The 288358-nt window shown below is 36.7% G+C and overlaps 11 protein-coding genes and 1 pseudogene across 21 annotated transcripts; 5 read left to right on the forward strand and 7 right to left on the reverse strand.

Annotated features, from left to right (window-relative positions):
- The first annotated feature begins 3032 nt into the window (after positions 1-3032).
- helt (helt bHLH transcription factor) lies at positions 3033-4608 on the forward strand. The gene is made up of 4 exons (XM_043243168.1): positions 3033-3133; positions 3703-3807; positions 3917-4013; positions 4114-4608. Exons 1-4 carry the CDS (start codon positions 3104-3106, stop codon positions 4560-4562), a joined length of 681 nt encoding a protein of 226 aa, XP_043099103.1. The 5' UTR covers positions 3033-3103; the 3' UTR covers positions 4563-4608.
- Positions 4609-10243: 5635 nt separating this feature from the next.
- Positions 10244-36151, reverse strand: si:ch211-197n1.2 (EF-hand calcium-binding domain-containing protein 6). Of its 3 annotated transcripts, XM_043243044.1 has the most exons (18): positions 34870-36151; positions 33734-33828; positions 31687-31787; positions 31534-31611; positions 31287-31430; positions 29140-29277; positions 28880-29007; positions 28237-28379; positions 27964-28160; positions 26438-26545; positions 25962-26027; positions 24529-24639; positions 17237-17327; positions 16321-16445; positions 12136-12379; positions 11858-12030; positions 10869-11016; positions 10244-10783 (listed from the first exon to the last, which is right to left on the reverse strand). In XM_043243044.1, the coding sequence occupies exons 1-18, from the start codon at positions 35186-35188 to the stop codon at positions 10520-10522; spliced, it is 2673 nt and encodes an 890-aa protein (XP_043098979.1). In that variant the 5' UTR covers positions 35189-36151; the 3' UTR covers positions 10244-10519. The 3 variants fall into 3 exon arrangements, with proteins under 3 accessions (XP_043098979.1, XP_043098980.1, XP_043098981.1); XM_043243045.1 differs by lacking the exon at positions 26438-26545; XM_043243046.1 differs by lacking the exons at positions 25962-26027; positions 26438-26545.
- A 504-nt stretch (positions 36152-36655) lies between these two features.
- Positions 36656-38987, forward strand: slc25a4 (solute carrier family 25 member 4). The gene is made up of 4 exons (XM_043243137.1): positions 36656-36851; positions 37642-38128; positions 38219-38359; positions 38452-38987. Exons 1-4 carry the CDS (start codon positions 36741-36743, stop codon positions 38607-38609), a joined length of 897 nt encoding a protein of 298 aa, XP_043099072.1. The 5' UTR covers positions 36656-36740; the 3' UTR covers positions 38610-38987.
- Positions 38988-39860: 873 nt separating this feature from the next.
- On the reverse strand, positions 39861-45692 carry cfap97 (cilia and flagella associated protein 97). 3 transcript variants are annotated; one of them, XM_043243082.1, is made up of 5 exons: positions 45540-45692; positions 43624-44590; positions 43255-43550; positions 40972-41119; positions 39861-40430 (listed from the first exon to the last, which is right to left on the reverse strand). In XM_043243082.1, exons 2-5 carry the CDS (start codon positions 44546-44548, stop codon positions 40342-40344), a joined length of 1458 nt encoding a protein of 485 aa, XP_043099017.1. In that variant the 5' UTR covers positions 44549-44590; positions 45540-45692; the 3' UTR covers positions 39861-40341. The 3 variants fall into 3 exon arrangements, with proteins under 3 accessions (XP_043099017.1, XP_043099006.1, XP_043098997.1); XM_043243071.1 differs by having other exon boundaries at positions 45464-45683; XM_043243062.1 differs by having other exon boundaries at positions 45393-45683.
- A 1471-nt stretch (positions 45693-47163) lies between these two features.
- On the forward strand, positions 47164-49463 carry ankrd37 (ankyrin repeat domain 37). Its single transcript, XM_043243175.1, has 4 exons — positions 47164-47322; positions 47498-47650; positions 47761-47852; positions 48463-49463. Exons 1-4 carry the CDS (start codon positions 47299-47301, stop codon positions 48683-48685), a joined length of 492 nt encoding a protein of 163 aa, XP_043099110.1. The 5' UTR covers positions 47164-47298; the 3' UTR covers positions 48686-49463.
- On the reverse strand, positions 49210-53517 carry ufsp2 (ufm1-specific peptidase 2). The gene is made up of 12 exons (XM_043243092.1): positions 53394-53517; positions 53116-53194; positions 52802-52985; positions 52626-52686; positions 52384-52538; positions 52008-52200; positions 51298-51444; positions 50676-50840; positions 50477-50601; positions 50325-50401; positions 49788-49912; positions 49210-49560 (listed from the first exon to the last, which is right to left on the reverse strand). Exons 1-12 carry the CDS (start codon positions 53394-53396, stop codon positions 49474-49476), a joined length of 1401 nt encoding a protein of 466 aa, XP_043099027.1. The 5' UTR covers positions 53397-53517; the 3' UTR covers positions 49210-49473.
- A 562-nt stretch (positions 53518-54079) lies between these two features.
- si:dkey-256e7.8 (myosin heavy chain, cardiac muscle isoform) lies at positions 54080-54886 on the reverse strand. Its single transcript, XM_043236718.1, has one exon. It carries the CDS (start codon positions 54884-54886, stop codon positions 54080-54082), a length of 807 nt encoding a protein of 268 aa, XP_043092653.1.
- A 1065-nt stretch (positions 54887-55951) lies between these two features.
- On the reverse strand, positions 55952-60861 carry pdlim3a (PDZ and LIM domain 3a). Its single transcript, XM_043243124.1, has 7 exons — positions 60662-60861; positions 58058-58209; positions 57838-57922; positions 57571-57758; positions 57254-57387; positions 56491-56602; positions 55952-56387 (listed from the first exon to the last, which is right to left on the reverse strand). Exons 1-7 carry the CDS (start codon positions 60752-60754, stop codon positions 56219-56221), a joined length of 933 nt encoding a protein of 310 aa, XP_043099059.1. The 5' UTR covers positions 60755-60861; the 3' UTR covers positions 55952-56218.
- Positions 60862-63084: 2223 nt separating this feature from the next.
- On the reverse strand, positions 63085-109267 carry sorbs2a (sorbin and SH3 domain containing 2a). Of its 4 annotated transcripts, XM_043242992.1 has the most exons (28): positions 108424-109267; positions 92487-92539; positions 90149-90175; positions 89671-89795; positions 88750-89334; positions 87326-87712; positions 85530-85650; positions 84021-84196; positions 82443-82509; positions 82285-82335; positions 81730-81934; positions 81378-81492; positions 78850-78933; positions 77119-77175; positions 75625-75671; positions 74916-75091; positions 72896-74584; positions 71969-72030; positions 71658-71704; positions 71048-71162; positions 70820-70948; positions 70568-70738; positions 69634-70476; positions 67923-68720; positions 66974-67081; positions 66685-66722; positions 66144-66250; positions 63085-65802 (listed from the first exon to the last, which is right to left on the reverse strand). In XM_043242992.1, exons 2-28 carry the CDS (start codon positions 92494-92496, stop codon positions 65741-65743), a joined length of 6402 nt encoding a protein of 2133 aa, XP_043098927.1. In that variant the 5' UTR covers positions 92497-92539; positions 108424-109267; the 3' UTR covers positions 63085-65740. The 4 variants fall into 4 exon arrangements, with proteins under 4 accessions (XP_043098927.1, XP_043098937.1, XP_043098947.1 ...); XM_043243002.1 differs by lacking the exon at positions 72896-74584 and having other exon boundaries at positions 71658-71755; positions 108424-109257; XM_043243012.1 differs by lacking the exon at positions 72896-74584 and having other exon boundaries at positions 108424-109255.
- Positions 109268-120959: 11692 nt separating this feature from the next.
- Positions 120960-127404, forward strand: tlr3 (toll-like receptor 3). Of its 3 annotated transcripts, XR_006251248.1 has the most exons (6): positions 120960-121278; positions 121477-121953; positions 122335-122529; positions 123939-125788; positions 125965-126151; positions 126298-126431. XR_006251248.1 is itself a non-coding variant. In XM_043243042.1 (5 exons), exons 2-5 carry the CDS (start codon positions 121513-121515, stop codon positions 125987-125989), a joined length of 2511 nt encoding a protein of 836 aa, XP_043098977.1. In that variant the 5' UTR covers positions 120960-121278; positions 121477-121512; the 3' UTR covers positions 125990-126440. The 3 variants fall into 3 exon arrangements, 2 of the variants coding, with proteins under 2 accessions (XP_043098977.1, XP_043098976.1); XM_043243042.1 differs by having other exon boundaries at positions 125965-126440; XM_043243041.1 differs by lacking the exon at positions 125965-126151 and having other exon boundaries at positions 120961-121278; positions 126298-127404.
- A 177-nt stretch (positions 127405-127581) lies between these two features.
- LOC122347771 (cytochrome P450 4V2) lies at positions 127582-136794 on the forward strand. Of its 2 annotated transcripts, none has more exons than XM_043243052.1 (11): positions 127582-127828; positions 130188-130300; positions 130893-130978; positions 131348-131538; positions 131856-131925; positions 132979-133105; positions 133191-133364; positions 134200-134302; positions 134446-134580; positions 134833-135012; positions 135144-136794. In XM_043243052.1, the coding sequence occupies exons 1-11, from the start codon at positions 127642-127644 to the stop codon at positions 135305-135307; spliced, it is 1530 nt and encodes a 509-aa protein (XP_043098987.1). In that variant the 5' UTR covers positions 127582-127641; the 3' UTR covers positions 135308-136794. The 2 variants fall into 2 exon arrangements, with proteins under 2 accessions (XP_043098987.1, XP_043098986.1); XM_043243051.1 differs by lacking the exon at positions 127582-127828 and adding an exon at positions 128838-129081.
- Positions 136795-265006: 128212 nt separating this feature from the next.
- On the reverse strand, positions 265007-287166 carry LOC122342704 (annotated as a pseudogene).
- Positions 287167-288358: the final 1192 nt, after the last annotated feature.

The following is a 288358-nucleotide window of genomic DNA, read 5'->3' on the forward strand; positions in this document are numbered from 1 at the left end:
GCGTACGCGTTTGTAATACGCTGAACTCAAATCATTTTTAAGGTGACGTGTGAATTCAGGGTCGATGTTGAAACCTCCACACGATGGCGCTTCGGATTTAGTAGTAATTAATTTATAACGTTACAGCTAAATCATTCAAAAGGCGTATTTTTTAAAAACATCACATTTTCCAATCAGGTGAAGATTATGTTTATTACAGGTATACATCGCGTAAACGATCCGTATTGATTTAGGCTGTTTATTGATTTATTTTTAATCCACGTGTGATTATTACGCTTGAAAAAAAAGTGATGCTTTATCTAGCAAAAGTTAAACTTATAAAAAAAAATGTAAAGGCAGTAGCACAGGGCGATGGGCTTCTTAAAGCGTTCTTTAAAAGATTTGCCGTAGCAACCCTTCACACAAGCGAAAGCATCCCCTCCTGTCCGAGAAAGCCCAGACTGGTTAGTGTGTCTGTGAAAAAGTCTTAGGTTGGTTGGGAAATAAGGCGAACTGTACTGCTGTAATCAGGGTGACATGCATGACTGCGCTCCTCTAATTCTCTTTCACATGGATAGATCCTTACAGCCAGAGTTCAGCTTTCAGGTAGCCCCTCTTTAGGACCGTGGTCCCGATACAGAAGCCTGTTTAGACAGCTTTAAACGGCTATATGGCACAGCAATGAAACATTGATACGACATTTAGTAGATTTTATGACTTTTATCGGATGCAAATACCTTCACCCAGACTAAAAAAAAATAGTATACTTTTAAATAAACACTTTTGTCGATTATTGGTGTTTTTAGTTAGTATTATAATTGTAGTATTGTTGTATAAAGTCTTGTAATGAAAAAAAAACTTGTCATGGCGTGTTTTATTTTGCAGCCTAACATGAAAAAGCATATCAAAGCATTTTTAATTTTTTTTAAAGAGTTAACATTTAAAAACAATAATATAATAATAAACAAACATTTTTTTATTTTTACTGTTTATATTTTATTTTAAAGTACAAAATATATATTGTACATGTTATAATATACTGCACGTGAATATTTTACGCAGTGTAATATATGTCAGGAATATGTATGAAAATAAATCTAATCGGAGGTTATAGTATTTTTATATAACATCTATGGTTATTAGCTTTAAATATTAGATGAACTTGTTGCGTTCAATGATGCTTTGGTGCAGTTTTGTGCAGTCTTTTTTATCTTTAAATGTTTCTTTGAAAAGCAAAAAAGCAACAACAAAAAAAATCATCTAATTTTTATGATAAAATACACTAATCGTTTTCGTATCGGGTTGTTTGGTGTAATGTTAGGCAATTAAATTACATTGTGATAGGAGAAAATTCTGTTGACGTATTGCTCTTCTTCAATGCACAACACACGTTTACAAAAAGAAAGAAAAAAAACATTATAAACGGTCACATTACAAAACTTAAGAATCTGTAAGAAGCAAGTTAAAAAAAGGTTTGTTGTGTCGTCTCCAAAGAGCGTTTGCATAAAATTTTGTGGTAAATTCAACAATAAAAGTAATGGGATTTTATGCTTTAGTCTGTTTCACTTGTGCTTTTCTTTTGCGCGCCTTATAAAAAGTCTCCGTTGCTTTGGCTATCCAAAGGGCTTGAATTCTTTAAAAGAAAAATAAATCCTCACATCTTTGATTTCTCCCTCCACGATACAACACGATCTCGCACTTTAAAGCATAGCCAACCTTCAGGATTAAAACGTTCCCAGTGAGAAAAAAAAAAAAAAGCAGAAGATCCAGGCGTTTTGGCGCATGAAGTCCGAGGCTGGGAGCCTGGGAGAACACAATAAACCTGTTGTTAACCTTGCTGTGAAAATATGTTTGATGAAAACAGCCAATTGTTGTATGAAATGTATTCAAGTATAAAATAATGCCCTTTGTTGGGCACAAACTTGAGCAATGTGGGGGTACAAAAGTCCCCTGTGGCATGAATTGCGCTTTGGCGTCGCCACTTGGCGCGTTACCCAGACCCTTCTATACGCGATTGTTTCTTTCTTTCTAATGACATTTACCGGATCAAAACATGCTGTTAATTCGATCAGAAAGCTTCACCCTTCACAACAATACCAGAATAATTTCTCCCAAAGTTTGTTAAGTTGACCGAAATTAGGCAAATGAATAGAGGTCTCCAGGCGCAGGTGACGGAGAATAATGCGCGTCAGGACCAGCTGCATTCTTCTTTATTTCTCCTTTTCTTTTCTTTCACTGCATTATTAAAATTTAGGCCAATGAAACTATTCATTCCGCTCAATAGACATTTTCTTATAGGATAATAGGATACAAATTGAGCCCCTCTGAAGGGAATCCAGCGGTGGGTAACCCTCGTGTGCCAAAGACGGCTGGAGTCTCTAACATGGTCGGAGGGGCCGCTCGTGTGCCAGGCCGGGTCCCCACACCTGCCGAGGCCCCTAACAAAACTAGAGAATGTAAACAAAAACCCGGCCGTAGCCCATGAAAGATGGACGTGTCACCAAGTCGTGTGAGAAACGCCGCGAACAAACGGGGGGACTCCGTCTCCAAAAGGTCTCCCCTGAACTCGGCGGAACAGCCTATTATGTGCTTACTTAATTACTATAATAACAGTAGACAGGCTTTAAACCTGAGACGGGCTTGGGATGGAAGTTAAGATGGCTTGCTGGGACCCATAAACAGGCGATCGTGTGAGAAACGCGACGTGGAACAGAAAGAGACGCCTTGCTCCAGGGGCTTTGTTTTCATTGCGCGCGCTGCGCTGCGCTCGAGAGCTAGCGAGTCATCTCCAGCGATGCCTGTTACTATGCAAATAATATTCTACAACCCATCACGTGTCTTTAGATAGGCCACGTGGATTAACAAAGTAGGTCTGCCCCCCGCTAGCCCACAGCTTCAGGTTTTACTATTTCTTTAACTGATCCTAAGTGCACACATTAACCAAAAGCTCGCCTTTAATCCTATGGAATAATTTAGGGCCATGAATGCGCGAGCGCTTTATAAGCGACTGCCTCCAGTCAGCCCATCTCAGTCTGAAGCGTCTGGAAACAAGAGAACCTACTAGTCTAACTACAATTGTTTCGTAATTCTATATATATATTTTTTAATAGTTTTTTTTTACCAAATGATGGCGTCTAAGATGAAGGATCGCAAGGTACGTGGATACTTTAGTGGCGCGCACATGATGCCAGTAACTTCATACAGTCCAAACGGTCCTTGAATGTTTTATTTAGATTTTTCCACCGATTTTTCTATGTTTCGCGTGATGTTAGTTTCTCCAGAATTCCACGATACTGATATTTTCTACCTAAACTAGCATTGCTCGCGCGCATTTTAGGAAGACTACATAATGACATAGACCTATATTATTACTTGATTTCCATGGTCTTGCATTTAATGCAAGCCGTCGTCGTGTGCAAAATTTTGTTTTATTATATTTATTCACTTTATTGCTTTCCTTCATGTTTGTTGGTTATGTTTTGCGCGCTGGGAAACAGCGCTGCGCGGCTCTCCGTACGACTCGTAACTTATGTATATGGCAAATGTAATTTACTGTATGGCATTTTATCTTCCCCAGTTACGCGTTACTTCATATTCGTGTATCGATTTTAACATTTAGTAAAAACCCATCCAGCACAGAATGCAACCAAGCTTATTTTGTGTTTGGTAGCGGCCCTTTTCGACCCTTCACTCACCATTATCTTTTACGTTCTGTTTCCACAGAAAACTCCCGTTTCTCACAAAGTCATCGAGAAAAGAAGAAGAGACCGAATCAACAGATGTCTAAACGAGCTGGGGAAGACGGTTCCTATGGCTTTGGCTAAACAGGTGCGCAGCTGAAACATTCAATGCGTTTAAGTGCTCTAAGCGTCCGTGTCTGCATTGTTTTTTTTTTACTGTATACGTGATGACTGACAGACCTCGTCTATTAAAACAGAATTCTGGGAAACTCGAGAAAGCAGAAATACTAGAAATGACCGTGCAGTATCTGCGCGCGCTCCACTCCGCGGACTTCCCGCGCGGGAGGGAAAAAGGTGCGTAAGAGCCACTTGGCACAGCTGATATTTTTACGAACGATTCCTCGCTCGCATCGCGAGAGTGACGGATCTCTAACAACGCTGCTTGTTTTCGCAGGAGAGCTGCTGACGGAGTTTGCCAATTACTTTCACTACGGCTACCACGAGTGCATGAAGAACCTCGTTCACTATCTGACCACCGTGGAGCGAATGGAGACCAAAGACACCAAGTACGCGCGGATTCTCGCTTTCCTGCAGTCCAAAGTCGTTACCGAGCCCGTGTTTGGCTCGTTAGGCACCATCTCTCCAGACCCTACGGACCTTCTGTGCCAGCTGGAGTACCAGAGTCCGAGTCCGACAGAGTCAGTGTTTCAGCAGAGCCCCCCCGGACACTTTTCCTGGCACAGCTCGGCGCGCAGCCCCACGCTCGCGTACCCGGCGATGTCTCAGCACGGCGGATACTTGTCACCGGTTCAGGGACTCGATCACCATTACGTGAACTTCATCGGGCACTCGCACCCGCACAATGCCTTCAGCTTACACAACGCACAACACGCTGCTCTGTAAATACGTCTTGCAGATGTCTTAATTTATATATGTGTACATGTTTTATTTTAATAAGTAGAGCTATCATTAAATAAATGATGTTTGAATAAGATCCTGTGTTTGGAGCGACGATGGAAGTTCTTTATGGTAAAGAAAAAGTGTTTCATTCATTTTTTTTGTAGAAATCGGCTTCATTGCATTATTGCAAACCTAGGTGCTATAAAATAAAATTAAAAAATCGTGTTTTGAGGCAAAACAAGAACAATGATGGTTTTTATGAATCAGGTTCTCTAACAGGCCAAACTGCATTAGGTAAACCTGTCTGGATCTTTTCATGAAGATGTTGTTTTAATAAACAAGCACATTATTATTATGATATTAAACGTAAGAAAGCAAATGGGTTTAGGAAACATTTATGCTTCCCAAGTATTGCAGCAACGTATTGCATGGCATTATGATCAGTTAGAAGAGGAAACTAGGCGATTTTCTGTATGAAATATGTAAAAAGAAAAATAATTGTAACTTTTTTATAAGAATGTAAATGCATTTAAATATGCATTCCTCCGTCATTCAAATACCATTCATATATTTGAATGCGCAACAATATTGCAAGAGAATCAAAGAGTTACTGAATTCATTTCAGATGTGACATGCACAAATTCTTATGAAGATACCATGGCTAAATGTGTCTTTCTAGACTGTATTGTCTCTAGACTGTAGTGTCTCTTAAGATTAACCCTTGGCGTAATGGTCTGCTGGCCTGAGACCTTTTGATTGACAATAAGCCTCTTTTAAGGGGAATCCATTTGGACACTAATTCAGCCCCCGTCCTATCCCAGTGTCTCTTCCACCTATATTTAAATAGGATGCAAATAACAAATCAAACGGCTAAATACTAAGCAATCTAAGGAGGGAGTCTGATGGAGGTAGAAAGTTTTGACATAGGCTACAGTCGCAGTGAGGAGATTTTGAACAGTTATATTAAAATACCTGCATTTCTTACTCGTAAAATTATATCTTATTCCGAGTCATATTACATATAAAGACAAATACAAAGAGTCGAAATTAATAGCACAAACTATGATGCTTAACTTCATGATGCCTCTCTCTCTCATCTCTCACACTCTCTCTCTCTCTCTTCTCTCTCTCTCTCTGCTTTCTCTCTCTCTCTCTCTCTCTCTCACACTCTTTCTCTCTTTCTCTCTGTTTCTTTCTCTCTCTCTCTCTCTCTCTCTCTCTCTCTCTCTCTCTCTCTCTCTCTCTCTCTCTCTCTCTCTCTCTCTCTCTCTCTCTCTCTCTCTCTCTCTCTCTCTCTCTCTCTCACTCTCTCTCTCTCTCTCTCTCTCTCTCTCTCTCACTCTCTCTCTCTCTCTCTCTCTCTCTCTCTCTCTCTCTCTCTCTCTCTCTCTCTCTCTCTCTCTCTCTCTCTCTCTCTCTCTCTCTCTCTCTCTCTCTCTCTCTCTCTCTCTCTCTCTCTCTCTCTCTTCTCTCTCTCTCTCTCTCTCTCTCTCTGTCTCTCAGTTTTGGGCCCTTTCTCTCTCTCAAAAAAGCATATTTCATATTTCGAAGCTTTGTAGGATGCCTGCTGTTAGGAAGACTAGCAGAGATTTCCTACATCTGTAGAGTATCCCACCACGGATTTGTGAACATCCAGTTCTTTAGCAATGCTTAAGAACTTTGTTCATCTCTGTAATGTTTTTTTTAAGGTCTATGGAAGCTTTTAGGATTGAGCCATAGTTCACACTATCCATCTTTCTTGAGATTTGTCAGTTGGCTTTGTGTGCTTTCCTTCATCTCACCTTATTGACTGACCGTATAAACAGAGTTTCAGTTACAATCCACTCAATGTCTTCAGCAACACTGAGAAAGTTTTTATATTTCTTTAAATATTTTAAAGTTTTAGTATTTTACTACTAATGAAAGTGACACTTTATTTAATCTATTTAAAAACATTGTGTGTTTATTTATTTATTTTTCAATTTTATAATTTCAAATAATTGTATTATTATGTATTTTATGATGTCATTCAAGTCTGTAATGGCAAATCCATTGAAAAAATTGAATGAGTTGTCTTCAGTGTCACATGAATTTTCTGAAACCATTCTAAATATGCTGATTTGGTGCTCATTTCTTTTGTATCAATATTATTATCAGTGTTGAAAACATAATCAATTTCCCCAAGCTAATATTTGGTTAGATACGGAATGGTGATGTATGCAGTATTTAATTTTCTGAGACGATATTAATCATAGCATGTTCACAGAATAGCACGTTCCCTTTTTAAAACAAAGTTGTTGTTTTTTTGGTTTTTTGACATCATATTCAAAGCAGTGACATCATCTAGCTCAGAAGTCCAACTCTGTTACGGGGGGAAGATCATAGCGAAGCATTGTGAAATATTGACTGTAAATAATGCACAGCGATATATGCTAAAGCCGCATACTTGTGATATGTGAATCAGTCCGGACAATATGTGCCATTTCCATACTTGACTTAAGCAAATCAGACAGACAGTTGTTCACTGTGGCCGGGATTAACTTAAGACGGCCACCATGGTGGAAAATAAAAGAACTCTACCCACATTGCATATAATTTTACCAGGTTCCAGTCAGCCATGACGCTGATTGTTTCTGAGATGTTGGCACTTGCGTCCCTCCCTCTTTAACTGTAGAGGGTTTACTCTCTTTGGCCTCTACAATGGCGCAGAAGAAGTGAGCCACGCCCCTCTCCACCCCCGTCCCGCACGCTTTTTGACATCCCAAATACTACCAGAAATCAATATCAATCAGATCTCCTCAAACAGGACACCTGAGAGAGAAACAAAGATGAAGAGCTAAAGGGATAGAACAGCACGATGGGTACAAAACAGGTGCCGTTCTGTCCTGATAGATGACTTATGCCTGGGACCCCTCCTTCTGAAAGCCCGAATTCTTAAGTCCTTCTTTAAGTGAGTTGTATGGCACCAGCTTCCAAAAAAGCACCAAGGCAAAGAGAAAGGGAGCGAGAGGGAGAGGGATTCTGAAGAAGGAGGGAGAGGTTGTGGTACTTTGGCGGGGGTTGCTCCATTGTGATGGAGCTGAAAGGAAGACAATCTTGGGTTCCTTGGGCTTCATCCTTGAGTGGATCTGAAGAAAAATAATCAGCCCCATGAAATCAAAGCTCCTAAACAGAGGACCAGAATTCAGGCTTGAGAGTGGGATGCAGGACACAGCCACACGCTCGGAGGCATTTTATAATATAATATAATATAAATTACATTACAAGTCAAAAGTTTATGGACAACAAGATTTTTAATGCTTTTTAAATTCTCTTTTGCTCACCAAGCCTGCGTTTATTTGATGCATAAGCAGTAATATTGTGAAATATTTGAAATAACTGCTTTCTATATGAATATATTTTAAAATGACATTTATTCACATGGTCTTTCAGAAATCATTCTAATATTCTGATTTGCTGTAGATTTTTATTTTAGGTTGATATGATGAATAGAAAGCTCAGAAGAACAGCATTTATCTGAAATAGAAACATTTTGTTGCATTATAAATGTCTCTGTCTTCATTGTATTTATCTTTTGATCAATTCAACACATCCTTGCTTAATAAAAGTATTCATTTCTATCATTTTGTAATTTATGAATAAATATATAATGCTTTAAAAATACCTACTCCAAGCTTTTGAATGGCATAGTGTGCAATGTTTCAAAAGCTTTTTAATTCAGAAAAATGTGGATCTTTGGCTCTTTCTATTAACCAAAGAATCCTGATAAAAGTACCGCTTTAACTGTTTTAAATATTGCTAATAATAATTGTAAATGTTTATTTAACAGCAAATCATCATATTAGATTGACTTCTGAAGGATAAAGTAAGACTATGCTGAAATATGCAGAAAATGTAGCATTGTCATCAGGAATAAATTACATATATTTAAATAAAAAGCACTTTAAATAGTAATAATATTTCACAATATTACTGCTTTACTGTAATTTGGAGCAAAGAATCTTAATGTCTAAAAATTTTGAACTGGTACGTGATATGATATGATATGATATGATATGATATGATATATGATATGATATATATTTTTTATATTATCTTAAAATATTAGTTTTTCATTATTTATTTCTTTTTGAAAGAAGTCTCTAATGCTCACAAAGGCTGAAATTAATTAAAATATGGTAATTATATATGGTAAAATATGGTAACAGTAAAATTGTAAAATATTATTATTATTATTTAAAATATGTGATTCCAATGTAATATATTTTCAAATATTTTCATTTATTCCTTGTGATGGCAAAATGAAATTTTCAGCTGTCATTTTTCACTTTTCACATGATCCTTCTGAAATCACTCTAACATTCTGGTTCTTGCTTAAAACACCTGGGAGGTCTATTTTTTATTTATCCATTTTTTTAAACATAATTTACTTTAAATAAATATTGTATAATTAGAGATTTTTTAAATTTTAAATGCCTCAATTTAATGCATCCACGCTGAATGAAAGAATTAATACAAAAAAATAGTGAGTTTTAATGAGCGATAGACCCTCTGTCTTGGTGTGTATAGTGCGAACACCAACATTAGCAATTTTGGGAAGAAAAACGCATCGAACTGTCAGAGCAAGTAACTGATGGATGAACAGACAGATACATGGATGGATGAATGGATGATTGGGTGGATAACACAAGCTGTTTGCCAAACTGTGTTCAAAACGTTGGTGCGGAAAAGAGGAGAGAAGAGGAACAGAAGACAAAGAGAGCATGCAGATGGGAAAAACGATAATGCCATGAAAGACGAAAGCGATGAAAGAGCACTGAGTGACCAACAAGCCAATATTAGTTTAAATCCGCAGAGGGAACACTGTGTTAAGCGGAGGGAGAAAAGCTGGTAAAATTAGAGTTCTTTAGCTTCATCACACAGTATGAATCAAAACAAATGAAGCAGAGCTAAAATGGCTTAGGGTTTTATTCTATTGTCATGTAAAATATCTTAAAATGCTAAAGAAAGCAGCCAAGAAAGTTTCTTCTTATCTCAAGTTTTATTAATACACAAGCGATTTTGTGTAGAAAACTGTGGCTCTTTTCTAAACACATCTGACACTGCAGGGTGGTGCTGTGCTGGTTCATATTCCTGTGTTCACTCAGAGCAGAGCAGAGGACAAGATCTTAAAATTAAACTGTGCATCTCAAAAATCCTCTTCAATGAAATCTTCTACTGTGGTGATCTATCACTGTTTATTTAGAAACACTATTTTACTTTTATGGTTACTCCCATAAGTTGATCATCAGTATGCATATTACTACAATATTACTGTTTATTAGTGCTAATTAAGCACATATTAATGCCTTATTAATCCTGCCCAATACCTGAACTCATTGAGTGAATTTATTGAGGGAAAAACTGTAGTTAATAGTTAACAAGTGTTATATATTATATAGGATCACCAGTTTAAACTGTTTTAGGGCAAATGTTGCCAAATGCGTTAATTTTCTTTTTATCCATTTTTGTATTTATTAGTTCATTTTAAATAGTTCTGCATTGAGAAAAAAATAATTCATATAGTATAAATAATATGCAAAATGTTGTTTAAAATGTTTTAGAAGAAGCATAGCATAGCATGTCACAAAATGATTTCATACCTAAAAGACTGAAATTTAGTATAGTTATATTACAATGCAAATCAATTTGCAATAAAATTAGTGGACACATTTTTTTAATCATTGAATTTTATTATATAGTCCTTTGAAACATGAACACACACTACGCTGTAAAGCAATTAAGTACAATTAATTTGCCTCTAACAAAATCTAATATAAAGCAATACAATACGCGATTATAATTTGATCATTGATTGTGTGTCTTTATTTATGGATGAACCCACTAGGGTAAATATGTTTAGCTGAAATATTATCTCGGCAACAGCTCTGAATTACAAATGTACTAGTCACTGTAGCCATCATGTGTTTTAAACCTCTGACCTATTGACTCCTGTGGCTGAGCTGGTTCTTGGTCTGCTGGCTGTGACTGGATGTCCTGTGCTTGTCCATCAGGAGAGGGCGGTAGTCCAGGAGTCCAGACGGGTGTGTGTGAAGCGTAGAGAACACACTCCTCAGCTCTTCCTGGCTCTGACACACTCCTAACAGATGCAGCACAGCGCCCAGCTCAGCTGCAGACAGAAGCCCAGTGCTGGAGACATCCAGCCGGGCGCAGGCCTTGCTGATAGCCCTGGCCTTACGCTGGAGCTACAACACCAAAACACAAGAGCAAAATGTGAGCATTTTCACATTCATTCACACATATAATCCTCTGCTATGAACAATGCATAACCTTTTTTCTGATCTTGCCACTTAATGTTTCCGGAGCGGCTTCTTGTTTAGTTTCTCTAGGAGTCTGCAGAGCAGCCGCCATATTGGATCCGTGCTTCCATATTTGACTCTGGGATAGAAAAGGCTTGAGGAATTCTGTGTAGGATACACTGATATAACAAGAAAAAAAAATCCATGAGGGCGTGAAACGCTCAGTTATGTTTCATCTTATAGATGTGCATTCTCTATGAACTCTATTGCCAACACAGTCTCATACAAATTAGCCACTTCGCGAAATATGTACAAATTGCCTGGCTGGTATTACATATATTAGGTTTGAAGAAGTCAATCACAAACTGAACCTGATACTTGTGTTTCCAGTGCTTCAAGACATTAATAGCTATCAATATTACTAATAATATTATGGTCACACTTTATTTTAAGGTCCAGTTCTCACTATTACCAAACAATTAACTACAAAGTTTGCCTCAATAAATCCTAATTCGCTTCTTATTAATAGTTAGTAAGGTACTTTATGTATTGAGTAGGATTAGGGATGTGGAATATGGTCGTGCAGAATAGGTTATGTTAAGTTAGGTTATCTTTTTTGTATAATACATTTTAAAGATATTGCTATTGTACATTGTAATGCATTATAAATGCATTTTCATAACTGTAACCAAAGTCAAAATGCATTTGAATATTAGCAAATTTCTTGTTATATCTGAAATGAATCGCATGCGTTTTGATGCTTTATACTTTCTAAAGGTGTAATAATTATTAGAAATGTAGTATAATTTACAATGTGGTTGCATTTTTAATTTGGTCAAAATGCATTATGTGGTGCATTTCAAGACATGATTAATGCATTAAAATACTTCAGTATTGTATTATGTATAAAAGCTTCAAGTAAAGTGTTAGAACACAATTTAGTCTTTTATATATGTATTTATGCGTGAATGAATTTCTTTATTTATCTGTTTTGGTCCTCCATTATGTAAGCGTATCTACCTGCCATCGTGGTTGATGTCAAATTTCTTGGCCAGCAGATCACACTCATACTGGCTGAGATGAACACAGAGACTCATAAGGATCTCTTTAAATTCATCGCTGCTAACAAAACCTGTCCCAGAAAAATCCATTTCAGAGAACTCAGTCCAGAGCTCAGAAACAGACAACTCCACCTGTTTGTGAAAGAGAAACAGGTTCATTAAACTGTCTAAATAAGAATCCCATCTCATGCAGCTCAAAGAGCTGTCAACCATCAAGAGGTATCTCCACACCCCCACCTTGGCCCGTAGAGCATCCACCAGTATATCTGAGACACAGTTGAGTCTTTTGGAGAGGCGCATGAAGTCATTGTCTCCACGTTTGGGGGGATTGTGTTTGGCATTGGGGTAACAGCAGGATTTGGGAGACGGGCCAAAATGACGTATAAACTGTTGAAAGTCCACAGATCCATCCTGCTGAGTGAACAAAGAGGACCACAACCTTCGGACCTCTCCACGAGTTACCTCGGGATGGAGCTCTAACCTGATCGGGGCGAGAGGAAGAGCGACAAACAAGGACAGAGGGATAATTGATAGGCAGAGGGAAAAGGGGGAGAACAGTGGGATTCGTGAACGTAAAGAATACACCTCAGATTCTTAGAAGAATGCAAACACTGTACCCTTTAAAGCCCTTCACGCCCCGCAGACCCCCCACCTTATTTATTCGAGCTGTATTTAAGCTAAAACTTGGCAACCAACAGCACAAAAGCAACAGTTTCTCTCACACAAATACACAAACACAGTGTCTCGCCTAAAGAAAGGACAGTAATGTGAGAAAACACACTATAAGGGGACCAGCCTGTATCATACAACCCCCATCTCATGTTTTGGATATTGGATATTTAAATAAAAAAAGTTATATGTTTTAGGTACAACATTATATTTCTAAAATATGATATTACGTCAATTTATATTTTATTTAATTATTTACTATATATAGTTCTATATTAACTAAATATACTCTATATTTTTGAAAGAAGTTTGAAAGCAGGTTTCTTATGCTTCATAAAAATACAGTTAAAGCGGTAATATTGTGGGGCATTACAATTTTTTTCAAAAAGTAACTTTTCTATTTTAATATGTTTGAACTAGTAAAATGGCAAAGCTGAATTCCTCCAGTCTTAAGTGTCACTTGATCCTTCAGAAATCATTATGCCCATTTTGTTTAAACAGTATCTCTTCGGGGCTTAAAGTCGATCAAAACAAAGTTTTTTTTTTTTTATTCTTATGTTATCATGTTTTTAACCTAATCAAAATAACCTAGCTGCAGTTTGGATTAATTAGATTAACTGTAATGCACAATGAAAAAAACATGACTTGTTTTTGCGAATGAACTTTGTTTGACAGGTGTTGTTATTAAAGCCTGCCCTCCATAATCATACACAATAATGTGTCTTATTCCTAAGAATGCTTGATTAATATTAGTATATATTTAATATATTAAGCTTCAGATACTGACAGTTACACTTACACAGCATATGTGTTTTGAATGTAACACTGACCTTTGCGTAATTGCACTTAATAAATTATATTACCTTTTCAGAGTAAAGCTGTGGTCACATTTAGCATAGTTTGGTAAATATCTGTATTTTGCATTTCTACAGGAATCCATGCAATCTGATCAAGTTAATCATTCAAGTCAATCATGTAAATTCTCTCCATTGACCAACTGAAAGCTGTTTGGTTTGAAATTGACTTCTGCGCGAGCTGTGCTTCAACTATCCTTTTGACAATATAAAGCTAGACAATAGACTATTCCTAATGTGAAATTGAGCAAATCTGACCGCAACTTAAATCAGCAAAAAGAGAAACAATGCAATTGACTGTTTATGCAATTCAAGTCTGATTTACAGGCAGTAGAAACCACCTTGGCATTAAACAATTGCTATTGCTACATTGAATCCAGAATTTTCCGGTGCTTCGGCAGTTTCCATCAGCTCAGTTCGGGCCTTGTTGTATGTATGTGCACTGACACAGTGCGTGTGAACGTACACGTATGCGTTTGTAAGAATCGATCAAAGAAGCAACAGTTTCTCAGCAGACACGCACGCACGCATACACAGTGTTCACTGTGGGAGCCAGAGAAGTTGGCACTGATATGTCAGCCAAACCCTCTGTGAACTCGGCTGCTGTAAAGCCTGTTAGTGTCACTAATCTCTGAGCTGGCGAGGAGAGTTCAGTTCACCTTGGACTGGTTGGCACCGTCTCTCTCTGTGTCTGTGCACCAGTGCCACGCCACAGATTATGCAAATCCACTCGCGATGCCCCCCATTCAGACCACGACTCCTTTTAGGCCTGCCGCCATATTCCAGCCAAAAAATGAATAGAGAGATAAAAGAGGGTGATGTGGAAAAAGAATGAAAAAAGGGTGGGAGAGAAATCACAAAAGGGTCAAAGGAAGAGCTGCAAAACAGCACAGGGAGGGGAGGGATGAGAGTAAATAAACAGATAAATAATTTATAAAAATGGAGGAGTTTCTCACATGGGGTGAACGGTTCTGAAGAGTTTAGTACTCTTAACTCAGGTCAACACAACAATGTGTTTAATTCACAGACGAGACAGAAAAGAGAAAGATATGGGATAGGAGTAGAATGAAGAAGACAAGTTGTTCAAGGAAAGTAGAATCTAAGAAGCTGAATCACTTGAAGACCAATTACATGATGCAAAATGCACTTAACACGCATAATTATGAGAATAAATTGCGTAAATAATCAGCAACATACAATTTTATGCAATATATTTCAAAATCGTTCATTTTGAAATCTCAGTAGGACATAAACTCAAAGCTGGTGTATTAAAGAAAAATCTTTACTAAACTTCTATGGAGCAGTTTGAAAGTTTATATTATTAAGCAGTGAATTAAAAAAATTCATTGAACATTGAACTGAGCAAAGTTGGTGTGATGTAACCAATAAGAAACAAGTAATTTTCTTGTCATGCAAAAAGAAGATTATTTAATTTATATTCTAACAAAAAAGTTTCTTAAAATACCAGGAATATTTAATATTAATATTGAAATAATCATTAGTAAATAAATAAATAATATTTATTTATTCATTTATAATTTATTTATTTATTCATTCATTCATTCATTAGTTATAATGCCTGAAGACTTCAAAATTCACAATTCAAACATTGATGATATTGGGAAAATGTATGATAATATTTAAAAATAATAACCTACATGTAAAATATATTTATATATATGTATATGTAGTATATTTATTTATATATATATATATATATATATATAGTAATATGTAGTAATATATATATCACCACGACTCACCATATGAGTTACGTTAAGAATATTGAAATGGTTTTCAAAACTGTCCTGGAGCATCCCAGCACTGTCCAGGGCTATGTGGTTGCTCTATGGTTGTCTAGATTTTCTGGGTTGTTGAAAAGTGGTAGCTGGGGTGTTATTCACTGGCTCTCTAAAGATTCAGTGGAATCTAAAACAGCCGCACCACTTTGATATTCTGATCTCTAAATATGACTGGGTTCCCTCCTTCAATGCACGCCTCTGGAATTATGCTATTTATGTAGCAATAGACTCAAGTTATTATTCAAGTAGCAAAACTATTTTGCAGTGTGAGACACAAGTTTAATAGTAATGGCTAAAGGGCTAAAAAATATATGTGCAATATTAATAGTAAGGTAGCAAATCCGACTAATTGAGCAACAGAGATACATAGGACAGTGCAACAGCGAGTAAAGCAGGCATGGGAACATCTAAACAAGCGCGCAGTCGACCATAGAAAACCAACAGCCTCAGATCTTCACCGTGCCAACAGCCCTCTCAGGCTCTGTACACCAAACACATTGTTATTCATAGGGGGAAAAAAAGAGTAGGTTGTTAACTTGCACAATTAAGGCATCATTTGCCAAGAGAAAAGGCCTGCTTTCCGTTGCCATTGTCTTAGGAGACAAAAGAGTGCAAGAGCTCTGTAAGACCCAGGCTGGGAGACTCGGGTGGACCGCATAGGTCTTGTGAGACACACAAGGGATGCTTGTGTCACGACCACTGACTCTGGGAGACACCCAGGACTGAACACAGCGAAGAAAGGCTCAGTGATTTGGCATGGTGTTAAAGACAATGAGGAGGAATGCATTCCACATTCCAGCATATTCTTCAATTGTGTGTGTGCGTATGGGTGTGTGTGAGACAACTATTTAAATATCCTGCACATAATCTTCTGAAGCACTGACTATAATTTGAAGTATTAATAGGACTAATAAAGACATTATGCCTGCCTGAAAACACATGAATTATTCATTTGATATTCATGCATCACACAGTCTGTTAGTATTACTATTAAGCTCTACAGGTCTGCATTGTAATCAGATAATACAATTTTGGCATATAGAAAGAAAACCAGTGTTTTTTTTGTTTTTTGTTTGTGTGTGTAAGTGGCACATCACCTTTTAAGCAACTGATACATGTCCTCCTGAGTGAGACGTCTGGTGTTTTTCTCGTCCAGTTCTTCAAACTCTCTTAGAACATCTCTGTAACGGTTCGCCACCAAATCCTTCACCAGACTACACAGCTGAAACACAACAAACCTGTTCATTAATGATGCTGATCTGGCTCCATGCTGACAACGGTTATACAATAAACTTACACTTTTGATAATACAGCCTCGGAAAAAATTTTACATGATGTAAAGGATTTTAGTTTTAAATATACTGTAGAGTCTAATGTATTCTATACTCTTAAACAATAAATGACAGAAATGCTCGAGAAAATGTAATCATTCATTATGATTCATTATTGTTTTTTACAGACTTAACAGAATTCTGATTGTGTAAAACTGTTGTTTTTACCTGTGTTAGAAATATTTGTGACATATTTCTAAACAGTTATTTCTGGGAGAATCTACAGTACCATTCAGATTTATTTTTAAGAAATTGCTACTTTTATTTAGCAAGGAGACATTACACTGATCTAAAGTGACAGCAAAGAATTTTACATCGTTACAGTAAATTATCTTTCAAATAAATGCTGTTTGATCGTTCTAATCAGAGAATCCTGAAAAACATTGCACATTTTCCACAAAAATATCATGTGCAGGAGATTTGAGCACCAAATCAGCATATTAGGACGATTTCTGTATTATGTGACACTGAAGACTAACTTTCATTTGGCACCATAAATTACACTGAACAATACTAAAATAGAAAATGTGTTATTCTACATTGCAATAATATTACAAACAATAATATTGCATTTTGATCAAAAAAATGGGGAGTTCGAACACAAACTTTTACCAATCCCAAACTTCTGAATGGTTTAGGTTGAAATCATCATTGCACATCTGAATTTGTCATTTTGTCATACCTCGTAGTCACTCCGATCGTCCTCTGAGCCCTTCTCCTCACGGATCGAGGCAGGCTGGCCGGCTGCCTGGAAGAGGCTGGGAACTCCTTTCCTGAGGGAGCAAGAAGCAGCAAAAAGAAAAAGTCATTGAGGCCATAACTTTGAGGTTTTTAGATCTTTTATTATTACCTTACAAGAGAAGCCACGAGAAACCCTAAGATCGAGCCCTCCGCTTTGTGCCGTTCTCGCTTGAGTGGCGAACAGGGAGAGCTACAAGACCTGACATCGAAACGGCCTTGCCGCGCTGACCGCTTTGAGAGCAACTGGAGTGGTCAAAGCAGGCAGACACCTGACGGTCTTGAAGTGTTAGCCAAACTATGAAGAAGCACATGAGAAAAGCCGGACGCACAAAGCCCAGCCTAGGCTAATGTGTTCCCTGTGCGCTTGGATGGGTTGATGGGGGCCGGACTCGGCTGAGCGGATAGCTGTGGCTCTTTTGTGCTCAAGAGAGGACAACCACTCCCTAGGCTTTAGGGCAACGGTCTGGGCCATCTTAGGGCCACCGTCCGAACGAGGTGGGCGGACTGCTGGCTTGAGAGGTCACGGGCTAGAGCAGAGTTAGTAGCACTGTGCAAAGGAAGAAATAGAAAGGAGGGACAGAGAAAGACGGTGAGATTTAAAAGACAAGGATTCTTCAAATAATGTTGATAGCAGTTCAAAGAGACAAACGGCAGTGACACTGACTGCAAGAGGCATTATGTTTGTGTTTGTGCATTGTGTCGATGACAACGTGAACGTGCCTTCAGGATTTTCTCAAGACTGACTGCTCTTTTCAAAAGTTAAGCTGACCTGAATGAGCCAGGAATAGCAATAGGCCATGACTGTATGGTAAAATAAGTGTTTACTAAAAGCTCTGTGAGAAACGTTGCTGAAAAAATGCTACTAAACAAAGAGTGAGTCTCCTTTTGTCAAACTGCTTGTCACAGCAGAACAAATATAGAGCTAAATACTGAGAATTCATCATATTCAGCGGTTGAGTCTATTAGTGGACCTCATGGAGGCTGAGGGAAGAGACCTTGTGACCCAGCCACGGACATCTCAGCAGGACCTCCATGTCCAACAGCTCTGCCACAAAACTAACACAGCAGGACGTGACATCGGCGTGAAGCCAAATAAACACACTAGTGTTTCAGAGCGTGGTCACAAGATCCGAGGTGTTACTAGTCTAAAATTTTCTATTTATTTATTTCTTATTCTCTTCTGATTCGATGTTAGCAGCCCATATAAGTGAGATGAACACTTGGACATGACACCCAATTTGAACTGAAGAACTATATAAATAATAATAATAATAATAATAATAAAATAAAGTAAAGTAAATAGAGGGTATTAGGACTCATAGAGTCATTGGAGTGGAGTTGGAAACAAAATAAAGATAATAGAAATAATGTAAAAAAAAACAGCAATGAATAGTAAAATAATAAAATATAAAATGTACTAGAAACTGAAAAAATCTATTATATCTTTCTATATCAGCTATTAGTGTTTTATGTGTTTTCAAACTAAGCCCTTCAAGGTAATTCACATGTGCGTCTCTTTTATGCCCATTAGGGGGCACATGGCTCTTAAATTGACTTGCTAGTAAAGCTGTGGGATCAGACTAAAAAATGGCTGATGTTTTAAAATATAATCTGCATAAAAGTTATGAAAAAAAAAAAGATATCACAAGACTTCAAAAAACTTCACGTTGCCCCAGGAAGAATATATAATTTAGTGCAGTATAAAACTTTTAAATAGGTATAGAAGAAACATTCTTAGCGAGCATCTATAAATTCAGTTTAACCTGATTTAATTCTCTAATATTTAAAATTAGGAAATACAATTGTTTCTCACCCAAAATCCTCCAGTAACTGTATATGGGTTAATTTCTATCTACAAAAATAAATAAATGAACAGACAAATAAATAAATAAACATTTCTAACATTTTAGAATAGGGAAGACAATAATTCTTTTGAGTTTTCCCTCAATAAAATCCTAATTTGCTGCTTATTAATAGTTAATAAAAAATAAAATTTTAGGTATTGGATCAGATTAAGAGATCTAGAACATGGTCAAACAGAATAAAGTATTAATATGTGCTTTATAAGTACTAATAAACAGCCATACTGCCTATGTTATGGCTCTTTTTTTACATGCTATAAATATTATTTAGATGAATATATGTGTATTTCAGATTGCCACCCAAGTTCAGATCTGATTCAGAGTCCTTGGCAGACCCCCTCTATCTGCCTCAGACGACTGATCTTCAGAGAGGAGAGACAGCATGTTGTTTTTAACAGACAAGGGCTCGGTTGAACTCCTTGCTGACCCACTGCTCTCCACAAGAAGAGATGGAGGGATTTGAAATTAAAAGAAGAGGGAACTTGAGGGAGGAAGAAGTCCCATCACTCGCATAGACGGGACGCCCACAGAGATAACTGCTGAATGAATGGGCTGCTTATTTTGCTTTCATTTCATCTCGTCTGAGGATGGATGGACTGAGTGAGGGAGTGAAAGAGAGGAATAAGTAGATGCACATTTATCACGTTTGGACTGTATTGTTCTGTTTAATCTGGGCCACCATCTGAGAGCAGGAGACGTGTGTGTGGAGAGAGGAATGTGTGAAAGAGACTACAAGAGCCACATGAGCGAGCTGCAGGGGCTCAGGCTGAGAATGGCTGCGTGTTTGTGAGATTCGCTTTAAAAAGCCAATTTAACATTTTAATTGTCATCATGAAGTCGTTCCAAATACACTTACAGTTTTGGACATTTCATTGCATGAACAAAGCTCGATAGCTCATATTTCTTTTGAGTTGCACAAAATACATAAGCTTTGATATACGATATGAATAACAAAATCAAATCAGGTGGCTTCTATATAATTGTGCATAGTTTTCCAAGAAATCATAAAATTTGGCTTAAACATTCTAGAAACCATCCACAGAGCAACATCCAAAATATAAGTATAATGCAATAAATACACGACTGTTCAACAGTTTGAGGTAGGTTCGATTTTTTACATTTTTGAAAAGATTCTGCTTTATGACTACCAGTGCTGCATTTATTATTAGTAATTTTGTGAAATATTATTACAAGTTAATATCACTTTCCCTATTTAAATATATTTTGAAATGCAATTCATTCTTGTTACGACAATGCTGACTTTTCAGAAACCATTTCTTCACTCTTCAGTGTCACATGATCCTTCAGAAATTAATCTAATATGATTCTAATATATCAATATAAAAAAAAACACTGCTTTTTTGATGTATAGGAAGTTTAAAATAACTATTTATTTATTTAAGTAACTTTTTTTACATTATAATTGCCTTTAGAATATATATATATATATATATATATATATATATATATATATATATATATATATATATATATATATATATATATATATGTCTCAGTCAAGCTGCCTCATAATTTGTGTTAGGCAATTTTGATATTGAACTAGCTTTTTAGGTTGCTTTTAGTTTTTGTGGCAGTTTGTCTGTCAATATCGACGTCTATAATTTTATGTATGTTTTCAATGCCTCTTGCATAAAAGAAGTCACATTGTATAGTCCCAATGTGTGCGTGTTTGTGTGTGTGTCCAGTTTCCCCTACAGCTGCAGCTTCAGCGGATTACCCATCATCCACACGGCAACATTACACAAGTCATTCTTTGAACAAAAGTCATGGCTGCTATTAATGAGATGGTAATCCTGGGCACCGCTACCTCCCAGATCTGCTTCCACTGACAGGGGAAGAATGTCCAAACGGCCTGCTCACAACACCCAGCACAACACTGAGGCCATTGTCAGCAGCGCTGGTCTGAGCCCTGGACCCAGCTCAAGGAGTTATCCCCTTCCATCCCGATCCTGTCCCCACACCCCCTTCTCAACCCCTTCACACCCCATGAATAAAAATTAAAGCCCTAAATGGGTGGAGGGAGGAAAGGAAAGAGAGAGAGGGACCGAAGAGAGAGAAAGAGGAAAAACAAAATGTTTTGCTGGAGATTAGGGTGGGATATCTGGGATTTTGACGTCTGAGGTTCCCACACGAAGATCTGACATCTACCCATCCTATGACTGCTTGGTTCCTCCGTCTCACCATAAGGACCACACAAACTGCGAGGGGCCCTACAACCCTTTAAAACCACAGAGAGAGGCAGACAAATCGAGCTAAATCTGATACATTTTTAGTCTTCTAATTATCAGAAGTTTACAGTAGAAAACAACTGATGATACAGTAAATGTGCAATACAGTAATTCACCTTCATGTATAGGATTATACATCAAGACAATTACTAGCCTTTCAAAAGGTTCTCTTAATGTATGAATTTCCAGATCTTCTTAAAGGATTGTATTATATTATATTATGTTTTATATTATGTGCAAATGTTTTGTAAAGAGGGATATCAAAAGACCTGAAAGAATTCTTAAAGAAAAGATGGCAGTTTCAGGACAAACAAGTATCACAAAAAAAAGAAAAGAAAAAAAAACACAGATGTGGGATCATTCAGGTAAGAGCACAGCATTAATATTCAAGTGTAGGTAAACTTTTGGATGGGGCCATTTTTCTAAATTCATTATTTTTCCTCTTGTGGACTAGTGAACATCTTTTATGTGAAATATCTTATTAAGTTCTGTAGTACTAAAAAAAAACAATACCATGCATTTTGATCCCTCTTATTCTGGTACAATAATTAACATTTCGTAGATTCGCAAGGTATGTGTAAACTTTTGACATCAACGGTATTTTTTGAGTAGTAAATATGCAGAGGAAATACATAAATCTCTATAATACATAAATATATGTTGGTCCAAACCCCCTAAAAGCTGCGTTCATTCTTGGAACACAATTTAAGACTTTGGATGAAAAACGTGAGGCAAAGACCTTATTCAATGGGACAGGCACAAGCCAGTTCACATGCAAAATATCTTAAATTGTGTTCTGAGGATGCACTAAGCTTTTATGGGTTTGGAAAAACATGGGGGTAGATGATTTATGACGAAATTTTCATTTTGGGGCGGAGTATCCTTTCAGTTCGGGCTCTGTTGTTAATTCTAAAAAAAGGGCTCACTTAGGAAAATCTAGCCTACTTTCTTATGCTCTAAGAAAACTACTATTAGAATTATAATAATGTATTTAAAAAAAGAGACATTTGTTTAGTGAACTACTGTTTAATAATAAAAAAAAATAATAATTTAATCTTTAGTCTTCCCCCCTGCTGTACAAAAAACTATACTAAACCATGATGTCAGAACCTAGGTACTGTTATGTTTGTGTGCTGTTATGTCCCTATTATATTCAGAGGTAAGGGATTGAAAAAGGCCAGTGGCACATTTCCATTCACTTTGTTTGTTCTAGCAACAAAAACTCATTTGACAAATTCTGCCTGCTTTAAACATCATTTCATCATCTGGCTCGTGCTCTTCCTAACATCTGGCTGATAAAAACTTCAAGTTATCGGCAAAATGAATTTCAGATATCTTGTGAAGCCGGATCTACGTATAGAAAACATATTATTTCAAACTACACACACGAAAAACAAATGTACTTATTTTGCATTGTTGCGTTTAAATGTCCGATATAAGGTACAATAATGTGATTAAACTCAGAAGAAAGCTGGAGAGGGATGTGAGCGATGGTAATCTGGTGAGGTCTGAATGTTGACAGCTAAAGCTCTGTTTGACTAACATGTCAAAGTTTCACCCAAACAGAGGAAATGCCACACAGGAACTAGTGACACTGGGATCAGGCCGCTTTAGCATGAATGATTTAGCATTTCTCATGGGACAGAGGGAGAGAGCGAGATTTTGTAGCTGTCATTGGAGGGGAATGGTCGGCCTTTCTCACTGTTCTCCGCGAGTATAGAAGTTCTAAAGTTTTCTTTCTCTCTATTCAGGAGGTCCCTTGGTGCATGGGCTTTTTCCCCACTGTTAGTATTACAAAATCCCCATTCACTATAACCCTTGTCACCTGTCAACTAAGCCAGGCTGGTTTTCTAGGTCTTTATCCTCTACACACACTGAGAGAGAAAATAAAATGAGCAGCTAAGCTTATACCCTACCCCCATTTGATGCTGCACACACCCTAGAAACACACACACACACACACACACACACACACACAAACTAAAACCGCATGTCTCAGAGCTGCTACTCTAGCAGATTAAAATTCATTACCCTGTTCTATTTAAGAAACGTTTACATTGCGCTGGTTATTGTTGGTCATTCATTAGGTGGTTAGGGGAGTTCACATGGGTCCCCCAGGGTGGTCAGAACCTAATCCTCATATCCTACCAGTTTTAAGCATCTTCACACAAACACATAAAGTGATAAACTCATTGCAACAAACACATACCCTACGTACCCTGTTTGGTTATTCTCTTATTTCTCCGTTTACTTGTTCCCTGTTCCACATTTATTTCCTCACAATTTAAGTTTAGATATAAGTAAAAATTCTTTATTCCAGGGAAACTTTAAGAAAATTAAAAAAAACTAAGTCTGACTGACTTACAAACTTATAAGCTTGTTAAATTCTAGGATAAGTGTAAACTTAAATTTAATTTGTAGGCTAACGCATTTCTTTCTGTGGCATGCTACCAGTCACAATGACAAAAATACAAAAGCAAAGAAAAGAGCCACCCTGAAGCATGATGTCACTATAGACCTAATCTCTTCCCTCTTTCAGAATACAAATGATGCAAACTGTTGTAGCCATATTTACAAAACACACTCACACACACACACACACACACACACACACACACACACACACAACTGGTTAATAATAGTGCATAAAAACATTTTGCAAAAGAAAAGCTGAGTTACTTCTTGCTGTCATATATATATATATATATATATATATATATATATATATATATATATATATATATATATATATATATATATATATATGTTCAGAGATTATTTTCAGAAATTAATGGTCAAGAATTAAAATATCTAAAACAAATTAGACTATGGTTCATGCAATGACAAATTTCTTATTATTTTCCCATTAGTCACTGAGCTCTTGCACAGATTGCAAGATCCTATAAAATGTGAAGAAGACTCTTTTTAGCTTTAAAATGTATATAACAATGGAGACTATACGTCAAAATCTGGCTTAGTCAATAACATTTGTAATCTTTATGTGGTACTACTATGTTAATTCATTTTTGCAGTATGATATAACGTTCAACTAATCCAAAGCTAGCGCGCAGTGAAGAGCGATACAACAAATGCTGACCTGACCGGTGAAAAAGCGTCTGTACCTGGTGTCAAAGGCTGCCATGAAGATTGGGTACTGCACATTTCCGTGGCGGTCAAGAGGGAGCCTGTCCAACAGCTGCTCAAACTGAGGGTCGGAAATCTCTAGGCCAAACCTGTGGAGAAGGTCGAGGAAAGGTCAGCACGAGATCACTGATGTCACCACAGCTGAGAGTCCACTCATCAGGACCAGCCAGTCCAGCAGGCCTTAAGCATACGCCGCTCATTGACCCTCTCGCACACTGTGGAGTCAAGAGGTCATAAGGTCAACTGCCCTCTTCACCCGGCCATCGCACAGAGCTGGACACACTGTGGCCAGTCAATCAAGGGATTAGACTTCACATACACGTATACACACCCTCAAATATTCACTCACACAAACTACAACCATCACTCGCTCCAGAAAACACAGATAAAGACAAATGAACTTATCAAAGATGATGAATAAAAATGTAAGATTGTCCTTCAGATCTGATCGACGCTGACTACAATACTACATACTCAAATAAAGGGGATTATGGTGAGGTAAATGTGTTTTAAAGGGCAGAGAGAAAAGACAGGGGAGTTGCAAACTTTCATAATACGACTAAATTAGGTTATCACTCCATTTCGGCCGAGATAAGGCAGGGTCTTTCCTCAGGGGGCACCAGTCACAGTCCTGGTTTACTTCGTGCAGTAAGCAGCATAAGACATGACCAAAGAAAGATACTTAGCAATTCATCATATACAGATGTCAGTTTAATAAAGTCAGTGGTTCTCAAACAGGAGGCCAGAGGCCAAAATGGGCTTTTTCAAACTTTCAAGGGGGTTGCAAGATGGGATAAAATTATGTAAAATAAATACAGATAAGTAAAACACCTTAAAATTCAAATGTAAGGTGACATTGTATTCTTAATTTAACTGGATGCCTCAACAACAAATTTTATGGATCAAGATTCTGACAGTCTGGAAAACCTAGATCTATGAGTTTTTTTGTTTGTTTGTTTTTTTGTAGGTTTTAAGTATAAGTCAAAATTACAATGGTATGGAAATGTTTAGAATTAGTTTCTACTTTTTCTTAAAGTAATGTCAAAATGTAATATTTTATAGACATATATAGTTTTATGCAATCACAAACAACTAGGTAATTTAAGGTCATTTAAATTCATATAAAAATATATATATAGTGAGAGTTTTTTTTTAAATAAATGAGCAGCTGTTGTTATTACAACAGAAGTAACAGAAATATTTTGGAGGGCGCTTCAAATATTTCGGAGTCAAAAACTGGTCTAGTAGTAGTTTTTACCAAGCAATCCTAACCTAAGAGTATGCCTTGTGAAAGTCAGACTTCATTTTACCACGTGAATGTGCAAATTTCGTGAATTTCTGTCAAAACAACTAAGATAAACAGCTTCTGCATGTGTACAATAAACATGTATCTTAATTAGAGATAGTGTACCTGCTCTCCATAACAGCCCGGAATTCTTCTTTACTAATGGACCCTTTATTAAGCTTGTCAATGTTCCTATACAAATATACACATACAGAGAAACACACACATATATTTGAAAATTAAATTACATGAACTTTTAAAACAGTATTGAAGCGTTTTCTAAAAGCATAAGCTGTAAGTAAGATGATATGCTTTTCAAACTGAAGAGAGACGCTTCTAGTAAGAGGAATCTGGAGTTGAAAGGGTTCAAAAGGAAACTCATTTGAACAGAAGGGTTTCTGTGATGAGGTTCTTAGTAAGAATGCAAAGTTATAATTAAATAGACTGAAAAAAGTTCCAACCTTTGACCCAAAATTTAGTGTTAAAGGAGAGAGAATAGATACCTGTTCTCAATTCAAAGGGTGTTAACAGGGTCTTGTTCACAAGGAGGAAAGAGTGGAAAGAAGAAAGAGAGGTGGAGAGAGAGAATGGGATTTACTCACTGAAAGGTCTGGAGGAGTGAGAGGTACTCTGACTGAAACAGGCGAGTTAATTTGGCCTCTATAGCACTTAAAGAGGAAATACAACTGATGTTCTCATTAGAATAAAACCTGCAGAAAACGAAAAGATTTTTTAAACCCTTTTTTCTGAAGAATATAAAACGATTAAGGTTCAAACATGCACTACAAACAAGCAGGAGTCAGAGTTGGTTATTAAAATACTAACAAAAATATAAAGTGAAGAGTTTTGGAGTAAAATTGTTTTAATTGCATTTGATCTACTTTGTTATCTTCGGCAATAAAATTCATAGATTGTAAAGAGTGGCTTTAGTATACTAATACTTTTCGGGCCACTGTATTTTGTCACCATGGTGAAAGGTTCAATTGCAACTGTTTGCGTGCCCCATTTTATTCATCTGCCAATCCTTTAAGCTGTGGACCACCCCAATCAAACCAAACACAGTCGGTCTAGGCCTAGTGTTCAGCAGCTGTTTACTGATCCCTGTGTGCTGGGTGACCCAGGGCAGGGAAGAACTATGGGCCGTAAGCTTGTTAGAAATGGAAAGAGTTTGACTACAAGGCTTAAAGATCACTTTCTCTGGATGCTTCTGTGTAATTTGGGCTTTGTGTAAGCACAGAAAACTCTGAGTTTCTGCTTCCACACTGCACTGTTACTGAAGACAGAACTGAATGATCTACTCTCACCACAATCGGTTTTATATGTGGTAATGTTTCGTTTCCACTGAATCCCACAATATACACGATTTCATCAAAAATACATTAAAATATTGTGTAATATTGTGAAATATGTTTACAACTTTTATTTTTATGACATGTCTTCCTGTGATGGCAAAGCTGATTTTTTTTTTAATCACACAAGCCTTTTATCACAAATTTTTCTAAAATGTCGATTTGGTGATCAAGTAACATTTCTAGTTATTATCAATGTTGAAACCTTTGCACTGCTTAATTTCTTTGTGGAAACTGTAATTGATTGATTGATTGATTGATTGATATTTTTAGGATCTTTGAAGAATAAAAAAGTAGAACAAAAAAATGTATAGATTAAAATAGAAAATGACTGTAGCGTTTAATAAATCTTTGATGAATATAACTATTAATTTCTTTAAATATTATAGTATTATACTAGTATTAAATAAAGCATTCTCTTTTCTGTTTTTGTGTTTGTTTATTGACCTAATTTATTTGCTAAATTCAGATAAATACTCGGGTATCTAATTTAACTGAAATATGTGTGTGTCATGTAAACTGAATCAGCAAAAAGTGATTCTCATATCCCAATTAATTCAATTTTTTTTTCTAAAAATCTGAACGAGACAACTGGCATATGCCTGTATTAATCCACCTGAATATGGATTGTTAATTTAACTCTGTGCCCCTATGAGAATTTAGGAAGGCCCGCTTTTGTCACTGATTACACATATTTTCCCGGGTGTTTGGAGCCTGGAGGGATCAAAGCTCCATAATAATTATTAGCAATGCAAATATTGCAATGATGTAAATCTGACCTGTGTTTTGGATTAGATACGATCTTATGAGTAATGCCATCTGAACTTCTGTCCTGGAAGGTGCGCAAAAAGTTCAAGTACTGTACGCAACCCTTTTTTATCTTCAGGCCACACCGAGATAAAAACAGACCCAGGTGCTCTCTCTTCAGATGCAGGTCAAACTTCCTCAACACCTGCAGAAAGTCTGCACCCCTCACCTACGAGCAGAACACGGGATATTGACGTGAATATTTTTGTACCGTACTGTTTGTGAAGACTGATGCCGTTTGCTACCTTTCCACTGTTCACAGGATCCAGTTTATCAAACTCAGTTTTCATCCTCTGAGCTCCTTCCCTGAATCTGTCCTTCAACCATGCCTCAATGGCGATAGACGTGTGACGCTCCTCTTCCGCCTTAGAGAGTGTCCTACCAGCAGCTGAAAGAAAGATGAAGGTGCGACAGGAAATTGTTTTACACAATGACAGGTCTCTGATTAACCTAATCATCAGACGAGCTCATATTACACCAGGCAAAGGCTGAATCTCTAAAGAAGCTCCCTGACTAAACAAGATCACAGCACCCTCTATAGGAGGACTGTTTCTCAGCCACAATAAAGCCAACTAAATCTCCTAGCTTCTCCAAAGCCAGGGTAAAGCTTGTTCTTCAGTTTCTGAGATACTGAGTTTCAATACTATTTATCTATACTTATTTCAATGAATAATTTTAGTTGCAGTCATAATTTAATTTCTGTTTTCTATTAATTATATAAGTGATTGGACACAGTACTAGTGTGGAGTTTGTTGTGCTAAATTTGATTATTGATTATTTTGTAAACTGATAGCTGAGGATACTTTATAAATAAAATGATAATTATTCATCTCATAAAACAGTATTGGTTATTTACAAACTGTATTATCATTATCTATGTAACTTCACCTTTAGTGTCCTCGGCTTTAGCAGTAATAGATGCGTTTCTCTCATTGTTTGGTTCAGTTCTTCTGCTCAATCCCAATTTTTTTAGAAAAATAGTGTGTTTAACTGCTCCAAGTCCATCCACATCCAACCTGTTTAGAGGACATAGAGAATTTTTATTATAGTTTTTTTTTTTTTGACAATTCTATTCTAAAACCTATAAAGCATATTTCATGACAGAACTAATATACGAATACATAAACGAACAAACGATGAATTCAAACCTTTTCCACAATTTTTCAAAATCAGGATCTTTCAGGTGAAGCTTGAGCCTGCTGAGAATATTCCTGAACTCTGGGGCAGATATCCAGCTTTCAGTGAGATTGTCTGACTTGCACAAAACCTCCACACTCTCCAGAAACCTACAGTAGAAGAAATGTTTTCAATCATTGCGAACAGGAGCTGTTTCATGTTTAAAATATACATTCCTTGATGAACAGAAAATTAAAAAAAATATGCTGTAACCTTTCATCAATTTCATGCATCCTTGCCGAATACTTTTTTTTCCAAATAAATGAATATATTAATTAGTTTAGTGTGTGCTGTCATATATTCTCAACATTCAAAATAGTGACATACTAAACTCATTCAGAGAGGAGCATTGAATAAATAGTTTAAAAGTCCTGTTTTTTGTTTCTCTTCACCTTGTCACACATACTGTCAATCATACATATGATTGTCCTTATATGTCCCTTTTGTATTTTCATCCCTTTTGTATTTTCAACCCCTTTGGACCCATAAATCTGCCTTTTGCGCATTTCCATGTCTGCCACATTTCTCTTCTTTCCTCTTGCTCTTTCATCTTTATCCCTCTCTTGCTGTCTTTTTATTTCCCTCATCCTATCTTTCCCATCTCTCACTTGGACACTCGTAGTCAATGTGTCTGTAAGAAAGAGAGGGAAAATCTGTGAGATTAGTCACAGAGATTTCTTTTCTTTTTTTTTTTTTTTTTTTGCTCACGGCTGGAGTGTGTCTTGGTCTGACCAGGTCTTACGCAATCGGTATGATACACACACACACACCAACCAAACTTTCACACTCTCGCACACTCCCTCTACAACCTCATTATATTACACTGATGCTTTAAACAGTTAAGTACAATAGTTGCAGTAGTACAGAGAGAGAGAAATGGAGGGGGCAGCAGAGCGGTAAGCTGCTTTGCTGATCATCCTTTTGCTTTCTGTCCACCCTGGGCACAAAAAAAACCACACTGAGCTGCTGTCTCACTCCCTGCTGTTGAACTTGAAGTGTGAGCAGTTCACAGTCTCTTCTGAACCCTTATCTCTATCTAGAGCGCTGTTTTTCAGGAGTCATCAAGTGTACATTAGATTCACTAATACACTTACATACCCTAATGTTGTATTATATGCAAAATATCAAACAATGTGGCATCTATATACGATGGTAAATCAGTGGTTCTCAAGAGGCCTGGGACCTCTGCAAACTTTAATAAAATGACTTCTATTTGGTCATAGCAACATAACCTTACCGCTAAAAATTGAATCAATCAATCATTTGGTTAACATGCCTCACAATCCTGAATATTGGTGGCCTTGTGCAAAAGTAAACACAGCAAAAGAGAAACCTTGTGAAACTTTGAATGCTAAACTAATAAAAAGAGTACACTAAACACATACAGTATTTTACACCGGTTTTGTTGCTTTAACAAAAATAGCTCTGATCAAAGAGAAAGATTCAATGCATGTCCAAGAGTAGTGCGTTTCCTCAATGTATCTATTGAACGAATCAGTGTTTTTGAATGAACCAGTTAAGCAGGGTTGCCAGGTTTTTTACAACAAAAAACACCCCAAATTGCACAAAACCAGCACAAAATTAGCAATTCGAGCAAGGACAAACTTTTAACACAAAATGTTGTCGGGGTTCCACAGATTAATTAGCATTTTAGGGGCTAAATTTCATGCTATTGGAGTCACTTAAACCACGGACACGAAAAACAACCCACAGCAACTGTGTAAAATTCAAAAAGCTACAGACTTGGCAACACTGCAGTTAAGTCAATGATTCAAAGAGTCACTCGAGTAACGCCATCTGATGGTATTACGATATAATTTAAAAGCAATCTCAACGTCAGCTTGGACAATAGAACTAATACCAGCTATGGAAATAAAAAAAAAAACTGTCAAATTTGAAGATGGAAATTTTTGTATAAATTGAAACATCTTTTTGTGAAATGTTTTGCTTGAAAAGTGTGCTTTTTTTAATTAGGTTATCTGAAATGATTGGTTATGAAGTAGCTTTTATATTTTGATATTTCAATCTCCTCTTTCTCTCACTACAAAGTTTATCATATTTAATTTGACTTGACCATTCTTTCAGCAAAACTATAGCAGTGTGTCTGTGGAGATCTCACCTGCTGCGCGCAGGTCCTCTCAGCAGGGCCATTGTCTGAGGAATTGTAAGAAGACCTGCGGGGTTACTTTTATTGGCGTTCGGGTCTTTTAGGGCACCATAAAACTCCTCAAAACTGATAAGCACTCGGTCCAAGAGGTGCAGACTGCACAGAGAGAGCAAGACATTACATATTTTATTATATAGATCTCGAAGCAATAATAATCAGACAGTCCTTTAAAGCACAACATAATTTTGTCACTTCTTACCGAAACAGAAGGTTTTTCAGCTGTTTAGCTGTGACAGGCCTCTTCAGGAAATTTGTAAGGATCTCAAGTAAAGCAGATCTAGCAAAACAACAAACCGTAAGAAAATGGAGGGGGAAAAAACAGATATTTGCATCTGTGTGTGTCTGTTTTCACCTGTTGACCAGAGGCTTGCCATCAGGGTGGTTATTCTTGAACAGGATTTTGAGTGTCAGAGCTCCTGTATTTTGAATGCGTTCTTTTAGCTCATCTTCCAGCTTTAAAAGAAAGAGCGAAACTGGTATGTTGGCTTAGTGTTGTTTCTGTATGCGCTTTTCTTTCTTTTTTTAGTAACACATCACTGATCTATTTATAATGTTCTCTATTATAGATCAGTGAATGCATCCTACAAAAACAAAAAAAACCCTCAATACTCTACACCATCGTTCTTTCCAGAAGTACGTATATATTACAAATCAATTACAAAGAACTGTTTGATTTTTTTTTTTTTTACATGACCATTATTGAAATATTCCTTAATGAACGAATATTATGAACCAGATCAACTCATGAAGAATGATCGGCCGGTTCTTTTAAAAACTGAGCTAGGCCATTGCTTTCATTGTTTGCTCGAATGACTTTAATGAGCTGTTTGTTTCAGTAGATCGGAATCATAAGTCAAATTAAGAAAACAAGCAAATATTTTTTAGATATATTTAGTTACTTCTATCCTTTCTGGAGATCGTTCACATTTACGCAGACCTAATTTGCCGAAGATAAATGAACTGAGCAATCACGAACTGATCTCCATTCTACGGACAGCGTGCAGATTCATTAAAAACCGCAGCAACTGAAAGATTTGAAAGTGCTGAATCTATTAAATATGATGAGTGACAGCAGTTTGAGCTTCTTTTGTGAGCGGGACGGGATGAAGGGGTTGTGTGTTTATCCGTACACCCACTCTGACTCTGGTGACGGGTGTGTGAGGGTGCGTGTGTGTTTGTACCCCCACTGTGTGACTAAGGCAGCTCTCGTGACCAGGCGGAGTCGAGGGGGCCTGGGTGCTGGGTTCAGTCGGTCAGACAGACAGGACCCCAGGGATAAGACTGGCAGGGTTAATCACACACGACACCCCCTCCAGAAGACAGACACCTGCAGATTTGCAGGACTTTCTCTCTCACAGACCCATTTGCACATGCGCTCCCTCCTTCTCCTTCTCTTTATCTCTCCTGGGTAAACTCGGTGTTAACCACTGAGCTGCAGCTGAGATTTTATCAGTTCTTCTGTTTTATTCTACATGAGCGGTAGCTCTCTTTCTCAATGGGATAATGCCAGGCTTTGATGTAAAACAGAGTAACACAGGACAACAACATTGTCACTGAGACGAAGGCATATGGGGATACTTGAAAATAGGCCAGCATCCAGAATTCTACTCCATGGAGCCACATGCCAACGGAAAGCTAATGCAAACTTGTACACAGTGTCCAAAAAATGTTTTTTTGTTAATTAAAAAAATTTACTTTTTAAATTGAATTGAATAAATTGTTAAACAAGAAAACATCTGCAAGCACAAATATCACTTAACAAAAAACCACAAACAAAGTTTGGAATAAATCAGATGTTTTTCAGAGGTTTTTCAGGTTTTTGAAAGAAGTCTCTTACACTCACCAATACTAAATTTATTTCACCAATACAGTAAAAACAACACTATTTTAAAAATATTATTGCAATTTAAAAAATTTTTTTCAGCATTTACTTAAAATAGAAATCCTTAGATATCCTAACGTTATAAGTGACTATAAATAATAATAAATTTAATGCATCCTTCCTGAATAGATGCATAATAATAATAATAATAATAATAATAATATTATTATTATTATTATTATTTATTATTATTATTGAAGTGCATCACTTATGTGATTAATAATGGCTTAAATATTAGTATGATTTTTGTGGCACTGACTGGAGTAATGGCTGCTAAAAATTCTGATTTACATTCACATGAACAAACCACATTTTAATATATACTTAAACCTAACTATATAATATTTAAAATAAATTATAAAATTTATATTTAAAATAAATTAAGTATATAAAATAAATTAAACTTGATCAGATATTTTATTATCAAAACGAATTATATTTATGTATTAAGTAAAAAAAATGATTAAAATTAGTCTTTTAGTGCAACAATATCATTTCTGGTTTTAATTTTGTGCACCTGATCGGTTTGATCTGTCATCCATGGCCCAGTGCTGGAATATGTTGAATGAGAGACTCTGCTTATGGAGCGATTTTCTGATCCTGCCCTGTATCCTATATCAAGCACAAAAACCAGACAAATTACATCCTTAAATACACTCATTAGAAATGGGTGACCAATGAATATAACAAAACTGTTTTTTGAACACGATCATTTTCATGAAATATTACATTTAAAAAAAAAACATGCTTCGTTTCCACGTGCTATATATGTTGCTAAACTGGATACTGCTTCTTTAAATGCATTATAAGCATTTGTACATAAAGTAACCGAAGCTGAGCAAGAAGAGATCTTTATGTTTCATGGCGATCCGAGAGTTCATTCCCCTGATGAGACAGCGCCCTCGTGTGGACGAAAACATGGAAACCTGAGCAAGCGTACAACTTTAGTAGGTACCATCACCTTTCAACCTTAAAACATCCCCAAATCAAATGATTCATGAATTTTGTTTCCGTAGTCTCTTGAACACTAAAAAAAGCAGCCAAATATAGGCTACGCAATTTTCACCCACAAGTATAGGCTATACACGAAATAACGCAAAATGTTGACTGAAACTATTTTCTTGTCAAACGTACCATAATAATCTTTGTTTTATTGTTTATCATCACTCTTTGCACTCTTGTTTTAAACAGTAAACAAAAACCATTAAAAAAAAACTCCAGTCTTCGTTGACTTTTAAATAACTTATAATTTTAAATGAAACATATTTTAATAACATTATAATTTTAATCATAACAAATGATCTAAAGAAACGTATTTTCGAATTTTGAAACAATCCCGTGATTCGCCAACAATCCACCGAGGGCTACAAACGCTTCAGACGTGTTTCTATCTTTTTTACCCACGTATAAAATTAGCTTAAAAATCATATACTGAACTTATTTTTTTATTGCGTAAAAATGAAACGTTGTTCGGCGGCGCGTCTAAGTCAAACACGTGTCGCCTGTTTTCCAGTCAGCTTTTGATCGGCGCCCAGCGCTGAAATGGTGATTTACAGTCAGACCAACATAAATTCACAAAGCATTACCGCCAGCTCTAGGTGTTGTCTTTGTATTATCACAGAGAGCTCGGTAAACTTCAGACTAGTGACTCACGGAAGACAGGTAACCGGGCTTTATCCTGGTCTTGGATGATCTCTTCTGCCTCCGGTATTTCCTCTGGAATATCTAATCCCCCTCTTTTAATTTTTTCCATCAGCGAGCTGATATCGCTTCTTCTGCTCTCACTGCGAAAAGCAGAGTCCAGGCTTTCTGCGCCTGGAGACTGAGCTCTGGTTGCTTTCTGAGGCATCCAGCATCTCTGATCCCTGCCGCCGTCGGTGGAATAACCCCGGAGAGAGATGAGCTCTGGGTCTCCGAGTCTCGACGAAGGGTGCTGGATGGCCGGGAGTCGCACAGAAGCCACCGTGGACATCCTGACTCGATGGTTTAAAGTTTGAACGGAACTCTTCGAGAAGCCCTTCTCCAAAGTGCGTTATACGCCAAGAAAGAATATTTTAATTTGATGAGTTACGCGTCGAACTCGGGCGCTCAATAAACGTCAAAAGTGTTGATTGATTTTAAGAGACCCTGCCTGCTTACTGTTTTACTGAAGACTAGCCAAGTTGCCCTTAGCAACAGCAAGCGCTCGCGCCTAAGGTTGCAGATTGCACGCGCGAATCTAAATGCGCGTGATGTTCCTACACGAGACCAGGAGCATCAAGACCATGTACTAGCATTTTTTTTTTTTTGGTTTGTATGTGTAGGCAATTAATTCTAACCTAAACCGATTCGTTAAAAAAACGTTAGCACATTTAAATAATAACTTGCTTTAACTATTATTACATTAATAAGCAATTCCCCAAAGAGTTTTGAGGCTTTTTTTGCATGTTTATTTCTTAGCATAATATGCCCGCTTCAAGGAAGAGAGAATTAATATATTATTAAAGAATTATATAGCTTTGCTCTGAAATTTGAGCCGTGTTATTACTGCCTGGCACCCACTCGAGCGTCCATTGTGTTGTAAAGAAGTTTAACACTTTGTTTTAGTAACATTCAAAACAGCTCAAGGAGAATACGTAGCCAGGCAACAGACCCAACTAACAGATTGTGGGGGAGAAAAGATGGGGAAGTGGATTCAAATATCAGAAAACACAGGAGTTTGGGCAGTAAGAACAATCTGTCACGTGACACAGTGGAGGAGGCTTAAACTCAAAATTAAACTTACGGTAAAATGTTTAGAGTTCGATAAAAAGTGGAATATAGTTCTCAAAGTAGTTGTTTTGGTCAGTTTTTTTTCCTACAGTGTCAGAAGGTAATTATGCAGTCACTAAAATGGTTTGAATGAAATGCAGTGCCTGTGTTCCTTTAAGTTATATTACTCCAGGGTTTGTGGCATCACACAAATAATTATAAAAATAAAAATTCCAATGAACTGTATTTACATTGAACTATATTTACAAATGAATATTAGTCGGTTTTAACCTAAAGAAAGGATTTACTAAATCAAAATAGTTATATATATATATATATATATATATATATATATATATATATATATATATATATATATATATATATATATATATATATATTCCGGTACACATGTTGACCGTTCTGTGGAAAATTACTGTTTAAAAATGTTCTACTTATGTATAAAACGTTTTCCCAGCGGTTAGGAATCGGATAGTTTTACAGTAATACATTTGTGGGCTATGTGAGAAATCAAATGTGTCCTTTAAACGTCCCCAGTTCCATGACCCGGGACATTAATGAACTTACGTAAGACTTCTAGCCTATGACCCGGGATATTTATTCAGCTTCGAGATTCTGTTCGGTCTCTCGTGGATCCATCATTTGCTCCTCTCGCGATAATGAGTCCCGATATATTAGGAGCGAACACGAGCACTCGTCCATTTGAAGGGGCGTCGCAGGGGTTCTTGCAGGGTCCTTTGGTGGTGAGATTGTCATTCAGGAGATAGGACATCATGTCTGACGCGGTAATCAGCTTCTTGAAGGATTTCTTGGCCGGTGGTGTGGCCGCTGCCATCTCCAAGACAGCTGTGGCCCCCATTGAAAGAGTCAAACTGTTACTGCAGGTACGTTTTAATATAAGGATAAAAGAAGGAATAACTATTCAGTTATGTCTAATAGCTCAAAAAAATTGCATGTGATTCAAAGCTGCACGGATTAAAAGAGGGTGTAATGAACTTGCATTACAAGTCTTTAGTAAATTAATCAATTAAATAAACATAATAGACCAACCAAAATTAAAGGTTTTACTGATAACGCTTATACAACTTATGGCGCTGTCCATGGTGCTGCTTTCTAAAGCGTTTCTAAGAACTTTCTAAGAAAAAGTCTAATTTCAGTTGAATTAATGTTTTTTTTTTCCCATTTCCCTTTTTCATCTTCCACAATTGCAAATATTACTGCTAATAATAATAATAATAATACACTAAAATATTTGACCTTGACGACCGTCACTCTTTCCATCAGTGCCAGAGTTCATAAAGGCCAATCATGTGCGTTAAGATAGTGACTGTGAAGAGCGGCGATATTTGGTGTAAGTTTAAAGTTAAAAATAGTCTTGAGTCTGCAACCCAATACTCAAACCCCGCGCACAAGTGGGGTGTGACGCCAAGTGCAGCTCGCGCACGTGGTCAGGCTGATCCCTGAGTGTAAAGAATTAAACTCCAAACAGCTTTCATTTAAAATCAGCCACATCTATTGGCGTTTCCCATACAACATGACCTTGCAGCACTGGCACATCACCATAAGCAAATTCTCAATAATCCACAACATATTCCAAAAATGTGTATCTGATGTGATCACAATGACATAAAGTGTGCCACCTTCCATTTACTAATCTAAACTGCTGCTTCACAGGTCCAGCATGCCAGCAAACAGATCACGGTTGACAAACAGTACAAAGGCATCATCGATTGCGTAGTGAGAATTCCCAAAGAGCAGGGATTCGTGTCCTTCTGGAGAGGCAACCTCGCCAACGTCATCAGATACTTCCCCACACAAGCCCTCAACTTTGCCTTCAAGGACAAGTACAAGAAGATCTTCCTTGGAGGAGTTGACCAGAAGACCCAGTTCTGGCGTTATTTTGCCGGTAACCTGGCCTCTGGCGGTGCTGCCGGCGCCACCTCTCTGTGCTTCGTCTACCCTCTCGACTTCGCCAGAACAAGGCTTGCTGCTGATATCGGCAAAGGAGCAGCGGAGAGAGAGTTCACTGGCCTCGGGAACTGCATTGCCAAGATCTTCAAGTCTGATGGTATTAAGGGTCTCTACCTTGGCTTCAACGTGTCTGTCCAGGGCATTATTATCTACAGAGCTGCTTACTTCGGTGTCTATGACACAGCTAAAGGTAAGCAACCGATTGGAAACATCCGACGCGAATAAAATAAACCGCTTGTCGAATACACCTCGATGACATTGCCTAACTCTGGTCACTCAGGTATGCTCCCTGACCCCAAGAACACACACATTGTCGTCAGCTGGATGATTGCCCAGACTGTCACAGCTGTTGCCGGTATCATTTCATATCCCTTCGACACCGTCAGACGTCGTATGATGATGCAGTCCGGACGCAAAGGAGGTAGGACTAAGGATCAGGCAGTTTATGATAAACGTTTTATGTATTAAAAGTGCTTGGCATTCAGTTTAACGTACACTTTTCTTTCCCAATAGCTGACATTATGTACAAGGGCACACTCGACTGTTGGAAGAAGATCACCAAGGATGAGGGACCCAAAGCTTTCTTCAAGGGTGCCTGGTCTAATGTGCTCAGAGGCATGGGTGGTGCTTTTGTGCTGGTCCTGTATGACGAGATCAAGAAGTTCACATAAACATTCTCAATCCATCATGTCCATCCCACCAAAGGAACCTCTGAGCGCTGTGTATGTCTTAAGTGTACTTAGCCAAGACGGCCCAGGGGTGGACTGAGATCATGAGATCATGAGATCTCCACCCCAACACTTGTAAATATATTTAAATCTACCTACTGCCCTTCAGTTTTAGATGACTTTCAGTCTGATCAGGCTAAAAGTGATTTATTTATTTGAAACAATCCATAATGTTCTACAGTGGCTCCTCTCTTCTGTAGCTAGCTGAACACATTTTTCCCCGGACTGAAGCAAGTGGCCGTACACTGGAAATCCGACTGTTCTTGTGGTGTATTCCACCCTATGTGTTCTTTTAATAAGAATAAAGCTGAAAATACAACATCTCAGTGCTTGTGGTTTTCTTCTGTGACATTATAGTACTTTTTGCTGTCAGGTTTTACAAATTTAGTGTAACAAAGTCAAACGTTTTGTCAGCTCCGTATTAGTAATAAACTAATAATAGTGAACAAAGTTTATGAACGCCTGTTGAAATTTTATTAGTTTCATTTTACACAATATACTGTTCATTACCATTCAAAGTTTGGGTCAAGTAAGAAATCAGTACTTTTATTTATCAAGGAGGCATTAAATTAGTAAATGAGTCAAACATTTAAATAAATGCTGGTCTTTTGAGTGTTCTATTGATCAAAGAATCCTGTATCGTGGTTTTCCCAAAAACATTAAATTAATTAGAATAATAGTAACTGACAAAAAAAAAAAAGTTACTTGAGAAACAAATCAATATTTCTAAATAATCACATGACACTGAAGACTGGAGTAATGGCTAATAAAAATTCAGCATTGACATCATAAAATAATTTACATTTTAAACACATTTTTAAAAAGAAAATAGTTCATATTATACTTGCTTATATAAAGTGGCGTAATATTGTAATCATAGTAATAGCCAAATAAAAGCTAGTAACAGTAACTAGTTACAGCAATGCGAGTCTTTCCTCAGAAATTACTACTATGCCAATCTGTGCACTTGCATAATTAGCTTGTTAGTACGCCACATGTCAGCAAGTGTCAGTAAAGCCTTTTCAAAAGCACTTTAGGAGTGACAGGTGAATAACTGGCATTGTTACATTCATTGTAACAGACGGGGCACTGTCTGAGCACGTGTGCCACTTCTTATCAGCATGCCAAGTATTCAAGTGTCACGCGGCTGGGTCAATAAACAAATCACTTCACAAAAAAATGTAGCACTAAAAATAACCATAACAAATAAAGCTTTATTTCACATGAGATTTAGTTTCTGACAGATGTGTCACGTAATTAATTATTCTGAAAATTGCTGCAATGTCTTTACAATACACCGCTTAAAAATACATACAGTTGTCTGTCACATATAGGCACTAGTTTACTTCTTAATATTTCAGAAAGTGGATTGTCACAATTTATGGTCCCGATCGGTGTTGACTGAATTCATTGAGTCTAAATCCGTTTCTAAATATTACATACAGAAAAAAGCTGCACACTGTCGAATAAATGTAGCAAATGTTTAGCTGTGGTTACTCTCTAACAAGTATTTTCATTTATATCACTCCACACCTGGACAAATTACCATGAGCTCAAGCCTTTTTTGCAACATTTATCCAGAAGATTTTGTGTTGTGATCTGCAGTCTGTATTTTACTTACAGCCGTGTAAGAGAAAGTGTTGAGGGCAGAGAAAGAGAAGGTAAAATATGAGAATCAGGACCATGCAGGCCGTGGTGTAGTTCTGAGTTTAGCGGATTCCGATCTAGATTTGTGAGGACTGCTACCAGGTCTCGAAGCCCTTCCTGTTTTCATGGAAACACAAAAGTTGGGTTACTGGTGCTGTTAATCTGAGATTTAACAACATTAAGTAGTTTAACAGAATTAAATACATGAAATGCAATTAAAGCATTTAGAAGTTTCACATTTAGAATTAAGTGACATTACAAAAGTAGTTGGAGTTCAACACACAAATTTCGACTGTACTTTTTTTTATCAGTAAATAAAGGATAAAGCCTATCTAGCAAATATTTTATATATATATATTATATGTTGTATTGGAGTAAAAAGATACATCTTTACAGCTTAAAATGTATTCTCAAAGGAAACGCATGCACTATATTCTATATTTTAAACAATGAATGCAGCATAAAGTATATAATATACACATTTTAGTGTAAAATGTAAAACAATTTAGTGTAGTCCAAAGTAATTTTTTAATAACGATGGCTGCAAAATGCTTCTGAATTTAAATAATGTAATAGAAATGACATGCGTTTAACTGAACATATAAAGTTCTATAGATAAACTGTGGCTTCAGTTTGTATGTTGTGTGTAAGAAAGTACCAGATGTCTTGCTGGACTTGAGTTTGACTGGTGGGATAGCGGTGTTGTGTGTTCCCAGGTATCGGCACTGCTGCTGGTAATCAGCTAGCTGTTCATCACGGGTCATGCCAGGAGTGGGCTTCACAGATTCTAGACGCTTCAGGAATGCCTGAAACCACACAGATTTACATATGCAACAATATACATGTCCAACAGATAGCCCTTTTGAAATAGTGAAGATTTTGCTGAAAACAAAACAACCGATTCATTAAAATTATTGGTTGAGGATATCTTTAATTAAACCCTGTAGTATGCAGTAATCACAGCCAGGTCAGAAATTAACTTTTAATTTTGCAACGTTAATTATTATTCTTACGTTTGATCATTACTAATTAACACTTTTATACTGTATGATTTTTTTCCCATTTATAATTAATAATAACAACAATAATTTGGCAGAAATATGTGCTTAGTTGTCACAAAAAAGGTCCTTAAATAGACTTTATTTTAGCAAAGGTTTTTACATTTATCTTTTATTTAGGATTAAAATATATGACAATAGAGAGGTCCTTGCCATATATTGTGATTTATCCTAAAAACAGACTTTTTTTATATCTATAAACTCCAATTGAGTTATCCAAGACAGTAGTGCGCCTACAACTATGCACTCTGAAAAGCCAGTGAGCCATTGAGAATAAAAATAACCGGTGCACAAGGATCAGAATGTCACAGGCTGTCATGTACAAACAGCCCTTTGGAAACCTCTCAGTAAGCAAAACCCGTGAAAAGAGCTGGGACTGGAAATAGAGTAAAGGTGAAGTTAGAGGACAGCTCGCTCACTGCTCTTAAAGAAAGAGAGTGGCTGTCTTGTACTTGTACTTGTTCTTGTGTTCCAGCATTAGTTGCTAGGCAGTAAAACGCTAACAAGGCATAGTGGAACATGCAGTCTGAGTAAAAGCTCGTAGTACCTGTTTCTAATGATTAAGGGGTATTTTATTTCTGTTTTATTCAATAAAAAATGACAGAGAGGAGGGTCTGAATCTCTCAGGATCTGTGAGGCCTGTAATGATGTCCTGAGAAGAGCGAGAGAGAATATGCATGTGTAACAGCAAGTGGGGTTTAGAGAGAACAACAATTTTATAAAAAGGGGGAAAAAAGTAAAAGGGTTTGCATAATACGTTCTCTATCGCTGAAGCTAGGGGGCGAATCCATGACAAGTCAAGCGTGTGTGCAATACTGCTTCCACCTGTCTCTTCTCGTCTCAGTCAGGCGGTAACTGTCTGGCTGTGGCTGACAGCGCCCCTATCCCATGCACACACACTTTCACAGAATGCTAAAATACACCCCCACAGAACACACTTACATCATTGGATATCATCACAGAAGAACAAGAAAAAGTAGAACAGAATCCAAACATACGCTACAATTAAAAAGGTTGGGGGTGGTAATATTTTTTAAATGTTTTTATAAGTCTCTTATGCACAAAAAGGTTGCGTTTATTTGATCCAAAATACAGTAAAACATTGACATTCTAATATTGTAATATAACTGTTTTCTACTTTAATATATTTTCAGTGCTGGGCAACAACTGACAGCATCGAAAAGCCATTTTTTGTGTAATATACGTGCATGTAGTGTTTAGAAGTTTGAGATCAGTAAGCCTTAAGTAAGTGAAGTATCTTATGCTCATCTACGCTGCATTTATTGGAACATAAATACTTGCAAAATTACAATAAAAAAATAATGGTTTTTAATACACTTTTTAACTTTTTATTAAGCGTATTAAAAAGAACAGCATTTATTTAAAATATAAACCTTTCTAACAATAAAAACCTTTACTATTACTTATCAATTTTACATCCTTGCTGAAAAAAGTTTTAATTTCTTTCAAATAAATGCTATTCTTTTTTTACCTTATTATTTTATTATTTTGTAAGAATCCTGACAAAAAAAAAAAAAAAAGGATCACAGATTCCAAAAAATATTAAGCAGCACAACAGCTTCCAGCACTGATAATGAATCAGCATATTACAATCATTTCTGAAGAATCATGTGACACTGAAGACTGAAGTCTTTTTACTGTCCCTTTTGAATAAATCTCAGTATCATTTAAATATTTTTTTTAACTTCAAACTTTTGAATGTTGATGCACATGCGCATGCCAAACTCAAACACAATCTCTTGCTAGACTGAGACTGTAATCTAACGTTAGTGAGGACTTCGCTGGATAAGTAAAAGATAGGAAACAGCTCTATCTAGTGGAGAAAGAGATGATCTTGTTACATTTAAAAGACCGACACTGACCATGTTTTCCTTTTGAATGCGCTCTTGCTCTCGTTGTCTGTTGAGGGCGCTGTGGTAAAGGCGTATGGGTGGCGCACTACTCCTGCGACTGCTGCTGCTGCTTTTAGAGCAGGCAGAGCTGCCGCTGCGGGAACGCGCCGATGACCGGGACAGTTCATGTAACAGCCGCTGGTTCTCCCGGTCGATCTGCCGTACCTCTTCATTCGTGAAGGAATAGTTCTTACGGCTGCTGCTAACACTGCCAGGGCTGGAGACCATAAGTACCCTGTTTAACTGCTTCTCTACTTTTAAAAACACTGCAAAAGAGAGAAAAAGCTCATAAGAAACAGCCACGATAACAAAAAAAGCTTCTCAATTCACGGAACAAACCTGGTCCACCCTCTCCTTCTGAACTTAAACTGTCCTGACCCACCGAAATATCATTCGCTAGCATCTTCTCAGTAACGCTGGGCTGTTGTCGCTGTTGAACATCTGCTGCCACGGGTTCAGAGGGAAGAGCCACATCACTTGACTGGGAAGGACTAACATTTGGTGTGGAGAGAGGGGTCACATCAGTAACTGTGTCCTCGGATTCCGCTGTTTCTCTTGGTCGTTCTTTCTGGTAAGCTGAACCGACCCGCCGATGTTTTACAGATGATTTCTGAGATTGAAAAGAGCTTCTTTCTTCACTACTTTGGGAGGACTCGGGGTCGGATGATGATGACCGGCTACGGCTCAGCTTGTGGAATTTTCCAGCAGATTTTTTAGGTGTTCCGTGGGACAATCCCTTATGTTTTGTTGACCGTGTGACCGGCGATCTCCTATCCTCCTCACTTTCATCGTCACTACGATGGTATCCATCGTCGTCGTCGTCGCTGGTTACATTAACATTGGTTTTCCTGAGTTTAAAATCCAGCTCTCTTTCCTCATCCGATGAGTATGAATGCACACTAGATCCTTCATCTGATTGGCTGTTGTTCACAGTCTCTGAGCTTTTGGCACTTGGAAGTGATAAAGAACCTTTGAAAAATCCTTCACTACTTTGTCGCTCTTTTTTTAATTCTGTCTCTTCGTTTTGGCCCCTGCTGCCCTGCTTTAAATCATCCTCAAATCTAGCTCCATCTTTACTATTCCTTACACTTTGAGCACCTCTTCCTATCTGATCTATTGAAACACCTCCTGTTTTTTCATCTTGTCTTTCCATGACCTTCTGTTTATTAGGCTGTACATCTTCAGAAGCAAGTGCACTAGCGTCACAGTCACTGTCAAAGAATGAGTGGTCAACTTCTCCTTCTAGCTCTTTGGGGCTGTACATTTCTGAAGTGTGTCTTCCAAATATGCCCTCATTCAGCGGAACCTGAATGGAAAAAGAAGTTACGGTAAAAAAAAATAATAATAAAATTGTATGAACAACTTTTCTAGATCAGTGGTTCTTAACCTGTGTTTCTTATTTTAATTCACGTCCTCAACAACCATAACATACTGCCCGAAAAACATTTTTTATATTTTTAAAATAACTATTTTATAATTTTTTTGTATTTTTTTCTAGCTATGCCATTTTCTTTTCCTTTTTTTAAAATTGCACTCTTGTATCTTTGCCCAGTAATTCACAAACAACTGGAAAAGTCGCGGGGCCGTTAAATATTGCTATGGACAACATCAATTCAAAAAGGTCGACAACTAATGTTTGCAGAGATTAATATATTTTTAGACCACTAAAATAAAGCTTAATGCAAAATGGACTTTTAAACTACTATTTATTGTTGTCTGATCATCTAATCCATTAAGTGAGTCATTACACAACAATTAAACTTATTATTATTAGTTAACAACAAATAACAGGCTACAAATAACATGCTACTTCTTATAATCACTATTAATAATGGCAAAAGCAATTGTGCAATTATTAGTGGCTGTCTGTTGTTTCCCTGCATTAATAAAAACACCAATACACCGCAGAATCTTTCAAAGCTTTAAAGCTAAAGAGGAAAAGCTCAATTATCAGCAGGGGTGAGAACAGCGCATCTATACACACGACAAAAGCTTTAACGAGCTTTTTAGCAATGCTGTTTAGCCACATAAATTCACGTTCATCAGACTGGCAAGCCGTATCACGTTTGATCTGCATATTGTACTTAATTACAAATTAGACCACAAACCTGTGCACAAACGCAAAACTCACGCACGCCAGCTCGAAGTCACACAGCCAGTTAACGTTAGAAGTGCCCACCTCTTGACATTCACATCAAAACACGCGCGACCGCGACACTGTCGGGATAAACCTCCAACACAACGAGCGGACGTACTTCATTTTACTTCGCTGTTTATCTCCAAATGGTCTTCAGAAAGGCGATAATCATGACGAAAAGAGCTAAAACAGGCTTTCTCAGCTGCCCACCTCGCTACACAGAAGAGTATGTGGGCTCGTTAGCTACTGTAACTAGGTGACGTCATTTCCTCAAATAGTTTCGCGCCGCAAGGACAGGGCAGGCTGTGTTTTCACTTCGGTTCTAAGGTTTTCATGGGATTTTTGCACCGCTATTTTGTTACAACTAACGAAGCTGTGATGTTATATAGTTGTTCATTTACCACAAATAATGCATCCACTCTCATACAATGTTAAATACATTTTTGAAACAAGTTTATGTGTTTTTCTTAGAAAAGGAAAATTCAAAAGAATGGCATTTACTGTAAAAAAAAAAAAAAAAAAAAAAAAAAAAGTAAAATAAATAAATACATAAAATAATGTTTGGATTCTGTTTTATTCATCTTTCTTTTATGAGAAATAAAAAAAAAAGTTAAATTGATTATAGTGAATACTTATACTGTTAGAAAAGATTTACGTTTTTTAAATCCTATTTTGAATAAATATTGTTCTTTTAAACGTTTATTTGAATAATCCTGAAAATAATACAAAATATGTCGCACGAATGAATGAATGAATAACAAATGCCTTAACATTATTACATTAACACATTAAAAATGTCAATGCATTAAAATGTTTAAAAAATGCAAGTAGAGCTAATGTCTAATTTGTAATGTTTAAATATTGTATTGTACGTGATGATGTTTTTTTTTTTTTTTTTATGCCAGTGACAAACCAACCATCCCTAACCAGGTGAGCTGCATTTTTGCAATCTTCTTTGCAGTATCAAGCTGTTAAATAAGCATCAACTGTGTCTGTTACCTACATTATAGCAGTACGTGACAACTGTACATGTGCACTGACGCCGCTGCCAACTCATTCTTAAAGGCTGGCGTTCTGCTGGATCGTGGGCGTGCGGCACATAACATTCCCTCAGTTCCTCTTTCATGTTCGCTTGGCACAAGTGGCACGACAGATCCATCATCCTCACACCATGCAAGGCCAGACCCGCAGATCCACCATCCCTATTCAGAGGACACCCTCTTCTACTAAAATAAATGTATAATAGGCTACTGCTAAATATTTCCACTTGTTACAGTATGTACGAGTAAAGTAGGCTACAATGAAAAACCTATTATCATAGATTCACCATAAAACCGTATTTTACTTTTCGGTTGTTTAATGTCATTTATGAGAGACAATTCCGCAGCAAAGAAAAGGCTGTTTCAAACATAGAGTCAGTAGATGCAAAATAACCGTGAACTTATAAGTATGAAGGAAGAAACGACAACAATCCAACAAACACATTAACGTTAGTGTAATTTGTCTTTGGTTGAAATAAGGTAGATAAAATAGATCTGTCGGAAGACCTACTTATTAAAACAGAGTATCTCAGAGTGAGTGTGAAAGCATGAGCAAAGTGCGTACGTGTGGAACTGCACAGCTCGCTCGCGCAATGTAGGAGGATTGATGCAGAGTCACGTGATAACGACCGCCCGTTCTCGATCCCGATTGGTCGGTATCGAACAATCACGTGGTCTAAACAGCGGCCGTACCCTACTTCTGCTTTTTTTTATTGTACTATTTGGGTCTATGTGCTTGTTTGATTGCAGAACTTCTGGTCAACAGCGGAGTGACTGTCACGCACAGTTATACTGTTATACGGCATTACTCTTTGCGAAATTATCTAGGTATCAGCTATGTTTTTGCTTGAGACAGAGTCGGTAAGTCAATTTAATTTATTGATAAGGGCGTTAAAAGAAAGTGTCTCGTTTAACCAAGTAACTTTTGCAAAAAAAAATAAAAAATAAAATAAAAAGCGCAATCAGGGATTTAAATAACTAAAGCCATTCTGTTTGTCCAATTTTTTTAATAACTTTTATTTTTCATTACATTCAGGTGTACTGCAAGAGTAACCTATTTGAAAGCGGATTTGCGGTAAATGGAGGTCTGGATGGTTCCGGACAATCTCCAGCGCATCTAGCGGCGTGCGGAGGGCAGGCTTTTTGCTTGCTTTGGCTCCTGCAGACCGGTGCTGATGCAAACCAGCAGGTACAACGTCTTTACAACCTTTCCCTCTTTAAACCAGCAGCACTTACTTACTTATTGAAAGTTACGTCCGGCCGCATTTTAATGTTTAAGTTTGTATGTGATTTGTTAAGGACGCGAGTGGAGAGACACCCATGCATAAAGCAGCCAGGGCGGGCAGTTTGCAGTGCATCAGTGTGCTGATGGCAAGCGATGCACATTTCGAGTAAGTGTATTATAGTTCATGTTTCAGTCATTTGTTTGACAGAGAGAAATATTTACAATATTTAAATAACTATAGTGTCATTCTTGGTAATGCAGTAGCTACATTTATTGTTTCAATCACGTTATAATTCTATAAAATAAAAGCATTTTCTTTAAAAGAAAAGAAAATTTTACTTTTAATATCTAAATCAGCTGACACTGCACTCTTAAAAATAAAGGTTGCTAAAAATGAAGAACCTTTAACATGGAACCTTTTCATTTCACAAAATGTTCTTTACAGGGTTCTTTAGATAATTAAAATGTTCACACACAAAAAACAAATAAAACGGTTCTTTGTGGAATGAACTGGTTCTTCTATGGCATCACTGTGTTATTTTTAAGAGTGCATGTATTCCAAATACTTTACTGAAGATGTTTCTTTAGCTGTTAACCTGATTACCATTGTTTAAACAATTAGATAGACATACATAGGCATGTTAATTTTCAAAAGAGGTCAAACATAACAGAAATTTCCTTTCCTTTACCCGTTAAAGCAAAGACCATCCCCAACAACTGTAACCATCTTATGAACATGAACACTTCTGTAATTAACTCTTCCATTTTCCACTCAGCATTTGCAACAATGGTGGGCAGACGGCAGAAGATATTGCGTGGTCATATGGCTTTGAGGAGTGTGGGAAGTTTCTGAACATGCATCGTAGAACACAAGACCTAAAGAACGCTTCTTTATCATCTCTCTCTGAACGACACATACTGAACGGCACTCTCACTGGACAGAAGAGAGGCAGCGCAAGCTCTAGTGCTCAAGACGGGAAGAAAGCACGAGACTGGTGATGAACGTTCTCGTGGAGAGAGGGAATTTTGAAGTATCATATGGGTTGTTTGACCATTACTGGAGTGAATGGTGAACAGAAGCATTGGTATGTCATCAAGAGTCTGAATTCCCAGTGGACACTTGGTGCCTATACTGTAACCTCAGCAGTCAAGATGAACTGACACGGTTATAGGGTCAGTGATTTTGAAGTCTCAAGTACAAGAGACTTATTGACTTACACTGGTACCGTAAAACTGTTCAGAGCAGTGCTTCATACGTATACCAGCCAACAATGAAGGAAATCAGAGAGAGTTGTCTTAAAAGGGTGAGACATTTGGGTTTTTCACTGGAAAAAGTGCAACATTTAACTTGAACCACATGTGTGTTGTGAACCAATCATGTAAAAACCCAGAGGGCACTGAAATGCTTTGAAAGTTTAACAACGGTTTAGAAATATGTGGATGCAGACAGCTGACTTGCTGCCAGGTTTGGCTAATCAAGACATTCTTAATAAGGCAAGGTTTAAATCACAGGAAACATTTTGTTTTAGGAAGATATTTTAACTGCTGTTTCTTTTTATTTATTAGCAAGGAGCCTTATCTTATTCGATTTGCAGCCTGACTGAAAATCAAGTAACCTTTAGCGTGACTGAAAACGGATGTTAAAATACACAAGGACATTTAAAACATTGTAAGGACAATAAGCAATAAAGCACTTTGTCCGTTTGCACTCCTTGAAACAATGAGACTTCCTGTGTATCCATGAACTTGGAGTATGAATAAAAGTGAATAAGTGTCATGCACGAGTCTCAGATGGTCTTGGGTCTCTGGGGAAGGCAGAGGTTGTAATAAGCATTTTGATCCCAGAACTCTGGTCCTTTCCATCCACACCAGCCCTGAGAAACACACACACACACACACACACACACAAGTAACAAATGAGTTGATACTTCTGAACAAGTATGTGATCTTTTAAACCATGTTAATATCAATTTAAATAACTTCTAAAAGATTATTGCTGTTGTCATTATTATTAAGGAGTGTGTTATCATTAGCACAACATAGAACCATCTTTTATATGTAAAGTAAAAAGCTCTGACTAGTGTAGTGTTTTTGAATGTACTTTATCAGTGATGGTCTGCAGGTCCTCTCCACCGGTATAGTGAGGGTCCAAGATAAGAAAGCGTATTTGTCCACTGTTCTCGCTCCATGCTACACCTAAAATAGTGTGTGCAAGTACTCCACCACCTGGCCAGAAAAATATTGGCTTTATTTCCCATTCCACTTAAACATTTTGAAATAAGTCTTTCATGCTCAATAAGGTTATATTAACCCAATTAACTCAAATTTACAGTCAAAAGCAGAAACACTGTGAAATCTTTTCCATTAATATATTTAAAAAAAAAAAAAAAGAAAATATTCCTGTTATGGCCAAGCTGATTTTTCAGCAGTCATTACTCCAGTCTTCAGTGTCACATGCTCATGGTAAATTTTGTGCTTAACAACCACTGCTTATTATTATTATTATTATTATTATTATTATTATGTTGAAAACAAATTTCAGTGTTTCTTTAAAATCTTTTTAGAGAACGTGAGGTGGGGGGCCTTGCTCCTATTCAACAACCAATTGAAAGAAGCGCTAAAAAAAATGTCAACGCACCAATCATGACAGGAGTTCCTTCAGTCTGAAAGTGGCTGGCCAGCTCTCTGCCCTTGGTTGCCAGCTCTGATCCTTGACTTTAGCAGAAAGACAATCATCATAAAACTGTTACCACTCTAAACAAAAAACATAAATAAGCACACTTTCTATACCTGACAAACATGATCTTTGAGGTGACCCCCAGCAGCTGGTTAAGGACAGCCTGGACTTCGATAGAGCCAATCCACTGACGTGAACCCACAAATCGTGGCTCTTTATCACCAACATCCACAAGAGCCTGAAAAAAAACAAATGTTCCTTTTAAATACATACGACAAAAAGCACATCCCACTGAGTGACCGTTCTGTTTACCTGCTGGATTTGCGTGTGTGTGGGCACAGCTGTCTCCACATATCCTTGCTGCTGAAACCAGGAGCAGATAGTCTGAAGGGAACGATAAGCACATCCCCAGCCATCATCATCCACACGATCCTGCATGTAGTGATGATAACTGTACACACCCTGCACCAGATACAGCTACAGAGAGAGAAAACAAAACAAAGAGTGATAATGTGTGTAAAGTGAAAAGTAAAATAGCTTTTACTTTTAGATTTTGCTCTTTAATAAGTGCCCATGAACATATTAAAGCACCCATAAAATGGGTAGTTCGCCCGTGAATGAAAATGTTGCCATCATTTGCTCACCGACCATGTAATTCTCTTTGGCGTTTGTCATCAGTAAAAAGTCTTAATGAAGTAAAATGAGTCATTGAGAATATCTGATCTAAACTATCAAAATAACTTTAAAAGGTTTTGATCATCATTTAAAAAAGTTATGGAACATTTAAGATGTATACTGGCTTATTTTTTGCTGCCACCTTAGAAAAGAACAGTGTGAAATATTATCCTTTTGTGTTCCATAAATAAAAAAATAGTTTTGTGACAACCAAATTTCCTTTGGAGGTAAACTATTCCATTAAAGCACATGGTCTCACCATAGCATCCTCAATGTTGGGTGGGTTCAGGTGTATGTGAGGATTGCGGAGGTAACCGTCTTTGTAGGGTGCATCGGGGAAATGAAAGGCATTGGCACGTCTCAGGTATGGCCTGTCACTTGGCAACTTAAACCTCCTGTGGAGATCCTATACACAAAGGAAGTTAACTTGGTTTAGAGAGCCCTCTTGTGAGTCACTAATAAAGAGCAATTCTTAAGATTAAAATATTGCTCTAAAGTTATAGACAGGTCCAGGCCTCTTATGCCCACCAAGGCTGCATTTAGATTTAATTAAAATACAGCATAAACAGTAATAATGTGAAAAAGTATTACAATTTGTTTTTTTAGGAAAGTTTAGAATGTAATTTATTCCTATGATGGCAAAGCTGAATTTTCAGCAACCATGACTTCAGTGTCATATGGTGATTTGGTACTCAAGAAACATATACTATTAGGACTACTAGTAGTAGTAGTATTAGTAGTAGTATCATATACGCTGAAAACAGCTATTGTATTATTGTATGTAATTTATTTATATATTTTTACTACACACTTATTAAATAAAAACAAATATATATATATATATATATATATATATATATATATATATATATATATATATATATATATATATATATATATTTATTATAATTTTTTCTTTATTTATTCTTACTAAACCTATAACCGGTAGCGCATCTGCTCATGTCCTACCTCTCTGGTGGCCTGTAGCTGGCTGTCTGATACTCCAGCAGGGTAAATTACAGTAGTGAATCCAGCTGGTTCAGGCAGTTTAAAGTGAAATGGCCGTGGCACCAGGAAAGAGGAGCCCTTCCTGTATTGTAGAACCACCTCTTCCATGTCTGATAACTGCTTATTTAATGCCTCCACCAGCCCTGTACACGCACTGAACAATCACACAAACACGGCAACAATGAACTCTGAAATTAAAATTATAGTAGTAACAACACTTCTTCACAAACTGTATGATTTAATAGAACCTAAGCGCATATATATATATATATATATATATATATATATATATATATATATATATATATATATATATATATATATATATATCACTCACGTTGCCAGACTCTCATCAGTGGTCACAGAAAGAACACAGTCTAAAGGCAGTGGCATCTTCACACAATGCTGCTGTGTGCTCACTTGGATCAGACTAGGACCTTCATTCCCAGCAGGTTCTGTGACCTCAAACAACAGCTTCATATTCACTACAGTCTAGATAAAGACAGACAGCAGAGAGTTACGATTACAATGATGCTTAACGGTTACCACCTTCCAAATAATCTAGATAAAGACTCTCACAGGTCCTGATGTTTTCTTATCTTTCTTTTTTGATGACTTTTTGCTCCCACTATCACTTGACCTGTGAACAGCAGCAAGCATTATAATTTGTTAAACTCCTTGCTGTGGATACTGCACAATATTCTACATTTGCCACACACAAATATTAAAAACATGAAACGCATAAGAATACATACTCCAAATACTGCAGAATCTCTCCACATGATGATGCTTCTGTCAAACTTTCCACGTTTGACTGGAAACCAGCGCTAGGCCATATCAATAATGGACTATTACAGACAGTTAAAACAATACTTTGTGATGATACTTTGGATCGGAGACCCTGGAAACTTTTTGATATTGTGCCCTGACTTTGTGCACCTGCAAAGAGGGAAGACAGAGACTATTATCCCCTTCATAACTAGCGTGTATGTATATGATATTCATAAGAAAAAGTTGATTGGTTGAAGTTCTACAAATCAAGCTAATTCTTTTAGAATTTTAGTTTTACCATTAGGACTGTCAAGCTGGCAAGCAAACTCCAAGATTCCTCTCAATCGGAATATAATGTCGCACTCTTCTGAATGAACCTGGGGAAATCAAAACACACATGATTACCTCTATACGATTAAAGTAATTAAACTTAAAGTTCGTTACAGCAAGCAACACTCCCTGAAGCACAAGCTGACAAAAAGCTAGTTCATACTATATTAACATTGCATGCAACTACGGTTTGACGAAAAATGCGTTCCGTTTTCAACAACAGTTGGTTTGAAACTAGCTTATTACCATTTTAATTCCCTCGATCAATGATCAAATTCACCAGAAGGCTGACATCTTTGATGACGCATCATAACACGCCCTCTTCTTCCTCGAGGAAGTTGACTCCGTTTCACAGGAAAAGCAGTCTCTTACTGCCCCCTGCTGACCTATATGTGACCGCTCAACGTGGAAATGATCCAAAGATGACAATAGCAGAAATATGCTGAAGCACTACTTTGCCCTTTTAGAAATTAATTGTAAAGAAAGTACAGAATTAATGTTTTTTTTTTTCAGAAGCAATTTATTTGTTTTTAAACTTCAGTAAATGAAACAGTTGTGGGAGACAGAGAAGTGTCAAAAACAGTTATGAAACCATGACGATAACATTTAATTTTTAATGACAGAATATTGTTAATGAGCTTTTTAACATATCATATTATTTTTTAGAAGGAATAATAACACAAACAAAAACACCAACAACAAATGAATACCATTTCACCACTTCATTCTTACTCTCTTACTGGCTATTATTTAAAAGTTAACATTTTCTGTTTCAGTAACATTCCCTGATATTTATTCCTCATTCTTCATGGCTCTAAGTCTTCAAATTGAACCGTTGTCTGCTATGTTGTGTCTTCTCCTATTCAAAATAAAGTCAACTCGTAAGTAGTAATCAAAATGTTCATTAATGTCAATGTTTGTTTGAACTAGTCTTACCTGGATGCTGAGCTGGTGGGCTTTACCGTGGTGAACCGTAAAGGGCTCTCAGGGGTTTCCCTGAGACCGGCAGCTTTGTTGTTTTCTTTCAGCTGCACTGAGATGATGTTAGTAAGGCTGATATATTCCTTATGAAGCCTCTTTACTTCCTGCCGCAGGAGATTCCTCTCAGTCTGCACAGTGAGCAGGCAGCTCTCTAGTACGTCCAGCTCCTCCTGAACTCTCTCTGCTCTACTTTCAGCATCTTTTATGACTTGACCGCTGCGGTCCAGTCTCTCTCTTAGAGCCTGATTTTCCTGTTGTAGCTGAGTTAGGATCTTCCTCTCTTCGGTTATTTCTGAATCCTGTTTCGTTCCATGAGACTTCCGGACTGGTTCTGTTAAGTTGCTTACCCTCTCTGTTTCTCTTACTTGTTTCTTCTCCTGACTCTGCACATCTTCAGACTGAGGTCTGTTCTGCTTCAAGACCTCCGTTATTCTTTGCCTCATTTGCTGGTTTTTAATCAGAAGTTGTTTATTTTTTGTATCCAGGTCCTTGTTTATGTTTTTAAACCCTTTAAACCTCTTCACAAATTTCTGCAGCTCTGTTTTGCATTCTCTTGAGTAGGTCTCCATCTTTTCGAGCTTCTTCTTAACCTCTAGGTTTTCCTTCTCTAATCGTGTGCACTTTTCTAAATATGCCTCAAACGGGCACTTACGGCTGGGTTTAGCACAGCCTGCTTCTTGTTCTTTCTTCTTCAAACTATCATCCTCAAGACACACAGCGCCTTTAAAGTTTGTGGCTGCTTGAGACTTGCTGTCCATGGCATGGTCTCCTCCTGCAGGGTTAGAATTTAACCCACATTGTGAACTACCATCTGAAAATATGGACTTCTGCATGATAACCTTGGCTTCGAGAGTTCTGCTGTGTGTTCTTTAGCATATCAATGTAGAGCTATTTGCTTTCTCCTTCACCCTGTTCACTGATACAAGAAAACTTATTTCCTTTTGTGTCTGATTCCTGAAAAGGATAAACTCATTTACCTCAGTTTCAACTCCTTTTAATTACTAGAAAAAACAATAAATATCACATCAACTTATCTACCCATAACGCTATTAGTTAATAACCAAGTTTATATTTTATAACTATATATAAAAAACGAATAATATTAACCGAGCAGGAGTACACATTTATAATCTATTACCTAGGCTAATTATTATTTACGTAACGTTAGCTAACATTGATGCTAGCTCACATTTTTAGGCTAAAACATTTATCACCAAATAATTTGTAATATTCGTCTCATTAGGTTCTCCTGATTGTATTTGTGGGTGAAAAAATACATTACCGTACACTTTAATAATTCGCTTCGACTCGCTACATTAATTTCAGTGTTTCTATGGTAACCTGCGAGTCTCCCCGTGCGGTTCACCTCAGAAGCCTCAAATCGCCTTGTGACCTTTTGTTTTTAATTATTTATATATTTTAGGCATTAGAAGATATTAGCCTCGTCATATTTTTTTTGTTTTGTTTTTGTAACCTCTATGTCCAAGTTGCCTGTAAGACGCAACAATGAATAAGTGAACAAAAGTGAAGGGCATGATTGAGATAACTGTGATGTAAGGAGAAAACATATTAACATAACATATAAAACAAAAAAATATTATTTGTTGGTACTGATGATACATATATTTGTCTATACCAAGGCAGGACACTACATTGCTCCAGGTGGCAGTAAAATGCCGTTCTTTACAAGTGATGACAGATAAAAAAAAAAAGGAATTCAGAAATTAAATTATTAAATTAGCCTACTTGTAACACTTGACATGTAGCCTGTTGAATCAGTATTTCTTTTTTACTCAGAAGTACCTAATAAGAGATATTATGAGTCCTCAAAAACAAAACCTTTATTCATACAAACATACTTCAGTCAACGCATCCTATTCCTATAAAGTAAGTGCAACATACTGCATCCCAGCACACAACACAACAATGCACTATCCATAAATGTGTCTCTCTGTATCTGGTTGACATGATTGTGCATCTGTGGTAAAGCTTAATGCCTGTGATTAAAACAAGATGTACATGCATTGAATAGATGACTTGTAGTTTGTGCCCTCATATATTAAAAAAAAAAAAAAACAACAACGAGAAGGTCAAAGGTCTGGACTCTCAGGAGGTTTTGCCCTGGCATGAACGTGGGTTTCACAGTAAAGCTCATCGTCTATAAAGTAGTATCCTTTCTGCTTTAGGTTTTCTTCACAGTCAGCACACACAAAACAGTCCGGATGACGAAACTTATCCTGAACCTTCACAACCGTCCCACTGAGAAAACAGACATACAAAATAAAAATCAGAGATGGCCATAGATATACATGTAACATTCTTAATTCCTGAATATAAATGAACTTCAAGTAGCCTGACTTACATTATGCCGTTACCACACTTATCACACATTGGTAGCTTGTGCAAGTTCCCTGCAGGAGCAGATGACTTGGTTGTAGGGGCATGGACTTTCCTTGTCACTAATGGACGTGTACCTGCCAATCAAAAAGATCTGAATCCTAGTAGTAGTCATGTTTACATTTTATAACCTGAATGAATGAATCCAATCCAGTAGATTTTGGAAGTAGGCTACTGCTTAATGTAGGTATATGTGTATTTAGAGGAAACATGTCAACTGGCATTTTTCTCTTAATGAGCCCTAAAATAGGCCAGAATTTTTTTTAAAGAAAATATTTCATTTAATATGTCCATTTAATGTATTATATGAAATACAATATTGAACAATAATGCAATATTGATGCTGCAAATCATCGTTACATCTAACATAGTGTTCTTGAAAGTAAAATGTGTATATGTATGTGAGTAGTATGTTCTCACTCTGCTGTTGTGTGTAGTATTTTGTATAAGGTAAAAAAATGCAGTAGTAAATAAAATAAATATTACTGTAAATATTAATGTTTTACAAAAAAAATACTGTTTCAAGTTTTCTATTTAAAACGGCTCATTTAATTGAATATATTTAAATTCATGTGTTGAAACTTGCCATTTCTAGCAATTATTTTTAAATTTAATAAAGCAATTGATGAGCAAAAATTGTTTCAAAATGAATCCTACCCTGGTTTATCAGTGTAGTTTACATCCAAGCGTGCATATTATTGCTATCTCTTAATGTGTGTTTGTCATACCCTCACTGTCGATAAAGCTCTGTAATGCTTTAAAGGATCCAGACTGTCGCGGTTCATGGGGTTCATCCTCCTCTTGATCTCTCTGCAGCATCCGATATACTTCGGACTCCTCTATATTGTTAAGTTTCTTGGGACTTCACACACATAATTTCAATGTAAAAATCACACTGAATGTTATATTTCAATAAACAATAATAATCGATCAGTGATTCTTTATTAGCTCAGAGCTATACTGACAATACAAAAAACCTGTGTTCTGATCATTAACTGATTTGAGTTCTGCATGAAGGTTCACGTATGAAGTGTTGAACATTCACCTTCCTGGTTTGCTATGAATGAGGCCCTTGAGTTGCCCTTGTAAGGCATCCTGGATATTGCCTGAAGAGTAAAGGCCAATAGGGGAGTTGTAGGTTGGGCTCACCACCTGACGTGTTTCATCGATGTTGGCTGCGGCCACAAAGGGGGAAGCCTTTCGATTATGGCCTGTTCCTATTGGTCTGTACTCCTGTAAAGCAACATTACAATGATTAGATCATATCAAACCAGATACAGAACATCATTGTTTGGAATACAAAGAAAAATACTTGTCTTTCTGCCTCTAGATTAATATGAAAAGGATGGCTTTTGTTTTGGTCAGTGACATTTGGTGACCACAGCTTGGTCTCTGGTCTGCAAAAAAAATCAGTTTTAAGTATTCATTGCTTTTCCAGACCTTTGGTCTGTTTGCAATTATTCAAATACATTCATACTATTTTATGTGTGCAAACTTAGCACATTCATATGGACCTAAAGGTGACCTCTGACCTCTCTACAGTAAGCGTGAGCTGAAAGGTGGCATCCTTGATTAGATTCTGTGCCTCAGAGTGCATCATGTTTTCTGCAGAAACTCCATCTATTGCTAAGATGATGTCTCCAGGAGAGAGGTTGACTCTGGAGGCTTTACTTCCTGGTGATATCTGAAAACACAAAACGGTAGACAGCATAAGCAAGAATGGAATGGTTAATATACAAAAAGATTTTTAAAAGGTTTTTTTAAAACTATTTTTAGCAAGTAAAAGGCTTTTTAAAAATTGTGATATTTCAGGATGGACACTTATTGAAGCAGCTTAGGTTTATTTGATTATCTTATTATCATCAAGAGAAATTTATATTTTGGTTTTAGGAGTTCCCAACAACAGGTTGACATGCACGTAAGGTTAAAAAACACTTGAATTTGCATTTTAATTTAGACCAGCTGCACGTGCAACAAGTGGGCGGGTAGTATGCTAATGTTTCACGTTGATGTCAACATTAAATGGCTTGGGACTAAAAATGCTGAAAGTTTTGGATATAGGGTATGTTAGAATTTTATAGGAAAAAGCCTTACATCCATAAAACGTCCCCACATAGAGACCTGTGTGTGTGTGTGTGTGTGTAAGTCCTTGTCACTGGTATGTGCACCCATGTAAACTACTCTCCACAGTAAACATGCTGGGGAAAATAACAGTCTCCAGAGAAGCTCTGGAGTCCTGCTGTTATCAGCGCTCAGAAAGAAGCACCGGAGAGGAATTATATGAAACTGCATATGCACTGCATTATTTGACTTGCATTACATGAGCAGAATGGCATGTACAATGCTATAAGGACCAAATGTAAAGGTGCATCCATCACATCGCTATATATCATAAGGCATTCTGGGTGCAGTGGGGTCTGTCTGTGGAACTGCACTGGTTTGGAAACGGATCAGATCCTGACTACCACAGTAAATACGCTCTTTATCAGCAAGCAGAAAGAAGGATCAAGAACCTCAATATGTTTCTTCTAGTCTCTTATCCATTCATCCCAGATGTACTTTTAGTACAGCAGAGTGGCTTTCTTTTTAATTTGATTTTTAAAAGCATGAGTGCTTTTATACTTCATATGTTCAGAACTCAAATATAGTGCACTAGAAGTAGCGCTTCACTAACAGACCAGAACACAAACACTTTTTCACATTGCAAAACGAAGCAACAAAACAGTTGTCTCAACATCCTTAAAACAAGATCAGTCTAGTTCAGAAGTACAACTGCATAACATATCAAGCCTGTTTTAAGCATAAATCAAACATCCATGAGAATCCAAATGACCTCCATTTTTTAATTCCACACTGTTCATTGTTATTTCTGAGGCCTACAGATTTTATTCTTAAATTTTGAGTTCAGTCCAACAACCTGCTGTTGGTAAAACAGGAGCGTTTTCCCAACACTTTGATTAATAAAGTCCAGGTTACAGTTCTAGCTGTAAGTAAAAAAAACTCCCAAGGCCCAGAGACAGAAGACAGGAGTGTGTTTGACCAAAAATGGCTGCACAATGTTGAGATTAAGTAACAGTGTCATGCTGAACCGCAGAGTGAGCAGAGAATGTTCAGAGTGTGAAATCTCATTAAAGCAAAGTAGAAATCCAAAACTGGAGTTGCACAAAGAACAAAGGCATAAAACCTCTGTGCTAACAGATCAGAACAATAACTTCATTGTGTATTTCAGTGCTAGACTTTTGATCATGTAATAGGTTGTAACCCCTTTAACACAGTAAAGGTTATCTAAGTAATCCCTTTTTTTGAAGGCACGTTTAGATCATTTTGTGAAGATTCAATTTTCATTACATCATGCAAAGCTTTTTTAAAAGGGTTTTTTCTACGACTGTTTGGCAAAAGCCTCAGCCTCAGTTTGGATAAGAATAATCAGCATATTCCTAAAAACAACAACAGCAATTAACAACAACAAAGTCAGTCTGTGCTCTTTTGGATTATCTCTGACATCTGTTTAGACGTAGAATACACAAATCCACTGCCACAACAGGTGTGAGGATCCAAATGTTAGTTCCAGTGTCAATGATTCATCAACAATTTTAGCTACACACATAAATAGAGCATGAGGATAGCCGTTGTTCTCCCCCATAAAACATTCTCTTTTCTAATGGGTGACACACTGCAATCCTCAATTCATGCCAGATTTTGTTGCATACAATTATGTTGTTTATTTTCCTTTACACACCCGTGTTTTATGGATTTTATTCATTCTTTATCAGTATTATTTATTGTGAGGCACTGTGAAATGTCTTTTATTTTTACATTCATATATCATTATAATTAAATTATCATTAAATTTATCATCATACAATTTGACATTTATTATTTTATTTTATTTTTTCAGATTTGCGTAACGTAAACACACAAATAATGAGAAAAAGGATTCATATAGACCAATGCACTTCCTAAAACAGATCAGTGATTCAACAGTCATGGCTGTCTATTTAAGTGTATTTTTCATATGTGTATTAGTGATGTAAGATGCTATTTCTGTAAATGAGTCAGATGCCCTTGCGGACATGTGAAAGAAAGTTCTTTACGATACACTGTTTTTCAGTAAACTAGCAAATCTCCACACTCACTTTGGCGACGGTCAGGGGTTGGCTGAAGTCCCGTCCTCCAATAAGTCGAAATCCCCACGGTGCGGGTCCATCCAGAACAACAGAGAATGGCATATCCACAGCAGGTGTGTGTGTGTGTGTGTGTGTGTGTTTCTCTAATGTGATGGAGAGTTCAGCTTTGAAATCCTTTAGAGGAGAGGGAAGACCACTCCTCCAGAGTCAGGGCTATCTCTCTCTGTATCTTTCTCTCTCACTCTTTTTTTTCTTTTTCAAAAGGCTCTCCCCTCTCTGCCTGTTCATCATCTGCCTCTCCTCCCATCCACTAAATTCTCATTTTACTCTCAACACTTTCTCTCTATTTACATCTTAATCTGTCTTATCACATCACCAATCTTAACCACTTCAATTTGATATGAGAATGATAGCCTACATTAAAGTGCCCCTATTATGGGTTTTTGAGCCATTGAACAAATAGGGTAAAAAAAAGTGTTTTTTGACCTTGCATGCATGTCAACCTGTTGTTTGGGACTCCCAAAACCAAAATATGAACCTTTCATAACCCATAATAGGGGCACTTTAATGTCAGCATGCCAAGCCTTCTTTACACCTTTTCCTAGTTTAAATGAAGATTGCACAAAACAAATGAATTGTCCAGAATGCATAAAGCAAAACTGCTCTTTTCCATCCAAAAAGTTGGCAAAAGTCTGAAATCTATGAAAATTAAAGAAAAATAACAACAATAATAATATTGTGCTATAAGTAAACAATACTAATGATGCTACCACTACTTTTACTGCTACTATTAACAAAAATATGTTTAGAGTGAGAAAGATTTTGGCATATTTTGGACAAAACAAGAGTGGTAACTATTACTTCTAGGGTGTTCATTTCTTGGACCAACCTTTTGGTCTTCTGATCATTTTGGATCAATTCCACATTTGCTGACCACTTATTGCTTTCTCAATCTAAGCTCTTTACCTTTCCCCTGCAATCTGAACAATGACAACACTAGAAAAAAGTGGGTCTAAAAAAAGTGACATCCTAGCTGTTTAAGATTCAAAAATGACCATGAACAGCCAATGTGTGGCATTTTTGCCTAGGTTACGAGGGTTAAGCATTAGTTCAAGGTTCCCTGATATAAGAATGACTCATCTTCGATCAGAGCTACAAAGACACATAGAGCTGCCAGAGATGTCTGCTCTGGTCCTCATGGCTGCTTGTATGGGCCTGCCGAGAGGACTCGCTGCTTCTGCCCTTATTTGGTGAGTCAACAAAGTGCAGGCTTGTGAAGTCTCACAGCCACATTCTTCTTTTACCAATCTGGATCTTACTGTACACATTTAGCTAAGAAGAACCCTGTTCAGTTTCTCTCATTTTTATATCTTCTCCATTCATGTGGCATGATTTTACTTTTCGATCTGTAAGGTAATTATAAACTCAAGGCAGCAGGCATGGATCCAAATGTAAACTCTTTTCTCAGACACATACAGTTGGGCTTCCTTCCCCTTTCATCTTATCTGGTCCATTCCTACATCTTTTGATTCAAGTTCACTATAAAAATAAATAACCATTCTCTATTAAAATACTCGTATATTCAGCTTTAACAACAGTGTAACAATGTAACCCCAAAGACAATTCCAGAAATCAGATTTCAACAGGCCTGATTGGTTTATTCCATAAAAGGTTTTCAGGGATATGGCCAAACAGAATAAAAGTCACTGAAAGTAAATCAGATCATTTTCCCCCATAGTTAAACTAAAAGTTTACTGTGTGTGTTAGTTCACAGAAACAAATACTTTTGTAATTCAGTGACAGTATTTTTTTTTCTATTTCGAATAAATGCTGATATTTTGAACCTTCGATTCATAAAGGTTCCTGAAAAAATATATCACTATTTCCATAAAAATATTAAGCAGCATAAAAATAATTATAGGTGATTTTCTCATGATCATGTGACACCAAATGCTGAATTAATGGCTTCTGATTTTTTAACTTTAAATCATATCAATTAATTACATTTCAAAATGTATATTCACATACAGAACAGTTCCGTAATAATATTTCATAACTGTATTTTCTATCAAATAAATGCAGCCTTGGTAACTACAAAAACAAAAACTGAAGAATGTACCAATGTAAACTAAAAGCAAAAACAAACAATATTAATACTAACACAATACTAATAAATATTGTACTTTTATCAATTAATGCCATGCAAAACTACTCAACTTCCATCGGAGAAAGGAGTTTCTTAAGTTTACCTGTTGTTTTTACAATAAATAACAATTGCTTTGTCGTTTCATTTTTTTTTTGAGCAAAGATAAATATCAGAACCAGAAGTAACCATAAACAGAGAGGCTCAAATAACTGAGCAGAAATTTATTGGATATAGAATCAAACAAAAGACCAGAGACGGAGGAAGAGAGATAGAGACAGAGAGAAAGTGAGAGAGAGAAAGACAGAAAGCTTTATTTGAAAGTGAGCAGGTTAAACTCAATTCTCTCAAGCTCACCAGCTCATCAAGCACACACATCAAATAACACTATATGTTGTCAAAAGGCTATTTGGAAAAAGGCAAAAATATCTGTCTTTAGTAGAGGACAGTTTGCAAACAGTGACAAAAAAATCTCCCGACTCCATTTCGTCTCGAGTGTGCACCAGTCCCCATCATGTGCTGAAGAAAGTCCTTTATTCGACCCTAAAAATGCTCTTTGCCTATTTTTTGCATACATTTTCTTTCTTTTTTGCACCAAAGAAGTCAAATAATAAATTTGGCATGTGATGAAATATAAACTAGAGGTGTAACTATTCACGGTCATTTCCCAAATCATAGTGACCGTCCCTATACCCTTATTAGTGGAGACTTGAGTGAACAGAGCATGTGCGTGTCATTATTGATTCATTTTGAATGCACTTTTCATTCCAACGAACGCAACATGTCTTTTTATTGTTGTTAGCGTAACTGTTGCAAACAGAAATACATTTTATAATTTAAAATGTTTAGAAAATATGCTAATATTTAAAAAAACGAATAAGTATCTGAATATGTATCTGCTGACGCACATCGTACTGCATTCGTTGTCATGGGAACGTCCCAGCTGAAGATAATGAGGAAATGACATCGCTCACTTTGACAAATGCATTGCAAACGACTAAATAATGACACGCACGTGCTCTGTTTACTCCTAGGTGATAAGGACGACCGCTTTAATGATTTGGAAAATTACCATGAATCGTTACACCCCTACAAAGGACTAAAAACAGATGAAAGAAACCAAAAGTGAGAAAGGAAGGGCTTTATGATGTAAGTGAAACTCATGTACAGTACAATACAAAAAGACGTATAAAGAATCAGCAAACACAGCCGTGAAGCTGGAAAATGCAAACAGTGTGATTAAAACAATTAAAGCCGAAGTGTGCAATTTCTGTATCATCAAACGCAACTGCAACTGTTTTCAAACAGGTTTCCAAAACACTTCCCATCTGCCATTGGTCAGGCAAACAGAAAGCCCCGCCCCAAACTCAAACCGTTGACTGTGCTCGAATGAACAAAGCTATAAATTATTCAACCTATGAATGGTTTACTTAGTTTTCCCTGCATATTAAGCTACGGAAGGACTCAACACTTCAACTTTAAAAAAAAAAAAACAGAACTAATAAATGTTTAAGGTGCTTTTAGATTGCTCTGCTGTCTGTGAAATTCATAGACACACTTTTCCATATGCTGAATATACATACTCGTAAAAGCAGATGCAACACAAGCTTTATGCTTTCAGATGAGAACACAACAAGTGATACACTTAGTGCAGAAAATACTGATATACAAATCCTTCGAAAAACTAAACATAACATTTTGAACATCAGACAAGCATACAAACATTCATCAAAGACCAACAACTCTCTATTGCGTTATATGATGCAATTTTAAAAGAGTGAATCTCGTTTAAGTGTCTTACCAAACTTTAAAAAAAAAAAAAAAAAAAAATCAAACAAACTTTTTTTAATTATAATTTTTTAGATAAATTAGTTCATTTAGGATAACAAAATCAAGGAAGGATAACAAAAAAATTGAAGCACAGGAAGCACACCTTGTTGTAAAATTGTTGCCATTCATTACTAAAACAAGCAATGGTCTAATCTTGATTTACATGTGGTTTTTTTTTTTTTTTGTATTAAAGTCTGACCTGGTTTACAATTCTAAAACTCAGTCCGTTCATAAAATTCTCAAGTAAACATTAGAAAAAGGTTCACTAATCAAATATTTGTTACCAAATTCCATAAAAGCATCTTTACTTTCCAGAATGTCAATGCACTTTCTTTTAAAGACAGTTTATACAAATACCCACAATGCACTGATTATTATACAAACATTATCCTATATGAATGATTGCCACTTTAACAATGACAAAATTGCTTGTTGTTTTGCAATTCTGTATGGCAAAAGTATGGTAACATGTACGATTATTGTTTAAAACACATCTGCTCCTATCACTTATTTATTTTGGCCACACACAAGGGGAATGAACAATTTCATAATTGAACGTGATATCACCTTTAACTCATTTTAATAAAACTTTTCATCCTCATCTATAACCAGTGGTCTCTATTGCTATTAACTTTGTACTGTTTGATACACAATACGCGCACACACATACACACACTCAGTTGAACACTGACGCCTGAGGTTTCATCTCAGACACATTTTTCCATGTGTCTACCATTTATACTGATCTACTGACCTCGCTCAATGCCATGGCTGCCTGGATCCTCACCATACTAACTCTGAGCTAGCGCATCCTGGAAAGTAGCGAAATGTCAAAATAACAGGAAAAACAGTAATGAATGTGCTGTTGTCTGAATAGCAGAGACTGTGTGATGGCACAAAAACAAAGTGCTCAAAGTATAATAAACTAATAATTCTGTGGGTTGTCTGTGTGGACATGGCAGAGCTAAAATGGTTGTGGTTGTGAACACACTCACACGTATGGACACACGCACACACACACTCACACACACACACTTTCTCAAAGGTGAGGTGCCTTGTTGGCCCTACACAGTAGGCACTGGAGTGGCCGTATTTGTGCCATTGTTTCCGTTTTGTTAAAGCGGTTTAACATAGTTTCCTGGGAACGTTCCAAATAACCTGGTTCTCCGAGAGGTACCTGAAAAAAAAGACACAAAAAACAGACTATCACCAAAGCAGTACAAACACAATTGTATAATGCATAAAAGTTGGTAATATAATGTACACTTGTATGCACTTCTACTACTTACTCGCCAAAGCGAGATATATATATATATATATATATATATTATTTTTTTTAATCAATTTTATGCACCTGCTAAATAAACAAATAAACAAAAAAATCTTACAGACACCCCATATTTTTTTGGTAGTGTACACATATTTCATTTTTCAAATAATATTTAGTAATCTCATTAAAAGTATATAGGTTTTGCAGATGTGCTTTAATAACAAAAACAACAACAAAAAAAAACGTACCCACAAACCAGCCATCATCACATTTCTCGATGACATCAATAATGTCCCCCTCCTTCAGTTCCAGCTCATCCTCATTACGAGGCACATAGTTGTACACAACTTGGAAGCTTAAGTAAAATAAAAATGTAAAAATGTAAAAAAATATATATATATATATATATGTATATATATATATATATATATATATATATATATGTATAATGTATAATATATATATATATATATATATATATATATATATATATATATATATATATATATATATATATATATATATATACATATATATATATATGTATGTATATATATATATATATATATATATATATATATATATATATATATATATATATATATATATATATATATATATATATATATATATATATATATATATATATATATATATATATATATATATATATATATATATATATATATATATATATATATATATATATATATATATTAAATATGCTGTTTAGGCAGTGAATAAACAAAATAACAGTGAAAAAGTATAAAAACTGAAACGTGTACTTACGGGTCACCACCTGAATGCTGAGAATCCTGCATAATTTTCTGAGAGAAAGAGAGAAAAAAAGGTGAGTGTGGTGTTCATATGAGACTTTGAGGTGTCAGAGTATCATGCCAAATCCAGGCACTGGATGTCATTCTATGAGTCTTCACCGTCATCAAAGAGCTTAGAGAACACCTGTTGTGTTACAGTACACACAAAGAGAAAATCCACCCAGAGAACTATAAAGGGGATTAGAAAGGACTTCATTTCCCAGTCTGCACTGCTGCTAGTTTCACAGCACACTCCATCCTACCCTTCTTGCTCTATTGGGTGATAAACAGGGAGATAAACAGCGCCTCCTGGTGGAAATGGGGCTGCGTGGTGGCTTACCCTCAACCACCACTTCCTGCCTATAAACTGTCTGCAAGAATCAAATTCAAGGCAACCAATCAGAGAACAGCACGCTCATACAAAATCCAGTGTTATTTACAACCTCATGTTAATTCTATTTCAGTTGTTCATTTTAGAGTCTTGAATTATTAGGGGTATGATACAGTCCAAATTTGGGCAAGTAAGAGAGTTATACACATAAAAACACACCCTTCTCCCTACTATTAATACATGCAATATTAAAAACAACAGAATGATAAATAAACTTTCAGATATCTTGAAATGTATAAAAAGTTACAGTAACCACCAGCTGTTAAGATCTAATAAGCTATGTTATAACTAATTTAAAAATAAACTGTTTTGCAACTTATACTGTTATACTAGTATACAATAAAAAACACTAATAACTAAAGCAATCATTAACTCTGCAATCTATATTCTATTCTATCTATATTCAGTATGCACAATTAAATATCCAATATCATATATAAATAAATAAATAAATAAATAATTGATATTATATTGATATATTTTGCATGGCAACAGAAAAACAGCATAAATGCACCATAAAAGTGGTTCATATGTCCCAGCTTGATTCTTCTCATCAGGAACAGCTTGGCAGGTTAATATTTCTATTAGTGGTTTGGGACAATATGTAAATAAATAATAATAAAATGTTTATATTTTGGTCAACTAAGAACCCTTGTCACTGTTTCAAATTACCAAACAACCAAATTGCAAGACAAGCTTTCTTTGGTTGTTTTCTCCCTGAGGTTTGAAGTTTTATATCACCACATTACAGGTTGAAAATCAGGACACAAGTACATGCACCACACAGCAGCTCTGAATACACGGTTTGTTCTTCTTTTTACCTTAATCTTAGGAGAACGAGGCTGTGAACGTGGGGAGAGAGGAGGAATAGATGGAGAGGATGGAGAGATGGATGGAGGAGAGGAGACTACAGGCACAGAGGCGGGAGGAGGAGAGGTGAGGAGTGGAGGAGACCTGGGAGGAGATGGGATGAGGTCTGAAGAAGATGGAGGAGGAGAGGGAGTGGAGGGTGGAGAGGCCGGAATAGTTGCTAGAAGAGGCTGGCAGGAGGAATAAAGAGGAGGGTGCAAAGAAGGAATAGGAGATGAAGGTGGAGATGGAGGGATTGGCGAGATATGAGTAGAGGAGGGAGGAGAAGGAGAGTGGGAAGAAGGGATATTTGAGGCGATGGGACCGGGTGTTGGAGAGGAAAGCCGAGGGAGGACAGAAGGAGCAAGGGGTTGTGAAAATGAAGGAGGTGGAGAAGGAGATGGTTGATAATTAGAAGGAAAAGGAGTGAGAATATTAAGAGTCAATGAAGGAGGAGGAGGAAGAGGGATTGGGGAGTTTGGGGGAGACGGAGGAGGAGTGGAGAGAGATAATGGAGGGAGAGGAGAGTCTGAAGGAGAAGAAACAACTGAGGTTTGGAAGATGGAGGAGGAAAAGGGCACCAAAGAAAGAGACGAACCAAAAGGAATAGAAGAACATGGAGAGGCTTTGGAAGAAGACGGTGGACAATAGTGAAAAGCAGAGGCAGATGATTCAGTGTGTGGTGGAATAAAAACAGAGGAAGAGAGAGTAAGGGAGGAATTAGGCATGGTGGAAAATGGAAGAGATGGAGTGATGGAGGAGGAGTCAGCCTGGGAAAGAGAAAGATAGCTGTTCAACTACATCTTTCACAACTTTGAACTAGACTGTTAAAGATACACACACAACCAGTGCGTCAAAGACTATTAAAGGGGCCACATCGTAGAGCATCATAAAGTAGGCGTTTCATTCAGAAAGAACACTGGCGGATGGAGAGACGTGGTTAAGGATGTTGAGCTCATGACCAAGCCATCAAACTGACTATACATTACTATCACTCTATTCTCCTATTTGATACTGTTCAGTGTTTTGACACAATCTGTATTGTTAAAAGCGCTATATAAATAAAAAAGTGGAGAGATAAGCTATACTGCCCTCAAAATGAATCTGTAAATTGTCTGTTAACCTAATAGCAGACCTTTTTCCCTGTTCTTTTGTAAGCCAAATTGTGATCTAGACACCTCTTCGCAATTTTTTTTTCGCTATACTTGACCAGGCTTAAAACCTGTATTCCACAAGTAACCACTGTTTCGTATGTCATTTACAAGTCTGTTCACATCAATGGCAATAGCTAACAATAAGGTTTTAATATTCATTGTAATTCTTTAAGAATACAGAATGCCACACCACAGCGATAAGAACTAACTGGCTGAATAAGATCATTTTCTTAATCAGCCAGTAAGAATTCGTCTTTAAAGCTTAGGCATTTAAATCAGCACACAACAATAACTGCAGAATATGCTTATAATATAACCAAATGTTAAAACCACGGAGTGGGCTTACATGGAATTCAAAGAAATTTTTTTTTAATATGGCCCCTTTAATTTAGTCAATAAACATGCAAATAATATTCGCATATTTATTTATTTATTTATTTATTTTTCAGTTTTCACAGTTTAAAACTTTCGGTTCTAAGAGTTTTCACACAACCAGACTATCATGCTTTTGTCACACTGCATGTTCTACCTCTTTTTTCGTAATAGTCTCCACGTCTGATCTGTTGTTTGCTTCATCATCCTCTTCCCTTATATACAACTCATGAAGTTCCTCCCATTTTATAGCACCTACTGGACTGCAAATCTCTGTTTTCTCATTCAAAATGACTGACAGCAGCTCCTCAGCATTTTTCTCATAGATATCATGAGGTTTATCCAGTATATTTTCTGATTTGTGGCTTGCACTGCTGGACAGTGGCTTATCAAGTAATGCTTCTCGATGAGCAGTGTTTTTTGATCGATTGGCCAATCGTACTTCAAGTTCATTATACAGTTGATTTTTCAGGAACATTGACATAAGTTCGCCATATGGATCAGGTTCATTTATTAGCCTGGAGGGGTCATAGCTCAAGCTTTGCTCCATATCTCCTAAAAACGTTTTACCATCACCTGCCTTTCTTTCCATTCTTAACAGAGCTTGATTACGGTCTGTGATCTGTTTGACTGGTAAACCAAATGTTTCTGGTTCAACATCTATAGCTGTCAGTTTATCTCTGTAGAGACGTTCATTGGAATAAAGCGAAATATTTGAGGACTCTGAAGTGATTGTTCCTTGGTTAGGTAAAGTGGAGCATTTTGAAAAACGGTTTTGTGTGGGGGTGAACTTTCGCACAAGTGGAGCAGGGGACTGGGGGTCAGTGTAGTGTAGATTTCTGGGTAATGGAGGAGGAGTGGGTGGGATTGGACTGCCACAGGAAGATGGGTAATTGGTGCAGACACCCAATGTGAGAGACAACCATTCGCTAGTGACTGTTTGAAGGTGTGTCTTAGTGGCAGAATCAAAACTCTGCGAATGGGAGGACTCTGCATAGTGCTTGAGCAAAAGAAAAAGAAAGCAGGGAAACTGGTTTATGAACTTATAAGACAGAGTTTGTGACGGTCCAAAACCGGTGTTAAAAACTTACCTTATGTGCCCTGTATGTGTGAGTGTCCCCTTGATGACTGGGGCTCTTGGAAGGAGAGCCCTTGATCACATCGACATAGGACACTGGGAAAATGCCCTGCTTGTTTGAGCCAGGAATCTTTCCTTCATACCAATTCTGATCCACCTTCCTTAGAAGTATCACTCGCTCCCCCTACAACAGCAAAAACATGCATGCTTTAAAAATCCAGTCCACTGTGGGGCTGAAAGATGCGATGCAGGGCTTTTCACTAGCCTTTCTAAGAGAAAGCTCCACATTAGTGTCAGCATTGAAGTTGTATCTTGCCATGGCCTCTCCCATCTCTCGAACCTGAGCCGGAGGAGGAGGCCTGACAGGCTGCCTCCGCTCTGGAGACGCCACCTTCTGAAGGAGAAAATGAGAGATGGTGAGAACGCAAGAGGGAATGTGATTAAGCATGTGTCAGCATTTTAGTTTAATAAAATAGGTTATCTAAAAACTTACCTCGACATAAGAGATGGGGAAAATCCCAATCCGTCCTCTGTGTTCCCCCTCATACCAGTTACTGTCAATCTGTCTGATGATGTTGACAGCATCACCTTTCTTAAAGGAAAGTTCCCTGCAATGTGCAATAAGCATGCATACGTAGCTTTGAAAAAAATATTTCATTAGAACATTTCTTCTTCAGTCATTGGAATCAGTGTTATTTATTAAATATCTGCAAGGTACAACAATGTGTGGGACCTTTTTCTTTATAATATATTACCCAATGAATTTAGTGATCTGCAAATTTCAAGCAAATATGAAAAATAACCATGGACTTTCATGCAAGCTGCCCATTTCATGCAAGAACACTGAGTTCAGAGCTGAATAGCTTATGCAGAGACCATTTTGACATAAAGCAGTTAGTATGCAAGAAGCGCAAGATAAAAAAAACTGCACAAAGGAAAATGCAAAACAAAAAATCGTTTAAAAGAATGGACAAGAGTAGAATTAAACACACTTTCACGAACAAAAAGCTGACACAGCCCTTTGCTAATTCAAATGCAATAAGATGCATGTTATTTGCGTGCTCCAGACAGACGTTTGTTCAGATTTCTTTATATATACTCACTTGGCAGACTGAGCTTTAAAGTCATAAATAGCCCTGGCAGACTGTTTCTGATGGAGGAGAGAAGACAATATAAGATATGTCATCTGCTTAGAGGATACCTATGAGGCAAGCAAAAAGACCATCAGCATATTCCCAGCTAAGCCATATACAAACCGTGACCAAAATCAAGGTTACAAGGTCATGGGATTTATAGCGATTTAAGATCGTTTTGTACTTATTCGCTGATAAATTTGATTTTTCCGGCTGGTTTTAAAACATTGTTCTAAAACTAGCTCATGTAAAAATAGATATGAGCAAAGCAGCATTTTTACCTCTCTTTCTGGCGTGGGTCTTCTGCATTGTGGTGTGAGACGTCCTGTATCAGAGCCCTGATCTGTGAAACAGAGAAATGGCAACAGAAAGAAAACAATTAATTTCATAGTGCATTTCACATGCATTCCACTGGTGTCAAAAGGAAAATGAGACAATTTTAAAATTATACAAATATTTATTTCAAATTTAGGGTCAAACAAAAAATAGGGGATGATCTGGATATACACAATATGACATAAAAAAGGCATGCACTTGACATGAAAATGGTGTTAGTCATCATAGAGTCATGTGTTTAAAAAAAGGTACAAACAAAATACAGTACATACAATGAAAGCAAATAAGTGTCTTTACAACAATCTTTCATACATCAGCAAAAAAACTACAAAAAAAAAAACAATGGCAAGGGCACAAAATCAAAAGGGAAAATTAAGCTCAGTAAAATCATGCATGTACCAGGCAGACATTTATTGTACCATGAATTACTGATACTTCTTTTCCACTTTTTTCGTTACAAATAAACTGAATGAAATAAAGTCTCCCATGTACTCATAAACTCAGCTTTTGTGTTAGCATTAAAGCTAACTATAAGCTAATGTACTCTAAAATAAATAAAAATATTGAAAAATATTTTAGATTTGACTAAACTGAGTCTAAACTGAGTTGACTCCTTCTTTGTGGTTCAAGTCAGTCGAAATACGCTATATGATTGCATTAATAGTAAGAATATACTTACTATTTTGCAATTATATAATATAATTATGTCCAAATACCTAATGGGACACTTGGTGCCTTGATAATAAAGCATACTGTTTAGGTGAAAAAGAAGTAAAAGCATGTTTTCGGTAGGGAACGTTTGAGGAAAAAACATGAGGATTTTGCAGTAATGATATGAAACAAAAAGGAAATCTCTTGATAACTAGCTGCACCTGAATAGCAGTGCACATTAGCATTAGCATTATGCTGGTTGTTGTTGGAGGCGTCTGTATGGTGGTGTTGCTGCTGGTAGGAGGCACATTGGTGAGCTCCATGGTAAGGCTGGTGGACATGGGGCGAGGAGGGGGAGCCGGACCCTCTCTGAGCCCGCAAGGAGGAGCTACGTTTGGGCACGTCTGGTAGCAACTCCTCCAATAACCGCCGCAATATGCTATCATCTGGCATTCTTGCTGGTCCCTGCCCCCTTTCCGCCCTTATGTGGTCATAAATGTCCTGCAAAGCGGCATCTAAAGCCTCATAAATTGCGGTTTTGGATTTCGGCCGACCGCTTCTGCAGTGTCGCCGTTGGGTCGGTGGGGAGCCTCGTTTTCGGCGGAAAGGCACAGGGCTGACCAGGAAAGCCAGTTTGGAAAGGCCTGACTCACTGGGTGACTGCTGGGCTAATGGAGATGTAGCGGCAGGGTGGGACTCCTGCCGAGCCCTTTCCTGTTGTCGCTCGTGTTTTAGCATTGTGGTGAACCTCGTATAGGATGCTGGACAGCGACCCTTACAGGAGCTGATGAGGTGACGGTGTTGGTAACCTTGACTCTGACCCACACTCTGGTGGAGATGTTGGTGGCGGTGGTATCTGTGTCCATGATGATGGTGATGTCCATGATGGTGATGCTGCCCAGATCCAAAGAAGCTTTCCGATGAGGTAAGTGAGCAATGATCCAGGTCGCTTTCGCTGCACAGTGAAGACCCTTCTATGTGGATGTCACTCATTTCGGAGGCACAGGCGTCCTGCTCACTGTCGGAGTAGTCTTGATGCTGTCTCTGGTTCTTCCCATGCACTGGGACCAGGCTACTGCTGTCTGGTCCCGGTCTTGGCTGTCCCTCAGGGGGACTTCGAGTCCTTTCTGGAGGATCCTCCTCCTCCAAAAGTGATTCTACAGAAAAGCGTCGCTTGGGACAACTGCTGGCCCTCGAGGACCCTGGTGTGGTGGTGCCTGATGGGGCATTTTCATCACCAAGGTCTGGCATTGACTTGGATTTCTGGATGAGCTGTTCATATTCCGATATACGGTTTGGGACCATGTGTCGCGGTACCTCGTTACCGAAAGGTGCCCAACCATGGAGGTTATGCCTCTGCTGTTGCTGTAGGCGTTCCAGCTCAAGGATTCGTGCACGTACAGAACGAATCACCTCTGAGGGCAATAGCTGCTCACGGTCTATGTGATGCATTTTCTTGTAGAGCTGAAGGAAACCTGGAGCATCGTGTGGCATTTTACGCCGGTGATGTCGGCGCCCCCTGGGAGATGAGGTAAGACTTTTTACTTGAGGCTTCTGTGGAGCATCTTCATCAATCAATGAACCTGCACTTTCAGAGCGAGTGGTAGTCACGGAAGTGGACGCTCTCCCGTCATTACTAGCACCATGTCCGTCAGACAACAAATCATCACAGCTGCGTGATTTGAGCCGTGGTGATGAAGGAGTCATGACAGATTCATCGTCAATGCTACTCCATGTCTCCGTGGCTTCATGTCTGCTTGTCTGCCAACCGTTCTTGAAGCAGATGGAGCGCTTGGAGCCACGCCAGGTTGGTGTGGAGATAGTGAGGGAGTCTGAGGAGAGACGAGAGGAAGGGCGCTCCATACCTGGAGAGCTCATACAGGAGGAGAGTGACTCACTAACGTCTCCAGCTGTGAATTAAAATAACATCCAATGCAGCATGACAAAGAAGAGACGGGAAAGCTGGTTAGTGAGCTCAGTTGACAGAAAATGACAAAGCGAGAGAAAATAGTTGTCAGTAAAATTGACAGTTAGCGAAAATGTGTCAGAATCATTAGAATAGAAAGAGGAGAATATGCAGTCTTACTTAATAACAATCTTGTACAAAAGGTATAACACAGGTATAACCACAAACGTGATGATCTAATGATAGAACAGTTTTTTTACTTTGTGGCACAAATCCAACAAAATATACAGATATACAGTCTAATACCTTCTGTTCACAAATGTGTTTGAAATTACCTTTGGGTCTGGATGGTGAGGAGGGAGAGGAACGTATGGTGGGCTTCTTCAGTGTCTGTGCTTTATTGGAGTCGAGTGGCCGGGAAAACACTTGACTGGCATTCTGCTCATTTCCTGTGTTGGCTTGAGTGACAGATGGTTCAGACTTTCGCCTTTTCCTGTAGTCACTTGCAGAACTAAGAATGAACAAAAACCCCAGATCAATAATGAAAAACATTATTACTGACTTTAATTGTATAGAGTTATGCTTTGTTAGAAACAAATTAAGCTCTAAAATACATAATTAAGTATAACTGTATAATTTTAATGTTTATGTAAAAAATAAAGTATAATACAAATGAGCAAGCTATTTATGCCATTTTGGGAAATAAAAACAGCCAGTGGACAATATACTTTTTTACTTATATTGACAATGACAGTCTAAACTCATTCTGTACTCTATATATCCCATATGAACAGCAGTTGTTTTTGTGCTAGAGATGATCTGTAGGGAGTACAAACAATTCATATTCAAATACACACCACAGCATGGGTTGGAAAATTCATATTGAAACATATACACAGTGAAAAAAAAAACTTGGCATAGCTTTTAAGACCTGAGGAAATAAAATTAGAGTGAGGATGCTCAGGTTCTGTCCTCCAATGGATATCCAATAGGCATCTCTATGAGAAATTAAAGAGCTAATAAAAGAATGAAAGGGAAGCTTACCTTGAAGTCCCGTCAGGTCGTTCAGAAGGTGAGAGATAGAGAGATGACTGAAAGAGAGCAGACAACAAAAGAGAAGAGTGAGATCCATGGGAACAAAGAAGTGTAACACTCCCGTGCTGCGCTACAATCAAAACCTTCCCCCCGCATGCGCAAAGACAGCCGTGACCGACGAGGGTTCCACATCTCTCAATCCCACCTTGAAGGACTATGAAAATGAACTTTGACCTCCTGTGAGAATAAAAAAGGACCAGGGCCCCGCGGTAAGCGGAGCCCAACAAAAGCCAGAGAACAAAACAGTACAGATCCAGAAAGGCTGCACGTGGCAGCAGGTCACAGAAAGCCCTGTCTATTATGTTGTCCAAGATCGCCACGCCTCCTTTCCTTTGACACAGCCTGGGGTAAATTTGAACAAATCTGAGCACAATACAGCAGTCTCTGGTGTTCATTCTGGCTTATCCGTGCGACTTGGATCAAAGCAAAGAAAGGAAAGCAATCACTGACGGCAGGGCATTTTTAAACACAGATGATGATCCTGGGTCAAATAAGAAGATCAATAAAAAGCCAATCCATAGGAACAGAAGAGAATGGATTTCAGTAGTATTTGTGAACACGTGGCTCTTCTTAAACAACATATTTTAAAATAACAAACTTACAGTAGTTAAAAAAACAACAACACAAACATAATCACATTCATTCGTCTGAAAATTTGTGTTTTTTGCTAGAAAGATCAAGTCATACAGGTTTGGAACGACATGAGGGTGAGAAAATGATGAACGCATTTTAATATTTGGATGAACTGTCCCTTTAAGATAAAAAAAGATAAATAGCAGATGAAGTGAATATGACAGCAAGATAAAATATACAAAAGAACAATCTGATTTAAAAAAAAGATGTTATGAAAGGGTATTGCTGGGTGTTCCATATTTATTTTTCAGTGTCACTTCAGGAAAGCTCAAATAAAAATGTCAGCTAATTGTTTAGCATTTTGTTTTGCATTTGTTTAAATAAAAATAGAGTTTACATAGTTTACACTGAGTGTATATTTATTCTGAGCGTCTCAACTTTCTAAAACAGGTAACAGCTACAAAAAAACAGAAACCTTATACAGTATCTTCTTGTAAAGCACACAGAAAAGAAGGTGTAGAAACAATTTTCCCTCATAAATTGCTAGTAAATTTAACAAGAAATACCAACATGCTCAATTAAACATGAATAAACATAAACATGAATTGCATTTTCTTGTTAAAAATACTCCACTAATCTTGTTTCAGTGTTTTAGCAATGATTTATTTACAACTACATAAAAAAAGTGCAAGTACAGTGTACTCCAACAAGCAAAACAACAACAAACACTGTTTTCAGTATGTGGCTCATTTCTTTTTCATTTGCTCTCTGGTAAATAAATAATGGGGCAGGAGAAAAAGGAAAAGAGAAAGGTGAAGATATATGGCAAACAAAGACGGATGGACGGACAGGACAGGAAGGTAGATTTACCTGTGCCACAGCATGTGTGGAGTAGTCAGGATTATAATCCAACCTCTTTTTTGGAGGCTGAACGCACCAGCACCCAAACGAACGAACAGCACAGAGGTGAAGAGGTGAAGATGAGGTGGAGAAGCAGGTGCATCATGGTATAAAGACACATGTGGAGAGAGTGACAACGTTAGGGCATGGAGAAACAGATCACACACAGTGCACAGACAAACGAAGGGTGAATGCTAGTGAACCACAGTGTGCTGAAAGAAATCCACTACACAAGTGCCCAGACATGCTTCACCTACCTTACACACACACATATAACACACACAGCGATGAAACTACATAAAGCTTTCACACACCATTTGCTTGTTTACACACGGTAGCAGCAAACTCGATAAACAAGCCAGGAAGTGTGTGTTTATAAGAGCTGGAGGAACTGTGCAGAGATATCTCATTCATGAACATACAGTGGCCTACAAAATACTTATTCATTTTATTGCATTAGATCAAATAAAATGAGAATTTCGAACTTCGAACAAATTAGATTCCTCTTAGTCATCTGATGTCATTTAGGGGAAACTGGCAACAAAAGTCAATATGATTTTGATAGATATACGTTAATATGGCACACAATGCTAATTGCTGATAATGCAATGTTGAATGCAAAAGGAAGCAGGAAATGTCTTCACTGCGTTTTCTTGAATCACTTATACTTGGTTTTTTTGAGGTTTTAAAAAAGAAATAATAACATTTTCATTAGTGACAATATTTATGTTTCAAAAGTTTACTATTTAAGTTATTTTGACCTGAAGGCTGAAGTAATGGCTGCTGAAGATTCAGCTTTGCCATCACAAAAATAAAATAAAAATGTAAGTTTAATGACATTAAAAATAATATTACTGTTTTGACTGTATCATTTATCAAATAAATGTAGCTTTGGTGCATCTCCATCAAAAGTAATACTTCAAATCTATACACAAAAAGTAAATGATTATAATAATGCTCATTAATTTGAGCGATTTGTAAGTGAACTATTATTTTTTAAATCACCCAAGCATTAATATTTGGCAGTAGTAGTCTAGTCGAATACATGCTCAAATAATTTGACATCCAGAAAGTTCTATATACTATATACTTTTAGTAGTTAGAACGTCTTGTTGTGAAAATGCTCACCTTGAAAGTTGTTTACATGTTTATATCTCGGATGCATGGATTAAGTATCCAAATACTTTTTAGGACCACTGTTAATTTATTATAAAAATAGTTAAACTTGACTTAATAGTGTTTTCTGCACAGGTTCTGCAGCTGTAAGAGCTTTAAGCGTGTAAGAACAGCTGTGTGATGCTGTAAACGGAGCCAAAGCAAAAAACGCAGTGTTACACACTCAAAGTTTAAAAACCAATGACATTCTTTGAAGAGAGCACAAGTACAGATCATGTTGGATTTTTGAAAAGTTTTGAAAACAGAGCATGGTTATTTCGTTTAATAGCCTTGGGATTTAACATCAGACATATGTGTGTTTGATGCCGTTCCCGGTGCCTCTACTTTGTTATCGTGGAAATTGTTATCGTGGTGATGTTAAATGTTTGGGCTTTTTTCATTGTGCAAATAACACCAAGTTCTGAACAAGTCACAACTTGAATTTTAAAAACTACACACACACACAAACACAACTTGTCATTACACAACAGCATGTGTGTACCGGACAAGGAGCATGCCAGCCTGCAGCACCCTCACTCAACTTACCGGCCGTCCAAACTCCAACTCGGAAAAGAATTTAAACCAAGGCTCATTCTCTAAATCTATGTCATCTGGGTTTAAATCAAACATCTGGAGCAAGAAGCGACATAGAAAAAGAGAGGTATAGGAAAGAGGAAAAACAATGAAGGGAAAAGAGAGACGGAGATCAGGGTTAGGAGAACCAAAATATGCTGCAAGGACTGGTGAGCAAAGAACAGAGGAGGATGATGTTGTGGGTCATCAACACTCTCTCACACACACAAAATATAAAAAAACAAAGCCCACACAATACCTGGAACATAAAAGAAGATATTTGAAAAAGTCAAAGGTCAGGTTCCAGTGACCTCCAAGGTAAAAAAAAACCCCACTGAAAATCAACTGGAACTTAAATTGTTAGGTTACCACATTTCTTTCAGATACTTTGCTTTCCATGCAAAAAAGAAGATATTTTAATGAATCTTGTTGAAGGGTTAGATCACCCAACAATTCTGTCATTAATTACTCACCCTTATGCCATTCCAAACTCTTCAGACCTTTGTTCATCTTCAGAACACAAATTAAGATTTTTTCATGAATTATGAGAGCTCTCTCACCCTCCATATACAGCAAGGACGATCAAGGCACAGAAATGTAGCATGGCACCTATAAACCATCAAAAAGCTCTAAGATTTCATCAGATTTTGATTCAAATTCAGATTGTGTTCTAAAGATGAATGATGTCTTACGGGGGAGCAATTAATGACAGATTTTTTTTGGTGAACTAACCCTTTAACCGAACTGTCTTGTTTCCCACTGACTTCAAAAGAAACTGAAACAGTTAGATTAGCATCACCCTTCAGAATATCTTCGGTGTTCAGCAGCTGAAAGATAGTCATACAAGTCTAAAATCACATGAGGGTGAGTAGAAGTTTCATTTTTGGATGGAGGATCCCTTTAATATGTGTTGCGTCTCTCTGTCCAGAAGGGGGAGATATTGTGCTTCTTCCCCTCTTCTCTCTAAAGTCTCTTTCTCTCTTCCTCAAGCTATGACTGTACACGCTGAGAAAGCTGCCCACTCACTATGCCACCTGGGACATCTCCTACTGCCACATCCACTGTGTTTATGCTGAGGGCAGTGCAATGATTCAGCCTCCTGACATTTCTATCTCATTGTTCCCTGAACAGAGCCACTGCACCGCTTTGTCTGACATCCTTTCAGTATTTTACATCTGCATTGCAAAACAAAAGTTCAACTGCTTTCAAAGGAGACATAAAACACTGAGGGAAATTTTCTATTGAGGCATTTCATTTGTCTTGCTTTATTAGACAAACACGGTAGGATGTGACATTATTAGGTGGAGATTGGGACATACTGTATTGCTTTATCCCCATCGTGAATACAACAGGCTAACCACAGCACAATGGCTCTAATTGACTGCTTTTAGTGCAAACCTTTACCGATATTTTACCTACTACATGAACTAATATATAAAGGAAAAGGAAGCTTGCTGCAGCACCGCATTGCTCATGATAAGCAAACTCGCAGCTGATGGTTCATTATTTGGTTAAACGACCCATGAAACAGAAAGAAAACACAGCTTTAACATGTCCAATCAGCAGGCTGGAAATTGGCAGTTTGACACTGTAGTAAACTGTAGTAAGTTAGGCCAGCAAAATGAAAGCTACAATGAAATTGAGAGTTTTCATAAGACTGGATGGCCAGGTAATAACCATAAATTGCCATTCAAAAGTTTGGGGTCAGTACGATTTGTTAAAACAATTGCATTGTAAAATATTACCACGATATAAAGTTGTTGTTTTTTTAAACTGCAATTTATTCCTGTGATGTCAAAGCAGACATTACTGCAGTATTCACTGTCATATGATCAAACAGAAATCAAATTTTCTATTTAGAATTATTAGTGTTGAAAAGTTGCTGAATATAAAAAAATAAATACCCATACTTTTGCATGGTTTAAAATAGTTTACAAAAAATAAAAAATAAATAAATAAGAATTAGCTTTTGCCTGTATAAGACACTGTTTTGAGTACAAATTATAGCTTTGTCTGAGAAACAGACCACACTTTATTCTGAACATCCTGGATATGAATGACATCAATAAGAAATATGTGAGAACCGGTAACATCATAACCTCATATTTAATTGTACATGTTTGTAAAAAAGAAAATCAGGTCTGGAACAACATGAGCTTGAGTAAATAGTTTTTGGTGTGCTACTTCTTCAAAACTTTATACAGTTTCTGGGACACAGATTTGGCTTTACATAGAGCTAAACATTTTCAAAAGGCAAGTCTCTGCTGACAGAGCAATTAATCCAGGACAAGGTCTAATCTGTGTAGCAGCCCAGCCCTGTATGTTTGATTTTGTGATTAAATAGATTGGAACAGCGCTCAATTATTCTACAGTAAAATGAACACAACAAGACTTTAGCAACATTAGGTCCATCTTATCGGAGGATCTTTACACCAGTTTAAATGAAATTGATAAATAATAACCACTTTGATATAGTGATTTAATTAAATAAGATTACTCACAGGCCTTTCTTGCTCAAGGATGGAGGATTTGCCAGGCTCATACTCAAAGATGCTCCGTGGCTCCGCTCGGTATTTACGCGTGTCAACTTTTCTGTCTGGGGGACCCCACTCATTTCTGTAGATGACAGTAAGACCCAGTCAGAGTTGTTTTTAACCAGTCAGGTGTTTTTGAAGCAGAAACCTGATAAATCTGTGGCACAGGATTTACTTTTAAACAATTTTCACCCAGAATTAATGCTTTTAATGCTTTGAATTAAATGATACAGAAATACCGAAATTGTGTATTCTTGCAAAAATGCATGTTAAAAATGACAGTTTTTTGCTGTGTAGCTGATCATGTCAGGTGCCTTACGGGTCGTGCGAGAAGTCTCTCTCTCTGTCCATGTCTCGCGAGCGGAGCTGGAGGAGAGAGGGCATCGGAGGGGGAGGAGGGGGCACGGGAGATGGCGAGAGCTCCCGGTGGGCGGCACCGTCTGGCGCGTCTGAGGTATTTCTAGAGAGAGGCCGGTAGGTGTGTGTTTGAGGGGGCGGGTGGGCATGCACAGGAGGGTAATTTTCTAAAAAAAAAACAAAAAAAAAAACACAAATATCAGAGTAATATACCAACAAATGTACAGTTGCAATACAATATGAATAAATAAACATGATTATACACTAACATCTAAAAGTTTGCGGTTGGTAGTTTTTCATAGTTTTAAACTGTTTATCAAGGCTGCATTTATATCATAGTAAAAACGGTATTTGTGAAATGCTGCATTTATAGCAAAAAAACAGTAAAAACAGTAATTGTGAAATATTAGATGAGCAGGTTTTTAAAATAACACTATAAGGAATCTTTTGTAACATTAACATTTGTTAGATTAAGCAGATATGAAAATAAACATCAGATATTTTTCACAGAACTTACCACTGTTTATGACAGCGTATGTTGCATTATATGTGTCTGCATAGTCATCATCTGGTGAAAACAAAATGAAACCGAAATAGAATCAAACACACTGTGTGTTTAGGACTCATCTGAAATGAATACTACAGAATAAGTTCTGTCTCCTCCTACTCACTCACCTGCTTTATGAACCATGTGGATCTGTTTGAACATGGTCTTGTACCAGTCCTTGGGTCTGTCCACAGTCTAAATAGAAGCACGCACACACACACACACACACACACACACACACACACACACACACACACACACAAGTTGCCTTGTCAGTTTGCTGGTTAAGCGCACAAACAGCTAACATCATTTGTCATTACCTGACAACCAACAAAACCACTAGAGCACAGAGTGAGAGAGACAGACAGGGAGTATCATAGTAACCTTCCTGGAAAGAGCCAGGAATGTTCTCTTCTTCTCACTAACACTAACACATTCACAGCCTGCGCTGCTGAGAGCTCAGAAGCATTCCTCTAACCACAATAAGAGGATCAAATGTCAAACCATCTTAAACACAAATTAAGAACAAATGTCCTCAAAACAGATCATTAACAGCTGATCTGCTGTTTTAAACTGACCAGTGACGATGAAGAGATTGTTTAAAAACATTTAGAAAGAAAGAAAGAACGCCCGGCTGTGTGTTGACAGAGCAACAGGTAATAAAACAAAGTGTAAATCTCAGTTTTTGTATTAACCATTCACAAGCAAGATAAGAAGCAGAACAACTGTCATTATTTTTTGGTTTCTATTTCTGTGTCTTCATGTATTACTCCCAATCGCATTGGTTCAAAAACATGCTAGTGCATTTATATAAACAGTTCAATACATGGAATTAATCTTGAGTAACTTTTAATCACACAATCACTGCAACAGACAGCTCTCAGATGAATCAGAGTTTTGAAAAATTATTCACTTTTAAAAAACAGTCCTTTACTGCAACATACATGAAGTAAGTAACTTGCAGATTAGCAGTCAGGGGATACAGTGAAATGAAAATTCTTGAACAAGGCCGAACTAAATTAAGCACAGAAGACCAAATACTGAACACAGGTTTTAAATAAAATAGGCAAACATTATTGTTAAAAATATTTACTTAACACTAAACATTCTTAAAAATATACATATAACTGTACAAGCAAAGCACAATTTAACTTAAAATAAAAAAAGTTAGAAAAACAATTTTTGGCCATTTTTGAAACCCCTCCTTGAATCAGGCATGTATTTTTTTTACTGTACAAATAAATGCAGTCTTACTGAGCAATAGATAATTCTTTAAAAACATTTAAAAATATCCAAATCTGACCACTATGTGTGAGTGTTATAATAAATGTATTAATAGAGCTTTTGCAATTATTATTATTATCATCATATTGTCTTACTTGCCTTATTTTAATTTAAAAAATGCATGGAAATGTTACCTAGCAGCAGATTTGGACTTGAACCCTCACTAACAAGCAGATACAAATAACAAATAAACCAAGAAACTACACAGGATTTACTTTGTAATAATTTTAACTCCAAATTTCACTCCAAAATAAAAATCTAAAATAATAACAACAACAACAACAAGTACACATTAAACTGTTAAAATTAAATTTTCACTTGTAAAATGTAATTCAATAAGCTTTATTTTATTAAAGAATAAGGACAATTAGTGTAGTTCTTTATAATTTGCCAGTTCCCTTAATGTCTTTAATATCACTCACCGTTCGTATGGCGATGGGAATGCCTGACTCATCCACTGGTCCAATCCCTTCGTAATGGGGTGCTTTAATGATGGACACCTTCTTCTCTTCTTCTGAGAAACGAGCGATGGGCACAGAGCTACCGACCACTGTCTGACCAGAGACAACAGTCTCTCGCTTCACCGTCTCTGAACCCTCTGAGTGAGAGAGAGACAGAGAGAGAGAGAGAGAGAGAGAGAGAGAAAGAAAGGTTAGAGAGATATAAAAAAGGCAAAAAAATATTTTTCCCTTTAAAATTGTCAAATTGTTATCAAAGTGAAGGAAGACAACCTAGCATCAATCTCTCCCTCTCTGTCACTCTACATCACACCCACACACACACATCATTGATTGCTGTGCTGCTATTGGCTCTTCATTAGACTGCTGCCATAGATACAGTCACACTGCAGGACTCAAAATGTGTTACTGTCAGTACTTCATTGGATGCTAATATTAATGAGGAAGGCAATTAATTGGCCTTCCATGTGAATGTGACACTAAGAAATCAAATACTGCCTATGACGAAAGCAATTTATAATGTTTCCCAAAATTTGTATCAGATGGCATAATCATGGCACAGTGCCAGGCCTGAAAAAGATATATGGTGACAGAAGTCTGAGCTGGACAGTCATAGTCAAGTCTAATCTAATAGAGCAAGAACACTGACATGGCACAAACTCTCACCCTGACTAAGCCCCCTGAACTATGAAATATGTATGACACAGCATAAATGAGACAGCTACTTTTATTCCTTCACATCTATGCAGGTTTACACTAGCAAAAAGGCAATGACATGAGGAAACACTACAGCAAACTATACGTCAGCATCTTTTCTTTAAACTACTACAACAATTGTACGAATTTGCCTTCCTAAGCAAATTCCCCCTAAAGTGTCAGAGCTTTGCCTCTCCTCAGTTTCCCTCTGTTCAGTTATTGATTGCTCCGGTCTGGCCTAATGGATGCAAATGCATCATATCCTGAGGACCGGACTGCACCGTTAACTGCCAATGCACAGGCATCCACTAACAAGAATTGTGCATTACAAAGCCATTATTTTAGAGAGCCCAAACTAGGACTCAATCAATAGAAGGACAACTGAGGAAGGTGTTTATTCAGAAAACATTTGATGTGTCCAAATATGCTGATTCCATACTATTTAGCGTGCAGAAAAACAGTACAAAGAGTATGTTTAAACTAATTGTATTCTACAAAAAACATGAAAGTAGCTGGATGACCTACTACTGTACCTCTGTGAAGATTTTGAAGTGCCTTGGACACTTACTATCCCATAATTTTCAAACAAAAAGTAGTGTCTACTAGGCTATTTTGATATAGATTTTGCCTGATGCAGTTAATTTCTCTTTTTATGTCCACATCACATAAAAACTAGTTGTATATGTGGTTCAGGGACTTGAATAAGCACATTTTGGCTTCTAGTCAGAGCTCAGCTTTGCAATGCTAGCCAGAGGTCTGTGTGGGATTTCCTCTCACCTGAACTACGACCCTGCTGGATCTTTACCAGGCCTGGGCTGAGGGTCGGAGGTGGAGGTGGGTATACAGGCGGAGAGAAAGGCCTCTGAGATTGAGAGCTTCCATTCACTGCCATCTGACCCTGGAAAACATAAAAAAAAAACTGTTTACAAGAGATGTAATTGAGTAATATGTAAAGTCACATTAGGTTAAACAAGTATGAGTGGATGACAGCTATGGGACAATAAGAAGTTAGAAGAATAAGAAATGTAAGACACGAGAGCACACATCGAAAGATACTGTACAACAAATGTATGTGAGAAATGTCATTACTGAGGAAAAAGACAAAGGTTGTGATCAGATGTTGGTGCTTCGGTACTAACATAAGTGGAATGATGAAGGACGAATGAAGATGTAGCTGATAAACTGTTAGACTACATGACAACATACACACTTTGAAAGAACCTTTAGTGGATAATGAGTGCAGGAAAATCTATTTAAGAAAAAGTGTTAACACTGGAATATGGTACCATCATACATTCATATTCCAAAGAGGTCTTCAGTCAACAGCAGGAATATAAAATGCAAATGTTAATCTCAAACAAACTTTGCGAAAGGTCACATAGAAAATCACAGGCCATCATAAGAACCCTAAAGTCAACATGAAATTAAAATCATCTTTCTTCACACCTAGACTTCATACACATACCTAACTTTTTATTAATATATAGTATGAACTATTATATACACATTATAATTTAAATGTTTGTGGTTAGTACGATTCGATTAATTAATTAATTAATTTATTTTTTTAGCATTTATTTTTTTAAATAAGACATGTTTTTTTTTTATTTAGACTGTAATTTATACATTAGACTGATCAAAAAGTGACAGCAATGATTGTTCATATTGTTAAAAATGTTTCTATTGATGTTTCTATTAATCAAAGCATTTTTTGATGTCCACAAAAAAAAATTAAGCAGCATGACTGTTTTCAACATCGCTATTTATCACCATATCAACATATTAGAATATAATAATGGACATCAAAGACTGGAGTAAAGGCTGCTAAAAATGAGCATTGACATCACAGGAATTAATTTCATTATTTAAAATATATTAAATTGTATTTTGCACAAAAACTGTATTTGAAAAAAAAACCCCACCAACAGTCTTACTTGCTCAAAACTTCAGAAGAGCAGCGCACTTTGTATTATTAAACATTACAGCAGCAATCGCAAATGATTCTATTTTTAGCATTATAAGGTTGGCAGTTGTATAGGTTGATATCGGTTGATATACATATAATTAGTGCTCTGCAACGTTTAATCGCATCATTAATTTTATGAACATAATATATGTGTGTGTACTGTGTATATTTACTATGTATATATAAAGTCACACACATACAGTATTTGTTTAGAACATATTTACATATATTTACATATATACACACAATAAATATACAAAACGTTTTAATGATGTGATTAATCATTGCCCAGCACTAATGTACTACATTTCTTTTCTGCACCATTATCTCTCTTTTCCGATACAGCTTTCAATATTGTTTTACTTTAAGGCATGTCACAGCATGTTGACTTGGGAAACAACATACACAACACACAATGAAATACTGCATACGTAAAACAGAGTGGAAATCCAGCATAAAACAAAGACAAAGCAGCGAGCTGCTGCAAGCTGACACATTCGAGCATGTGACTCAAAGTTAGACATTCAACAGCGCTGAAAGACGAGTGAGGACAAACAAACACGAGTTGATTCAAAACAAACGTGTGCCAGTTGAGCGTGATAGTTACGTTAGTGCCCGTGGCAGCTGACGGGGCGATAGGAAGCTCGTCAGGGGCGTTGGAGGCGTGGCTGAGTGTGGGGGATGGGGTGGGTGTGGCCGCGGGGAAGGAGTCCATGCCGCAGATCTGCAGCTCCTCCAGCCCAGCTGTGGATGATGAATAATGACTCAGCGCTGACACGGTTACTGGTGACGGGGCAGGTGAGGCCGACATTAGCCCGGAACGTTCCAGAGGGGTGTAGGGTGTCGGCGAGAGGGCTTTGGGCATTAGCCCTGACAGGAAGTCAGGGGAATCCTGACTGGCTCGGCTATATGGTGACCGGCGAGCTGAAGGGTCTGGGGAGGGCGGTCCAGAAGAGAACGGCCCGGTGCTCCCTCTTACAGGGGAAAACTCACGCTGATGGAGGAGGGTGGGAGGGAATAAAAGGAGGGAAGACAAGAATCGAAAGTGAACATAAAGCAAAGCCGGTGAGCAAGAAGTGACATACGGGCACAGGCGGACTGAACCATGTTGAGTGAAGAGGAACAAGTGAATCTGTGGGAAGGAATAAAAGGCTGCTGGAAAAATAAATAAAATTAAAATATATAGTAATTAGCAGTAAACACACATTCTTTCATCAAGCTTTCTGTGTTCGTTCACTCCATTCCATCAGATGAAGATGAATGAGTGCTAAATGGGTTACACTTGGTAAGTATGAGAGAGAGTGATACCAATAAAAAGTTTGGAATAGTTAATATTTCACAAAGGCTGCATTTGTTTGATGAGAAATACAGTAAAATTAAGAAATACTATATAATTACTTCATCATTCATCATTTTTTTAAAAATCATTCATATAATATGGTAATTTAGTGATTAAGAAACACTTCTTTATTACCAGCTGTGAAAACCATGTTGCTTATTTTTTTGGAAACTGTGATGCACTACTATTCTAAAGTTTGAGGTAAGTAAGATTAAAAATTATCATTTAAAAATGTAAAATGTAATAAATTATAAACTTCACAATATGCAAAGATTTCTATTCCAAATTAATTATGTTCATTTGAATTTTCTATTTAAAAAATATCCCCAATTTTAAGCAGTGAGTACAGTGTTTTAAACTGATAACATTAAGAACAATTATTAATGCCTGAAACCAATCATAACTGATAAAGAACTAAGCAAGAAATCAGGGTATTAGAATAATTCCTGAAAGATCGTGGAACATTGCAGACTGGGGATATGGCTGCTGAAAATGTAGATTTGTCATATATTTTGTCAGTAATATATTAAAAAAGAAAGCAGTTTTAAATGGTAGTTATTACAATATTGCTGCTTCTACTGTATTTTTAATCAAATAAATGCAGACTTGGTTAAAAACATTTAAATTACTCCAAACTTTTGACCAGTACTGTAAAGTCGTATATTATTACTGTAAATAAATGACAGTAATACCACCAAACTGCTTGCTGGTCTTGGTGGTACAACAGGGGCTCGTGTGGGGTCAGCGGGGTCCACTGCATTTCTCCTGGATTTAGTCTCAAGCCCTGACTGGGTCTCTGCTTGAGGTTCTGGACTGCGAGGAGCTAACTGGATGGAGAGAGAAGCTACGTGTGTTTCAGAAGTAGCAGTGGGGTCTTGGGGTGGGGAAGCGGATGTACGTTTAGGCTTAGTTTTAGACTTAGGGTCAGTTTTAATCATGTCCATCTTGTTAGGTGGTGCATTTAGTTGGTCCCTTATGAATTTTGAAGATGACAATTTGTTCCCCAGAACCCGAGTGATAAAACTGTTAGCATTAGCTTGTTGGGACAAGGGGGGCTCCTCGAGGGGGGCTCCAGAGGTGCTAGTGGAGGTCTGGGTGGTCTTAGAATATGAGTAAGAGGAGGTGGCACTAGATTGGATGGTGTAAGAGCCTGAGGAAATGACATCATTACTCTGTGGGGGAGACAGGGATGCGTCTGAAAGCATTGCAAGGGAACTGTAAGATGGGGGGTTAGGGGTCATGTGATAGCTCTCTCTCCGAGGGGGCGGCAAGGGGACCTGATAGAGAAAAGGTCAATTCAAATATGTAAAGACAGTTTAAATAAAGCATTTTTTTTTTCTCAGAGAAATTTTAATTCGACTGCTTTAGGGGTCAAGAAATTTACACTTGATATGAAACCTCTAGAAAGACATTATCATATTGGAAAAAGACCAGTACCAACATTAATCCAAACAGTTGTGAAGCAAAATAGTTTCAAAGTAGCGCAAAATATGAAAGAAGAGGATTGTTGGTGTGAAAAGAATATTAAGAGAGTGCAAAATCTAACAGCAGTATGATCAAGAAGCAGGAATGCATTAATAGCTTATTTAAAGAAGATATGAATGAATGTGTACCGGTGTGGGAGATTTCTTGTCCTGTAGGTTGGGTTTAACGCTGCGGAAGCCTTTAGCAGTCAAGGACGAGCTGCTGGCATCTCCATTCCTCAACCCCTCAGACACACTGCGTGAACGCCAGGCATCTACACACAAAAATAAATAAATAATCACCCCCACACACACACACACACACACACACACACACACACACACACACACACACACACACACACATACATACACAATGGGACAGTCAGAAAGCCATTAGGATTTCATCTACAATATCTTAAATTGTGTTCTGAAAACAAACAAAGCTTTTACAGGTTTGGACAACTTGGGGGTAAGTGATTAATTACAAAATTTTAATTTTGGGGTAGATACCTTTAAGTGCCCAAATAAACTTCATGTATCCACTGTATAGTGCATATAAACATTTATATAAACGCAAAAATGAAGACAGACACACATAAACACCCAACACAGCATAAACACTTGCCTGAATCTGATGACTGGGAATCACTACCTGTGGAAAATAAAGATGCATTAAAATAAACAAAAAAATGCATGATAATTCCATGATAACAAAAAAGACACAAAACATGCAGAAAAGTCATAGCCAGCTAAAGTAAAGAAGAACATGGGTCAGGTTCAGTACTCCTATACCCTGCCAATATAAGCTGTTTTTGTGTTTTCTTTAGTTATGTCTTATCTAGCTCATTACACTATGTGAGATGGTCCTTCAGTTGGTGCATGATGGCCACAATATGAGAATGAAAAGAGAGATGCACAGTTACAGAGAACAAGAAGATTAGAGAGCAGAAGCTGCTATAGAAGGCAGAGAAAAAGAGAGACCGCTAGTAAGAGCACACAAAGTTTAAAACACCTACTATTGTCTTAATAATGATTAAAACTACAAGATTGTAAGAACACAAATTTAAAAAACTAATATTATCCAACAATTCCGGTCTTTCATATTGCAAAATATGCGTGATCAGACACTGTCTTAACGATTGCAGGATTGTGCGATCTGTTACAAGCAAAAGTGAAGAGCAAGGTCTCCATTTAAACTGACAACTGCTGTATTTCTTCAAACCAGCCTGGTGCCTCAAACAATTCAGCATTAAAAGAGTACAACTGTGCATCTGTGAACGGATGCTTGACTGCCTGTCTGTGGCCAGCAGCTTTTTTCGAAAATTAAAGACGTGTTGTCATATCTCTGGCAGGTCTTGACAGCATGTCACTTTTTCAGCAGACTCACTCAAGCGGCAGAATATGCCTGGATCCTTGTAACTATTAGCACAGAAAAATAGCATCTAGTATTTTCTTTTTACATTAAATCTAATTGAGTGTGTTTTTTAGGGTAACGGTTTTATTTATTTAATTAAAACCTGAACAGTCTCTACAGAATTTAACGCAATATTCAATATTGCTGAGCATTATTTACTAATATTTTTACTAGTATATTATTGCGCCAAAAGATCTTAATTAATTGATTAGAAAGTTCAATCAAATTAACTTTAATCTTGAATAATAATTCTACATTACTGCAGTTATATATGAGTTAAAACATGTTAATACTGTAATTTGATAGACTTAATTTAAAGATGTTAAACATTTGCAGATGTGAAACATTCACGTAAATATGCGTGATAACATATTAAAGAGCCTTTTAAAATTATTCCTTGCAAATTTTTACATAGATTATAGACAACATAGTATATGTTGCCTCTGCTCTCATCTCCTAAGATCTGAGGAGATTAAAAAAACGAAAATCTAGACTAACGTTACAAGAGAAATATGGAACACAACAGATGTAGTGAACACATGTAAAACAAGCACACATAACACAAATAGAACACTATTTAAATAACTAAGGCAGATGAAACAAAGGTAAGCAAAAGGTGATAAAACATTCGAAAAAGTCTATCTTCGACAGCCCTGCTCCAGCACTGATACCTGCAGCAGTGTACAGGTTGGGTGAGCTCTGGACCCTCTTCACAGGCCAGAAAGTGAGCGACAGGGATGCTCTTTTATGAGCACGTCCTCCGCTATCTGGAGTATGTTTGTTTGCACACGCACACGCAGAAGCACACATGCAAAACAAACAGAAAGCAAAGCACATGCATTGTCAATGCAACATTATTGCACCAAAGATAATGCGAACATAATAATAAATTAAAAATGTTATTAAATGACGATTGCTTATCGTTCAAAAGTTTGTGGTTGGTTAGATTTATGTATTTAATTTATTTAAGCAAGGATCCGTTAAAAATTTCTGACGTGACTGTAAAGAATTTTAAGATATTTTAATTGATAGGAATAAGTTGCATTTTAAAATATATCAAAACAAACAACAGTTCATTTTAATTGTAATTAAATGAACTTTTTACCGGATGTTTGATCAAATAGATATAATTGTTGAATATAAGAGACTTCTTTAAAAACGATTATAATCTTACTAACCCTAAACTTTTGAAACAATATTGTGTTATAGCATTAAAGGTCAGTCTTCCTTTACAGAAAAACACACAACTTGTACAGCATTCTGTTAAAGATGAGAAAAAACTAAGACATTGGTCCAAACCAGGCATGCCTGATTTTGGATCAATAATATTATTTTTCAAAATGAGAAAGAGCACGAGCAGAACAGAGATTACTGCATGGATCATTATGCCATATCCCACAATGCAATGCATTCAGTCAGACCTTTCATTGAGAACTAAATGACACTAAACGTTACGATGCTTACACAAAATATTTAATTTAACACACAATAACTGTTTTGTTGCACGAGTGGCTAAAAATAACAAATAGTATTTTAATAATGGACTTACCTGTATTCATGATGAAGATCTCCACTGATCTGTGTTCTGAAGGACACTTTTACCTGCAAAACACATCAAGCGATTCTTAATAATCCCAAAATCAATTCATTTTCAGCTACATACAGTAAACAGATGCTTAAAGTATATTTTATGTATTATAAAATGTATTAAAGTATATAAGCTAATCTATTAGCATGCACTGTCTTGTTGTTTAATGCCCAATACCACATGCTAAAGTGCCTAAACTGTTTAGTGACCGTGTATTTTTATCTAGCAGTTCTATGACTAGCACAGGTTATATTTATTCAGAGTGACAGATATAGAGGATATTCTGTTTAAAACATGTTTGTTGTGTATCAAATGGAGACACAGACCTTAATATGGATAAACTGTGGCGTCAGTGTATGTGTGTGTCTAGTATGTAGTAATACTCTGAGCGACACCAGACAGTCTGGACACCAGGAATACACTCGATGTGCCTGCGATGTGTTAATTTTACAGTGCTCTACACACATATCTCACTCTCTCTCTCTCTCTCTATCTCTCGTCACTATCAGTATTTGCAAACATAAAGCACGAGGTGTGGAATGTGTGTGCTGAATCCCATCATAGCATTTGTATCTGTCTCATATGAATACTAAATAATGTTTCCCAATAGACATGTTAACAAGATAAGGGATAGAATTTATGTCGAGGTAAATGTTATGATGACGTTGCTCCACTTCTGAATAGCAACAGTTGAGGATTTCCGAACACACTTCTTACAATATCTGATAACGTGCTGCTCATGTTCACTAAGACTAATGGGGAGCAGACATAATGGATTAGAGAGAGAGAGAGAGAGAGAGAGAGAGAGAGAGAGAGAGAGAGAGAGAGAGAGAGAGAGAGAGAGAGAGAGAGAGAGAGAGAGAGAGAGAGAGAGAGAGAGAGCATTTAGACATAAAAATAAGATCCAGTTGTCAGATATCCCTTTGCCACTGACAGATTTATTACTTGCCAGGAGAAATGTTCTACACTTAGGGAGTGAAAATGTTGTTAACACCATTTGAATCTCTGTAACCTAAGCTATGGCTCCATTGTGTGACCCGGAATTCCATAGTAAAGTCAGTTAACTTTTTAACCTGCCACATTAAAATGAAATTTATCATAAAGTCTTGGTTAGATGTAGCTGACACCAATAAGATCATAGATTGCCTAAAGCACTACTCAATACAATTTATTAAGTTGCTGTGTACGTTTCAAACGCTTCATATTCCTTTAAACTAATGCAGAAAGTAGAAGAGCACTCTAGAAGTATTTCCATAACATGCTGTGTGACCCAGCTAATGCCATGAAGGTTCTTCCCTAACTCGGTGGGCCCAGAATAAAGACACTACAAGCACTAATAATAGTCTGTAGCATCTTTAAAAAGAATTAGTCTCTGGGTCATCAAGAAATGGAAGCAAAACACAGACTATTTAAGGATCACTATATTGCTCACAATTGCATTAATATTTATCATGCAAACTACAATATAAATGACAAAAAAAAAATAGAAAAAAAATGTTTTGACCAAAGATGGCGCTAAGTTATTTAAGTGTGCTGTATTTATCTCAATGTTATTTGTAATTTTTATTTTTATGTTTTTTTGATAACGATAATTAAGCCATATTTTGCATTGTGTGACACAAAAAACAGACAACAATCTATCTAAAATATTAAATGAATTCATTTGAGATCACACTGGTGTTCAGGAAAACACTGTGTGATATTACAAAGTCTTGACATCTTAGGGCCTGATTGGACACCTTTGTGGACTGTAGGTTTTACACTCCTGTTCTAGATAAAAACTTAGAAAAGTAATTCAAATTTACTTATGAACAAACAATAAATCAACTGACAGCCACGTTACACTTACCAATACCATTCACTTTCCTTATTGTCCTACTCCTCCCCATCATCCACTCGGTTTCATTGTGGTATGTGTGACTCTAACCTTTTTACAATCCAATTCCCGACGGGTAAAATGAAGTCCTGTCCATCCGACCTCAAAATGTTATATTCTAATCTGCAGCTGCAGCTTTGAGCACCTGATTAGTTACTGGCAATATTAGTGCAAAGCCCTCTGGGTGCACTTGAGTGTGACAAACATTCAATGCCATCTGCAGCTCGTGTTAACAGGCAATTAAGCTGGCATTTCCGTTATGTAATGGACTAGCTGCCACGGCTATACACTTTGGTATGAATACTGTAATTCTCCATTGTTTGACAAGGCTCAGCTGGAAGATATTTGTGTTTTGAGATATTCAGTTTTTGGCACAAATGGCCAAATGCGGCTCAGCACAGATTTTGTCAGTAGCTTTGAGTATTTGCTTGCAGTTTTCATGAAGGACTTACACACTAACAAAGTTGTTCTTGCATACATTTTGGCTTTCGCACTTCATTGTGATTGTTAATTGAGACATTTTTAACCAGGGGTTGGTGGTAACACACTCATTTGTGGTCTCTTAAATTCTCTTTTCCACACACACACTCACACTGCCTATGGAATGTGGGAACTATAGATCAGCACACAATGACAGGACAGTACATGGATAGAGTTTCAATGGGCAGACCAGAGTCACAGCAGCTGTATGATGTTCTTTTTAAAAGAAGTCTCCTATATGCTCACCAAGGCTGCATATATTGGGGAAAAAATCTATACATTGTGAAATATTGTATCAGTATACACTCTTCGTGTGACACAATATTTTAGACAACATTATGATATGCTAATTTGGTGCTTAGAAAAAAATATATTTTTTGTGGAAATCATGATATATTAGTTTTCAGCTATCTTGGATTAATACCTTTAGTAACATTAGAAATGTCAGAATGAGTCTCCGAAAAAGGTATTTTTACTTATAGACCATAAACTTGAGAACAATAGTGTACGTTCATACGCTGTGCGTTTCTGAAGTGTTACATAAAAACGTTGTGAAGACCGTGTGATCACATTAGACAAGTTCTCTAGGGATCTTTCTTATTTTGTGAAGGAGTAAAATACGGGAAGCAATACTAGAGAAATATGAGATGGAGGAGGAAATGCAATCTCGAATTGTGAAATCCATCATAAAGTTCTTGCATGCTTCTCAAGTTTGTGATCATGAATATAGTGTGTCTGCAGGAAACTGATCTGACAGCTGATTCAGAGGAGCTGATCCATGAGAACATCAATATATTTTACATCTGACAGCCCTACATATATTTTTGATATTTATACAGCTATAGGCATCCATCAACTTCTCCAGTAAAGTGATAGTTTCCTAGAATTTAATCAATGTTGTTTTGTATTTTTTCATGTAAAACAGCTGAAATAATCTTTCATTTCGAATAAATTTTTCCATTAACCCTGTAGCTATTATTTAAGAGTATTTGGCAGCATTTGTAAATATTTCTAAGCACCTATTAAAGCCTTGTAATTGTTAGCATAAACAGCTTCAGGACTGTTATGTACTTCATCAAACATGGCCTCTATTGATGATCTTTTCCTGAGAGGTACAGTAAAGAATGATTGTTAATAAGCAGTGACACTTAATCATCTTCCTATGACAGAACCGGTGGCAGAAAGCATGTCTCTGTAATAAGGTCATTTTTTTTGCTATATATATATATATATAACAGACGTCGGGTAAATGTAGAACGGTGATACTTTACGAATCTGCTGTGTGTATGTGTGAGTGAATGTGCGTTTGTCTTGAAAGCATAAATAAAATCCCTTCGAATAGGCCCCTATTGCCGCCAAAGAATATGATTCAGAATATTTTTAAACCACCGTGACAGATTTAAAGGGGGCCAGAGAATTCAAGTCAGCTAAATAAATCAACTCTACATAGCTTGATGATAGAATCTGCAAAACAGGGGAGGACAACATCAAGCTTGAGCTGGAACAACAAAATGAATGGTGATGTTTAGCCTGATTAGCTATTCCATCTAAAGCTAGTGGGAGTGAGAGGAGGAAGCTTTAAGAGGTTGTTTTGCTGTTTGTGCCATTAGAGAGATGTGGAGGCTGTGTGGGTTTCTAAAGTTATACGAAAGTTGTCATTAGTGTTCTATTGGATGCCCAAACGAATTTGTGTGTGTGTCTAAAAGTTTGGTGTAGATCTTTTATGCTCCTCCCTGCCCAAACCACAGACTCTCTGCTTCCCTCTGTCAGAGACGGTGATTCATTAGCGGCTTCATCCGTAACGCCACAAACCACATTCCACTTCCTATTAGTGCAGTGAAGCGTCTGGCACAGTACACAGCGAGTAAACTAGACTCATGTTTTGAAATAAACCAGTTCTTTTAACTGATTTTATACAATGCTAAATGCTAATAATATAATGCTAAATGCTACAGGAAACAAGAACGGCATGCGAATGTGGTGAGAAGTTGACTAGAAAGTCTATCCTCTAAAGATTTTATACAATTTTGATGTTTTTAAGTGCCTCATGAATCACTTATTGTTAATATTTTGGGTCAGTACTGCCCTACTGCTGACTTCACCATATTTGTTTCACTCCACACTTGACTGAAATCAAGTCAAATAATAATGTTAGACCAACATAATTTTGGAAAGTAGTCCTGCTGACAGTGCTCCGGTACTGCAGAGTGATTTATTATTTGTTTTCATTTTTTTAAAAGGACAATGTGGTTTACGGTAGAATGCAGTAGATTATATTTACTGTATCATGTGGTTAAGTGTATGACACAGGCCAGAATAGTTACATGAGGAACTCAGAGAGCAATAATGCTATGAAATAAAGCAGAGCTCCATCAGTCAAAGTTAATTCAGTTCTGTGCTGCCTTGTATTATTTTAACCGATAGGATTGGAACATGATTTAGATTCCTGCTACTGTGACAGACATAGAAAATCCTACTCTGGTGAAAGCCACAGCCACAAACAGATTTTGCATACAGAAATAAACCATTATAAAACATATGACAGTGTGCCCATGTGTTATACTCATATTCTCAAAGAATCACGGGAAACCACACAGACACACACACACACACACACACACACACACACACACACACACACACACACGCTGACATAACAAAACCAATAATAACACAAAAATATCCATGCATTTATTGCAAAAGAGAATTATAATGTGTATATCTATCTATCTATCTATATATACACACAAGACAAAAATACTGATGAATAAATGACCTTTTTCAATGCAGTGCATGTAAAGAGAAGACACTTTTTCTTTAAGGGGAAAGGTCACAGCATATCAGGGCCACCATGGCGGGCACACTTACAGACTGTCACCACTTAAGATTGTGTGTGTGTGTGTGTGTGTGTGTGTGTGCATGCATGCCCTGATGCCCCTATTTAAAGCAGTCCAAGAAAAGAGCAATAGATAAACTGCCAGACTTACCTATCTCTACAGTTCCTCTGTTCGATAAGTCAGGAACACTCAGCTATTCCTGAAAGAACTCCTGAATTACATTACATTTGTTTTTACATTCACAAGTACATTTTTGGTGGTGACCAACCAAACACAAACCACTCAAATGCAAATTCAGTTCAACACTGAGCATAGTAACCGTATATCCTTCATTCAGAATTTCAAGTCAGAACATAAATCTGAACACAGACACAGCAAGACAGGAGTCCAAATAAGGAAGAATCCGTTTTGTTTTTTCTCAAAACAAGCTTCAGAAACAGTGCCAAGATATTTGCTTAGTACATTTTTGTAGAATATTTGTCGAAGCCTCATACCTTAAAAAAAAAAAAACATTTTATCCGGAGTTGCAAAAAGGACTTTAATAGGCTCTGGGTGGTTAAATACCAGCTGCTACTGGGTCCAGATTGCTCTCTTGGTTTCCTTACTGACCACAGATATTCTAGTTAACTGCAACCAGGCACTCCTGTTTCCCTGGAGCTTTAACCTTATGATCTCCAAAACAACACACGACCATAAAGGCTAATGAAACAATGCTGGTCCAAAAAATAGTTTTTTGATAAACTCAGTACAAAATAATAATCTACATCATCAAAAACATTCTTTATTCGTGTTGCTAAATGAAATAAGAATAGAAAAGCCACACAAAGTTTGATTTACTTTTTATTATATTACTGCAAATAAGTTACTATTAGTTTATTTCTTTGTCGGAACAGATTTGGTGATACAGTATGTAGCATTACATCATTTGTAACTGAATGCGGTAAATGGGTGCCATCAAAATGAGTGTGTCAAGGAGATGCTTCTGGTCAAACAGTGCTTGATATGTGCAGACAGTCATGGGCAAAAAATATTGTAATTCTTGGTAAAAAAAAAAAACTTAGATTGAGGACTTGCATGTTGGCCACAAACAACAGTTTGAGGTTTTTTTGTAAAATTTTAAAATTGATTTCATTCTGATGGCACCCAATCAATGCAGAGAATCCATCGGTGAGCAAGTAATATAATGCTACATTTTCCAAATCTGTTCTGAGGAAGAAACAAACTGCTCTACGCCTTGGATGTACATCTTGAATCTTTGAAGCCACTGAATTAAAGAGCAAGACTTTAGAAGCAACTGCACTGTAGGGTATTTTTATTATGTAACGTAGCATCCCCACAGAGCCTGTAGAAACTGATGACATATTCATCATGATAACCTGTTACTCCTCGTAAAGCCAACAAAATATTCATGCCCAGGGAAAGAAGTGATGATCTGAGGAAAGGGAAATTACAGAGCTGGGGGGGACAACAAAAGCATGTCAGACAGGCAAATAGGAGACAAGTGATAGCCTTGAGCTATGAAATATAAAATTTGGTGAAATGAAAAATTTGAATAATTGTATTATGCAATAATAGAAAAAAAATAATATGCTTCAGCGGAGTACGAAGAGGCTGAAAACAGGGATTGAGACGGGACAGTGATTAAACAACAGAAACCACAAGGACAGAGAAATGAGAAATTCTGTGAGGGCCTGTGGCATGCGGTATTACGTAAGATGAATGAGTTCCTTCAGGGCAGGATATTAACAAAGAGCGGTTCCTCACACACATACACACCACAGCGAAAACTTCATTAGGACTCGGTGCTAATTGGACTAATTGCTGTGGTTTGTGTGCACCATAAAAGACAGTAAACGTTTGGCTCATTACAGGAACATGAACAATGTTTCTTTTATTCGCACACACTAAATAGACGTAAACACTACACAGACTCACGCAAATGTGCAGACCGTTGCAAAAATTCATTTTAAGATATCCAGCAGTAAATCAAAATCGTCACATATATGAAGCACATCATGATTGTCAGTTTATAATAAATAGCGTTTAATCAGAAAAATCTCACGCAACGCAGTGTTTCCGGTTTGGCAAAACAACACAAGGGTGCAAAATTTTCATAGCTACGTTAGTCTCCTCATCTTATGTAAAAACTCTCTTTAGAAGCTTACTTCAGATGGGAAAGTCCTAAAAGTCGCAGCACAGACCACTTCACACTTAACTTCAATCATAGGAATAGGGTAGACAGAGGAAGCTAGAACAGAATCACCTGCAATCCATCCATCATACTTCAGTCTGTGAATAACGTCACCCATCCACTCCAGTACAAATTCCACTGATACGATGAATCTAAATATAAAGCCTTACGCTGCCACGAAAAGCATGCTCGGTCATCTACAAAAATACATTTCTACAAGTGTCTGAAGGGCATACTTTCGATTCATGTGATAACACTTAAGTATCGTTCAAATGTTTAATGCCTTTAAACGTTTCTGAAAGTACCTTATGCCAAACATACAGCAAAAAGTGACTTTGTGAAATATTATTCGAAATAACCGTTTTCTACTTTAACATGCTGATTTAGTGATCAAGAAACATTGCTTTTTTTTGTGAAAATTATTATTTTATTTATTCTTTGATAAATTGACAGCTCAAAAGAATTTAATAATATTGTAAAAGCACATTTTCGGTTCATTATGTTTTGTCACTGTGTATAAAAAAGTATTAATCTGACTGATAACAAATAGTTTGTCTGCTAGGGTCAGCGTTTGAGTATTTGAGTCAGCAGTATTTATAATTAGTCAAACATAAAGCAATAGAATTCTATTGTTTGTTCCTATTTAGGCTATTTGTATTTGTGTATGTGTGTGCCTGCGTGCCCTGTTTGGCCGGGTTTACAAGTATTCCCAGACCAGTGAAACTCAAACTCACTGTTCCCTTTTTTGAGGCCTTTGTTGTGGTGAGAGCCAGTGAGCTTAAACAAATCACACACAAACAGAGGAATGAGGAAGAGAGGAAAAATACACATAAAGAGCTGTTACACACATCCTCTAACTCTCTCTTTCCAACTACTTTATCTCTAACACACAAACACAGAGAAAGTCAAATAACAATAGGTTACAATGAGTTACTCTCATCTGATTAAATTCAATGTCAGCGCTTCATGTTAAAAATGGCAGAGAATAATTCCACCTGTTACTGGGAGAGAACGAAATGTGGTATTAGATGTTGGGTGAAGATATTGGTATTGGTGTGTGTGTGTTATGAAATCAGAAATCTCACTTTCTATGTACTTTAGGGGTGATGAAGTCAAGGTTCCAGTTAGACACTGAGAGACTAACTAAAGATTCACACATACATGCACACAGAAATAAGGACAGCCAACAGCCTTCATTCTGTGTTATTAATAAACTATCAGAATAGTTTGGAAAATATTCTTACGTTATGTCCCACTTTATATTGGGTGGCTTAGGTTTAAAGGTGGGTTAAGGTGTAAGGGAGGGGTCAACTGTGTAATTATTAATGTATTTACAGAAATGTACGTATGTATCGAATGTATGCACACAATAAATTCATTGTATCAAATGATTTATTTAAATGTAAGTACACGGTTAATTTATTGAAGCAAGATCTAAATATCTATGAATCTGAGCAACTTCAGAGTGCAAACAAGTATAGTTTATCTCATAAAATAAAATAATTTTCACATACGGCAGTCCTTTAAAAAGATTTATTTAAAAAAGACTTTGTTGGGTTTTTTTGACATCTCTGGTCTAAACTGCAGGCTGACTTTTTGTGTTCTATTTCTAGGAATGCGTTGGGCTACAACCACAGCCTTGTTTTGACGCTGGCTTTATTCTGTCCTCTATGGAAAGTAAGAAAGAAAGAAAGAAAGAAAGAAAGAAAGTCCAGATGCACTTCAAATGTTACCTTAAAATTGTAATTTTTGTTACTTTGGGTGTTTTGGGTGAAAGGTAGTCATGTTCATTAATAACTTAATTGTGTGTAAATATAACAGTATTTAAAGTACTCTGAAACAATAATGACAATAGTGTGTTTTAATGTGTTTTTATCTTCTGTACTTTACAGTAGCACAGGCTGAACTGCTGCAATCCTCCCTTGGAGACTCACTGCAGCTTTTGCAGCAATATGACTTGCACTGTGCTGACCTACTCAGCAGTCACATCTATACGAGTGTACCTGCTCTTTAACTCTGACTTCAATGACTCAGTGAAATTAAAAAGATCATTTGTTTTTCAATATCCAAGCAAGTCAAACTCTAGAGAGCTCCTTGAGCTTAGCTAGGCATACCTTCTAACAGCACAGCATTACGGAAAATTCATCTGTTATTGATTTGGAACATGCTCTATACTACAGACGTTATAATAAAATTCTGTAAAGTATATTGTTAAGCTAACAACTTTTTTTTTGTTTGCCTCTAAACCATTAGGCGGTATTGTTAAGTCAACCTTTATTTATACAGCACTTTATACAAGACAGATTGTTTCAAAGCATCTTAAAACTGAATTAATTGTGCAAGCAACATTAAATAGTAGACAGTTTCAAAATCTGCTGCAAAGTAGATAAAGTAACTAACTAACAAAGTAACTGACTATTTAGCTCAAGTTCAAATCAATAACTCTGTTAAAATCGATTATGAAAAGAGTTCAGTTTAGCTATAAGCAACTCTACAGAAGACGAGTTAGTGTTCATTCAGTCCAGTTCAATGCACTGTCAAACGTCAATGCTGCAAAATTCATCAAATTTGTAATGAAGTAATAAAGCAGCTCTACTGAAGATACAATTATTGAAGTACTGCAGTATTACTGAATGTTATTTTAAAGTGTAGTAAACTGTAAACTGATATTTTTGAAACAAACAAGTGTATTTTAGATAATGGATAAAGGCACAATGGCAAAAAAAAGATGTTTTCTGCTGATAGCAGAAGTCATATATAAAAATGGCCCTGCCTACTCTTGTTTAAAAAGGTGAATATAAGCATAAAAATACATAGCACAAACAAATATTTGGCAAAATCATACATTTTAATTATGCTGATCTATTTTTTTATCTATATATATATTTATAATACATTTTATAATCAGCATTCTTCTCATTCCTACTCCATCTCATTGAAATGCATTCTGGGATGGTTTTAAAATCTCCCTTAGAATCGGGCTAAAACAAGGTTTCAAATTTGGAGCAATCGATCTGAAGCGTGGGAAGTGCCACTAATCTGTCTCTGTATGCGCTTCAGTTGGTTTTGGAACAGAGAACATGTCTTTCTATGATTCAGAAATAATATCAACTTGATCTATAGAGCCAAAAAATACTGTACATCAGTCACTCTGCTGACGTTCCCGTTTTTTTTTTTTAATAGAGATGCAGTCAGACACACGAAGAGACAATGCCATTTCACTCACGTAAAAGATGCGTGATCAGCATAACAATAAGAGAGAAAGCAAGAGATGGGAGAATAGAAAGAGAGGATGAGAAACAGAGGAACAGAACAAGCGTGATCCTACCTTCATATAATAAATTCCTCTCTCGCTCTTGTAGAAACGTCAGTCAAAGAAATGTCAGCATAGCATTATTTCGCTTTTTTTAACCTATTTGTTAGAATTTTTTTAATTAGATATTTCCTCTGTCCACAGGCTATTCTTGTGAAGTCTTGCCATCCAGAGTAGATCACCGCTCCGGGCTGACAGGAGGGTTAGACAGTGAAAGATAGGTGGGGTGAAAGAAAAAGAGGGAGAGAGATCAGATAGGTCTATTTTGGTAGTCGGACATGCTTCTGTAGTGGATAGAAAGTTCCCTTATGGGGTCCGTATGGCTCCACCTGTCACGTCTGAATCAGTGACCCAGCCTCTTCACATCCGCCGCAAGCGGCTCAATGACCTCAGGGAAATTTAACAAGCCATAAAGCATCTTAAAGTGTCAAGCGATTTTGCTTCACATTTAAATGATGGTCCCAAAGAGAGACTCGTAATGTTCAAGAGAGCAGTTTGAGAAGCGTGCACCTTATCTACTGACCTAGCATTAAGAGACAGATACATCCCCACATCAAAATGCTGTCTGCTGATGAAGAACTTATATGTGTGGATTTGTGTGTGCAGCTGTTTTTAGTGTCAGTGTAAGCACATGTGCCGCTGGACCACAAAACATAGCATGGATATATTTGTAGCAATGGTCATTGTATCGGTCGAAATGATCAATCTCAAAAAGTTCAGGGTCAAAGGGTCACATATAGTCAAGGTTTTAATAAATACTGGCTACTTCAAAAAGATACAGCAACAATATTTCAGGCATTACAGGGATTTCGGTGGCTGTAAATTTAAAGTGCCCTTATTATGAAAATTAAATTGAGCTTTCATGCAGTGAGTAACATCGGAATGAAAACATCCTGCAAAGCTGAAAGAGCACCTTTAACATTCTCAAAAGAAAGAGTCGACTCCGACTCATTGAAACGGGTCGTTTTTAAAGTCCCAAACCGTTTCATGTTGACATTGACATTAATGCCCGCCCACTTGTTGTGCGTGCCGACCTGGCACAACCTCGTTTTCGTGTTGGTCTGAATGGAAATGCGAATTCATTCTTTGCCACAAGATGCCTGCTTTTGGAGCAGTAAAAGAAAAACACTGCTTTAAATTAAATCGACCAAGGAGTTTGAAAAAAAATAATAATTGAATGAATCATTTGGGGGTCGTCGAACAAATAAGGCAAACATTAATGCATATTAAAAGACAATGAAAGAGTTTTTTGACCCTGTATGCATGTTAACCTATAGTCTCCCATAACCAAAATATGATCCTTTTATAACCCATAATAGCTTTTAAATGCACTAAAAACCACCATAATAATGATTCAAAGGTTGCATACATCCAGGTTGCCCTAGTGACAGCCCAATACACAAAACATATCTGACACTAAACAATTAAGTCAATGATTTAATAAAATATTAGAAGCCTTACAGAAGATATCAGCCTCATATTTTCAGTGTGAGGCGAAGATTCAGCCATCTTTGTGCGAGTTGTGCAAGTTTAGTCTGAAGTGATGCATGATGTGACCTCTTATACAACGGCCTGATGCAAAAGGATGTGATCACAGGTCCTGCACATGCCATGGACGACTGTGCTATCGCAACAAGCTGCAAACTGATACTACACACACCAATGATGTAATGGTAAGAAAATGTTCCAGTAGCCTGATAAAACTACAGCCAGGAAAGATACAAATGAGGGCTGTTCTAGAAAAGAGATCACTCCGATAAAAGACAACAAGCTGATCCCGATCCATTGATTTATGCTATTTCATTTCCATCAGTGGTTCAGCATGACACCGTGACACAGCATAAACTTCACAAGCACTACAGTACGCATCTTTCATTTCCGCTCAGTTTCCTCTCTAAACTAATACAAATACATTACGCAACAATGTATTAGCAATTAAACAAACTCTTTTTTAAACACGCAGCGGAGGGAATGAATAGACGCTACCTCTTCTGACCCATCTCAACACCCAATCCATTATCACAGCGAATACCAGCTACACATTCCTGACACGGCAAGTGAGAGGTTATAAAAAGCATTGCTGTTGAGTAAACACATGTATAATCATATATCTGTGGGTCGATACAGCAGTCACTGCTACTGTATTGAGATTGGCCCTATGGCAGCACTAGATTTAGATGGAGATAAATGGAGTGTAAAAAAAAAAAAAAACCCAGAATGCTGTGTACCTCATTAACAAATCATATTTTTGATGTCCTGTTTCCCAAAAGCACCATAAATCGCTTAAAATCACCGTAGATCAGTTACTAAGTGCAACTAAATTAAATGCAATTAATTACACGTAAAATGCATTTGTCTGTTAAAGGCTGTAACGCTTAAGGTTTATTCAGTGTACAATGTGAGATATGTTTATGATCATTTTGGTTTAAATATACATTTTCATTTAAAATAACAATTTTAAATAAATAAGCCAATTATGCATACACTTAAAAAATACATTTGAAGTGGATCAAAAAGTTGATCAGAGGTGCCCTAAGACAAGAACAGGTATTGTTTTGGCTTTAGGACAACTTTGATTAAAGGTTTTGACCCACTTTAAATGCTATATTTATAACTAAAACTTGAAATAAATTTAATGCAATATATATAGACATATTTAAAGTATAATACAATCCATAAAGCAAACCAATAAAAACGACAAAAACACTTAAAACAATGACTTAAAGTTTGATTGTTTCATAATGCGAAAAAAAACCGTTTTATTACTTACTACATAACCTCGCAGTTAGAGAAAGCTCTTAAAAGTCTAAAATCCATCGAAAAGTAGGACTGTAGAAAGTAGGACCAATGATCAGAGCATTTCCCATGTGTCCGACTAATATTTCTCTCAGTCCAATACAGATACTGTAGGCCTATGTAGAGCATAATCTGCACTTTATCCAGCACTATTCTAGGGATCTCTACCCAGTAACATTAGACAAATACACACAGGCACCTTGGCTTCAGGCATGCAGATCTCATCACTCAAACACTTTGCTTTCTTTAGCACTTGCCTGCACGTGTCTGTCTGTCAGATGTCCTTACCTTTTGTAAAAATTTCCGATTGCTTATTGAACTGATTCAGAACAGTTCTATAACGTACACACAAAGTTCATAAACGGGTATAAGCCATAAAGCCTGCATTAAGTATGAATGACGAGGAATTAATGTTAAGTAACTTCAGAGAGAGCTACATTATAATTAGAATTTATTTCATAATTATGCGACTATTTCATTGCTTTATACACACATCTCTCAGAGTGAGGTCAATGGCGTGACTACATTACCTGGCGTGCCCTTTCCCCGCTAGTTAATCCCCCACAAGAACAGTATTTAAATGAACGCGTAATACTGATATCCAGAGATAAAGGGAGATGGAGGGATAGGAATCCATCTAGCCTTTAGCTTTACTGCCATTACATCATCCTACATGCACAATATCCCATAGATCTTGTTCACAAGAGATTAAACCACCTCCATTCTCTGTGTTCTGCTTTAACACATCAGCATCCTGTCCCCAGGTCACATTCAGCTCTTCAGATCTGACTACGATAACCTCAACACTTAAACAAGAAACTTTAACCGATTTGATTATCTGATCCGAGTTCACTAGTACGTCCACCAATCGAAAAAACGTTTAAGTATAATAAAACATAAAAATGTAAATAAATCTAAAAAAAATATTTACATGTAAAAAATTATCTAAAGAAAAATTGTTTTTTGTATAAAATTATATTATTACAATTTTCCTAATATATTTTTAAAAAATAAATGCTATATACTTACATATTACAGCTTCTTACAATTAATTATATTACATATTGAGCATTACAAATAAATACATAAACAAATAAATCAATAAAAACATTTGTTAAAATATATAAAATAAATGCTCTATTATATAAAGAAATATACATATTTACATCATATGTATTAAATTATTAAAGTATTATTTTACAATTATTATATTATTAATTAATTATTAATATGTTTTATTTATTAAGATATAAAATATGTATAGTAATTGTTGAATAATCTCATAATTGTAATTATTATTACAATTAGATTTGACATTAAAAAGTTACTTTTTAACTAAGACAATTAATAAATACTATATAAAATGGTGAAACCAAATGTATATATTAAATTTCAGAGAAAGAATGTTTTTAAACATATAGTTTGTATATTATAAAAGCATTTTATTTTTTTAAATAAAACTTAAAACAAGAGATTTTACTGCGCAAGAAAAAAGAAAATAAACGTGCAAAATGGGTTGAATTGGTTGATTGTGGAAACAGTACTAAAATCATCACCGGACACACACACACACACACACACACACACACACACACACACACACACACACACACACTTAACCATCATCCGTGATAAGAACACTGATCGTTCATTACTTCCACCGCCCACTGGACCTCGCTAATGAGCTGGTAATGACAAGCCTCTTAATTGTTATGTTAATCAATTAAGCCAAAGGATCTTGGCGCAAGATTTTGGGACACAAGCGCTCTTTGTTGTCGTGGGAGGTCACGCTAGATTGAGTTACGGGTAATCAGTTTCACTCTCTGCACAAACTCAATCCACACGCCAAACGCGTCGGAATCCGGACCAAATTCTATCACTTCTGACTACATTTGTTGAGTCAACTATTACAACGTATCGGAACCACACAGCAAAACATCTCGAGAAGGAAGCTGGAATCCTAGCGTAGCCTTAATGCAGCACCGTCCACATGTGCAGCAGAGCTACTTTAACTAACATGTAACCAACGCCATGTAGCCAATGTACCGCAACATGAGAATTAAAAAAGGTGATGAGTAAGTGGTACATATGATAGCTGTGCATTATGTTCATCTAACGGGTCGTAAATGATGCATTTTTGCTTTACGCAGTTAAAGTATCCTTATTTAAGTATATTTTAACGTACTGGAATCTCCATCTGGAAGGATGTTCTTCTGCTGATATTACTCATCTGCCTTTGGGGTCGAACTAAAATGCGGAATTGTTTGCCTTAAGCATCTGCAGCCGGATTCTGTATCTGTAATTCTCTGAATATTCCATTTAAATGCCTTCTCTAGCGTCTTCGGAAGCTGTGTATATACACTCGCAAACTCTTCTCGTTCCGTCCGCGCCGCCGTGATTCTTACCCTGAGCAACAAACACGCACACGGGGTCATCCACCGCAGTTAACGCGCCGCATGTAAGTCCATCAAAGTCAGAGACGAGAGAGAGGAGGTCTGAATCCAGACTGAAAGCGCACACCTGCTCCGCTCGCTTCTTCTCTGCTGAGCCGACTCCAAATAAACGCGTGCGCGCGCATGGACTATGCCAGTGCGCGGCACCACCCTTTCCTCTTGGGTCAGTGGTTCTCGCGCGGAGCTGGAGAGCTATTGAAATAGCATTGCGGTAAAACCGTCTCTTTACACATGACGAAACGCCTCTCCTTATCGGCTCCTGAAGGAGGAGGAGATGGAAACGCAAGATCACATTCGTTTTGCATGCTCAAAACGACGCGACGCTTGCGCACGTCACCGAACGCGAGAGGTTAGCCCTTAATAGATGCTTTATCCAGACATCATCCAATCGTCGCTTGTTTCTCGGGAAAGAGGAGTATTTTATATCGCAGCCTATAGAGTGAGATGGAAAGCAGCGCCGCGTATTGGTCCGTCGCGGGTTCTCTGTAGTCATGGCAACCAGAACACTTCAATCAGGGGAACGCGGACTGTGCTGTGAGATGCTGAGGTCACCTCTGCCACTCAAGGGCAAAAAGACCGCACTGAACCGCTGTAAAAATCTCGAAGTATGATGAAAAGTTCAATTGAAATGTAAAATTGAATTTAGGGTTACTAGTATTCTAAAGGAATCTGGAGAGGATGTTAGCAAAAAATAAATCCGTTCTTCAGGGTAAATGCAAGCCACGTAAGCTTCATCACCTTTATTAATGTGTATTGTTTTATTACCAAACTATTAGACAATTTTTTGTTCTGACAGTATGGTATACATTTGGACAGAAGTGCTGGGAAAAACTTATATAAAGTGATATACTGTAAATTATAATATATTTTTTTAAATCAATTACCAAATTTTGTAATGTTTTCTTCTTTGGTGCAACTTGAAAGTGACAGTTTTGCCGAACTGTGTGTTTTTGAACTGGGACAGCATTATGCCATTTTAATAAAGAAGAAATAAATATTTTACTTGACCATTGCAGAAATATTATTTCTGGCTCTATAGTTCAGTCTTTAAGGTTAGGACGTTGTATAAAGGTATCTTGTTGAAAATAATAATAAATAATAAATTGATTAGTAGGTGTGTATTTGTAAGGGGGTTGTGAGGGAAAGCCAGTGTGTCCCAGTTTGCCTGCAATGTCTGTGATTTTTGGGTTTGTGTGTTCTGAAGAAGTTTATGTATTTAATATTTCTTAATAAAAAATATTAAGAACTAATATTATTTCTTAATATTTGTATTGTGTGAGGGGATGAGCCATTTGGACTCATGATAAATTAAAAGTGTGTCTAACTTTACCTGAACATTTCTTATCAACTGGACATAATTTGCTTAACTAGAAAAAACAATATAATTTGGATATGCACAGATTATGTCACCACATAAAATGTAAAGTGACACTGTGCCATTGTTACCGTAGTCGAAACCAGTTCATTTAGTGTTTACCAATGTCTAGTACGCTTTAAAATATCTTTTACAGTGGTAGGACAGCACACACACACACACACACACACACACACACACTAATATATTATTCAGTGGCAGCATGGTGGGTTTTCCTACAATTTGACCTAAATATTAAAAGACCAAGTCATACAGTATCCCTTACAAATACATACCTAATACAAATAGAACCTCACAAAGTATTTACTGCCTACTGATTTATAACACTGGTATATATTCTATATGTTCGCCCTCGGAACCCGTGTGCATGATAAAGGACCGATAGCAATGGGAACACATCATTCAGAGCAGCTGTTAACTGGAATTCTGATGGCTTATCTTATCATGTATACAGGATTTAACTAACTCAATGGTTTCAGCTTTGCCAGTGTATAATTATAATGTCACAGCCACAAAGAGGAGTCTGATGGCTAATATTACAATGCATCTCATTATCCTTTTTCCACTAATTATCTGCTTAGATTAGCTCATCTATTTGTCAAGCTAAACAATTCAGTTAACATGTTCATACATGCACTAAAGTGTACAAAATTGCATTGTGTTTCAGATTAAAATTGATAAATGCATTACATGACACTAAACAATAAATCAAAACAGTTTATAGTTACAGTAATGTTTCCTCTGATGCAATAGCTCTGATCCTTAAACTAATGTAGAACTAGTTGCTGTCAATCTCCCTCTTAAAATAAAAGAAAATACCAACACTGATAGTTCAATAAAAAAAATAAAAAATAAAAAATAATAATAATAAAACGTGATCTGTTATTATATTAATTAAATAATATAATATAACTGCGCTGTTTTTGCAGTCACTTGTACGTGGCAAATCTAGGGGCTTTGTGGTTGGATGCCACATTCTCATGAAATTTTTAAATGTTTTCCCTGAGAAGACATTTAGCCATGGTCTGGTGGGATTCAGAAAGACAGTGGATGCAAGACATATCAGAATATCTTAACCATGCATTCGACTGTACTTGTCTATTTTTACAATAACTGTTTCTATTTCCTCCTTATAATAAAAATACCATAAGGGCATTAAGGATAAATGTTGAGAGGGCATTTACGGGGAGATTTCAGCTCTGTCACAAATGCCCCACTGTACTGTTATGCTGGCGTGGAGACTGAGTCTCAAATACCCCACATCAGTAACACCTCAGACTACCGCAGATCAAACAAGTCCAAATATAATCTCTTCACTCATAGCTGACCTTTGCAATAAAATAGGATTGTGTGTACATGTGTGTATGTGTTGGAGTATGTGTTCAGTCTTAGCAGCTAGCCAGGTCTCTTGGTTATCTGAACTGGAAAATTCACCATGACATTGAGGGGATGTTTTCGAGGGGCCAGTCATCAACACATGAGATCTCAGCGGGACGACGGAAATAAATAAAAATACAAATATGAATTGTAGGTTCATGTTAGCCTAGCTACATAAAATAATATCAACATATACAAATTAAAAGTTTTAATAATGTATTCAAAATGTTGAAATCAACATAAGCCATGCAAAAATTTTAATTCTGTCATTGTTTGCACACCCTGGTTTCTAACCTGTATGGCAAAACAAAAGAAGATATTTTGAAGAATGCTGGTAACCAAACACGAGTAATAAGGGAAAGTCAATGGCTACCAGAAATAGTTTGGTGACCCCGGTCATCCCTGGTCTTTCTTGTAAAGGTTTTTCTGGTTAAGCTAGTTCCAGAGATCAGGGAAGGACACTAGCATACTAGCTTCTAAAACAAGCTAGTCACTTTTGCAGCTATAGGATTTGTTTTTGTGTTCAAATAACCAAATGAATCTAAATGAATCTAAAGTAACATTTGCGCCTCTTTATTGGTAGCTGGGTTAAAACCGAGCTAATTTACACCGTGGAACAGTATACACCCTAAAAACACACGGATGAGTACCCACACACACACAGCACGTCACATGTCACAGCCCTCCACTTACAGCATGACGTCATGCACTAGTCTCTAATTATCTCACATGTGAGCACCAAAAATACCATGGAATGTAGCTTGCATGCTTTCTATTCACACATACACACAGCCGCACTTTGTTTCGTCTGCAATATGTGATGAAATACACAGGAAAAAATAACACCCTTATCTCCTGCTACCGTTCACTTTACATTCCTTGCACTTGATAGCGTGGCTTTATCTCTGTCTGCTTAGCTTTAGCCACGTAGCATTCTAGACATGAACATTCCAGCATGAGGTAATTTTTCCAAAAGTAATGAATGGATTCAAGAGCTCTTCAACTCAGCTTTGATCTTGAGATAGTGGAACCTTTACTGAATCGTACACCGGCCAGTATAGCCTTCTTGGACGTAAACTGAGACCAAGTAGTTTCACACAGTCTACAGTAAACAATGGCATTTTAGAAATTCATTATTCACAGTTCGTGCATATGCAAGCGTACATTTTGTAAAGCATCTTTTGTACTTTCTCACACACACACACACAAATCAGCTTTCCCCTAAATTACAATGCAATTCAATTTATGTGACACATTATAACGAGGCTGAGTACAAAGAAAGCACTGTTCATTAAAAAAATAAAGTTTGAGCACTACCCCTGTCATCAGCTGAGTAATTTGGTGTCTTTTGTCTCATTCTTAGCCTTTGTTCCTCTCCTCCCCTTGTCTATCATGTTAAACTTTATTGGCTTTGCATTCAAGCAGAATTAAACTGTGCAGTATTGATCTTCCACTAGCTGTGCTGAAGCGCGTCATTACTCTTTCTCTCTTTCCCCTCATTTTTGCTCTATCAGAAAAAAAATACAAAACGTACCATGCAATATCTTAGCAGGTTATTTAGTAATATTTTCTGCCTCAGATTCAATCATTTTAAAAAGTAATTGCAATATGAATTTTTGAAAATACATTTGAAAATACATTCATAATAGGCTATGTATTAATTTTGTACCTTATTTGTTTAATGATTCCAAAGCGATTCATTCAATGGTTCATTTTGATCAACCCATGCAGGGATTGGTTTAAACATTACAAACATTAAGACGAAAATTATTGTCGACAAAATTAGCACTGCATTCAGACCAATTGAAAAAAAACAAATCCCTGTTCTGCGGGCAACATGTGGACGGACAATATGCTAATGTTTCATGTTGACCTCAACTGAAACTGTTTTTATTTTAAAAACGACCCATTGCAATGATTCAGAGTCGACTCTTTCTTTTCAGAGACAATACTTTATACACAGTGCACTTTCAGATTCAAAACCTTGCGAGATGTTTTCATTCAAGCTTTCACTGCATGAAAGGTAATAATAATAATAATAATAATAATAATAATAATAATAAAATCCAGGTATTAGTGAGAAAAAGCACAACTGGGTGAAATAAAGTTGCAGTTATAATACAAAGTTCAAAATTACAAATTATAATATTTTATTTATTTTCTGCTTCCATATAGTTGCCTGATATAACCGTTACCTGAGTTTCGTGGTTTCTTTAGTAAGCCAGGTGCTAAAAAAAGGAGTGTTAAAGTAAATGTTATGAGTCTGTCTTTTTGCGTGTGTGTTCTGACAGTGTTGATTGTACTGTGGCTGAATCATGACACAAACGTCTTGGGACCCTTTAGTCCGTCGCTAGCGTTACATAACTACCCTCTTAAACACTCTACAGGCCTCAGGGCCTCTGACCACACAAACACACACTCGCTAATCACTATTTATACCCATCTACTTCCACTGGTACTAGACACTCTGGTTTTGAAAGATTCCAGTCTGAATATGAATCGACAATAAATTCACTGCCTGATACTGAGAAAGTAAGAGAAAGACATTATGACAGGATGCAGTGGGAGAGAAATAACACACACACACAAGTGAGAAGACCGGAACAGAGGGTGAGACTCATGTTTAACATCTCCATCCCTTTCACAGCTGAGAGATGAGAGTGTTTGGGGGAAGGGGAATGATTTGCACTTTCACACATCAGTGCACACATGCACAAACACGTTTACCTTGCTGTCTAAATGAGGGCACACTATAGACTTCTTTTGTTTTATTACATAGTCATTTTTAGGCTAATCTTGCAGAAAGTAGAAATAAGAAAGAAAGAAATTTGTGTTTAAAAAAAAAATGTTGGTTTGACAAACTTTAGTTTATTTGTTTGATATATATATATATATATATATATATATATATATATATATATATATATATATATATATATATATATAAAGATACAGACACACATAAAATGACAGATAGATACAGTCAAATTATGATAAAACGATTTATAGACAGACAAGTAGATACAATGATAGAACGATAGATTGAATAATTGATTGATCGATTGGTTAATTGACTGACTTATTGATTGAATAATTGATTGAAAAATGGATAGAAGGAGAGCATTTTTTCTAAAGGAGTCACTAACTGTTTTCCAAACTTGATTAAATGTCTGCAAATTACCGTGAGTGTACTAGGCATTCAAACTTTTGATGTAGGTATTTTTGACCTCACACACATACATTCCCACACCCACCCACAAACCCCCACACACACACATTTCGGTTCGATCATTTTCGGGGTAATTCAAAGTACGTAGACACACACATCCTGTGTCTGTGATGAATGTAAAAATAAGCGGCTGGTCTGCCGTGCCAGGGTGTGGTTCGCACACTCACACTTAGCATACTTCACTCACAAGGCATCAAAGCCACCTCTGCAGAATAATAGAGCATAATAATAGAGCCGGCTCTCAGCGGCACTTAGCAATCAGCATCTCTCCCACACTTACGCCGGCTAGCACCTACACACTCAGACAGCGAGAGACACGCACACACTCACTCTGGGCATATGCGCACCGTTTAGAGCTGCAGGTCATTCACAGTGAACTGTACTTAGATTCATTTACTCAAGAAAAAAGCTTTTTCCCTGCTCTCTGCCGCTCTCTCATTAGCAGAACAGATGCTGCGGCACAATGGCATGAGGAGATGGAGCTGACAGTTGCATTGCTCTGCCACAATATGAATGTAAACACACCCACACACGAGCGCACAAAACAGGAAACGCAACATTGTGTCTGTTGTAGTGAAGCATTGTGTGAGTGTCTGCCTGATTTGCATGACTGTTAGAACATCTCATCTCTCTTAAAGCACAGATGGAGACGAAAGGTTTACTGTGATTTTGCCAAATAGGATGCATTCCCACATCAACATCCTTCTTGGTCCTGGAATAACATTCCTGACAGATTTTATATTTAGGTAAAGACAGTCTGCCTGGAAACAATTGCCTTTAAAAGATACAAGAAGTAATTGATGATAAATCTTTGGGAAACCCTCGCAGAAACCCTCGCGATGCATTTTAACAAAAGATCATATGAAATACGTGTTACTTTTTTATATACTGCTGTCCTGAGTAAGATATTTTACATACAAGGTTTTTACATACTGTATATAAAAAATATAAAAAAAAAGATTAAAATAACCTTATTCAAAAGTTTGGGGAACCCTTGGTTCTTAATACTGTATGTGGTTACCTAGATGATCTATGACTGTTTTTTTTTTATTTAAACAGTAAAACTAAGAACTGTTCTTCAGAAAAATGTGAAAAATCCTGCAAATTCTAAAGTTTTGTTCTTTGAGATCCATCTTTTCTACCTGAGGAATAACGAGGGACTCGAACACAACTATTAAAAAAGGTTTAAACATTCACAGAAGGAAACAAGGTGCATTAAGGTTTGCGTTTAAGAGCCATCTAAATCTTTGTTTGGCATGGTTAATGACTTTTTTTCAGTCTGATGAACAGGATTAGGGGGCTTCTGAGCAGCTGTACTGAACGGAATCTTGTTTCTTTTCTTTCCCTTCTTTGGTAACAGCTCTATGTATCTTCTGTCACATGACTAAAAGCATTATCCTATCACACTCATATTATCACCATCATAGCCAAAAAGGGATTGAGAACGGATATGTTTTTCACAGATGCAGAAGTCTGGCAGGACAAAAATGCAATTAATGAATCAAAGAATGCATTCCCACACATTCCTCAGCAAACAAAGTGGAATTTCCTGGGAGGGTCAACTACTGCGCAGCTTCCTTAAACTAATCAGAGAAAAAGAGCGTGTTTCATAGTATTTGTTACATCTCACCTTCCTGAAATGAGAAATATTACAGAAAAAAGTTAAACGCTTATTTCCTGTACTTGTAAAACGGATTAACTGTATAATGGTAACACACATATTTTATTTCTATAATACTTGATAGTTAAAAAAATCAAAAATTTAACACATTGGCTCAAAAGTTAAAGATTTTTCATAATTCTTGATTTTTTTTGTGCTGTCAAAATAAAATTCCAATATCTCTCTCTCTCTCTCTCTCTCTCTCTCTCTCTCTCTATATATATATATATATATATATATATATATATATATGTATGTGCATGTATGTGCACTGTATGTATTTGTGTTTATATAAATACACATACATACAGTATATATTATGAAAAATCATTTGTCAGCACAATTTTTTAAATATAATGTATTGAAAAATATATTGTTATTTTATTATAAAGTTCAACATTGAAATAAATAATTAGCATTTTCTTTCGTTTTATGATGCCTAAAGTAGACATGGACTTCTTATGGTCCATTAGAATTTATATATTAATACCTGATAATGATTAAATACAGCAACATTGCTTTTGAATATGTTATTTTACATTTTATTTAACTTTTTTTTATAACATTTTTATAAGGACTGATTAAACAAAACGCACACATTTTAATATTAACATTATATTATGTTTAACAAAATTAATTATATATGATTATAGTAATTAAATAGCAGCAACAATCTAGATAGCAATAACATATGAAAACTGTCAAAACTGTTTATTATTACAACATAATAATTATTATTGGGCACTTTTGCAACGCATAAACGCAAAGTAAGTAAAGTTAATCTCAACAGAACAGTGAGATAGACAAATATTCCAAGGCCTTTCTGTAAGACCACTTCAAACAAAGCCTTCAATGAAATGTGACTGGTGTTTCCTATACAGTTTAATGTTACTCTTGCTGTTTTGTGTTGTATTAGAGGCTGTGTTTCTGCTCTGCCCCAATCTGTGCTGAGCTATGCTGCTGATCTGGGTGTAGTATTGATGCCCTGCTGCCCCAGGGGGCACATTATGTGTGTGTGTGTGTGTGTGTGTGTGTGTGTGTGAGTGGGTGTGTGTTTGTGTGGCTGAGTCAGCGATTGGCTTACACTGCAGCTCCTGAAGTGAAAAAAGCACCATGAGCTATTGTTTTCACACACATACACACGTCATCACAAAGCATCGACTCCACCAATTATCCCACATATAAAGCTACGAGGGTTTATGGCCCATACTGCAACGTCTTCCTGACCTTCCACTGAAAAGACATTTTATCAGGTGATTGATGCTCTACTAACACATTTGCAGTTATTAGATATCGACGGTAGAGCTGCCTCGTCTACATGTCCGGTGTCTATTTCATTACCATTGCTTAACCAGTAGGACTTAAAGGAAATTGCCCGCCTCTATTAACCCGCAGCAATTCCTTTTTTTCAACACAACATCAACACTCTACACATCCGCAAACACGTACAATAAAGTAAGATGACCTCTAAACAACATTTGTCAGCCAATGAGAATGCAGGCTCGCTACCGCAGTGTAAGGAAAAGTATAAACGCACAGGTTTAGATAGATAGAGAGATTACCTTGTATAAAGTAGCAGTACAATCCAAATCCAGAAAGTTCGTATACTGTATATGTGATGTTCAGAAGCACTGTTAGGCATTCATTAGCTCTCTCTCTTTCTCAAACGCACTGTGTTTTCTCTGTAGCCGTTGTGGTTATTCCATATACATGAGAGGACTTTGACACGTGGATGTAAAGAAATGTCCTACTGTACGAAAAACGTTTCTTCGGAAGTAGATTCTGTCTTCAATGTGACAGTAATGTTCTCCCACAACAGCTCTCTCTGTCTTCCTCTCCACTGCTGACTCCAGTGCACAGCTGATTTCTGCAAGGTTTGCTCTCGCTCTCTCACAGTTTCCTTTCTCTCTTACTTAATTATCCATCAATTTTCTCGAAACCTCGGTTTTCTTCCTCTCTCCCTGGAGGAATATTTGTCACCCGCATCCCTCAGTCTGTAAAGGCCACAGTGCAGATCCGATACTGCACTGATAAATGGCAACAGATCAAATCTGGGAGACTTATGACTGCTGACAACAGGAAGACCACATTTTGGCTTCTCTTTTGATTTTCTACTCGCTTTCCTTTTTCTGAGGCATATAGAGAGGAGTAACCTCTATGCTAGGTTATTTACAATGCCAAACATTGTAAAACATTGTAAAAAATACAGTAAAACACTAATAATGTTAAAAATTGTTACATTTTAAAAGAATAGAATAGTTTTCTATGTTAATATATTTTAAAATGTAATTTATTAATGTAACGGAACAGCTGATTTTTCAATCACTACTCTCCTTCGATAAGTAGACGTTTTATGACATTTTTATTGCCCTTCTTATCACATTTAATCAGTTTAGTGCATCTTTGTTTAATAAAAGTATTTCTTTCTTTCTTTTATTTTTTTTCACACCAAACTTCTAAATGCCAGTGTATCATGTGTGTATATATGATTTCTATAAAATATATAGCAGCAAAAACTGTATTTAACATTTAAAATAAATAAAAATCCTGAGGACTACAATAAAAAAGCAGAGAGAAGACTGTTTTTTTATTGAATATTATTTCACAATATATCTATCTATCTATCTATCTATCTATATATATATATATATATATATATATATATATATATATATATATATATATATATATATATATATACATACATATAAATGCAGTCTTGTTGAGAATAAAAGACTTCTTTCAAAAACATTAGAAAATATTCATTATTGTTATCATTATCTTATAAATCTTAGAATTATTGACTAGTAGTTTATATTAAAAAAAGGAAAAAAGAAATTAAAAAAATCTTTAAAAAAGCATACCGCACAATCGTATACAGTACTTGGTACAGATGTACTAATGTATGTGTTGATGCAGTCTTGATGAATATACAGAGCAGCATACAGTATACAGAACTGGCCTCGGGTCATCAAGGGTCACATCTTTCTGTTCTGATCTCTGAAAGAATGCTTGGGAATAACACACTGAAAGAGATCGTTGACAGATTAAATGAAAAGAGGAGACAAAAGAGGAGTTCTCTCTAGAGGGATGAAGAGAAAGAAAGTGTATTATGTTATCACTTCAGTTATGCATGAACTGAACAGGCAGAGAGGGAGATTGGGAATTATTTAGGTACATACAATACAAATACAAATGTTTATTATACAGCGATGCTGTCAACATCTGAATCGAAATTGCTGTCATTCACAAGCAGAGAATGCATTCTCAATGAGCAATCTGTATCTCTTTTATTAATAATGATAATGTGAATAATAAAGCAGGTCTCTATTTCAAGAGTCTGCAAGTCTTTAACATACAAAAACAGACTTGTCAGCTGGATACATCTGCAAACAAAAACTTCTCCGCTTCTTTCCTGCAACTGATGCTCATAACAAGATGATATAAGCTCTGATCCGCACGTTCACTGCAACTGAGCTCGCTCATCCTTGCATGCAAATTCATACACTCCATAAATTATGCAAAATTTCTAATGGTTCAGGCGTTACCTACCGCTGATTCCTTCAGAGTCACAGAGCGTACATTAGAGTCTGTATGGGTGCCTGGAGTGACAGATTGCCTGCAGTAACTATCTGTGAGAATAGCTGCATGTTACTATTAACTGCGTCAGCGAAACAGGTACAGGTTTGACCAGCATCACGCACAGAATATCGATCACTTGTGTGGAGTGAATAATTGCTGACCACAAAAAGACACAAATGCACACACATAAATACCTGTCCAATATTGTTCAGTCGCTATAGTATGGAGAGATATATTGAGCAAAAGAAAAAGAAAGCACGTGTTATATCGATGTGGCTGAAATTGAAAAGCGAGCGTCATGACCGGTACAAATCTGTACTGTATTTAACAAAAGCTGACGGAAAATCATCTTGAAAGGTCTCCTGTCTCAAGGCCAAGAGCTATACTGATGCAGAGAGCGGTAACCTGCTGTTTGTCAATGAGTCATCAGATTCCAGGTGCCCTTCCACTTCCTGCTGCAGTTGCTAGGTAACAGCACACATCAGAATACAAGTTCTTAAGAACCACAGAGATTCCTCAAGACGTTTTTTGCTGAACTCTGACACCAAGGTGTTCATCGTAGACTTATGCAACCAAAGGCTGAGTCCTAATGACATTTTCAGCACTTAAATTTGAATTAAGCTTATTATAGATATAAAGAAAGCATATCCACACCTCGGAATTCAGCTAAAGCTGTCAGTGTCTTCGAAATGTGTAGCATAACCTTTCATGTGCAACTGTAGACTATGTCCTATACTGGCTATTTATTCAAATAGACTAAATAGTCGGCAGTGCTACGAGATTCACATTTTTATATTAGCATTCAAATACAGATTTGTATTTAATTATTACAAATTATGTTATCATGTTTTTTTTCTTTCTTCTCATTTTGAAACCTGTGGCGCCCCCAGCCGGACATCTATCTGAATTACTCCTTCAGAGACGTTCTATTTGAATATTGATGTAACAAGCAGATTATTTCGGTCATATACTTAATAAACAATCAATCAACTAAAAATCTATATTGCAAATAAATCATTTTAACGTCGTAAAAAAAAAAGCTCGAGAACCCCCAGCAAGCACCTACATTTTTTTTTTTGCATTAAGAGGAAAAAGGGGAAATCCCTTTCGGTTTACTCGGTTCCTTTCTTTTCTTTTCTTTTGAGGCCAACAAAAAAAGAGATACAAAGCTATATTTTAAATAGCAGAAGTGATATGAAATTTATGGCACGTTCATAAAATTAAATAAGGAAGTCGGATATTTTTTTCGTCGCTGACACGAGAGACTGCCAGATGCGATTGCAATCGTCATGAAGAATTTTTGAAATACGATCATACGGAAAAAAAGAAAGGGACGTGTAGTCAAACATAAGTAAACCATTGAGCTCGGCGTCGAATTAAGTGACGAAATTTGATATCTAGGATCCGCCTCTTCGTTTGTTTCGCTTCTTAAGAAAGAGGAATTGTTCCACATTGAAGGTTATTTTCCCCCATGCAGAGGTTATATATTTATAAGAGGACCGTCTTGAGTTGCTTAACACTTAAAACACTTCACCCATGCTGACACTTGAGCTGAACGAGGGAAATTAGATCTTCACAATTCATGTAAGTCCATGATGATCACACATGCATTACAAAGTTTTATCAGATTAATACGCTCGCGTGCATAAACCATTTGTTTCAAAAGTATTATGCGGTTTAACTTATATTTTGACAGACAGAAATTGCACTGTGCGTAAATTAATGTTTACTGTGAACGTGAGCAATGTGCACCAGTTAACAATACTGTGATGTTTGTTACAGATTGAGGGGAAAAAACACACGAAGGCAGGGAAATATATGGAACTGATGAAACTCATATTGTTGATCTTTTTCTGCATGTGGTTCAATGGCCAATGTGCAGGCACTGCATATCCACACAAGTCAAAATGTACAATTAAGAATACCAATGCAGACTGTAGTCATATGAATCTGGATGCGGTTCCAATGGACTTACCCAAAAACATCACCAAATTGGATGTCTCTCACAATAGAATAAAAACTCTGTCTTCTCTGCATTTGTACTCGGATTTGATAAATATAGATGCCAGCTACAACTCTCTAACCGCCATAGAAGAGGATCTTTGTCTTTCTCTGCCACACCTTCACAGTCTTAATGTGCAACACAATGAAGTGCATTTGATAAGCGAGAAAGACCTGAAAAACTGTTTTCATTTAACGCGACTTGACCTGTCTGACAATAGACTGAAGCTAAACGGGGAACCCTTCTCTGTGCTAAAGGTATGTTCATAAAGACATTTTAGTACATATTAAATCCAATGAAAAGTTTGAGGTGTCTTTTTATGTTCGGTGTTATCTAGCACCAATGGTTGCATGCCAGAGGGACATGCAAATTAATCAAGAGTGAAAACAATGAGACAAGATCAGTACTGTCATGAATGATTTGAATGACAATCATTTAATGTGTGACTGAAAATACTGTGTTCAGCCTTAGCGCTTTGTTTACAATTAACACACTATATCCGTTTCTCTTGTTTTATAGTGGTAAAACTCTGACTAACAGTGATAAGCCTGAAACTGATTTCATGTGGTGGTCTCTTTTTTTCAGTCTGCTGTGGCCTTATAGATAATATGTTTCTTTAACATTTTCTCCCTATGTAGAATTTGACATGGTTGGATGTATCTCGGAACAAACTTAAATCGGCTAAACTGGGCACACAACCCCAGCTGCCAGACCTGGTGACCCTTGTTCTCTCTGGAAATGAAATTTCTGTACTGCAAAAAAACGACTTCTCATTCCTCAGCAATTCCTCTGCATTTCGTGTTCTGATACTCTCATCTCTGTCTCTTAAAAAGGTAAGAGGAACAGGATGTGACACATGCTAGGTTATTTTCACTGAAAGCAAATGAGTATCTATGTATAAAACCGAGAAATTCAGATTATACCATGCATTTTTGCCTATCCTTATCTATCCTTATCTTTTTTGGAAAGCTGTTAGGACTATGTTTCTATTTTTGATGATCAGACAGTTGGACTTTGCTGTGATGTTTTCTTTGTGAAATAACATCAAATAACAGTAGACTCTGATTATGACATAAAAACATCATGCAAAATTATGGAATGTAATATTGTCAAATGCATTTGTAGCATTAGATTAAATGATAACTCCAGCCCAAGATGAAAATGTTGTCTTTAATCATTTACTCCCATGTCGTTCCAAACCTGTAAAAGCTTAGTTCGTTCTCAGAACACAATTTAAGATATTTTGGATAAAAACCAGGAGGCTTTTGACTGCCAAGTAATGAACACTGTCAAGCTCCAGGTCAATCTGTATTTTATAAAGCGGAAAGAATATTTTTTTATGCAAAGAAAATAAAAATGACAATTAATGACACATAATGACATCTATTAAACAATTTGTCACCTCTGTGTCTCTTGCAACACCATATCGCCATTTTTAGTAGCCCCTCACTGCAGAACAAAAGATCCACGGGGCATGGTTGGATCGACATTCAGGGGTGGAGATGGGTGAGTTCAATAATCAAGGGGTGGAGACGGGTAGTTTTAGGTTTACGTAAGGTGGGAGGAGTTGGATCAGATAAAACTTCATCCCTTGGATCTTGGATCTGCAGTGAGGAACATCTTGTCATTTTGGAGAGTATCTACTGGACACAAATAGTGTACGCGGTTTTATGTCAGCCGTACCACAAGGATACATTTTCTGTGTGTATTTGTGTTTTGATTCAAATGAAAAAAGAAGACCTTAAGCTGTTTGTGTCCAGTGGATATTCTCCAAAATGATGACGCGTAGAGAAACAAATGAGATAAATGTTGAATTAATGTTGTTATTTTTATTTTCTTTGAATACAAAGATATTCTTCTCACTTCACAATATTACTATTGAACCGCTGATGTCAGATGGACTATTCTGACAATGTCTTTCATTTTTTTGACGGTGTTTATTAACTGGTGGTCAATAGGACAGTCAAAAGCCTCCCAGTTTTCAGCCAAGATATATTAAATTGTGTTCCGATGATAAACAAAGGTTTTACGGGTTTGGAACAACATGTGGTGATGATAAATGACAAAATTGACATTTAGGGTTTAACTTAATGCAATTTAAATCTTTAAATAAGAGGCAGTGAATTAGCATGTTTATTTGAATTAAATATATATATATATATATTAATTAAATTTGTACTTGAGTATAACTCTGTACTCCAACAAACCTTTTTCTTCTTTTTCAATTGTTTTTTGGACCTAGGTAGAGAAAGGCTGTTTTCAGGCTATTGCTAGACTTTCTGACTTAGTGCTAAGCTACAGCAAATTCAGCACTCAGATTACCACCAGTCTTTGTGAAGAACTTGCTGGCACATCTTTGCAAAACCTTTCCCTTAAGAACACTCAACAGTTGATCCTCTCAAACACAACTTTCCGAGGTCTAGACATGACTAACATCACAGTGCTCGACCTCAGCAGCAACGCAATGACGGAGATTGCTGATGGCACCTTTCAGTGGTTTCCCAGACTGGAACGTTTATCCCTGGAGTATAACTCCCTTAAACACCTAACTAAGGACACCTTCCTTGGATTGGGAAACCTGAGACAGCTTAACCTGCAGAAAGCACTAATTAAAAGTCATACTTCGTCCTTACCAGTTATTGAAGACTTCTCTTTCCACCATTTAGTCCAATTAGAGCATCTATGCATGGCACATACTGAATTCCGAGAGATCACTGATCATATCTTTTCTGGGCTTCTTCACTTGAAGACACTGGATTTAAGTTGTAGCATCACAGGGCTGAAGACAGTCACAAACACAACTTTTGCTGCTTTGCAAGAATCTCCACACCTTCAAACCCTTAATCTTACTGCCATGGGTATCAAGAAGTTGGCACCTGGGGCCTTTTCAAGTTTGGGCAACCTCAATTCACTCCTACTTGGTCACAATTACATTAATCAGCAGTTGAAAGGAGATGAGTTAGAGGGCCTTTATAACATCAAAGAGATTGACATGTCTTTGAACCAGCAAAGTATTTCCCTTAACAATACGTCATTCATCCACGTCCCTACATTAAGGACTCTAAGGTTTGGCAATGCCCTAAAAGGGACTCTAGATTTAGAACCATCTCCGTTCAGGCCACTTGTCAACCTCACAATTCTGGATCTCAGTAATAACAACATCGCAAACATAAATGCTGGCTTGCTGAAAGGATTGTACAATCTGAAAGTGCTGAAAATGCAGCACAACAATTTGGCGAGATTGTGGAAGACGGCCAACCCTGGTGGTCCGGTGTTGTTCCTGAAGGATGCCAGAAAACTGTCTATTCTGGATCTGGATTACAATGGTTTAGATGAGATCCCGCCTAATGCTCTGCGTGGCTTCTTTGAGTTATATGAGCTAAGTCTCCGTGGTAATCTTTTGGATCAGCTGCATGCCTCTGTTTTTGATGACCTACAATCTTTAAAGTATTTGCATCTTCAAAAGAACCTTATAACGTCTGTCGAACGTGTCACATTTGGTGTGCCACTGTCCAACTTGACACAGCTCTACATGGACCACAACCCCTTTGACTGCACCTGCGAGAGCATCTTATGGTTCTCTGAGTGGCTTAACTCCACCAATGCCAGCGTTCCTGGGTTCCCTCAAAGTTACATCTGTAACACCCCAAATGGCTACTTTAACCGTTCTGTTATGGACTTTGACCCATTGTCCTGCAAGGATATGACACCTTTTAAGGCACTGTACATTTTGAGTAGCACAGCAGTGTTAATGTTGTTGTTCACTGCTTTCCTGGTACACTTCCAAGGATGGAGAATCCAGTTCTTCTGGAGCATAATGGTAAACCGTATGTTGGGGTCATTGAAGGACAAAAACATTACTGAGGGTAGATATGCATATGACGCATACATCATCCACAGTAGAAAGGACAGGCCATGGGTGGAACGAAGCTTGCTTCCCTTAGAGGATGAAAAATTAAGTTTTTTTCTTGAATACAGAGATGCAATACCTGGCTTTTCTCAACTTGACACCATTGTTGAAAACATGGGACAATCCAGGAAAATCATTTTTATTATTACTGAAATGCTTCTGAAGGATCCGTGGTGCAGGCAGTAAGTAAAATTTTTTGTATTATCTATAACCGATTCAAAAAGGCTAACCACTAGAGCATTTAGCCACCATTAATTAAAGGTGCTGTATGTAAGATTTTGACTCTACTAAAGCATAAGAATAGTAAGTAGTTTAAGAAATGCTTATTTAACATGTTGTTTTGGTTTGTGAAACCCAGAAGCTGGCTAATGGAAGGGGTGTGAATGGAAAACCTGCATCTGCTTAAAGTCTGAGTAGGAGGGACCGGGTGAAAAAACCTTCCAATGTTTTGAATTTGGGATGCAATACCTAGTTCAACCACTTGGTGTCAACCCTACATATAGCACCTTTAAATGCAAATCTCTGACCAGTTTCAGTTCTTTAAGGTGTACATTCAGATCCTCAAAGAGACACTTCACATATTAACGAAACACATGCTTCCTTTTCTGCAATTTACTGAAATGCACAGGTGGTTTAACCAGTTCGAGCTCACTTCACAAGTTTTTCGCTTTATCTTTCTTCCACTGTACAGATTCAAAGCCCATCATGCACTTCACCAGGTGATGGAGGACAATCGTGACTCGCTGATTCTGATTTTTTTGCAAGATGTAACTGATTACAACCTGAACCGCACTCTACACCTTCGTCGTGGCATGTTGAAACCACGCTGTGTTCTCTACTGGCCTTTACACAGGGAACGAATCCCAGCTTTCCATCAGAAACTTCGCTCAGCACTAGCTTCTACCAACAGGGTCAACTAGTAATGCATGTTTATTTTGTGTTAGGTTCTCACTATTTGTATTTGTATTGTCATTTACATTTCAAAAGAATTTGCAGGAGGTATTAGGTAGATTGCTGCTCAACCCGACTGAAATCCAGAGGCCTTTTAAGGAAAAAGCAAAATGTGACCTGGTAAATTATTTTAAGCAAACAGATTAATTGACTCAGTCAATTATATAAATACATATAAACAGTCAGTATGACCATAACAGTTTAATTTAATTTCACATTTAGCTGGCCACTGCCATCAGGGACAAATTTAAAAAGTAACCTTTGGAAATGAAATCCAATAAGTTATATATTAATGTTCAAAAAAACAAACACACACATTGTGTTTCCATGTTTATGAGGCGTCATGTCTAATTATGAGGCATAATGGTTTTTATAATGTACGTACTGTATGTATTATTGTTTTAGACCATGTTAGAGTTATGTATTGACATTATGCAACTTTGATCCTTCAGTTTCAGCTTCCATCTGGTATAACACGTCTAACCCCCCCTTTCTTGGCATTCTTTGGCATTTGTATGGTACTGTTTGGTATTTGTATGGTAATGGTACTACCTGAGAACATATACTTAGTGGAAACTTACGTTACACTTTGTCTGTTTTCTAAAGTCTGCATTAATGCTAAACAGTGCAAATGTGTTTTACTTGAGTATTTAACCAATGGATTTTTTTGTACAATACAGCCATCCAGTGGTCATTTCTTTAACAAGATTAGAACTAATCTTATTGCTTTTTTCACTGAATATTTATTTGCATCGTTTTTTTTATTCCTTGAAAGTCTAATGAACATATGGAGATATTTCCAAAATTGACAACTCTCATGGTTATAAAATAAAATAATAAAAAAGCAGCACTTTTTGGTTTATTTTTTTCATTAAACATTAAGCGAGAAGTGTGATGAAATTGCCTTTTTCTGTTTTTCTTCTGCTTGTTCAGAATAAACAGCAAACAAAAGTGATGGGGTGTGTTTGAAAATCTAAGCACATCCCATGGTTTTAGGGGGGTGTAGCTACCACACATGTTAAAGTTCCCATTTAAAAGGCGAGGAGCTTCTTGAAAACTACAGATCTAACAAAAACAAACCAAAATGTTAGTCGGTAAACTGTGGAACGAATCGGTTGTTTTTGTCTCACTTCTACTTTTGCTGACTTTCATAACATATCAGTTGCTTAAAGATTACATGTATAAATGGAGAGAACTGAAACCTGTCCCTGGGATTAGTCCAACATACCCGTTCCTAGGCAACACGCTCAACTTTAAGTCTAACAGAAGAGGTGAGTACGGACAATATTACTTTTGCATAGAATCTAAAAATAGAGATAATATGTTTTAGCTAGTTTTGTGTACGCCAACTTTACTTGAACGGTGTACGGTCGGTTTGAAAATGAGTTATTTTACCCGTTTCTAATAGGCTGTGAAAACATTGTGTAAGTGCGTGGCGTATCTATACAGTAACTACGTTAATCGAAGTAAAACGCAGCAATAAAAAGCAATTATTTAATCATTAAAATGTTTTGTCTGACTAGCGCGCTCAATACCTCCCTCTCCCGCGGAGCTGAATAAGTGCAGCTCAGATCTCCGTAACCTAGAAACCTGTAACCTTTTCTTTTAACAAGGCTAAGGACAAGAAGTGAGAGTAGGTAGCCTATCCTAACTTGATTTCTCAACGATTTCTCGCAGTAAGATAGGCCTGTCTGCACTTTCTCACGCTGAGAAGGATTGTTGGATTGTTGGATAAAAAATAATGGTTTCATAAATTAAAATTATGTAATTCAACCAACCGAATTCTTCCACGCGTATATAAACATGTGAATTAGTACTTTTTAGCGTCCGATGTCGATGTCTAAGTGAAAGCACGCATAATGCACATATGGTCGATTCTAACAATATAGCATATTATTCAGAAAAGAAACCCAAAAGAACCGTATCCCAGGGCGGTGCAACTGCTGCACACTGCTGGGGGTGGAAGGCGCTGTCTACCTTTCTGTAGGCCCCCCGCCCGCTTGGAAAGGCCCGTATTGAAGAACGCATGAACGCTGAGGAAGTGTACAATAGCTTTCCAATTTAAGCGTGCAATTTAACTTGGGATGCAGATTATGCAGGCGTCTCGTGAGCCACACACATCCACATCGTAAACTAGTCCAAAACACAGCAACCAAATTTTCTAATTTCGGAGATTCTGCAGTTCTAGTAAATTCACTGGTTGTTGCAGTGCTGGTGGAACTTGTGGTCGGCGGCTTGTCCGGATGATCCAAAGTCCAAGCAAATATATTATGAAACACCGTGTAGCTTATATAGAGACACGCAGGCATCACCGTGCGTCTTAGTGGCAAGATGGTCCCGTTCGTCGGGGTGTATACTTTCGGCTTCGTAGCCGCGACGGTTTGCGTTATTCTATTAACGTATATTACCTACCAGCTGCTGAAAACCTACCTGCACAACTGGAAAGAACTGAAGCCAGTCCCGGGCATTGGAAACACTTATCCATTCCTCGGAGACGCGCTGCAGTTGAAATCGAACGCGGGAGGTGAGAAGTGTATTAGATGGTTTTTTTAGAATGCTCTAACATCGTCAACAAATATAAAATACATTATATATATATATATATATATATATATATATATATATATATATATATATATATATATATATATATAGATAGATAGATAGATAGATAGATAGATAGGGCTGGTAGACAAAAAAAAAGCTTCAATAAGAAATATTTTGTTTGATGAAATGTATTACATAAATTCGTGTGTACCACAAGGGTGAATAAATACTCAATGATATGAAACTCCAAATAATAAACTAACATTTTCCAGTAGGTGGTAGTAAATGGCTAATGCAGGTGTGCCCAATCCTGCTCCTGGCGATCGAAAGTCCTGCAATGTTCAGCTCCAACACTATAATCAAACACACCTGAAGCTGCTTGAAAATTGAAGGCAGGTGTGTTTGAGGTGGACTGTGCAGGACACTCATTCGCCAGCAGCAGGATTGTGACTCGAAGTCGTCGAGTCATTTATTCATTTATTTGATTCGTTTGCGTGGCTGATTCATTCTGGAGTTAAATAAATGGTTTTATATGAATGGTTAATGGAATCATTAGGCTTACGGTCGAATCCGGTCTGAATCGGATTGAGTCATCACCATCAGACCGATCGGTGTGTGACATCAAAGTATCGTGTAAACCGGTCGGTCTGCGACTATGGTCTCAAGTTCTGTCGCTACCAATAGAGTTGTCCCCCCACCACCCCCAAAACGCGATCGATCTTTTTTTTTTTGCTGATACTTTTTGTAAATGTTTGATGTTTTACATAACAATGACGAAATGACGATTTGCGATTCTAAAAATTTACAGTAGCTTTATTTTGACGGTCCATTTAAAACATTCTGTCACATTCCACCTACTAGCTCATAGCCTACATAGACTGGAAGGGCTAGAATAAGTTGAAATGTACTTGTAAAGACCATCACAACAGAGTTAGCAGATATTAATAAGAAAATCTAAATCTCTAACGAGAGTTATTTGACACAAAGAAGCAACTTATTGTCAACTCAATGTTCAAAAGAGACCATCACAGCAAAACTATTGCCTTTCTGTATAGATTTTAATATAAAAAACCTGTCTTTCAGATTTCTTTTGTCAGGTGGTTGGCTACACAAAAGAGTTCTGGGACTTTCCGCTGTTTAAGTTATGGATTGGACCTGTCCCATTTCTCATCCTATACCATGCTGAGACTATCGAGGTACTTCCCACTTGCATGTGGAAAGAAATACGTGCACACTCACTTGCCACGATCAGGGTCTCTGACCTATAGTGACAGTATATACATAATTCGAGCTGATTTTTTTCAAGATCAAGATATCTTAGTGAGTGAACTTTTTTAGTGGCACCACAAAAGTTGATGACTTTGCATTTGATAAAAGAAAATCTGATACCTGTGTACAAAGAAATACATAAGACGTTAAAGATTAGAAGAATATTCTGAGACCATTCAGTATGTTAAAGTCCAATGCTGCAATTAAGTGTAAAGCTCACCAACAGGATAAGAAAACGTTTAAGTAGATTAAAGACTAGTTTCGGTGGAGATAGTATAGTTCTGGAACAGAGGAACCTTTATTTTAGTTCAGCAGCCATTGTTACCAAGTTTTTGATTAAAGTAAGCAATTAAATAGAAAAATACAAGTTTTTAACTTTGAAATTTAAGATTGTGTACTGCAATGTTCAACATGATGTTGCTTGTTTTTATTTTTATAAAAAAAAAAATTACTTCACATTTTTACATTGCAAGCATATGATTTTTAAGTTGTTCTTGGTTAATCATACCATTAATACAGACAGTGCTGAATAACCCAGTTCACATGGACAAGGCCTACGCATACAAATTTCTGCACCCCTGGCTGGGAACAGGACTACTCACAAGGTAAACTGTTTACCAACTTAACAAAGGCCAATTTTAAATAATGTCAAGTTGTAGAAAATGTTGCAAAGCAACTGTACCATGTCAGACTGGGTCAGTTAGCAGCATCAGATCAGAACCAATGCTAGCTTCACCAATATAAGACTAACCCACATTCTTCTGTAAAACAGCTCGTAGTGTCATTATTTGGCAGTTCAGTGTTGAGAAGGTTCAGTTGAATAGCGGTGTGAAGTTTATCATTTATTCAGCAATAAGCAGCTTCTGAAGACAGTATTGGGATTCAGCTTCTATTCAGCAGACATAATAATTATGGCTTTGCAAAGAACTAAGACACCTGTCTTAAATTCTCTTCTGAACTTCCTTGTTTTTTAGTACTGGGGATAAGTGGAGACGCAGACGTAAGATGTTGACCCCAACATTTCATTTCTCTATACTAACTGAGTTCCTGGAGGTGATGAATGAACAGGCAGAGGTGCTCATAGAGAAACTTGAGAAACGAGCTGGAAAAGGCCCTTTCAACTGCTTTAACTACGTCACTCTCTGTGCCCTTGACATCATCTGTGGTTTGTGTAATTTTCTGTACATTTTAACATCCTTAAAATACTTAACGGGTACCTTTAACAAGACAAACTTACATGATTTTGGATCATTATACAGCACATGGCATTGTTAAGAGTGTAACTGCATTCCTCACAGCCCTGTTTTCATCCACAAATGACACGTAACCTGATTATTTACATATCTTTTATTTGTGTGTTTATGGTGGGTTTTGTTTTTTAGTGAGAGTTTTGGTTGAATTCAAACTACTTTGTTTGGGGATGTGGACAAGTACCAAAATTTAAAACATTTCAAAACATTAAAATGAATTTTTACATTTTAGAGACTGCCATGGGAAAGAAGATCTATGCACAGAGCAACCATGACTCTGAGTATGTGCGTAGTGTGTACAGGTAAGTACCCTTTACATTTATTAATGTTAATATGAAAGGGACATTTTGGATGCTAGACATATATAATAAGGTTGTGCATCTGAGTACAAATCAATACTGGAGAGTTAGCTTTTAGTGCTTGGTCATGCTTTATTCCAAAGGCCATTCACCGGCTGACTGTGTTTATAAAACACTCTAGAATCTTATATTTAGTGTTATGAAATATTTAAAATATATAAACATAATTCCAGTTTTAAATAAATGTTTAAGTGGTCAACTGTGTACAGGTTTTAATTTGATTACTGTAAGGGGACACGGTTCAGTATGTTTATATATTACATTGTCTTGATAAAAGGTTTTTTTTTTCATCCTGTTGATGTATAATTTGAGTAATATTCTGTTCTATTTAACGATACACAATACATGATATACAGCACTAAGATAAGTGCTGAGGCAAAAGCAAAAATCACAAAAAGCATGTTTTACACAAATTACAATGCATTTAGCTATACATTATTATTACAGCATTATTAATTAGTTTATTATAACAGCAGCTAAAAGTCCAGTGGCCATAAAGGTACTAGAAGATAAAGTTTTACATTTAAAGATGATGAATAGTCTAAACCTAAGATTGGGTATTGCAAAAAATATGAATAAATAGTTAATAAATAATGTATTCATATGTAAAAAATAGTAGTCAGCGCAAGAATAATTATATATGTGAATATATGACCTGTAGAGACTGTTTATGAGTTAATGAGTATGTTAACATGAATAGTTTGTGAAGTGATTAAAAATATTTTCATGACATAAATGTCAAAATGGATAGATAAGATGTGAACGGATGTTTAATGACATTTGTTAGCGTGCTAAAGTAGATTACCAAAGAAGCTTTTAATCATTGTAAACCATTTTACAATATCATTTAAAGTGCATGATCATATGAATTACATGAAATAACGATAAATACATTACTACATAAGCAAAGCGCTTTGAATATGCACTGCTAAGCATTGCATAATGTTTGTTAATGATTCACTAGTGAAAGAATTTCTATTATTCTGATCGGTACAGAATGAGTGACATCATCACCAGACGTCAGAGGATGCCCTGGTACTGGCCTGATTTTGTGTATAACTATTTTGGCGAGGGCAGAGAGCACAACCGTAGTCTGAAAGTCCTTCACTCCTTCACAGAGAGCGTAAGTGTTTATGTAATATCTGTCATTAGGATTTAGTCTGGTCAAGGCTGCATACTGATCACCTGCGCGCCTTTCTGTCATGAAGGTGATTAACGAGAGGGCAGAGTACATCACCTACATTGAGTCTGACAGCGAATCAGATCAGGGCATGAGGAAAAGACGGGCTTTCTTGGACATGCTGTTAAAAACAACGGATGAGGATGGGAAAAATTTAACTCACAAAGACATCCAGGAAGAAGTGGACACCTTTATGTTTGAGGTGAGAACTGTTAAAACGAGGAGAGGAACAAAATGATTCACTGTTCGAAACAACACAGGCTATTGGGGCACTTGCAGGTTAAAACGATAACTATGATAAAATAATATAAATACCATTAAATATGAAGATCATGTAACATCTGTGTTCTTCTACTAATGTATAGTGCTTGTTTTGTTTGTTATTAGGCAAGGCTGGGCAAACCCTTTCTGTATTACTGCATTTAAGTCCCCCTATTAAAAGTTCATGTTTCGGTTTCGGGAGTCCTAAACAACAGGTTGACATGCATGCAAGGTCAAAAAACAGTTTTATGTTCTTATCATTTCCTTATATTTTAAATATTATTTGTTCAACAACTCCCAAACAATTATTTCAACGATTAATTTTTTCCAAACCCTCCCAGTGATCGGTTGATTTAATATGAAGCAATGTTTGAAAGCTTTTAACGCACCACAAGTGGCACCTATGAATGAATTAGCATTTCCATTCAGGAATATGAATGAAAATATGCTAACGTTGACGTCAACATGAAACGGCTTGAGGACTCAGTGACTCAGAGTCAACTCTTTCTTTTGAGGGGTACTATTTATACATGGTGCGATTTCAGATTTTAAACTTTGAAGGATGTTTTAATTCACTTAGAGCTGTGTTACACACTGCATGAAAGGTAATTTTAAAATCCATTTAATTAAAAAATAACTTACATTATAAAACTGATCCAAGATTAGTTAAAACTATCTTGTTTATTGGTTTACCAAATCACTGAAATTTGAAAATATTTTAAAACCAAGGTAAGTGAGGTAACATTCATTAATTGTTTTTTCTGATACGTTTGCAGGGTCATGACACAACAGCGGCTGCCATGAACTGGGCCATACACTTGTTAGGCTCCCATCCTGAAGTCCAAAAGAAGGCGCAACAAGAACTATTTGAGGTTTTTGGTACGTTAAGCCGACTTGTGGTTCATATTATGCAGCTAAACACCAAGGATAGTTGTTTAAATCATTACTTTGTTGCGAGGTGAAAGAGCCTGAAACAGCTTGGAAGCCATTTGAATGATTTTGCTATGTGTTTGGTGTGTCAGGCGAGTCTGAGAGGCCAATTAACTCAGAGGATCTGAAGAAACTGCGTTATCTGGAGTGTGTGATAAAGGAGTCTCTGCGTCTCTTCCCTTCTGTTCCGTTTTTTGCCCGAAAAATCTGCGAGGATACACAGATCAGTGAGTTTTCGCGCTAGTCTACTTGTCCCATTTGTATCGATTTCTTGGGTCATACATGCATTGAGTAATTATGCGTTTACACACACACATATTTTTACTTAGATTTTTTCAATGCAATTACAAGTAAATAAAGTAAGATGTCCTTTTTAATTTAATTCAATACATTTTTATGTTCCATTTTTTTATGTTTTGGTATGCTACTCCTATATAAACTACATAATTTGACATGATGTTTGTGTGTATCTTCTATAGATGGCTATAAAGTTCCTAAAGGAGCAAATGTCATCATTATAACTTATTCCCTGCACCGTGACCCACGCTTCTTCCCTGACCCTGAAGAGTTCCGTCCTGAGCGTTTCCTGCCGGAGAATTGTGTCGGTCGACATCCTTATGCCTTCATTCCTTTCTCTGCTGGACTTCGCAACTGCATTGGTGAGACTTGCGTAAACATTATGAGACAAGCATAAACCTTATACATGGAAATAAATGTGTAATTCTACTTTTATTGTTTTTTTTTAGCAGTAATAACTGTGTATAACTATGTAGTAATTGTGTGTATTCAGGTCAGCGTTTTGCTATAATGGAGGAAAAGGTTATTCTGGCTTCTATTCTGCGCTACTTTAACATAGTAGCATGTCAGAAGAGAGATGAACTCCGGCCACTGGGTGAACTGGTACTGCGACCAGAGCAAGGCATTTGGATCACGTTGGAGCGCAGAAAGCGCTAACGCACACGCATATATAGCCAACATGAGAATTCATTCAAAATGGCAATACTGTGTAGTGAATGACACAAACTTTCTACAATCACATTAATTGTTGTACGATCTATATCTTGGAATGATGTCCACCTCGAGCTATGTTCTTTGAATGTGTAAGACTTCTGATTCATTGGACACTAAACGTGATAGATTAAAGATTAAACACTTAATATTAAATAAATGCAGATACGGTCTATGCAATCAAATTGGAGATAATCGCTAGAAATTAGAGGGCCCCAACTAAGCAAGCCATGTGCTTACTCTGATGTGTGTGTGTGTTTGTCCCATTACCCAATTTTTTAGGTATCATCAAACGACCAGAGTTTTGAGAATACAGTGGACATTCTGGAGCTAAACCATTCAGGGCTTTATAAACACAATTACAATAGTCTAACCTTAAGGTCATAAACGCATGAATTAACATTTCTGCATTTGATGTTAAGAGCATAGGTTCCATGTTTTTAAGATGGAAAAACAGAGCTTCACAGATGCTGGGAACATGGTTTTTGAAGGAAAGGTTGCTATCAAACAGCACCCCTAGGTTCCTAACTGATGAAGTATTAACAGAGCAGGCAGTGTGAGACAGTGTTCTAGGTTATTACATGTGGGGTTTTTATGTCAGATTTTAGCATTAAAGAGATAAGTCATCATCCAGTTTTTTTTATATCGACTATGCATTCTGTTACTTTTTTTTTCAAGTGAATGTTGTGGTTGATAGAGTTGAAAACAGCACTAAGACACAATAGAACTAGTAAAAAGATACAACCACGATCAGATGATAGAAGCAGGTCTTTTGTAACTGTAACTGTAATGTCTCAGTACTAATGGTAGGGTCTAAATCCTGACTTGAAATCCTAACAGATACCATTTTTCTCTAGGTATGTAGTTATACTAACGTTTCTAGCATCTTTGACAGAAAAGATTCAAGATTGATCTAACTAACTAAGTCTTTGGGGTCAAAATGTGTTTTTTTGAAAAGAGGCTTAACAACAGCCAATTTGAAGGTTTTGGGGGGATATCCTAATGACAATAATTAATTAATAATAGCCAAAAGAGGATCTATGATTTCTGGAAGCAGATCTTTCAATAGTTTAGATGGAATAGGGTCTAACATATATGCTGTTGGTCGTTGAGATTGTGTTACACAGAAGTGTAACTGTTCTGTAACTGAAACCACTGTAAAATGACTAAGGGCTAAAAGTATACTATAAAATTGAATCTAAGAAAATATCATTTCATTTCTTTGAGAATGACCATGACTAAAACTCTTTATTAATCTGTACTTAAATTAACTTATGTGGCATGAACTATTAGCAGATCATTTGTCTCAGACATTCAATTTTTTTCTTCTTTCTACTTTGTTCTTTTACACATTTAAATCTAAAGATTCTAATGTTAATTGTAAAACTGCTTTTTACTGATTGTTAAAAATACGATTAAATACTATCAAAGCATCTTTAGTGTTGGTTTCATTCAGTTTTGAGGTCTTGCATTTGGTTGGTTTATCATTTTGCATTTGAGCTGTGAGGATCATCAACACTCATATAATAATTCAAACATGCACCTTGGACACATAAGGCTTAAGCATGAAGAATATCGGATTGCGCATGTAGACGAATGCTCATACCTCATTTTGTAGCTCACCAATTCTCGATATTAATTATATATATATATATATATATATATATATATATATATATATATATATATATATATATATATAATAACTAATAATATAATATTACTGCATCCTGTTACAAACATACATACATATGGGTAGATGACGTATCAATGTGTCCTCTAAAAAACATGCATGAAACATTGAAGATTAACCTTTCTTGCCATTTTTAACTCTTAAGAATAAAGATACATTTTTCTCATGTTATTTGTATTTTAATTTTTTTTTTGTGCACTAGGATAAGGTTTTCGTTTTTTGGACACAACAGCACTGACTTGCTTTAGAGTAAGTAACTCTGAAAACCTTATGCACTAAGACCTAGTCTGATAAGAAAACAGAAAATACATCTATTTGTGCTTTTAGATGATGCATGGACAAAGCGATAATCCGTACTTGGAATTCATTTTATCAAGACTGTCACTGAGACGAACAGATCATTATTTCATTTCTGACAACAGCAGAAAGAATAGAGCTGCTCTCATCATGTGCCCACCCTAATCATCTCCTCAAGTCTTTTCAGTCTGTTTTATATAAAAAAGAAACAGCTATTATATAGTAAATTACCAAGCGGGATCATATGAATGAATTGTGATCATCCAATATTGTACTGTATGCCATCACAAAGAAAACTTCCCTCCACTGGGCACAAGGGCTGTCAGAAATGTGGACTTTGATGCACAGCATGCAGAAATTCATTCAGGGCTATTTTTGCCCAAGCTTAATTGTTATAGCACCAAAGTCAAACTCTTAATGACTTCCTCCTATCTTCAGACATCATCCAATCTAGTCTTGCTCTGTCCTAATTCTGCTCTCTCTCTCTCTTCGTTTTTCTTCCCATCTGTGTATTTTCTTTTTCCACCAAACCAACAGGGTCAGATCATAGTCCCTTGACACACTTGAACACACTTTTTTGGAAACTTTCAACACTCTGCACAGAGCCTGCAATGACTAACCCCTCAACTGTTAAAGGACTTCACCCAAAAAGGACTCATGATCCAAGATATACTTGCCTTTGTTTTGTCTTTAGAACAGATTTATAGTGCTGACAAAAACAATCACATCTGAAATAAAAGTTTTAAAATGTATTAACGTCATTTGTCTTAAATACACACATACATGCTTATATATATATATACACTCACATATATTATGGGAGCATAAACTTTTATTTTGGATGCAAATAAACGTTTGACAGCAATAATTTACAGAAATTTAGCATTATATCACTTGTTCACCTATGGATCCTTTGCAGTGAATGGGTGCCATCAGAATGACAGGCCAAACTGCTAAAAAACATCACAATAATCCTCCAGTCCATCAATAAATTGACATTGTGTTCAATCGATAAAACATTTTTCACTTTAAAATGTTACAATCTATAATATTGCTTTCTCCAGTGAAAAAAAAATCTTTTGAATCAGGAGAATAATATGCACAAATCAAGCACTGTTTACAAGCAAAACCAAATTTATCAATACATTTTGGGCTAAGAGCACAACAGGGAGGAATTTTTCACTTAAGGAAGCATTTTCATCGCTCATGGACATATTTTAAAATGCCTTAATAACGAGTTTGTTTCTTAGAAACAGGAGGATTTTCAATTCACGAGATTTTAGTTGATGAACTTGGGGTGTGTGGATTACTTGCGCTTTAATCTGCTTTTTGGATCACTTGGTTATGCTAAATTTCTCTAAATCTGTTCAGACAAAGAAACCAACTCATCTACATCTTGGATGTCCTATGGGTGAATACATTTTCAACAATTTTTCAGTTTTTGGTGAACTATTCTTATAAGTGACAGGCCGATTTAGCTAAAAAGAAAAAAGATTTTGTGTTTTGGCAGGCTAACATTAATACAAATAGAAGCTGTGGGCCTAAGTGGCCAGTTTAAGATGCATTTGTTAAAATGCCCAAGGCCCACGTCTTCTTCCTTTCTTTCTTTCTTATATTGGTCTTCTCATTTTAAATCTCTTTTCTGGTTTCTCTTTGTCCTCAGAAGTGTTTGTTTGGTAGTTGTGTGCAGAGACAACACTGTGTCCCTCAGGGCTGCAGTTAATTAAAACTTTCCCTCCCTCTGCTGGCTTTTATGTTCTCCTCTATAATCTTCTCTCATTGACTGTACTGCATTATTTTGACAGCAAAGCCATCGTTACTGTGCAATTACCCACAACTCCGATGTATATGACCACCCACTTCTTCCACATTAGAGTAGAAATTAAAACAAGGCTAAAAATAAGAGTCTCCTGTGGATGAGAAAATATTCAAGCAGTAATTTTCAGCCCTGCCTGAGGCAACAGAAACATGCGGTTAATATAACACCCATGAAGTGATTGACAGGTTCAGATTGCACTGAAAAACTAATCCAAATTACTTAATTTTAACTAAATTGTTGTGAATCGTGACACTAGAGCTGGTAAATGAGTAATAACATTGTTAAGGATGGTTTTAATGGTTGACTGACAGTCACATTGAGTGTGAAAAGGATGCATTTATGTCTTCTGAGCACTGAGGGGTGGTGTTGTATCACTTTAAGTGTATTTTCTCATGAACAGATAGAAGGTCTCCGCAATAGAAAGGCACCAGTCCAGACACATGAATGCGCATGCAAAGCATATGCACTGGACCCTCTGGCGAGAACTCACATTTTTATCAAGATGCAATATTTTTGGTACAAACTTTATAAACAGACTGTCTTTGTCTAAGCTGGTGTTTTCCAAATTTGTCTTAGGTACCCGCACAGGACCTTGAGTAAGACTTTGGTGGTCTTTCATTGACACCAAACTTGAAATGTTTTTAACTCCAATTTTTAAACTAGGCATTGCATTCTAATAATTATGATGAATAAAATTATTATTATCATTGAAATGTATAAAAATGTATTGAATATGTTAATTTATTCAATGGCTTAAATATCCATGTGTGTATGGCTTTCATTGAAGGGTTAATAAATAGATAGATAGGACTGTTAAAAACGTATACCCTCCAATACAGTGTAAATGTATGCAGTATGCATGAATTAGAAAATACATCCACCATGTTGTCACTGTCATGTGACGTAGGGCTCAGTTCACTCCGCTGTCCTTCACAAATCCTCTCCTTTGGCCTCATGGGATAGTAAAGTGTCCATCAGGCACACACACTTAAGAATCTGATAATCGCAAGCAATAAGTCATCTGAGTACTTTGAATACTGTTATGAATACTATGAACTAGAATTCATTATAGTATAGAAGTATATATATTCGGACACAGGAAGTTTGTCCATGTCTCTTTGTGTGTGTGTGTGTGTGTGTGTGTGTGTGTGTGTCAAGCACACGTGTATTACTAACTGGCTAGCTCAGGGGTTCAGATACCGGCGTGACGGTCTTCCTTTTGAAGTGTGCACTGTAGTAATCTTACACCTAAATTGGCAGAAATGTGGGTCATGCCACCAATTTTATCCTAGTTAACACACTCGTAGCGTTTCATATTTCTTTACCGGAACTCTCCAGGGCAGAGTACATTCAAAACAATTCTGTTAAGTTAATTTAAATTTAATCAAAGTATTTCTAAATAGCCCTGAGAGAGTGAAATGTAAGAGGTCAAATGCTGACACGCACCGAAAGGGACACTCAATTACATTTTGACAGTAGCGCCGTCAGAGCGGCATTTCTGCCATTTTTCATCTCTTTCCCTTTCATCAAAATAAAACACACATCTACGGCACATTCCAGGAAAACACACTCGTGATTTCTTTCAGATCATTAGAGATGCATAATAACATAATAAACATGAAAATGCTAGTTTTAAATTAATCTAATATATGTTCCTTCCTAAAATCCTCTGTTGAATTTATACTTACCTTATTAAATTAAACAAACTCTATGAGACTCCCACATTTTGTAAGGAAGTCGGGTTTTGTATGTTTTCCTATTGCAAAAACATTTGAACATTATTAAATGTAATTATTAAACTCAGTCATGTTACCAAGTTGTTATAATAAAATCAATTCAACAGATACCTATATTTGATTTGTATGAATTACTCAGTGGACATTTGTTTTTGAAACTCGTGCAGTAGCGTATGTAAAAATGGTGTTGCACAAAAAGTGCACAGAATTACATATTTTTATGAGACCAGGTTGGTATAGATATTATGTCCAATTGAAAAGAAAAATTGTGCTATCATTACGCAGAAATGGATTTTGGCATATGACATGCCCGTGTTTGGTGTGCATATGATACACAGTTTTCACATGTATGTGATACGCATCTACCACACAACCCTAAAGTAAACATTTTATTTGTACTATTTATACACACATGCATGAGATCAGGTAGCATAAAACAACACATAATAATAAATTACTTACCCATTATTTAAAAGTATAGTTGAACATATTTTTTTATTCAGTATATATGGATGATTTAATCTGTTTGCACTGAGCATTTCAGGATTTGGAATCTTCCCCTTCTCAGGCAAATCAAAGTTTGCAATAATTTTTAAAGATCCACTACTATAACATGTATTTATTTTTAAACATTTTATTTTTAGTTTTTCCCAGAACAGGCCATAGCTTTCATTATCTAGTATATAAAAGACTCACAAGCTTAGATTGGTACTACTACTACTGCTAATAATAATAAACAATCCAAATGTTTGACATGAAGTTATCCCATTCAGCCATCAAGAAATCTCTGGCATAAATTAGTAAACTTATAGAAACACAAGCCTGTTTGCGTCTATACTCTGTTTATACTTGCACACTGCTTGTTTATGTAGTGTGTATGCCTTTCGGTGCGGGGTTAAATGCTTGAACTTTCCCATATATTCTTTGCCGTGTGTGAATATATGAGTATTTATGAATATATGAGTGTTTACATGTCAGCAGAGTAGTTATTTCTGACGTGTCTTTAGAATCCTTTTGCGCTAAAATGTGAAACGAAACTTTTATGACAATTTTTGCTCCAAAAACACTCACTGCTACGTCTGTGAGAGACATCCAATATCCATGTGTATCCATGCAAGCAACTTTTCCCACAGGGTCCCATTAGATTTTTGAGCTCGTTACAATTAACAAACCAAGCTACATCATTACACAATATAATGGCTGAAGAAATCAATGCAGTGCAAAGGTTTTCTGTTTATACCCTATCAAGGCTAATTAACCTAGTTAAACAAGTTCGTTTATTTAGGGCAAACAATCCAAGTTCTACTCTAAGAAAACTACTTTTCGCACCAAGGTTCAAGTGTAAGTCACAACAACATGTTTAACACCGTCAATGCATCCTTTGGTCTTGTTTTAAACTGTACAGACAGTATCTGTTCCAGATGTTTTTATAGAACAGAATGAACAAAGCCTAGCCAGCTGTGCCACTTCAGAGACATAGATATGAAACTTGGGAAGGTATACGTCTGTTATGATTTTGAGCTCATATTTGGGACATTTAGCATGCAGTACCACCAAAGTGAACACTTTGGGCCTGTATTTTAAATCAAATTAACTTAACTAATAAATAATCATTCAACAATCTGTGCTTTTGACCTTAGTCGGCTTAGATGGCTAATTTAATTTGCCTGGGAGTCAAACAAAAAAAGCACATCCAATGGGCTTTACTGTTGTTGTAACTTGGTGTAGTGTAGAACTAGAACAGCAAGTGCAGTGTTGTACCGCTGATAATATTAATATTCAGCTTGTCATTTCCAAACGTAGTATAGAACTACAAAAACTGCACGGAATGTTTTAATCAGAAAAAGAAAGAAAAAGTAATAGAAATACACATTTTGAACATTATGAAGGTCGTACAATTTTTTAGTTAGCACACCACAGCTCAGTTAAACAGCTAAAGTGAATCTTTTTTTTTTTTTTATCTGTTAGTTATGTGTGACGGTCTTGATTTTGTTCCTGATCACTAATCAGACCTCATGCACTTCAGAGTAGAGAAGCTATCCATTTGGTTTTGGAATCTGGGAAGTAAAACTGTTCTTACACCCTCCCATGCTTTTTTTTTACTTGCTAACACAAACTTAAAAAGGATTTTCACACATTGAAACATGTCAGCCAAATTAAATAATATCACAAGAAAGAAAAAGAAAACCAAACCCTCACTCTGTAGCAAAATAGACTTTAAAACATCAGTTTTGAGTTTGTTTAAGGTTGTTCCTAGTTTCATGGTTTCAGAAGTCAGTTCAAAGGGCAGAAGTTCCTTTAGCAGCACAAAGCTGGTGTTGGGAAAATGTGTTAGTATTGAACAAAGTACATGGCAGGAGTGCTGACCACAGAACAAATGTCCGTCCAGGGCTCTACAATCGGTAGTCTCAGTATTAATGCTTGTGTGCTTCTTCCTTCGAAGTGTTAATTCAAAGCAGCCTAATCATTTTACGCAACTTACTTCCTTTTTTAAAAACACAAATTATGTATTCTCATATGGTCATAGTAAATAAAATAGATTCAGCTATGGTTTATTTGCTTTATTTTGACATGCTCTACATGATGCATCCTAACAAGGAGCTTGAGTTTGACAAATATGTATATGACAAGCTGCTGACACATTATTACAGCGTTGTGTAATAAACTGCTCAATTTTATTTGTCCATGAAAGCAAAAAAGCTACTTTTCAAGGAATGATAAGCGTGAAGAATAAAACAGCCATTTGTCTTTTTTAGTGACCTTGTCTAAGTTTGGTCAGTCCAAAGTCACATATTTTCACACAAAGCCTATATTATTTTTAGTGTCTACTAAAAACGAAGTGCACATATACCACCTTATTGGCACAGGCTATTTACATCAACTCCGCCCACCAACGTGTGATTGGGCTAGCCATCATTACAAAAGATGGTCTTTTGACACCAGCTTCAGTGGAGCAGATGGTTTGATGATTTTTTTTTCCTTCCTTTTTAAATTTCCAATCACATTAGAAAAGCATTTATTTTCGATAAAAATGAAGGAAATAATCAAATAGTTAGGGTAGGTGTAGGGAGGGCTTTATTGTCCCAATAAGGGTCAACCATGGCACCTATTTAATAATTCAAATTAAAAATGAACATTTCCACTGTATACGTTTTATTCTTTTTTATTATGTACTTTAATATAGATGCAGATAATTGCCACTATGCTGATCTACCCACCCTCATGTCACTCAAATTCAAATGAAGCCAGTCACTTAATAAACAGATGATTACTACAGTCATTTTTATGAAGCCCTTGAACTATTCTGCCCTTTCGCCCCAATAGCAAGCCCTATTTATTACTGAAGAACACATCAATGATCAGACAGAGCTGTGACTTTGAAAGACAGGAAGAGTACGTGCAAATATTTATAAAAACATAGCTAATTTAAGAACCCAGTTCGGAGTAAGCCAAGTCTGTCTGGAAAGCAGCTGATCCTATTGAAGTTTTTATGAGAGTATAGCAGCCATGAGCAAAGACCAACATCACACAGCTACATCCACCGCAAGAGAGCAGAGAGAATAAGGCAGAGGAGATGCAAATTAGAGAAGAGGGAATGAAAGAAATGAAGAGGAGAGAACGATGAGAGAAAGTGTCCCGCTGTATGTCTTGGGTAGTCATTATTCTTAAGCTGCTAATAGTGATTTGTTGATGTCTACGGAGAGTTACTGTGCACTGTAAAAATCTGTAAAATTCACGGTGAAAAACTGACAACGTTAGTTCTAACGTAAAAAATAGTGTAATAGAATTTTTGGCTTTACGGTTACATTCACAGTTAAATACCGTAATTTCAATAACTGATAAAATGTTAATATACAGCATTATTTTTTCCAGTAACAAATGACTGTTTCCCCTGTTACAACACCGTTACCATTACTGACCATAAAATGCGGCGTTACTATAATTTATTATAGGGTTAGCTTATCTTAATGGATGTGCAGTTTAATGAATCTGTATCTGACGTACCATGAACTCTGGTATGAGGGCCGAGCATGGGTCTCCGACACATATGCAAAGAAAGATAGAGAGCTAGACAACCTTACATAAAACACATAACAAAGCACTGCATGTAAACAATATTCTTTGTTGCATTTTCCTGTCAAAATAGCGTAGTTCCTTTGGAATTCCTCAGTTTTCCGGAACTGCCAGTTTCTCTGGTAATGGGTGGAACTAATGCGCTAAACATGCGCTGGCTCACCTATTATCCCTGTTTTCATTTGAGCAAATCAGTTTGAGTTAACAGAGATAACTTGATTAATATTCATGAACCCAGCAACTCAATTAGTAGGTTGAATTCGTATTATCGCAATTTTGTTTTATTATCGCATTATTTTTTGTTTTCCCTCCTTTCTTAGAAACACAAATATGAACATATATAAAAGGCCCTCAATGTCATTCACAGCAACACTAAACACCATCATGGTGAGACATATTGAACTGAAATATGCAATAAACATTAATTTAACAACAACATTAGATGTAACATACAATCCTAATAAACATAATCAATAATAAAAACTAAGAAGAAACATAGTGATTTTCAAGAAAAAATATCAAATTAAAACAAAAATTCAAATGCAAAGCAGGGAATTCTGGGAATGTCAATTTATAGTTTTTCCTTGTAAATTTCCCTGGAATTTACCATTAACCATTTAATAAGTTTTTACTGTAGCATTTCCAGTTTTTTTTTCTGTTAAAATCACGGTATTTACCATGAATCCACCTGTAGACAGATTTATTCAATTCCAACACATTTTTACCCATCTTCTCTATGAAATATGACCTGTGTTTTAATCATGCAAATACTAGGGTGTTTGCGAAGGTTCAGGATTATAATGTTTAATAAGGTCACTCACAATCTATTAATAACCCAGGCAGAGCTAAATGACAAAAGTATCACATTATTATGAAACCTGGGAATGATATGGACCAGCCAGTGTTTGTTTCTTATTAAATCTTATCTTATTGCAATGTAAGATTCATGCATTAAAAAGTTTCTTCTGGGTCTAGCAATTTTTTTATACTCAAATAAAAGTTGTGGGTAAAATGTGAGCTAGACAAAAAAGTAAAATAAATAAATAAAAACTATGCACTACAATAGGTTAAGAAAATCAGACTTTAGGTAAAAGCTCCTGCTCTGAATCCCCGGCTTTATTCTGCATCTGCCACAGCTTTACTTTATCTGAAAGTGATCCACGGCTGATGGAACTCTCCTCGTAGTGTCTGCTCCTCGCTTCTTTCTAACAGCACTAGACAAAGAGATGTCATGCGTCAGGAGAACAGCATTTCCATCTGCTTCGCTGCATGTGTGTGTGTGTGTATTTGTATTCAAAGGTGGTTCCTGCCCCCCCCCGACCTGCAGTTTGATAGATACATCTCTTTAAATCATATGCAAATTATCCAAATCATATTTTCTGTCACTTTTGAACAATGAGATTGAGTATTAACAGGCACGATTGGATGGGATTTGTGTCCTATGAGAATAGAAACAAAAAAATATGTTTCTGTATCCATTTAATCAGTTTTTTCTCTCTTGGGACGGCTGCCAGCTGATGGGATTATACAGGAAGATATTTCCAGGTTCACTTATTGTGTCACTGTGATTCTGTAGTTCTTGAATGACCTTAGACACCAAAGAAAATGGGTAGTAAAAGCACTGATGAATCTCAAACTCAAATTTCATTGTCACAAGCAAGCAATCTGTACAGCAAACAGTCAGAACCATCACTTATCTCACAACTACTTGAAACACACAAGGGCTTCTATGGCACTACTGGACCTATTCTGTTTATCTACATGTTTATATATACATACATATATACATATATATGTATATATATCTTGTACTTTGGTACAGAGTCATGGAACTAAATCTTACTGTAGCGTAACATAAGGAGTCCTAATCAAAATATTGTTGATTGATTACATTTTAATGTAATTTAATTTCATTTACATGTTTTTAGTGTTATTAATTATGCACAATTATAGATAAGAGAATTCCCCACAGGGAAAATTAGCATTAGAGCGCAATTAAACATAAAAGCGAATGCAAAAGAAAAATTCTGTGGATGATTTACAACAATGTCCATATTAAAGATACACAGACATATGCACATATACAGCCAGATCATTTCCCCCAAAAATTATATTAATATTTTTTAAGGTAAGCGATTACAAACTATTTCTTTTGCTTGAAAGTTAGTCACCTAAATTTGTTTATTTAATGCAGCTAAACTAAATTTACTGCAATCACTTACCTTAAATAATGCGAGCAAATTCTATTATTATTTTTTTTAGTATACCAAGAACAGCTCAAATTATTATATACATTGCATATTATATTTTCCTCCAACAAATTATGCCCCTGAAAGGGAAAATCCTACAAACGAATATTTAAAAAGGTCAGATGCAAAAATACCGGTGCCCATGCCTTTTCAGCACTAATTCTTCACTGGGCATCTTTAGAAAAACCTGACAGTTGCCTACAATTTTAAGGGCACAAGACAAGCTGTTGGTAAATCTGAGCCCTAAAAATGTAAAAAATGAATAAACAAATAAATGAAAATGGTTACCATTTTGACCTCATTCTTTGAACTTGTGATTGTACTTCAGCATGCTGGCATATTTTTTTTGTTTTGCTTGGTTTGCCTTTATGAAAGCATTACTTAAAACTGGATACAGCGAAGTAAGCCCTTTTATAATGCAAGTGATTAGATGTAATGCATTCTCACTAGATAAGCTGTTTTCTACTGTCAAACTGATCATGTACACACTTTCACTGCTTGCTCAGGCTTCTGTGTATTTGTATCTGTAAACATGTTTGTGTATTTGTGCAAATATAAAGTATCTCTGCCCTTTAAAAGACTAAACATGACAGTAGGAAAACTGTTTTTTTAAACGGAACATGTTCTTCCACTTAAAAAGAAAACATTTCATTTAATCTGTGGAATGTTTATTAAAACCGACTAAAAATGCCTGTGCGATACAATTTTAGCATTTTTCTTATTAAAGATAAACAACTGGAAATTAAAAGCTGCATTCTCAGTCCCAGCAGTGATGGGAATCTGTGAGAGCAGGAGAACTTTTAGTCTAGTTCAGCATGTATGCATATACACTGACTTTTAGAAAGTTGGGGGTTAAGAAATCTCTCATGCTCGCCAAGGTTGCATTTATTTGATCAAAAATAATGTTTTCTGTTTTAGTATACATTTAAAAATGTTGTTTATTCGTGTGATGCTTATTTACTATTTTTATTTATTTATTTGTGGGTACTGTAATAGATTCCAGCATTCTTTGAAAACAAGAAACAGAGGTTTTTCATTTTAATACTTCCTTGCTTCATAAAACTATTTGTTTATTTAAAACGCAATAAAATAAAATAAAACAGACTTTTATTGACCTCAAACTTTTGAATGGCGGTGCCTACCAGATAAAAGTTCCAGCTGCTTCTCCCACATTGCTAGGGTTTTACCCCAGAGCTCTCATGCTTTCTAAACAAACCGAAATTCTATGAGATTTCCCACGTAGTGCCCTCGCCATGCCCAAGAGAGTTCAACTTTCTGGAGTGAGTCTGATTATAGGAAATCCTGTATTCTCCTGCATATTCCTCGAACTCTATTCCATGAGTCACTTGTTCCTGTCCCAACTGTCACTCAGTGTCAACTGACCTCTGACTGGGTGAAGGCCTGGGGCCACATGGTGACAGAGATGACGGTGGATGAACCCTGATTGCTACAGCATATTGTGATTGCTTGGCTGCCTTCCAAAATAATTCCTTTTTTTTTTTTTTTTTTTGGCTATTCAGAAATGGATTTCATGTCGGAGCCACAGCCTTGTGGGCGACTCTCGGACATATAGCGAGACTTCAGTTCGAGTCACAGCTATTGACGTTGGTTTAGCTTTGTTATCAACAGGAAATGCAAGGTTCATTGTTTTTTTGTTCAGCATTTTTGATGAATCGTCGTGACTAACTTTTCTGTTGGGATTCATAATGCGCTGTAATTAGACGCTATCATTGAATAAAATATATTTGAGGTTGACTGTACTTGGCCACGGTATAGCTTAAAGAGCCTAAATTCACTAAATGTCATAAAGCTGCCATGACATCAATATAAACTGATCCCGCAAATTGAAGCAAATTCTTCTTGTGTTTCATGCAGAAATTTTAATACATTCTTTTTTTTTCCAAAAACCTAAATTACACACAATCGCACCTCAAAAATTAATTTGAAAATTCTAATCAGATCTTGGGCTCTGTTGTAAAAACACTAATTAAAGAATAAAAAAAAAAAATTAAATTAAAAGCACACAACGATTTCAATATAACTTTGTGGAATTTATGTTGTATAATTGAATAGGAAAGCCTCTTGTGACGTTAATCACAGACTACGAACAAACTATTCTAACAACCCATTAAAATTTCCCACGTCTTGAAAAAGAATGTATTCGCTTTATAGTTGCACAAACTGAAGAGCTCCATTGAAAATGATTTCAGGTCGCTTTGTCATTGGGAACTGCTATTAATGTGATTGGCCTTGCCTTTACATTAAGTGGCCTCTGTGATATGCTCACGGCCATGATAACACAAGCTCCCTGGAGGCAAGGACATTGTGAAGACTTTCTCATTTAGTCTTAGAGCAATAACACCATGATCTTTAACTCCTCAGAGAAGGGCTTTTCAGACGTTTTAATGCCAAGCGGGGTCAGGCTGTGGTTTTGTGGGTCCCTTGGTGAGATAATGAAAATGAGCTCTACTGATGTAAAAGTCTTTATGACACAAAAACATCCATAGTGGTAATATATGGGACAAATAACTTGTTCATTTTCTCTTTTTATGTATGTTTTAAATACTGTAGCTGCTCATTTCTTTTTGTTTTCACAGTTTAGCTTTTTCCAGTTATATTAAATGGTACTGCACTGTGTAAATTTAGTCATTAAAAGTAAAAAAAAAACACGTGACTCAACATAAATAACATAAATGTTGTTTAAAAAAATTTAAATAATAATAAAGACATGTCTAAAAGTCTGCTGATACATAGCTAAATTGTAAATTGTAATGTTTTAATTGTTTTAAGTGAGATCACATTACAAACAGAAGTAAATAAATGTTAAAACATAAATAAAACCAGGACTATATGATTACAAAATAATGTATAGATAATATAATTAGAATAGAGTCATGTAGATATCTGAACAATATGTACAGTGCATAAAAATACAAAAGAACTTTAAACATTAAATATTAAAACACAAAAGTGGCCATGTTCATTTGTTAATAATGATAATAATAAAATGATGATTATTGATGAAAAATTATATAATAAATATTATTATTAATATATCTATTTGGATTATAATAGTGAGATCTATTGCAAAAATTAGTATCAGAAGGATAAATCCAAAATTAATATATTTTATATTAAATTAATATAAAACATCACTCTTTTGAAGTACTGAAAAAAAATGTTTTATTTTAGTTAAGTATGCATGCGAATGAAATTCTGACATGCATGACACGTAAACCTGTTTAGTTGTATTAATTTATTTTTAGCTCTTGCTATGTTTCTTTATGTCTTGTATAAAAGAAATATTTCATAACTAAAAGTATATTGATATGACAAAGGAAAAAAAAGGACATATAAATCACTCAGTGGGGTTGGTATTTCTCTGCAGCTTGCACTGATATGAGGGGAGAACAGAAGCCTTCCTAGTCCACAGGGAGGTGAGAGTAATAACTGTATCTGTGTATATATATATATAAAGAGAAGGAAAAAAAACGTGCCACAATCTAGTGCCACAAAAACTGGTCTTCCAAAAATAATACAATTTCTTGAGAGAGAGAGAGAGAAATAGTAATCATCATTTAATTTACAGATCAAGTTATTTCCATTATGATTTTTCAAAGAATTTTCATGCAGATCATGGATGATAAAAACATATCTCCTCCTGTTATGGAACAGTCACACAACTGACATCATTTAGGTCAGTTTAACATCTCTACCAAGAATTATCTGTTATAGCGATGCCCTGTTATAAAAAAAAAAAACGCTGATGTGTATGATCTAGTTCCTTATGATTTTGAACAGTGAAGCATGACCAGTGCCCCATGAATAAACCTTAAGAAGTGTGTTACCCTGTCATAATGACAAAAAATCACATAATAGGCATAATAATAATAATAGGGAAATTGCTCTCAATTAGCCCCCATTTCATGTATCATAACACAAAAAGACTTTATAATGAAACCCATTCTCATTTGTCTACTTACGTTATCAATGTTTGAATAATTATTATCATGTTTCATTTAGCTGTTAAAAGCAGTTATGGGTACAAAAAGAAGAAAAAGAAAAGTAAAGGGCAGCACTATTATAGGTCTGTCTATGCTTATCTGGTGATTGGTTAATATTGACTTTATAATTTTGTCTTGAAACTTGTATAAAAAAAGGAACTCGCATAAAATGAAAAGAAAAAAAAAATTGCTGGCACACTTAACAGTTCAGTTCCAGGAAACTGACCTTGTTCTGTACGATGTTATAGCTTTCTTTTGTGCGTGTAATTCTGTTGAGTTTCTTCTTTTTGTTCACATTGGCAATTTAATCTTGAGGTGTGTGCAAGTGTGCTTGTCTCACCTTAGTCAGCTACTAGCTTTAATGAGGCCTTGAGTAAGCAGAAAGAGAATATCGTGCCCAGTCACTTTGTATTTATAGCTAAAGATCAATAACAATGGCCTCTGTTGTTTATCCGCGGTGTTGTTGGCATGACTCATAAATCGTTGAGGGTACTTTTTAAGAAAAAACTTCACTGATACGAATGTCTCCTTAACCCAGAAATCTTAAATAGATTTTTTTGTAAGCTAGAATGTAGTGAAACAGGTAGATTTTGTGCTTTTTTAAAATTAGATTTGAAAGCAAAACTAGCAGATAAAGTGGTTTTCCTTTAGATTGAACACACCAAATGTTGCATGGATCTGACAGTGCGGCTTTGTCCTTGCGTGCTCTACTTGCAAGCGGTAGTCTCGTCTTGCGGAGATCTCTAGGGAAATCTCATCAAGGTTGCGATGACAGATATTAAATATATGTGCTCCTGCATTCACAGCTCGTAGCTAATAACATTTAATTAGGGATTTCCATAACCAGCATGAGCTCCGTCTACACATCTCGTCACCGGTTTCGACATACCGAGGACACGAGGACAAACTCAAGTACAGAATTTTCCATGTGGTGAGAAAAGATGGGAAGAGTACATTAAAACTTGTTTTTTTTTAAAAAATCTGGCTTAATGTGCTGTGAAATTCATGCGTGAAATGTATAATGCCGGATTTTGTATCATAGACCGTGTCAGAGATTTGGAAGATCATTGAACAATCTCCTGGTTTAAAGTATGCTTTAAAAAAGCCTATTGATTACAAACGTAATCGTAGTGGAAAAGTTACCATCAGATGTTAATCTATAGTGCATTTTCACCAGAACTCCATGTGACAACAGTACATATTGTACATGCAGTTGCAAGAAAAAGTAAGTGAACTATTTTACCTGGTTATATGCTTAAATTGGTCAAAAAATGTGATCTGATTTTCACAAATACCAACAAACACAATGTTAAACTGATAAAACATTTTATTATCTTTTATTGAACACATCCTTTAAACACACATATACTGTTTTACTGTATTTTTTTATGAAATAAATATTTGCATATTTTGTATTTGTCTATAGTTAATAATTGTTCAGAAAGAGAGATATTCTAAAAATTTGTCCCAGAAACTTTTTTTTGTAGCCATATTTAGAACCAAAACCTACTCAACCATCTGTAAACATCTGTCTTGTTCAAAGGTATACCTGAACTTCAAATATAAGAAGGACCTTGACCTCTGGTAATGTCTGAATGCCCACAGGCACTCTAAGAATGTTTCACATACATCTTGTGACTTTGGGTGGTAGTCTATGTGTCTCTGTGGATATATATTTGAGCACTTATTGCTGTATGTAGTGACGGTACCCCACAGCGAAGCCCTGGGGCTGATCCTCTAACCCCTCAGGCCAGCACACATACACACTCAGTTTTCAGTCTGGTCACATACAGAGTAACTGTCATTCATACACTCCTTTTCCAATTTCTTCACCACAGGCTGCTATTAAACTGCTAACTTCCCTGGGGCGCTGACAAATTTACCCCTGACTTTGACATGCAGAACTGGGCATATGGCATGCACCTCACACAAAAAGGCTTTGATTAAGGGAAAAGAGAGTTACCTGCCTTTTTCTGTCAATTTTAAGTGTATTCTGGGTTGCTTTAGGGTATCACTTTACATTTACATTACAAAATTTGCATGGTGTATCGGGGGAAGACATAGGAATAATTTTTATTAGGCAGTTCATTCAGACTCTATAACATTTAGAAAATCAGTGTTTGTGTTGTAACAGATTCAGAATGATTATCAAAACACATACATGGAGTAGATTGCTTCCAACAACCTCTAAACCTCAGTTTCAAAGTGAAATGTCCAGTAAGTGGCACTAAAATGTGTGTTTAATATATGAACGTTAAACATTTTGATTATGTTGGTACTGCTTGCGTTTTTTTAATTGCACCAGGTATGTACTGCAGCAGTTTTGAATTACAATTAGTTTTTCTTAATCAAAACTCTGGCACTGCAAATCATACTTTGTGCCAAAAAAAAGAATAAAAGTTGTTATACTGCCTGTAGTGGTCATTTCACCTGGAAAGAGCAGATTGTATAGTTATGTTTTTTGAGTTTTGCAGAAACGAAGGTAGAGGCATATATTTGGTAATGTATATATGGGTGGCAAAACTCTTTCAGTGGTGGGCAAAGACCACAATTAATTGTTTTGTGGATTTAATACCACAAAATATCAATACATTCATTAGATACATTATTAATGTTTGTTGTTTTGTCAATGTAAAAAAGACATCTTTTACATTTCTTACATTGTTTTTCATCTCCTTCGCTTTCCCTTGCTTTGTAATACTACTCCAAAGCTAAGCTCATGAGTCAGTTAGTGTTACTAGAATGAGTGCTCTCTGGTGTCATTGCACTGTATGTGAAAAGCCAGTAAAAGCCAGCTAATATTAGTTTCCTCTGTACACCTGGAGTTCTGTGTGTGTGTGTGTGTGTATGTTGTCCAGGAGGCTCTTTCAGAATTTGTGACCTTTACTGGAGCTTTGCGATAGAAAAGCAGCTGAACCCCAGTAAGACACACTAGTGCACCAACATGTCACAATTTTCTGATAACGTACTGTGACGCCACATGTGTGTAAGGGTGTATTTACGATCAAACATGTAAAATAAAGTGACTAATATATACACAAAGCATTCTCACACAAAATTGTCAGTGACAAAATGCACCTTTTTTCCTCAGAATCCATTGATTTCTTCAAAAATACTTTGAACATACAATTCAGACCAGGGTTATTAGTTAACTTAAAGTAAAAATAAAACCATAAACAATATTTAAATTTTTTTAAACAAAATATTCAATAACTGAAACTAAATTAAATATTTAAAACAAATAAAAAAAACCATTTTATATATTTTTTTACTTATTTCATTCATCCCACTTATTTCATGAAGCAGCAAAAATATACTTTTATAGCTAGGCTGAAGGGTGTTGTATTTGTGGTTTTCTCATTAATATTTCATGACTTGTGTCACTTTTCTTACTCTGTGGCTTACCAGAAGCTACTATGATATTCTGCAGAAGTTCACTATGCCTATACAGAGCAATGTAAGAAAACTTGATGTTTGTTACCAAAATGCAATTATTAAGCTTTGTTCTAATATTAGTTACCTATGAACCTTAATGTGGACCTTAATGTGGGGTGAACCATTTATTCATGAATTACAGATATTAATAAACAGTGAAAGTGAACCTTAATGTAAAATGATCACCTATGAACCATAGATTAAATTATAGATTTTATAACCTGTGAAAGTGACCCCCTCTGAACCATTTATTCATGAGTTCTAAACATCAATAAACTGTAAAATGTAACGGACCAGCCAGGCTCTCTCACCAGCCACCGCTGCCAAGCTCACCCACCACCCAACCACAGTACTCATGATCACCAGAATTCTGATCAGCCGCACCTGTGTCTCATCAACAGCTTATCAAGTCACAGTACAAAAACACACATCACAGTTACCACAGTGTCTGGTCTTGATCATTGACGAAGTGGACTTATGCTGACGCTCTATTGAGTTAAAGACAGTAATACTTAACTTGAAACATACTTCGTGAACATTGGGTGAACAGTTGTATTATCTCATTTAAGGTAGCATCCAAGAATATTCACAAGTTTAGTACTTTGGCAGCTGCTAGTGAATGGAACGAGAAATCCCTGATGACAGCCTTTTGACAAGGCTTAGAGCCTTGACTTCGCCTACAACTAGCTGTTAATTCATATGGATTGGAGGATTTCATTCAACTGTCAGTCCACTGTTCATCCGGCATGCAAGTCTGTTACAGATGTCAAAACCCAAGCTAAAGCACTCCTCTGCCATCCAGAATTCACCAGCCCTCTAGAACAAGACCCTGAGCCCATGATGTTGGAATCTGGAAAATTGTCTCCATTTGAGTGGTAGAGGAGGCTGACCTGGGGTCTGTGTCTGTATTGTGGAGCAGCTGAGCATGTTCGTCTATCATGCCCCATTTGTCCAAAGAATTCATTGAGTGTCATTCAACCTACCCCAGAAAAAATACATCTACTCACAACCTGTGTTATGCTTACTGCCTCGAACTTCTCTGTTGTTCTCTTCTCTGTGACAGTCACAGCCCTCCTCGACTCCAGGTCAGCTGGTAAATCTCCGGGACCCACTGCTGCCAGTTCAACTTACCAATCACCACCACTGAGACTAATTACCAGACCCATATGTAGAAGACATGTCAGACACTGAGCTGGACCTTTCCATTTGCAAGTAAGACTTCTTAACATGGAAGATATCTATCTTCTAGTTCTAGAGGATTCTACCTCGGATGTCATCTTAGGGCACCCGTGGTTGGTCAAGCACAAACCCATCCTCTCTTGGGGTACAGGAGAACTGAGTGGTAAGAACATTTTCCCAGATGGTATTTCGAACAGTCTGTCAGTATTCCTCTATGTTATTTTTATATTATAACTTCAGTTATGTGTTCTGCCCCAAGAGAGCCACGGGCTTACCATAACATCAGCCATGGGACCTTGTTTGAATGATCCTGGGTACCCCATGACCCTGTACTCATCCTGATCATTCTGCACCTCAGGGTAGAGTTAGACCACCACCATGTTTTTCGGCTCTCAGGAGCAGGCCCGGGGAGGGGAGAGGTACTGTAATGGATCAGCCAGGCTCTCCCACCAGCCAACCACTGCCAAGCTCACCCATCAGCCAATGACAATGATCTTACTTCTTACTTACCAGAATTCTGATCAGCCAAACCTGCACCTCAAGTCAGTACAAAAACCCACAACAAAGTCATCACAGTGTCCGACTAAATTGCACCTTAATGTAAAGTGGAACCAGATTAATCATTAATTTATCAATTATTAATGCACACACAGAAGTTAGTATTTTGTTTGGGTGAAATTGGATGTTTTTTTTTGATGCACTACAACTCAAACTTGAAATAACACTACTGAGCATAAACAGCTGACACAGGTAACGCAAGTAACATGGCATGTAGTGCAAAATCATGTACACACTAAGTAACTAACTATATATATATATATATATATATATATATACATATTTGTGAATACCAGTCATAACTGTTACTAACAGAGTAACTATGTTTGTGTGGTTATGAATGCTTGTTGTGCCTGAAAACCCATCTAGTATCATTAGTAACCCTTGAAAGGCAGTGTGCATTTGTATATTTCAATGACAGTCACTCAATAAATCTCACATATAAGATGCAAACAGGTGCTGCTGACCATTGGAGTTTTTAGTCCTATGAGAGTTCACGCATCACTTCCTCTCTGCAATGTGCAGGTATCAATAATGTATGCTTGAGCAGAGAAGGTATGTGTATGTGTTTGTCTCTCCCTATCTCTGTGTTATGTACATTTCACATTTTTAAACAGCAAGATCCTTATTGTTGATTTTCTGTAAACACTATATATTAAACCCTCCCCTTCAGCTATTTTCCACTGCCTATGTTTGTTCTTTTTATGGTTAGAAAAGCAAGCTAACATCAGCCTATCTATTTGTCCTCTTTGTTCTGCTGTGTACCAGGGACCTTTTGTCTTTCAATGGACAATCAGAGCCTCATTAGACAGATAATTCTGGGACGTTGATTATATTATATTATATGATATAATACTGTATCTCTGAGCACATCAATACCAAGGCATGCAAACTCTAAAATATATATTTTTTAAACAAATACAATAAAAAAAAAAATCACATTTTAGATACAAATACTATATAAGAACAGGTGAATGTGTTAAATTATTAAAATATTATCTTTAAAATCTATGGTGGTGCTTAAGTACATAAATCTATAGGGAATGGATGTTTTAAAAAAAACATTCCTATTTATTCATGTTTAGAAATATGTAATTGATATAACATTCAGATAGATAGCATACATATACAAGAACTGGAAAGAGCTGACTGTGACTGAAGCATTATGAAGATGATGAAGACATGATAGCGGATCCTACTTTATTGTTGATTCTGGATCAACATTACTGTTCAAAAATATAGACTTATCCCAATCCCTACCCCTAAACCTAACCCTACCTAAAATTAATTGCTAAAATCAGTTGTAAATGATAGCTGATTAACAAAGATGTAGAAGCATAACCCTAAAACAGATATTTCCTGAAAACTATCCCTCAAATCTGATTGGTTGATTGGAATGTTGTTCCAGGATCAACAAGAATGTTGATTCAGGAACATCTTATGCTTGGTGAAATCACGCTCACCGTTCCCTGTCAGTCACTATGAGTCATGTCGCAACGACAGACTGGGGTCTTGTTCGGAGCCCAGATTCGCTCTGATTAATAGAAAATGCCAATGAAATTTGGCTAGTGGTATTTGCATACCTGAACTCCTTCTGAACATACAGGTATAAAGACGACAGGGCACACTCACACTTTAAAAAAAATAGGACAATAGGAGAAAAATATAGGAGAAAATTTGGAGAAGCTGGAAGGCACAACCAGTGATTTCCCTGTGTGTTTCACAAAATGGATGGCTCATGTCTTTTTTAAAGATGCAGTTCCGGCCATGTCCTCTTGGGTGTGGTCAGTACCTGACTTCCAGCGACTGCCACGATATCTGTCTTCAGTGTTTGGGTCTCCGGCATGCTGAAGACTCATTCGGGGAGGGAGTGTGTGCTCATTGCGCATCATTTAATTCAGTGTGGTGTTTAGGACTATGCCTACCCTTGCTGCCAAAGCCTACATTGTGGCTTTTCAGGCTGCCTCTGCCTTGCATGCCATTGTGATCCTGAAAGTCCATCAGGTCAAGGCACTCACAAAAATGAACAAGGGTGACTCGGGCTCAGGGTTGATGCAGGAACTGCACACTGTAACCAACTTCATGCTCTGGGCAATGAGGGTCACGGGCACGGGCCCTTGGGAAGGCAATGTCGGCTTTAGTGGACTAAAAGTCAAGGCTGGTGCCTCAAACTCCCCACAGGAATGTGGTGTCACTACCAATGGTCGCACAAATAACACTGCAACTGTTTCGTACATCAACCACCAGAGAGGTCTACGATCATGTTGGATGTCTCAGCTAGCCTGCCATCTCCTCCTCTGGAGTCAGCCTTTGGAGAGCTCAGTTTTGCTGCCAACGTGCCTCATGACAGCTAACATTTTCTGGGAAAATTACAATTCCATCCCCAGACTGTTCAGCCAATTTAGAGTCAATTTGGTTGAAACCTAGGTGGATCTGTTACCTTCCCTCTAGTCCTCCCACTGCCAGTTGTTATTTTCTCTGACTGAAATTGTCCTCCACTTTAAAGGTGTATGTGGCTGCTATCGCTGCACACTACAATGCAGTGGATGGCTGGCCTCTTGGAAAGTACAATCTTGTTGCGAGGTTCCTAGTGCCCTCCTGGGATCTTTCTGTTGTCCTGGCTGGCCTTAATAGGGTGCTAGTCATAGGTTCACAGTCAGATGAGCTTTAGTTCCTATATGAGGGCAGAATGACACTGAACATCTTTGTGCCATACTACAATCTCTGCATTGAGCCAGTTTGTTCCTGGGTGTTGGCTAACAGGAAAGATCTGGCCTGTGTCACACTTGCTGTGCCGTTTGCTTTCACACAGGTATTTGAGCACCTTCTCTACCAGTTGAGTTTCCCCTATAGCAAAGCCTGGTTGAGCATCCTCCAATATCCTCAGCAGTCAGACTGGTTCAGAGCAGTCTGATGAAATATCCAGAACTGGTGTTAGCTTGCCCAGGTTGCCGGTCAGCCCCTGTGCTGGGCTAGATGTCCATATATCTGATCCCCTACAGGCCATATGTGCATCTCCACAGTAAGGTTTCCCTTTGGGTGAACCCGCATCTCTCTTTGATAGGCTACTCTGTTGTCTCTGCTGTCAGTCATTCCTCCCCTGTTGGGTAGGACCTGCCTCTGAGTCTAGTTCATATGTTACACTGTCCCTGGTTGGGTCAGTCAATATTAGTCTCCCAATGTTTCCTCCTGACATAGGATGTAGCCTTCGAAGCGTCCTTCCCCTGAAAGGTTTGCTTTCCCATTGTCACTGCTAAGCTGGACAAAATATACAAATAGTCTGTGCTGAAAGTTGAAATTCCTTCTTTTGTATTTCAGGAACAGCGGCTTGATTATCTCCTTTTGCAATATACTCACCTGCGGTTCCTGTGAGCACCAAGGTCAGTGAATTTACTCTGGCATGTTGGGAAATTTATGGCATTGCATGGCATAGGTCTGACACACGGGTACTTCTCAGCATTTGCAGTGCTGCAGTTTGGGACGGGGTTCAGGTTGTGCTGCTTTTCATAGACCCCAGTCTGTCATCATGACATACCTCGTAGTGACAGACAAATAGGGAACGTCTCAGTTATGTATCTAACCCTTGTTCCCTTGCCACAACCTCGAACCATTGCTGAGTGCTCTGAGAAGTTCTTGGCTCCTGTCGCTTTTCATACCTCTATGTTTGGGAGGAGCTCAGGTATGCAAATACCACTAGCTAAATTTCATTGGAGTTTTCACTTAATCAGAGAGAAATTTGGGCTACGAAACAAGACCCCAGTTGATTGTCACAACATAACGTCTCCATTCCTTCCATCAGGAAATGAGTGTTACATACGTAACAGAGATGGTACATGCAAAAAAAAAAACAGAACTGGTTTAATGGACATTGATCAATGTATAGTTTTTTTTTTTACATAATGTTAATACTGAATAAACATAAAAAATTAGATCACAAATGGGCAGAAACAAAATAGGCAAATTTGAAAAACAATTAACAATTTATTAGCAGTCAGTTTTGGAATGCATCCTCTTTTACCAAGGGATGTGGACTTGGAGCAGTTCTCTTATTTTGGCAGTAAGTGAGTAGGAATCACTTCAGTCAAGGAGTGTGTCTGTGTGTCTGTGTGTGTGTGTGCGTGAGCAGCCTGTGAGCCTGAGCTTTGAATAGAGGCAGATTTCAAAGGAATCTTATCTGCCAGTTTGTCTGTGTGAAGCTACATGCCAAACTTCTCTTGAATGTGCGATTGCATTTTCCTGTAGTGCTATCATCAGGCGAGTTTTCCAGGTAAATGTCACCTAATAAGCATTTGCTTTGTCACGGTCTGGATGTGGACCAAATATGAAGGTCATTTGGAGAAATGTCAGATTTATTGGTGCTCTGTGATGCGCTTCAAGCCGCATTTTTCTTTATTTATTTTTCAAGCCTTGGAGGGAATTTTTTAGAGGTTTCCTGAAAGTGTGATAATCCCATTGCTCTTTTATCTAGCTTTGAAGCAGCCACATATTTGAACAACCAATTTTCCCTCAGATTTGCCACTGTTAACTAAGCAGGCTTGAACTGTGATGGCAGAGAAGAGATGAAATTTATGTGATGCTTGATGTGATTTTAGATTATAGGTTCTTGAGTGGCATGCCCGACAGTGTGAATGCAGTCTATAGTACGCTATTTATTTATTGAATTTTACAATATGGAAGTCAGTAGGCACCAGTAACTGTTCGGTTAAACACAGTCTTTAAAACTCTTTTGTGTTCAACAGAAGAAGAAAACTCATGGAACATGTTAAGGGTTGATAGAAATTAATGGTAAATTATCTCTTTAAATCAGATTTTACTTTGACATTTGTCTCATTGTGAGACATGCTGTATTCATTTGATGTAACAAAGAAAATAATTGCTTTTGAGTAAGAATAGGGTAAATTATGTTTCCACCAGTGACAGAATACATGATATGCAAGTTAAATACTGACATTATTACATCACATCTAGAAGTGGACCTCAATTCTTGAGCTGAAATATATAGCTGGTTTTAATCTTTTTGTCAGCTGATACATCCTATTGTCATGATGTGGTCCAAGGAGAAGGAGCACTCAACGATGAAATAATCTTAATAACTTTTAATCTTAAACAAAGTAACAAATAAACATACAGGCAGGCAGGAAGGCCAACAAAAACCACAAGCATCTAAGAATGAAGACCTGACCAACTGAACTGAAACAAACTGGGTTTATAAACACTAAGTAATAGACACAAATTAACAAGACACACCTGAACATAATGAGACCCACTTAACAAAGTGGGTCACACAGAGCACATTGAAGGTAAAAACAACAACAAAGGAGTCCAAATATGTGACATTAGACCCCTCTCCCGGAAAGGTGCGTCCTCGCACCTAATAATGACACAACAAAGGGAAGAGTGAATGGGAACTTGGGAGGAGATTCAGGTGGAGGACGGACTCCTAGGGGGTTGGAAATCGGAGACAAACACAGAGTCCAAGGAGGAACAGACAGAGGAAGAATCAAGGGAAGAGACAGGAGGAGACCGGAGCAGGAGGAGATCCATGGGATCCAGAGCACAGCCCAGAAGATCCAAGGTGGAGCTGACTGAGGAAGAAGCCATGGAGGAGGAGTAGCTGTCCGACAGCGACGGAGCAGGTGGTGGAGGAGACAAAGACGGAGGCGGAGAGCCAAAGAGCCAGGGTGACACAGAGGAGCTGTGACCGTTGCGGAGATGGGGGAACAAGAAGGATGCTACAGAGCCAGAGTGATACTGAGGACTGAGGTGGAGCCAAAGGGATGGAGGAGCCTGACAGAGCCGAGGGGATGGAGGGACAAGGTGAAGCCAGAGGAGTAGAATCCTGAGGCGACAGATGGTCGACGACAGACCAAGGCAGAGCCAGATGGGCGATGGAGCCTGGCGGAGCTGGTGGACTGATGTACCACGGTCAAGAGGAGGGAGCTAGGAGCCAAGGGGGTGCCAACGGGTCTACAGGCCGAAGTGGAGTCCAGGACTCGGAGGATCGACAACGAAGTTAGGGATCCTGCACCCATGATGGCGATGGTGACAGGCAGACCTGTGGTGAGCACCAGAAGATGTGCTGAGGGTGAGTGCAGGGGCTGCTTGGAAACATTGACGGTGGCTGGATAGGATGGGAGGGTGGGCAGACTTTGTGTGCAGTCACTGGAGGAGATGCTGGCTGCTTTCTAGATCTAAGTCATCCAGCTCTTCCTCTAGATCCAGCAGCCCCAGATATATAATCAGCTCATCCTCAGCCGTGGTGCAGTGGACAGAGCTCCACTCCGCTCTTGTTGTGGCGTGCTCTGTTGCTGGCTCACACACCTGGTCCGACGAAGTCAGCTCAGGTCTGGTGGTGCTCCGCGGCTCTGTCGTTCTTTCCGGCGATGGCTCTGTGGTTGTGGCTAACTCTGGAACTCTGTCACCGGTGGGCTCAGGCTGTAGCTCCGCGTCACGGTGAAGTGGTGGGTTGGGCTCTGTATTGGGAGTGGGGCTGGTGTCGATGTCCTCGGGTTGAATAGTCTCTGGTGAATTGCACGACACCAGCACCCACTCAATGTATGCGGCGAGGCTCTCTCGAGGACCGTCCCCGGACAGCTTAGCTTGCTAGAAGGTGCTTAGTCCATGGAAGTAAAGTCCACATAGAAAGCTGTCCGGGTAATGGGAGTGTTTGGCCAGGAACAGGAAGTCATTCATATGGTCCTTGAGAGAGCGATCCCCCTGCTCCAGGAGGACGAGGACATTCAAGTCAGACAAATCGTATTCTTATATACCTTTTTTTTATATTTATTTTATTGTAATGCAGCATTAATTTGTAAAATGTCATTTAATTAATTTATTTATTTTTAATTTTTAAAGTACAAAAAATTTAAGACACAAAAAAGAGTACAGTTTAGGGAAGTTCAATACAGCTGTCACACCCATGAACATTTTGTGTTTGCATCCCCCATGTGCTCTGTGTGATTGTGTCATTTAGTTCATGTGTGTGTCATTTCTGATCTTCATCTGTTTCAGTATTAATAGTGCAAACTGTCCTGTTTTTCCTTGTCAAGTATTGTTGTTGTTGCTGATTTACTTTATGTCCCCTTGCTGCCTCATATTACCCTCTGTCTGGATTATTAAATATTGTTAAACTATATCTTGTTCAGACCACATAACAACAGCATAACATTGCAGTATTTTGCATTTTGTATGTTCTTACAATACTCACCATATGACTTTTTTAAATGTTTGGGCTTTAGGGTTAATCCCTATAATTGTCTTTGTTTTTAGAATTTTTTCCCACTAAAACTATCTATTATTCATATTTAATATACAAGTACAAGGATTACACATGATGAACATAGCATGTTTCATAAATCATATATACTTTACAAAGGCACAAGCCAGTTTCGGATTTCTTGCAGAATGATGTGCATCAGCCTTCTTACTCATCTGTAAAAAGTTAATGCCTAATTCAATTCTGCTCAGCATGCGGTTATTAGAACTGTGAAGGGAATAATTTAACATGCTCTCTTCTATCCCAACATTCTTCTTCAAGCTCTTGACAAGAACACACAGCACACACACACACAGAATGAGAAAGACACTTGATCTGTCTTCTAGTCTGACGTCTGCTTCTTGTTCTAACACTAACTCTGTAACTTGTCAGTCAGTACATAATGTTTGAACAGTGTAAAAGCTACACCCTGCTTTACATTACATCCAGAGATGGTTATTTCAGGTCAAAGAGGTGCAGACTTTAATAAAACCAAAATACGATTGCGCACACACTTGGACACAAGATAACCTAGTGGTTTTATTATATAAAATAGTTATGGATAGGGTAGAAGTTTGCAAATGCATTTCAGTTGTGCGTATATGTAAAATATCTGTAATTTTGTATCAACACCACAAGAGCATAGTTTCAAAGACAGAAAATATCATGCAGTGGTTTGTCAAGCCTACACAAATGATGACATAAGTCAGAAAAAATAAAATAAAATAAAATAAAATAAAATAAAATAAAATAAAAATGTATGTATGCTGGTCTGTTGTGTTTTATGCTTTCACTGCTGGTTGGTTTTTACGGCTTTGATCTTCATCCACTTTTTATTTTCTTTACTTTGCGGTCCGCCATAGGGTTCATATAGCTTTATATGTGAGAGGTTTATGAATTTTGCTTTGTAGTGAATTTGATGTCTGATCAACTGAACAGGGGCCCAGAGCTCAGTATTAAAAATGAATCAAAGTTTTACTGATAAAACTACAGATAAGAGAAGAGGAACATTGAAATAATGATGGTTGGTCTATTGGTGTAAGTGTCCACTGCTCTTCGCCTTTGCTATTTTTGTTTGTTTGCTTTCACCACAACTAACTTCTGTAAAACTGCATTCATTATTATATGTTTATTAGAGCCAGCCTTGCCTCAGGAGGACTTTAATGTATTTTCAGTGCCATTGGCATTGGTATTTTTACACCTTTAATAGACATAGTTCAGCATTGTTTTTTATTTTTGTTCGTTGATATTTGCAAGGCGATCCCCTTGAGCATTGCATTTCTGTATGCCATTGTGCATGAGAAGATTGGAGTGCATTCAAGGTGATGTTTAGTACAAACTCAACAGAGAAAAACACTAAATACTTTACTGTAGGAGAAGATTTAGCTTTTATTCACTCATATATATGGACTCAAACCACACCAACATCAGTGATTACATAAACCTAGAAAAAGCTGTAAATGTTTTAGGATTTTGAAAAACTAAAACTGGAAAAACTGGTTGAAACTGGTTATATCATTTGAGCTTTGTGAGTACCAGTGAAAATGGTTTTCTGTGCACAGTGTCATTAATCAGTATACTGCAACATACAACAAAATATCTTACTTTATTAACATCAAGTGATCAGTACAGGTTAAATGAAAGGCAGTTTAAGGAAATGGGGATTTTATATGACTTTGCTCGATGTGAATCTGTACATGTGTAATATAATGCATGTTATTATATTACATTTTGGACCCAACTCTAATGAGTCATTAAAGACCAGGACAGCAGGAAGAGAAACAGACAACAGGAAGAAATTCAAAAAGGTGGAAAAATGTAGACATAAATAAAACTAAATTATTAATTGAACTTCTGGCGTGCGTGTTGAAAGCCTTAGAGGATGCTCCTATTCTTTCTGCTTTATATGTGGCTGAGTAAAATGGAAATGTTCTCATTAGAGACAGAGAGAGGAAGTTAAGACCTTGTTTCCGCAGCCCTTCTCATAATTAGGCAGCAGATCCATAATTAATCTGGCCATTAATAACTGTTCATCTGGCTGCCCCCAGTGCTAGGCTTGATTGACAGCCAAGGGGTTGTGACTTAAGGTTAGGAAAGGTCCATTACTGGTCTTTGATGGAATGCAAAATCAGACTTCAAACAGAGTTAGGCTCACTTCCTGTTTAATGAGGTCTTAAAACATGCTGTCATACTCAGAAAGTCACTGTTACGCACACACATTTATTCAACGAGACCCTGCAGGTCGTACCCATAATGCAGTGCAGAAGTCCTGACGTTTTAGCCCCTGGTTGTCAGCTAGGCTGAACCACAGGTTCTAATTATCGAAGAATTAAATGCGCTATTTTTTCTCTCCTTTCTTCCCTCTTTCTCAGAGTGTGCAACACCTCTCAGTCATCGCTTTGACCCTCACCTCATGCTGACCCAAAGCCTCCTGCAAATTCAGCTTTTATTTTTATCTTGCATAACTCATTTTTCCTAGAAACTTTAGCTTAATCAAACTTAACCTTAAATTCATCTCTCACATCTTATTATTTAAGAAAGCTATTTGCTGAGGACAGGGGGCCTTGATAGATGAAGACACTCAACCAAATATATATCTGAAACTTTTTCCATGAATAATTTGGAAAACTTAGATTGGCTTTAAATTGCATAACGCTTGGTTTCGGAGTTTGAATACTGTCATTGTCAAGTTTAGCAGCGAGAGTTTCCTTACCTACTCAATTATGTTCCTCATCTCAAGTGAAGCCTGGATTCTCTTGAACCATCTATCATAACAAGTTTTTCATCTATAACAGTGACGTCCATCAAACACGAGGAATGTGCAAGCTCCAATAAACCCTCACTTAATTTTGTTTCACTCTGTTCATAGCCTCAAGTGCGTGTGGGATTACTTTGTTAAATTACTGAGCCAGAGTTATTTTAGCTGGACAGTTCACAACAAAAATATTAAAAGAAGGGCAGAGTGTGTAATCTGTAAGGATTCTTATTAAAAGTGTAATGTAAAACTCTGCTCCTGCTATCTGTCAGTGTCTCAAAGGGATTTTTTTTCTATGTTGTTCCACTCTATAAAATACCTTCTCCCCTTAAAAATGGTCCAAATAAGACTTAAAACATACAACTCAGCAACTCAAAGGTCCTGTTTAGTGTTTTTATACAGTACAGTTAAGTTCAAAGCCTGAGACCATGTTGAAAATAAAGATCTTTTTCTTCAGCGTTTGAAATCTTTAAAACAGAGAAGTTAGTTAATGTTAATGTTTTTGAACTCCTTCGTACAAAAGGCCAGATTTCTTTGGTTTCCTTTGAATTTTCTTTGGACTATTTTCAAATCATGCTGAGATAACTTAGATCAGGTTTGGCACAAACTTGTGAAGTCTGTGCCAGCTGAAGTACATGCTGTCATAAAGCAAGAGGAGGACATGTACCAAATACAAATAAAATCCTTTTTTTTTTTTTTTTTACTCTGATTGTAATATTTTTAACAATTTAATATATAATTTAGGTGTCAGACTTCTGGACCAAATTGCCTGTTCATTGTAAAACTGTTTTGATTTGGATTTAAGCGAGTTTTAGGCAGCTATAATAAACATAAATAGTGATAAATAGTGGTTTATTGTAGCTCATATACTGAAATAGTTCAATAGTGGCCTATAACAGCTGTCTGCACTTTATAGATATCTTTAAAAAAAAATTATTTATTTCATATGCATTTAATAAATGCTATAAAAATGACAATAAAATGTGACCTGTTGAAAGGCATGCAATTGTTGGAAATTAAATGTTAAATTAAATTGCATGTATTTACAGTATGGCCTATATTAAATAATTATTTTTTCACATTGCCATGACATTTGCATTGATATTTTTATTCATATATATATATATATATATATATATATATATATATATATATATATATATATATATATATATATATATAAATCTTTTTCTGTCTTGAGTATCTCCACTTCTACTTTTCAGACTTTCCTCTCATTTCTTCTCATCACTATTTTACAGAATGCATATGCGGCCAAGCGCTTGGTCTCATTTCTTTCATGTTACCTCAAATTAAAGTTCTATTCATTACACATACTCACAGATATGTCTCAAACATTTGCATTTCAAACTGAATAATTTTACATGTTTGCGCAGCACATTTTGTTGGCCGTTTTGTTGCTCTGGCAAATTTTTAGTGTGCTGCCCATGATACAGGGTTCACAGACTTGTTGAGTTCATTATGTTGGGAAAGTTCTGGCTTTGTTCTTGTAATGTAAGGATTATGTGCAACGCAGTATGTGTTCTTTGCACTGTATGCTTTGTGTGTGTGTGTGTACTTCATATACATATCTTACACACAAATAGGATCAACAGAGTAGAGTATAAGTCCTTGACAGGCAAGAAAACAAAATGACAGTGAGTAAAGTTTGTATGTGTGTGTCTACAGGCGAATGTGTATGCTTTACTGATGCTTTTTCTGTTTATTAAGCGCTGGTGTTTGGAGCTCTGTCAGACTTTAGAAAACACCAATCATTCTCTGGTGTTAGAAAGTAAATAACTGTAATTTTCCTTCTGTCTTCTCTGACAGCTGTGAGAGTTGTTTGTTGTCTATTCTAATAGTCAGGTTCATCATCATTTCCTGGACCAGTAACTGTAATTACTAAAGGTGACAGGAGTTAAATATGATTTATTTGTTAAAATACGTTCTCCAACTTTCTTAAATTTGAGGTAGTAATTAATTAGTTGATATTACAGAACAATGCAAACAGTGACCTGCTAACAATTTGTTTGAGTGGCTCAATATGGCTGTGTTTCCATTCAAGTGGCAAATTGTATTTATTACATTAAAAGTCAGTATACAATTAGGCAAGTGAATTGCATTTCCTTCCCATGCGGTCAAAAGAACAAAATTGTATCTGACACTGTGACTCTTTTGTTAAATGTAATAAAAGCAGACAAAACCCTCTGACAAATGTAATATTTGCTAGAGACTGGCCACAGATGCCTTTTGACTGAAAGTGACAGCGTATCGACAGTTCTGATCAAAGCAGCCAATCATTTTCATGACAGGCTTTTTATGTATTTCAGAATGAACAGAACAACATTTTTTTATGTGAATCTAGAAATGTATTAAGTGTATGTCTACCGGAATGGAAGATTAAAGAAACAAATTAATCAATGAATAAATGAAAATCTCAAGCGTATACATTTTTATGTTCCAATATTCAATTGATCAATCAATATTTTTTAATCAATCGATCAAATAAATTAATTAATAAAACTCCTATTTCACACACTTCATATATACTATATGTTGAAATGAGAAATTCAATAAGAAAAAGTGTTGTGGTGTTTTCATTTCTGTTTGTGATAGATATTACTGTTTAAATTGAAAAGCAAACTAGCAAAATAGTTACATTTTCTTGTTAAATCGTAACTGTGATGATGGTCTGATTTGGTCTGTAAACTTCCATTTATCCACCACATGGACTGTCACACTACATTGTTACATATCACCTTGGACTGCATTTCCCATAATCCATTGCACTGATTGTACACTCACCTGAAAGCAATCACGCACACTATTTAACACCCACTCATTTCCTGTTCAGATCTGAGCCAATTCCTTGTTTCCCAAGTCTAGTACTAGTTCTCTACTCCTAGTTCCTCAAGTCTACATCTAGTTTTGTCTTGCCTGTTTTCCCCCATGTTCTGATCTTTGCTTAAGATTTTGGATATCCCTTTTGTCTTGCAGTTTGTACTCGGTTCGCCCTGTTTGGAATACCGCTCATGTTATCGGATTACCCTGCTCATCAAGCCCTAAGGATATTGTTAGCCGATTGTGGACCCACCAAAGTTTACTGGACTGTTTTGTGATCTGCCTTCAACATACCTGTCTGCCATTGTTTGACCCTGCCAGTGTCTTTGACACTCTTGTTCAATAAAGCTCACAAATGGATCCGTGAGTTACAGAAACACATATCAGGAATGTGTGTTAATACAGTAAATAGGCTCAGCTTTAGTTCCCTGTTGACTTTAAGGTTTCCCCATTTATTAATTTTTCTGTTGGTATAGCTGTTTGAGGTAACTCTCTTTCAATTATTTAGCATCTCGTTTACTTCTGAAGTTATTTCAGGATGGAACTGTGTATGCGAACGGTGCGTGGATGCGTGTGAGGGGGTGTTGTTGGTGTAGGAATCTAGGCCGTGTTTGACAGAACTCAACTCAAGGACAAGTGCTGTAACACACATGAAAGAAGAGGGGAGAGGAAAGAACAAAAGAAAGGGGGAAATAGCGGATTGACATTGTTGCTTGAGATGGATGAGTGAAGAGAGATGAATGCAGGAAGTGCTTAAAAAAAGGTAGAAATGCCCAGTGGAATATTTTAATGCTCAAATCTTTTATAGCTCAGGTGACTTGTCAGAGTTTTCCATTTTGCTTTATTCAAGTCCCAACTTTCTCGGCTGTATATCCATTTTATCAGTTTATACAGTCAATGTGAATCATACCCATGACCTTGGTGTTGCAAATGGTATACTGTGGCATTTCAGCTGCAGGAACACCACAGCTTTTGACTGATGCGTGTATCTGTGGCTGTTGATTTAGGCCTGCAAACTGCACAAAAATATGGGAATAAAATTGAGGTTGTTATTTTAGTAATAATGGTAAGTGTGAGTACTTGTGTTTTTGTCTCTCAGCAGAGAACAATAGCTTTTCATGAAAGCATGACTGGATAAGCAGCGTGTAATTACTGTGGAACTCAGACGGTGGGGTGGGGTGATGTGGGGTGCTGAGTGCAGACACGCTGTTGTGAAAATAACATTGGTTGTGACCTTTTCTGCAGTGGGCCGCCACAACAAGCTGCCACACTATCACAGAGGGTACTATACACGGGTCACTGAGACCTACTCACAGCTTCTTTTCCCAGAGCTTTTAATGTGTTTGTTAGTTATATCACAAAGATTTTTTTGTGTTTGTTGCTTAATTGTGCATCTTTCGGATGTGACCCTGCATCACAAACCAGTCAAAAGCGTACATTTTTTGAAACAGCTGAATAAAAAAGATTTTCATTGGTGTATGGCTTGTTAGCATAGGACAATATTTGACTGAGATGCTCTGAGGGTAAAACAAAATCTAAATACTGAAAAAATAGCCTAATGTGCCGGATGTTGAGTCGGACATTGTGGTATATCAAATGGTAAAAAAATTATATATATATATATACTGCATACTGTTTCATGTCTTAGGACATCAATGTATCGTCATGTGCCGATTTGGATTGTCTGTGTATGTTTTTTTCTCTTTCAAAGATTGTGTGCCCAATTTTTTTGATTTGTGTTCTACTTTGGATCCTTTGGGGGTTAGCAGATAAACATTCAATTTTCATTTTTAGGTAAACTGTCCCTTCAAGACTTGTCTAAACAGTCCCTAGCAGGTGTATTTTGTTTGAAATTTAATGAAATTTCACTACTATTCTCCTAATCACTTTACATATGAGGTTTTAAACTTGCGAAAGTTGAACACTTTCTTCTAACTCACTTTCACATGTGTGTGTTAGAATTTACATTTCAAATGTAAATGTTAACAGATTGGTTCTCTAAGGTTTAACTATGTAAAATACAAAATACAATGAAATTTGTCTCCAACAGTAAGGTCCATCTCTGGGTGTTAGCTTTTCTATTGAAAGGGAGGGTTGAGATGGGCCTCTGTTTGTGTGTGTGAACGTCTATGCATGAGGATATACCCTTAGAGAGTATGTGTGCACATACGTATCTGGAATGCATCAAGCATTCTCACAAATTTGTTTCCATAGTTACATTGACCTCTGCCTTGTTTTGGATTCCCATTTCCTTTCTTTTACATTTCTCTGAATTTGCTTGGTTCAATGCATTAGTGTTAACTTGCATTATTGCTCATCAAACTGAATTTTTCCAGTTTCCCAGGACACTTCCTGGGAAATCATCCTAAAAATGCCATTACTATTGCCTTAAGCTGAGATGTTGATTAAATAAATAAATAAATAGTTTTTATCCTAGTCTGGTGGGCATATCATTAATTTGTTTTGCTTTTATCCAGGCATGTTGTTAAATGCTAGTATCTAGTATATCTTTGCATTTATTATAACATCCAAATATGTACCCTGGCCTCTGACCAGACAATACCCTGTTTTTGCGGTTTTACATCAATAATGATAATAATAATAATGATAATAATAATAATAATAATAATAATAATAATAATAATAAGTTAACTGAAGTTAAATAAGTTAACTGAATCTGCTCTCAAATTCAAACTCATACTTATCCAGTAGTCATAACCAAACAGCTATATTTTGCTGCTGTGTGAATATTCTGATCTCAAAAAAATTCCCTTTGTCTGTTCAGTGAAAAGATTGTTAATTCAAGCGCGACATTTCATGTAAAAAAACTAGTAAAATACTTAGTTTGTTACCTCTTATGTCATTAAAATAATGATTATTACATTATTTTAATAATTTTTAGTATTGCATTATTATTGCTTTATTTTTTTGTGCATGACAGTGTGTGCATCTCAAAAGATTACAATATCATTAAAAATATCATATATTCTAGATTCATTACATGCAAAGTAAAATTTTTGATGACTCAAAAATCCAGTATCTCAAAATATTAGAATATTTCCTAAAATCAAAAACTTTTGATTTGCAAAAACTTAAAGTGCTCCAAAATCTCCTGGTAGATGGCTGCATTGACCTGATAAAATACAATGGACTTACACCAGCAGATATCACAGCAGTCCAAATCATCACCAAAACTTCACACTGGACTTCAAGCAGCTTGGCTTTTGTGCCTCCAAGATGGAAGATGGGATGAATTATTTTGTACGCTGAAGGAAGTTTGATGCAAATTGCCACAGGGCTAATAATTATGGTGACTGTAAACAGGCCAATAAATATTACAGATGGTACAGAGAGGAATATTCATAGATGAAAGCCACACTTTTTGACTAACAAATGTAGACAGGAGGTTTTGACCAGTGGCGATCGGCCTGAATGCAAAAAATGTGATCAATAAAACCAAACCATCATCGCTCTGGCTCAGGGAAATTTAGACTGAGCTATAAAATTAGTTGCCTTTGAGAACAGCTCCACCACAGTAAAAAATACTGAGAGGGTGGGAGTCCCTGAGTCTCAAAATCTAGCAAAATATGTGACCAGGGTCTCAAAGGAACTGACAACTGTTGAAGGAGTCCAGCAGGAAGTAGATTGGAAGACTTACAAATGTCACAGGCAATAGAAGGCCTGGTTTAATGTTTTTAGAACCTAAACGGTAAGAAATGTAAAAAATAATTACTGACTGAAAAATACACTAAGCTTGCCTTCAGTTTAACCTTTTAGCAGACCTGATGTATTAATGGTTCTTATGGTCAGTCCAGACTATAAAAGGTTCACCTGAACCTTCCAACCAATGACACCACTTTACAGTTGTGAATAAATCCGGTAAAACTGGCAAAGCAGAATCTTGGCAAGGTCTTGCGGAAATCTGTCCAGTCTACCACAGCCTGAACTTGCCTGCATCCATACATACACCTTCAGATGACACAATATAGCCTAAAAAAGGGACAGACTGTGCATGCCTCTGAAGCACATGCTGTACATGTTCCTGGAAAGACATATTGAAAAAAATCAATATGTCATCCAGCACATCATTGACCACTGCCTGGAAGACCGCAGAGCATTGGACAACCCAAAGGGCATTACAATATATTCAGAGTGCCCCTTGGGGGTACTAAAAATGGTCTTCTACTCATCCCCCTCATGCAAACCAAATGATTACATTTGGGCATTACAAAGATCCAACTTTATGAAAAAGGAAGCATGTCACATCATTGGCAAAGGATAGCTATTCTTATATACTGTGATCCTGTTCAACCCTCGATAGTAAATACAAGGACAAAGGGAACCTTTTCTGGAGCAGAATGTGAACATAACCTGCACTTAGTCGGAGATATACCTGACAGTAATTCTATTACAAAGTCATAAGGATGATGAGGAAAAAAAGCAGCCCAAGACTTACTGAATACTTCCTTTAGGTCAATGGGCAGTTTATGTTGGGATTATGGAGTGAGAGCCAGGGGTGACCCAAAACCACAGAGGCAAAAGGGTAGTCAGTCAAAAAAAACTAAATAAACTTGTCCCACTGCACTACATTGTTCCAGTTCTGTCACCAATATGCGAAAACTTGATGGAGTAATCTGTCACTGATTGATTATCTTGAGGTAACCCTGCCGGATATAGTCCAATCTAATACCTTCTTGATGTCCTCTGAAAAGGCCTGGAATTAAGTATAAAAGCTCCCATGCTGCAATTTCCCAGAGAGATAGACAGTTGGAGGCAGTAGACAGAGCTCAACACACCGGCTGGTGAGATCCACAGGTGGAACAATCAGAAGGTTGAATGAAATGAGCTGTTGGGTGGAGTGGTTAGATCAGAGACTTGCGTTACTAGTGCCTGAACGGTAGTCAAGATCTTTTCCTAGAATTCAGAAATAAAAATATATAAAAATAAGAATATATAGAAATAAGAATATATAGAAATAAGTTTATAAAAAATCATTAATATTTCAAAACATTTCACTATTTTTTTGAGATGCAACTGTATATAATTATGTTTACTTCAGCTTTTGGAAAAGGTACCTGTGACGAGCTTGAATTTTTTTGTACTTGTGAAAAGCTCTTGATAAAGCTTTTGACTGATGCTCTGATGTTCCTCTGCACTGCTGTTTCTCCCCTCTTGAGTAGCAGCTTGAAAAATGCTCCTACTCACTGCTATGCACTTTTATTGCCGAGGGAGGAAAATGCTTGTGTGCCAATTAGTATGTGTTGCTGAGGCAACTACAGTTTACTATTGACTGCTTCAAAACCAGACCATTTTATTCGCCTGGTTATTTGACGGTTTAATTCTTAGGAATTAAATGGTTTTATCACTGTATTTAGTATGGGTTGGAGATGGCAACCCTCTCTCTTCCCTCACTCACTTAATTCCCGAGTAAGAAACACAGTGCTCTCTCTTCCTCTGAGAAGGTTGAGGTGGCAGCAGGGGCAGCCCCAACTGTGTTCCAGTTCCTCATTCAGGGAGCTGGGCAGGTTCTCTCACTACTCAGAATTTTGTAGTCTAAGTGATGCTTCTGGGCTGGAGGCTTTTAGCAGGAGGCAGGTCTGTGGACCATCATTCTCACTGAACAGTCTTCTGCTAAAACGTCCCGATGCTTTCGACCAGGATGTACACCATGTTAAATGGTACCTATTTCTCCACAATGCCCTCAGGAGGTCCATCTGTCAACCCTGCCAGAGCACAGCGGTCTCCAGCAAGCACTGCTCTTAGTCTCTGTCACCTGTAAATGTAGCAGACCTGAGAGGCTCACCACCCCGATAGGGCCCCTAGAGCAGTTAGATCGGTCATCTCCTGCCATTCCAGGGCACCGATCTAGGCACTCTGGGAACAATAGTGGCTGGTCTCAAGAGATTGGTTCGCTTAGTGGATTAGCTGGCGGTGTGGGAGTATCTGCCAAGCTTGCCTCATTGGGTCCTGCCTAGAAGGCTCTGGTTTTACCTCCTAGGAGATGACATGGATCTGAGGACTGTCATTTCAATAGGAGACATCAGCAGTCCTGGTGCTCATGGTTTAGGACTTCGGTGGGCATGTCCTTCTGGGGAAGAGCATCATGCTTGGCAAGTGTTGTTAGGCCTCCTATCACTATCACTATAGAAATTTTCTGAGGCTTTTGCTTGTCAGAGCTTCGCTGAGGCAAAGATGTGAGTCGAGGTGAGCCCTCTTGCCCAGCGTACAGAGAGTAGTAGGCCTCTTCTACTTCTAGAGAGTCATTAAGTTGAGGTCTCGGCTCCAAGAGCTTGTCCTCAGGGAATGTTGTTAGACCTCCCCTCACTATAGAGAGTTTCTAAGGCCTCCGCTTGTCAGAGCTCCACTGAGGCAGAGATGTGAGTCGAGGTGATCCTCCTTGCAGGATGCCCAGCATATGGAGCGTAGTAGGCCTTCTGTCCTTCTAGAGAGTCATTATGCTGAGGTCTTAACTCACCGGCGCTTGAGAAAGCAGTATGCTGAAAGTTGAGATTTTTATTTCACAGTGCTGAGATCACCAGCTCGACCCAGTTAACTGCCCAATTGGTACAGTGTTGGAGTTTCCACAGGCTAGATTCTCGGCAGGGTTGATCTTCTTCAGGCAAGCCCCTATTACATGTTTCCTCTAGATGGTGAGGACTCCAGCCAGAGAAGTTTATACTAAGTGACGGATCAGGATACTATTCCATATCCTTGAGTCCTCTGATCTTCCAGCTTCTTGGGGGTCAAGGCTTACTCCTCCAAAAGTTTGCTTTTGGGATGCAGGCTCCCGCCCACATTAGTCACTCTCAGCTCTCTTCTCTTGCTCTAGCTGTGGTGAGCCACACTAGGCAGAGACTTGCAACCATGGCGACATGGGAATCTTGTTTCTAAACTGCGTATGCAGCTGGAGTTCCTGAAGTGAAACGTCTATAACGCATGTAACCCTAGTTCCTTGAGGAAAGGAGAGGCTGTATCTTTAGGCCATACTTCCAGCATCCCTGCCAGCACTTGCTTCATGCCTAGAAGCTGAAGCCTATGAGTTCTTGTCCTTCCATTGTACTGATTACACATGTGATTCATAGCACGGTCATGATTGGGGCAGTTCCCAAATTGCATATCAGTGCAGCCTCTCGTTCCCTGGTGGAACTAGGGTTACACGTATAACCTTGAGATGTTTCTTGGTTCTTGTCAATGTTTTATGAAGAATCAATCAAACATACTATACAGGTTTTCACTGTACATTTACAAGTCTTATCTATAAAAATATTTACACAATATGTTCATGTTCTGGTTGTTGCTTCTTTTGTTTTACTGTAAATTTCACTGATTGACTGATTGATTGATTGATTAATTGATTGATTTCTTTTTATTAAAACATACAAATGTACAATTTCAGTTTCATAAGAATTAGCCTTAGCATACTATTTGTTGTTTAGTAGCAAAAACAACAAACACCTTTATTGTTTTGAAGCAAATTTATAGATCCAAGCAGAAGTTCAGATAGCTCAAGCAACCTTGAGTGCTTTTACATTAAAACAAATGACATATGGTAACAGTATCCTTTCCAATTAAAGTCCAACAAAACCAATAAGGTTGGGATTAAATAATTTGCTCAAAGGCACAGGTGAGATACAGCAGAAATATTTCTTTCAGGTTTTGGATGACCACTTTTTGAACCTTAAACTGTGCCATTTACCTCAATGTTAGCTCCATCCCTGTTGTGTCTGTATTCATTAGCTACTCGTGACCAAACATGTACTATATAATGCGTGCATGTGTGTGTGTCTTATCTTGCCTAGAGCACCAACCGAGCCAAGATAACTGCTGATCTGAAGGTATATCTTATCAACAAATCTGGAAATCATTTTGTGAAAGCAGTTCGTTCCACTGCCCCGAAAAATCCAATTTTAAACCAGACTGTCACTATATACACAAACACATGACAATTTACATGCCAAAAAGGCCTTTATTTTAACAAAAACATCAAATTTAATACAGTACACAAGCACATGTTTATATTTGTGTTTGTATATAAGAGTGTGTGTATATGTGTGTTTGTGCATTATACACTGAAAGCCGTGGCTGTATCAGGGCATCAGGAGATTGTATGACTAAAGGGCAGAAGGTTAATAGGATTGCTTTATTGCTTCTGAAGATCATCCGCAAGGCTGTGTTTGAAGGCCTTGGTCTGTCCGCTTCATTCTGGACTATCAATACACACTCATACAAACACAGACACAAAGAAACTCCACTCCCACACAGTCCTTGTGATATCAAGTCCTTTATAAACCATTACAGGAAATGTTAACACACATATTGTCCACTGTTATTGTTTTGCATTTACACCCCCCAAGAACGAAGCCAGGTTTGAGCATGTGGGTGTGTGAGGCTGTTGTGTTTTGGATTGATAAAGAACGTAGTCATGCAGAGGATGGAACACAAAGGCAGTGGGGCATCAGATTAATGCAGGAAGCAATTACAATACTGTTAGTATGTATAGGTTGGTTCTTATTAACTTGCATACTGAATTTTTTTCATACACAACATCCGTGACCAATACCTAATATAGGTGAAAAATGTGTGTGACGTAGATGTTTAATATATCTGACAAGAAAAATAAATGGCATGCAGACCATTATGCAGTTTCATGTGTGACAGCTTGATACTTCACAAACCTTATTTACTGGCATTGGTCATGCGATAAATAAAATAACTAATTTCTTGCAGCTAACCAAACTTTTTCTAAAAATGCTAAAAGTTGGAAAGCTGTTTATGTTTGAACTTGTATTGTTCTGAATGGAGGTTGTCTTGGATGCAGATGAGGGCTGTTCTCTCTGTTCTTTTTTCTTTCTAATTAAATTACTATATAAAAATATATCCTATCTCACCAGCCGTTCTCATTCCACTGGTTCTAAAATTACCTCTAGCAGTAGCGCATTGAATTTTCTTCTGTGGTGTAAGTATGCCATTTATGTGCAAACTTTTAATAACTTTTAATTACATTTACTACCACTGGCCAACAGCTCACTCTATAAATCAAACATTCATATTCATTTCTACAGATATCCTTGTCTGGCAGACACGAAGCAATTTATATCCACCCACCAGAGTTAATGGTTATATTGTCACCTCAGCCCCTGTGAATATTGCCAATGTGTTCAATTACATTATATAAAAAACATATTATATCCATTTGATTAACAAGATTGATACGAGTTGTCTGATTTGTTTTATTCTGTATTATTTATTTTATTATAATACAGCACTATGTACTGAAAAGGAACTTTTTAGAAAATAGGAAAGCAAATTCTGTGTGGCTTTTTATCTTTCTGTTTTAGAGATATTTTACTATAATTTGGAAAACTATATTGACTCAAAGGTATATGTTTATTTTGAAAAGAATACTTATTTTGTATGTTGAACTAAATGCGCGTTATTGAAGCAGTTCCTCTTCAGGAAGTCGAGTTATGCTTTGGGAACACTTTTAGCATGACCACGGTCAGAATCACATGTATATCAGTCGAATAGATGGGCAAGATGTCAGGGGTGGGGTAACATAGTGCCCAGGAAGCTTAAAAGCACATTCGATGAAACTGGCATCAGCTTTCTGTCATTCAGCAAGCACTACTTACTGTTGACTTTCCTTCATCGCTCTTTATTTTCCAAAACGAGTGAAGACAAACATAGAGAAAATCTCAAGCTGTGTGTTATTCCCTTCCAGGACTACATTACTGTTGGGGATAATCACAGTATTTGTGTGGTCTTCTTGAGGGTCAGCTGTTGAGGCTTCCTCTGTATGCATTTTGTACGCATTTTCCCCAATCACTCTGCTCCCTGTTGTTTTGTAGAGAAAGGGCCAGAATGGGTTTGTCTGCTGCTAGTAGTTCTGTTTTGGCAGGACAGAGTATGGTTCTTGGACCTGATTTCCCTCCTAGATGGTTCTCTGTGGAAGACTTCAGTCTGGGGGAGGGAGCTGATTGCCCGCATTGCAAGCATTCATTTCTGCATATGCGTTGCTCTCAGAGGAGAGAGAAGAAATCCTTCACCAGCATTTCTCATGGTGCTGGCCACACTTTCACAGAGGGCAGAGGAAAGGCTCTTTCACAGAGGCTGCACTCGAGGGAATTGCAGATGGATTTGGTGGATCTTCTTTTCCCACCAGATCTAGCACCTGCTCTCTGGATCGGAAAACAGCCCTGCATTTTCTTCCTGTCAAAGAAAGGGCCTGATGCTCTGCCTGTTTTCCTTTTAGGAGGTAGATTTGGAGGATGCTTCTGAGCTTTTGAAAAGCAATTGCACAAGCATATTGTTTGAGCAAACATGTTGTTATTAAGCATATAATGAATGAGCAGGTCCAACCGTGTTTCAGATCCTCATTTAGGAAACTTCTTGTACTACCTGGGATTTTGGAGTCTGAGTCATGCTCCTGGGCTGTACTCTGCCAGTGTGCCATTTCAGGGCACTGGCTTGTAGCTCTGAGTACATCAGAGACCTGCCTCAAGATACTGTTTCCCCTAGTAGAATATTTGGCATCTTGGAGAATGCTCTCTATTGCATGGTGTGGGATTCAACCACAATGCATGCACATATGTCCCCTGCTTGGATCAAGTCAATCTTCACTGCATTCTTGAGGGAGAGCTGCATCCAACGTGATACCTCTTGGCCTGCTGTACATGAGACCCCTACAGTGGTTGTTGAGCTTTCAAGTTCTCCCTGAGGGGGAAACCTGCTTCACATGATCAAGATCATGCAGTGATGCCTACATGCCTTAGACATATGGAGGAAATATTAGTTCTTGTCCCTTATGCTGGGAGCTCCTTGTTGGCGCATAATGGTTGGGAGCAGTCATGATTGGCTATCTCTGTAGAGCTGGACTTATGTTATTGTTTTTGTCTCCTAGTCCTCTCCACAGCCATGTTTTCCGCCCTTTGCCTTGGTCTACTTCTGTCGTTAATTGTCTCTACGTTTACACCTGTGTCTTGTTTATTAAGCTAATCCTTCCCTCCGTAAAGTATTTAAGTCCTGTGTTTTCAGTTCCGCGGCGTCCGATCTCCAGCGCTTTATGTGTCACCCGTGCACTTCGGCTTTTTTCAGTCTTATCTGCCTGTATTTATATTGTTTATTTTGTCACTGAGTAGATTAAAACACTTTATTTTCATTTATACTCGTTGTGTGTCCTCCTGCTTACCACACGCGTGACACTTACATGCAATTTGGGAGAAAATTATTGAATTATTGAATTTTTAAATTATGAATTACAGTGCAAACAAACATGGCAGCTCCCATATCATGTTACAGAGCAAGATAAAAAGCATTAGTAAAAGGTGTTTAAACGACAAAACAGTCATTTACACACATTCATGAATCAGAGTATCATACTGTTCATGACATGGTAAGCATGTCTGTGAAAATAAAAAAATAAAAAATCGATTCTGTCATATATTATTATTGTGGTTGTGGGGTGTCACGTGACAAGAATGACACGTCACCATGGAAACTGTAAGAGGAAACGTTCCAAAATAACGTTTACCTTAAAAAAAACCTACCTCTTGGGGAACCACTAGAATATTTTAAACTCACCACTGAAACCACAGAGTAATGCATCTTTCTAATCTGTAAAGACTCTACATTAATTTGTGTTAAACAGGATATTAAACAGGATATGCTTTCTGTAGTCTTGGTCTGTAAAGTTTAGTGGAAAAAGCACATAGCAAAATTACTTAAAATAAAAAACAATAAAAAAAACTATACAAAAAAAAAAGATAGCTCGTCCGACCAAGATCGTAATAAAAGCAACAACTTTAATATCTTGTGCTGTCAGACCAGTTCTAAGGGATACCCCGAAGAGATTACCAAGGGTTCCAGGTCTAAACAGTGTTGAAAGCTCTATTAAGTGTACACCTGACCAGAAAACTGGTAGCATGTTCAAAACATATGCATGATTGTAATCCGAGCTAGAACAATTGTACAGAATATTGTATAGGATCAAATTCCTGCTAAATGTATTGCAGCCACGGATTAACCTCATATGAGGACATTATATTTTAATGAATTTCTCTGTGACTCTACATGTCACCGTTTTAAGTCTGGATGTCCTGTACAGAGCACATTCAGCTTTTCAAATGACTGGATGTACCATGAACACTCCCTCTCCTTGGTCTGAAATTAATTTAGTGACAGTCTTATATAAACATAATATAATATATTGTAATTTTCATTTAAATCTATTTGTTAAATTGTGTGTCACAAATCAGCATCTCAGGAAAATTTTATTGGGTTTTAAATCAAAATAGAACTTTAAACAGGACGTGGATTTTATACATGTCTGCATGTTTATTATGCATTTTAGGAGGCATAAGTAAATAAGGGAAATAAATATATTTACGTATTCTATTAATTATGATATATTATTATGAAAATCTTGCCAATTATTACTCCCATTTTTACACTTATTTTCTTCATTATATGTTTACACACATTTTGCAGAAAAAAAATTGTATGTCGAATAATTCTATTATAATATAGTTGGGAATCATCTTTATACAATATTCGGTAAAAAAATAAAAATAAATAAAATATTGAAAACTAAAAATGTATTGGTGATTTTAAAAATCACTTTTTACCTATGTATGTTCATTCATGTCTGCTTTATTTATTTATTTATTTTTTTATATAAATTCAGTCCAGATGTCCTCAACCCGAGGATATAGCATAGTTTATGGATGAAATCTAATTTTATAATTTCTTTTTTGTACATTGATTTTAATGCTCTAAACAATGTAAAGACATCACAAAACTTTTTTTTTCTTAGGTCTTAAGAAGATAAAAAAAATTGTAATAAGTGTGAAACCAATGCAAAAAATGCAAGTGAAAATTTTGGATTTTGCAGAACTGGTTTGGAGCCACAGAAATGTAATGGCTTGGCAAAGAAATGTGTTGAAATGCTGTTTTGGATCATCCTGGCCAATTGTAACCTCCTTTAATATATGCTTCAATCTCAATGATAATCTGACATGGAAATCAATATGAGATCCCTAGAGATTATTGCACACATAATAACATAAATTAGATGAGAACAATCTAGACGGATATTGATTTGCGGGTAAACCTTCTTGAGCCTTTAATGAACTTACGACAATGAGGCGGAGTCCTGTTAATATACAAATAAACAAGAATGGTTTAACTTGCAGTCTTCTGAAGCTTCTTAAGATACATTATCAAAGCTGCCTTTAAAAAAAGAAATTGTAAAAAAATTCTCAAGCACATTTTTTCCATTTATCTTGTCTCTGTCTGTCTTTCTCATCACAGACCTTGTGACTGATCACTGTGGGTATCTGTAGCAGGTGCAGCTGAAACCTTGCAGAGACCTTGATAACATCTCCACCTGGTGAGGAATCGTTCATCAGAGACTGTGTGGGCAGAGGGAATGTTTAAGGTACAAAGAGCTCAAACTGTGTGAGTAAATGAGTGTTATTATAAAGCACACTGTCTGCAGAATGGAAAATTCAAAGACAGAAAGACAGAGGGAAAAGAGATGTAGCTGCGTGCATGTCTTTTTTTTTACTTTGTAAAATGACAGATGAATATATGCATTCCTTTCTCATGGCGTAATAGCATGAAAGCTTCATACAAGTCAACAAGTGAAAGGGAGGAAGATAGACTGAGAAGCTGATGCCCTAATCCACTTTGCACGCCTGCACTGTCGTTTTACTCAGAAAAGCAGTGTTAGCTTAATGAAGCACACACATTCACAGGACATGTCCACTGGCATGGAAAGTACTCAGTACTGACCAAAATGCTTTCAACATCATGGTCTGTGATTTCTTTTAAGGGCCAATAAAGTCATTATTTGCAATGGCACCAACATGTTTTCGGACACATATGCTGAGCATATACGGATGACTTTGGAGTGTATATCCAATATCAAACTGCTTTTAAAAAATAGAGCATAAACACAGCATGAAACACTATATAACATATAATGAGGAGAACTTTAGATGCATTAAAAAGTGCCTCTAGTGGCACCGAAAAGAATTAAAAATAAAGCATATTTTCAAGCAACAATTTCAACAGTGATCATTCTTATTTTATCTTGGACTTGATGATAAAGAGCTAACATGTTCGGTGAAAAAGATCTGTTGAGAAGAAACCAGGACATTTTTTAACTGAAGTCTCAACTGAAACTCAAACATTCCCTCAAACTCTCCCATTTTGTAAAAAACATTGCCATTGTTTAAACTTCTTGTCTTTATGTATTTGGGAAGTCTTTGAATTTTGGCTTGCACTTCTGTAAACCAATCAGAATTTTTTCCCCCTCACACATCAGATATACCAGGTAAACACTCTTTAGCTTAGCCTGCTACAGTAGCCATGTCCCTAAGCTCTTGCTATCGTCTGACCTGAACAAAGACTAACAGTTCTGAGCAAACCACACTAAGCATTTTGATGGTGACTGAGAGGCTCAGTATTTACACTTGTGACATACTTAGGCAATGAGCAATACGTTTTAATTGAATGTATTTTCTTTTAATTTAATGAAAATTTTCAGACTTCAACTTTAAATTTATTGGTATAATATGGAATTTGGATCTGAGAAAAGGCCTGTCATTATTTGTTTGTGGATGCCTTTGATATTATTAATCAAACACAATGACACATGTATGACTTAAATGTCCAAATACTTTTTTTAAATGATTACAGTTGAAAAAAACTTTCATTCTGGAGAACCGAGAATATATATTGCTCATGATCTGTATAAATTTTTATGTGAAAAGATCAGCTTGAGAGGAAATGTGATGTGTATATACAAATAAATAAAATATCAAGGTAATTTTTCTTGCATGTTTTTCTTGCTGTAATTTCAAAAATATATGTATGTATATGTATGTGATTATAAATAAAAGTTTATATTTATTTTCTAAAAACTCACAAGGTCACATGTTCACGTATTGCAAAAACACCCAGGTTTATTTGAAAATTCAGGTTAGTGAGAATTCTGGGTATTTCCACAGGCATGCTTTCCTCTCAGAGCAACAGAGAAGATGAATTAAACAAAAGAGGCAGCAAAAAGCAAGCTGATTTATTAAGCTGCTTGCTAGACATCCAAAAGATCGATCTTGACCTGAGCAAAACCTGTTCCAGCCCCAAGTCTACAGACCAGCAGGAAAATTTTTAAAATATGTGTGTGTGTGTGTGTGTGTAAAAGAAGAAAGATTGTTTATATGGCTGAACAATGTTGGGGAAAGTTACTTTTAAAAGTAATGCGTTACAGTATTGCGTAAATCCCTAAAAAAGTAACTAATTACATTACTTTTTAGGGAAAGTAATGCGTAATGAAGCACAATGGTTAGCTTTATCTAAAGTCATTTTTGCTTATTAGTATGGCTGAACTGGATCATCAAATGTCAGCAGCAAAGACATTTGTTAATAAAATGAGATTAGATACATTTGTGTTACTGTATTTAATTATTGCAGCTGTGCGTCATTTTTTGCGTTTTTTTTTTCTTGTAAATGAAAAGTACTATACTAGCTACTTGAAAAAAGTAATCTAATTACTTAAGTCACATTACTTATAATGCATTACCCCCAACACTGGGGTCGAACAGAATGGCATACAAAATCTGCTACAGTAATTATTTTTCACACTTAAAACAGCAAAAGCTACAGCAATAAAAAGATAAAATATACTATTGTATAGGACAGTGTGTGTGTATACATGAGTAAACGATGAGCTTTAAATCATTCCAGAGCTTATTAGCTGCCATCAAGCATGTAAGATGGCATCACGCTATGCGTGTGAAGTGACTAATGTGACTACACTTCATGTATGCTAAATTACTATTCACATCACGTGTGTCAACATGCATGAAGAAAGCTTCAAGGTGTAAATGACTGGATTAATGTGAACGTACATGCACATGTGGATTTGTATTTCAAAGATTTGGAAGCACACCTTAAGAGAGTGGTGTGACACCACAAATGACACCACGTCATCATGAGGGTTTGAGGTCATACACATGCAGATTGTTGATGAAGGCTGAATACATCACAGTCACAAATGTGTCCCAAGCACACGTGTCCTGATGACTCAGGAGTGTTTTTGACCCCATACATATCAGGGCAGATTCAATGGGATAAACGCAGAAAAACTAAATTGGCAATATGTATTACTGTGAACGTTTTTTGTCCGGAAACAATTACTTAGAATGTAATCACAGGAACACATGGATGATAATAGGGAACTCAGCAAGAGAAAAGATTGTTTGATGAAAAAAAGGAAACATAAGGCATTGTGTTTGTCCATGTGTGTCACAGGGTGAAAAAAAGCAAAGCAGAGTTCCATAAAGGCACCCATTTCCTGCAGGAAAATACAAAACCTCAATTTAAATTGAAGGTTGTCACAAAGCTTGTCAAATCGTGCCACCATATTCCATGATGGTGTGTCACTGAAGAACATGCATGACATGAAATATGTGAAAATGGTGAAAACCAAATTGAATATCAATATTGTTTTTTTTTTCATTTTCACAGTATTTCAGTTTATTTTAACATTTATTTGTTAAATTGTTATGAATAAAATTCTAACTAAATTATTTATTTGTATTATTCAATTTTTATGTTATTTGATCCAACTCCAATTGCATTTAACACAAAAAGCCTAGGAAACATTAAAAGTATTTTTCACAAATATTTGCATCACCATGTTTTGCCAAAAAAATACTTAAGAGCTTTTTGCACATAATTAATGTAAATAATATTTACACATTAAATTATTATTAAATAAGCTGTATAACTGTATACATTAGATTTGTTTTTTTAGACCTCAGTATTGATGTACATTATAAAACAGAATGCAACTTATTGAGTTTAAATGTTAATTTAAATTAAAATTATTAAATAAATTCCACGGTTGACTCCCTTCATTCATTCATAAAGCCCCTTTCTTTAATTTTTTTTATTGAAAATAAATAATAAATTTCTGATGTGATTTGCAATGTAAAAAAGGAGAAAAAAAAATTGTCAGAAGGCGGATTTGAACACAGTTCAAAATAAGACAGCCATACATTTTACCATTTGCTCCACTAGAGCTGATATCAATGGATCAATGCTCCCCTCTAGTTCTGTAATACTTGTGAATGAATGCAGAACACTCTACACAGCACTCACGCAATAGGAAAAGGCCTTGGGTGCAGAGTCTATGTCTGCAGCAAATCAATAGTTTGGCCAACATAACAATATTTTAATACCATATGAGGGATTCATAATGAAGACCTGAAAGTTATGGTTAATGTCATGTTTTAGAAATGGACTATATTGACAAATATAAATGCAAAAACAATTTATTTGCAACGTATTGCAATTGCACTATGTATTAAGCAATTAACTGTGGCAGGCATATGTTTTATTCAGCTTTTGCATGCACCTAACTTAATAAACTTAATAAACACAGTGAGGTTAGCCAAAACTATGTTGACAGTTAACACTTTTTTGGTTTATTTATTTGATGGTGCTTCAAAATGCACAATAATGGTTAGCTTCATTGCATTATTTACCTTTAGCATTGTTTTTCCTATTAGAAAACTCTATTACAATCCATATTTGATTTTGACGCACCGGTATATTATATTCATTATTTTGCAAATGGTTAGGCCTGTACATTTCATACTAATATGAATAAATTCCAAGGGTGGAAAAAGTACCGATTGAACGCCACTTTGGATCTAAGCAAAGACAGTCAAAAAGCAACGCTTTAAAGGAAACAACTCACCTGAGAGAGCACAGCTCATTTAGAGTAAGAAATGAAGGTGAGAAGAAGAAATAGAACAATTACAAAACAAATAGCTAAAAGAGCTGACTATAGCTGGTTTTATTCCCTGACACGTCCTTTGCCTCACTCCTATGTGATTGTCAATCAGTGGACAGTTCACCTCCTCTACAGATGTTTCCAGTCAGCAGCTCCCAGTAAGCAGCCAATTACTTTGGGCTTTTATCCAAGAAATTCAGGACTGATGGACTATCTGCACTATGAACCAAGTCACTGAATGTCTAAATCCCAGTAATTGTAATTACCAAACAATTTAACTAATTAACAGTTACATTTCTTACATGACTTTTTGTTACCTGGTAATTTGAATATCGCTGCCATTTTCATGAACAGCATACAATTACTTTGTATATTTAATCATTTTCTCCTACAACATATTGTGCCTGATTGTGGCTGAGAGAGCCGTGATGAAATTGCTTTCTGTCCAAGATAATATTGCAGCATCTCCTCTCACTTCAGGCTAACAGCAAACATGTTTTTATCAAGCTTTTTAAGTAACTCTTGAGATCTAAACAGATCAAATGCACACAATTCGAAATGCTTTCCTTCTGACAATCTCCAGTTCCGCTGCCTGTCTTTGAGAGGTTATAGCTGCAGAGCAGATTGACTGTAAGCATGAATGAAAAACGCTTTCAGAGGATAAAGTTATCCAAGAGCTCTCAGAGTAAAGTGCCTCCTGTCAGAATTGCGAGGGTCATCTGCGTTGCAACCGCAATAAACATATTTTTCTGGGAGTTTTTTGTATCAAGTCAATAAAAAATATATAAAAATAAATATTTTAATTGAATTAGCCTATGTGCTCGTCGGTGTACTTGAAACTTGAACCTGAATCCACGTTCTTTGGGTTTCACTGTCATGATTCATTTATGCGCACATGAAAGCAAATAGAAAAGGCATTTTAATGTGATTGCACCTTCAACAAAAAGAGAGAGCATGTATGAGAGGAGCATGCCAGAAAGAGATGGAGTGAAGGACGCAGAAGTTGATCGCTCGCTGTCGTGTCTCATCCCATCAGTTAGTCTAAATGCAGTTCTTTGAAGGCTGGTGAGTTGTTAGGCTCCCGCAGGAGGCTGCAAAGGCAGCTCCAAAGCAGCCGGGTGTGAAACTCAGATCAGGTGCAACACATTACACAGCTCTGAGGCTTAAAGAAATAGCTCACCCAAAAAAGACAATTTTGTAGTTAATTACTCATCACTCCAAACCCATATGATGTTATGTGTTAGGTGTGGGTAAAACATTACAACATTAGTGACCACATACACACTCCAAACATGGTCAAACATTTTGCTGTCAAACACGATTGGGAACCACTGAAAGTATATGTTGAGTTATTGCCAATTTTGTTTTCCATGTATATTCTCAAAAATGTATCAAAACATGTAAAAACCAAAGCAAAGGACGTCGAGGGCTCTCTCACAAAGGTCATCAAACTTGCTCTGTTTTTTATTACAGATTTTGTTAACATGTTAACATTTTCAGAACCATTAAAGTTAAAATTAGCTGAAATTATCTTTTTCATAATTATCTTTTTCATTATTATCTTTTTTTCATAAATCTATTATAAAAGTATTACTTTACAAAAGAGAAAGAAAGAAATAATACAAAAATAAAACGTGTACAGTAGGAGGATATCACTTTTTAGTGTGTGTGTGTGTGTGTGTAGGCAGTTATAACAGTTTGTAAAATTAATACAAAGATACTGTTGTTTTTTATGTTCTTTTTAACCTAACTTGAAGACTTTCAAGTAACGTAAAGTGGCAATATTTTAATTCTATGTTAAACCTATAAGTAAGAGGAAAATATCTGAAAAAGGTTCAAAGAAGTCACACGACTGTTCAAACTTCAAGTACTCATATTCATTTACTTTATCCAGTTAGTCTATTTTTATCAGCTTCTGCAATAATCTTTCAGTACATTTTCCTGTATGCTGTGTCTGAGACGTCAGCTGTTCATCTGATATTCTTTGAGCCTCCCATAAGCTGATATAGTCATTTCTCAGGAGACAGTTTGGACTTAAACTGCTGACATGCTCGCACTGTGTGTCTGGCTTTCACTGTCTCCGTCCTCCTCTCCCCTCTGCTTCATTTTATCCCATCAGTCTGTTCATGCCCTCATGAGAAGCGAGGGGAGAGAAAGTGGATCAGAGAGTGCTTATACTGTATGGAGATTAGCAGGCGGAGAGAGAGAGAGAGAGAGAGAGAGAGAGAGAAACAGAGTGAGCACACAAATATATTAGAAATCAGCTAAACACAGGTGGCATCTGTAATCTAATAAGAGCCAGACTCTATTCATAATATTCAATTTCTAGAGAGAGTGTGTGTTTATGGGTGTGGGTAATGGTGCAGAGGGTGCTTGTGTGGAAATAAAAGTGTGTTTGTTTTTAAGAGTTTTTGGAAATGAGAGTGTGAGTTTAAAAAATAAAAATAAAAGTCTTTCTGTGTCACAGATTCTGCATATAGTGAATGTGATTTCACCATGATTTCATGAATGTGAACCTGTGATTAGGATAGGAAAATATGTAAATTTTAATGAAGATAGCTACCTTATTTTCTATTGTTTCTACACTGTACATAAAAATAACTTTTTTAGGGTAAAAATATATTACAATATAAAATAGGTGTTTTCCTTTGCAATATATAGTCTTTGTTCTGACGGATACTTAGTCTTGAATAAAATAAATACATTGTCTATACCTTCAGGATAGAATCAGATATGCCAATCCATTTATTGTCTAATTGGCATTGCAAATAACTAAACAAAATTGACTTTTAGCATCTTGAAAAGATGTTTTTTTTATGTTCTGTATCCTCCTGTGTTTGTTTAACTTTTGTGTTTGTAAGATGAATGAGTCTTTACATTTCCTTTGCAAATGCTTTACAAGGTATAAATAGTCCTCACTTTAGAGCTCACCAAAACAAATGACTGGCAACTACTAAATGCTTTATAACTACTTGAATTAACAGCAGGAACATGTTTTAATAATGCATTTATTAACACACTGAGCAACTATTATCATGTGTATAAATAATAAGATATATTAGTGTGCATTTAAATAATTTATTAATTATTTACTTTATAAATGTTTTTATTTAACACAAAAACCCTACTATGCCACTAACAGCATTAATCTTACTAACTACATATTTATATTGGTTAGTTATAAATTGTGAATGTGATTTACTGCATTCACTGTCACCTATAGTGAACATATGTTTCAATATAGCTACCATCATCATTTTGATTATTGCTATTGGATTATTGTTCATTCATTACATGTAAACTCAAATGTCCTCTGTGGCTTTTTGCCTTTCTAGTTTCCAACTTTACTTTTCTGGAAGCATAAAATGCACCTGTAGATGTGTCATTTTCCCACCACAGGTCAAAATAAAGAGACACATTGGTAAGTTGTTGCCTTGAGCATCTGATTGTGAGAACAACATTCTCCCATCGATCCTTTCAGTGGCTAACAACCACCACATAAATACATGCTGTCCTGTCTATTTGTTTTGTTTCTTGTCTGAATGTATAGAGATGTATTGCCGGTCGCTGAAGTGCCAATTTCCCATTCAGCCTTTCTGACCCATGAGCCACAAAATCATTGCTGTCGACCCTGAGAGGATTATAGGTATTCATCACCTAAAATGAGTGTGAACAATGACACACATAGATGTGAATGTATAGCGTCATACTGTGCAGAGACTCATTAAGCTGTCAATGGTGTGCTTTTCATCATAATAGTGTTGACCTGAATTATCAATCATTCTTTTGTACCCTATTGACTTTAATTTCAGATGAAACAGATGTGTTTCTTTAATTAAGTGTCATATCTGTGAACCCACTGTTCTCGTTAACAAATCACTGTCTAATTTCTGAAAAGATTCTTGAAATATTATTTTACTTACAAATTTAGAAAAAGTCCCTTTCAAGGAACGTCAGCTATTGCAGGCATGCAAGACCAACTACTATCTACTTGATTGAAATATATTGAACTGCTTGACAAAATGACATTTAAAAAACATTTCAAATCAGCAATAAAATAACATCAATAGCTGCCAATAATGTTTACATTTTAATGTTCAACATAAATCTATTCTTTGGAATTTTATATAAAATTAGCAGATTAGTTGATTCTGTCTGGCTTTAAACTATAGAATATATGATTTTCTAACTAATCTTATGATTTCTGAAATATTGTGGAAATTTTTTTAGTACCTTCTTGTTTCCTTTTTATTAGCTTTAGAATAGATGTTTAAAAGGTCAAATGTGTAACAGTTATACAGAAGTGGCGCTGGAATTCTTGTAGTGAAATACAACCGGTTGTGGTTCCTCCAAACATAACACTCCATCTTGTTACACGTCCACGAAAGCACTTTCGCTTATGAGACAAACCAGGCTAAAGCACTGCAAAGTAGCTAATGGAGAAGATGCATTACATCTGTCCTTTCTGAAGGGTGTCATTTTTCATTCAGGTGCCCCAGCTAAAGTCAACGAAATGACAGACCTGAATTTAAAACATCTTCCCTGAAGGGGAAAGAGCACGTCTTTCTTTTCTTCTTTTTTTGAATAGCTCGTTAAATTCAAATTTTAAAAAAGAAAAGAAAAGAAAATTGGTTTACCTCAGAAAGAGTCATTGACTGCCACTCATTTAAATTGAAATTAAGATTCCCATATTAAAAATATACTGTTTGCTGAACATTATTTAGTTGTCAAATGGGTTGCTTTATGTGCTTTTTGATGTTTTTTGTAACCATAGCAACTAACGGTTCATGGTTCACTGTCGCTGTGACATTTTTGTTTCGCTTTATCCCCATATTTTCTCATTTACTCTCATTCCTCTTTTTTAACTGTACATTTTGTAGAATTTTCTGAGAACACATTTGTTCTGTTTATTTTTTTGAGGAATGTTCTGTAATGTGTTGATCTCGAACCGCTATGTGAGGGAAAACGCTGGAGAGACACAGTACACCTCTTTCTAGAACATGTAGTTCTTCACACTGTGTACAATATATTGAAACATGAGAAAAGGGAGAAGTCGTCAAGTCCTTCTCTGAACTTGCTGTCATGTTGATGCTTTTCATATCTCCTGCATTAATGAAGAAAAATGACTATGAAATATTGCATAGACAACAGGCTGCTTGCATTCAGGGTTTAAAAGTCAATTTTGACATGGATGGTAATCTGTGAGGAAAAAGGCAGAAGCATGCCGATGATGATTATATTAATAATGACATCAGAGATCAGAGAAAGACCGCTGCCAATGTTGTATAAAGCATGACATAAAATAAAACATCACCAAAAAATCTAAAATCCATCCAATGATCCTATCTTTTTTCTTTAATATGCATTTTGTATTTTAGTTCACTATTCAGTAATATTATTAATACTTATCATTTTCGATAAATTAAAAAGGCTTATTCTAAGAAGCTTACATGTGTAACAGTGTACAACAACTATTGCAATATCTCTGTATGCTAATCAAAGGCAGAACAAGCTAATGGATATGCATTTTTTCTATATATTCCATACTGTTTATTACAGAGGGAACACTAATTCCATCTCAATTTATAAATGAAAAAAAAATAGCAATTATGAAAAATTCAATTAGCATTAGTCCCTTAATAACAGGAGAGACTAAAGGGTGAATTGGAAAATGCATGCTAAAACTAGTAAATTTGAGAGACTATTAAGAGTGCTTTCATTTGTTTGCATGTTGATTTTCAGTATGATTATGAGTTTTCTCTCCTCGCTCTGGAAACATACTAACCACTGCCTTCAATTACACACAGGAAAAATAAATAAATACATAAATATGCCATTACCTTGTATATAAAAATGAAAAATTCAAATGTAGTTACTCATTTAATTTAATTAATTACATTTCGGTAATACATGAGAGCTTAATGTTTGTATGCAGCTACTGATGTTCAGTATATATATAAATAAATAAATAAATATAAAATAAACCTCACATTGCTTGTATGTAACTTGAAGTATACTTTAATAATGCATATAAATATTTTTATGTTGTTTCTTAGTAGGATGATTTCATTGTATTTCATTAGTTGAGAGATCCTTAAAAGCCTGGTGTCATATTTTTTATTTTGTTACGGATCTTGAAATATACTTTAGAACAAAAAACAAAAAACTAAACTGTAACTATATTAAAAAGACTAAACTATATTAAATACTTAAACTTCATGTCTAGTGATTGTTGTTGATTTGATTGCATAAGATGCTATTTAAACTTGAATGCTATTCAGAGCTTGAATGACATCTCTGAAACCATAAAAAAATTTAAGATAATAAAAAATAATAAAATGACTTGAAAATTTAGTGTTTTATCTTATAATCATACATTACTGATTCTCCAATTTGATACTGTTAAGTGCTTTGACACAATTTGAATTGTTAAAAGCGCTATATAAATAAAGGTGACTTGACTAGTTAGTACAGAATTGCACTAAAAGCTATTTTACTTGCTGAAAAAATATAAACCATCAATCTATAAGGTTTAAGGTTTTTTTCAGCAAAGCTTTGACTGTATTTATAATTTAGAGACTTTAGAAATTTGCCACTCAAACATGATACAGTAGGCGTTATAGGGTTAACAGAATCAAATCAGTTTAATTTAGAATTAAACCTCACATACATGTGTATATGTGTAATGAACGTTTTGAAGGGAATTAGCTGTGAAAATGATCATTCATAACCAATGACTCCTCTGTATGTCCCAAATATAAAACAGCACGATAAGGACATCACACTCTTTTTCTGTTTCCATTTTCACCCTCGGACTATTTAATTTAAAATAAAATGATTATTTAAAGTAAAAGCCTCTCTGAGGTGTGTCACACTGTGTCTGTTTTCAAACCCTGCCAGAGAACTGGAAAACCTGCCAACGGGATGAGTGGAGATGGCACAGTCGGGAATATTCAACGCACAGTGGTGGCAATCTCTCTCTCCGACCCACCCGGAGGCTGTAGGCGGACTGGAGTGGGGACAGTGCATCCACAAGAGAAGTTCAGGACAGCCGCTGAGCTGTAGCATATAAATGGGCATCATTCTGAGGTTTCTGGTTGAGGCGGTTGCTTCTCTGTAGCTACCATGGGGTGAAGAGTAGAGCGTCAGAGAGAGCCTGGAGAGGATACTAGTGTGGACGAGGCGGACTCCCTCTGGCGTGACAAAGTAGCAAACGTTTCCAACTCTGGAACTGAAAAAGGTTGTAGCGGAAGGAGGAGATGAGAACAGTGTGATACTCGGTAGGGAACTATAATGAAGAATCGGCCTCCCCTCGAATCATTGTAGCCCCGGCACTCCGATCCCCATTCTGGAGCCAGAGACACACAGCAGGAGTTCATGTCAAAAGGATTGTGTGATTATTTAGTAGGGGAAACTGGGATTTTTGTAATAGCCGTGAATAATAGACTTTGACATAGACATCTCAAGTTTTTTAACAAGGTTGCTGTAGCTAGCTACAGCATCTGTCTTGTAAAACTAGAGATACTGTTTTAAGATGTTATCACGGGAGTTGAGGTGATTTGTAACAATGCGTTTCAAAATCAAAAAGGTTTAAAAAAATGTAGGTTTTTTTTTTTTTGAAAGAATTTATTTTTTATTCAGCAAGGATGCATTAAATTGGTCGAAAATGACAGGTAATATATGTTACAATTAATAAATCTATTGCAAATGAGTACTGTTCTGTAGATTTTTATATTCAACAAAGAATCCTGAAAAAAGTAACTCAAATTCAGTTTTGCCTTCACAGAAAAAACAGAATATAAATATAAAGCATCAAAATTAAAATGTTTCAAGGTATTATATATATATATATATATATATATATATATATATATATATATATATATATATATATATATATATATATACCTTCACAGAAATAACTACATTTGAAAAAACATAAGCAAAATGCGTCATTGTTGGGCATAAGGTACTTCCTCTGTACCTCCTAAAGTATGAGGTTCATCTTACCTATATTATTTTTTGATGCCTGATGACTGTTACATAATTACGAAAAAAAAGTACAAAAATTTGACTAAGCGCCTAATGCGTCATCCTCTCCCTTTACTTCACAGTCAGAGTTTATGCTAACTCAGTGATACTCACAAAGAGAAAATGCTCTGTTTATGTTCTCTCATACATACACATGGAACACAAACCCAAACGAAGAAAAAAAGTGGTATGAAAATCCCTTATTATCCCCTATGTACGAGATTTTTTTATGCATTAAAAAAATTTAAACATTAATTTAAAAGCTTTAAAATTAACATTGCAAACTGATACAACTGTATGTGGCCTATTGATACCACGTCAGTGTTTTACCTGCAGGCTTTTATTAGGAATTTATGGAGATCAAGGTGAACCAGGAACAGTGTGTCAGTCAAAAGAGCATGTTTGCTCTCATACGTGAGATCTGAGCTGCCCTATTTCTTGGCGTTATGCGAGTTATTCTTCCTCTGGGCACAAACCTGCCAATCAATAGCGATACAACAAATCATACAACACACATATTCACAAAGGTATGCTAATAAAATAAGGATATGATAGTGTCAGGATTGCAGCTCTTTATTTCAAAGGTTAAAAAGGCAGACTTAATTTATTAAAAATAGAAAAAGACATTATGCAAAATCACTTATGCTTTTAAAGTTCTTGGGGAAAATTGATAATAAATGGTCACTTGCGCTAATATATAAATATACAGGTCAATTGTGTGGTATTGTGCATTTAACATCACATCGTAGCTGTGGCTCAATGCAAATTACCATGACCATTTTAGTCACTCTGTGCTGTTAAATCATAATTAACTATAGATCTGATCTCTCTTTATAAAATACGTGGGTGTACAACGGCTTTGTGGCCACCTCATTTCCACCTAATTTAATACTATTAAAGAAATTAGTCTCGTAAAGTGTCTCGTTTCTCTCTCTAATCATGACCTCGGTGGCACACATCAGTTTTCATGTTATGCCAATTAGCCACATAGAAGAGAGTATTTCTCTGCATTAAGAATTATAGTGCTGTTACCGCAGTATCAGTGAGATGACTGACTGATATTCACTCGCGCTGTGACAGTGAAGACGGCCCAGCGTGTGCACTGGGCTTTCAGAAATGTGGAGTCTGTGAGGCGTTTCCTGTTGATGCGTGATCTGAGGGATGAACGTGCTTGTGTGTGAAAGACACAAAGAGGACAAACTGAGAGCAAGAGTAAAAAGAGGGGAAGAGGAGGAAGTGCTTGAAGGACGTTATGCCCTATTTGAACTTCTGCTGACAGTGGTAAACAAACAGGATAAAAAAGTAAAAGGAAAATGAACATCGCAAACCTGAGTGCAGGCAGCAAGATAACCTGCAGGGTTGTGTGTGTGTGTGTGTGTGTGTGTGTGTGTGTTACTTAACTAAGCATTTCTATATTTTTTTTTAGTAATGGATTTTTGTATAAATTAAAATTTAGGAAAATAAAAATTGTCGTGGACGGAACATAAAAATTTGTTCCCTTGACTTATTAATTTGTTCTACTTATTTTAGCTAAATCATGGAATAAATAAATAAAATAAATAAAAACGAGGGAAAGAATTAGAACAACAGGGTCACGATGTAAGCAAATTAAAGCGAGGGAACAAATTAGTACAATGTGGCCTCGATTTAATTAAAATCTGAGAACAATTTAATGAAACGTGGCAATGAATAATAAGTCATGAGTGCAAATTCTTAATTTGTGGATGCAATTAGTTTCTTCCGCATTTAATTTACGAGACTCTGTAGCCTATGTTTCTATGAAAGAACTCAGTTAGTGAATCAGTTGTTAGCTAGGCAGTTTTAAATTAAGAAAACAGTTTTTCTAAGAAAAACTATTTTTACCATTCAATAAAAAAAGTTCATTTATTAGATTTATTTCTTTGCAAATTTAACTACAATGACTGTATTTTGTGGTTGAGCGGAATCGGTCGTAATGGACCGTCTCCTGCAACACAGCCTCATGACCAATATTTTACTAGGTGGCTAAATCGCACAAATTCGACCTCACTCGTATGATTTTGTATAATTTTCTGAACCTCAGGGACGGGTGGGTTTAGTGGCAGGGTTAGGTATGGGTCATCGTACAAATTCATACAAACTGGCAACTCATAAAATACGTATGGTCTATCAAAAATCGTAGGAATTTGTACGAATTAGCTACCTTGTAAAATATGTATCAAATCATGCTGTCTGTTCAGTTCAGACTGAAGACTCACAAAACATTATTTCTCTTGAAGTAGTGCTGTAGATTCAGTAGCGGTGCAAGAATGATCATGAGAGTGGTTTAGCACAGGATTCCATCTGCACTGATGGAAAAACGCTGGGATGGAAAAAGGTTTTCAAGAACCAAACTGAACCAAACACATGCATTTATTTAAAACTGCTTCTGAAAAAAGCACAAGCCAACTGCCAATATGTATTTAAAAAAAAAAAAATCACGATATAGGTGTGAGAAGATGCAAAGGAAAAATAGCCCCACTAAAACACATTTTTTCCACTATGGCCTACAGGCCTGGATGCTTGAGCGGTTCGATTTCATTAGTAATTCAGCTGATGTAATCACCCCTCTGTCTGCATGTCCAATCTCTAACACGATCTGTTTTCTTTGAACCCTTTTCTTGTGCAAATGAGAATGTGAAGAGGTGATTAATGATAAAATAACAGAACATGCTGTTTGGGAATCAAAAGGCCAGAGAAGGTCAGAGGTTGTTTTTGTCTTCTTGTTGTTATCTGCCAGGCTTTTGAATGAGCTTGTATGTTAACGATATGCAAATTAAGGATACATTAGCAGTTTAGTAAGTGTCATACCTGTGTTAGCCTGTTATTAAGAGCATATGGGTGCTAGGGACTTGTTGAAAAATTATTACTAATTTCAAAAGTGCCTGTGCTTTTATTCTATTATGTTGTTATCTATCTTGTTATCTTTTTTAGAAAAAAATTGCATTTGTAAACTTGTCAAAAATAAAAATTCTGTAGATTTTTTTTAATTATTGTTACTTAGTCAGCGTTCTAAACATACAATGTATTTGTTTTTTACTACTGTTGCCGGTTTTGTTACTGTAGTCATGCTACCGTAGTTCTTAATACTACACTGATTTTAATTTACAAGCCATTTTAAGGCGAATGTTAACCCAGCAGTATAATAATTATTAAATAATAAAGCCCAGCATGTTGGGTCAAGCAATTAACCCAACCCAGCTGAGCAGCCAAAACGACCCAAACTGAGTTTGAGTTTGCAACCCAGCAATTTTTGCAGAATGCTACTCTACAGTAAAACAAGCTGTCAACATTTGAGTCCTCCATCCCCCCTAAAGGAGATTGAAAACTGGCCTTGAGCAGTATTTCATTGTACTGAGATCTGAGTATTTCATTCTGCACTATCCTCCTGGGCTTACTTATGCAACAAAAAAACATGCAGAGCAATGTACAGATGTAGAACAGTTTTAAAAAGACAATATTTGTCTTAAAATTAGAGTTCACCTAAACAAACAAAAACATGTAATAATATTAATAACATACTCATGCTTGATGCCATTCCAAACATAAAATGAGATGTTTAGCAAAATGTTGGTGCAGCTACTTTTTCATTTTTCAGCTCCATTTCATTTTGAGATAACTGTCCATTTAAATGATTAAGCTCAAAACTAATTATTGAATCATCAGTTTGATCTGTTCTTTATGAACTTAATACAAACTTTCATATACATTCTGCAATAAGGAAAAAGACCAAGTGTCCATGACTCTGATCTGCATGTTGTGATTAAAGCTTTGATCTTGCACCAGTATTTTGACATCATTTGCAATTCCTTCATTTGTGTCTGTCAATAACGTAGTATGCAATTAGTCTCAGAATGTCTGAAACTCCAATAAACATGAAATATGGTAATTATACTAATCAGTCTTCTGAATCGCGCCCAGAAAACACGATTAACTTTAGCTGGCAGGATTTTGTAAGCTGACAGTAAAGCTGTCTGTGTTGGTTTTTCACACCATCTGAATTTTGACAACAGAAATTGCTGGTTTTAAATTGCATTTAGAAAAACTTGAAATAACCCTTTTACTTTTCAGAAGTTATAATTTTGATTATGTCAAATGACATCCATTTTATACTTAATCACATAGTTAATTTTGGTTTTCGTGTGAATTATATAAAACACTGGCACATATTTGATTTTGATTTTTTTATTATAATGTTTTATTATAATGTCTTTATTCATACAAAAGTGAAAATAAAGACAAATGCTGCAATATATTTATATTCCAAATTAATGTTATCTTTATTCTTTTGAACCTGTAAAAAAAAAATAGCAGTGATAATAATAAATATTTATTTGGCACCAAATGAGCACAGCCTATTACTGATTATCATTTCTGAAGGATCATATGAAACTGACTGGTTTAATGGCTGAATGAAATAACAAATGTTTTTAAATTACAGTAATAATTTACATTTTTTACAATTACAAATTACCTGCCCCTGTTATATAGTTCTCTCTGTATAAAATTCTTAACAGGGTCTTGGTTTTATAACATTGATCATAATACCATAATAATAATAAGATCCATATATATATATATATATATATATATATATATATATATATATATATATATATATATATATATATGTGTGTGTGTGTGTGTGTGTGTGTGTGTGTGTGTGTGTGTGTGTGTGTGTAAAAACAGTAAAAACAACCACATTATTCTGCTAAAATACTAAAACCAGTATTACACAAATTTAGGATTCTTCAACATATACAACTACATTTTCCTGCTGTATGTAAATGGTCAATGTCTGAAGGGGAATGTTGGGCCAGTGTGGCCTTAGGCAAGATTGGTGCTACAGATGGAACACTGATTATCACTGCTGTGATGGGGATTTCTTGATGAGATGACCCTGACCATAAGTCACTCTTTCCGGTGTCATTTAGGGACTGAATCCTATTTCTGCCAAAACATGATTTGAAAATCATGTCTATAACCCTAAACAACATGCCATACTAAGCACACATTCGAGCATTGTACTCTTACCAAAAGTCACACAGTGATTGTATTTACAAAACTCTGCTTGGCCTCCAGCATATCTTTTTTTCCCACGATGCATTTGTGAATGATTATATTACATGAGCATGTGACAGCTGAATTCAGGCTGAGTATATGTGTAGATAATAAGCTGTAAAACACATTTTCTTGTGTGAGAGAATGAAAACAGATCTTTGACTCTGGTAAGTGGTTATGTAAAAACAGAGAGGAAAAAATCTAAATAATACATAACGCATCTCAGTATAGAAGAGCTTTTTTTGTTTCATAAGTTACCTTTTCACAGAAAAACTATAATTGCAAGTCATTTGCTTCATGGATCAGGCAACAGGCACAAAATAACCTGAGTCGCTGTGAGCAATGATGGCAGATTTGAAATCATGTAACTCCATGGGTCCTGCCAGGGGCATTACTAGTCTCTGCCAACATCTGATAAAGATATACAGTGAGGTTCTCCCAGTAAAGTTGTTGTGCACTAAATATTTCTCTATAACCCTGTAAAATTAGCAAACAATAGGCTGATACACTTGAGAGTAGTTAATCATTAGGTACATTAGATGATTTTCTGAAGCTGAATTAAGTTGAATTGTTAAATTGGTTCAACTTTATTGAGTAATACAAGGTTAAACCAGCTGGTAGCACATGCAATTTACTCATTTCATTCATCAGGGGTCTTTAAATCACATACAGAATGCATAATTAGGGAATATTAACAAAAATATTATTTGCAAATATCTTTGTATAAATGAGAAAAAGATAATTAGATGAAAGTTTGGGATGTACCTTAATATTACTTAAAAGTACTTGGGCCATACTTGGACCTGTAATTTTGCTGTTATGTTCACTGATGCTGTCCAGTGTTATTGTACTATTGTAAATGAAATAAGAGATCATCATCTAAACAAACCGTAATCACAGTTAGCTTGCATGCATTATATGCTGTCTGAATTTTACAATCATATAAAACTAACAGGTTCATTCACAAGACACACACAAGAAGGTTTTCAAGCACAGATGCTTTGATCATATTGTCCTTGTGAGTGAATGTAGAAATACAATAATCCTGAGGTACCTGCACCAGATGTAAGACGTCACAAAATCTCTCTGATGAACCTGTTAAAGTTGTCAGTTCTAATTCATGTCCACATCTTGTTGCAAAACACAGTAAAATTACAGCTATCTCTCTAAAACCACAACCTATAGACCTGCTTAAAGGTTGCGTGGCTCATGTGAACTTCATTATTCTTCTTCTAAAATGATCATGCATCTGAATGATAAAGGCAATATAGTCTCTAACCAAATAAATATGGTAGTCATTTAATAAGATATCACTCATCTGGCTGCATACACAGCTCTCAGAGGAGACACAGAGGCATTTAAAGGGCAGAGAAACCCCAGACAGCAAACATTTACTCAGACTAATACAGTCACATAACGCACCAACCAATACAGCTCTGATCAAGCACCACAGTGGGATCGAACTCATTTACCCCTAAACAGGCGTCTGACCAATAAGGAAAAACTATTTTAAAAATTATTAGATTTTTGTGAGTTGTGTTTGATAGCGATGTGGAAAACGTTTAAGGATAATTAGGGTCCAGTTCAAGGGAGGTGTGCACATTCATAACGGGTAAATTCTGCATTTACCCTTCTTGCAGCTTCTGGCATATTTTTGAAAGAGGTCCACTTTAAAGCTGAGTTGTTTTGTGAATGCTTAATTTGATATCCAATTAATTGCTTCTTTCCTACTTAATTTAACCAATGCAACTTAAGCTTTAATCATTTTACCAATTAATTTTGTTTTTATTCTTCATGCATGAAAAAAAAAACTGTATGCCAGCAGGATGGCAAGCTTTTACCTTTTTCCTCAAGCCTAATAGCACCCCAGAATATATTTTAGTTTGAATATAGTATCTGAATATAGAATATGTCAAAACTAGCTTCTAAAACTACTTTTGTCAGTGTCAGTGTAAGTTTCATAAAAAGTTTTTTAGCAAAAATCTGATTTTATGCCAAAAATGTACCTGTGGGAGAATTTTCACAAAATGCACTATACATACAAGTAAATATCACTGCTGTTTCCAATAGAAATGTACACTAGAGGTGGTAAACAGCAATAACTTAACATTTTCGTACACATTTATGAATACATCGCCATATGTTTGCTTTCAGTTGGCACAGAATTGGACTTAAATCCTATGAACACATGACTCACATTGAAAGAGCTCAAAGATGAGAGATTGATAAAAAGCTAAAATGAGATTGGGTCTTTGCGTCACATTCACTGTTGTTCGGGTAGGTTTAGGTGTAGAGCAGATTGTATTATTTTAAAACATCATAGAGTTTATAGAGATTACAGATATAGCGCCACTCAATGGACATTTCAAGTCAGAAATGTGATGCCACAAGTATGTTCATCTGTTGGAGAAAAAAAAACACTCTTTTAGCACCCCTCAGTGGACATTTTACATTGAATATGTCACAAAACGTACATGCCGCTATGTATTTCATGTCTTGCAAAATAGTTCCCAAATGTATGTTTTCGTCATCAGATGAGGCTCGCAAATTGATCGTCTAGATCAGATTCAGAACAATGATCAAAACATACACTAAATACGTCACTTTCATCAACGCATTTAAAGCTGGTACGGTCCTATACCACATCCTGATTTACATTTCATTCAGTAAGGTTTTGATTTATATGCTGTTTAATGCTTAATGTTAATTTAGCCACTGAGTCTTTGATTTTAACAAATGCATCCAGTGCAACTTGAATGTACAGCAAATAAAAAAAGGTCAGAGTTTAAATCATTGTAATTGAGGAAAATATCTATGATATACTCCTCTCATTTTAAATCAACCCTTATGATGCCCTCCAGAAATCTACCCTACCACCTGTGCCTTTGCTATTAAGCGAACTGGAAAGGTAATGGCCATTTTGCCAGTGTCATATTTTATTCACTGCTGCTGAGTGACACACTTGTCCTTTTGTGCTTCTCAGCCTGATAGGTTCATTTAAAAAAAAGGACTTAAAGTAAAAAAAAAAAAAAAAAAAAACCCAAGTGACTAGTCTTGTGCTGAAAGTAATAATAAAAGCTCTACCAGTTGCCTTTGACTGTTAGCAGCTTCTCATTAATTCTTGTGGTTATTGCCCTTGCAACAAACCTTGAGTGATCTGTAAGTGATGCTCATTTCCTTTTGAAAATCATCTGAACGTTTTTCTCAGTGAATTTAATCAGCCTGCAACTGGTGTTTATTTAGCGTATTTTTGGATAAATTGTTAATTTGTGAATGACTCTTAGATAAAGTGCTCCACTCATGCTGACTAGCGTGCTACACTGCACATCGTGGATGTTCCTCCCATTATTGGTGTGAGAGCGCGGCTCTGCTCCGTTAGCAAGACGCCAAGTGATTAACATGCACAAGAGGTGCCAGGCTGTCAGACTGAGTGGATAGCGGGCTAGAAACGTTGAGGTATGAATAATTAGAGAAACGAGGGACCGGGCATGATGACAGGCCATAGCCTGGGCAAGAAGCTCAGAGAATTGAACCTTTGAACAGGGATGTCTGAGACCTAGCGGGCCGTGGCAGGGTGTTAATATCAGTACTTTCCCAGGGCAAGGATTTTACGCTTGAATATTCCACTCCTGGAAAGTGTGTTTGGAAGTTGTAAGCTTGATTCACCTCAACCTATGTAAATGTGTCATCGAGTAAACTCGTTTTTGAATACAATTATATCCTGTTTGTTGTCAGCTTGGTGAAAAAGCAGACCACGATTACAAACACAACATCCGTGATTAGACATCAATCCAGTCGTTTAGAAACCCCAAACTCTCTTGAAAGGGAAATCCACTTGACAATAAGAGCCCATCGTCGTGCATGTCATGCAGTCCTGAGCTGATCCACATACAGCATTGTATTTAAAATAGCCTTGGGTTTGTATGAGTCCTCTAATCATCCTTAACCATATTGGGTCATACCAGGCCAGTCTGAAATCCCAATGGTTTAAGCCTCCGCTGGTGGAACTTTAATTGGAAGGTAATGTCTCATCTGGCCTTATACCCCAGGAAGTCCACAGGGAATTATCCCTTACAGAATGGCATGATCTGGGATTGTGAGGAGAAAATCCCCACAAGAGCCACGGGCTGTCAGAAACCTACTTTACCGTAACTGAACAGGCTAAACGCCACATTGATTGGGTAAGTCAGGAGGAGCTGAATGTTTTAATTGTTAATCACGACATAAGCTTCTCACTGTAGTACAAGTAACACTATAAAAAGGATTTTTACATTTTTTAAGTTGTGAATGCAAACAGATTATTGAAGTGCATTTTACAGGAAAATACAATTTCAGTCTTTCTTCCTAAATATATGTTTAATTTAATGTAATACAGTTTCTTTTATAGTTATTTGTGAAATTAACTAGCTAAAATTGTTCCATAATAAATCCTATTGTGAGTGCTTGTGGGGAACATTTTGGATAATTTGGCTGACCCTTTTAAAAGGTGTTTGTCCTGAGAGACAGAGAAGCCAAGGGTGCCAATAATCATGGAAATATTGAATATGGGAAATATTTGGTATTGTGCGTATAAGTGTTGTGGATGCAAAAAGCAACATCTAATTCAAAATCACAATTACAAAAACACTGGGCGCTTTCCACAAACAATTCCACAGTACACAAGTCTTGCTTATTCACAATCATTTACAAAAAAAAATGGTCAGTGAGAGATTCTTTAACCTTCGGAAAGTGCAAGAGGCAAAACTGAATATATGTGTTGTGTTTTCAATTAATTTTTCTATAGGATTCACATAAGATTTGTTGCAAAAACTCTTTAAAATCATGACATTTTCTAGCAATTAAAATTAAATTCAATATAAATATATATATATATATATATATATATATATATATATATATATATATATATATATATGCTTTTAAATACTATCAGTAATAGTAACATGCATTCAAATAAGCTACTAATTAGTTAAATAATAAGAATTGGTCGCAATAATAAAAGTTTGAGGATTTACGATTTTGAATACAGTTATTAGCTTATCTATGGTAGCTGGTCTATTTTTTACAACAAAAACTCTAATTGTTTAAAAAAAGTGACGACACACCACTGTGTACCATATTGTGCGTTGTCTCACTGTTTGAAAGCAGATCTTTGTTCAATCATGTGTGGTTTAAGGCTTGCTTTGGGCCACGTGAGACATAGAATGATTTGTAGTCCTGAAAACCCTGAGATGGCGTCACAGCAGGGCGTTTTAGAACAGTAAGCAAGAGAGCAGATGAGAACTGAGAAACGCTGCATGTGGCCAGGTAAACAAGCATGTTCCTCTGTCTTCCCCTCTGTAACTTCACTTTCCCCATACCAAATTTGCCACTTCAACTCACTTTACTCATCCTACTCTCACCGGGTGAGTTACCACTACTTTGTCCAGACTCTTTTGATTTCAGCTTTTTGTTCATTGTGATTCCTTTCACCCCTTCTCCTCCACTTTCAGCCTCTGTTCTGTTTGTCCACCTCTCTGTTGTGTCCAGGGCACTTAAGAGAAATAGTCAAAAGACCCATTCATCAAAGGTGTTTCATTTTATCTGTAACTGTGGGAAAGCCAGGGATGGCTATGCCTTTGATTACCATGTGTTAGAAGTACAATTATTCATCCTGATCTTAGGGCAACTGATCCAGATGCTTTGAGCCTCCAGAGTGGGAAAAGCTAACGGCAGGCATGTATGTGAATGTGAGTCTGCTTGCAGCCATTTTTCAGTACTTTTCCACCTTTTGCCACATGCTGCTCTATTAATGATTGGGGTGACTCTGCTAACAGCAGGTGGTTTCAACCTAAACAGCCTGAATTGTGCCTGAATTCTCATGGTAATGTGAATGTTCTTTTCAAAACTACTTCACTTTTCACCTCACCTTGCTTCCATGATGATTAAAGTGATTCTGTTGACCGAGGACTCGTGCCCCAGTCGCAGACCCGTGGAACACCCTGCTGATGTGCGCATGATGGCCAACTGGTTCAGAATGGGCTAGATCCTATCAGTACCCCAGACAAAAAGCGTGAGATGTGAAGGGAATAGCTTTTCCAACATTCCCTTTGCCCAATGTTACTACTTTTATCGTTAAAGCAATCACTGAATTTGCGAAGGTTACACTTCTGCTTAATGCATTTGTACTCTATGTCTCCCTTTATGCCTGCATAAACCTAATCAATTTAGTCTATAAATATCAACTTTTGTGGTCGCTGTTTCATGACCAGAAACACAGAGCATTCCATTAGAAATAAATCAATGAGCAGATGTGATGAGAAAGCCCCATTTTAGTGATTTTATCTGATCGCACATTATAGCTTTTAAAAGGATGATTATGTGTGTAGGATGCTAAGGCATGCTCACGGAACAATATCACCTTCACAGCAGATGAAAATTAAAGGTCACTGCTGAAGTGGGCGATGTCAGGTTAAATCTGAATGTAATATACTGTGTTGTGAAAATATAGCGTCTAAAATTAACTCAGTGCCAAATACCAGTAAATTTCATTTTTGATGATCAAATAAAAAGTTGCTCTGTTAATTGGAGATATAATTAGCAGCTGCAACATAACATATGATTTAAATCTGAAATAATTGCCTAATAAAAGCTAAAAGAATCAAATGTACGGATATATAGACCCACTTTATATATATATATATATATATAGGGCCAAAGTTACTAAAAAGCTTGTGTCGGTGCAAAACTTTTGGCGTTAAAACAGTAGTGTCAGGATTTAAAAAGACATACAGTAAAGATTTAGCACTGAAAAGGCATGAATACGGTTATTTTTCCCTTTCAGACCCAAAAATTATGCGAGGAGAGTATTAAACATGAATCATGCAATGTAACTATTGCTATTGTTATTGGTATCTGTGAATAAATGTCTTTAATAATTACTTACCTTTATATTGATTATCTGATACAAAGGACTAATTGTATAATTACATTTTTACATTGTATATTTGTATTTTTTTTAATCATGTAAGTGCATTACACTTTAATTACATTAAATACATATTTAATTATTAGCCAACATAGAAATGTTGGCTCAGTTTATGTATGATACCGTCAAAACATTGACCTTGATTAAACATTGATTCTTTTTTCTGGTTCAGTTCGATAGCATTAATGTACTGTTATCTAAAACTAGCAATGCACAATGCTTTTATAAATTTCCCTCTGACAAACATAAATAACAAATAACAGCATTTTTATTAATTAAAGCAAACCTGGATTAAGAAATGCTGTAAAAATCTGACTTCTAGTTTAATATACCAAATGGATTAACTAATATTAACAAATTGCTCCTTATTGTGAAGTGTTACCGTAAAATGTTAAGAAGTTTTCTCAGAACCTTAACCTCGTGTTGCTCAATGCACTCAAACTGTACAGCTATTCCATGTCGCTGACCAGCTGTTTAATGTACTTCTGAGGCCACCGTAGTCCTCGTCATCCACTCACCCTTGTTTAAATAATTCAGACTGGCATGTCATCCTGCCTGCTCAGAACTTTAATCTTAATGACATGAGAGGAATGTTAAGTGAAGCGAGGAGAGAGGGATATGGAGATGATGAATAAGACAAAAAAAAAAAGAAAGAAAGATAGAATGGAGGGGCAAAGAAGAGGAAAACAAGCACAAGTGAGTGATCATAGAAGCGGGAAGTGAAGTCAGTCAACAAGACTAAAAGGAATGTAAAGAAAGACAGGAAATGGAAGTGTAGGTGAATCACACAACAAAGAAGACACGCTGCCTATGGCGTGAATCATTATATCAGGCACTAGCATGGGCCTTGATCCACTCACAAGGGTTGGCAGTCTTTCTGACATGAAGTGCTAAAGTGTGTAGCTTCTTCACTATTAGGGTCATCTAGACGAAAACCAAAGACCTTTGAAAATGCTCCTTACACCAGTCACGCCATTTTTCTTATCTTTACAATATAGTGCTATTGTATCTTGTTTGTGGAGTTTAGATTATCTGTTAAGAAGAAAAGTCAAATGTCTTGATTGGAATTGTTTTCTTCAAGTTTTGAATGTAACTGGGAAAACAGCCCAAGGAATAAATTAGTTCTCTAGGAATGACCATGCTGACTAGTTAACTACCCCTATTGTTTAAACTTGCTTTACCATATTGTCTGTCAGTGTGCATTTTGGCCATTTTCACTTCCATTTGTTTTCACTTCTTATATGAAGTTGAATTATTAACAATGGAAAACTGAACAGGTGCTTTAAACATGATGGTGATAAGCCGATTTTTTTTATAGGCTCATTAGTTTGAAAAGTATCAGCAGTAAATGAGCGTAAAAGCTTTAGGGGCTTCTGACAATGACCCTGTGATCTTTAGCTTAGACCAGACAGATTCTGATGAGTTTAACAAGGTCATTAACTAATTAGCCAACCACACTTTTGCTACATCTAACGCCTCTCTGAGCCCCTAAGGGTCAGATTTTAATCTGTTAAGATAAAGTACAGCCATGAGGGACTTAGGAGCAGTGTGGTTACAGTGACGGTAATGGCCCTGGCTTAAACCGTGAGAAAATATCCTTTTTGAAAGAGCCACATGCTAGATATATTGAACAAGACAGGCGCACAGGGCAAAGCTTAACAAATGTTGCCTGGTGTCTCTTCTAATAAGAAAAAAAGGTAAAATGATTAAACATTTATTTAAAATAAATAATAAAAAATACAACAACTACTAGAACTTAGTTCAAGGAGAGCTGAAGGTAGAAAGAGGCATGGAAAAGATATACTACACATCTGTATATACTACAAATCTTCAACAAGAATGTAACAACATGTCCTCCAACAAATACGTCTGTGTAGGTGGGTTTACACAGATCCCTGAAATACGACCCAACAAAGCTTATACTGCAATTGCGCCGCCCCTACACTGTTTTGTACTATTTTCATGTTTTGTACGGAATTAAAACCCAAGAATGCACATGCTCATGATGCGTAAATACGTGATAATTTATGATTTTTGTAATGGGTAGGTTTAGGTTTGAAGTTGGGCGTGGTCATTTCTATGATTTATGCCCATCAAAATACGTTTTAATTACAGTGAGATTGGTATTTAAAACAGTCCACACACTGCATTTAAACAAAGCATGCATTTTGATTGGCAATGACAATCATACGCCATTTCATGACAACAGATGCAACGTGACACGGTCAATATTTTTATGCCCGTTTGAGGGCGCTTAACTTAAAGACATAAACATAGGTCGCATAAGGTAAATGCACAAATGACCTATAGGGTCATGTTTTGCTGGAGGGCAGCCTGGAATGTGAAGTATTATTATGAAAAATTAATTGCTTTATGTAAATGTGTGAATGCAGCTAAACACTCCCTGTTAACCCTTACTATTTATGTAAAAATGTTACTAAATTAATCAATCTATCAATTTTATTTTAAATTATAAACTGTTTTATTCGAAATACCTGCAGGAACATTTTCATACAGTCTTCTTTCTTTCTTTCTTGGACAACGTGGTAAGTTCTGACTGCGTTCTCACATTCTTTTAGATCACCTGTCCCTTTAAGAAAGATGTTTGTGAGCATGCTCCTCCATGTTGGCTCCACTACTTCTGATTTATATGCTAATGCAAAAGGATTTGACAGCAATATGGACAATCATATTTGAATAACCTGCTGTTCTCCCTGGAGTGACTTGCTCTAGCTTTGCATTTCAGAGTAGACAGAGGATGATAAGCCACTTTGTGTAATTGTTTAGCTAAATGCAAGTAAGAGAAAGAGAGAGAGGGCACCAGATTATAGCGCTATTCCTTACAGATTATAGTGCTACTCTTCACAAACCAGTTTCAATTAACAAACATCTCATATCTGCTTACACATGGTGCTCGTGGCCAAAAAGACTTGACCATATATTATCACTTCAGGAAGGTGTAAACGAAAAACAGATATTGCAAGATTTGACGAGAAATCCAGCACAAGAAGGTCAAGTCTTTTTCTTACTCACAGAAAGTGCAAAGCTGCAAGAATACATTCATTATGAACGCCTCCAACTCACGGTTGTGCGATCCAAGGTAACCGAGAATCTAGCTGTTCTTTTTATTGTTCTTTGCTCTAATCTGGTCTGTGTGGTGAGGGTGGATGGTTAGGTTATTGACTGAATGCTGCAGTAACATGATAGAACACCTTCATTTATCATGTATTTAGAAATAGATTGAAGATAGATTGAATAAAGGGATGGGTTTGTGAAGGAGCGAGCAAAACTGTCCATCTTAGTTACTTTCCATTTAGCAGACACTTTTCATCCGGAGAGACTTATGCTACACTAATTGCGTGGAAAGTCTACCTGAAGGAACCAGAGGTTAAGTGTGCTGCTCAAGGGCACAGTGATAATTGGACCGGACTCTGACCGCTTCCTGGGTCACTTTTACTTAGGATTAAAGCAGCATGCTTTAGAGACCAATCCTTGAAGAAATGTCCTAGTTAATTTCCAATGTATTGCCTATATATAGAAATAATTACAAATATATAAACATCCAGAAAATCAAGCTTAGTTGATAATGATCATTTTAACAATTAAAAATGAATGCACATTACGTATGAATAAAAGATGTCTTGCATAATTACAGCACGTGAAACATTAAAACAGTAAAGACAAAACAATGGTACATGGGGTTGCAATTCGTTCTTAGTACATTTGCATTTAGTAATTGACAGAATGTCTCAGATACTCATTTGTGAAGACATTAGTATACATAAAATTAAAATATGCAGGAAAGGTGTGTCTACAAAGAAAGTGATTATGTGCGGCAGAGCTTGTAACTGCTTTGTGTGTGTTCCTTATGAGCACACCGCCAATCTTACAGAAAACCTGTCAGGATAAAACAACCCCCTGTGCAACAGCGTGACTCCTTCCCACAGAACGAACACACAGACACACGCCGCTTAACATTCTTGTCTTTTCTCTCTGCCTCTTTGCCAGATCAGAGGAAAGGTATTGGACACATGTTTGATCATTTATGAAGAGAATCTAAAGCATGTTTGTATTTGGCTTTGTTTTTAACGTGTTTAATACACAACACTCTAGCGGGTCTCAGTGTGGATGTATTTAAAATCAATTAAAAAAAAATATTGTACAGATATTCACCCACAAGACTACACATTCAGTTAACATTTTGGCAATTACACTTCCTGGCTAATACCCTCATCTCTATTGCTATTGTGCAACATGTAATTTTTTAGTTTTTAGTTTAAATGATCAGACGTCCCTGAGTTTTTTTAGATGCACTTTCTCTCTACAAGTGTCACATTTGGCACCTGCAATGCATACAGATTAACCATTTTGTATGGTTATAGTTGTCTTTTTATCTGTTGTCCAATTAAGAGACTCATAAATACACAGATATTCACCCACAAGACACACACATTCATTTCTGTAAAGCTATTTAACATCAGCAGACTCAGAGCATTAATTTGTACCCCATAAATATGCAAACATCAAGTCCCTGTGAAAGATCCATGCATGTTTGTTAGATCAGTACACACACACACACACACACACGCACGTGCTCTTAGCAACTGTCCTGAACCTGCCACAGCTAATCTGTCTTCGTGGGGAGGAAGAACTCGGGTTGCCTTTCTATAACAACTGGAGCACGCACGAATGTGAGTGCACACGCGCATGCTTTCACACGCCGCAGGCAATCCATGCGATTCATGCATTTCACTCATGAAAATATGAATGCAGCTTTCTAAAAATAGCAACACTTTCTTTCACCGTCTAAACACATTGAGTTGTTTGGTTGTTTTGGTGCGTGTCTTTGTGGAGGCATGCTAAAAATAGGAATGTTTACCCCTGCGCATGCCATAGATTCCACCTCAAGCGTCGCCTTCTCACCTTGATTACTCATTCACCCGTTATTTTTGTTTTTTTGAAGAAAGGAGAGCTGAGAAGGAATGAGTGACTTTTCATGCATTATAGATTGTAGAATGTATTCCCTAACTATTACATGAGAGAAGGGGACAGAAGCATCTTTCTGCTCTGTGGTCGTATATTAGCATGCAAGCGTGCGTATTTGAAAGTGAGAAGAAGGATGCGTGTGAGCTTTTAATTTCCCTGCTGTACTAGCACACTTACATGATGAGCAGCTTTGAGCCAGCCTTTCTCAGTTGTTTATAAACAAACACAAAATTCATACACCTCTGAGGCCATTTTATTGGGTTTGGAAACTTTGAAGAACTTGGATGTTCTTGGATCCGCTTACAGTAGTATTGAATTATTCCAGCAATGAAAGAAGATTAATGTTTTGAACTGCCTCTGGAGCTCCAGTCAAGGTGATTTCACATTCATTCAGTACTTTGATTGCAGTGAAACATCTGGAACTGGCTACAGTAATAAGTGATTCATGATGTCTGGCTCCAAGTTCCCAAGACTCATTTTGGTTGGCAGATTTGCAGTAGCTGTCTAGTCGAAGACTATCACGCATGTAAACAAGCACCAATGCATGCTCTTAAATGAGCAGAGGCTGAATCAGGCATTTATATAAACGTAAGTCGTTTTATCTTTTGCGGTGTGAGAAACAAGAGGTTTGTTGGCTGAAAAGGGCATCCGCTGAGAACCTGAGAAATCCCTGCATGAAACTCTGGGACACTGCAGCTGGTACATGCTCGGAGAAAGGTCAAACTGTAGTCAAATATGTCCACTTAGAGAAGGACAAACTGGACTTACACACACATAGTGTGGTGTGCATGGTCATTCTCATACCTTTGAGTGTCTTTAGATGTCTTTGTGACTGCATTTCAGCAGCAGAATCTTATTTAAGTGTAAATGCGTTTCATTTTTGTCTCTCGCTTGGTGGTACACTAAAACTCATAGACACAATCTGACCTTGTTCGTGATACATCACCTCTGAATATATTTGACCTATGTTTCTTTAACACTTTCTTACAAAGAATACTCATGCTAATGCCTGCCACTGACCATGAACATCATTGTGCATGCCATAGGCCTAGGGGAAACCTTTCAACACCTCAAGACACCACCCACAGTGTACAAATTAACTGACTGTCAGAAACAGATGAGCATGTTGGTGAAGCATTCAGATGGCTCTTTTGAATCACCTAAAAAAATAAATCAATAAAACAAAATGTTACATCAGCTGGCAAAAAACTGTATGGTTTATTTTACATATTCTACATTAAATATTTAGTTCCAGCCTTTTAAAGCTATTGTTTAATCATCTATTTAGCATTATTTACTGTAAAACGTCACACAGTAAACTATTTAACCCCATATAATTGTATGTATGTGTAATATAAATCAATGAAACTGATACATGATTGGATTTCTGTTAAAATTGTTACCTTCAGTTTTGGGGTAACAAAGTCGAATATGCATGAACACAAGCAAATTAAATTGCGCCACACCACATAATGAAAAGAATTTAAAATGTAAATTATGCCAGTAATGAAATACTGAAAAAAATAGATGAAGCTTAATAAAATCTGATGTGACTACCTAAATTTTAAAACACTTTTTTTAATTTAGATTTGAAGCTTGTGACATATAAACGCATATATCAACCCGATCACTCTATTTAGTGTTCATGTAAACACTACATTCAGATTCATCAATCGGAATGAATACAGTCTGATTGAACCCCCAAACCTATGAGCCCTTTCTGCATCATTTATTTTACTAAAGTCAAATAAAGATGAATAATGTAGCATTATTATTGTGTGTTTTCTTTGTTAGTTTCTTTTCTTTTGTTTATTAGTTTTTCAATCCATTATATCATTTCAACATTAAGATTTTGTCATTATGATTATGTTTCTACTAATTACTATATAAACTGTAATTACTATTAGAACCAGTGTCTGCCTTAACTTTTACCACTTCAACAAACCTAGAAGATCTTGAATATACATTTTCAAGATTATTTAAATTCAAAAAGTAGTAACTGTAAATGGCAAAATCTCAACACTTGGTAGACAACGAACAGAATCATATGCCTACAGTCCACCACAGGGATTGTGGATTGTGAATATGTTTTTTTTTTTCAGTTTCAGACCTGAACAGGGTTCCCAGAAATACCAGTCAATGCCTGAACAGAACATCATGCCATTAGTCAAGGAGCTAAAGCTGGGTTAAAAAGGGTCTTATAACAAGACAATGACCAAAAGGATTTAAGCAAATCTGCCAAAAGATGGCTCAGTAGAAAGAAGATCAGTGGATTTGTCAGTGGAAGTCAAAGTCCTATCCAAAATCCAGTTGAGATGTTGTGGCTGGATGGTTCACATGGCAGTCAGCCCTTGATTGTTACTCAATTGAATTTTACAAGAAAGGGTCAATAAATAATTGCATACATACATGCAAACGCAGGCAACGTTTTCTGTTTTTACTGAGAATTTATACAGTTAGAGTGAGAATCCAGAATCCAGCAGTCTTGCAATGCAGCCGTTTCAAAAAAGAGCAATATGACAACACATTGAGATGAAGAGGCAGTCTTTGCTTTCAGAGCAGTCTGAGAAACAAACGAGGGACAGTGGCAGTCCAAAGGGGCAAGACAGAGCGATTATCCATGGGAGGAAGCAATAATCCAATCAAGGTACAAACGGTGTCCAAGATTGGAGGCAAAGACAGAGTCCATATATCAGACTTAAACCAGAACAAGGAGATGTCTAACAAACTAGGAGAGTACTAGGAAACTAGGAGGGAACTGGGAAACAGGAAAATGGCTTACATGGAGTTGCTATCTCTTGGAGAGGGATAAATGCTAACCATACACAGCATAGAGCAGAGGGATAAACTTATTTAAGGTGTGTGAGTAATTGAATGCGGGTGAGCGTGATGAGTACAATCAGGGGTGTGTGTGTGTGTGTGGGAACTGAAGTTCGAAGTGAAATGCAACAGTAGTGCAGTGCATCTGGTGCACATCTGGTGGTGAGTGAATGAACGTTCATGGACCAGTTGTGTGACACATACTACTAGCATACTGTGTGTTTGTTTGTTTGTTAATGGTTATTAGGCAAACATTAATGTCACATTTAGCACAAATTCTTTAACCCTACAAGATACCCAAACTTAACAACTAACTATTATTAAGCAGGAAATATGAGCTTACTGAAGAAATACTCTCAGTTAATAGTGAATGTGTGTTCTCTAATCTAAAGTGTTACAAATCAATCTAAAAAATATTTTGTTACATAAACACTTACTATATACTGAAATGTAATAAATATTTAAAAAAGCGACCATTCATGCTGGGTTCAAACCTTTTCAGACAAAGAGATGACAAACATTTTTTTTTTTTTTTTTTTTTTGGAAAAACATCCAAACCAGAAAAATGAATTGTTGATGACAGCCATCAACCTGGTTTTGACTTGGCACCACTCATGTCAAGCATAATTTTAAAGGTGACACTCAATTATTGATCTCAGTAAGACTTGATGCTATTTTTGCAGACATTCCAGTGCACAAGGAGACCAATGCACTAAAGATAGAGAAGGCTCACAGTTTAAGCTTCCATAAATGACAAAGCTCATGGACAATCTTTCTGCTTTGATTTAGTTGTCCAGCTCTTTGTTTTACTTGTCACAGTAAAGGATGCAGTAACATGGAACTTCCTGCAAAATGCAGTATTTTCCCATAATTATTTAAAGCTGGATTTGTTGAGATAACCGTTTCTCAAACAGGCAGATTCCGTGGTCTATAAATACTCACAGGAGACAGGAGATTATGTGTAGCTATTATGTAAGGGTGACAGGGACATGATGATGAGGAAAGGAGAGACAGCCAGAGGTCTGATGGGATCTGGAAGCAAACACATAACTTTTTGTCCCTTGTTCAGTTATACTAACTCACTGTCTCTTTTCCTCTAGAAGTGATTGACAGATTAAAAGAGTCAAAATGACAGTAGTTATGTCTTAGGGAGATGACATATCAAACTTGAGAATAACTGGAGTAATATGACTGCAAAAGGAGACTCTGCCCCTTATTAATGTAATGAGATTTGCAGAGTATGACAGCTTAGCTTTTAGAAAAAAAAATCTCAGTGTTAAACAAAACTGCTTCCCATCACTTACCTCTTAAACTAGTTGGAATGAACATATACAATTGTGCCCATTTATTTACATATTCCTTTTACTTGACTTCAGTTGTTTTAAATGAGCTGCAAAACATAGTTATTCACATAGTTATTTTGAGGAAAACTAAATGTGTAGAGCACGATTAGATTTACATTTTTGTTACCTAAGTAACACTAGAATAGGGAACACTTATTCACTATTTACTCAATAATTTCCAATTTGCTGTTTATTAATAGTTAGTAATACATATTTATGTATACTGTATGCATGCAAATTAGCTTTAACTGGGCAGTAGTATATTACTTGAGCATGTATTTAACTTATTATAATTCAGCTTTTATCATGGCTGACCCATTTAAAATGTGAAAAGTGTGAATGTCTGAAGTAACATGTTTCTTTGTCCCCTCAGAAATGTGCACGGCGCTTATCATTGCCTCCAATTGAAAAAGTAAGTTATTTTTAAACTCTCTGGCAAACTTTCAGTCTTTCAGCCAGAGCATTTGAAATGTACTCGGAAAAATGCTTTGGACTGCTTTTCATATGAATATTCTAATAGCTTTTTGAATATTCAGAGGGACAGATTGTGTGTTGATGCTTTGAAAGAGTTCATGAACACTCCCTGAACCACGGAGCTCTAATCTGGGACATTTTAGATGCGTACAGTTTTCCATCTTGCACTTTAAACAGCCATAAACCGGTACATCTAAAAAGTGGAATTTATTCTGGATCGTTGCCTTTTAGCACATTGTGATTAATCTACTAGCTAACATAAATCAAATTAAATTCAATAGACAGTTGACCTGAAGAAAACCAAAGACAGAGACTCCTGAAAATATGATCTTTACTTGACTATTGAAGAAAAAAGATGTACATCTCGGGTGGCCTTAGGGTGAGCAAATTAAGGTAAGCTGAGGTGTGATATTCCTGTACATACATATAGCTGGGAATTTTCCCATGGAATTTTTTTTATATATATTTTATCAGAAACCAGGCAAAACCATAGGTGGAATTACTATGACAAATATTAGTACAACTTCCTTTAAAAAAATGATTTGAGACAGCATAAATGTTCATAGCACTAAAGGAGTAAAAGAAAATGAAAAGATCTGATCTAAAATAAAAAAAATAAAAAAATAAATATGCTTTTTCAACACTGAACATATCAAGTTCTGTTTCCCACACTTAAAATTAAACTGATTCTGATTCATTCCAACAATAAGAGCCATGTTTCATCTGAAGAAAATGAGATGAGATTGGAGACTGTCTCCAGGGAAAGGAAACAACATGAGAAGATGACAGAGTAGATGCAGTTTTCTTCTAATGCTATTTAGAGTTGCAACAGAACAGAACCTCTGTGCTCACATTGGAGAAGAAGCTCAAGGCAACGTCAAGATCAGTAACAGGTTTGGTGGAAACGGTCACGGCATCCATTGATGCATGAACTGATTCTGTCAGTCCTAATGAAGTTAATGCCCCAGAGATAAGCATTGTTTTGACTCAGCTCTCACAGAATGTTGCCGGCCACTTCAAAATGGGGACAGGTGAAGGTCAAAGAGGTCAAGTTTTTGTCTAAAAGCTCAGCATGAACACATGCATAGCCCCAAATGTGCATTCACAAATGCACAGTTGCAAACACTGCTGCATTCGAACATGTGACTACAGAGCTTCATGTGTCAAGATTATCTTATCGTGAACATGAACGCATTTCAGAAATGGATGGTTTACCACAAATTAAGTTCTGATATAGGTTGTGAGTGTAAAGTAGTTACAAATTACTATAAGATTGTGTTGACATACAAAAGGTTTTGCTGTCTTTAAGTAAAGATAATTTTTTTTTTTGAAAAATACATATTTAATCAGGTAGTCTGTAAATCTATCTTGTTTTCTTCTAGTATGAATATCTAGTTTTCTAATACCTGTTTTAACTATGAACTTCAACAAATTTGTTGCATTTCTAATTTTCAAACAGCCATTCTAACGGATTGATCTAGTTAAAATGAGGAGTATCAGTAGCAGTACAGTCAGGTGTTCAGGGAAATGGCTACATAAAATAAACGAGAGAGATAGAGAGAAAAAAAAAACATCAGTATTCAAACTGTGTGTCTATTCTCACCAAGTCACTCCACCCTCTTTATCAGTCGTGTGTAGTTAAAAAGCAAAGAAGGGTTTATTTATTCATGGCCTTCATGCATTTAGAATATCCTGTATCTGCTTTTGTGACTTGGAGATTACAATCTGACCATTCTTGTTCTTAAACATCCATTCAATTAGTTTTTTCTATTGGTTATTAGAAATGTTCCAGAATGCAATATGAAGCACTGACTGGACTTTCCTGATGACTAAAGCAAAATCAGGTACATTTGCAGGGACGCATTCTCCCTTCCCATATTACCACCTGACCGTCGGGTTTGGAGTTCAGCTTCTATTTCCTAGAAATCAATATTCAAGAGCTGAGGTCCCACAAGCACGTTCTAAACACAGAGATGGACTGTAAGAATTAGATCTAAATTGAAATCCTGCTGTTTTGAAAGTCTAATGTGGAAAAACTAGGGTAAAAGGCAGGCATAGACTGGCACAGTCATTGATAACCACAAACACTTCATGGTATTTTGTGTATCAATTTAAATTAAACTGAATTCACAATCTAATTTATTAAGTTCAAGTAACTAGAAACTGATTGGAAAGGGTTTCTGGCCTCATCCACCTTCCCATTTTATTCTTTTGTTTTAAACACATGTGCGTTTCTTTTTCTGACATTATGACAACACGCATGAATTTCATTTGTCTGTTTTGCTCGAACATCCAGTGGAGCAGAAGACTTTTTTTTTTTGTATAGAAATGGATTGAAATATCAAACCTTCTTGCATCACAATGAGCATTTGCACATTCATTTTTATTTTGATTTATTGAGATACGTGTTTGAATTGATTATCAATTTCTGTTTCCAGCTTAATTTAGTGAACTGGAAATAATTTACCGTTTGAAATTCATCAAATCATCAGCGCTTTTATGCAGCATTTAATTAATAGGACTGACATGAGATTTACATCTTAATATTATTAAGATGATATCAAAGTTGATAAGTTGATAACAAATCACTGTTCAATTTTAGATAAGGTCACATTTGCGTTTCAAACTCCTGCACTTTAAAAAGAAAAAAGGGAGCATGACACAATTAAACACATCCAATTAATACTGGATCATATTACAATTTTAACAATGTGTAATAATAATGTCTTATTAGATGCTCTGACATTTCTCTTTCTCTGACATTTTTTTTTTTTTAGGAGCACTGTACTAACTGCAAAACTCATTACGCTTGGTTCGCCTTTCTTTAAAGAAAATACAGAAAGAAAAAAAAGACTAGGCATAACTGAAGGTCTGTCCTCTTTCTGTATGGCCTCTCATTTCAGAACCTGACCTATTCTGGGCTAAATCACTTTCACTTCTTTGTAATGGTTCGATCTTGATAAGTAAAGTTCACGCTCTCACAAAGAAAGTTTGAAAAGCTGATGTGTCATCTTTGTTCTAGACGGTAAGCCTCAGAGAACAGACCGACTACAGCAAAGTTAGGGAGAAAGTAGAAAGAGTTACAAAAAGAAACAATCATATCAGTGCTGCAGGAAGGAGAAAATGAGTAATATTCTTTCCATTAGATTTATAACAAATCTCCCAACGGGCAGAGGGGTTAATGATGCTCCTCGCTCCCTCAGTCTAACACTCTCAGTTTTACTCTGGGCAATCAGTAGCGGCGCTCTTCATACATTACTTTTTTATTCTGTTCGGCAAAGTGAAGACCTTTCCCCCCCATAGAACATCTGAAAACTGGCCCTTGAGGGAGAAGACAAAATATACATACATTTTTCAACTGTTCACAGTCTTTAACCCATTCAGGCGCAGTGATTACTGTGGGAAAACACCTGTTCTTTTCTCATTGCCCAATAAAATTTTAAATGAACTGAAGTAAAGATACTTTATGCAAAATTTAGGCTACTAAGGTATGAGGTATTACAGTTTAGGCAAGTCTAAGAAATTTGAGCTAACAGCAGTTAAGCAATAACTGGCTTTGCTTCTCGTGTGACTATTTAATAAATTTAAAAAAAATGGCATTCTGGTTCTAATACATGCGTGAAAGTAATTTCAGTATAGCTCAAGATATAAGAAAATTTTAATCAATTCACAATATACCAACTAAGTCCCTGTTCACTACGAGAAACCATCTTAAATGCACCTGTCTGAATAATTGAACTCACCATTAGTTTAATCATTCATTCGTGCCAATAGTAAGTTTCTGAAATTGAATAATAATAAATATAATAATATAATAAAAAAAGGTGATTAAAACATTAAAAAACAACAGTCAGAATTGTGAATTGTAAGCTCAGAATTCAGAGGGGGGAAAAGTCAGAAAACCGGATGTAAACTGAGAATTGCAAGAGAAAACCAAATTTTGAGCTTATAAATATGATAAGGTCTGTTTCGTTATGCAAAAACAGCTTCCATAGTTTCTTTACCCAGCATTGTTAAAAAAAAATCAAAAGGGTTATATTTTTCAGAGTAAACAACAGTGTGCATAGGACAGTGTGTTTGTCACCACAGTAAAACAACTGCATCTGTTTGAGTTACTTCAAAGTAAACTGCTAGAATCAAGAAATAATTCAGGAAACTCATTCGTGATTGTTTCCAATGAAGTCTTACTCCATCTAAACAAGTTCAAAAGAAGCTGGGTCAAATGAGAATTTATAAAGAATTTATAAAGGTGATTTGTCACAATTTATAGAATGTTAAGCGATATGTCTTCTATGGTTTGTAAACCGTGAGATTGCTGTGGTGTGTGTCCAAAGAAATCAATAAATATGGAAATGCAGGAACATATAAAAGCTGAGATTCTTTCTATGCAACGCACATATACACAAGTACAACCCTTGCATTGATTTGAGAATAAAGAGGTAAGAACTTTTTCCAAATAGAGAAGGTAAACTGCTACACTCAAGAAGAATGGTGGTGAATGTGAATAGACAGGCTTTAGGATGAGCTGCAAGCCTCTTTGATTGGGAAGAGATTGTAATTTCAGTCTAAGTCTGCGAAGACAACAGGGTCCATCCTTTTTCATTCACTCCACCTCTTTCTTTTTCTGTTGTTCTTGCTTTTTCTAAAAAGAAACACTTTTACACATTGTATGATGTAGGTGAAAATAGATTAGCGTACTTTCATTGCACAATGACCTTCTCATCCTGTGCTACAATGTCTTTATTAAAGCAAGGAGAACAGCAATTATGGATCTATAAATGGGTGAGAATTATGCATGCAGTCGTGTGAGAATGGATGTATTAGTGCTGACTGTCACGTCTGAGTCTCATCTGTGTGAGATGGACCAGTGCTAGTACAAAGACCTTGACTATAGAGTAAGAAGCCCACAAGGGCAGAGGGTCAACAGAACATTGGCAGACTATTTATTTATTTATTAATTATAATAATTAACATTAGATCAATGCTGGTGCAAAACAAACAGTCCAATGAGATTTTCTATTAGATTTAAGCAGAATGTAATTCAGAGAGGCTGATAAATTGAGTGTTAGAAGATTTGCATTGTGAGGTTTTGCATAGCTATCGTTTGCCAAATGGTCAGGAGTAAGTGCATGTTTTTTGAAATTAGTAAACATCATACAAATGAAATTCCACAACCAAGTCACTCAAATAGATGCAATGTATCATAAAACATAAAAATCAGACTGAATTTTAGCATACAGAACTAACCATTTAGATTTATTCAATGTTATTTAATTGTCTGTATAGGTTGTTTGCACAAAAAATACGATCAAAGCGAATACCACAACTGCTTTGCTTTGTACTATTTTATTAGTGTCAGAATTGGTTCAGTCTGTGGAGCATTGCGTTGTACTTCATTCTGAGTGGCATCCAGAAGTGACACCAACACAAGCAGAAATCATAGCTTCATTCTCACATTTAAATTAATTGCAAGACCTGAAAACAGACTTCTGTGATATATTTACCTCATCTAAAACTAGTCAGAAGTAAGTTGACACCTGAAATGATTTCATTTCAAAAACCAGTGGTTTTAATAGGGAGTCTGTTCTGGGAAGGTTTTCCACTAGTTGACTCTGAGCCTACCTAAGCGATAAATTTAAATTGAATTTGCCGATAAAACAGACCTGTTTCTAAGCATAATTTTAAAGAATTTGCTTGTGTTTCGGTCCATCTACTATTCCAGTTTTAATGATATGCCGGTTTATGCTGATGAAAAGCAGCCCCACAGCATGATGCTTCCACTGCCATACTGCTTTTTTTGGGGGGGGGGAGGGGGGTTAATTGGAGAAAAAGATTTATGTGTATCTCAAAAATATGTTTTCTACTGGATGTCACAACAGGGTCATAATTAAGGCTTCTTCTCCATAGTTGTGCCTTACATCTTGTTTTGTGCCGTGTTCCATAAAGGCCAGTGAAAAGCAGAACCCTTGATATGGTTGACTAGTGCATGTTTACTCTGTATGCTGCTACTCTGAATCTCCTTGAAAATGGTTTCTCTCAGATATATCCTTTTGTATGTGATTTGAAGGGCAACCTTTTCTAAACACCGTAGGGTTTGATCTTGCTTTATATCCTGACAGTTGAACCAACCAGTGGTCCTCACTGGGACATTCAATGGTATGGAAACTGTGTCGTATTCAGGGTTATTATTGTTAGGTAATAATAACAATAATACTACATTTAATTACTTAAAATAAATATTAAACGAAATAAAAATGTAAAAATGTGATAATATAAAACCCGAATCTAAAAATGCCTCTCAAATCTACTTTGAACTTAAGCAATTCACACAGTCAATGAAGACAAAAAACATAATATAACATTTGACGTATGAAGCTTTTATACTCCCTTTTAAAGGTTACTAAAAGCCAACATATTTTGCAGTCTTAACTGTGCATGTTACACAGTTAGATTCAACATTTACCATACATTTTCTCCCTTTCTCTGTGAATAGACCCATTTCAGGATTATCATCCGTCAGTTGAGAACCTCTGCTTTACTATATACTAAACATTTTTATACATTTTAGATGTAGATAATAAATGCACTGAGTGCCAAGAATAATTAATAATTTAAAAGTAAAGAGTGCACACTATAAACAAACACAGTGACAGATCACAAGGGTAGATAATTGCATTATACTGTATAATCACACCCTTCAAACATTAAAATACGTAGAAAGGCTGATCGTTTACTACGGTGGTTTGATCAATCAAATCTAAGTTTAATCAATTTCGCTATGCTCACAGGGCCGACGTGTGCGTACGTGTGTGTGTGTGCATGTGTGTGTGTGTGTGCTCATGCATTGATGCGCTTTCTTTGAAGGTTCAGTTACTGGATTTGGACTGCACATAACAGGCATGAAAGATGACATGGAAGTAAAACATCACACGTTCAACATGAAAATAGACTTCTGTGGAACTCAATGGACCAAAACATCTGTTAAAATGTAGCCTTTTAAACCAAAAAACAACTGAAAATTATTTAAACTCACCCTCGTGTTATTCCAAACTGACTGAAAAATTCCATAGCTCATGCATTACAATACACTGACATGGTGACAAGCTCCAAAAATAGGACCCGGCAACTCCAGTATTGCAGAGACATTCAATCCACAAATAAACACACCTGGAAAATTTTTTAAAAAGTCTTTAGGATTTATTTAAAATTACAGATAGTTCTGTTTTATTTCTTTGAGAGATCCAAGACTTGAGGTGCCTATGCCTGTTTATAATAAACAAAAAACACAATACAACGTAGTGTAAATGACTATTCAAAATTGTGAATTAAAAATTGTCAAACTGTGATTGTGTGTCATCAGAATGAGAGTTTGAACATCTGATAAAAATATTGCAATAATTCATTGGTTATCGACAACTCTTTTGAGGCGAAGGTTTGCTTGTTTTTATGAAAAAAAAAAAAAAAAAAAACATTTTAAACTTTAAACCACCACTTGTGGCCAAAATACTAGTCCACATATTTGTTTAGAACTGTTTTAATGTGTTTTACTTGTGAACAGGGCTTGGTCTGTGCATATTTCGAAAAACATCTTGATGACTTTATTATGAGTCTTTCTACTTCACAAGATATTCATTTATTGACTGGAGTTTGGATTGTGAATAGATTGTGATGTTTTTATCCGATGTTTAAACATTTTGCTGTGATGAATATTCAACAATATCTAAAAAAGATTTTTTACATTTTACACATTTTACAAAATGCTATGTAGTGTTGAGCTTTGAAAGCAGTAAATATCATAATCATATCATTCATCCTGCGTTAGTTCATGCCCCTCACTCTCCTGCATTTTCAGCAAATTTAAATGTAACAATTATTTACTGATAATCTGCCAAAACTTTAACCTGTGTCTTTTTGCATAATGGCAAGATGGTACATGAGGTACAAGCAACCTTTTTTTTTTTTAACAGCATGAGTAATATGGCCTGCTTCGATTAAAACCATATATGGTTCTTTGTAGGTTTTTTTAAAACTAATGTTATGGCAAAACCTCCATAATACCTATTTTTGTGTTTCAGAGAAATCTAACACAATACAGGTCTGGAACGACACGAGGGTGACAAAATAATGGCAGATTCTTCATTTTTGTGTGAACTACTCTAAGATTCAGTTTCGGGGGCTCAGCATCCTTTGTAGTGTTCACCTCTGAGGTTTCTATTTGTGAAATGATTCTCGTTCTATTTGTGCATTTTCCTCTCTTACCCTGAGTGACAATTTGGTTGCAGCTTGACACATATGCCTATTTCCTACACTTCAAAACAGTGAAAAAAAAATCCTCAATTACTTCCATCCGCTGCAATATACATTCCTTTCTCTTTTTCTTTTCTTTCCCCCCCTGCCTCCCGCTTCCACATGGATGTATGTTTGGAAGGGCAGATAATCGTATTTTGAGGGGGAGAGCTGCAGAGAATGCATGAGGAGAAAAAAAAGAGAGAAAGATAGATGACATAGACAGAGAGAGAGGGGGAAAAAAATCGACAGAAGAAAGAATAGCATCATCTGCTTTCAAATGTTCTTTCTGCATTGAGAGCTGTATGTTTGCTTGCACTCTTCAAACTGAGGTAGCTGTTTTTACACTAAGAGATGGAGGAAGGGGAAGACAGAGAGAACGACAGAAAGCAAAAGGTCCTTTTAAAACATCATTACAGCCCCGTTGGCCTGCAGTTTGTCTGAACGGAGAAAGCACATTGTGAAAACCACCTTCACTAATCCTGCCAGTTTGAAATTCAAAACTCAAAGCACCGTTGGTGAAAGGATGGAAGATGAAAAAATGAGGGATGAAGAAGAAAAAAAGCTTAAGTGGGAGACAAGGTTTTATGCGGGTGAGAGAGTGCTGAGGACGGGGGGTATTTATTAGAAGAGAAAACAGTGCCAGAGAATAAAAAAGACAGACAGAAAGAGCGCCAGAGAGATTTGGTTGGTGAGAGAGGAATGGGGGAGAAAGGGAGAGACGGAGAGATTTTCTTTTCATTAGACGGGTCTATGCTAGTCGAGAAGAAGATTAGCTGGGTTTGCTTTTGTATGTCTCTGTCATTGTATCCTCCATTAGTCACTCTGCAGTCACACACTGAACATCACAGTCACAGAGAAGTGTTTCACTACAACACAAGGTTTCATGAAAACCCAGCCTGTCCTGAGCGATACTTGAAATAAAAACTAAACCGTTTAAATCCATTCAACGGCTAATGAAATGCAAACTACATTCAGTATAAACTGCTCAAGGTGTTTATCATTGTAAAAGCTGTGCACTATTTAAGAAATTTTAAATACTTACGCAGTGTTCAATATCATCTGTCTTGCTAGTATAAAATGAGATTTTTGTTAAGGCCATAGTTGTAGAGATCATAAAATGTCAGTCAGGTATGGCTGCGATGGCTAATTAAAAAAAGTGTCTTTAGCAAGTGGCAACCTCCCGGTCTTTCTCATGAAGCCAACATGGAGGTGACTGCAACTGAGATAAAGAGTTCATCAATTGGCCGCTAGAGGCTGGCTCCAAAAGAGAGTCAGATTCATAGACTCCACATGTTAAAATTACTTACAGCCTGGCAAAGGTAAAAAGTGGTTTTGGTCTATACAGTTAAATTTGCCATTTGGCAGTTTTATATGCTTAATTATGCTTTAAATTTCTGCATAATTAGGGGCGTGGCAACTTGAGTGACAGGTGGATTGCCGCTGTTGTCACCACAGTCGAGCAAGGAGGGTGGGGTTTCATCAACCAGTCTATTTGCCCATTTTCGATTATCTGAGAATTGCGCACTCTGACGCAATCCCAAGATGACAGCCAGCTTCACCCACTTTGAGCTTCAAAAACACTCTTCAGAAACTTGGGTGACACTACATCCATGTTTTTTTACAGTCTATGGCCTTTACCCATATTTTGGAAGAAAACTTCAAAGTTGTACCTATACATAATTAATTGCAGTTTCCAGCTGAAATGAACACTACGGGTGGTAAAACACCAACAACCTTTATTCTTTTTCACAAAGATTGATAAAAACATATTCGAACCTGGTATTTTCACATGCCTTAAAACACTTTACCACAGTGCATGACTTGCAAATGACTAAAAATTCACACAATCAGATGCATACATATGGATTTTCTAATGTGGTGAATTTGCTCAGCAGCTCACCCAGTTCATCTTTGCATTTGCAATGCAAAGTGCTCCGCTACAAGTCCAACAAATCACAGTAAAACAGTTCAAAGACATCGAGAAACAAGCTAAAATGCCATGGTTAATTGTATAATGTATCTCATATATGAGTTTGTTTACACTTGATTAGAGATACAACATTAACATTTTAAGCAACATTTACTGGACATTTAAATTACAATACATAACAATATGTTGCCAGTTTCATGTTCTGTTTTGGATGCTATTAGTGTGCAAAGTCTAAATTTCATTTGATCACCAGAGATCAGTCACACCTGCAGCTCATCAAGTTGGGGCTATAAAGCCCCACGTGGAGGAACAGCGTGTTGAGCTATGACTCCATGGCAAACAGACTAACGTTGTCTCTTTTTTCCCCTCTCAGACAGCAGCGTGTGACCGACCTCTGCACCAGAGCACCCACGGACCCAAGAAAGAGCACTTTGATGCACCGGAGCACCGAGCCTTCCCCTCTTTACCACTCCTTTGTATTGTCACTAAAATAAATCCGCCTTTCGGGGTCTTTATTTTGAGCTCTCCTTGTCGTGTGATTCTTCACCCCGTTGCAATCTATATACAAATATATATATATATATAATTTTTTTTTTTTTTGCCCATTGAGTCTGGGATGTATTGTTTTATTAGGACACTAATGTACATATTTATTTATAACCCTATTCTATTAGTGCCAATTTGTGTCTCAGTATGCACACTGCTCATAAGGCGTCTATAATAATTTATCCATAACAGTGCAAATGTGATATAGAAACTAGTTTAAAGTATGTGTGTGAATACCTGCACTGAAATGAATGTTTTTCAATTTTGTTAGTCAGATTGAAGGAGATTTGACACCTGCCAATTCACATCTTTTGCCTGCCAGCTCAGGCTGTCTCCCTCTCTACCGTATCTCTTATTAAACTTATCTCTCTATCCCTGACTATAATGTAGTCTGCATTTGGAATGCTTTAATGATAGTCATTTGATTGACATGCAGACTGCGTCAAAGTGACGACATGGCTGTGCAACAGCAGCGAGTCTTCTAATTTCAAATCGCAAGTTATTACTCTACATGGAAAATATGGTGATTGGAGCTATTTGTTTTATAATAGCGTTGGAAATCATCTTGGTATTACGGTTGTATCATTCTGCATCTTTTAGAAGCAGTGCTGATATTAGGATACCATTCACAGCATTAGAGATACTGGCTGATCCAATGAAAGAACAAAGCTTTAAAGTCAGAGATCAGATCAGAGTAAAATGCACTAATGTTATCTCCAGAGAGCGAAAGAGAGATCCTTACAAGAGGGTTCTTCAAAAACTAATATTCATATGAACTTGCATAGGGACAAAATCTTTTCCTGATCTGATAGATATGATTTTGGAACTTTAAAATCTAATAAAGTAATAATCAGTTATTGTGTTTTTTAAAGTGTGGCATAGCCATAAATTCCCTGAAAAGATGTGGTAAACAAATATCTAATTAGAACTAATTTTTTTATTAAAGTTACCCGACCATGCGTTAATTGTCCCTCAAATATTGTGAATTTGTATGTGGTCTTCTGCTATAGGTTATCTGCATAAATGTGGACAGTTATATAAATGCTGCTGGTTCATTTTTGAAAAACTTGTATGTCAGAAAACAATCGGAGAGGCACAAAAATATTGACATGCTGGATTTAACCATGTTTTCCATCAAACAGCCCTGCTTACAAGTTTGTTTATAACAAAGCCATATTTTTTTCAGCAGACTGAGGATAAAAATATATTCTCCGGAATACCTGGGTTTTTGACTATTTACAGATCCTTAGAACAGTTCATCCCAGGTGAGATGAGAATGTGTGGAGCTTTTGTAATTACTATGTTTTAACACAGAGATATTTTTAAAAACATTCATACGATCATAGGGAACATGGCCCTGTCACTGGTGACATTCCCTATTTTCCACCTTGTTATCTATGGCTTTGGGGTTGGGGGTGGGGGTTGACTCACGTGCCACACAATCTAGCAACAGACAGCTAAAAATAGATCAGCCTCACTCTGCACCGAAACCAGAGAGCCGATGAATGAGCATGTTTTTAATATCCACTTCAATGAAAAATTCATGAGATTAAACTGTCGCACACATTGCCGTTTTTTATTTTTATGCGCGCGAAACATCGTTTTGTTTAAATAAAAATCTTAGCTTCTGCATTAAATGATTTCTGTATCTACAGGATTTAATGCTGCGTTTGTAGTCCATCATCAAAGAGTAAAAGCTGCAGATAAAGAAAACAGAAGCTGTGTGTTATCTATCTGCATCCAGGCTAGTGTAATTAAATAATCAAGGCTCTGATTTGAGCTGATTAGTTGTTCCAATTAAACAGTATATATTGTTATTGCCTTTTAAACACTTTGCAAAACCGAGATTGACTACACTTAATCTTCTACAATAGAAAAGAGTATTATTAACTATCTACCACAAAGGTTAAAGAAGAAGCATTGTGTAGCTTATTTTAATTTTGAGAAAGTTCTAACAGAGAGGAGGCTAATCTCTTCTGGCTATGGTAAGACTTGCTATAAGTTATGCTAGCAGCTATAAGGAATACTTGTTTTGAGCCGATCAGCGAGTTACAGTCAAAGCCAGGGCTTTCAATTAACAGAATGAACTGAAATAAGCTACATAAAAAAAGAGATATTGTTACATTTTTGTTGCTTTTTTATAATAGTATTTGGGGGGTTCTCTGTATAGTTTTTATGCAGTTTTTTAGTTTGCAATTTGATCTTGTAAAGAAATAAATACTCAGAGATAAGCAATACTTTTCTGTTGTTCAGGCGTGGTTCAGTCGGTAGTCCTGCCCCTCCTCCAAAGTGACAGTGATAACCACAGCATTTTATTCAAAGTTGAACATTCTTCAACTCTTGGCAGAAATGCTAGACTACCATAATGTTGTTATGAAAAAATGCTTAGAGAAACATAGCAACCACAGTCTTCAACTCTCAGCGGCGCGCAAAAAAAAAAAAAAAAAAAAACACCTGAATGCTCAGCTCAAAAAAGATGCTCAACACTCAGCACGCTGCTGCCATTTAAACAAAAAAACACTGGCGCCCCTATTTAGAGCAACTGAAAAAAATGTGGGCCTAATGGGTGGGCCTAATTGTCCCAGAAAACACCTCACATTTTCTTTCATTTTTTAAAAAATGAATAAATTTAAATCAACTTTTTTTTTTTAAGTCTCGTTGCATCATTTTACTGATTTGCGCATGAAATTGAGCTTTCATGGATGAACAAAAAAGCACGGCTGGAAAGGGGGCAGAATGGGGTGCAATAATCTTTTAATATTGATTACTGTATATCATTTCATAATCGTTGGAGGCCGAAATTGAAAGAGAATTTCGATTAATTGCGCATCCCTATAGTTAGTGCATTTATTACATTTATTATATCAAGGACCGATCATTTTTTTTCTTCCATGTATGGTATCTTTTTAAAAGTCTCAGTGGAATTGATAAAATGATCTAAATTTTACAGCATTCACTTATATTTAGAGAAAGATTAAAAACTTTTGAAGAATTCTGTTCTGTTGCTGAGGGGTTTGTCTTCCTCAGGGTCTCTGTTGAAAATGTTTTCACTTTTCCACTCAGGTGTGACCCTTGGGTTATGGATCGTGATCAAAAGACACCAATTTGTAGATTTCTTTGTTGTGGTCTGGATACATAAGCATAGCGGCAATACAGTCAGTTGGGATTTCTGTAAGCAGAAAACCCCCACACAGTGTGTACACTGCAGGACTCTCAAATTGCTGTGTTTCTCTCAGCTGTCAGTTACGCATCTCATTCATCTTTGAGCAATTGATGTTTTGCATTTATCTGTATTGGGACTGAATTTAATCCTGAACTCAATTTTCATTGTTTATGTAACTGGCATGAAACATTTTTACATTAAAAAAATGTGATATATTATGAACTCTTCTGAAATCATTAGTAGATTAAGCGCAGTCTGGTATTGCCGCAAATCTTCATCCAGGAAAGGTTAAACTGAAGGCCCAATGAATAAAGCATATGACATATCATGTGGGACATTTTGATATCGGTCTATCCCTGACTGAGCAAGTTGCAGCTGTGTAACTAAGGAAATTACGTTTTTTGTATGACCGAGCATGTGGCAGTTGACTTAAAGGTTTTTTTTCATTCTGAATCCTCTGACTAAACTGATATGTTTGTGTTCGCCGGATCAACACGGTTGGGTTAAACAGGTGGATTTACAATTCCAATTTATATTCTGAACGTTTTTATAGGGAGTTTGTTTATAATTAATTTGCTTCAAGTTGTTGTCACGATGTGGTTGCAGGAAGGAGCGCTGGACAAGAACATAACTTTTACCAGTTTTTAATCTTCTACAAAAGAGCAAATAATAATAAAGACAGGCAGGTAGGTAGGTAGGCAGACTCAAACCACACACATACATAGATGAGACGGGACCTTTTGACATTGAACAAACAGGAACTTATACAGGACAAAAGGAAATAACTAAATTAACTAGACACACCTGAACACAATGAGACAATCAACAGAGGATAGGAAGTAGGACACAAAGCACATGGGACATGAAAAACAACAACAAAACAGTCTAAACATGTGACAGTTGTACAACAATATATTCCTAAAAATGTTGTGACTTTTTATTGCATTGGCAGTTTTTTCTGATTTAATAATAAAGTGAAAAATATATATTTTCCTAGGTAAAAACCTTTGAGAATTAATGTAAACAAAACAAAATTAAACAAACTAGAATGTAATAAGTAATAACCAGAAACACAGGATAACAAGAACAGAACAGGACGAGAACTTACAATTTGCATAATTAGACAATTTGTAGTTTTTTTATTTTTTGGTTGATGTTGTATAAATAAAGGAAAGTATAATAATATATTAGCTACGTTCTTAGCCTATTGAGTCAATAAATCCTTCAAGGCAACTACAGTTTTCTTGAGAAATATACAGTCATACATACAGTACACAAGCATACGTGGATCGTTCACAACAGTAAAACCACTGACAAAAATAGTGTGAGAAATATTGATTAATTGATTGGCATAGATTCATTTGAATTCTTGAATTCATTTTTCAAACGTCTTGTGTTGGAAGCAGTAAAACTGGTTGTTAAATAGTTAAATAGTGATGGCTAGACGACTGGGTCATGCATCCTCAAAATGCATCTCCACATACAGTGATTTGTACCAACAGTAAGGTGACCATAAGAGCCATTTTTCCCAAACGAATGCTGGCCAGGATTTCTATATTGCCTAAAATATCTAGGTTTTGATTTTCTTTTTGTGCAGACATCGAATCCTTGTGTTTTCAAAATGCTCTCGAAGGTAGTTAAATTCAAAGCAATACAGAAATCCTGTCAAGGGTGTATCAGGGGAAAATGGTATGTATGGTCAATAATCTTAATCAAGAGTAATGCCTAAAGTCAGAGGAAATGATAGATGAAAGACACTGCTGTGCAAGCACCAAACACTAACTTCCAAACTTCACAAAAACTATAAAATGATTCTTCAATTCTGATCACAATGTTGTTCCAAGGTTATCAAAGTTGTTGACCGAGGAAAACTCAGCAAAATCAAGTTCTGCTAGAACACACAGTGCCTCAGTTTTTTGTGTAGTCTCAGACCAGTCAGAATCCACATGATGACAAAAATATCTGCTATAGCTCAAAAACACCAGAACTGAACCATGGGGCAAAGCAAGAAGGTTACATGGTCAATGAAAAAAAAGTTTTGCCTTTGCCTCCTAATTCTCCAGATCTCTTAATCTGACTGAACATCTATGGGATGCACTGGACCAACGAATCCCATCCATGGAAGTCCTACCTCAGAACTTGCAGGACTGCTGCAGGATCTGTGACTAATATCTTTGATGTAAAACATTGGGTAACATTTAGAGGTGTGGAGTTTATGGGAGACTTTACATGTGAAATTATCTGTGTTTGATTGGTTGAAACTACATTTGGGTGAGTTCTCCTGGTTGCAGGACTGAACACTCCTCAAGCATTTGAGATGTTACTTTTGAGGATGGGGAGGATGACATTAGGATTGGTACGGTTCTAGGTTCATATCTTTATAATATTGTTAGCTGGTGAACTTCCAGGACAGCTCTTCAACAAGCTCTTCCAATCAATTGTGGCTTCAGCTAAGCCTTGAGATAGAGAACGCAGGCTGTACTGTATGTATTTTTAGCATCGGACCCTTCACATTGTTTCATTGCCTGTAATTTGACTTGTTGCTCGGTCCTCACAAACAAATTACACAGCATCAAATATTTAGAGGACTCCACACGAACATATCTATTTTTATCCAACAAAGCCACCTCCCAGAGCAGACAGCTTAACAGAGGAGTTAGGGCACTTTCTAAAAACAGCATGCACGTTTTCAGGCAATGAGGACTCTGTGAGCAAGAAAGGTTTTAAACAGAGAAGGGCTTCAAAGCCTCTGCACTCCACCATCTCTCTCCCAAAGCTGTCGCTAACACGGACACTTCATATTAGCGTCAGTACCCACGAGACTCAGCGTGAGAAACCCTGACTGACTTCTTTACTACGGGCGACAAGCTGCTGAGACCCAAAGGAACTGAGCTGTCCTGGCTTTCCCTTCCTCATACCTCTTTTCTTTTTATTCCTTCCCTTAAAGTTGAACTTCTAGGAAGCAAACATTATTGTATATGCTGCTGACAACTGTATCCACAGATAAGTCAGTCAGTGAGACCTAGAGACAGTATGGGATGTCTTCACAAAGTTCTGAGGTGACTGAGATTTCAGTTCTAATAAAAGTGCAAAATGGGCCTTATTACCATGTCATCTTAATTCAGGATGTACGCATGAACATTTATGGAATTTTTTTTTTAATGTATGCGTTATGGAGATAAAGACTTTTTAAGGGGGCACTGTAGTTGTGCTTGCTCACCAAAACTATTTTGGTCAAAATATATATCAGTCAAAAACTTATAGTGTAACTTATAGTGTGTAGACAATTGAAAAATTGAATGAATAAAACCTATTGGTATGTTACTGCCACTGTTCACTTACTTTTCCAATGATCCGAGGTTAACAGCATTCAAATAAGCACTAAGGCTAGCAAAGTTATTAATAAGCCACTATTGATAATACACTACACCATACTTTTTATAAAAAAAAATGCTCAAATTCAAAAGTCAAGCAACAGCTTTTAATCAAAACATGTCAGATATGACCAAAGCAGTGACACATTGAGTCAAAGCGATCATGTCATGACATTCACGTGACATTTCCAGATCCTGTTTCTCTTCTGCCTATCATTTTTAGTCATCGCTATACTCCTATAAATAAAAGGCATAAAAAAAATAATAATTGTGTTTAAGGTACATGAAGGCTGCATGAAGTCTCCCTGAGTTAAATAAAACGTATGTACTAAAATACTTTCCTAAACATCTTTCCATATGCATTATACACTGCAAAATTTTCAGGGTCATGAATCCATTACACTCAAAAGATTTATTAAGAGGTAGGTTAGTGGAATACATTTTAATACAAACTGCTATAAAGTGGAATACAAAGCTAATGAGAATCTTAGAAATTATCACATATATTTTGACAAAACAGTTGTGATTCTCGATTTTCTTTAAGATAATTGTGTGGGAATAGATAATTACTGACATACAGTATATGCAAAGTGGGCTGCTCCATATTACAATGAAGATTCATTTGTGAAATGTACATAACACTATAAAGTCCCAAAAGTTTATTAAATAAACTTCATTTTCTCATTCATAATATATTCATTCTTGTTGAAAACAAATTTAGATCAATGTTACTCTGTCAGGAGGACTCTGAAAGTGAAATTGTTGACCAGTTAACGCATTCAACATTTTTTCTCAAATGAATAAGTGAAAATTGTCCATTAACTAATTGAGAAGTTCATCTCCAGCCAGCGATCATGTTGGCAAACTGGCACATGCCCAGAGCATTAGCAAGTGCTAAACGATTTGCAAAGTCTATGAGCTGAACATAGAGGACACGGCACTGAAACATCGTTGCAGATGGGCCGCTCCGTTGGTTTTGATGTGTGAGAGGGAATGTGTGCTGACATCATATGAATGTCCTCTCGTCCGGTACCGAATATGTCAGCCAGGCAATGAAGCCTACCAACAGTAGACAACACGTCAGGTCTTATTCTTAGATTGTGCCTCTGGTGTTCTTTGTCTGTAGCTCACACAGAGTTTCTCTCAATCTCTCAGACACACACACACACGGTCTGGCGGTCTACTCGTCCTTATCCAGCTTTTTGCTTTTCTCCTTCACCCTTTCATTTCTTATTCATTTTTTCTACCTGTCACTCATTATTTCTCTTGACCTGTTTTTCACTCTTTCCCTCTGCTCCTTTTCTTTTTTATCCATCTCTCTTAATCTTTTCCCATGAGGTTTATCTTTTAATACACCTCAACAACAACCTTCCCATTCGCGTGCTGTTGTTGCAATCACAGGACTCTCAGGCTTGGCCACATATAAGTGTTCATGTGATGCTTCTCTGGTTTTAGGGCTCTTATTTATATAAAATATGAGAGTATTATATATAAATGAGCCCATTTAAAAAAAAAAAAGAAAGAGTTCCTCCATATATGAAAATAATAACCATAATAACCTTTTAATTTCTGAAGATATTTTTGCAAAATTCTAATACTGTTCTTTAACACAAAACATAAGTGGAAACGTAAAAAAAAAGACATGGAATACATATGAGCACAAAGCAAGATGGAAAAAGGTCTGAGAAATTAACCGGATTGGATTGTGGCAAAATATGAGCTTTTCATATAAAAGTACAGTTGATACAGAGAAGTTTTTCTAGAGGATTTGCAGAAGATAGGTCCAGGATTTTAGATCCATAACAATGAAAGATCTGCCACCCATGGAGGATATAATCTAAGCCAAGGACAGCTGGTAAATCACAGACAGAAAACCTGAGGGTCTGTGCAAGAGTCTATGGATGTACAGAAGCATTTATAGCCAGATGGAGAGGGACAAGACCATAGAACATAGAAGCACAAAGACTACTGTACTGAGCTTTCAAGGACAGATTGTGGACCTATACATTTAATTAGTCAATATTAGGTTCATTAAAATAAATTATAATTTACTTCCCCAAAACCGGGTTTTCATATTTTAACTAATGAGCCCAAATATAATGCAGGTGGCCTTCTTCCTAAAATGTAATAGTCAAATAGATGCATGTGTGTGTATTTATATATACATAATAAATATATGATCGCACAAATCATTCAGAATCCAGAATGACCTACAGAAGAAGAGTATAAGGTTTTGTAATGAATCTTTGCAAGTTGACTTTCCTAATAATGTGAGTGGCTCAGAACAGAGAAGCAGAGCTGTCAACAGAGCTTATTAACATTTAAAGGAAAAAGCTACAAAATGTTTTTTTTTACAGGGTAAAAAGGTTTTTACACCACCATTTGGAATTTTTAAACCAAACTATGTTACAGACTTTTCATTAAGACCCTAAAGAATGATATCAGCTTCTGGAAAATGGGCATCCAATGACCCCTTTACCACAAAGTGAGAATATTTTTTATGTTTTTGATGATTTTTGAGAATAAATTAACCACTCTGTATTAGTAATTTTGACCTAGAAATTATGTTGTTCCACTTGACTAAAACGTATTGACTTATTGGTCCCAATATGCTTTCCATATTATTTTAGGTAGAATATGGGGGGGGCATAGCATCGGCCAGAGGTCAACAATTCAAGCCCTTTTCCTCACTCTGAAGTTAGACGGAGTTAGGTTAAAGGAAAGGTATGGAGATATATATATATATATATATATATCCTCCTATGTTAACAAGGGAAAGCGCAATTACCTCAGACACCACATGTAACAATTTGTGTTAATTCAGTAACCCAAACATGATAACATATAAAACCGCTCCTTATAATATTTTATGTAAGAAATACACACACAGTCCTAATGACCTTCATACTGTCCTCCTCAGTGGGGTGTGGTGGTGCAGATGGACTTGGAAAAAGTATAACTGCAGAAAGTGAAGCATATGCCACATACCTCAAGGTTCAGCTGGCCCATATGCCATTAATACACACACACCTCAGCATTAAGCTTGACATCCCCTCTGGGTATTTTATCCTTCGAAAGGGCAACATATAGAGCATTTGGGCTACCTGGACCTCCTCCAAAACTGCATTAAAAAGTCCTGCAAGCACATGGAAAAATTTGCATATTTACATTTTCACTGATATAAGCATATATTGTTTTCCACACACCAAGTTTTAAACTGTATCTTGGGAACCAAGAGAAAAAGTATCAAGACAACCATAAAAGTTCACAACTGAATGCTCAGAAGTCACAATAGATGGTTTATCTGAGGTGAGATCTGCCTGTCAACCTTTTTAGCCCACATGCATTTTTAATGCTGCCCATTTTAAATGACAGCGGGCCTTGTAAAACATTACACTGCAGCATTAAAGGCTTTAAAGAAGGTCATGTCAGTAATTACTTCCAGCTGGTACTTATGTTGATTATAATGTCAAGAGATCAATTGCCATTTATTGACAAATATGGTGGGAAGTGTGATTGATCAACCTGCTAATGTCAGCTAATTGTTATGGAGGGATATCCTGATCATTTGGATTTGACATTGTTCTTTGTTGTTTGTAAGTGCACAATACCAGATCAGTTATTTATCAATTCAGTTCGTGTCTCAGTTGTTGACCTTTTTTGTTAATACAAAAATGTACATGTAAAAAAAATAGCTGGAAATAAAAGCTGTTGTCAAATGTTCTGAATATTGGATTCAACAAAAGATATGAACACTACAACAACAACATACAGTTACATACTATGAATATTTCAGTAATATCAGTATGAGGTCCTTCTGATTTGGTGTTTTTAATATGGCAGTGCAGGTCAAACCCACATCTGCAGTGATTTGTTCACCTGTCTCCACTTCATTATCATAAAGATCTGCATGTACTTTTCTGTCAATGACCTTGTTTAAATACAGATTTTACACTGTAAATATTGTTTGTGCTGATTGTCAAATAGATATTTGTTCAGTATTAATATAGCTTCTTTCCCTTGGTATTCTCAAAATGTAATACTTTTTATTCAACACAAACAGAATTTGATAGCTGTTAACTTGACAAGGTGTAACAGGATCAGGATGTCTGTTAGCATGTAGCGCAGGGAGAAGTCGTGTGGATAACTTGTCAAAATTTATAGGGTGAAGCCAAGGTGTTGTGACAGGGTTACACCTGTTGGGTTTCTGTGGTAAATGGACTGCCACCAAGAGAAGATCCTGTGTTAACGCAAAATCCATTAACTGACATAATGACTTTCACAGCTTGAACTTTCTCTGTCTTGCACCTTAAATCAGACCTTTTAGAGACTAACAGAGCAGAGCTCTACGCTGCCCACCTGTTCTAATTTACAATTCCTATTCCTCTTTCTTGTTCGCATATTTTCTTCCCACTAGGGGTTTTGTTGTTCAATCTGAGAAATGTAGCTAATTGTTTTGTGTAAAAGCTCACAGTGAGATGTCATGTAGAACCATCATTTCACCGTCAAAGACTGATCTTCTGAGAGTTCCTCTGTGATGGAAATATCAAAGCCACAAATGGGTCTTGCCCTAAGTGTGGCATATTACTAATTCACAACTTGTAGTCCTTTGAGAACTCACTGAAAAGGGAGAAAAGGGGTTGAGTTTTAATATTGACTAACTCTTCTCAGCAAGATAATGAAATGATGGTGGTCATCTTGTTTCAGTGCTGATCTCTTTTAAAATGACTGAGTTTCTATATGCCCTGAGTTAATCAACTGGAATAAAATGTGAGGGTTTTAGAACCCTGAATGGGTGACACAGGTGAGATTTATTATGCGAGACCAGAAACTAGGATCTATAGCTTTTTTCTATGAAAAAAAATATGCCAATTGCAAAAAAAACCTGTTCCTGCTGAAAATTAGCATCACGTTTTTCAAAGTACAGTATACCAGTACACAGGTTTACAAACGTTTCTTCTTTCAGTGCTAAAACATAAATGCAAACATAAAACATAATGCAATGCAGAATTTAAAAATATGGGTAAAACACCTGCCTCTGTCTGTTGTGTGTGTGTGTGTGTGTGTGTGTGTGTGTGTGTACTGTCATTTGTGGTTTATGTGGACACAAATTTGTATAAATGACATGAATACTACAACATAAACATCTTGGTTACACATGACTGACGAATTGGGATCACACTACGTGAGACGTTTCAGTTCAGTCGGTCACTACAAGTCACGTCGGTGTGCTGGACTGAACTCACACACACACACACACTAATTCACACCCATTTGAACTCCCTTTCACACACCACATTTACTTCACATTCACACACCCCATTTACATAGTGCCTCAGCTTACACTTATAATTACATTTATTTATTATATTTATTATTTGACAGTTTACATTGTTTACTTGCTGTCTTTGCTGCTAGCGCTATTTCGTGTAGTCTATTGTCTTGTGTTGTATGTCTTGCACTGTGTTGTCTGAAATGTTTGCACACCATGCACTTATGTGGCTAGGACAATTACTTTAGTCCTTAGCTTTGTGTCTCGTTATGTAGCTCTGTGTTATTGTTATTTTATTTATTTGTTTTTGGTAACTCTGTGTTGTTTCTGTTGTTTTTATTGTTATATGTAGCACCAGGGTCCTGAAGAAACATTGTTTCATATCACTGTATACTACATCAGCTACATATGGACAAAATGACAATAAAAGCTTCTTAAATCTTGAATCTTGAAATCTTGAATGTGACGACGAATTGGGATCCCTACCAAAACGCCATGGATGTTGCCTCTTCCTGTCCTGTGGGAGCCTCCCAAGCCTTCTCAGGTTGGCATCCCATTCATTTGACTGGAACACTATGGAACGTCCCACGTTCTAGTAAACAGGGACGTACTGGAGTCCAGCCTTCACGTAGGAGGTCTTGGAGCATATACTCATATGGAAACTATTTCAGTGGCCATGACAACCCTTGTGCAAGTTTTTCAGTGCCTTAGACTGATGACAACGCTATAGTGTGTACCGCAGAGGCAGCTTCTCCACAGGCCGTAAGCACTGTGGATCAGAGCCAACAAGTGCCTACAGGCCTGGGAGCACAGGTACTCCCCGCCAAGTGGAAGAGGCATTTGGACACACGGGCAAGCATAGCAACCAATTCTGGATCTGCAGCCAGATCTTCATCTTCGGATCCTTCTGACTCACCCTCCGATGCAACGATTAACATCCAGTCATCGGAGAGAGCTCCAAAGGATACAGCTGGTACCCCACGAAAGGGTTCAGGCTTTTCCCCTGACAGCTCCACTGGCTGTAGAGTGCTGGTGGAAGGAGGAGTCCTCGGTGGAGAGCTCCTCACAGTCACCGTAAGACCGGTCCACCCTCCACCAGAAGCAGCAATCCCCAAGAACAGGATCCCCCTCCCCTTTGCAGGTAACAGAGTCTGGTCCACATCTCTGTGACATGACTCATCCACAAAATCCACATAAGCATGCTTAAGGCCCAGACAAGCGAGGTAGCGATCTTGACCATCACCTGGCACAAGGTAACTGCTACATCCAGAAATGCACGGGTGGAAGGGCATCTTGTAGATGCGTCTTTAAAAAGACATTCCACCCATGAGCTTGCTCTTTTAGAAGCTCTTTTAGTGCTGAAGCAAACAGGAGATGGCTGCTTGCACACAACAGGGGGTAGTGCAGCCTGATGTGGCAATCCACTCAACACTGGAACGACCTCTGCTGAAAACACTGTACCACCAGTCACTCTGAAGTAGGATGGGAGCAGAACATGTCATACTCGGCTCTGAAGTGAAAAGCTTAATGTGCCCTGCACCCTCTGCTCATTTATACTCACGCTGTGATCAGCTACAGCTGGATGCAATCAGCGCATGCAAATGTTATTTGGCTTGTTTTAATACACTCGAAGTAAACTGGTCTCTCGAAGCAAGATCCCAATTCGCCGGTCATATCTGACGTGAATCAGAGTGACCGACTGAAAGGAAAATGGTTTATGAGAACACTTCCTATGTTTACGTAAAACAATGAAATTTTGAATGGGTTAGGTTTAGGTGTAGGGTGATAGAAAATATTGTTTGTATCATTTGTACAGTATAAAAATCATAAACCATAAACCACAAATGCAAGTGTGTGTGTGTTAGTTCATATATAGTGAGCAAAGTTTATGCGCATAGTCTTCCACATACTGGTCTGGCATGTATATTAAATAATTTTATGTCGGTTTGGTGATTTCATGAGTATGCAGATTTTTCTTAAAACAAGGGTACACAAAACAAAACAAAACAAAACAAAACAAAACAAAAGTAAAGTAAAGCTCTGGCTTTGTGTGAATTTTTTGATGAGAGAAACATGACTGACATGAAATCAAAGGACACAAATAAAATTAATATTTTATAGAACAAAATAAAGAATGCTATTTAAATTATTAAATATATATATATATATATTTATTAAAAACTATTGATATTTAAGTTTGCACATCGCCATTTGCCTTTTTCTTTCACACCTCTTCATCAGTTTGGATGGAGCAGATACACATTTTTTTAGTTTCTACAGAAAGACTTTGATTGGGTTCAAGCCCAGGCTCTGGCTGGGGCACTCAGGACATTTACAAGGATGGTATTCTGCAGGTCATGAGCAGAGACTGGTTTTCTCAAACATGATTTTTTTTTGAAATGAGGTTTATTAGGCCTGAGAATCTCTCACAGTCTGATGATCCTTTAGGTGTTTTTTGCTTGCAAATTCCAAGTGTATTTTCATGTGTCTTCAGTATTGAGTCTTGCCACACTGCCATAAAGCCCAGATCCATACATGATCATGGAGATTAGCTACAGTGACCATCTGTTCTTGTTCGCCAATCAAAGCCATTTCTCCCTCAATTGCTCAATTTCTCCAGGAGGTCAGCTTTAGGAAGTTTGGTTTAGGAAGGTTGTTTCAGTCTTCTTCCATTAAGGGTAACAAAGACCACATGCTTCTGTGAATCTTCAATGCAGCATATGTTTAAACTCTTCCAGAAATGTGTGGTTCAATGCAATCCTGTGTTTTAGCTCTGTTTTTGCCACAGGTCAGTTTCACTCAAAGTGTAATATAAAAGAAATATGAATGTTCCTGAGCTAAATTTCATCTGTCCCAGATAAGAGTCTGAAGACCTATTTTTATGGAATCAATGGAATCATTTTGTTGTGGGTTGTTCACATGCCACCAGAGGTGGGGGCAAGTCACACATATTTAAGTCTCAAGCAAGTCTCAAGTCCCTAAAATTAAGTCTCAAGCAAGTCTCAATTCACAGTACAAACAAATCAAGTCAAGTCACGCTCAAGTCACCGGCTCACCTCAACCAAGCTCCAAGTCAAGTCAAGTCACAGTATCAAATCTCTTTATACATATTAATAATGATGTTTTAGACATGACCTGTAGAATATAGTCAAAATACTCCTTTGTATACAAATATAAAAATATGTATCTTATATTTATGTTAATTGGAGTTCATCCAGCCTGGGAGATACAGATAATATTTAACAGATGTTTGAAAATGATTTTGCACTAAATAGCCTGGAAGCACGCTAAAGAACTAATGTGTGTAATAATACATGCTATTCAATTTAAAACAATTTGCTGACAACAAATCACCCCCTATATTAGAAATAAAATTGACATTTTAATTTTATAGACACCCTATTTTAACTTTAAACTCTATTTCTTTTACTTTGTACAATTGCCACATCTTTCTGGAAAAATATTGTCATAGATCAAAAGAAGAAGCCTATTGCTGTTAATGTTTATGTTTCTTCCCTGTAACTTATCGATTTCTTTGATTTTATCCTAATAAAAACTAAAATGACTTTTGTGCATTTAAGGACTGCTACGTTTTTGTTTTTAGTTTTTTCTGTTGGAACTTAAAATATGTTAATAAAATGATTATGCTAATAAATATATTAATAAAATGAAATATAGAAATAAGAAATTTAATGGCAGGCTTACTCTATGACATTAATGCTGCCTGGAATGGTGGCAAATCACTGCTTTATCACAGAAGGGTTCATGAATTGATTCATTCGAACTCATCTGCTTCACAAACAAGCAAGAATGGGTAACTCAATCACTTAATCAATTGGTTCAAATACCTGGATTCGTTCAGTATTCAGTGTGTTGCTTAGAGACACACTTAACTTTTTAGCTGTGGGCAGAACAAAACCATTGGCAGCCAAGCTGAAAATATTAGGCCAGCTAAATATTGTATGTTATAAATATAAAACTCATGCTAGGGGCTATTTGAACAAATACATCTTGGATTTTGGCTGCAAGAGAAACATAATCTAATCAATAAAACACTTTGGTTTCCTGTGGTACAATTCCATATATTGATTTGCAAAGAGAGATATTTGACAATAGTACTGCTGTGATGTCCCAGCTTTGTAAATGCATACATCAGATGTATATAGTTTTGTGTTTATCTTAACATCTCGATAGATTCCCACTCCCTGTATTTGGCGCCTGTGTTCCTGTGCTTGTGCAGTGTCATGGATCTGCGCAGACTAATGATCACCTTTGCCGCTGGTTCAGTGGCTGGCATTTTGTTTAAATTATGTTGCAATAATTTGCAATAATAAATACTCATAATAAGTTTAAAGTCAAGTCCAAGTCAAGTCATTTTCTTTATTTAATCAAGCAAGTCACAGGTCCTTAAATTTGTGATTCGATTCAGACTTGAGTCAAGTCTGCATGCCACCTCTGCATGCCACTATAATGAGTATGTATCAAAATTTGTGCACGGATGGCCAAATCCAGCCATGTATCATCTGCAGCTCCTTTATGCCAGAAGGAAGTGAAGACTGTCGTGCCTTGTTTGCAGCAACTGCAGGGCCACAGTGCGACAAATGACCAGCAGCTACAACACTGGTGACCAGAGCAATGTGTCACAGCACACAGCTCATCGCAGCCTACTGTGTAAGAGCTTGTGCAGCTGACCACCCAGATGACTAACTGTGCACCATCGCCACAACACATGTGACAGGCCCAAGATCATTGAGATTGGACCATGGAAGAAAGTGGTCTGGTCTAGCAAGTTAAGATTCCTGATGCATCATGTCAACGGCTTGAGCAGCACAGATACATTAAATATTGTACCAACAGAAGCTATGACATCACTGTTGGGTTGACACAGGCCGGTTTGCTGTGGGTGACATTTTCATGTAACCCTTGAGGCACATTTATCCCAACGTGAGGCATCTGAACATAGTTTAGATCCAAGTGAACTCATTCATGGAAACTGTGTTACCTGCTGGTAACGCTCATTACGTAATATATCGTCCCACGCCACAATGCCAGAATCGCAAAGAGTGGTTCGACTGACATTGTACCAGATACCATGGAGGTAGTTAGGTGGTCATACTTTTATGTTTATTAAATATTTATGTTTACACTTTTAAGAAACAAAGAAAAGCATACATACCCATGTCTACAAATAGCCATAGTGACAGCATTTTAACAACAGTATGTATGCTCAGTTTTAGAAACACACACAAACAAATCCAATATATTACATAAAAGTAAAGTAACTTTAAAAATGCATAAGTTGATAAATAGTTTATGACTACTAAATATAATTACTATTACACTAATTTGGATTTGCTTTGCAATACCTTTTATCTTCTTTACTTCCTCTACATACTAGAATACTAGACCAAAGAAAGGCTTCATGGGTCTTGCAGCTGTTCAAATCCTCCTCCGCTCCTGAGGAAGATTGCTCCCTTTGAGGAAACAGAGTTTTGTAGATTCTCTGGTCCATCCCATCCATTACAACAATGGCAGCTTCTGTGTGTTTTTTTCTGGGCAAGACTTAGATCAAATGAAAGCTCGCCTGATCAGAAATGGCCCTTGAGGGATGTCCATTGACTGGGTGCTTCTACAAAATGGATCCCCTTCACTCCCAGTCTACTCCTCACCCACCATTTTAAGACCTCCAGCAGAAGATAACTCTGAGCCTGCACTCATGGACCCTGAGCCAGAGCTTATGCCTGCTGGTTAAGGCCAGTGTGTGCAGCCATTCCAGAAGAAAAGCCTGCCGCTAAGTCTGACCATGTGTGTGAGCCAGTTCCAACAGCCATCCCTAGGCCATTTGTCGCTCTACCTCAACCAAAGTTTTCCAGGCCTTCAGCTGCAGCTTGTTTCTTTACCTTCGGCTTGTTCAGTCTCCTCCTTCCTTTGGCCCCACCTTGGCCACGTGATCACAATGGCTTTTGACCTTGCTTCCATGGTTCTTTCCATCATCAACTCTCTGTGGTTCCTTCCACCTCTAGTTTCCTCCTTGGTCTTTTTTTGCCACCATTCATGACACTTGTTTCTTTTGTACATCATGGTCCCATTTAGGCACTGTCATTGTTTTATTCCTGTTATTTAAAAAATTGTCATAGTTTCTAGCATGACGCATTGCAGTCACTTTTTTTTTCTAAGATTACTCTCTTTTTACTTTAACTATGTAAGTTAAGCTGCTATTTGAATCAACTCTGCTATACAATATCTAGTTTTTATATCTTGTTTCTGGTCTTGTTTAATAAATGTTTTGAAATTTGCTCTACTGTGTAAAGAACTAAAGTGTATAAAGCTATAAACGAAGCACAGATGGATCATCAACAGAAAGAAGAATGATATGGATTGCTCTTTCTTCAAGTTTTACATCTTGTATATCTTGTATGTGTGTGTGTGTATGTTTTACAAACAACTTGTCCAATGATGGTTTAAAAACAAATGTCAAATAAAAAGTGAAACGAGTCAAGCAATAAATTTGATAGATTAAGATGAAATAGAAGAAATTAAAAATGAAAATGATAAATGATGGTTGGAACTAAATATGTTTTTGGCTGTCCTGATTAAATGATTGAACGTGTAGAATTACAGCACATTCATTTTGTCTGGTGAGCCAGAGTATGACTTAATATATATGTTTATTTTTAATGCATTCTATTAATCAACCTAATATTGCAATATCAAGAGCAAGAATTAAGTTATTATGAAATTGCAGTACTCAAGTTCCTGATTTGTTGCTTTTATTATTTATGTAGATAATTTACTTTAAGCAATTGCTATGCCACCTTGAGCATCATTAAAACGCCTGTAAAAATTCCCTTGTCAGGCACAGCTTTGTTCTGATTTACAGGCGTTTGATTTAGTAGTTAATGTTTTATTTGTGTAAAAGTGTATCAAATTCTGATTGATTGAAGCAACTGCTTGGCTTTATGCATTTGATAGAAAAAATACATCACATCACAGATACATTTAATAAGGTAAGTATAACTCGATCTTTACAAAGGTATAAAACATAAGAAAAATTATTGATTTTAAAAAAGTTTTAGTAATTTCAAAGCAGAACTAATTTTCAAAACTGGGAATGACTTTTTTTACACACAACTATACACCCATACAAATAGTCCAATTTGAGCAGATGAGCTGGCTTTTTGCTCGGCCGTGGACTCAATTAAACCTTCATGCAAGCATACTCTTTCTCTCTCTCCTTTGATGCTAAAAATATATGCTTGCACATGTTAATAGAAATATGACTGGACTTCTACCTAAATAATATATTGATGGTGATTTAAGAGATTGATGACTAAGACATGTGCTGCTCTCTCTGACAACCAAAGCACCAGATGCCCATTACACCACTTTAATGTTTTGAAACAATGACTTTCTCAGTAAATACAACTTGCTGATCCAAATGCCATACATATGACCCACTCCAGCGCAATTTGTGTTTCAAAAGTAGGCCCAGACTAAAACGCTGCCTGAAGGTGTTATCATGTACACATGTGATTTCTCACCTGTCAGTGAATACGCCGTGAACAAACCTAATGACTGAACATATTTATGTTCTGGCATGTCACTTTAAATAATGAGCATGTACTTTTGTGATACTAGCAACATCAAAATGGAATTGCAAAAATAAAAATACAAAAAAATATGCATATATATATATATATATATATATATAATGTTCGCAAACAGGTTCCACAAACCAACATAACCTTTATATAGGAAACATCACTGTAGCAACTTTTAGTAGCATTTAAAAGCAGCAAACATCACTCTGGTGCTGCATTCAACTTTTTTAGAGGATTCCCATTCGATTTATTTAGATCAAACTAGTCCAGGATGTCCAAGCTGATTTTTATTAATTTCATTCAATAAAGTGGGACAATGATCTACTCTCACACTCCGACAACACTCATCATTCATTCTGCCTGTGCAAATTTTCTGATGCCATATAATATCTTTGTCTGTAGAGCAGGTCTGTTTTTAAGTTGCTGTTTCTTTCCATGATGATTCAAAAATGCAATCAGCCCCTGATATGTGTACTTTTTTATTTATTATGTATATAAATACACACATGCAGTATCTATTTAGTAAATATTTATGTGTATATACATTTATATATGTATACTATATCGCTAAAAGTATTGAGTCACTCTTTTCAATAAACAAATTTTAAAGAGAGACTTTAAATGCAGTCCTTGAACTAAAAAACTCATCACTAAACACCAATGACTTGACATTCACTATATGGACAAAAGTATTTGGGCACCCCTTCTGTAGAAAATGAAAAAGACACTCCAAAACATGGTAACAAAGATAAAACACAATAATTCAAGCATTTCCAATTTGAATTGCATCCATATGTACAAGTAATTGGTGTTTAGTGATGGGTTTTTGGCTCAAGGACTGTATATAAAATCACACACCAGATGTGTTCAGCTGGGATTAGGAGTTGGCTTTTTGCAGACCAGCCAAGTTCTTTCTGCACTGACTCAATCAATCTTTTCCTTTGAACCTGGGCTTATACACAGAGGCATTGTCATGTTAGAATATACAAGGGTCCTGTTCAAACTGTTACTATAAAATAATAAGCATACAATTTCCTGAATATCATTATATTCTTTAACAACAAGATCAGGACTCATGCATATTACTGAAGTAGTCAAACCTGTTTGTTGAAATAAGGTGACCCAATACCTTTGGCAATATTGTATACATTATCAGATTATATATATAACATATTCATTTAATGACGAATGAAACTAATGTATTTACAGACCCATAATTACCGCTTTCTTACGTAAACAGCCCGTCGCCTATTAATGCACTCGGTCCATTTGAAATGTAATTTGTACTATACAACAAAGGACAGTTTTTCTGCCATTTCTTTCCACTTCCTTGAGAAGCTATATAATTCTCAAAATATCATCTACTGTATTGAACAGACATACACTCCAATCCTGCCTCAGTTGCACACAACACATATGCAGTAAAATTATTTACACCCATACACACACTCCTCATTTTAAGGTAACCTATATAACCTAAACCTATATAAACTCAATACACAATCATGCATGCACCCCATACAGGCTATCTTCATCTGTTTAATAACAGTTATAATTACGTCTTATCTGCACTCCAGTTACAGCTGTCTCCAGCTCCAGGGAGTACCCATTGTCAGAAGAGCACAAGGGTCTGCTAAATAGCATGGATGTGAATTCATGTGATATCTGGATGCTTGCTAGCTTAGCTTGGCGGGTTTGTGGGTTGCAGTTGTTTTATCATCCTAATAATGTGTGTACATAATGCATGTATGGGGAGGGACAGTCTAACATTATCTGGTTGCCATAATACAGGACTACCCAAAAAAAGGAATGCATGTGAGTGTTCTACTCTTCCTAATCCTGGCCAATGAGGGACTGGGATATTATTGCTCCGCTTATAATGGCAAACATAAATTATGTGTATGTGCATCAAACATACTTTAGGGACAGAAAAGAAGTGTTAATAAAATCAGATAAAAAGTCTCCATCGGGTGAAAGTTTCCTAAAAGGACAAAGTTCAAGAAGCAAGTATGGTAAAGTGTTTTTAGTGGCAGAGCTCTGAAGTTAATATTAGAAAAATAGCACCTAGCTTTATTAATAAACAACATAGAAGCTAAAATGTAGAGAATCCATCCATTATATAGCTAGACAAAGATGATGATGACCTTTTTAGAAATGTTTCACTGGGGGGTACTCTCTAAATAAATATACTTTGATGATGACAAGTATAAAGAAAATAAATAACAATCAATTTTACTATGCTTAAAGTTCAAGTTTGAGCTCAGCTTATATTTTTGAGCATTTAGGGTAAGGCCACAGGTTGACCAAAGTGCTGTACAGGTAGCAGCAAAAACCTGATATCCAGATGAAGTGCGCTGTACATTAAACTAGGTAACATAAAAGCAGCATAAACCTCAAGTGACTCTCAATTATAAATTAGTGCACTAAGAATAAAATGTGTTCTTTGGGATGTTTGAACTCGATTTGAACCGCTTTACTTCAAAGGTACTAAAGGAAATAATCTTTCATTTAAAATTATCCAACTCAAAAACACCACCAATAAACGATAATGAAATAAAGAACCCGGAAAAACACCAGGCCTGGAGATGCAGAGAGCAGGACGGTGTAGGGTCGAAGGTAAGAAGCGGGATGGATTAGGCAGACCTGAGGGAATCCTGTGTGAGGCCATTGTGTGGAGATACCACAGCAGGACCCAAAAGGAAACTGGGGGGGATAGATGGAAAGGACTAGTGGCTTGTGCTGAGAATAGTTTCCATAAGAGGAGGAGGAGAGGGAGGCCAATTGAGAGCTCAGACAGGAAAGGTTTTCTCTGGGCAGGTGAGCAAAGAGCCTCCACACACACCACCAAAGCACAACTCCTGACAATAGGAGTGGCAGCAGATAGGGGATGGACAGGGCAGGCAGACAGTTCGGGGCCTGACCTCCACGGTAGTGATGGGACAAACAGACAGTTCACAGGTGGATTTGGAGGAGCAGTCCATGAAGGGATTTGAAAATGCAAACACTGTCCAAAAAAAAAAACTAAGGAAAAGAACACTGGGTTTCGCTCTCTGAACAGCCCTGAGGGGAAAAGGGAGCAAACTGGAAAGTTCAAACTAATAGAAACTGTGACAAACATGAGGGGTGATCATGACTCCATCCTTCCAAAGCTTCATACTCCCCGGCCACCCTGCTATAATCTCCAGCAGTGCATGGCATGCCAAAAAATTTTTCAAAATGTGCTGCATCGCCAGTCCTTGTGGTTTAACTTTGCTTGCATGTTTCTACAGCTTGGCAGTATGGATGTGCACGTGTTGACTCTCTTTTTTTTTGAACTCCACCATTTAATAGGAACTGGGCTCATTTCTATTATTTCTTTTATGTTTTTTTGACGGTTCAATGCCAAGTTTAAAATGACTAGATGATGCTGGGCTGCGACTGGTTCCATACTGGCTCCTGACATTGGACTCATTTACCAAATAGGGTATGGTATATTTATAAATAATAAGTAGCAGTAGATATCAAAAATAATCGTGGACAAAATATAGAAAATATAGGAAAGTCAAACTATATGGTGAAGGGATTGCTTTCTGTAGTAATTTAAATAAATCTTTATTTTTTAAATATTAGCATCTTATCGAAATTGCATTTTAGTGTGAGTTTGTGCCATGCCTGATCTCACTGGTACTTGCATATCAGGTCTTAGGCAAAAGAAATGCTGGAATTATCCCAATACTGCAGGAATATAACTGTGCACCCTGGCCAACTCTGGGGATTTACCTATTGCAGTGAGATAGCCCTATCGCTGCGCCTTTGACCACAAGTTAAAGCCTCATTTCTTGCTGGGCTTAGTCATCCAGGATTATGAATCTCAAAACTGAAATGTATCTGGGCCAGTATGGATAAATATGATTCCACACGTGAGACTTTTTAATGTTTTTTCTAGTTATTTGAATTGTTATTACATAGTATCTCCAAAAGTTTGTCTTCCAGCAGGAATTTTTGTGGTTCAGTGTAAATCAGCTCAATATTTTTTCCATAGAAAATTGTGTATTTGATTGAGGAAGGAAGTCAGCAAGACATTTTGAAAATATATATACTCAGATATAGTGCATGTTCCCGTTGTAATTTCCAATCAAACTCCAGAAAAACTATGTAAATTTGCATCACACATGCACTGTAATAGAGTTTTGCTGTTTAAAAAACCTGGAATGATTTCACTGCACGGTATTGGCCAACAAAACATCATGGTATATGAGAAAACAATTGCTCTCAAACTATAATAATAAGTTTTCGTACAGACTACTTTTTAAAATCCTTCACAAAACCTTTGTTATTAACATTGTAAATTCATAATTAATTTTTAAATTATTTTTTCTGTGTTGAAAATAAATTATAAATCAAGATAAATACAAAATATTAGCGAACATATATACACACACACACACACATATATGATACACACCTATATGCCATAAGCACACACACACACACACACACACACACACACACACACTGTATATATAAAAATAATATATAATCATATATATATATTATTATATGCAAATCAGAAAGACACTCCAAATGTGAATGTTTCCAAACAATTGGCTGCGGATGGCAAAACAAGTAAAAGATTTTTCCCTCTCCTGACTAACAGAACTGGGGTCTCTTCACATGTCTTACTCTCTATTGGAAAAACAATACACATTAATGCAATCGTGTTTTTACTACTTGTGTGCAAATGAGAACGCAAAAATGCCAACATGTACTAAAAGTTTCATTCACTACTATTGAAGGGGTCTACCAGTGCACCCTTCTCTCTTGAGGGATCTGTAGCATGAAAAAGTTATTAGATTTGTACGTGTGTTCTTAAAGAGATAGCTTGTTTCCCCAAAAATCACTTTCTATCATATATATGTAGCTTCTTGTTGTTTTTTCTGAAGTTAAAGTCAGTGTCCAATTATTCCAACTCAAATGTTATATGTACTACCTTACCCTCTTTTATCCTGTTTGCTTAATTCCTTTTTTTTTTTTTTTTTTTTTTTTTTAAATCAAGTAGGCTCCATCTGGCATCCTCATTATATAAAAGTTTATGGAAACTGGGCCAGGGAGAGATGATTTATAATTCTGTATGAAAGCAAAATAAAATTGCGATAGATTTTTCTGTGAATATACTCAAGCATAACCAGTCCTTTGCTAAACTATTGTAAGCAGCCTATTGAAAGAAAAGTGTTGTTCATGAAAAAGGTTTTTTGATGTAGAGTGTTATTTTGTCTCTTCACTGTCCGGAAAAGCAGTAATAAAATGGCTTCTCTAAATTAGTAAGAAAATGTCTGCTTTCTGTCTGCTGGCGCGCGGCAGAAATTAGCAGTCTGTCCTGTTTTAGTTGAGAGATGGGGCAATATTAATACATGCAGTTTATTTTGTGAATGGATAGAGAAATGAGCATTAGGTTCATGCTTGTACGCAGAGTATGAGGGAAGCCAAAAATAGAGGACAGCTTGAAAAGCCAGCAAAATGATTGTAAGGGATATACGTAGGCCAAAAAGGAGGTGTGTGTGTTCACAGATGCTCAGGCTTTGAATGTGGTTGGATTTAGTTAACCAACCCAGCTTAGATACATACCTGTTTTATGCTCCAGCATAATATGTTGATACTAGGAAAATCTTCAATTGCAAATGCTTCTATCTCATGGGGGTGTACTCTGTCTCACTTAATTTTAATGATCGAGCATTAATGCAACTCTTCTAAAGAACTGGATCTATCTATCAAATGATGAAGTACTTGAAGTGGAGCTACAGGCTTCCAGTAGAAATGAGTTGGAATTGAGTTCACTTTAATTATGGGCCAGGAGTGACACGAAATCTGAAGTTATACAACTGGCAGAACTGGTATGGAACAATCATATAATCATTTCTCTGACTAACGAGGCCCTTCTGGAGCTGTATCCAAGATTTAAAATATGCTACTGCAAATTGAGATGATCAATAAATGATCTCTCAAATGATCATAAAAATGAAGGGTGCAATTAATCATAAACAAAGCCTCCGAAGTTACAATTCCATTGGATGCAGCAAAAACATTGGTTCTGACCTGCATTCTGCACTCGCAGCGTGTGTATAGCAGCTCTAGTGACAGTGACTGGCAGCTTTGTAATAGTATGGCACTGAGGGCACTAAGTACCAGAAATCCTGTGAAAAATCCCTCAAAAGTGAGTATTGCACCCTTACTGATGCTGAGGATCTTTTATTGGCTGTACTACCCCCATCTTTTGTGCATCAAGTAAATGTGTATATACAGGAGGTGTCTATTTAATTTCCCTCTGTATTATGGGCAACATGAAGAGCTTTTAGGGAATTCTTTTAAGAAACCCAGAATTCTGTTACAGGTGTTTTTGTTGTTGTTTGTTTGTTTTGTTTGTGGCTACTGTTATATGAGCCAATGCATTTTATTGTATAAATACCCAAATAGATATGAAATTGTTCACTACTGGTAAATTTGAGGCAGAGCTTTTTAATGAATAAAATATTATTACTACAAAAACTGATCATTCTAATCAGGTTTTGAAATACATTTTGATATTAAGAATGTTTTACACCCAGTGGTATACAGCTACAAAATGGTACATAATAAACTGAGTTTCCTCTCAGGCTAACAGTCAATATTTTTTGAGTATTTGTAAAGCATAAGCAGCACTGTTCACTAATTATTTGATGAAAAATGTGTTTAGGGGCCTTAAGGTTCATATATATTCTTTCGGGAAATGTATTTGATTTATGGTTATAGTGAACGATAGGTTGTGTGGTTTATAAAACATGCAATATGTGCATATTCTCAGTAAGCTGTGTTTTTTGCTGCAGCTTCTGCAAGTTTAAAACATACTGTTGTCTAGCTACACAAACATGGCTTCCATGCTTTTGTTCCTCTTAAGGAACACCTCCAGCATGACAGGCTCCTGGAAAACATGTGTAAACTGTCCAAACGAAGTGTGAGGAGATCTGAGCTATGTGCGATAAAAAGCAACCAGGAAGCTTCTGCCCATCAGCTTAAACTTCTGTGTATGCGATTCTATAGTTCTGTGTGAGTCTTTATTTAATAGTTGTCTGTAAATCCAAGAACAATACAGCAATATGCAAGCTCCATTATGGCCAAAGTTGAGGTAAAGAGCAAAACATAAAAACATTTCTCTTACTATATCATGAGTGGGGGATACACATAGTATTCTATGTGTGGTAATCTGCTTGGGAGCAAGTGTATTTCTGTGTAGGCTCTACGGCCACAAAGGTTCTCTTTGATGACGTCTTCTACCAGCATTCCAGTGAATCCTGTGGGCTTGTAAATTGGAGGGAATAGAGATGCCAATGTGGCTGGGTTGGGTGAAAGTGGTTACAGAGCAATTTCTTGAGAGGAACAGATGCTCACTAAGCCATCTGTCCACCTGCATGCACTCAACCAAGAGGCTTTGTAAACAGGCGGCAGTGTTTTGTGTGGTTTCTCCTCACTGTTCTCTAACCAAACTACAGGGGCTGGGTTGGGTGGCGCAGTTCTGTTTGTTCTGGGCAAAATTGGCTCCATATACAGTAGGGGTGGGAAATGTTGATCCTAAAGCGCCATGTGTGCAGTTAGGGACATATTTTTTCTAGTGGATTTTTCTGGGTTTTTCTGAAGACTGGTAGAAAAGGGCAATTGCATTCAGTTTGGCTTTCTACCTCTGCCCTTCAATGGAGGTTTTTCTGGCACCCGGGCAGGCTTCGGGTATTGGAAACAGGGAAGTAAAGACTCTGTGAAGGGATACAGAGGTCATTGATGTGATCCCCGCGACAGAGGAGTCGGGGTTCTACTGCTGGTACTTCAGCCGCTCTAAAGTAGCGAATGGTGGCCGAGCCCAGTTTCAGATCTGGCGCTGGCTGAACCATTCGGCCGCGCAATCAGTCTGTGGACTCTCACTATCAAATAGGATTGTGTTCCCAGATCAGGTCTGAGGATCGGCGGCGTCGCGATCAGTCTAGTAAGATGCATACTTCCACAGATCCATCCTTCCCACAAAAAGGAAGTTCCTGCGGTTCACTCTTTTAAGCGCCAAAGCTTACCAACACTGTGGTTCTTCCTTCTCGATCTAGCACTTCCAGTTCAGCACTAGTAAGTCTCAGGACCCATTGCTCAGAGCCCTTTTGTCACCACAAGCACGCCTAGTGATGAATGTGTCCTCACCGGTTGGGGTGGGTGCCTATGCACATCAGCTGGAGATGCTGGGCCATGCTCATGGCAAGTCCATTGTGCTTGGTGGGCCTTTGTCCTCCTCCTTTAGAGAGATCCTGACTAGAGGATTGATAACAAATAGACTCTCAGCTGGTGAATTGTGGATTCGATCTCTAACGCTTTTACAAGTGCTCCAGTATCCCCTTGCCTTCGGGGGAGTCAAGTTGCGGTGGCTTCAAAAGCCTTACCAGCAGGTCTTCTGGATGCAGTTGACTGATGAAGCTTAAGTTCCTGAAGAGGAGTTCTCTACGCCATATATAAACTGCATGGTTCTCAATACATACTAGACACTCGTGCATCCTAAGGCGCTGGCAGTTCCGGCATCCTTACCAGAGCTTGCTGCATTCCTAGAAGTTGACGCCGGTCGTACCGGTATGTGCTTGCTACTTCCTGGTCACTTGCATCACTCCGCCCGCGATAACTTCAACAAATTCTCCACTGGACTGATTATGCACATTAAGAGCACGCAGAGCAGGTCATACTGGATGAGTTCTCAAAAAACTTGTCTGAGACACCGTCTTGTTCCCTCTGCAAACCATAGTCACAGACATACTGCCAGAAAAACAGTTCATAATCAATAGAGTATTGAGTTATATCTCCATGCTCTTCCCCAAGAGAGATAATAAAGCATAAAGCCAATTGTATCCAAGCTCTAGTTTTTCCTTAGCTAAGTACATATGGAAATAGGAATTTTAATAGAACCTTTTGATTTAAATGGATAGTTAAAAGTTAGATAAAAAAATAATATACACTTTTATGGAAATTTTTATGTGTGTTTAAAAAGTAAAGTTTCATGTGAATAAGTCAATATTTTAAAATATATTACTATAGCAAAAAGAGCTGGCCTCAAATAGTAAAAATATTTCTCTACAATTGTACTATTTTTTTGTATTTTAAGGTGACTGGCAGAGACTTTTCTAGCAGAGTGTATGTTTTTGAGAAAGATACAGAGAAAAAAAAAAAAAAAAAAAAAAAACGTAAAAGTGGAAATTAGATCGATGACTAGAAAAAATTAATTTATTTTAATAATTATGAGATTTAATTTGCCAAAGTCTGTGCTGTGGTGAAATGGCGAGCTTCCAGCTGGCTAAGTAATAGATCCAGTGGAGTAAAATTCTGTTCCAGATAAATACAAATCCATGCAAGCCAGACTGTGTGTGTGTGTGGAGTGTGTGTGTGAGAGAGAGAGAGGGATAAATGAGCTCACAGGCCCGCCTACATCCAAATCTCACATCTGTACAGGATATAATGGCAGATTAAATAATTTCTAATGTAGATGATCAAATCTAGCGCACTGCAAATTGTCTGGGGACCCTGTAGTCAAATTTCTTTAAGTTTTATCTTATGCAAATTAATACACAAAGCACAAAAGCTACAACTACAATGTTTAATGTCAGTGACAGTTTTTCAAGCATAAGGTAGAGAATACATTAAAACACTATGTTAAGTATACATGATGCTTTGAAATCCAGTCAGAGGCAAAAGTCTGGGGTAGTTTGGAGGAAAGCAGAGGCAGAGGTCCCATGTCTCCACTGTGAGCCTTGGCTTCACCCGCCATCAAGCTTGGGGCAAATCTGCTGACTTGCAGTCTCCCCACTCTCAAAGTCAATGGGTGAATATGGTTAGTAAAACTGCCTTAGTGGAAAACTAGGATAAAAAAAGTCTATGAGGTCTAGAATTTGCCCGTTTTGATCTCCAAGGACTCTTTATTTTGATGTGTAAAGATGGACAACAAATCGTGATTACAAAAAGGGCACACTCAAGAGGTGGCCGCTCCTCGCCTACAGCAAACGTAGATCCTGTTTAAAAAGTAGCAGGAGGGAAAAAGTCCTACCTGCACAGCTTTTTATGCAGAGAGTTAGTTCTCCTAAATCTACCCTGAACACCTGCAGCTAGGGATTGTCTCGATTTGCCTCTGAATACAGTTTGGCGGCAGGCCAAGCTGAAACCAGAGCCAAAATTTCGCCCTTTGATACAGTAATACACGGAGCCATCTGTATATCAGATTGACCTTTGATGACCTCAAATCCTGCAGCCTAATAAAACAAAATAAGACAGGATACATATTGCACATTCTATAATCTCCACCACATTCTCCCACATTATCACAGTGAATCATGCCGCTTGAGCTGTCATATTTCCATATTAGGTCATTTTATCTCTGACACCAGTAAGTGATTAACAAGACACTTTCATAGCAGCAGGATTAACATCTGCTCCTACACTGACTTCCTAATCCTAATCTATATGCAGCTTCAGTAGAGTGTTTCCTGTTACAGTGATTTGATTTCCAGGGTGATAGATGGCTGCCAGCTGTCTTCATGTGCTTATTCATGATGGCCAGATACTTTTTTATCTGGAGTGCTTGGGGTTAAATCTGCAAAGAGTGCAGCTGATTCACCTATTCATTTCTCCTGGCGTTACTGCTCTGCACATCTGTTTGGCATAATAGGTCTCAGGAATCGCTCCAAAATGCAACATCTAGTTCTAGGTCAGTGCTGAAATATTTATGAATATGCAAATATTTGTTTAGAAGGAGCCCAGTCTGTTCCTAGGGGATCTTTCGTGGAGTCTCTCTTGCTGCATATTCAAAGCGTCTATCAGATGATCGCATCACTCTGCGGAATGTGGAGTTTTCCAAGAAATACTGGTGATGTAAAGCATAGGAGTAAGCAGACGGATATGTGTCGCTTCGTCTAGTTCATATAATATTTATCAAAGCAAAACTGATCACAAATGGATATATAGGTACACATTTGATCTATCTGAGATAAAAGATGTGCTTAAATTGACTTGTGAAGTGTTTATTGTTGAGTTTATCCTGTGCACAAGTGTCTGCATATCCTTTGATCAAAAATGATCATGTGTCTTACTCATAACAAATCCCATTTTCTCTGACATAGCAACACAAAGGCTATGTCAATAGCTAGACAAATAAAATCTTTCCACAACCACTTAAATAACATGTAATAGCTGACAGCAAAAAAGTAAACAGCACCAACTCAATAATCCAATCAGTTCCAAATGAAATCTTTGCCTCCAGACAACATTTAGAAGACTTCTAGAAGGTAAGCAATATAGTTCACTGAATATATATTTTTACTTTCATAGTCTTCCAAACCTGTGTAAGTTTATTACGTTGAACACAAAGAAGATATTTTTGAAGAATGCTAATCAATCAAACAGTTGTTAGTCTATTCATTTCCCATAGTATATATTTTCCCACTTTGGAAAACAAATTATGACTAAATTTACACAACCAAAGTCTGAATTTCAGTATTTAGAATCTCAGAATTCCTAAACTAATACACTGATGAGTTGTGACATTGGAAAAAGTGTTTCAATTTTAAACACACGATAAAAAAAATTAAATAGGGAAGAGGCCAGTTGTTAATTAATGCTGTAATCATAATCACTCAAAAATTCATCTAACTAAAACATTTAGTTTGTTTTGGTTGTATTCAGATATCTTTAAATAAGCAGATTACTTCCATATTCACGTTTACAAGCAGCATGCATTACATATCTCAACAACGAATGTCCAACATATCACGTCACAATAGGGAGAAAAAAGACGGTCACTTTATTTCATTTCAGTCGACTTTAATTCCAAACATTATATTTCAATATTACTATTATAGTGTAGCTTGTTCCATAGAACTAGATCATAGGCTGAGCAGCAATAAACATTTTTCAGCTAAATATTGACTGAGAGGAATATGCATTTAAATTCATCAATAAAACGATTTTCTTGCTGACAGATTTTGTCCATGACTTGAAGTAACAATCTTAGATATTTTATATTTACTTTGCACTCAAACACAAAATGAGAAAAGAATGAGAGAGAAGAATAAAGGAAAGTCGAACCACAAACACAAAACAAGATGAAGGATGATGATTTAACATCAGATATTAAAGTAGTCTTTCAGTTTTCCCACAATTCTAAAGCGAAATTCTAAAAAAACTGAGCAATTAACCAAAACCAGGTTTCATGTGCAAACTATTACATATCGTTTGGTCTGTATGACCTCACAGTAATCTGGTTTCTTACCTAATTTCTTTCCAGCTCTTTTCAGATCCTATCATCTTCACTAAGGCCAGTAGAAACCGACCGATTCAGATAGTCATTCCTTGGTTAATGGTGTGTGAGTAGTGCCATCCTTTAAAAAGATGAAGTACAAGGAGAAGAAAGCAGGACAAAAGAGCAAGAAATAAAAAATCATATGAAACTGCACTTCTTGTGGCAATCCCCCCGGCATTACCAGGCGCAATCTGTCATGCAGAAAGAACCAGCACTATATATTTTACACAGCTCAGAAAGCCAGAATATGAGTGCAATCTATCATGCATTCACTAACACTGGAGACAGGCTCCACAAGGTATTATATTATGTTAGCTGCAATTTACTCCATATATGCCATTTAAATGTGAATCAATTGATTGGATTAAACTACGTGGCAAACACATTTGTGCTTTATTCTAAATAATAAAAACATTTTCTTTCTTTCAATTTACAGACAATCCCTCAGGTCTATTTTGCTTAGTATTCTGCACAAGCATTGCTGTGCCTGAGGAGTTCTCACAAGCATTGATTAATCACAAACACATTTACAATGCACTGTAAGCCTGTTTATCAACACAGTCTTTTCATTGCAGTTTTATGCATCAATATAAAACAATGGAATGAAGTATGAACCCGTTTTTAAAAAATCTGGCTGAATCCATATAATTTGGTCATTTTAGCTACCTCTGATGTTCCACTTCCATATAGATTCATTTTAGATGTAAATGTGATCTACCTCTTTTAGTCAGTTAAATTTCACAATGACCAAGTTTGTAATAAGCCTCAATGGCCTGCTAACCTTTAATATCAGACGTTATGCACTAAGCCCAGAAATCACTTTCCTTCATTCACGGTGTCTCATTCTTTCTTTCTCTTTCACCTCATTTGTGTACTTATTGCAGATCTACAGGATATACAGATATCTGGAGGCTAACCTGTTAGTATGTGAGCTGAAACTATCACTCAGTAAATCTGCATCTCAACTGAAAGCATGATGTATTTACTCACCTGTCAAGATCTCCAGGCTATTTTGTGTCTCTGTGTAGAAAGTCTGATCACAAATCCAACATGTACCATACCTCAACAGCAACCAATCTGGGTGATACATGCCCTGTCATGCTGACTTGTTTCCACATCTCATTTAATTCCTCTGAATGTACTTTGATTTATTCTTAGAAACAACAGATAAATTCCTCAACATTTGCAACTACTGGTTAAAATATTTGCTGTTGCATGCCCTCGTTATTATTGCCCCTTTTTTTTTATTAATGCTTTCCAGAAAGAGTCTTTGCTCCACCAATTTTATCTGAACAAAATAAAAATAAAAACAGTAATATTCTGAAACATTATTACAAATTAGTTGTCATTTCTTAAACATTTTTTCAAGTCCCAAATTGTCTGTTTAGTGTTTCTCTTGAAGAAGCTGTGTTTTTGGTCACCACAACCCCAAATTTTGTTAGCTGGGTTGTATGTACCAGTTGCCCCTGCCTAGCAGATTATGCAACACCATTTGAATTCAAATTTGGATCACCTTTAAAAGTGGATGTGTATTCTGAAAAATATTATTCAGCAAATATGTGTATTCAGTAAAGTATATTATTTGTTTTCAACTTTCTTCACGCTCAGTCAAGATAGTCCCACTAGTAGACAGCTTAAGTGCGGGTGTGCCATCAACCAACAGAGTGTTGTACTGATGTCATTTCCTGCATTTTCAGATTAGATGATGTGTTAGGCTTTTTGTGCTGCACATACGAATCCGTGCATGCCTGGTTATTTTATCGGACTTCCTTGAGACCTTTTACCGATGCTGCATGTCACTGTGAGATAATGCCACTTAAGTATCACAAGGCGGTTCAAGAGCAGTCTCAGAAACACAGTGATGACAGCCAGAACAGTATTGTCCAGACTCACCCATGACAGTGATGCACGTGTTTCAGGTTAATTCTGACAGCTTCAGTTCTGCTATACTCACAACATAAAAACTCTTTTCATGTAATATAATAATTAAAAAATATAAACCAACTGTACAGTATTGAAATAACACTTGCTTTTGGTCCACTTGATTCTTGTATGCATATACCAAATTGCTGTAAAGGCAGAAACATAAAGTATTAAATTAAAGAAGTTTAACTAGTGCCCTGAAAACGAGTATTGTATGAGTGTCTAGTATTGTATACACACTCCTTATCGTGTGAATAGAACATTTCACATTGCCGTATGAGTGTTTGACCCGTCCATGCTAGAAAACTGCAGTACTTTAGGTTTTCCTTTCCACACAAGTTTGGCGTTCATTATACAGGCATTCATTTTATTACATTCTCTCATGCCAGTGGGTTTTCGTACAAGTGAATTTCATGCAAGGTAAGCTGAGAAGATTTTCACCAGTTCCAACTCAGCCAGCATAAAAGAAGTTGAGCTTTCATGAACTAAAGCCAGTTTAAATAGCCACTTAAATAACAAAAGTGTTGCTGAATAAAATTATTAATTTATTTTAGATACGTATTTACGAAAAGTGTTAGGGCTCATACACACGGGATGAGTTATCGTATGCGAATATCGTCAGTGTTTGTGGCTGTTTCATACTCAAAAGCGATTTTAACTAACGATGAGCAACAGTGACTCAATGAAAACAGGAAACACTCTGCAAGAGTGGACCTGCGCAACGTTTTATCACTTCTACAGCACTCTTTGCAACACAAAGAAAGAGATTCTATGATTACTTATAAATTCATGTTTATAAGTTATTGTATTTAGGTGCTTTATTGTTGGGCATCCATTGGTTGACAATCATATAAACCTTCACATTATTACTTATTTGTTGTGAGAACATCATTGATAGCAGCGATGGTTGTCCCCTCCAAATTATGACCAGCCCAACTCAGAAACTCTGGTATCAAAATTAGGATTGTATCAAAATGATCAAATTGTCATAATTAAGAGATTCAACATGTAAAAGTGTTCATGTCCTCAGAAAACTGCGTGATTACAATTTGTTTGTGAACTGGGAGCTTTCTGAGCTCGGCACTCCCACAACCCTGCAGGCTCTGTTTAGTCGTTAGCCACTGCTCAGAGTCTGAGGACTGAACAGCTCAGAGTAGAACGTCACATATTTGTCATCTTCGATAACATCAAAGGGCAAAAAGGTCATCAGAAATATACATTTACACACAAACTGACCATGGGTTGGGAAAAATTAAATATGTATGTGTGTAAAAAATGTGGTTGTGCCAAATTCATACACAGACTACGGTTGGTTGCTAAGACATGGAATAAGAACTGGAGTCCGACAGGTGGTCTTACTGAAATGCTTTGTAGTCTGAGAACATCTTAATCTGTCACAGAATCCAGAACTTAGGAAGCTCATCTGAAAATCACCTCAAATTAAATGGACTATTTTCTGGGTCTAGCTCTGATGCTCTGTCCATATTGCAATATACTAAACCCAGATTAAGCGTGTCCAGCTCTCATGGCCCATGTCTTGTGTGAAAAAAAATGAAAACCAATTTTTAATTAAAATTGTAGTTTGAAGAAAGTTCTAAACACTAAATTACAGCCTCTCCACAAATCCCAATAACTCTCATGTTTAACCTTAGTACACTCAGACGGGGTCAGATAAATCACCCCTCCTTCCATGTACATTCAGTTTATACATAGATATGAATCTTGGTTGCGGGATAAAGGCGGGAGGCTCAGATTGGTACATAGATATAGAGGGCAATTGTAAATCACGGCATTTTATATAGCTCATTCGTTTCTCTCACGCCCTTACATTCCAGCCGGTTCGGTTGGATTAAACAGAGTGATATCACCACAACATGTCATATTTCTAAAGAGAGAGAGAGAGAGGTGGGCGTTCAGCTGGAACTGTGCATAAGCTTCCAGTCTATCTGTACTTTAATGTTTATTGGAGTGTTGGTATTACTATTTGTATTTTGTCCCATTTTGCCACTGTGCTATTCAAAGTGATGCGCGATAATGGCTGGCATTATATTAATGTCACACATAAATAAATAAATAAATCAAAACTAATTAATTAATTGCAAATATTAGATTATATTTGTTTTCTAGTAAAAAACATATATATATATGCATATCTGTAAAAAATATCCTATTTAGCCTATCTGGAATTTATGGTAATTTTTAAAGCCTTGTGTCCTGTAAAATGTATTATTATATTACACCTTTCAAAGGTTTAAGACAGAAAAATACAAGTCTCAGGTCATTAGTATTTTACCACACACCATCACAAAAAAAAAAAGGCTTAAAGCCAGTTCTAAAGAGTCAGTTTCTAAACCAGTAATTTCTATCTTCCTGTGGGATATCAGTAATATCAGTTTCAAACTGTCACTTTTGTGATAAATGCAATAATCCATTGAGTTTTTATATGCAGAAGTCTGACCAGCATATACAACTGGCTTTTTTTGGATATGCTTTTACTTTGAACTGCATCTACCACAGTACTAGAGATATTTATATAAAACCTAATTAAGTAAAATAATAGTCTCACTCAATGTTATGGCCTATTTCAATGTTGAGAATATTTAGATATTCTGAGCAAATTGTATTTTTTATCTTTATGTATTGTGCAGATTTAAGTATTTTAAATCTTCAGTTTATGATTAAATAGTTTACTAAAAAAAGACAAAACTGTTTTCAACGCGTTTAATTCTGTCACATATTCAACATACATATAATGTAACAAACTCACACTAATTGGCGAAATTTCCACATTTTATTTTATTCATCAAACATTTACTTTATTATTTTACTCCGGTTTGCATATAGACTTGTCGTAAGTCCATACGCCACAGAGTGGAGAGAAAAGAGAGATGATCTAAAGAAAAAAAAAAGAGAGAAGGCAAGGGAGGTTTAAATAGATAAAGACAGGTGAAAATAAAAACCATTTTAAAGAAATGCTTAAAGAAAAGAATTATGAAACCCTACAGAAAAAGAACCCCATACCTCAAAATGTTTGCAGGGGATTGTGGAAAGCTTAACTGTCCAGAGAAGTGTATTGCTCCTCATATGTAGAGTAACAGTGTTGGGCAGGTAGGAGTCATCTCAAAACAGTAAACTTTGCAACAAACTCTTTTGGTTGAGTGTTTATAAAGTTTGGGTCACATTATGGCTGGGCATTGCAGAGATATCTTTTAGTCTTGCAACATTTTGAGCGTTGTTCTTCATTCTCCACTGAATGAACAACATCAGTGAAACTCTCTTACTCTCTCTCACTCTCTCTCTCTCTCTCTCTCTCTCACTCTCTCTCTATATATATTTATATACAGTAATATATATCCATCATACCTTCGTATTTGTTTTTGTTCTCTTCGAACAAAAAGATAACTCATAAAATCATTACACAAAGTATATGTACATAGATTTGCTGTTAATTACTGTAAACATTTAAAATATGAGATTCATACATACAAAATGCGTCTGAACAAGAATGAAAAGAGTGCTTCCTAAAGATGATAATTTCCTGTTTGTTTTGATTGTGTGGGAACTAACCGTCACAGTTTCAGGGCTAGGCAGCCACGTCTAACATCATATTTGGTGATCAGATTTTTCTTTTAAATCAAGTCTGTAGTTCCAAGCAAGGATTGGTTTTGCTGTGTACTTTTCACGTCTTATGCTTAAACACTTACGCAGAAGTCCATGACTGGTTGTTGTTGTGATCATGAGGGCGAGTTTACTCTTGAGTCTTTCTTGCGCTTCATTAGAACTTTCCCCAAAGAAGATCCTGGCGAGTACATGCACACAAGAACCACATGCGCTTATACTCGACGATTCTGGTTCAAACTCCATGAAGCGATTGCATTGAGGCAACTGTTAAAGTATGCCATGAAATAACTTACCACAAACAGCCATTCAGGTATTAAAGGGAACCACGCTCCAGGAAATCGCTACAGCCAGCGATGAAGTTTAATGGTGCCCAGCACGGCAAGAAACACAAAACAACAAACATTAGCGACGAAATTTCGCCGTCATGAGCGTGAGCTTGGGGGCGATTATCCGGGCTTCACCCGTCGTCGCACCCTGTATACCAGAGCAGATTCGCAGGTAACAGTAGGTGAGTGATCATGATGGGAAAGAATGAAATGGAAGAACGCGACAGCGATCGTGTGTGCGGAAACTCGCCGACTGCTCGAACGTACAGGAATAAACCCGTGGATCATACTGCAAAGAGCCTCACGAACAAGTTGGGCACAATAGCAAGCACTGTCAGGAGGCCCAGATTAACGGTACATATGAAGCTGAGTTTTTGTGGCTGTAGAGCTTAGCCATTATTTGAGGCTGTGGCAGATATAACTGATGGCGGTTGATAAGCGATGCGGTGATGTTGAAGATGGAGCCGTGCTTTGACACCCATCAGGAAGCATGGTTGGCAATTGCATGTATCAGGTTCCAGCCCCGATTGAAATATGAGGTCAGTACCAGCCGGATGCGGATAGATGGCCACCACCAGTCATACCGCCAAACTCACCACAAGATGTTGTACCTAAGAAACAGACATTAGAAGAGTACTGGGTTAAAGTGTTTATTCATCCAAAAGCTTAGGTAGCTGAATTGCCCTCAGAGCAACTTACTTTCCAACATGACTGTATGACTTTTTACCTAAATACAATTTTGGCCCATACAATGTATTGTTTGCTATTTAAATATACCTGTGGCAGCTGGTTTTTGTGGTTCGGAACCTCCATTTTCCATGTGCAAGGTAGCATGTTTCAGTATTTTGGATGTAGCCTACGCCTTTCATAACTTTCAGCATATGTATACTTGAATATGTTTACTAAACCTTCCAGGAGTTCAATAAAGCTTTTACTGCCCCATAAACACATGTGATCTTGCCTTACTCCAAATATTTGCCTCCAATTCACAGAATTAAATTTCTATATAAGCAGAGGTGCACATGTGTGTTTATAAATGTGAGCGTGTGCAGTTATTAATTACGTTTCATAAATCCAGCTGATGGCTGCATTAGGAAAGAGTGAGGTGGTTTAATGGATGCGTCTCTGTTGCACTTGAGCACAAGGACTTGACATTGTGTGTAAAGCTGAAATAATTATGTATTTGTAATCAAAGAGGAACTTTAAAGCATTTGCAGCTGAATTGCACTCCCTCTTTTCTTAAGACTGTATAGGGAAAATGTGAATGGCAATACACATGTATCTTTCATACATAAATACCAGTATAATATACCTGCGTTTAATACATTACAACACAGAAATGATTTATTCACTAAAGGGAATGAAAAGGAAAAAAATACATCTATTTAAATTGTCTTTCCTGAGAGCAATGACACCATTTGAAAAATTTTTCTGCTGGAATAAGCTACTTGTGCATTTAGTTTACCAGAAACCAAGTCACAGTGAACCGTCTGAAATACTTTTCTTTCCTACAATTTTATCTATTCTGTTGGTTTGTATTATAAGTCAGAATTAGCCACATCAGATTAAAAAAAGCACACTTCAATAATATGCCATAACGTGTTCTATTTTTTGTACACTATTTTGTACCCTAATATACCAAAATGATACTCTGTGATTCTTCAGACAAACTTAAAATCAACTAAGTGTACTCAGCTGAACTATTTTGGGACAACATGCATATGAACTAAAAATGTGCTTTTATTATACTAACTCTGTATTTAAAACATGTATTTATTCACCACTTGTAACACTCACTTGGGTGTACTAGTGTATGATCAGGTTCTTGTAGTATTACTGCAAGTGTGATTACATTTTTTTAAATACAAATTCTGCTGATAGTATACTAAGTGAATTTTAGGTCATATGTGTGGAGTCCCAAAGGAATAGGGTCATCGAGTACATAACACATAAACTTGGTCAAGTAAGTACTAAAATCTGTTTTAGTGCATACAAAACAGATACAAAAATACAGCATATTAAACATTATGACAATGTGCTTTTTGACCTGGGAAAGAGATGGAGATCGAGCTGGGAAAATAATTTTTGTTTGTGCATTTTATGGCTGTCAGAAGTTAACATGTTACCTTTAACTATGAACTTGAGATAAATGTGACTTAGTATTATTTCTGGTTTAACCATCTAATCTAACAAAGTATAAGGGGAAAAAAGCATGCAACTTAAAATGTTTCCAATTTGCTTTAGCTTGATACATGGGGACAAAATAAACGCCAGTTATTTAATTTTGAAACAACGTTATAACTCTTTAGTTCTCCTTTGACTACTCAAACTATCCTTGAGGTAACGTCACTAACACGTATATCACATTTAAATTGGCCTTTCACTGAAAGGTCTTGTTGTCCTTGAGACAAACCTTCGGAATCAGGATGCTGATAAGTCAATGAGGAAATGGGCACATGAACCCGTCCTTGTGTGTCAGCCTATCTCACAATGTCAGCCACGTGTCAGTAGTCTTGTCAAAGCATAGAACAGAGCGCTAGTGCGGAGCAATGGCAGTCCGTCTTGGCGATTAGCTTGATGGCCTGAAGCCAAGCCTCTCATATATCCCTTCAAGCACAACACTGACATACCATCCCGCAGGGAATTACATACACGCCAACATTCTCACCATTTACTGCAAATATCATCCGCTTTTCAGGCAAATAACTTTGGCTGTTGTATCTAGAGGTCGACTTTTCTCTGAAGCATCATGCGCTTGGCCCATAGGCTCCGCCCCATTTCTTCTATTTATGTTCTGATGTAAAACTTAAAGGATAGTTTGTAAAGCTTCGATTATGTTGCGCCAAACCTGTGAGATCTACTTTCTTGCTGAAACATGTAAAAAAATCTTCTAAATGACTTACTTGCTTTCTTTTTCTTGGGCCATTCAATGGAAATGTGCTGTTTGGACAGTTAAATATTACTTTGCCCGTTGCATGTTTTTCAACATTTTACAAAGTCAAATGTTTAGTCAGTGGCACTAATGCTCAGCATGCTCCAACCCAGATGAATGTGATCTAGTAATAATTATCGTACAGCAACTAACGAGTGTTAGCAAAACCATGGCCAAGCCATTTTAACTCCCATGTTATTGTAAGTGAATGCTGTACCAGGTAAGCTAGACAGCAAATTTAGACCAGAGAAATCCATGTGACCTGGACAGCAAAGAAAGCAGTCAAAAAGAGGCACAGGTATATTTGTAGCAATAATAACTTTTTATTTTATGGCAAAAGGCTTTAGGATATTAAGTAAAGATCATGATCCATGAAGATAAAATGTACATTTTCATTATTAATATGTGCTACTAAAACTATATTTGGAAAATGTATTTCTCATGCTATATTTGTATTGTTTATTTATTGCTTGTTTATTTTATTTGTAGGTTTGAAACCTCAGATTCAGACTTTCAAATAGTTGTATCTTGCCCATCCCTAACAAATTATTTATTCAACTTTTGAATGATGTTTAAATTTCAATGACAATTTTTTTTTATTACTGGTCCAAGGTCACATATGACTGGATGTTGGTCTAAACATTAAAATGATTTCAAATAATTTACAAATCATGCACTATGGTAAGAATGTTTTTAAGGCATACTAGTATGGTACAGAAACCATGAGATAATAAATTGTGTGAACATCAGTTTTTGTATTGTAAAAACACTGATAAAGCAGTATTTTTCCAATGTGCCTATGTCGACAAATGTTGAAATATAAAAAAATTCTTCTGTGTTTCATGCAGAAACAACATCATACCAGATTTTGATCAAACAGAAATGTTAATTTAGAGTAAACTAGCCTTTAATTTTAGCTGTTTAAACAAACATATTCAAAGTTCACAAAACAAGTTTGTGTCAAACCTCTCATGTACATTTTTGTCCTAGACTCAAGACGCCGGATGGAGCCATTGCAGGTTAAGTCTTGATGCACATTGACATGAAGTTGTAGGTTGTCTCCATAGCGGCTTCACTGGTGCACTCCAGTTTATTTGCTAAGTAGATGGTGAAGCCTAGGCAGCCTTTGTTCACTACGGATGGAAGGAATGAGGTAGAAATCAAAAAATTGTCCTTGACAAAGTCAAACTGTCAAGTCCCAGGGAATATAATGCCATTGGCTTGGCTTTCTTCCAATCTGTGAGTTTGGGTTATCAGGCATTAAAGGTGTCATAAACCATTTATTTAGCCACAGTGAGATAAGACTCTGGCTCATGGAGGACCCTTTGACCTCCCATTTCCCATTCTCTTTCAATTGGGTCACAACGCAAATGTTTTCCTTAGAGGATTTTTAGGATGTAGGCAGCACACTTAGACTGACAAGTGACAGAACCATATTACTGGAAGATACTTAGGTCTCAGTACTTTTAATGAGTGTCAAGCTGCCCGTAAACAAATGGCCTCGGCATTCCTCTAACCACTAAACGCTTTGTTATCTTCCAGCTTGGTTGAATCACATTAGCATCTACGCCGTTTTCTCTTTTCGAGTCTTCCATCTAATGTCGGCCCATTCCACGTAGTGAGTCAGGGTTGCTTCAGGCATGAGCCATATTCATCAGGTGCAGCCAGTATCCTTGCAATGCCATGTCTCCAGTAGTACAGAGTGCCTAGGGTCCAGAGCTCACAGATGGTCAGCAGATATTACCGTATTGACAAGGTGGGACACAGAAGACAGTTTCCTTTCTTCCTTCGCTTGAGTCATTTATGCGTAACCTTCAGGATAATGTATGTTAATGTATATTCAAACACCTCCAGGAATATGACTATATTTAATATGTCAAGACATGCCATTTGCAGATCATCAATGGAGAAGACAGCTTTTATATTGCATCGTTCCATTTCATACAGCTCAACTATCATAATTAACATTATGAATACTGTTTAGTGTAAGAGCACATTATCATGAATGTCACTCTGCTACATATAAACAACTCTTCTACGTTTGAAATGGAAAAAGTTTTTAAGAATAGATTGACTGCTATAGTTTTAAATGGTTTAGTATTAAATGCAAATTTAAGGGATACTGTCAGGACTAGAATTTTATTCCACAATCAAATTATTTTCCAAGTTATGGTACTTGAACTTCATTTTCCACTGATGCAAGATGATTTAAAAGTATAAGTATGTGTGATAACCATGCAGTATAAGAGTAGGGTGTGCAATCCTGCTCTCAGGACCACAAAACAGGAATTTTAGATCCCAACTTGCCCCAACTGAGTTTATGGTAACTGAGACCTTGAACAGCGGGTTCAGGCATTTATGGGTTGCTGCGCACAAGTTTTTGTAGGATACTTGAAAACATCTGAGTCAGCTTTAAAGCTTTATGCGATTTATTGCAGCAATTTAAATTAGTCATCGACCAGCATGGATTTGTCAGCTGGCTTTGATAGATAAAGCGAGCAACAGCAAAGGAAAAAATAAATAACAATAAACAATATTTAATTCGAAAAGTTCAAGAAAGAGAACTAACAGAAATCTTTGTGATGTGTGCTTAAAGAACTTCAAAGACATCCTGAACTTTAGAAGCGTATGTCTGAATTTGATATGACTCTGGGGATGCTATGAAGTATAAACTGACAAGGCAGGGTGAAAGCAAAAGAGATTATTTCAATTCCATTTTTCTACCTCAAAGAATAACAAAATGACTGTTAATGGAATCGATAATAGAATAGGAATTATTAAGTAGAATGTGAATGGTTATGAAATTCTGAATATTTGCTATTCAGTTAGATGTTTATTTGCATAAATCTATCTTGTGGATGGTCCTTATTCTGAAGCTTAAAATAACTTTAGAGATTCTCTGCATGACATGGCACAGAATCGCCTTTAATTGGTCCTGTGTAGGTGTTACAACTCAATGAATAAGAGATTTAACACTTCATTGATGACGATTAACTCTACAGTAAAAACCAAACAAAAGAAGGCAAAGGGCCCAGGTGGAAAAGCGACAGCTAGGTGAGTTTTAGATGTAACATACATAATGAACCTAATTGCAATCCAATGAATAGAAACCTCAGGTTTTTCTGCTAATTAATCAACCAATTGCCCTCTCTTCCCATTATCACATGGTTGGCTGCTTGGTCCCTTAATGTGTCCCAAAGAAATAGGACAGGTACCTGTGACAGAAATAGCCTTCTATTTTTCTCCAAGCTGATTACTGTGTCAGCAGAAGCCCTTTCACCTATGCACAGTCTACCAAGCGGGGGCCTGCTAGAAGTTATTCGATTTGGGCTGATACTGATATCATGTTATGAGCAGAGACAGGCAGTCAGACAGTAATGACAAATACTTTCTCTCTCTCTCTCTCTCTCTCTCCTCACACTTTGTATGCAGCAATTCTGAATCAGTATGAAAACAAAAAAGCACTTTTGATGGCTATGTATGAATATTAACAATTAGCCTTGGGATTCATATACACAGAGTGAAGAAAAAAAGTGGACGTATGAAATATGAATTTATTTTCTGAATGTCGTGGCTCTCTTTTACTGTCATGTGGATTCACCCAAGAGCAGAGGCAAGCACCAATGTCAAATAGTTTTTCAGTCATCGGGTTTGAGTGCTGCACTCCAGAGGCAACAAGGTGTTACATGGAGGACTGTGAGCTCAGTAATCTGCCTGATTAACTCCCTTCAGTAAGTAGCGTTGAAATTCAAAACCAACCCCTCCAACCACAATGCCATGCTGCTAGTGTGGAGTTAAACTGAGGACAAGGGGCATACAGAGACACATTAACACATTGGGTATTGTAGACATGTGACTTGAAACTGCTGATGCCAGAAGCTTTGAAGCCATGTTAGAATCAGGGAGTGCCTCAGCAAACATATGACATTTTATGTGAAGGATGACTTTACAATACACTGTGTGTGACGCAGATGTTTTCATACTGCTTGGTTATTTATCGCCATTTATAATAAAGTGTCCATATGTGGCAATTTCTATATCTTTTATCCAAAGAAATGCATATTGCAATCAGTGGACATTTTATCAGTTGAAAGTAAAACCCATTACCATTCATAATTGGATATATTTTAAAATGTTCCAAAAGCTTAGAGGTCTATAAAAAATAATATCTGATTTTGAAAGCAGCTTCAGTTTTAGTTTTTCATTTTATATAAAGTATAGAGGATGAGATTCTGAGTTAAGATGTTTCCTAAATAGTTATGAAAAACTAGACAACTCCCGCATAAGAGAATATTTGCATCGCAAACATTAAAAACCTCAAATTATAGCACTAACATCACTAGTGTACTAATTTCAGTAAATGACATACACAAACCGGCTCATGAAAGCGCAGCGGAGATCCTGGACATAGCTAACAGCCTGAGGCAGCACAAGGTGCTCTCAGATGCATGCACTAACGTATCACACATTCAAGTGGTTTTCTGTAGTTAAGCCACCACTCATTGAAATTGGGTAACTTGTAGGTAATTTTTCCGGCAGCTCCTGTGCTTTGCCTCTCTGCCAGAAATTCCTGTACTATCTGTCTACCCACAAATCTCACTTTCCTGCGCCTGCTAAACAAACATAGACAGAATTTGTTTTATGCAGCACTATGCAACACGTCAAGAAAGTTGGTAAACTGCAATAACTTTTGTTTGTTGATAAAGAGATTAATTTAACTTCATTTAATTGATCAAATTAACAAAATTAGGTTTTATTGTCTTTTGAAACTGTTATCTTTATGCTTACAACTGTAAAATGAACAATGTACTCTTTCTGTAACCTGCTAGTATCACCAGTTTATTTGTCAGCAAAAAGTCTGCCAGATGCATGTTACATCAGCTGGCACGCTGACTAAATAAATAAGGTTTGACAGCTGCAGGGCTATCAAAAATACATCTCATATTTCTCATTTCTTTCATATTTATAAATAATATTTACATTTATGTATTGGAGACATAGAAGCTTTCAAAGTACATGCATCATTAAAGGTATAAATGATCAGCTCAGACATGTGTAGTGCTCCTAATGCCATCTGCTTCTCTTTACATTGACAAATAACAGGCGGAATGTGAAAAAGTCAGCCTGAAATGTTCAGAAGTGAACCATGAACAACCTTTGTGAGGTTACATCAAGAGGCTTCCATATGATGAGCAAGCACTTTCCCCAACCAGGGAGCCTCTTTAAGAGAATGAACGTCCAAGCACATTTCCTGCAGTCTCATGGTCCTCACTTTTTGGTAAGGAAACAAAATATGTACCAACAGAGTGCTTCTAAACATTGGCATTACACATATCACTTCCATTCTATAGGTTTCAAATGTGCATTTATATCGATTTTGCCTTTATTAACAGTTGGGTAGGAGTTAGGTTGTATTTGAGTGTGAAGACATACTTCAACTTGATTAGCAACAGGCAACAGGCAATGGATATTTCAGTTCTGAACCACCCACATACATACCTATATCAACGTAATAAAACTGTACCAAGTTCACGTATTGAACCTGTGTTTGTACACTCAGTGAGACATTTCTCTTCCCTTTTTAAACTAGGAAACAACATACATAGAAATAATTTATACCAAGTACATATTTTAGCTGAGACCAGGTTGCCAATTTCTCACTGACCACAGAATAAACACAATTTCATCATCTTAATTGGCCGAAATGGATACTCTTTCAATCAATTCTTCAATCAGGTAGCTCTAAAATAAATTGTAATCAAGGATGTAATCAGTGCCATCTTTAGATCTAACATCATATTTGTAAAACAAAATGAAATACAACCTGCTAGCATGTTATTGTACATAATCATAGACAGTTAAGAGCATTTCCTCTCAAATATGTATAGTCAACTTCATTGATCTGAAAAAAACTACAGTTAGTTTTCCAAACAGCTTGATTCAGATGGAACCACTGTCTATGTCACAGGCCATGTTCAGCGACAGACAGAGACAGACAGACAGACAACAGACAGACAGAAGACAGACAGATAGATAGATGGGGTTCTTTGGTCAAGAAGTTTGACCACTTTATAAAAAATGCTACAGGCCTATAAAAATCGTTTTACTGTTGCATGTTATAAAAAGACAGTTCAGGATACTATCAAGCACATTTTCAATTACAACAAAAAAAGACCAGAGCAATTCACTATCATATCTGTTCAGTCAAGCCTTTTCTTTTCTCTTTGTCTCTTGGCATTACTTGCCTGCTTGAATTAGGGACAGCAGAGATTGCTGGGAGTGAACAAGATTTCTTCATGACATGCACAGAGCATCTCTCCTCTTTCATTGCACTATTCTCCTTTTTACTTTTCCTGTCTGTCTGCATGTGATGAAACTCACTTGTTGGCCAATCGTATTTGTATCCAAGCGATGTTGAAGCAGTCAATTAGCTTTTACACCAGCTTGCTGACAAGTCAACAGTCGTGCTAATGGTGAAACAAAACCTGAAAGTGTCCACCATTTGAACTATCAATAAAAACCCGAACTAACACTTCGGCTTTCATGTTCTCTCATGATTACGATCACAACCCCTGGCACTTTGGCGCTCCTGGATCATTTGCAGGACTGGCGCGTCGACCTGCGTGTCACTGGTGTTATGCTGCAGCTTTGCGGACCCGGTGTGGTACCTGTCGTCTGAGCTCAGCATCTCCATGAGCGGAAACGGAGATGACAAAACACCACAGGTGTGTCACACTCCGCGTCGAGCAAGTTCGAAGTAAAGTTAACGAACTGGGATTGACAGATCCGTGCCACAGACTGGAAACACACGCACATTCACATGAACACTGAAGAGAGTGGAGACAGGAAATCACATACAGCACTACTGGGGCCTTACCCTGTCAGATGTCAGGTTTGGGCCAAGTCACACACACACACACACACACACACACTCTGCGGTCCTCATGCGGCAGGACTATCAGTTCTACTTCTCATCCACCCAGTGTCAAGCATTAGGCTGTCCTATTCAAACAAGCATGTCCTACAAGAGCAGTGGCGTGTGGTGGTCTCTGGAATTTTCCTATTTGCATTTGCTGTTTTAGTCCATTGTAAACAGTTTTAACAGTTTTAAGTTATATGGAATAGTATTTAGCGTACGTTAACAGAAAACAATGCTATCATATTTTGAAAAAAGCAGCTTTGCCATAATTACAGCAAAAATCCAGCTATTTTGTTGAACAATGGCTCTGATATGTTATGTGATGAGACAATGAGACCTTGAATCCCAGAAAAAAAAGATTAACTACTATTATGTAAATGTAATACCAGCAAAGTGGGGATTATATCTTTTCCCATTGAGCAAAGCACTATAACATAAAGCAAATAACATACCTCATACACTATAAATGGAGTAAATCGTTCAGTATTACCTATTTTCTGGAATGAAGCGGCCCAGCTTTTTGTGATTGCAATTATGGCTTGGCAAGAGAATGTGAGCTGCAGCTGAATAGCTGACAAAAGCACAGACAGGTAACTGCTGACAGCAGAGTGTGGAGAAGTCAAGCATGCTTTACACATTTCTCATATTCATTGTGTGTGTGTGCATATGTACTGTTGAGCCCAGGCTAAAGGCTGAGCATGTGAGGTCAGAAACACAGAGCTTCTTCATTTCACCTCATCAGCTCTACAGAAAACCACAATAGGTCTATTCAGCTCACACCAGTATACATCTGATATTAGTGAATCCCTAGCATAGTTTCATACGGCTTGTAGTAATTTAACCTTAACACCACTTCTGTTGTTTTGTTTAGTATTTGATTGGAGATAATGATCATTTTTATCATTATTATTAAATTAGAATATATCAAGTTAATAATAATATAGTATTTATCTGAAATATCAGAAAAACAGTATGTATATACTGTAATGTACTACCTTTGTCGTTTTAATAGAAGCTAAAATTTTCTTGACACAGTGGCTTTTGTTTTTAATCTTAAATAATTATTTCCGAAATCTTTCTGTGATGTATGTGTATGTGTGTGTATGTACAATATATTGCTACACATACATTTGCCTACATATACGTTGTATTCACATACATTTCGAAAAGAAAACTATTTTTAATTTCTAACACATCCCAAGTGAATCCTCCAAGGTCATAGTGGAATGTGGCCAGGGTCAGCAGGAACAATATAATTAATCTCTTGCCTTTTGTGCTGTTGTAATTATTAGTTTATGATTTGGCGGAAGGTCTAGAAAAGCATTTAACACATTTTGTGGAGTGTGAACAATGGGGAAGAGCTGGTATCCAGAACTGTTCCATGTTATGAGTCAATGATTTAGGACAATCAGCCTTAGAGTGCTCACTGTCAATTCTCATTCCTTGTAGAAATTTTATAATGCAGCTCCTTCAGGGAAATGTACAGTACATCATAACAGCAGCAATGAAACCAGAAGGCAATAAGATTGAAAAAAGTCCATTACTCCAGGTACTCTCAATTTCTAGCCTTTACATCACAAGTAAATGGATTTTGATGTGTTTAAATCTGTGCACATATAATAAGATTTGGAATCACAGAACCTGAAAAAAAAAAAAAAAAAAAAAAAAAAAAAAAAAAATTATTTCTTTTCTTTCTCTATCACATGTATTTTTTTAAATATGGTATAACTTAACAGAGCAATCAGTCCCTATATCACAGTTGCAGTTGCTTCAACACCCATCCACTTGTCTTTGGCTTCTCTTAAATCACCATTAAAGTCAGATATCAAGAAGAGCGAGAAAGTGGGGCTCTGAGTGTGATGCTCAACAAAAGGCCTGGTGCGTTTGTATAAAATGACTGTGCAAGTCATTATGGGACCCTGAATATTACAGTTTAAAAATGTTGCCTTCAGGCAAAGAAATGAAAGCTTCTGCAGTCTTCATGGCTGCTAGGAAAGAAAAACTAAACCTTTGTGAAGATTGCAATTACACTAATTACACAGTTGTTAAACTATGGTCAAGATCCTTATTTAGAAAAAATAGATTGCTACTGAAGTAGTTCAAACTGCAAGAGGAAGATAAAAATATAAAAAATATAAACACACTGAATTGTTTTTTGTTGTTGTTATTTCATTTTTTACAGTGTAATTGTATATTTTGGGCAGACAGACTACTATAAAAGATGTAACTACATTCCAGCTATTTCAAGTCTTTAAGTAATAGAATTGGTCACGGCACAAAATAATGAGGAACAATTGGTGAACCATTTTAGCAAATGGTTTTGTTTGAGCTCTAACATCCCTGCAGCGTACACAAATCAAGCGGATTGGAAAATGGATGGATGGGAATATGGATAGTTTACATTTAGGTAGTTTATGTAAATGAAGATTAATAATGAAAAAAAAGATTTAATGATTCATTACATACTGTATGACACTAAGGCAGTACAGAAGGGCGTTTCATTATTGCCTTATTTCATGGCTACAAAGCGGCGTAGCGATACTCATTTAAAAAACATGGCATTTTCATGACATTACCTGCTACTTAAGTAGCTTGTTACTTTAACAACTAAACTGACAGAAAACTTTTATTCCAGGCACCGATAAGGTAAAAGGTAAGTGATAACAGTTAGCCTGGCCTTCCCTGATTCTTATACTCCTAAACACACTTCCTACAGAGACACAAATTGGGAAAAGATCAACTAAAAATCAATGATCAGAGGAAAGAACAAGCACAGCAGAACAGACAAATTACATCAAAGGTAGGATTCCATCATTCAGTGCTCACTCCGGCAAACTCTGACCTGTATTAGTAGTACTTACAAAGAAAACATTGCTGAAGATGTGAATGATGCCTTAAACAATGCAGCTTACTAAAGAGATTTTGTACTATTTTAAAACAAAATTCCACTTTCATTAAAAAGACTCACATATACAGTTTGCCAACAAAAAACTCAACAACAACTCAAAGCTCCACTACTGGCATTGAGATTTTTAACAAATAAGCACCAGTAATTTAAAGTATGATTAGTTAAAATAAAGTTTCTTTATTGCTTTGATGGATCATAAAGCACAATATGAGATCTTTCTATTTTACAATAAGTTATTCTCCACCTAAAATTAAAATTTTGCCAATAATCACCCATGTCTATCAAAACATTTGTAAAGCACATCCATCTTTGGACCACAATTTAAGATATTTTGGCTGAAAACTAGGAGGCTGCCCATTGGCGGCAGTGAGTACTTGCGTCATGGTCCAGAAAAGTATTAGAGACATACATGTTCTTATGTACGCTGACACAGAACAGCATGCAGCGTCCGTCCTCTCCAAAATGCCAAATTGTTGGAATAAAGTAATTGTTTTGTTTCTTTCTTTACAAAAGAAGTATTCTCGTAGCTGCATAAGATTTCAGTTGAACCACTGATAGCAGAGGATGTATTCTGTTAATGTCTTTCATACTGGACCTTGACAGTGTTATTTGCCGCAGGAGTCAATGGAACAGTCACAAACCTCCCAATATTCATTCCAAAATATCTTCAATTTGTATTCGAAAGATGAACAAAGCTTTACCAGAACCCCCTGTAACAACAAGGAACGATAAGTGATTAATGACTAAATGTTTACTTACGTTAATGAAGTAACCCTTAGAAAAACACAAAGAAAAATTGCCAAAATACCAAATAAATTACTTTTTACAGAGATAGCAGTGGGACGTGAAGCAAGCTTTACAAAGCACAGATACAATGACATCTGCTATAAATGCACCACATTCTGTTATATTTTCTGTAACCTCAACAACATTTTGTGACTCCAGCAAAAGCCCTTCAGGCGCATTGGCCAGAAAGAGTCACCTAGGCAAAGCTCAGAAACTCAGTGACCCCCTGGGAAAGAACAGCAGTCATGCACGACAGCGTCTATAGCCTAAGTTCCATTATGTACTAATTTTATTCAAGTAACCTTCACCTTTCAGGAGATATACAATGTGTGCAGTGGCTCAAGAAACCTTCCTGAATATCACTCAGTAAGATGCAAGGCGTAGGACAATAAGTGAAAAACATAGGACTTATTTAAATGATATGTCTGGGTGTAATATATAGTACATCTGAGACTCTTTAACTATTGACAGCACTGGCCGTGTGTTTCACGAGTAAGTCCAAATCTGTTCTGACAAAAAAAAAAATGGTACAAACATTGATGTGATCTCCTTATCCTGCTTCTCTCTCTTGCATGAAACATTCAGCGTACCTTTCATAAAGCTATTTGATTAAGTTCAGATAAATATAGTCACACATGCAAGATATAAAGTTGCATCATGGGTATAAATCTGCATTTAGTAAACATTGCATTTTTTTGCCCCTGACATGGGCTTCCAGAAGAAGAATTTAAAACCATTACAGTATACCTGACAAGGTGAGAGACAACTGTGCTGAGGAACATTTTCAAGATAATTTCATAAACTCCACCTGCTCTTTCATTTCCTGTTCCCAACAGCAGATTTCCATAGAAAAAAATTCCCACACACTCATCTTAAACGAGTCATTCAAATTTTCCTTCATGTTTTTGAGATAAAGCTCAGAGAAGCTTATGAAACATCCTCCCAGTCCAAATAGACCATTTATAATCCCATAATAATGACTCATTGTAGACTAGTTTGGCATTATTTGGATTATTTTGTGAAATTTCAAGCGAAAAGCAAGCTTTGCAATGTGTAGCGCATTGCCTCAAAATGAGGCAATTAAACTCAGCAGCAATCTCAGTAGGTAATTTTCTCTCATTTCAATGGCATTTACTCAGCTGGCACCAGACCAGGACATACACAGATTTAAGAACTGCCATCTTTGCTCCACGGGCATTTAGTTTGGACATGTTTTTGTGCCCAGTCCTCAAGTCACAAATGCTCTACAATCACTCTAAAGCTAAAGGAAGATGACGTATAAAATGAATGACTGGTGGCACTGCTGAGCCTTCACCAGCTAATATCTTCAGCCAGAAGTAACAGACAGTAGGTTGCCAGGTCTGTGAAACAAAACCAGCCCGACTGTATTCAAAAGCCCAATTATCATATAGCCCAAAACTAGCCCAATTGCATTTAACCTTCTCCTTAATCCACAAGCTAACCCACAGCAACAGTGCAAATGTATATGATACTTTAAATCTGCAGACTTGCCAACCCTGTGAAAAATTCTCACAGAGTCTCTATTTCTAAAACATCTATGTATTATAATTTATTACTACTAATATATAATTCATCATATTTTGTGTAGAAAAAGAAAAAAAATAGAACATACAGCTTTTAAATATCCATAAATGAAAAAAGATGCTTTATGAATTAATCAAAAGGTCTATTATTATTACAGCATTTTCCCGCAGAAAAAATGCGTCATGCTAACCAGCTAAACCTTGACCCCAATGAAGCGATGTGTACATCTTAATTCTTCTGGAATAGGATTAACTAGTCATTTACAGATGGATGAACTCCAGTGTTCCTAGTATCTTTTAAGGAAGATAAAGCATCTTTGCATCAATAATATGCAGAGAGAAAGGATGATTTCTCCTTTCCTCTTTTACTCATCCTCTTCATAAAGCCAATTACCAAGGCTTGAGCTCAATTTGCAGGTACTAGGCTGGACAGATTTTGACAAAGATTGGATTAGTCCAATTTCCATGCTGCCTGGCGTTTCAAGTGCACTTCATATAGGAAAAGCACTTTATAAAGACCATATTCAATGTATAATAAAGTAGGCAGCATCTATAAAAGCCAATTAGGTCCAGAAAAACAGACTAGATCCAGATTCCAGTGGGCTGCTGCTAATAAAACATATAGGCAAAGCATTTATTGACTGTAGATAGTATAGTATGGTGTATGCTGAAAATGTGTTTGCATAATATAATATACTACCAGTGTAATGGTTTTATTTGGAAATGAAAAACTACTGTTATCACCAGGAGAAATGAACAGATCCGCCACTCTATTCCTATACACGTAATATGGATTCAACATTGAGGCTAGACCACCAGTCAGGCAGAAAGAATTCATGACTTTCTTTAAGTTTCCTGGGTCACATTACAGGAGACCAGGAACTGTTCAGTCACTGTGCAAATCTTAATCCCAAGGCAAATAATTTCCAATCATTCCAGAGCTCCTGCAGTGGGATTTCTCATGATAGGCAGACATATAGAATAAATTACTGCATCTGACAGAAGGTGAAAAATAAACAGAGGAGAAAGCAGAAGGACCACATAAACACATGCATGTGTGAAATTGCACGTATACAGTACATTCTTCTTCGTGACACTGTGAAATATTTAATATTATCTTAGTACATTTCGCCTGATTTTCCAGTAGACTGGCATTCCCTTACTCCTGTGATCTCCTGCTTTGTAAAGCAGTTGTTTTTCAGCCTCCCAGTTGGCCTAAAAGAGATCATAGATAATCTTAGAATTGAAATTTGTAATGCTGTGTGGGGTTTTTCTCTTACAATTTCATTTTCAAAGATTTTTTTCTGCCAGAAAACTGGATTTCTGTATCAACTGGGTACACAGCTGTGTAAAGGTAAGACAGCGTGGATCAGCTGGCTTCCATGAAGCTGGAAGCTATAGCAGACAGTAGATAGCAGTTCTTCCAGGGATAGCTAATGTTGCAATTACTTGAATTTTTCCTGGATTTCATTAATTGTGATAATCAAAGCGCATTCAACATCTCGACATGCACTATAAGCAATTTGCTTGGTAACACTTTACGATAGTCTCATTTGTAAACATTGGTTAATGTATTAACTAACATGAACACAGTAGACATCACATATATTACAGTATTTATTTATATCAGTTATTACAAATAATGTTATTACAAAATTCATTGTTTATTCATGTTAATTATCTTGAATTCATTAAGTCATCCTGGTAATGCGGACTCTCTCTCTCCCAGCAGGCACACAGTCATATGATGTTGATGTTTGGTTATATTTTAGTTAAGCGTCGGTCACCAAAATCAACATTAAGTCAATGCAAATTCAAATCAAAAGTGACGTCCAACCACATTTTCATTTTTTAACACATCTGTCTAGCGTCATGTCCTCGTCAATCTGACGTTATATGAATGTTAAATTGCCTTATTGAGTCGATTTCATGCGCGCTGCAGCAATTGTTTTGTAGACTGCAATAGATATAATAATTATTTTAACTATAGTAATTATAATAAACATTTTTGTCTTAAATCAATATATTAAAATAGTTTTATATATATTTATTTTCTGTGGTGAGAATTTTATGCGATACATGTAATGATTGCACCATCTCCTGTAAATGTCGTCTAGTTTGAACTTTCCACTTTCATAGCTTCTTCATGACTTTGCTCAAATCTTCAACTCAGATCAAGGTTTTGTGTTTAATTATTTACTTTTGTTGCCAGAGACCTGCGTAATAAAGCAGGATAATGTACATGCAGGTTGTTATTGCAGAATAAAACCCTTGATCTAATACAACAGCCCTCCTTTTCCCGTGTAATATATCCATACTTAATAAATGTTGTAAGAAGTATTGTTACAATTCTTAGTTTATGTTATCTAATGAATGTGTGTGTGTGTGTGTGTGGAGTCCAATACACATCTGAAAGCTGTGGTTGTCCTATGAACAACAATGCACAAAACATACACCCGCAAAATAGACCTGCAATTTCACCCAATGTTATACGTGCACAGAAGCTGTATTAAAAGCATGCAGGAAATTACTGTCATCCCTAGTCACAGTTATTACCGCGTGTGCTTGCAAGAAAGCAGTTGCTTCTTTAAACACTTGTGACTCCTTGCACACAGCACACTTCATCTCTGCATAGTCTAAATATGAATATATGAAACCTTTTTCATGACTGATCCTATAGAACAGTGAGCATATGATCGAGTTTGAAGTCTTTATATATCAGTAATGTGATCAGTGACGACAGACAGACGGAGGATACACATAAAGGCGACACATGGACACAGACGGCATCTGAACATCTGGAGATGATCGAACACCTCAGCAGAGATGATGCGATTTCTCCAGAACAGAAGATATTTAACATACAGCATTAAAACTACCACTACTTTTTGCTATAAGTGCAGTTGTAAGTTTGCAGCATAATGATTGCTGTTAACAATGTTTGATTACATATCATTAACTAAATGCATCCTTTTTTATGTCAGTTTCCTGGACATTTTGCTGCTATTAAATATAATGTGAAGCTTTCTGTAAAGCTGCTGCAACAAATTGAATCATAAAGTGATATACAAATAAACTTTGGTGAACTGAATTTAACACATGATGGGCAGACAGACATGCAGTAGACAGATAGTCAGTGTATGTTTGGTTGTCTACTGTAAATAAAATGTCATATGTTTGAAATAATGAGAATAAATTAATATTCATAATATCCTGTATTGTTATTTTATTATTTTAAGTCCTGTAGCTTACAAAAATAGAGCCTTACTGCTTAAAAGCTTTCTGTATCTTGCATATCATCTCTCAAATGATAGATATCTAAATATCCATAAATGAAAAAGAAACAACACAATTTAAGATATTTTGTATTAAAACCAGGAGGCTTGTGACTGTCCCACTGACTGTCAAGGAACACTGTCAACTATGATCTGAAAGCTGTGTGTGTGATGCGGCTGACGCCACAAAAAGCGTGTGGAGTTCAGCGGATTTTTTTTTTTACAGCTCCAACGTATTTGGGTGCAACAATTACCTTACAGTGTTTGGCCGTGATCAAAAGAGATTTAGGACAGGTAGAAGTCTGGAAGCCTGTCAGTCATTTGGTCAACATGTATTTCTGCAGCTTTGTCTCAAGCATTACAAGGCTCAAAGCATGATTGTATAAAGGAAATATCACGGTTTCCAATCACACTCTCTCATTTATCTCTCACACCTTATATTTCCCTGGTGCCTCTTTATCTGTCTCTCCTGCATGCATGTAGATGGACTGACAGATGCAGACATGACTACAAACTGTGTTTTGGAAGGAGATAACCTCTCTTTGGAACAATGCTTCTGCAGAATGCAAAAGAACAGGTCCCAAGATAAGATAAGCTTGTGTTATTTTTATGACAACACATTTCTCTGCTTTGCTTTTGTTTTCTGTATCTCTTTCATAACCACCCTCCATTTAATTCATTACTCTCCCCTCTCTCTATTTATCTATGTCCTATTTATATCCACCTATATTTCCTGTCTGTACTGTATGCAGGAGTCGAGATAACATTTTCAAGCTTGTGTGTTCACAGTGTGTGTGTGTGCACTCGGATGGGTTAAACCAAGCATGGAAATTCAAGTATGGGTGCCATGCCTGGCCACAAGTCACTTCACTTTGCCCATAAATTCTATGGTAGAGAAAATTTAATTTTGAATTTTGATTTTCTTTTGCCTATTAATATGCTTTGGTTTTGTAAATTGAGAAAATAGAAATCATTTGTTAATGTCATGAGACAAGTTTGAGTATGGACATGTTATTTTTGGCTTATAGAAAGATTCTTAGAAAGGAAATAATTGTATACATATACTTGAAATGCATCTGGTGGAGTGGGAGTTAAATACCTTAGATAGTCTACATATGTTGACTCGCATTATGACTGGATGGGACCTGATTTGATAAAGGTATAAATGTTGATCAAATTGCGCAGCCAATAACCAGATAAGATTATATGACTGTTGACCTTTTCTTGCAGAAATAAATCTTAAGAAACACGTACTGTCTCATGCCTTTATTAAATTAGATTAATCATGCTGTTGTAAGAAAAAAAAATTGAAAAAGCAATTTATATTTCACAGCTTGTACATACGTCCATTATAATCTTTTATGATAAACATGAAGGGGAAATGTCAGAGGATAGGCCGGTGATAGAAGTATGTAGGTCAAGAGAGTGCAGGAATCTCTTAGTATTGTCTTGTCTTTGTTAGTGGCATCAGTAATGTATATCTGACCTGTGAAACCATTAAAAAAAAGCATAGTATCTCTTAGTCAAGCTACCAGTGGAGAACAGAGAAAATGAGCAGGAGAAGAGAAAAATGCAGACAGCAGCAACCCCGCTTTGGGCTGTAAGATTCGCAGGTAATGCATCAGCTACAGGATTATATGACCTATTTCTGACTTTAATTTAGGGCCACCTCCATTTATATAGCCTGTGAAAATAAACTTCCTCTTTCCACTCTGCCTCCCTCTTTTCCACATGCATAATTGTTTCAGTACAGAGAAACAAAATAACAGAGCATGACTTCGAAATCAGCTTCAAACATTATGGTAAAATAGAGCTGTGTCCTTTGGATTCTTTGGAAAGCTTTGTTTATAGTCCTTTCTCTTCCTTCATTCTCTTCTCACCATCAGACCAGAGTTAGCTGCAAGCCACTGACACTGTACAGCATGTGCTCATTAAGGTCCTGAGACAGGAAGGATGGATAAATGATTGGATAGGGATAACGATCAGCGCAGTCTGTTCTTGAGTGCCGTTGGGATGGATGATAGAGCCAAACTGGTTTCATGTGCAGACACGAGGTGTTTACTTGTGTTTGGATGCACTTATCCAATAGACATATGCACTTATTCAGTAAATAACTGTAATGACAATGTAAATGTATAATAGCTCACTGAGATGGGCTTTTGACAAGTTTTTATGACATTAACATGTGCTGTCATATCTTGCAGAGATATGAGTGCTCTACAGATCAACTGTGCACAAATGCGTGTCAGCATTGAGGCAGTGTGTACCATAACGAGGATGCTGCAAACTCACATCCACTTGAGATAAAAGCAGTAGTTTGCTCATTTGAAATAAATTACGCATTAGGAAATAAATTGTCTTTCATGTCTAGATGATGTGCTCTTATAGGATGAGACTGCGGTTTTGTAAATGTAATTACAAAAATTAATTATGCCATGTAATTGCGTGCAGGCATTTTAATATTGTATATAGTATATAGTATAGTATATATAGTACAATGAATGAATGTGTATGTAGGCTACACAATAAGTGCTCTGTATTAACTGATTAACTTAAAATGTAAGTACATAGTAGTTAAGTCCTCATGTACAAAGTGGGGCCCTTATTATATATATTGCAAGGTCCTCTAAAGTCGCTGTTAGCTTGCCGTTTGAAAAGTGATGCAAAGGAACATACTTCTTTTTATTATCATATCAACTGACAGTAGTGTTAATTACAATTACAATTGCTTTATCCTCTCTGTGTCAATAATGTATTAATGTCAATAATTAATTTGATTGTATTAATAATGAATAAGATACTTTTAAGTTTAGGTAGGGTAAGATTAGGGATGTAGAATAAGGCGTTAATCTGCAGTGGCAAATTACCACTAATAAATGACTAATGTTCTTCCTATTGCATGCTAATATGCAACTAATAGGTGTAACCATAAAATAAAGTGTTACCAGGTTCCCTTCAAAGCAGAAAAGAGACAGAATGTAACAAAGTGATAAATGCAAGCATGTTTTCCTTGCAGTCCTGGATATTATCTGAATGTAATTCAAACTCTCCACGTACTCATGAGATTATGTTGAAGGAAAACACTATTGCAGGACTCCTCTGGGTAAAAGAGTGCATGTGTGTGTATGTGCGTACCCATTAACTTCTTCCAGCAGCAGGGGCACAGACTGAGAGTGATGCACACAGACAAAGATGTCACAAAGAATATTTTTAACTGAAAATATGTCTGAGTGAGAGAACGAGCAGGAGAGAGAGGAGTCATAAAGGTAAAACACAGAAAGAGCGGATAGGCACAGATGGAAGGTGGGAGGGTGCAGCCCAAAGACTGAGAGGGGTCCTGAGACAAATGAGTGTGCAGCAGACAAGCGTCTCTGCACGAACACATGGGCTCTGTGTTACCGTGTTGTACTTTTAAAGAACATGTTTTCGTGCCCACTGCAGGCATGAGTGATTTCAGTGCCTTTCATGTTGACTGCTTTTGGTCCGTCTCATCTCACCTCTGAGTAGCTACACGTACGCACACAGACCTCCGTTCAGTCGTCACTGCTGGCTCTGCGCGTATACACGTGCATGCACACAATTCTGCTTCTTGTACTTTCTATCCATTACTTAGAAACACCCCACTCGCTCACAGACTCACCACTTTTCCTCCATTAGCTCCCTCACACTCCAGCAGAGTCATGGCATGCTTCAGTCATATACGTAACTAACAGTAAGGAAGTTCAAAGCCTAATCGCAGCAAGCTTTATGCTGAACGGAAAAATGCTCATCTGATCTAATGTTGATGTAACAACCCAGATCATTTAAAAAATATATGCGGTTCAGAGACCCAGAGTTTAGTGCTTTTTAAGCTGTGTTTATTTAATCCTTGATTGTGGTAAAGTGGGCAGTATTTGGATTACAAGAAAACATGTTTTGTGAAATAGTATTTCAGATTTGCTACTATTGCTACCATTTTGGCTTGGTTTGGTAACATGTGACTTTACACCAGCGCCTGTTATTTTCCATTTTATTTACATTGCAAAAGTTTGGATTGTTAGCAGTCGTTTTCTGTTTTAGAATCCTCTCTGCTCACCAAGCATGCATTTCTTTCTGCATTTTATTCCATCAGAAACACAGTATTAAAATGTAAGCACTCAACAAGAACATTAGAGCGATTTCACGAAAGTCATCAAACAATAACAAAGAACAGGTTTCATAGATGTTCTAGATGAGAGAAGCACCTTAGATAACTGGCTAGAAGAAAAGTGAAATAAAGCAATACATTACATTACATAAAGCAAGAATGCAACATAAATAATTGCATATTTAGGTATAACACAGTAATGTAGCATGACTTTTCAAACTAATGTTCTCTAACACATGCTTTGGTATTCCTTCACTGGGTATATACTCAGGGATGCAATTTCTGATCTTTATTGGGAGTGCGTGAGTATTGTGTGTGTGTGTACATACTCATCTGCGTGTGTGGGCCGAACACCTGAGCTCAGCAGAGGTTACAGATGCAGCCGTGTGTACAAATACAGACGCCAGGCACAGCAGGACATGTGGAGACAAGCACACATCACCAACTTCCTGGGAATTTACCAGCCTCTCTCAGCTTATTATGGCTAACAATGGTTACAAAGAAAGACAGGGGACATTGACAGATGGATATATGCAGCACCCTCAAACTGGAAAGGGCCTGTAAGCTTCCTGAAGAAAAAGTTACAAAACATATATATTCTCACCATTAACAAACAATTAATTACGACTTGACTCAATAAACTCCTAATTTGTATTAACGATTAGTGTTGCTGGCTGTTATGTTTAGGTTTAGGTAGGATTATGGATGTAGAATATGATCATGTATAGAATATGTTCTTATAGCGCTA

This window comes from Puntigrus tetrazona, chromosome 1 (assembly GCF_018831695.1).
Source record: "Puntigrus tetrazona isolate hp1 chromosome 1, ASM1883169v1, whole genome shotgun sequence".
Taxonomy (NCBI): domain Eukaryota; kingdom Metazoa; phylum Chordata; class Actinopteri; order Cypriniformes; family Cyprinidae; genus Puntigrus; species Puntigrus tetrazona.

Excerpts from the sequence above, each read along its gene's own strand:
- si:dkey-256e7.8 (XM_043236718.1), bottom strand. The coding sequence starts at position 54,886 with ATGGACAGCAAGTCTCAAGCAGCCACAAACTTTAAAGGCGCTGTGTGT.
- cfap97 (XM_043243082.1), bottom strand. The coding sequence starts at position 44,548 with ATGTACAGCCCCAAAGAGCTAGAAGGAGAAGTTGACCACTCATTCTTT. Across the intron at positions 43,551-43,623 it reads AGAAGGAGAGGGTGGACCAG|TGTTTTTAAAAGTAGAGAAG; the intron begins GTTTGTTCCGTG and ends TCTCTTTTGCAG. Across the intron at positions 41,120-43,254 it reads GCATTCAAAAGGAAAACATG|GCATTCCTGAAGCGTCTAGA; the intron begins GTCAGTGTCGGT and ends GTGTGGTTTCAG.
- si:ch211-197n1.2 (XM_043243044.1), bottom strand. The coding sequence starts at position 35,188 with ATGTCCACGGTGGCTTCTGTGCGACTCCCGGCCATCCAGCACCCTTCG. Across the intron at positions 31,788-33,733 it reads TGACAGATCAAACCGATCAG|CTGGAAGATGAGCTAAAAGA; the intron begins GTGCACAAAATT and ends TTTCTTTTAAAG. Across the intron at positions 29,008-29,139 it reads TTTGAAAAATTGTGGAAAAG|GTTGGATGTGGATGGACTTG; the intron begins GTTTGAATTCAT and ends TCCTCTAAACAG.
- tlr3 (XM_043243041.1), top strand. The coding sequence starts at position 121,513 with ATGGAACTGATGAAACTCATATTGTTGATCTTTTTCTGCATGTGGTTC. Across the intron at positions 121,954-122,334 it reads AACCCTTCTCTGTGCTAAAG|AATTTGACATGGTTGGATGT; the intron begins GTATGTTCATAA and ends CTCCCTATGTAG. Across the intron at positions 122,530-123,938 it reads CATCTCTGTCTCTTAAAAAG|GTAGAGAAAGGCTGTTTTCA; the intron begins GTAAGAGGAACA and ends TTTTGGACCTAG.
- slc25a4 (XM_043243137.1), top strand. The coding sequence starts at position 36,741 with ATGTCTGACGCGGTAATCAGCTTCTTGAAGGATTTCTTGGCCGGTGGT. Across the intron at positions 38,129-38,218 it reads TGTCTATGACACAGCTAAAG|GTATGCTCCCTGACCCCAAG; the intron begins GTAAGCAACCGA and ends CTGGTCACTCAG. Across the intron at positions 38,360-38,451 it reads GCAGTCCGGACGCAAAGGAG|CTGACATTATGTACAAGGGC; the intron begins GTAGGACTAAGG and ends CTTTCCCAATAG.
- sorbs2a (XM_043242992.1), bottom strand. Across the intron at positions 74,585-74,915 it reads CTCACCATCCAGACCCAAAG|CTGGAGACGTTAGTGAGTCA; the intron begins GTAATTTCAAAC and ends TTTAATTCACAG. Across the intron at positions 66,723-66,973 it reads CACCCAATAGAGCAAGAAGG|AAAATTATGCAGGATTCTCA; the intron begins GTAGGATGGAGT and ends TCTTTCTCTCAG.
- ankrd37 (XM_043243175.1), top strand. The coding sequence starts at position 47,299 with ATGTTTTTGCTTGAGACAGAGTCG. Across the intron at positions 47,323-47,497 it reads TTTTGCTTGAGACAGAGTCG|GTGTACTGCAAGAGTAACCT; the intron begins GTAAGTCAATTT and ends CATTACATTCAG. Across the intron at positions 47,853-48,462 it reads GCAAGCGATGCACATTTCGA|CATTTGCAACAATGGTGGGC; the intron begins GTAAGTGTATTA and ends TTTTCCACTCAG.
- ufsp2 (XM_043243092.1), bottom strand. Across the intron at positions 52,539-52,625 it reads ATAAGAAAACATCAGGACCT|ACTGTAGTGAATATGAAGCT; the intron begins GTGAGAGTCTTT and ends GTCTTTATCTAG. Across the intron at positions 52,201-52,383 it reads ACTGATGAGAGTCTGGCAAC|TGCGTGTACAGGGCTGGTGG; the intron begins GTGAGTGATATA and ends GTGATTGTTCAG.
- pdlim3a (XM_043243124.1), bottom strand. The coding sequence starts at position 60,754 with ATGCCATTCTCTGTTGTTCTGGATGGACCCGCACCGTGGGGATTTCGA. Across the intron at positions 57,388-57,570 it reads ATTCATAGCAAACCAGGAAG|TCCCAAGAAACTTAACAATA; the intron begins GTGAATGTTCAA and ends ATGTGTGTGAAG. Across the intron at positions 56,388-56,490 it reads AAGTGTGGTAACGGCATAAT|TGGGACGGTTGTGAAGGTTC; the intron begins GTAAGTCAGGCT and ends CTGTTTTCTCAG.
- LOC122347771 (XM_043243051.1), top strand. The coding sequence starts at position 128,889 with ATGGTCCCGTTCGTCGGGGTGTATACTTTCGGCTTCGTAGCCGCGACG. Across the intron at positions 130,979-131,347 it reads GGAACAGGACTACTCACAAG|TACTGGGGATAAGTGGAGAC; the intron begins GTAAACTGTTTA and ends CTTGTTTTTTAG. Across the intron at positions 131,926-132,978 it reads TATGTGCGTAGTGTGTACAG|AATGAGTGACATCATCACCA; the intron begins GTAAGTACCCTT and ends TGATCGGTACAG.
- helt (XM_043243168.1), top strand. The coding sequence starts at position 3,104 with ATGATGGCGTCTAAGATGAAGGATCGCAAG. Across the intron at positions 3,134-3,702 it reads CTAAGATGAAGGATCGCAAG|AAAACTCCCGTTTCTCACAA; the intron begins GTACGTGGATAC and ends CTGTTTCCACAG. Across the intron at positions 3,808-3,916 it reads CTATGGCTTTGGCTAAACAG|AATTCTGGGAAACTCGAGAA; the intron begins GTGCGCAGCTGA and ends CTATTAAAACAG.